The sequence below is a fragment of the Aquarana catesbeiana genome, linkage group LG01 (genome assembly GCF_042186555.1).
Source record: "Aquarana catesbeiana isolate 2022-GZ linkage group LG01, ASM4218655v1, whole genome shotgun sequence".
Lineage (NCBI taxonomy): Eukaryota > Metazoa > Chordata > Amphibia > Anura > Ranidae > Aquarana > Aquarana catesbeiana.
The window spans coordinates 305,438,422-305,726,779 of record NC_133324.1 but is presented as its reverse complement, the minus strand read 5'-3'; the positions used below and the strand labels follow the sequence as shown (position 1 = coordinate 305,726,779).

At 43.9% G+C, this 288,358-nt stretch overlaps 1 pseudogene; it reads left to right on the top strand.

The window, feature by feature from the left end:
* The first annotated feature begins 109,214 nt into the window (after nt 1–109,214).
* On the top strand, nt 109,215–257,177 carry LOC141143797 (dehydrogenase/reductase SDR family member 4-like; annotated as a pseudogene).
* The last annotated feature ends 31,181 nt before the right edge of the window (nt 257,178–288,358 follow it).

The window sequence follows — 288,358 nt, the reverse complement described above, 5'->3', positions numbered from 1 at the left end:
GTGGGTGTTAGCGGTACTGGCGCTAACCTGACGCTGCCTGGGGCTGGTGCTTGCCAGTTCACCAAAATGCTACCAAAAAAAACTGTTAGCGATCGCAGGGATCAGGCCTGACTCTGCGAACGCTGCAGTTATGCGTTTAGTGCCTTGTAAGTGACAGTGATCGATCGATACTGCACTTGGGTGGGCTGGGCGGAGGGGCAAAACGCAGGTGCTAGCAGGTATCTGGGCTGATCCCGCTAACACTGCGTTTTTGGGAACCCTAAACTGCTGGGGACGCTAGTATAGATCTGATCGGATCAGATATTGATCCGTTCAGATACTATACCACTAAGGGAGGCGTATGCTGCGTGCGTGGGTGTTAGCGGTACTGGCGCTAATCTGACGCTGCCTGGGGCGACGCATATCACCGCCGGGCGATCAGGGGGCTAAACCTTTATTCGGTAATAAACGGCGGGTTCCCTGACACTATAAAAAATAAACAAACTAACCAGCGTCACCCGTAACGGTTATACGGTGATCAATGGTGAAAGGGTTAACTAGGGGGCAATCAAGGGGTTAAAACATTTATTAGATAGTATATGGGGGTCCCTGTCGCTATAAAATGCTGACGGCGAACCTAAATATTTACCTCACTAACTAGCGTCACCAGCGACACTAATACAGCGATCAGAAAAATGATCGCTTAGCAACACTGGTGACAGGGGGTGATCAAGGGGTTAAAACTTTATTAGGGGGGTTAGGGGGGTATCCTAGACCTAAAGGGGGGTAATACTCACTGTTCCAACACTGTAACTGTCACAAACTGACACCAATGCAGTAATCAGAAAAAAAAAACAAAAAAAACAAAAAACTGCTGGTGTCAGTTTGTGACAGGGAGGGGGGGGTGATTGGGGGGGGATCGGGGTGTTTTTTATGCCTGGCATGTTCTACTGTGTTGAGTTGTGTTGGTGCACTCACAATGATGTCTTCTCTCCTCGGCGCTGCAACGGAATACCGAGCCGAGGAGAGATGACATCATTTCCTTTGCTGCTGTTTAGCATACAGCAGCAAAGGAAGTGATCTGATTGGCCGGCGGCGATCGCGAGGGGGGGCCACGAACGGATGGCCTCCCCCTCATCTCCGATCGCCGGGGGACCAAACGGGACCGCCTCGGGTGGCGGGGGGGTCCGATCGGACCCCCCACCCGCGGGAGGCAAATCACGTACATGTACGTGATTTTGCCTGCCCGTACCGCCTTGCCGACGTAAATCGGCGTGAGGCGGTCCTTAAGTGGTTAAAAAATACAAATATAAAAATGTCTCATGAAGTCTTCTTTTCTCGCTCCACTGGCAGACCGAAAAAGTAAAAAAAGCAAAGCCGCGACCGACCCGCCTCCATGGGAGGCACTCGCCGTATGACGCGTCCTCGCAGGTGACAGTTCTTTTATAACTAAGGGCGGGACCACACAGTGATGTACCTGTGTTACCCTACCCCCCTCTGACGCATGGGGACTTCCCAATGGCTTCCCGTGGCGTCAGAGGGGGCGGGGCCACCCGTTTACGTAACCCATAGGGAAGTCCCCGTGTGACCCGACATTATAGCAGCGAGTACTTTTAAATGACTTTTTTTTCCCCTTTAGAAATGTCATTTTGTGCAGGGACTGTTCTAAACACGGGAAACATCTGTCACACTACAGGCATACTATAGACACCCCCAGGTATAAAATTTAAAGGCATATTTCACTTTTATTGTTTCACTTTAAGCATTATTAAAATCACTGCTCCCGAAAAAACAGCCATTTTGAAAACTTTTTTTTGCATTGATACATGTCCCCTGGGGCAGGACCCAGGTCCCCAAACACTTTTTATGACAATACCATGCGTATAAGCCTTTAAAATTTGCACTTTTGATTTCTCCCATAGACTTTTAAAAGGTGTTCTGCGGCTTTCGAATTTCCTTTGAACACCCCAAATTGTTCGCTATTCGGCGAACACCTGATGTTCGAGTCGAACTTACGTTCGACTCGAACATCGGGCTCATCCCTAGTCAGGAAGGGGGTAAAAGCTTCTGGAGGTCAAGTGGTTAATAAATAGTTTAAAGGGAAAGCACTATGTATCTGCTTCTTTGTATCCTATGGTCCGGTTGTTGAATGTGAATACAAGGGTGAGAGATAACCGAGACTCAAGAGGAAAGAAAGCAATTCTCCCCAGGAGTGGTAATTGATGATGTGCCTGAGAAGGTTTTTCACCTGGTGTTGGGAGCACATGCAACACAAGAGGAAGGATTAAATCACTGAACACTGTTGGGGGAAGATGAGATTTAGATGGACACTTAGATATGAGTGAAAAGAATTATTATTATTGTTTTTAGAATTTTTTGTGCTATTACAATTGGAGAAAATGAGATATATATATATAATGTGTGTGTTTATTTGAAAGAGCGTGTACTAAACATTTGTTGTGCTGCACTATGAAGGTATAAATTATTGTTTGGTGTTGTGAGATCACTAAAGCCTCGTACACACGATCGGATTTTCTGCAGACAAAATCTCAGACTTTTGTCCGAAGGCATGTGCCTGGATTTTGTCTTGCATACAAATGGCAAGGAATTGCCGGGCAACAAAACATGAAAGTACTGACGTACTACATGGTTTTTTTAGCTCTTTAGCACCACCCTTTGGGCTCCTTCTGCTAATTTCATGTTAGTAGTAGTTTGGTGAGTGATGATTCGCGCTTTTCATTTTGTGCTTTTCAGGTTGTTTTTGAACGGCCGTCAACAAGATATGTTGCAGAATCGGAGGCGATAATGTGTAATTTAATATTGGCCTTGGAGTTATTGCTTTGACCGAAGTCCAGTCCAGGAACAGGAGGAGGAGTTCTTGGACCAAAAATTGGCTGTTTTATTAATCGTGACCAATTATGTCATATGCCTTTGCTGCGGGAGCTCCAGGAGAATAATCCAGATGATTTTCAGAATTATCTCCAGATGACGGACCTCTGCTTTCACCAACTCCTGGCATTGTTGACCCCCTATATTAAGAAGCAGGACACATGCATGAGGCTTTTATTTTATTTTTTGGTTGAATAATAATGATTTTTTTTGTTATATTTTCTATATTTTCAAATGCATAGAATGCACTTTTTGGTTAACTTCTGTTGGCAGATAGCATATCTAATTTTATTTGTTTTCTTTTTTTAATGCACAATAAAAAAATTGTGGAGAATACTTGGCTATGTGTTGTACTTCAAATTAAAGTTTGGGAGTAGGCAGTTACATTTTAAAAAATACAATGTAAAATGAACCACTTGCCGACCGCCTCACGCAGATATACTGCGGCAGAATGGCACGGGCAGGCAAAGTAACGTATGGGTATGTTACTTGCCACCCGCAGGCGGGGGGTCCGATAGGACCCCCCCGATGCCCGAGGCGGTCAGCATCTGTCCCCGAGCGATCAGAGGTGAGGGGGAGGCCATCCATTCGTGGCCACCCCCTTGCGATTGCTCCCAGCCAGTGACAATCTTCCTCTTCTGCTGTAATGTAAACAGCGGCAGAGGAAGTGATGTCATCTCTCCTCGAGCCGGTCTTTTCGTTCCGGCGCTGAGGAGAAAAGACATCAAGTAAGTGCACCAAACACTACACTAACAGTAGAACACTCTAGGCACACTTTACACCCCCCATCACTCCCCGATCAACCTCCTGTACCCCCTGTCACAGTGACACCAATAGCAATTTTTTTTTTTCTGATTATTGCATTGGTGTCAGTTTGTGACAGTTATAAGTGGTAGGGCAGTTAGGGTTAGCCCCCTTTAGGTCTAGGATACCCCTCTAACCCCCCCTAATAAAGGTTAACCCCTTGATCACCCCCCGTCACCAGTGTCACTAAGCGATCGTTTTTCTGATCGCTGTATTAGTGTCACAGGTGACGCTAGTTAGGGAGGTAAGTATATAGGTTCGCCGTCAGCTTTTTATAGTGTCAGGGACCCCCATATACTACCTAATAAAGGTTTTAACCCCCTGATTTCCCCCTAGTTAACCCTTTCACCAGTGATCACCGTATAAGTGTTACGGGTGAGGCTGGTTAGTTAGTTTATTTTTTAAAGTTTCAGGGCACCCGCCCTTTATTACCTAATAAAGGTTTAACCCCCTGATCACCCGGCGTGATACAAGTTAAGTTTTAGGGTCAGATAAGGTCTGCGTCGCCCCAGTGTCAGGTTAGCGCCAGTACTGCTAACACCCACGGACGCAGCATACACCTCCCTTAGTGGTATAGTATCTGAACAGATCAATATCTGATCTGATCAGATCTATACTAGCGTCTCCAGCAGTTTAGGGTTCCCAAAAATGCAGTGTTAGTGGGATCAGCCCAGATACCTGCTAGCACCTGCGTTTTGCCCCTCGGCCCAGCCCAGCCCACCCAAGTGCAGTATCGATCAATCACTGTCACTTACAAAACACTAACCACACATAACTGCAGCATTCGCAGAGTCAGGCCTGATCCCTGCAATCGCTAACAGTTTTTGTTGGTAGCGTTTTGATACAGTCGATAACAGTCAGGAGCTTTTTTGCCTGTGAGTCTCACTAGTGTACCACTAAATTTAGAGCCCAAAATGGCAAATCAAAGGTACACTAGTGAAGAGACCTACACGTTTCTTAGCATGACAGATAGTGAAGAGGAAGTCACTCATCTGTCAGATTCAGGCTCAGAATACGATCCTGTAGAGGACAGCGGCTCCATGACAGATAGCTCTGACGACGGAGTTGTGGTCCCTGCCAAGGTCAGGCGTACCAGACCCTGATCTTCTTCTTCTGTCCTTGAAGTGCAAGAACCGCAGGTCCCTCATATGGAGCAGAGAAGTACTAGCGCCGCTATTCCTTATGGTGAACTGGCAAGCACCAGCAGCCTAGTACCCCCCTGTCGTACATCCAGCACTGCAGTATCACGTGGTGACATGGCGAGTCCCATAAGTGCAGTTCAAGCTGGCGAGGTGGCAAGCACTAGTAGTGTCCCGCTGCCACCAAGAAGACGAACACAGGCCCGTCGTGCCCATAGTGCCCTTCCTGCTGCATTTGCCAATCCGAATTGGGAACCCACCACTTCTGCAGCACCCGTACTTCCCCCATTCACTGGCCAACCCGGAATTCAGGTGTTTTTCACCGAAGATCTCTATAGATCTATTGTGGACCAAAGCAATTTATATGCTGGTCAACACATTGCCGCTAATCCCCAGTCCTCCCTTGCCAGAGATCGGAGACCAATTACGGTCTCAAAGGCGAACGCAAGCATTGGTTTGGCGTCAAATGTAAACAGCAATTGCACCATGCATGTGAGGTATCACCGCGAACGTCAGATCGAGGGCAGTAATTTTAGCAGTAGACCTCCTCTGTAAATCTAAAGTGGTAACCTGTAAAGGCTTTTAAAAATGTATTTAGTTTGTCGCCACTGCACGTTTGTGCGCAATTTTAAAGCATGTCATGTTTGGTATCCATGAACTCGGCCTAAGATCATCTTTTTTATTTCATCCAACATTTGGGCAATATAGTGTGTTTTAGTGCATTCAAATTTTAAAAAGTGTTTTTTTCCCCAAAAAATGCGTTTGAAAAATCGCTGCGCAAATACTGTGTGAAAAAAAAAATGAAACACCCACCATTTTAATCTGTAGGGCATTTGCTTTAAAAATATATAATGTTTGGGGGTTCAAAGTAATTTTCTTGCAAAAAAAAACAATTTTTTCATGTAAACAAAAAGTGTCAAAAAGGGCTTTGTCTTCAAGTGGTTAGAAGAGTGGGTGATGTGTGAGATAAGCTTCTAAATGTTGTGCATAAAATGCCAGGACAGTTCAAACCCCCCCCCCCCAAATGACCCCATTTTGGAAAGTAGACACCCCAAGCTATTTGCTGAGAGGCATGTCAAGTCCATGGAATATTTTATATTGTGACACAAGTTGCGGGAAAAAGACAATTTTTTTTTTTTTTTTGCACAAAGTTGTCACTAAATGATATATTGCTCAAACATGCCATGGGAATATGTGAAATTACACCCCAAAATACATTCTGTTTACTTTTTTTGTTATTATTAACCACTTGCCGACCTCCTCACGACGATGTAGGTCGGCAGAATGGCACGGTGCCCGAGGCGGTCGGCTTCTGTCTGGCAGCGATCAGACGCGAGGGGGAGGCCATCCATTGGTGCATAAAAATTATTGCGGCGCTGAAAAGTTCAAAAATGAAATTGAAGAGTGGGAGGAATCCAATCACCAAATATATTGTGCAGATGTAGAAAGAGTCACTCGTCACCACGTGGTAATGTAGTCTGCTTACCAGAAGGTGTTAAGGATTAGGCATAGATGATAAATTCTCAATAGCATCCAGCAAAACCAGCCCACTGGAACCCCTCATCAGACCACAACATCTGTGGGATTTCCTTCACATATAAACATCTCCCAATGGTCACTTCAGAATTAGGCATCCAGGCATGTAGTTATCATATATCCGAGAAAAGAAAATGAAGGACCCATAGTGAAGCCCGTAATGATAGATAAAAAAACTTTTATTGTAGTAACTTACAGTTGAAGTTTAAAACAGCATGCATCAATGATAGGAACAAACGACTGCAGCAATCAGCGTACGGATGTCAGCCTGCCTGACATGTTTCATCGTAACAGATGTCTTCAGAGGCATGGCTACAGCTACAACCGCACGCTATATATATGGTATGGTTAGTGGGTGGATCAGAGGGGATATAATCAAACTCATCACTAACAGCTGGGTAGGATGTGTGTCAGGATAAACCTGGTTAGCAACTGATGACGCAACAGCGCACGTCCAATCAGAAAAAGGAGAGGATAGGAACAAAAAGAGGATGGCAACAGATGACTCAGTGCCACCCCATTGGTTAACCTATCTCTCAGTGAACAGAAAAATTTAAAAATGCCAGATAAGCATGAACAGGCGACGAGGAAGAGTGCCGGCTGTGCGGTCCGGCTCAGGGACATGAAAAAGGCTAAAAATGTATTTTTGATTGATCAGACAAAAAACCTGATATCATATAACTCAATATACACAATAAAAAAATATGGAAAAGAATTAACACCCGCACAGATAAGCTATGAGATTAACGCCTGTCATGCAGTATAGATCAAAGGCATAGAATAAAACGCTAGACTTTGTATAACAAATCAGTGCCTGCATGGGAAAAAAACACTAACCTATGTATAACAAACCAGCGACTCACATGCAACTAAGCAATAGACATTGTGAATGCGATTAATCCATTCGTGGCCATCCATTCGTGGCCCCCCCCACGATCGCTCCTAGCCAATGAGAATCTTCCTCTGCCTCTGTAATATAAACAGAGGCAGAGGAAGTGATGTCATCCCTCCTCGAGCCGGTCTTTTTCGTTCCGGCGCCGAGGAGAGAAGACATCAAGTAAGTGCACCAACACTACACTTCCAGTAGAACACGCTGGCACACTTTTCACCCCCCCCAGTCATCCCCCGATCACCTCCCGATCACCTCCCTCTACCCCCTGTCACACTGACACCAATAGCAGTTTTTTTTGCATTGGTGTCAGTTTGTGACAGTTATAAGTGTTAGGGCAGTTAGGGTTAGCCCCCTTTAGGTCTGGGGTACCCCCCTTTAGGTCAATATCTGATCCGATCAGATCTATACTAGCATCCCCAGCAGTTTAGGGTTCCCATAAACACAGTGTTAGCGGGATCAGCCCAGATACCTGCTAGCACCTGCGTTTTGCCCCCGGCCCAGCCCTGCCCAGCCCACCCAAGTGCAGTATCGATCGATCACTGACACTTACAAAACACTAAGCACACATAACTGCAGCATTCGCAGAGTCAGGCCTGATCCCTGCGATTGCTAACCGTTTTTTGGTAGCGTTTTGAATCTGTCGGGAACTTTTTTGCCTGTGAGTCTCACTAGTGTACCCCTAAATTTAGAGCCCAAAATGGCAAATTGAAGGTACACTAGTGAAGAGGCCTACACGTTTCTGAGCATGACAGATAGTGAAGAGGAAGTCACTCATCTGTCAGATTCAGGCTCAGAATACGATCCTGTAGAGGACAGCGGCTCCATGACAGATAGCTCTGACGACGGAGTTGTGGTCCCTGCTAAGGTCAGGCGTATCAGACCTCAATCTTCTTCTTCTGTCTTTGAAGTGCAAGAACCGCAGGTCCCTCGTATGGAGCAGAGAAGTACTAGCGCCGCTATTCCTTATGGTGAACTGGCAAGCACCAGCAGCCTAGTACCCCCCTGTCGTACATCCAGCACTGCAGTATCACGTGGTGACGTGGCGAGTCCCATAAGTGCAGTTCAAGCTGGCGAGGTGGCAAGCACTAGTAGTGTCCCGCTGCCACCAAGAAGACGAACACAGGCCCGTCATGCCCATAGTGCCCTTCCTGCTGCATTCGCCAATCCGAATTGGGAACCCACCACTTCTGCAGCACCCGTACTTCCCCCATTCACTGGCCAACCTGGAATTCAGGTGGAAACAGTTGATTTTACGCCACTGGAATTTTATTCGCTGTTTTTCACCGAAGATCTCTATAGATCTATTGTGGACCAATATACGCTGGTCAACACATTGCCGCTAATCCCCAGTCCTCCCTTGCCAGAGATCGGAGACCAATTACGGTCTCTGAATTTAAGATCTTTCTGGGCCTTTCCCTCAACATGGGCATAAATAAAAAGAGTGAGTTGCGGTCATATTGGTCCACTGACCCAATTTACCATATGCCCGTGTTCTCTGCTTCCATGGCCAGGGCACGATACGAGCAGATTTTGCGGTTCATGCACTTCAATGACAATGAACTCTGTCGTCCTTGTGGAGACCCTGGATACAATTGGCTCTACAAAATTCGGCCCCTCGTAAACCACTTCAACCAGCGTTTTGCAGACTTGTTTACTCCCCATCAAGTTGTCTGCGTTGATGAGTCCCTGATTAAATTTTCTGGCCACTTGTCATTCAAACAGTACCTTCCCAGCAAGCGTGCCAGATACGGGGTCAAGATGTATAAGCTCTGTGACAGGGTCACAGGCTATACATGTAGATTTATGGTTTACGAGGGCAAAGATAGTCGTGTAGAGCCGACAAACTGCCCTGACTACATAGGAAGCGCTGGCAAGATAGTGTGGGACTTGGTGTCACCCTTATTCGGAAAGGGGTACCACTTGTACATGGACAATTATTACACAAGCGTGCCACTTTTTAGTAACCTTTTTGATCAACAGATTGGAGCATGTGGCACCGTGCGACCTAATCGCGGGGGCTTTCCCCAGCGGCTTGTAGATTCCCATCTTAGGCTGGGGGAGAGAGCCTGCTTGCAGTGTAATAACTTGCTCGCTATGAAGTGGAGGGATAATAAGAATGTTTTCATTCTTACCTCCCTTCATGCAGACACGATGGCCCAAATTACTACGGTGACTGGTGTTGTGGAGAAACCCCTCTGTGTCCAAAATATGGGAGGGGTGGACCTCAACGACCAGTTGTTGGTGCCGTACCTAGTTGCCCGTAAGGCCAGACGCTGGTACAAAAAAGTATCTGTTTATTTATTTCAATTGGCTTTGCGGAACGCTCATGTGCTATACAGAGCTTCAGGATGGACTGGATCCTTCCTTAAATTGCAGGAAGAGATCGTCAGAGCCCTTCTGTTTCCAAACGGTGCTCCACCTCACCTTCTCCAACTAAATCCAGTAAGCCAGCTGCATGAGAGGCATTTTCCTTATGTCCTCTCGAGTACCCCTACCCAACGAGTCCCCCAAAGAAGATGTCGTGTCTGTAGCAAGCGCGGATTTAAGCGTGACACCCGGTATTATTGTCCCTCCAGTCCTCACAATCCTGGTCTATGCATTGGTGAATGTTTTGAACGCTATTATACACTAGTTGAGTTTTAGCGTAGGGTGCAGCATTGCACAGACTAGGACACACTTTCACAGGGTCTCCCAAGAAGCCATCGCATTTTGAGAGACCCAAACCTGGTACCATTTACAAAAGTTAAAGTTACTAAAAAAAGTGTATAAAAAAATAAAAAATAAAAAAAATAAAAACACAAAAAAAATATAAAATAACCAAAAATAGTTGTCGTTTTATTGTTCTCTCTCTCTCTATTATCCTGCTCTTTTTTACTGTATTCTATTCTGCAATGTTTTATTGTTATTATGTTTTACCATGTTTGCTTTTCAGATACGCAGTTTTTTTATACTTTACTGTTTACTGTGTTTTGTTGGTAACCATTTTTTTGTTTTCAGGTACGCCATTCAGCTGCAGAGCAGATTTATGTATCTTGACAGCAACAGCGTTTGCTTCCACGATACATAAAGCCATGACTCCAGCGCTGTCGGTGGTGATTTCACCACCACAGTTACATACTTCAGCATATATGCCGAAGCGTGGGGGCAGCAGTGGGTGGAGGAGCGATTTGCTCCTGCCTTTTGTGGGAGGATGCCCCCATGCTTCGGCATATTATTATTATTATTATTATTATTATTGTTCAGGATTTATATAGCGCCAACAGTTTACGCAGCGCTTTACAATATACAAGGGAGACAATACAGTTATAATACAATACAATAGGATTAAGAGGGCCCTGCTCAGAAGAGCTTACAATCTAATAGGGTGGGGCAGGTGGTACAAAAGGTTGTAACTGTGGGAAATGAGCTGGTGGAAGTGGTAGGAGATTAGTTGGAGACGTGATAGGCTTTCCTGAAGAGATGAGTTTTCAGGGATTGCCTGAAGGTAGCAAGAGTAGGGGATAGCCGGATAGATGGAGGTAGCGAGTTCCAGAGGATGGGGGAGGCTCTGGAGAAAGCCTGGAGACAAGCATGAGAGGAGGAGATGAGAGAGCTTGAAAGCAGGAGGTCTTGAGAAGAGCGGAGAGGTCGATTTGGGTGATATTTGGAGACAAGATTAGTGATGTAGCTTGGGGCAGAGTTGTGAATGGCTTTGTATGTTGTGGTTAGAATTTTGAATTTAATTTGCTGGGTGATTGGGAGCCAGTGTAGGGATTGAAGTAGAGGCTTGGCAGACACTGAGTGGTTGGTAAGGTGGATAAGTCTGGCAGCAGCATTCATGATAGACTGAAGAGGGGATAGCCTATGGAGAAGTAAGCCAATGAGAAGGGAGTTGCAACAGTCAAGGCGAGAGATAACAAGGGAGTAAATGAGGAGCTTGGTGGTTTCATTTGTTAAAAAAGGGCGAATTTTAGAGATGTTACGGAGGTTAATTCTACAAACTTTTGACAGCGATTGGATTTGAGGCTGAAATGACAAGTCAGAGTCTAGGATTGCACCTAGTACCCTGGCGTGAGGGGAGGGACTGATGGTTGCATTGTTGATTTTGATGGAAAAGTCATGGAGGGGGGCACGGGCGGGGGGGGGAATATTAATAGCTCAGTTTTAGAGAGATTTAGTTTAAGGAAGTGGTGTGACATCCATGCTGATATGTGTACAAATAATAGGCTGCGCTGCTAGTACATGAACATGATCATATTGAATACAGCCACCCTAGTTACAAATGAACATAAGTGAATTATTTCATAACAGTAAAATGTGACCAAAATAATAAAAAAATATGCAATATTAAAAAAAACGCATAAATCGCATGCAGAAATGGTGAGTGAAAAGTTCAGTGAACAAAACAATTGAATTGAGTCCATATGATCATAGAATAAAATAAACTGGAATTCTTGTGGGTGAAGAAAATGGTTGGATAGAGGGAGAAAGACACCCTTCCTTCAAGTGACGTAAAGGTTATCTCCGTAGGGAGCGTGGTATTAAAAAGGAGTTCCTCCACCTCAAGTAGGTAAGCCCCTTACCAGATCCAAAGATCTCCTGTCAGAGAGATCATGCACACAAGTGGCTGTGTCCCCCAGCCACTGGGTCTCTGTCAGTGCGTAAATCAAAAGCCACCTCTCCAGGGAATCAGCCTAAAGGTGATGTATCCGCTCACAAACCATAGATAAATGGAAAGAAAAATGCTCCATAGCGTGATACAGTTAAAATCCACTTTATTATATAAAAGAAAAGCACTTACACATTGTGCAGTAAAAGATCGCCTATAAAATCAGTATAGCGCCGGCCGGCTTCAGCTGCTGCCCGTTCCTTCCGGGTTCAGCGTGGTATGGTGGTGACGTCAGCACGCCGCTCCTCCCTACGCCGTTTTGACAAATCTGTCGTCTTCCTGGGGTACGGGCGGCGTGCTGACACACCACCTATATGGGAACTCAAACAGAGGAACGCCCCCTTCTGTGATCAGGGCGTCCGAGGCCACCGCCGCCATCTTTGTATAGGGCAAGCGGGACCTGTATGTTATTGATTCAATAAAATATACCGTCACAGCAAGGACAAAAAGGAATACAAAAGGACAAATAAGACTGTACATTCTATTGTTGCCAACAGCGTGCAAGCCACAAAAATACCCTAGATGTCAGAGGGATGCAAGAATTCAGATCGGAATGTACCGCATCTGATATTAATGCATAATAAACAAAAATAGAAATAAAAAATATATGATTATATAATAAAAAGAGATAGTATAAAAAATCATCAAAATGTTGGCATGTAAGGGTGCCCTAGTGGCCTGATGTTATCATTGATTGAGGCTGAAAGTTGGTAAATTCACCATTAAGGACCCTGGTGAACCAATGACATTAATACAGCCTCAGATCAGAGAAAATGGTGGTTTAACCCTTAGGCTCCAAGATTTACTTATAAAGAGTGACCCAGTGGGTTCTAATGAAAAATGGTATGAATGAAAAGGTCACACCATCAATGTATACCTATACGTAGTGATCCATCCATGTAACAATGGAACATGGAATCCAAAGAAAAATTAATTCTAGGATACCATATGGAAACCTAAATATAAATTAAATATAAGGAATGGTATTCTATAAAAGTGTAATTCATTGTGCTCAAAAATTCATTAATAAAACGTAAATTAATTAACAGGAAAAAAGGGAAGAATATTTTATGGGGGGTTTTTCTTTTCCCATACTTTATTAGCCCACCTCCGGACACCATGATCTCAGATGAAGGTCACAAACATAAACAATTATCCATTATCAATGAAGGCGTTCACATCGGTGTCTATATTTAAACCATAGGGGGTGTAACACCGGACACGATGAATCCAAGTCATTTCCAATCTGGACAATTCTCTGACTAAGGATCCACCCCTCCAGTGAGCATTGTACCTATCTATCCCCAGAAATAAAGTGTTAGCAGGATTCCTATTGTGATGTAAAGCATAGTGTTTTGATACCGAATGGTATTAATATCCATTCTTGATATTGGTGATATGCTCGCCTAAGCGGACCTGCATGGGGCGTTTAGTGCGGCCTATATATTGCAACCCACAAGGGCATTGCAATAGGTACACCACCCCTTTAGTACTACATGTGACAAAAGGCTCGATTTTATGGACCCTAGAAGTACTGGAGGAAACAAAAGATTCTGTTTTTCTCTGTTTACTCTTGTTGAGTGAACATATCTGACACCTTCGACATTGATGGTAACCAGATAAGTTCTGGAAAAAGGATACCTTTTGAGTGGACGGGTCCACTACGTTAGGGGCAATTCTGTCCCGCAACGAGGGGACCCCCCTGAATACAATCTGTGGTTTGTTAGGCAAGATTGTCTTAATGATCCTATCATTCTCTAGGAGGTGCCAGTGTTTTCGCAAGATCCTTGTGATCTGATAATGTTGAGTGGAAAAGCCCGTAATGAACGGTAATTACGGTCCCCCCAAGTTGACTTTGGGGGCCTCATTCAATAGTGAGGCTCTGTCAAGGGCTTCAACTTGTTGCTTGGTTTTAACTAGAAGTTCTTTATCGTATCCTTTTTCCTCCAATCTTTTGGATATGATATCAGCCTGTATCCTGTAGTCTCTAATGTCAGTGCAATTGCGCCTCATTCTAGTAAACTGGCTCTTCGGAATGGATTTAAGCCACGGATCATGATGGCAACTCCCAATAGGAATAAAGGAGTTCCGATCCGTTTTCTTAAAAAAGGAAATTGTTGTAAACATATCACCCTCCTTGGAGATGGTGAGATCGAGAAAATTGATCCTCTCATAGCTGCTTTCATGGACAAACCTTATCCCCCTATTGTTGTCATTGATTGCGGAGAAGAAGTCCTCAAGCTGGGAGGTGGACCCATCCCATAGGAGGAGGACATCATCTATATACCTGGCCCAAAACTTGAGGTGGGGATTCCGGTCCTTATAGATGGTGTCCTCCTCCCACTTGGCCATAAATAAGTTGGCCAAACTGGGGGCATACTTTGCCCCCATGGCCACGCCACGTTGTTGGCGATAAAACTGATGACTAAACCAAAAATAATTATGGCCAGCTGCGTATTCAAGCAATTCCACAATGTATGCCTGTTGTTGTTCCTGTAGGGTGGAGAACTTCTTCAGATAGTATTCCACGGCTGCCACTCCTAAATGATGAGGGATGATGGTGTATAAGGATGTGACATCCGCAGTCACTAATAGTGTCTTATCACTAGGCCTATGTTCAGATAATAAATTGATTATGTGTCGAGTGTCCTTCACATATGAGGGCATGGTATGCACCAATGGTTGGAGGAAATGATCTATATACTTGCCCACCCGGGACGTGATGGAATCAATCCCACTAACAATAGGACGTCCCGGGGGGCAAGTCAGGCTTTTGTGAATCTTGGGTAAACAATACAAAATGTGAATTCTCGGGGCTTTAGGAATAAGGAAAAGTTTTTCCTTTTCATTTAGAATACCCGATCTAAAACCTTTATCGACTAAAGGTATTAACGCCTTTTTATAATCCCGAGTTGGGTCACCTGGTAATCGGACATACGTGTCTTGATCACTTAGGATGTTCTGTATTTCCAAGAGGTATGCATCTCTATCTAAAATGACGATGCCCCCACCCTTATCTGCTGGGCGGATCACTATGTTTTTTTGTTACAGAGTGAATCCAGCCCTTCCTCAAGGGTCTTGTCCATACGTGGGTTCGGATTTTTTATAAGTTCCAAGTCCCGTATAAGGACATCCCTAAATACCCTCAATGAAGGAGCCAAAGTTCCAGGGGGATTAAACGTTGAAGCATTAGATAGCCCTGAATGTTGGATTTGTTGTTGTTCAATTGTAGTATGGGTAGTTTGATTGATCGCAAAATGTCGTTTGATATTTATCCTGCGAACAAATCTGTGTATATCCATATAGGTTTGAAATTTATTTAACTTCTTAGGAGGTGCGAATTTCAAACCTTTGCTTAACAAAGAGGTCTCTGCGACAGTGAGAGCTTCAGAACTAAGGTTAAAAATCCCATCACTATTTACTTCCTTGATTTTTTTTGACTGTGCTCTCCTCCCCCCTCTGGTTCCTCTTTGTTTTCCACCGGTCTTTTGACCCCTTGATTTGGCCTGGGAAAACCCCAATCGTGTTGTGAGTGGTTTGCCCCTTTCGGGTTATTAGAATATTCACCAGAGGGACCTGGTCTCACATGTTCATAATCGCGGCCGTAGTTGGCGGAATTACCAGATCTCGATTCAATGGGTCCTTCCCTATCACTCAAGGGAAAAAAACGGTTCTGGGTGTCAATTCTATAATCATAACCATAATCGTTATCCCTTTCAGAATATGTACGGTCCCTGTGACGATATTCATAATCATAATGCCTAATAGGGCCATGATCATAATATGGCATTCTATCTATTTCCCTTCTGGGGTATTGATGTTCTCTTCCCTGATCGCGAAAGGAACCCTTATAGTGTGGAGAGCCATGTTCATAATGGCCGTTCCTTCTTTGTGGTGGAAGAGTATTGTCCCCTGTGGGTTTCTTGGGATATCCTCCTCTGGACATACCCATCCCCCTTTATGGGGATTGGTAAGAGGCCCTCCTCCCTCTTTTATCACCCCTAACATTACTTGATTGTTTTTTTGAAGTCTGTTGGGTTTGGTGTGTTTTAAGCAATTGCTGTGACGATGTGGGAGCTATATCTGGGCATTCCTCTCCCTGAGTAATAGCCTCCATCCGAGGATCAGAATGGGCCGTTTGTTCAGCCACCATTTTTTTCTGCCACTCAAAAACCAGGCTAGCTTGATAGTCATCATAATCCCTATTATACTTTTTGCGTTTTTTAATTTTTTGTTCCCTCTCCTCTTTATCAAGTGTTTTAATCAGGGAACTAGTCCTTTCTTTATATTCTTCACCATTTTTATAAGGAAGGAGACTATCTTTGAGAGTCTTGATTTCCAAATCTAATCTCGTGAGCTTATCTTTTTTGCGAGCTATCAAGAACTGGAGGAAATCAGTGCCAGCATTATTGAAATACCGGAACCATTCCTCAAGTTCAGTCTCTCCTTTCTGCGGGCAGACCTCCCACCTCAAGCTTCTAGGAACCATTTTTAAACGGATGTAAGTTTCCAAGAAGGCTACATCCCATTGTGTATGGAGTTCTGAGACCATAAGATTTTTTAGTCTCATGAAGAGGCCTCCCAGATCATTATCCCCATCCTTATAGGTTTCAAAGACTCCATCAGTGTTAACTGTCTTTGATGCCCTATAATCAAAAATATCCATGTTCCTAAAAAATCCATAAAGTATGGGAAAAGAAAAACCCCCCATAAAATATTCTTCCCTTTTTTCCTGTTAATTAATTTACGTTTTATTAATGAATTTTTGAGCACAATGAATTACACTTTTATAGAATACCATTCCTTATATTTAATTTATATTTAGGTTTCCATATGGTATCCTAGAATTAATTTTTCTTTGGATTCCATGTTCCATTGTTACATGGATGGATCACTACGTATAGGTATACATTGATGGTGTGACCTTTTCATTCATACCATTTTTCATTAGAACCCACTGGGTCACTCTTTATAAGTAAATCTTGGAGCCTAAGGGTTAAACCACCATTTTCTCTGATCTGAGGCTGTATTAATGTCATTGGTTCACCAGGGTCCTTAATGGTGAATTTACCAACTTTCAGCCTCAATCAATGATAACATCAGGCCACTAGGGCACCCTTACATGCCAACATTTTGATGATTTTTTATACTATCTCTTTTTATTATATAATCATATATTTTTTATTTCTATTTTTGTTTATTATGCATTAATATCAGATGCGGTACATTCCGATCTGAATTCTTGCATCCCTCTGACATCTAGGGTATTTTTGTGGCTTGCACGCTGTTGGCAACAATAGAATGTACAGTCTTATTTGTCCTTTTGTATTCCTTTTTGTCCTTGCTGTGACGGTATATTTTATTGAATCAATAACATACAGGTCCCGCTTGCCCTATACAAAGATGGCGGCGGTGGCCTCGGACGCCCTGATCACAGAAGGGGGCGTTCCTCTGTTTGAGTTCCCATATAGGTGGTGTGTCAGCACGCCGCCCGTACCCCAGGAAGACGACAGATTTGTCAAAACGGCGTAGGGAGGAGCGGCGTGCTGACGTCACCACCATACCACGCTGAACCCGGAAGGAACGGGCAGCAGCTGAAGCCGGCCGGCGCTATACTGATTTTATAGGCGATCTTTTACTGCACAATGTGTAAGTGCTTTTCTTTTATATAATAAAGTGGATTTTAACTGTATCACGCTATGGAGCATTTTTCTTTCCATTTATCTATGGTTTGTGAGCGGATACATCACCTTTAGGCTGATTCCCTGGAGAGGTGGCTTTTGATTTACGCACTGACAGAGACCCAGTGGCTGGGGGACACAGCCACTTGCGTGCATGATCTCTCTGACAGGAGATCTTTGGATCTGGTAAGGGGCTTACCTACTTGAGGTGGAGGAACTCCTTTTTAATACCACGCTCCCTACGGAGATAACCTTTACGTCACTTGAAGGAAGGGTGTCTTTCTCCCTCTATCCAACCATTTTCTTCACCCACAAGAATTCCAGATTATTTTATTCTATGATCATATGGACTCAATTCAATTGTTTTGTTCACTGAACTTTTCACTCACCATTTCTGCATGCGATTTATGCGTTTTTTTTAATATTGCATATTTTTTTATTATTTTGGTCACATTTTACTGTTATGAAATAATTCACTTATGTTCATTTGTAACTAAGGTGGCTGTATTCAATATGATCATGTTCATGTACTAGCAGCGCAGCCTATTATTTGTACAGCTAGCAAGGTGGGGGTTGTCTCACATCTAAGGTTGCAGCAGCATTTTACATTTCATTTCTTGTTCGAGATATTTGTTTTCACTAAACACATGTGGGGATCATTTTCACTTATGGGATAGCGCAGTATTTTTTATTATATCCATGCTGATATGTCAGTTAGTAAGTTAGTAATGCGAGAGGAGACTGAAGGAGTGAGGTGAGGAGTAGACAGATAGATTTGGGTGTCATCAGCGTATAAGTGGTATTGGAAGCCGTGGGCAGTTATTAAGTGACCAAGGGAGGAGGTGTAGATAGAGAAGAGAAGGGGTCCAAGAACTGAGCCTTGGGGGACCCCCACAGAAAGGGGCAATGGAGAGGAGGAGACAGTGTTGTAGGTGACACTGAAGGAGCGCTGTGATAAATAGTCAGAGAACCAGGATAGAGCAGAATCTCGGAGGCCAAGGGTCTGGTATGGATTTTTGGGGGGACCCCATGCCGCTTTTTTTTTTTTTGGCGCGGGGTTCCCCTTAAAATCCATACCAGACCTGAAGAGTCTGGTATGGAATTTAGGGGGACCCCATGTAATTTTTTTAAAATTTTGGCCAGGGTTCCCCTTAATATCCATACCAGACCTGAAGGGCCTGGTATGGAATTTAGGGGGACCCCCACGTCATTTTTTTTTTTATTTTGGTTCGGGGTTCCCCTGTGGGAAATTCCCATGCCGTTTTTATCAATGAACTTCTATGTGTATTGTCGGACCGGCAATGCAGTAGCCGCGAGTAGTTTTAAATGGCTTTTTTCCTTTGAAATGTCATTTTGCTGTCAGACTGTTCTAAACACGGGAAACATGCGTCCCTTTACAGGCATACTATAGACACCCCCCAGCTATGAAATTTAAAGGGATATTACACTTTTATTGTTTGACTTTAAGTATTATTAAAATCACTGCTCCTGAAAAACGGCCGTTTTTAAAACTTTTTTTTTCCATTGATCCATGTCCCCTAGGGCAGGACCCAGGTCAATATGACAATAACTTGCATATTAGCCTTTAAAATTATCACTTTTGATTTCTCCCATAGACTTATAAAGGGTGTTCTTCGGCATTCGAATTTGCCGCGAACACCCCAAATTGTTCACTGTTCGGCGAACTTGCGAACAGCCAATGTTCGAGTCAAACATGAGTTTGACTCTAACTCGAAGCTCATCCCTACTGTGGAGCAATTTTGGCCCACTCTTCTTTGCAGAATTGTTTTAATTCAGCCACATTGGAGAGTTTTCCAGCATGAACGGCCTGTGTAAGGTCATGATACAGCAACTCAATTGGATTTAAGTCCAGACTTTGACTAGGCCACTCCAGAACCTAAATTTTGCTTTGTTTGAACCATTTGGAGGTGGACTTGCTGTTGTGTTTCGGATCATTGTCCTGCTGCATAACCCAAGTGCACTTGAGCTTGAGGTCACAAACTGATGGCCGGACATTCTCCTTTAGGATTTTCTGGTAGAGCTCAGAATTCATGGTTCCATCAATTATGGTAAGTCATCCAGGTCCTGAAGCTGCAAAGCAGCCCCAGACCATCATGCTACCACCACCATGTCTGACTGTTGGTATGATATTCTTGTTATGAAATATTGTATTTGTTTTATGCCAGATGTAATGGGAGGCACACCTTCCAAAAAGTTAAATTTTTGTCTCATCAGTCCACAGAATATTTGCTTAAAAGTCTTGGGGATAATCAAGATGTTTTTGGTAAATGTGAGATGAGTCTTTGTACTCTTTTTGGTCAGCAGTGACTTTGGCCTTGGAACTCTCCCATGGATGCCATTTTTGCCCAGTCTCTTTCTTATTGTTGAATCATGAACACTGATCTTACCTGAGGCAAGTGAGGCCTGCAATTCTTTAGATGTTGTTCTAGGTTCTTTTATGACCTCCTGGATGAGTCGTCGTCATGCTCTTGGAGTAATTTTTGTAGGCCAGCCTATCCCAGGAAGGTTCACCACTGTTCCAAGTTATCTCCATTTGTGCATAATGGCTCTCCCCATGGTTCACTGGAGTTCCAAAGCCTTAGAAATGGCTTTGAAACCCTTCATAGACTGATACATGTACATTACTTTGTTTCTAATCTGTTCTTGAATTTTTTTAGATTGTGGCATAATGTGTGGCTTTTTGTGATCTGTTAGCGTGCTTCACTTTGTCAGTCAGTTTCTATTTATGTGATTTCTTAATTCAACAGGTCTGGCAGTAATCAGGCCTGGGTGTGGCAAGTGAAATTTAACTCAGCTTTCCAAAAAATTGTGGTTAATCACAGTTCATTCATGATTCAGCATGGGAGGGGGCAATTACTTTTTCACATAGGGTCAGGCAGGTTTGAACAGCTTTTTTCCCTTAACCACTTCAGCCCCGAAAGGATTTACCCCCTTCCTGACCAGAGCACTTTTTACAATTTGGCACTGCGTCGCTTTAACTGCTAATTGCGCGGTCATGCAATGCTGTACCCAAACAAAATTTGCGTCCTTTTGTTCCCACAAATAGAGCTTTCTTTTGATGGTATTTGATCACCTCTGCAATTTTTATTTTTTGCGCTATAAACGGAAAAAGACCTAAAATTTTGAAAAAAGATATTTTCTACTTTTTGTTATAAAAAAAATCCAATAAACTCAATTTTAGTCATACATTTAGTCCAAAATGTATTCAGCCACATGTCTTTAGTAAAAAAAATGCCAATAAGCGTATATTTATTGGTTTGCGCAAAAGTTATAGCGTCTACAAACTAGGGTACATTTTCTGGAATTTACACAGCTTTTAGTTTATGACTGCCTATCTCATTTCTTGAGGTGCTAAAATGCCAGGGTAGTACAAATCCCCCCAAATGACCCCATTTTGGAAAGTAGACACCCCAAGGAAATTGCTCAGAGGCATGTTGAGCCCATTGAATATTAATTTTTTTGTCCCAAGTGATTGAATAATGACAAAAAAAAATTTTACAAACAGTTGTCACTAAATGATATATTGCTCACACAGGCCATGGGCATATATGGAATTGCACCCCAAAATACATTTATCTGCTTCTCCTGAGTATGGGGATACCACATGTGTGGGACTTTTTGGGAGCCTAGCCGCATACAGGGCCCCGAAAACCAAGCACCGCCTTCAGGATTTCTAAGGGCGTAAATTTTTGATTTCACTCCTCACTACCTATCACAGTTTTGAAGGCCATAAAATGCCAGGACAGTTCAAACCCCCCCAAAATGACCCCATTTTGGAAAGTAGACACCCCAAGCTATTTGCTGAGAGGCATGTTGAGTCCATGGAATGTTTTATATTTTGCCACAAGTTGCGGGAAAATTACAAACTTTTTTTTTTTTTTGCACAAAGTTGTCACTAAATGATATATTGCTCAAACATGCCATGGGCATATGTGGAATTACACCCCAAAATACATTCTGCTGCTTCTCCTGAGTATGGGGGTACCACATGTGTGGGACTTTTTGGGAGCCTAGCTGCGTACGGGGCCCCGAAAACCAAGCACTGCCTTCAGGATTTCTAAGGGCGTAAATTTTTTATTTCACTCCTCACTACCTATCACAGTTTCGAAGGCCATAAAATGCCAAGATGGCACAAACCCCCCCAAATGACCCCATTTTGGAAAGTAGATACCCCAAGCTATTTGCTGAGAGGCATGGTGAGTATTTTGCAGCTCTCATTTGTTTTTGAAAATGAAGAAAGAAAAGAAAAATGTATTTTTTTTCCTTTTTTCAATTTTCAAAACTTTGTGACAAAAAGCGAGGTCTGCAAAATACTCACCATACCTCTCAGCAAATAGCTTGGGGTGTCTACTTTCCAAAATGGGGTCATTTGGGGGGGGGGGGTTGTGCCATCTGGGCATTCCATGGCCTCCGAAACTGTGATAGGCAGTGAGGAGTGAAATCAAAAATTTACACCCTTGGTTTTTGGGGTCCCGTATGCTGCTAGGCTCCAAAAAAGTCTCACACATGTGGTATCCCTGTACTCGGGAGAAGCAACAGAATGTATTTTGGGGTGTAATTTTACATATTCCCATGGCATGTTTGAGCAATATATCATTTAGTGACAACTTTGTGCAAAAAAAAAAATTGACTTTTTCCCGCAACTTGTGTCACAATATAGAAGATTCCATGGACTCGACATGCCTCTTAGCAAATAGCTTGGGGTGTCTACTTTCCAAAATGGGTTTATTTGGGGGTGGGTTTGAACTGTCCTGGCATTTTATGCACAACATTTAGAAGCTTATGTCACACATCACCCACTCTTCTAACCACTTGAAGACAAAGCCCTTTCTGACACTATTTGTTTACATGAAAAAATAATTTTTTTGCAAGAAAATTACTTTGAACCCCCAAACATTATATATTTTTTTAAAGCAAAGACCCTACAAATTAAAATGGTGGGTGTTTCATTTTTTTTTCACACAGTATTTGCGCAGCGATTTTTCAAACGCATTTTTTGGGGAAAAAACACACTTTTTTAAATTTTAATGCACTAAAACACACCATATTGCCCAAATGTTTGATGAAATAAAAAAGATGATCTTAGGACGAGTACATGGATACCAAACATGACATGCTTTAAAATTGCGCACAAACGTGCAGTGGCGACAAACTACATACATTTTTAAAAGCATTTAAAGCCTTTACAGGTTACCACTTTAGATTTACAGAGGAGGTCTACTGCTAAAATTACTGCCCTCGATCTGACCTTCGCGTTGATACCCCACATGCATGGTGCAATTGCTGTTTACATTTGACGCCAGACCAACGCTTGTGTTCACCTTTGCGCGAGAGCAGGGGGGACAGGGGTGCTTTTTTTTTTTTTTTTGCTTTTTTATCCTATTTTTAAACTGTTTTCATTTTTTTTTAATCATTTTTATTGTTATGTCAGGGAATGTAAATATCCCCTGTGATAGCAATAGGTAGTGACAGGTACTCTTTTTTGAAAAAAATGGGGTCTATTAGACCCAGGATCTCTCCTCTGCCCTCAAAGCATCTGACCACACCAAGATCAGTGTGATAAAATGCTTTCCCAATTTCCCAATGGCGCTGTTTACATCCGGCGAAATCTAAGTCATGAAATGCTTGTACCTTCTGGTTTCTTAGGCCATAGAGATGATTGGAGCCATTCTGGTCTCTGATCAGCTCTATGGTCAGCTGGCAGAATCACCAGCTGCATTCTCAGGTTCCCTGTTGGGACAGGAGAACCAGAGAAAAACATGGAAGACGGTGGTAGGGGGGGTCATTCCCTCCCACTGCTTGTTAAAGCAGTCTAGAGGCTAATTAGCCACTAGGATTGCTTTTACATGAAAGCTGACCGCTGGCTGAAAAGAATGATACCAAGATGATACCTAAACCTGCAGGCATCATTCTGGTATAACCACTCAAAGTCCAGCAACATACCAGTACGTTGCTGGTCCTTGTTGGGCATATATTGTAATCTTTTTTTTCTTTTTTTCATGCAGCCTGGGGCTGAACGAAAAAAAGAGATTGATTGGTGGGTATGCCCACCATTAGAATACCTCCCTTCGGGGGCGTGGCCAGGATGGCGGACTGAGCGGACATGTTTCTTGAGCTCTCCTGGAGTGTGATCCGAATAATACATCCGCACCTAGTGACTGCGTGGATCGAAACGATCCTGATACAGCTGGATGCCTTCTAAATCCTCTGGGAATCAGAAGAGGGGTAAGCGGCTAAGATTCCCGCCGGGAGCCTCGGTGGAGGCCTCTCCGATCCTCTGCACCCTGAACACTCCTGCACGCCTCCACAATATGGCGTCTCAGACGGATCATGAGGAGACCCCTGTACTGACAACTTCTGGAATTCCAGAGGTTATGGCGGCTATCAGTTACTGTCAATCTATTCTCACATCCAAGATCGAAGAAGTGCAAATGGATGTGGGCTTGATCCGGCAAGACTTGGACAAAATCAGGACCCGGGTGGCAGAAACTGAGAGACGCGTGGGGGATGTGGAATATACAGTGACCGACCATGCAGTGTCTATCCGGGCCCTGCAGACTAAAGTACGGGCACTAGAGTACAGAACGGAGGACGTGGAAAACCGGAGCCGCCGGAACAACTTGTGGTTAGTGGGGCTCCCAGAGGGGGTTGAGGGTCGTTCCCCTGCTCTCTTCGTAGAAGATCTCCTGCGCTCTCTGCTACCAGCGGCCCAGCTCTCCCTGCACTTTGCTGTGGAGAGGGCCCACCATGTTCCACCTAAGCCTGGACCGGTGGGGGCTTCGTCACGCACATTCATACTGAAGCTCTTAAATTATCGTGACCGGGATGAGCTGCTTCGAGCTGCCCGGGCTGCTGGTGTCCTACCTTATCGCAATGACAAACTTCTGCTGTTCCCGGATTACACAATGGAAACCCAGAGGCAGAGACGCTCCTTTGACAATGTAAAGGCCACTCTGCGTGTCAAAGGGATCAAATATAGCGTCATGTTCCCAGCTAAATTGCGAGTGGTGGATGGAGAGACTGTACGCTTTTTCACTGCCCCTAAAGATGCTGCTGCTTGGCTGGAAGCGCTGCCGCCGTAGTTAATTTTGCTGTGAATCGGTTTCAATTCCTGTGTATGACTCCCAGATACAGGTGATCCCGGTAAGCAATTACTTCCATTCGAATATACACTGCCTTATATTCCCCTGACTTTGTTTTCCCTGACCGCATGTTGGAAGGAGTGCAGTGGATGCCTGCGAGGTTTGATGAGCCGGTATAGGTTCCCTTTGCCTATGTGACATTTATTTACTATACTTACCTGTAGACCGGAGAGATCATCTTCTTCCTAAGACTGTCCTTGCTGAAGTTCCTATTCCTTAGCTGCTCTACTATCCATTGATTTGTTATTTTCTTGCAACTGACTCACAAGTGTGTGCCCCTGCTTTGTCAGGAGAAAGCAGTCTTAAGTTTTCCTATAAACTCACTCCACGCTGATGGCTCTGGACTGAACTTTGTGCACTTAATACCACCAGCCCCCGTGCTCAGAGTGAACTGTACTATGTCCTAACTGGTTACACGTCCCCAACCTGTGTGGTTTTAGTCTATAGACTAAGGGTGTTATGGGATTCAAATGCAGCTCCCTGTTTCGAGTTGCATGGGGTGGGGGGTGGGGGAGGTTGGCTGTAGCTGACCAAAGGTTTAGTTATTGGTTGTTCCTTTGTTTTTCCTTTTCTTTTCTGTTTAAGTTAGGTTGGTCTATTAAAGCTGCTGACTATCCACGGAGGCGTATATATGGGTATGATACCTCTCGTAGGTGGAGGCGCATCGCTGGGGTCTATTGTACCGGGGGGGGGCGCTCTGCCTCCCGTGGTCCGGAGAGCCTGGGGAGGGCCACTATTATTTCTCTGTTCTGTTCTTCTAATTCCTCTGCTATGGCTAAGTGTTTGATAGTATCATGGAACGTGTGGGGGCTAAATTCGGCTTTCAAACGCTCCTTGGTACTTAATTATCTGCGGAAACTCCACCCACACATTTGTATCTTCCAGGAAATGCATTTGATGGGTTCCAAAGTCATGGGCCTCAAGAGGGCTTGGGTTGGTGCTCATTATCATGCCCCCTACTCTAATTATGCTAGGGGGGTCAGTGTTTTGGTCCATCGTTCCTTGCCTTTTCAGCTCATAGATGTTCAATTAGATCCCAGTGGCCGTTATGTGCTATTACACGCAATGATTTCTGAGACCCCCTTATGTGATAGTGGGGATCTACCTACCTCCCCCTGTGGATATTGATATACTTCACAAGGTGATGCAGCAGACTACGGTATACAACGTAGAGAATGTTTTGGTGATAGGTGATTTTAATTTGGTGCTGTCCAGGGAGCTGGATAGGCTGCATGCTTCAGGTCCCCCGCAATATGGTCTTGCTCACTGGGCTACCGCCTTTCATATGACTGATGTCTGGAGGCATTTCCATCCCTCGGACAGAGAATATACCTGCCTTTCCACGTCCTACCAGACTATGTCACGGATTGACCTAGCATTTGCCTCTTCAGCAATGGTGCAGAAAGTGATTTCCGCGGAGATCCTGTCTAGAGGTATCTTGGATCATGCTCCGCTGGCTGTAACCATTCGGACTTCTCCGGTGGAGGGTGTGAGAGTGTGGAGCCTGTCCGGGAGCTGGATCGCAGACCCTGAAATTCAGGCAGTAATGCCTGAAGCTCTCTGTAATTTTTGGATAAACAATGCAGAGTCTGTGGACCCCAGGGTGCTCTGGGATACCTTTAAGGCATGGCTTAGGGGGAATTTATTACTCAAATAGCTCGACGGAAGAGACAATCTGTGCAGTCTCTGAGGCAAATGGAGGAACAGGCGAAGGTAAGGGAGGCAGAGTTTGTGCGGGCCCCGGTGCAGAATAATTATATAGTTTGGCAGGACACGTTGCTGGACCTATCCTTACTAAGAATAGATCTCACCAAGATATCTATGTTAGATGGAGCCCAGAGGGTATTTGAATTTGGAGATATAAAACGGTAGACTGCTGGCTTGGTTAGCCAGAGGGCAACATGCAGTGACCCATATAGGACGTTTGAGGGGCTCAGATGGCCGCCCTCTAACGCTGCAATCAGATATTGATGAAAGATTCCTGGGGTTCTATCGAGACTTGTACTCTTCTAGGGTCTCCTATAACAAATCTGACCTGCTTCACTACCTAGATCGTATCCAGCTCCCCTCCCTTAGTACAGGAAAAAGTGAGCAATTAGATGTAGACATTTTGCTGGAGGAGGTACAGGAGGCACTGAGTTCTATGCAATCCAGGAAAGCCCCTGGGCCAGATGGGATACCAATAGAATTCTACTCCACATACCAGGAATTGTTGGCGCCCAGGTTTACAGCATTGTTGAAACAATTTATGGAGAAGGGAAGTCTCCCTGAATCTATGTATGATGCGATAGTGTTGGTGCCCAAGCCTGGTAAGGACCCCGAGGAGTGTGCCTCATATAGGCCGATATCGCTAATTAATGCTGATGCTAAATTGTTGGCTAAAATACTAGCCACTCGGTTTGGTAAAGTAATGGATGATTTAGTCCATGTAGACCAGATGGGGTGTATGGCAGGTAAGGGCACCAATATTAATATCCGTCGCTTGTTTCTGAATCTGTCTACCTCTCATGACAATGCCGGTAGGAGAGTCATAGCCTCTCTAGACGCAGAGAAGGCTTTTGACTCCGTGGGGGTACCTGTGGCAGGTGCTAAGGAGGTTTGGATTTGGCCCAAGGTTCCTCCACTGGTTGAGTCTCCTTTACTGCACTCCTAGAGCTAGACTCCGTATAAATGGTAGCCTTTCGGATTACTTTCTCCTGCAGAGGGGGACCCGACAAGGGTGTCCGCTGTCACCCGGCCTGTTTGCCTTGGTGCTGGAGCCACTGGCGGTCTTGATCAGAGATTCTGAACGCATTGCAGTTTTTCGGGTCGGCCCTCTGGAGGAGAAGATATCCTTATATGCGGATGACACTCTGCTATACCTGCAGGATCCTGAGGAGTCGTTGAATGCTGCCTTAGCAGCCTTCAATGAATTTGGGGGGTTTTCTGGGATTCGCATCAACTGGTCCAAGTCTGCTTTATTCCCCTTAGATGCGCAAGCTAAAGTGTGTGGGGCTCAGACCCCATTACAATGGGTGGAAGAATTCACATATCTGGGTATTACTGTCACGAGAGATCTGAGCTCTTTTCAGCGCCTTAATCTTCAACCTATAGTTCATTGGCTTAGAGACCATTGCTCTCGATGGGCTAATCTTCCGCTTAATCTGCTTGGTCGCATTAATATTTTAAAGATGATTTATCTCCCCAAATTTACTTATATTCTCAGAAATTGTCCTGTCTGGATATCCCCGTCCTTCTTTAAGGACATAGACAGCTGCATTGGCTTCCAGTGAGTAGTGGAGGCCTCGCCTTACCTAATCTATTGATATATTATTGGGCAGCTATGCTGGTTATGGTGAGGTGGTGGTTCCAGCAGTCCAGGGCGAATGCAGCTGTGTTTTTGGAGGCGGCCATAGTGGGTTCCCTTAAGGAACTGGGCAACTTGGTATATAGGGGCTCCTCAGCATGCCTATCCCTTCCGACTTCGACTGTAGCGACCCTTAGAGTGTGGGGAACAGCTAGAAGACGTTTTGTATGCCCTAACAGGTGGTCCCCTTTCTGCCCCCTATGGGGGAATCCATCTCTATCCCACTTCCGTACTATCCCAGACCCACAGCTATGGGCCCGATATGGTATTAAACTGCTGCGAGATGTGTATCAGGCTGGATCTCTTATCTCGTTTCAGGTACTAGCAGGTAGATTTGGACTTCCAACCTGGATGGTGTTTAGATACTATCAGATGTGTCACGCAGCTAGGGCACAGTTCCCGGTGCCCCCTAGCCTTAAAGCTGACCCCCTTAGGGCTGTTACTGGTGCAGGAATCCCTCCCTAAGGTTATGTCCACATTATATCTTGCTCTACTTCAGAGGGATTCACCAAAAATGTATGCCCTCTGGAATAAATGGAAGGCTGACTTGTCGGAATTGGATAGAAAAACCTGTGAGGAATGTTTTGAGGATAGCTCTAGATTGGTAATTTCGTCTAGAGACAAAGTTTTTGCTACACCCCTCAGAGACTGCACAGAATCTACCCGTTGCGCTCCCCGAATTGCCCGCGTTGCCAATCACAGGACAGCACCTTTCTCCACATGTTTTGGGCTTGCTCGCGTTTAGTAAAATACTGGGCTGAGGTAGAGGAATCTATCAATATTTGGCTTCAGCTGAATGTTCCAGTGACGGCGGAGCTGGCCCTGTTGGGTATCCAGGATGATGAGCAGAGACCTAGGTACACTAAAATATTGATTTCACTGTTGTTCTTCTATGCAAAAAAACAAATATTGCTGAATTGGACCTCACATAGGCCCCCCACAGTGAGATCATGGGAGGACTCGGTTAATGCAGTTTTACCATTATATAAGTTAACCTACATGAGTAGAGGGTGTCCCTAGAAGTTTGACCGGATTTGGTGGCCATGGACGGATCCCACGTATGGTGCCAACCCTTAAATGGTGGGATGTGTGGGTATTCCAGTCTTAAAGATGTACCTGTGTTGATTGCCTCCCCCATGCCCCTTCCCTTCCCCCCCCCCTCCCCTTTTCCTTCCATTTTTGTGTACCTCTTAATTAACGTATGACTACTTCATTATCCAAGTTGTATCTTATATTATACCAATATTTGCGAACTATTGCACTCCTTGTATGATTATACCTGCAGTTATCCAATGCCAAAAAATTCTATGCATTGTACCAATTTTTTTCCTGTTTTTTTCAAATAAAGACCAACCTTGTTGTTAAAAAAAAAAGAATACCTCCCTTCATCCACCCAATTCTAATGATGGGCATACATGCACCATTTAAATATGCCGAAGCATGGGGGCATCCGCCCCAAAAGTTAGGAGCAAATCGGTCCTCCGCCCCTACTGCCCCCATGCTTCAGCATATATCACCTCCGCTGGAGTCACGGCTTTATATATCGTGGGAGCAAACGCTGTTGCTGTCAAGATAAATCTGCGCTGCAGCTGAATGGCATACCTGAAGACAAAAAACTGGTTAACAATAAAACACAGTAAACAGTAAAGTATAAAAAATTGCATACCTGAAAAGCAAACATGATAAAACATAATAACAATAAAACATATACAGTACATACAGAATACAGTAAAAAAGAGCAGAACAATAGAGAGAATAGAGAGAGAGAGAACAATAAAACAACAACTATTTTTGTTTTTCTTATTTTATATATTTTTTTGTGTTTTTTTTTTTTTACACTTTTTTTTGTAACTAACTTTTATAACTGTAACCGGTTCCAGGTTTGGGTCTCTCAAAATGCGATGGCATCTTGGGAGACCCTGTGAAAGTGTGCCTAGTCTGTGCAATGCTGTACCCTATGCTAATACTCAACTAGTGTATGGTAGCATTCAAAACATTCACCAATGCAAAGACCAGGATTGTCAGGACAGGAGGGACAATAATAGCGGGTGTCACGCCTATATCCGTGCTTGCTGCAGACACGACATCTTTTTTTGGGGGGGTTCGTTGGGTAGGGGTACTCGGGAGGACATAAAGAAAATGCCTCTCATGCAGCCGACTGCATTTGGTTGGGGATTTGAATGGGGGAAGTACGGGTGCTGCAGAAGTTGTGGGTTTCCAATTAGGATTGGCGAATGCAGCAGGAAGGGCATTATGGGCATGACGGGCCTGTGTTTGTCTTCTTCTTGGTGGCAGCAGGACACTACTTGTGCTTGCCACCTCACCAGCTTGAACTGCACTTATGGGACTTGCCACGTCACCAAGTGTTACTGCAGTGCTGGTTTGACTACGGGTGCTTGCCAGTTCACCAAAACACTACCAAAAAAACTGTTAGTGATCGCAGGGATCAGGCCTGACTCTGCGATCACTGCAGTTATGTGTTTAGTGTTTTGTAAGTGACAGTGATCGATCGATACTGCACTTGGGTGGGCTGGGCTGGGTGGAGAGGCAAAACACAGGTGTTAGCAGGTATCTGGGCTGATCCCGCTAACACTGAGTTTTTGGGAACCCTAAACTGCTGGGGACGCTAGTATAGATCTGATCGGATCAGATATTTATCCGTTTAGATACTATACCACTAAGAGAGGTGTACAGTGCGTGCGTGGGTGTTAGCGCTACTGGCACTAACCTGATGCTGCCTGGGGCTGGTGCTTGCCAGTTCACCAAAACGCTACCAAAAAAACTGATAGCGATCGCAGGGATCAGGCCTGACTCTGCGAATGCTGCAGTTATGCGTATAGTGTTTTGTAAGTGACAGTGAGCGATTGATATTGCACTTGGGTGGGCTGGGCTGGGCCAGGCGCATACTATACCACTAAGGGAGGTTTATGCTGCGTGCGTGGGTGTTAGCGGTACTGGCACTAACCTGACGCTGCCTGGGGCGACGCAGACCCTATCTGACCCTAAAACCTAAGTTATATCACTGCTGGGTGATCAGGGGGCTAAACCTTTATTAGGTAATAAACGGTGGGTGCCCTGACACTATAAAAAATAAATGAACTAAGCAGCGTCACCCATAACAGTTATATGGTGATCACTGGTGAAAGGGTTAACTAGGGGGCAATCAAGGGGTTAAAACCTTTATTAGATAGTATATGGGGGTCCCTGACGCTATAAAACACAAACCTATATATTTACCTCCCTAACTATCGTCACCAGTGACACTAATACAGCGATCAGAAAAACAATCGCTTAGTGACACTGGCGACGGGGGGGTGATCAAGGGGTTAAAACTTTATTGGGGGGGTTAGGGGGGTACCCTAGACCTAACGGGGGCTAACACTAACTGCCCTACCACTTCTAACTGTCACAAACTGACACCAATGCAGTAATCAGAAAAAAAAACTGCTATTGGTGTCACTGTAACGGGGGGGGGGTGATTAGGGGGTGATCAGGGGGTGATGGGGGGTGTAAAGTGTGCCTAGTGTGTTTTACTGTAAGTGTGTGCGTTGCGCACTTACTCAGATGTCTTCTCTCTTCGGCGCCGGAACGGAAAATACCGAGCCGAGGAGAGATGACATCACTTCCTCTGCCGCTGTTTACTATACAGCAGCAGAGGAAGATTCTCATTCGTTGGGAGCGATCTCGAGGGGGTGGCCAAGAATGAGTGGTCTCCCCCTCAGCCTGGATTGCTCCCCTAATGATGCCGACCGCCTCGGGTACCAGGTACGTGATTTTGCCTGCCCGTGCCATTCTGCCGCAGTATATCTGCGTTAGGCGGTCGGCAAGTGGTTAATAAATGAAATAATAATTTAAAAACTGCATCTTGGATTCACTCGTGTTATCTTTGTGTAATATTAAAATCTGTTTGATGATCTGAATCATTTAAGTGTGAGAAATATGCAAAAAAATAAAACATCAGGAAGGAGGCAAATAGTTTTTCACACAACTGTATATATATATATATATATATATATATATATATATATATATACTGTATATGTCAGCTAGGGATGAGCTTCGAGTTCGAGTCGAACCCATGTTCGACTCGAACATTGGCTGTTCGACGAACAGCGAACAATTTGGGGTGTTCGCGGCAAATTCGAATGCCGCAGAACACCCTTTAAAAGTCTATGGGAGAAATCAAAAGTGCTAATTTTAAAGGCTTATATGCAAGTTATTGTCATAAAAAGTGTTTGGGGACCCGGGTCCTGCCTCAGGGGACATGGATCACCCGGTGACCCCGCCCCCCGTTATTTAAGAACCGTCAGACGAGGAGACGCCGTCACACAGTGGGAGCCTCCCTCCATGCCAGCATGGGTGCGGAGCGGCCCGGAGAAGAAAATGAAGAAGCGAAGAAGAGAAGAAGGAAGAAGAGAAGAGGATGAAGAAGAAGATGAAGAGAAGAGCGGGAGCCTCCCCCCATGCCATGGGTGCGGAGCGGCCCGAGGAGAAGAAGATAGAAGACGCTGCGGAGGAGATGCTGGACGAGAATGCCGGAGGAAGAACCAGAAGAGCCAGAAGAACCAGAAGAAGAAGAAGATGAAGGAAGATAGAAGAAAGAAGAAGCATTTAAATAAAGGAATTGTCAAAAACTGTCTCTTGTAATTTTTAACATTTTTGACAGTTTTTTAGTGAAATGGTAGGGGTAAGTACCCCCTTACCATTTCACACAGGGGGGGGCGGGATCTGAGGGTCCCCTTGTTAAAGGGGCTTCCAGATTCAGATAAGCCCCCGCCCACAGACCCCCACAACCACCGGCCAGGGTTGTGGGGATGAGGCCCTTGTCCTCATCAACATGGGGACAAGGTGTTTTGGGGGCTACCAAATGTTGAGGGCATGTGGCCTGGTACGGTTCAGGAGGGGGGGGCCGCACTCTCGCCCCCCCCTCTTTTCCTGCGGCCTGCCAGGTTGCGTGCTCGGATAAGGGTCTGGTATGGATTTTTGGGGGGACCCCACGCCGTTTTTTTTTTTGGGCGGGGTTCCCCTTAAAATCCATACCAGACCTGAAGGGTCTGGTATGGAATTTAGGGGGAACCCCACGTCATTTTTTTCTTTAAATTTTGGCCGGGGTTCCCCTTAATATCCATACCAGACCTGAAGGGCCTGGTGTGGAATTTAGGGGGGACCCCACGCCATTTTTTTTTTTTTTTGGCGCAGGATTCCCCTTAAAATCCATACCAGACCTGAAGGGTCTGGTATGGTATTTAGGGGGAACCCCACGTCATTTTTTTTTTTTTAATTTTGGTTCGGGGTTTCCCTGTGGGGAATTCCCATGCCGTTTTTATCAATGAACTTCTATGTGTATTGTCGGCAATGCAATAGCCGCGGGTAGTTTTAAATGGGTTTTTTCCTTCGAAATGTCATTTTGCTGTCAGACTGTTCTAAACACGGGAAACATGCGCCCCTTAGGCTATGTTTCCACTATTGCGTCCCCAAAGTCGCGCGATTTTACCGCAACTTTTTACCGCGATTTGAAGCAATGCCTGTATCTATGGACCTCAAGTCGCATCAAAGTGGGACCAAAGTAGTGCAGGGACTACTTTGAAGTCGCTGCGACTTGAAGTCGCACAGATATGAACGGTACTCATTGGAAATCATGGGATACAATTTGTCATGCGACTTTTCAGTCCCAAGTCGCATGAAAAGTCGCACTAGTGGAAACAGAGCCTTAAGGCTCTGTTTCCACTAGTACGACTTTTCATGCGACTTGGGACTGAAAAGTCGCATGACAAATTGTTTCCCATGATTTCCAATGAGTACCGTTCATATCTGTGCGACTTCAAGTCGCAGCGACTTCAAAGTAGTCCCTGCACTACTTTGGTCCCACTTTGATGCGACTTGAGGTCTATAGATACAGGCATTGCTTCAAATTGCGGTAAAAATTTGCGGTAAAATCGCGGTAAAAAATCGCGGCAAAATCGCGCGACTTTGGGGACGCACTAGTGGAAACCTAGCCTTACAGGCATACTTTAGACACCCCCCAGGTATGAAATTTAAAGGGATATTACACTTTTATTGTTTGACTTTAAGCATTATTAAAATCACTGCTCCTGAAAAAACGGCCGTTTTTAAAACTTTTTTTTGCATTGATCCATGTCCCCTGGGGCAGGACCCGGGTCCCCAAACACTTTTTATGACAATAACTTGCATATAAGCCTTTAAAATTAGCACTTTTGATTATTCATGTTCGTGTCCCATAGACTTTAACGGTGTTCGCGTGTTCGAGCAAACTTTTTTCCTGTTCGCATGTTCTGGTGCGAACCGAACAGGGGGGTGTTCGGCTCATCCCTAATGTCAGCTAATGTGTAGTTGCACATATGTATCTATATTTTATAATACCTTTTCTGTTTCTACTTATCGGGATAATATGTTTATGATAATTACCTATGGGTTAATACTATCCTTTAAGCTATATGTACAGTTTTGTGAAAAAGTGTTTGCCCCTTCCTGATTTTTTTTTTTTTTGCATATTTCTACTTAAATGATTCAGATCATCAAGCAAATTTTAATATTACACAAAGATAACACGAGTAAATCCACAATGCAGTTTTTACATTTTTTTTTTTTTTTCTTTTTACCACATCAGAGAATAGTGTCTGGAAACTTATTCAGCTTGACGTTCATTTACAGACCTCTTAAATTCACATCATTGTGGCAAAGTTTTCTTATCACCACTCCCCCCCCCCCCCCCCCCCCTTCCCCTCTACATGTTTCCTGAGCTTTGAGCTGAAATTACACAGGGTCATAAATTAGACATTAGTTCACTACCAATTGATATGGACCTATAGAGTAGCGGTGCGGGTACCATATAACAAGTCCAAGGTCAATAATTACAGAGACTAAAGGACTTCCCGCGCCCGCTCCTCCAGCCCTTTTCAATATTATCCAGATTAATATATATATACAGTATATATATATATATATATATATATATATATATATTTAATTCCATCACTCTTTCCCCTTGCCCTCTCATCCCCCCCTCCCAACATCCCACTCCCCTATATAGAGTATTCAGGGTTAGACTTTAAACACATTTAGTTAACAAGCACAGCTTCTATTAACTATTATTTGTCAGATAGAGACAAGCACCCAACAAGTTATATACTGGTAGACCAGATCCCTGGCTGCCTAGGGCTTTTATTATTAAATCCCACTCTGTTATATTCTTCACTTCCTATTAAGAGCCTCCTACCTTCTCCAGCCATGGTCTCCACATTTTATCAAATTCCTTAAGATTGCCTCTCTTAATATACTCTGTTCTTTCCCTATAAAGGGTTTCCTTTAATATAACAATCCAATCTCTTACTGTGGGGGGTTCCTTTGATTGCCATCTTAATGCGATTGTTTTCCTTGCTTGGAATAGACCTCTCAGAATTGCCAGTGTAGTACTCTTCCTCTCCCCCTGTATCCGTCTATACCCCAAGATGCATTCTTTAGCCTCTTTCTCCAGTACGATCCCAAATACATCTCTCAAACTATCAATCTCCCCCTCCCAGTAGCGAAACAACTTGGGACATCTCCACATCATGTGAATGAGGTCCCCCGTCCCCCGGCATCTAGGACATCTATCATCAGATCTTCTTCCAAACTTAAAGAGACGTTTAGGTATGTAATAAGCTCTGTTTAACAACATCAAGTGTGATATCTTCTGTGGGGGGGGGGGGGGGGCTGATATCAACTATCCCATCTCTAAGATTCTCTTCCACTGAGCCTGTGTTATAACCCCCACATCCTCTTCATACCTGACTTTTACATCATTGAGTAGGTCTTCACTATTGGCTTCTTTACTCAGTTGATTATAAATCTTGGATATTAACCCCTTAGTCGGGGCTACCTGCAATATACTATGAAGTAGTTTTATTCCATATTAAACTATAGTTCCTAAATTGAGCTTTAAGAGCGTGTTCTAGCTGAAGGTACGTATAAAAGGAGCCCGGCGACAGGTTGAATTCACTTTCCAACTCTGAAAATTTCTTCAGAGTATTACCACTATACAATTGTCTCAACTTTTTAATACCTCGATCTTCCCACTCTCTTACTTTTCCTATCTTATGGATTTCCTGCAAATTTCGATTATTCCAAATGGGAGTATATTCATTACACCCATTGTATCTCATCTGGTTCTTGACTGTTTTCCATACTTTAGTTAACATTATAATTTTTGGATAGGTGTCGTGAAACGAGTTTGCTTCTAGGGCTTCTATTAATGTATTATGTGAGGCGCCCATTATTACGATTCTACCATTTGGGGTACCCCACTTCCGGGGCTCCGCACCCCATTAACTGCTGCAGTCGGGAAGATAAAAAGTACCGCTGAGGATGAGGGAGAACATAACTACCCTCCCATAGCAGGAGATGAAGTACCCGTAGACGTATTCTGGCTTGTTTCCCTTTCCATATCAGTTCCCTGAACAGGCTCTCGATTTTGTTGAACCACTTCTTGCATATCCACACAGGAGAATTATGCAAAACATACAGCAATTGTGGCAGCCAAATCATTTTTATCAAACTGCATCTTCCTGCCACTGATAAAGGAAAACGTTTCCATATCCCTATCTTTTGTTTGAATTTCGACAAGAGTGGGAGAAGGTTTTTACTAATGTATTGGTTAGGATCCCTAGTCATGACAATTCCCAGGTAACTATCTCCGAACTCGCTCTTATAGAAATAGCCAGGGGTTCCATCACCATGGCAAAGAGCAGGGGGGATAGTGGGCACACCTGTCTGGTTCCCCTCTCTAGTTCAAACCAATCTGATAGGTCGTTATTAACTTTTAGTCTTGCCTTGGGTCTATCATAAAGCATTTTAATCCATGCAATAAAAATGGGGCCAAAGCCAAATTTCTCCAACACTCTCCAGATGTAAACCCATTCCACACTATCGAATGCTTTAGTCACGTCTAACGTCAATATCACTCTTAAGTCTTCATTATCTGTTGGGGACTGTAAGTTTAAGAAGGCCCTTCTAATATTCAAACTTGTGGATCTGTTGGCAATAAAACCCGCTTGATCTATATGGACCAGCTTAGAAATAACTTTATTTAGTCTAGATGCCAAAACCTTAGCTAAGATCTTGGCATCAGAGCACAAAAGAGAAATTGGCCTATAGGCGGACACATCAAGGGGATCCTTCCCCTCTTTCTGAATTACAATGATAGTTGCCTCCAACAATGACGCTGGCAAGTGGCCCCCCCTAATCGCCCCTCCCAGGGCTTTTAGTAGCTCTGGAAATAATACTTTGCCATACTCTTTATAGGCCTCAATTGGGAGCCCATCAGGGCCAGGAGAATTTTGATTTGCCATACTGGCTATTGCTTGCTGGAGTTCTACAAGTCTAATTGGCATTTCCAATAAGTCCCTTTCTGCTTGCCAAATGGTCGGTATTGCCAGGCCCTCCAAATACTTCTCCATCACCCCGTCCATACCTTTTTTCTGAGTGGAATAAAGATTTCTATAGTAGTCCCTGAATACTCGCACTATCTTTGAAGTCTCTGCTAATATATCTCCACCTGGGGACCTAACAGCAAGAACAGTCGGCGGGGCAGAATTGGACTTTACCAACTGCACCAGCAGCTTTCCCACTCTCTCCCTCAACCCAAGAGACCTGTCGCTGTAGGAGGCACCTGGTCTCTGCTTTCTGCATGACAACTACCTTGTAGTCATGCTGTTTGTCTAGCCATGTTTTTTCCCTCTCAGGAGTCGGATCCATAATATAATTGCTTTCTGCCTCAACCACCTCTTTCTGAATTTTTTCTTCCCCGTTCATAGCCTCTTTATTAAATTTGGCCACCTGCTGAATTAATACCCCCCTAAGGAAGGCCTTCAGGGCGTCCCACAGCACTATAAGTGGCACTGTTCCTTCATTGATTACTATAAAATCTATCAATTTAGGGAGAACCCCATTCGTTTCTTTGATTCATTCAAACCAGTACGGGTTAATTTTCCACTCCTTCCGGAATTTGTTCCCTCCTAATTTCAATGTCACCACAACCGGAGAGTGATCTGATATACCTCTTGGGAGATATGAAATTCTATCAGTAATCTGTAATGCTCTATTATTTCCCAGAACCAGGTCTATTCTAGATAGCAGGGAGTGCGAGGCAGAATAGCATGAATATTGCAAGGATTCCAGGTTCCTCACCCTCCACAGGTCTACTAGCCCTACTTCATCCAGGAATTGCCGCAGACGGCTCTTCACATTAGGCTCAATAAGAGGCCGTACGGGAAATCTATCCAGCCTTCTATCCAGTATCTCATTGAAATCACCCACTACTATAATCGGCACCCCTTCTTTATCTAGCAGGAATTCGTTCAATCTAAATATTACATCCAAATTAAAGGGGGGAGGAATATATATATTTGCCACTACGTACATACTACTATCAATTGAACAATGAAGAAAAATATAACGGCCCAATTCATCAATACAGAACTGCCTGCAGGAAAAGTTCACCCCCGTTTTCACCATAATGCTTACCCTCCTACTATAGGAGGAGTGAACCGCGTGGAACTGACAGTGATATTTCTTTGACGTTAATTGCTGAAGTGAGTTTTTGGTTAAATGAGTTTCCTGTAGGCAGATCAGTTTCGCGCCACAACTCTCTATTGTGGACAGAACTGCCATCTTTTTGCTCGGAGTGCTTAATCCCCTGACATTCCAGGATCCTATTTTTAACATTTTAGCCTGCATCTAAATACCAGAGGAAGACAAGTACTAATCTAAAGGGTATATCTGAAAAAAAAAAAAAAAAAAAAAAGACCAAATTCATTAAAAATATAATACCTTAACACCCCTCTACTATGCAATATTTTTACACGTGTATTCCAATCACTTCTCCTGCTAAAAACCATGGTGACTTTAAATAATGTGGGCAACTTAATACCCCTCTTCTATATAATATTTTAAATTGGGCATTCCCTGGCCCCTCCATTCCAAAATCAAAATTAATTTTAAGTAGTGTGTCCAACATAACCAGTGTAGGTTTCAAATATTTTCCTATAATCCTGCGTTTGTGTATACTCCTAAATCCAACAAAATTGATCCTCTTCAGTGTTCTAATATTCCTACTTGTAAGTGCTTTTAAACCAACCTTCCCTATTATCAGTGTCTCAGCAGTGCGTATAGTGTCTCCCTCCTTCCCTCTCCCATCCCAATTCCCCACACCTAACCGAGAAACCCTCCCAGCCCCCCTCCCACCTAACCAGGTAAACCCCTGGGGGGGTGACCAGATCCCATCCTACCAGTTCCACACATTTACGCACATAACTCATTCCCACTCACCTCACCTCATACAACCGCTGTGCTTTACTACCCCCTCCCACCCCCCCCTCTTCTAAACTAAATATTTAAAATTTTTCCTTGTTTTCCTCTAGCCACTTCTCCACCCCTGCTGGGGAGTCAAAAATCTGAGTCCCCCCCAGAGCTGTTACACGTAGCCTTGCAGGGTAGAGGAGGGCATATGTCAACTTATATTTTTGTAGAGTGCATTTGGGCTGTATGAACTCCACTCTACATCTCTGCAGCTCTGGTGAAAAGTCAGAATAAAACGATATTTTAACACCGTTGAAAAAGACATTTCCTGCTTCTCTTGTTTTTTGCAGCAACCTCACTTTGTCCTTATAATTAAGAAACTTCATTATTAGTGGTCTAGGATATCCTCCTGCTGGCGGGGCCCTAAAAGGGACTCTGTGTGCTCTTACAATTGAAAACATTAATGAGAAAGATTCTCTTCCAAAAAGCTCAACTAGCCACTTTTCCAAAAACTCCTTGGGGCTAGGCCCACCAGCCTCACATTGTCCCTTCGGCTCCTATTCTCCATTTCCTCCATTTTGGAAGCCTGCATGGATATCTGTTCCTTCATCCTTTTCATATCCTTTAAAAGTGGGGAAATATCTTCTAGCTGACTGACCTTTCCTTCCAGGACCGTAGTTCTTTCTGCCGTTTTCTGTAAGTCCTGTCTAACCAATATCAAATCCTCCTTTACTCAGTTCATCTGTTCACAGAGCTCTTTAAGTGAGTTGCTGCACACATTCACTGCTAGAAATACATCCGTTAAGGTTGGCTCTTTCACTGGGGGAAATGTCGGCACAGTTGGATCAATTATTACGTCTACCGCCACATTTTGATCATTAGGCCCCTGTCCCTTATTACTATGTATTTTAGATGGCACAGCTGGCAGTGTTGCAGTAGATAGCTGGGTCAGGACCTGAGTCTGGCCCTGACTTCTTCTGTCCAGTGCGCCCCCTTGTTGTGATTTAGTCTGCAACCCTTTCTTTGGTGGGGTCGAGGCGGGGGCGTGCGCAAATTGCCCCAGTTTCGCTGCTGCTGCTGCAGACGTTTGTTGTGTAGCTTTTTCCTTGGCTGAGCGTAAGTTCTGCATCCTATGTACTTTAACAAGAACCTTTGCAGTTGCACCTTTACAGTAGCAGTATTTAAGAGAAATTAATTGAGGGGGGTTAAAATGTCTCCCCAGTTGTCAACTGATGCGGCTCAAAGGCAGCCTTTAGATATTTATACAGATACAGCTTAAACTAGAGCATCCAGAGAGGAAAAAGGGGAAAAAAAGAAAGAGAAAAAAAAAACCCTTGTATCAATCCCTTTTGCACACAATTCTATCAGAATATTATGCCCTTAAAAAATTACAGCAGCAACAGCAGGATTAAATAAATGGGCAGCTTGAGCAATGAGCTTTCAACCTAAGAGCCTGTGTTTAAAAGCCCAGTGCTAGCATTCTGCAAAAAAAAAAAAAAAAAAGAGGGTCTCTCAGCAGTGTATATCTCTCAGCAATTCCAACAATATATATCCCAAACTACAAAGCAACCCGATACTTATCCTTCCTGGATAGTCCTGGATTATCTGCAGCTCTCTGCCAAATAGTAGATGGATGAGTGGAGAATACAGTCAGCAGCCAGCAGCCTATACTTGTCTCTCTCCTATCACTTCCCAGGTATCTCTCGGCGGCATGTGTTGTATGTCATCACTCCCAGCTGCTCTCCTGACCCCTCCACGGCTCTCTCCGCTCTCTCAGCTGACCAAGAAGGAGAGTGGGTGAGTGAGAATACACCGAGTGGAGCGGACAGATCCAGGGAAAAAAAGCCAGGGAGAGCAAACTCCGTTCGCCGGCTCAACACTCCTCACCCCACCCCCCACACAGCATGGCTTAGCTTAATCTCCACCACAGCAGGCAGGCGTATATCGCCCTTTAGGCATCAGGCTCATAAAGGGAGCGGTTAGCAGATGAGGGGGAAGTGTGCACAGCGTTCACCTTCTCACACCATACTGCTACTCAGCACACACCTGTTCATCCGGTCACGCTCCTAGTTGCTTACAACCCTAATCACTTCCACTTTAAATTATTATTTCATTTATTAAGTGAAAAAAGCTGTTCAAACCTGCCTGGCCCTCTGTGAAAAAGTAATTGCCCCCTCCCATGCTGAATCATGAATGAACTGTGATTAACCACAATTTTTTGGAAAGCAGAGTTAAATTTCACTTGCCACACCCAGGCCTGATTACTGCCAGACCACATGAATCAAGAAATAACATAAATAGAAGTGAAGCAGGCTAACAGATCACAAAAGCCACACATCATGCCACAAACTAAAAAAATTCAAGAACAGATTAGAAACAAAGTAATGTACATGTATCGGTCTAGGAAGGGTTTCAAAGCCATTTCTAAGGCTTTGGAATGCCACTGAACCACTGGGAGAGCCATTATCCACAAATGGAGATAACTTGGAACAGAGGTAAACCTTCCCAGGAGTGGCCGGCCTACAAAAATTACTCCAAGAGCATGATGACGACTCATCCAGGCAGTCAAAAAAGAACCCAGAACAACATCTAAAGAACTGCAGGCCTCACTTGCCTCAGGTAAGATCAGTGTTCATGATTCAACAATAAGAAAGAGACTGGGCAAAGATGGCATCCATGGGAGAGTTCCAAGGCCAAAGCCACTGCTGACCAAAAAGAACACAAAGGCTCATCTCACATTTACCAAAAAACATCTTGATTATCCCCAAGACTTTTAGGCAAATATTCTGTGGACTGATGAGACAAAAATTTTACTTTCTGGAAGGTGTGCGTCCTGTTACATCTGGCATAAATTAATACAGCATTTCATAACAAGAACATCATACCAACAGTCAGACATGGTGGTGGTAGCGTGATGGTCTGGGGCTGCTTTGGAGCTCCAGGACCTGGACGACTTACCATAATTGATGGAACCATGAATTCTGAGCGCTACCAGAAAATCCTAAAGGAGAATGTCCGGCCATCAGTTCATGACCTGAAACTCACGTGCACTTGGGCTATGCAGCAGGACAATGATCCGAAACACAGCAGCAAGTCCACCTCCAAATGGTTCAAACAAAGCAAAATTTAGGTTTTGGAGTGGCCTAGTCAATGCCCGGACTTAAATCCAATTGAGATGCTGTATCATCACCTTACACAGGCCGCTCATGCTGGAAAACCCTCCAATGTAGCTAAATTAAAACAATTCTGCAAAGAAGAGTGGCCCAAAATTGCTCCACAGCAATGTGAAAGACCCATTGCCAGTTATCTCAAATGCCTGATTGCAGTTGTTGCCGCCAAGGGTGGAAAAACCAGTTATTAGGTTTAGGGGCAATTATTTTTTACATAAAGCCAGGCAGGTTTGGACAGCTTTTTTGCCTTATTAAATGAAACCATCATTTAAAAACTGCATTTTGTATTTACTCGGGTTATCTTTGTGTAATGATAAAAATTTGTTTGATGATCTGAGTAATTTAAGTGTGACAAATTTGCAAAAAAAAAAAAAAAAAATCAGAAAGGGGGTAAGTACTTTTTCACACAACTGTAGATGTTTATGTAGTGGGTATGGATATATGATGCCAGCTGTCGTTTGGTTGACAACCTGTCCATTTATAGCCATAAGAACTAATGCATTTTTGGATTAGGACATTCATCATGGATTTTTATACAGCTTCTTTATATGTATATGTTTTCTTTTTTCTAAAAGCCTTTAAGAGTTATGCACATACTCTTTGTTATCAGGGACTAAATATATTATATATTTTTTATTAATCATTTAGTGTGTGGTTACACGCTTTTCTGCGTTGCCTTTCCCATTTTGCTGGTTGAGCTTATTTGAGTGCTTATTGATTTTTTATATATCAATGGGTGAGTCCCTGATAGCAAGCAGTTTTTTAGATGTTTATGTAACAATGTTTATTGATCAGTCTTTGAATGAATATATCCACATATACGCCATGAACTTGTTTATGTTATGTTTTGATTAAATGTTTCATTATATCTATGGTTAAAGAGCCAATTGGCTCTAAATTGATTTTGGTTTTATTTTTTGACAACATCTGAACGGACACACATGATAGTCTTTAATCAACTGAGTGACTAATTGGTCATTGTCAACGCCCTATTGATTTACTTGTATGTATACAGTATATATACTTGCATGTGTGTCCAACATTTCAAGCTATGATTAAGTACCAGATGTAGGTGTGAAACACGTCGGTTTATCCTTGTAGTTCACTTCTGTTTGCTGTACTGTATGGTTTATGGTTATTTTACCAATAAAAGAGATTGCATTGGAGTGCGGCCATTCAGCCTTTTTTCCCTCTTTCTATGAGTTGCTCACTGCTCCCCACCTTTCTTGATCATACATCACGGGACACAGAGTATTCATTACATGATTGGACACTGGTTAACCCAATTAAGGAGAATTCCTCCCCTATATAACCCCTCCCATACGGGGAGGACCTCAGTTTTTTCACCAATGTCTAAGGTGGTTGGTCACGTAAAACATGTGCTGTGAAGAAAGCTCCAGTTTGGTCCCTGCGGGGGCTTAAAGGGCTATGCTGACCGGATCCATATCTCTGGCCGATATTTTGACTCCCAGGATGGTATGGTACCCGGGCCTCATCATCCGAAGAAGCGAGGTTTTGCCTGTAAGTCTCTCTTTGGAGGACTGGGCTCTGAGAAAACCAGGCTTGGTGTACTATTAAAACAGTGGCGTGAAAGTTTCTGGCAGAGTCTTTTACAGGTCCATGTAAAGAGGTTTCTCTGAGTAGGAACCCAAAAAACCCTGAAGGTTGGCACAGCGCTACCCGCCGTGATGGGTGAAGGCTGGAAATTGTCTGTTCTCAGCAGTTCCTGCGGTGGGGACAGGTAAGAGAAGTTAATCCTATATATATATATATATATATATATATATTACAAGTGGATTTTCTTCATTGAGTAGTTCATGTCTTACCTGATTTCCACCACTAGAGGGAGTAAAGAGCAAACTTATGTGCTTTTCAGACACACTCACTGAAGCTGGTGTCCAATCGTTCCCTTCCTCCACTGCAGGTGTGCAGATGCCAGGTGGCTAATTTAAAAGCCCAGAGCATTCAGAGCTCTGTAAACAGATGGACACAGAGTCTGGGCAGTGAGCATCTTAAAGTGGTCGGATCCAGGCTAACCTAAGACACCTACTCGGCATCAGGTTGTGCAGTTTTAAGCATATATGTATATTGTGAGACTTTTAGCACAACAGTGATTGCATATGTACTAGTACCTCTGCTTTGTAGCTTGGGACTATGTCTCCTCGTAAGAGGGTCTCGGGGGGGAGGTAACAAAGGCACAAGAAAGTCACCGCCTGTGTCTAGGAGTCCTAAAAATGCCAGCAGATTACCATCCCCCCCTGCAAGACTGGAGCCAGCCTCACAGGATGAGTCAATGCCCCTGTCAGGTTTTGCAGCCTCTCCTAATGTTACACCCCCAGCGTATGTCACAGAGGATTCCCTTAGGGCTACATTCGAGGGTTATGAGGGAAGAATTATGAATTTTATTTCAGCTTCCTTAAAAGATAGCAGAAAAAGGGTTAGATCCCCTCCCTCTGCTGCACTTTCTCTTTCAGATGATTCTTCTGACAATGAGGAGAGGTCCCTATCCAGAGATAGGGATCAAGAGCAGTCTGAGTATTCATAGGTAGAGGAGAGAGCTTCTTCCTCTCAGGCACTCAAGAAGCAGGTCCAGTATTATACTGAACTAGTGCGTTCCAGATGCCCTCTGCTGAGGCCGCTACATCCTCTGTTTCTTCCCTGGGGGTCAGAAGGATCCCACAGACTGCGTTTTCCTTTCCAATTCATCCTTTAATGGATAAATTGTTGTATGAGGACTGGGGACATCCCGATAAACTGTTTACTCCTCCTAAAAGGTTTTCTATGCTTTATCCTCTGGAGGAAAGCTTCACCAAGAAGTGGGAGGTCCCATCTGTGGATGCGGCTGTCTCTTGTGTGAATAAAAACCTGACCTGTCCCTTGGACAATGCTCAGGTGTTTAAAGATCCAACTGATAAAAAGCTGGAAACTTTATTAAAAGCCTCCTTCTCCATGGCTGGCGCTGTAGTCCAACCTACAGTCGCAACTGTGGGTTTGTGTCAATTCCTCAAGGAACAGGTTAAGCAGATGCTTGGCCTCCTTCCCAGTGAGGAAGTGGAGAACTATGCAGACCTTCCACAGGTGTTGTGTTTTATGATTGATGCCATTCTGGATTCTGCCCAGCAAGCATCTCGTTTGTCTCTCCTGTTGGTACACATGCGCAGGTCCCTTTGGCTTAAAAGTTGGGCAGCAGAGCTTTCATGCAAAAGATATTTAGCTGGCTTCCCATTCAAAGGGGAACGCCTATTTGGGGATGACCTAGATAATTTTATCCAAAAAATTACAGGTGGTAAATCTACACTCCTACCAGTTAAGAGGAGTAAACATCCACCATTCAAATGGTCTCTTTCCCCTTCCCCTGGAACATCAGGCTCTAAGCAGTGGTGACGGCCTTCCCAATCTACTTTCAGAGGAATGGCCCAGGGTCACACCCAAGGGCAGAAAAAGGCTTGGGGTCGAAAGCCTGCCAAGCAGAGCCCCAAAACATCCCTGTGAAGGGGCGCCCCCACTCAGCCGAATTGGGGGAAGGCTCCTAAAGTTTTCAGGAGCCTGGCGGGAAGAGGTTTAAGACAAGTGGGTGGTCTCTTCAGTATCTCTAGGTTACAAAATAGAGTTCCTAGAGCTTCCACCAGCTTGTTTCCTAAGGTCAAGAGTTCCCAAAGATCCAGTAAAGCGAGAACCGCTACTCCTGCCCTTAGATCGCTTACTATCCCAGGGAGTGATAGTAGAAATGAACCCAAAAGATCAGGGTTCAGGGTTCTACTCGAATCTCTTCACCGTTCCAAAGCCAAATGGAGATGTCAGACCCATCCTAGATCTAAAGGATCTGAATCAGTTTCTACACATTCGATCCTTCCGAATGCAGTCAATTTGTTCGGTGGTCTCCACCCTGCAGGGGGGAGAATTTATGGCATCAATAGATATCAAGGATGCATATCTTCATGTGCCGATTTTTCCCACTCACCAAAGATATCTAAGGTTCGCGGTAGACCAGCGCCATTTCCAGTTTGTGGTCCTTCCTTTCGGTCTCGCTACTGCTCCTCGAATTTTTACAAAAATTCTAGACCCTCTCTTAGCAAATCTAAGAGCCCAGGGCATAACTATGGTAGCTTATCTAGACGATTTGCTACTCATAGAGCAATCGGTGGCACACCTGAACCGCGCTGTCTTCAGACAGTAAGACATTTGGAAAGACTAGGCTGGATAATCAACCTAGAAAAGTCTTCTTTGCAACCTTCAACAAGGTTGGAGTATCTAGGCATGATCATAGACACCGCTCAAGGCAAGGTGTTTCTACCAGAGCCAAAGGTCAAGGCCGTAAGAACTCTAGTCCGCTTAGTAGTAAGCAAAAAGAGTCCATCCATTCGGCTATGTATGAGCCTGTTAGGAAAGATGGTTGCCACTTTCGAGGCTGTTCCATTTGCCCAGTTTCACTCAAGGCACCTGCAGAGAAGCATTCTCGCAGCTTGGAACAAAAAGACTCATGCCTTGGATTTTCCGATGTGCTTATCCCCAGGGATACGCAAAAGCCTCAATTGGTGGTTACGAACCAAAAATCTTTTGAAAGGCAAAGCCTTTTTTCCACTACAATGGAAGATCGTAACCACAGATGCCAGTCTGACAGGCTGGGGAGCAGTTCTGAAAGAAACATGCACGCAGGGAAGATGGTCTGCAACCGAGAGACGCTTGCCCATCAATATTCTAGAAATTCGGGCAATTTACTTGGCCCTCATGGACTGGTCTTACAGGCTACAGCTCATCCTATTCGGATACAATCCAACAATGCCACGGCTGTGGCTTACATCAATCACCAAGGAGGCACCAGAAGTCTGGATGCCCAAAGGGAGGTGAATAGCATTCTTGCATGGGCAGAAAGCCATGTTCCCTGCCTGTCTGCAGTATTCATCCCAGGAGTGGAAAATTGGCAAGCGGATTCCTTAAGCCGCCGGCAATTATGCCCAGGAGAATGGTCCCTACACCCCGACATATTCCAAACCATATGTCAAAGGTGGGGAACACCAGATGTGGGTCTATTTGCATCCAGATTCAACAGGAAGCTGGACAAATTTGTGTCCAGAACAAGGGATGTACTTGCTCAGGGGTCAGATGCTCTGACAATCCCATGGGATCAGTACAATCTAATGTATGCCTTCCCTCCGAACCCACTTCTTCCGTGGTTCCTGTGAAGGGTCAAAAGGGAAGCAAAGTCGGTCCTTTTAGTAGCCCCGGCTTGGCCCAGACGACCTTGGTATGCAGAGATCGTAAAGATGGCAGTGGGCAGGCCTTGGGTCCTCCCATTCCGGCCAGATCTGCTCACACAGGGTCCGATTTGCCACCCTGCTTTACGAAGTCTAAATTTGACGGCTTGGCTGCTGAGACCCACATTTTAAAAGACCGTGGGCTCTCGGAGTCAGTCCTTTCCATTCTGGTCAATGCCAGAAAGCCGGCCTCCAGGCTTATTTACTACAAAATCTGGAAGGCATATGTTTCCTGGTGTGAACCCAGGGGATGGCATCCTAGAAGGTATATGATTATCAGAATCTTGACCTTTCTTCAGTCAGGCCTAGAAATGAGATTGGCTTTGAGCACTATCAAAGTCCAAATTTTGGCTTTGTCTGTATTTTTTCAGAAGCCAATTGCTTCACATTCCCTTTATTCAGGGGGAACTGCGGTTTAATCTGCCAGTCAAACCTCCAGTATGCCCATGGGATTTGAATTTGGTGTTGTCGGCTTTACGGGGACAACCCTTTGAGCCACTGCACCTGGCTCCTTTAGCGCTTTTGACTAAAAAAATTGTCTTCTTGATAGCCATATCCTCTGCTAGGAGAGTATCAGAATTGGCAGCTTTTTCTTGTAAAGAGCCATATTTAATTATTCACAAGGACAGGATTGTTATGCGTCCTAAAAGTTCCTTCTTACCTAAGGTGGTTTCAGGATTCCATTTGAATCAAGATGTAATCCTACCATCCTTTTTTCAGATCCGCAGTCCGTGGAGGAAGAATCTTTGCACACTCTTGATGTGGTTAGAGCAGTCAGTGTCTATCTGCAGGCAACCGCTCAGATACAGAAAACTGATTGTTTGTTTATTCTGCCGGATGGCCATAAGAAAGGCCAAGCAGCGTCAAAATCCACTCTTCCTAGATGGATTAGACAGGTTATTTTTCAGGCTTATGATATAAAGAGGAAGACTCCTCCTTTTCATGTGAAAGCGCACTCAACTAGGGCTGTTAGTGCTTCTTGGGCAGTGCATCACCAGGCCTCCATGGCTCAGATCTGTAAGGCTGCGACTTGGTCTTAAGTCCATACATTCACCAGATTCTATCAGGTGGATGTAAGAGGGCAAGAGGATACCGCCTTCGGGTGCAGTGTACTGCAGGCTGCAGTTTAGTTCCTCTGGTCCGTCTGCGGTCTATTTTCTGATCTGTGTCTCCCTCCCCTCAAATGAGCATTGCTTTGGGACATGCTGCTATGTAATGAATACTCTGTGTCCCGTGATGTATGATCAAGAAAATAGGATTTTTAAATACAGCTTACCTGTAAAATCCTTTTCTTGAGAGTACATCACGGAACACAGAGCTCCCGCCCTTCTATGGGTTTTACGTGGTTACCTATTGCTTTGCTACAAAACTGAGGTCCTCCCCGTATGGGAGGGGTTATATAGGGGAGGAATTCTCCTTAATTGGGGTTAACCAGTGTCCAATCACCGATGGTGCCTATCTAACCCACTCTCAAGAAAAGGATTTTACAGGTAAGCTGTATTTAAAAATCCTATTTTTAATTTGTTTAATACTCTGCACACATGAAACATTTCTGAGCACATGAAAGGTATAAGAATAATTATGAAGGCTTAATTGATACTAAAAGTTTTTATTGTTTCATCCATTTGCAATTATTGGTAACGTTTAGTAAAAGGTGCTTTCCCGCTACTTCCAGTTTAGCCCTTTTCTTGCCACAACTACAGATTCTCCTGTAAAAGCATTGAAAAAAATTTGATTCTAACCTCATCTTCCCTCCTCTCCTGAAAGAACAGGAACTCCAATTCATTATTCTTGCTTTCATCAAGAGTACCTCTATCGGGTTACGGTATGAAGGCGCCATCAACACCCAAAGACCAATTTTTCAGCACCTGTTACTTCTATCCAAAGTTTGTGGTAGAGACACCAGACTTTATCCAAAAAATCTCTAATCTTGTTCCCGGTGCACTACATTGTGGCCTTATCATACAAGGCACTATATTGAAAGGCATTTTTCATTTTTATGCTTTCACTTTAAGCATCAATAAATTACTGCTAATTTAGAGATTATGTTTTTTTACAAACTTTTTTTTTAATTGATACATGTCCCCCAGGGCAGTATCCGGACCACCATAACAATTGTATGCCCAATTACTTGAAATAAGCCTTCAAAATGGGCACTTTTGATTTATCATGTTCGTAGACTTCAATGGGGTTCGTTATTTGGTTCCGAACTTTCGCAATGTTCAAAAGTTCTGGTGCGAACTGAACAGGTGGTTGTTCAGCCCATCCCTAGTATAGGCATTAAATATGAGACTACTGCATCAACAAACATGCAACAACCTATTATCTTCTAGAAGTGCTTAGAAACAGGCTGCAAATATCATGGACAGATATTATCTCCGTTTTTACCAACAGTTTTCAATTACCAGACTTCAGCGGAGTCACAGTTTGACAAGCAAACAAATTTATTATACCTATGAGTCCCATAGGAAAAACATAAGAACAGTCTAAAAAGATTGCTAAAAAGGCTAAAACAGGAACCAGGTCCACCAAACAGATGAAATAGCAACCAGTGGCTGATTCAGACTACTTGCCTCCAAGTAGCCACTGGTTGCTATTCCATCTATTTGATGGACCTGGTTCCTGTTTTAGCTTTTTTTAGAAATCTTTTTAGACCATTCTTATGTTTTTCCTATGGGACTCATAGGTATAATAAATTAGTTTGCTTGTCAAACTGTGACTCCGCTAAAGTCTGGTAATTGAAGACTGTTGGTAAAAACTGAGATAATACCTATCCATGACATTTACACCCTTTTTCTAAGGGCTTCTAGGAGATAAGAGGTTGTTGTATTTTCTGTGTCACGACTCCCCAGGGGTTTTCTCCAGCTGCTATGAACAACAGTGCTGTCATTAGACTTCCTCTCAATTAATTCTCTCCATTTGGTGCATGATCTTCTTGTGGCTTTTCTTTATGTAGCAACAAACATTCCTATTGCAGCCTTAGCATCCTTTTAGTGCTCCTCCAGACCTGAGGTATAATGTGCTGCCCCTGGAGCTCAGGAATCCTTTCACTCATCCAAAAGTGTTGACATGTATGTATTAAGTGTGGGAGGCCGCATAGAGTCTATGTCAGAAACCATGAAATCAGACCGAGACAGAAGTACAGTAAAATCACACTTGTTTAATATTAACAGTAAATAAAACAAACATAGTCAAAACATAGACTACAACAGAGTTCAGGAACCGGAACGGATAGTCAGACAAGCCAAACGTCAGGGAGCCGGAGATGAGTGTTGTAAAACAGCAAGCAGGATCTGGAGTCCGAAGGGATGTCAGCCAAGCAAGTCTTTTAACAGGAATGCAGGAGAGCATCTCTGTGATCTTGACTAAGGTGAAGGCAGAGCTCCTCTGGACTGGAAGGCTTAAGTAGGCAGGACTGACGAGCAGGATATCAACAACAGCTGAGCAACTGTGGAAAGACGGGAGCTGACAAATTAGCTGACAGCTGAACAGCCAGCTCAGAGAAGGAAGGGCTGAGCCCAGCCCTGACAGTCTATGACTAAGCCCTGGTGGGCGGGGCAAAATGCACCAGGGCACATGGCCAGAAGAGCGGCACTGGCTGAGGTGATTACCTACACTTATATGCACCAGGCTGGGTGAGCGGCGTCCTGCATTTTCTACACACTTTTCAACAAATATACTTATCTTTACAAAATGATGTGTATAAATAATTCAAAGAGTTCAACGATTAGGAAATAAAAAAAGCAACTTCCTTCAAATAAATGTTTATAAACATTTAAGAAAATACAGAACTTGGGTCACAATACTGTATTAACTGGAAAAAGATCCTTAGGGCACCATACAACAATTTGAAAAACAAAACCCAGCTCCCGCCAAAACAGTGTGGGAGAGGTTAGAGTTGGGAAAGGTTGGAATCCCTGTCTGGTTTGTGCCCTTTCAGTTTTACTTCACTACCTGTCTCTGTCTATCTAGCACAGGAATTGAGAAAAAAACTCAATGAGAGTGGAGTGGGACTTTTTGTTGAGTTGCTGTCTGTATCTTCTTTGGGATACACTAGCAGTAATTAGTAATATTCAGCTGTACTTGTTTTGTAAGACATCAGTTCCTCTCACTTTCTGTCCAAGTCATGTCCATCGTGTATACCAGGGTTTGCACAGGCATCACCAGGACAGGAAGTGGGGGGAACTCCCCCCCATGAGGACACAGGTAGTATACAAATGGCAATCAATATAACCACTTGTATAGTAAATTTTAACTTCAGTTCAACAGTATGTTGCAGTATGAAGGTTTATCTGAAATCTCCATTAACATGTATAAATAATATTGTAATTAGGAATATACTTTAGCTAGATGGGAATATATTTAAATCATTGAGTGTGTTTCTCTATTATACCACTCCTATCTTCACTAATTGGTGTTACTGTAAATAATGTTCCACATCAAAGGCATGACCATTATTGGAAAGTAGACAGTCCAAAGTATTTAGACATGGGTTTTTTGAAGTTTTTTGAAGTTTTCATTCTTTTTTGTCACAATATTTTGGAAAAGAAAGAAATTAAATAAAATGTGTTTGCTTTTTTCACAAAGTTGTCATTTTAAGTTGTTTTTCAAACATTGCATAGGCATACTTACAATTACACCATAAAACACATTCTGTTACTCCTCCCTATGGGCACACCACATTTGTGAAACACCCGAAAAATTACCACATTTTGGAAAGTAAACACTCCAAGGTATTTTCTGAAAGGAATAGTAAGTGTTTTACAAATTTCACTTTTTGCACAAGCCTTTGGAAAATGCAGGAATGAATTTTTAAATGTATTTTTTATACAAAGTTATCAATTTGTATGATACTTCTTACACACATCATAGACATACAATTATACTCCAAAACTCATTCTTCTACTACTTGCAAGTGTTGTAATAACACATGCGTGAAACTTTTCTCACAACCTACCCACATATTGAGGCCCAGAATCTAAGTAGCAGCTTTAGGTTTTCTAGGAGTATAAATTACACATCTAATTTTCTGACTGCTTATCACATTTTTGGAGGGCCTGGAGCTAAGGACAGTGGAAATACCTGCAAACACACCAAGGTATTTTTAAGAAGCATGGTGACTCTTTTTTTTTTGCCACAAGTTTTTGGAAAATCCAGAATAAAAAGGAAATTTTTTTTACACAAAGTTGTCAATTAATAAGATATTTCTAACACACATCATAAGCACACTTAAAATTACACACCAAAACACATTTTTGTATTCCTTCCAAGAGTGATGTTACCACATGTGTGAGACTTTCACAGCCTAACTACATAGAGAAGCCCAAAATTTCAGGAGAACCTTCAGATTTTCTAGCGGCATAAATTATGCATTTAATTTCCTGACTACCTATCATGTTTTTATGGAGACCCTGGAGCACCAGGACAGTGAAAACACCCACAAAATGACCACATTTTGGAAAACAAACAACCCAAGGTATTTTAAAGTGGCATGATGAATCTTTTGAAGACTTCAAATAATTTATTTTACGCAGTTTTCAATTTATTAAGATATTTTTCACACACAGCATGGATATACTTAAAATTACAACCCAAAATACATTCTACTTGTTCAGTGTCTAAACTAATTATGCGCCAGACATTGTATCTTGAGTATCGCACAGTCAACTAATTGTGTGAAAACCAATGTATTATGGTCACCTCTGTACAAGTGGTTAGGGAATATAGCTTAGTGTATCTTTACCTATGGCATTTCCCGTTCCTATATGTCAAGCAAGCCAAGCCCAGTGGTACATGGCTGCTTTCAGGAATGCCATGCTCAGTGATCAGAAAGTACAGGGGGCTGAAGAAAGTAAGAACAAAAGCATTCCCGTGGCTTCAGGAGTGCAGTTGTCTGCAGGGGATGGCTGTGACTAGTGTCTTGGAGGAAAATAGTCAGTAGGATGTGCAGATGGGGCAGTTCAGGTGGCAGGCAGAGGCATGGTCAGTAAACAGGCAAAGAATTGGTCCAGGCAGCAGACATAAATGTAATTAATAAACAGGCCAGAGTCAGTACAGTTGGCAGGCAGATGCAACACTGCTTTGGTGTGATCATGGTCAGCATCACTACTGGCTTACACTATTCTGGTGACACTGAAGACTAGTGTGGCAGCAATTAGGAACACTGCTGCTGATTTAAGTCAGATTAAAATTCAACACGTTCAGCAGGGATCCCCTAAATTTCAATCCATGTATTGGCACTGTGGTTGTATAGAAGTCAATATACTGATATAGTGATCAACTTCTGTACAAATGTCCTGTATGATTTTTCCCACTTGATCTGCATTGCAGGCTCAATATATTCTGATGGCAGAAAAGTCTGGTGCACCACTGTGACTAGTGCAATAGCGATTAAGGACACTGACTGGCAGCACTGGTCTGGTGACATTATACTGCTGTGTGGCGGTGATCAGAGACAATAGCTGGCTGTACTGATATACAATGATATCAGCGCAGCCATCCATGTACATGATCACTACAATTTGACACTGAACTTGCCCTGTTGACAGTATGTAAATATATATATATATATATATATATATATATATATATATATATATATATATAAAACAGACCAGTTAGCCTAACATCAATAGTATATAACAGTGTTTCTCAACTCCAGTCCTCAAGGCGCCCCAACAGGTCATGTTTTCAGGCTTATTTTGCACAAGTGATTTGATCAGTTTCACTGCCTTAGTAATTACCACAGCTATTTCATCTGAGGGAAATCCTGAAAACATGACCTGTTGGTGCGCCTTGAGGACTGGAGTTGAGAAACACTGGTATATAAGCTCTTGGAAGGGATGATAAGGGACTATATACATGATTTTAGCAATGAAAACGGTATCATTAGCAGTAATCAGCATGGTTTCATGAAGAATCATTCTTGCCAAACCAATCTATTAACCTTCTATGAGGAGGTGAGCTGCCATCTAGATGAAGGAAGGCCCATATATGTAGTGTATCTGGATTTTGCAAAGGCATTTGATACAGTTCCCCACAAACGTTTACTGTACAAGCTAAGGTCTATCGGCATGGACCAAAGGGTGAGTACCTGGATTTAAAACTGGCTACAAGGGTGAGTTCAGAGGTTAGTGATAAATGGGGAGTACTCGGAATGGTCCAATGTGGAAAGTGGGGTCCCTCAGGGTTCTGTCCTGGGACCAATCCTATTTACTTTATTCATAAATGATCTGGAGGATGGGATAAACATCTCAATCTCAGTATTTACGGACGATACTAAGCTAAGCAGGGCAATAGGGGGATATGACAGGGGATATGATTTCAATGTGCAAATACCGTACTGGTGACTAGGGATGGGCCGAACAGACCCCTGTTCGGTTTGGACCAGAACTTCTGAACACCGCGAACGCTCGGACTCGAATAAGGAACCCCATTAAAGTCAATGGGACCCGAACGTCAAATATCAAAAGTGCCCATTTTGAAGGCTTAAATCAAGTAATGAGGCATACAATGGTTATAGGTGTCATGAACAGGTGTGACCAGAACCGTGTGATCTGCGACAGAGGACACCAAAACGTATATGAGTGAAAATATAATAATTTATTAAAGTAAGTGAATAATATAGTACAACCACCTTCAATATGACACAGTGCAATAACCAACCTCAGACAGAGACCCACAAATAACAACAGACAGATAAGTACAATAAATGGGAAATACCAAGATCATAAACAATAGCCAGGCCAGGGTCATACACAGCAGATCAGCAGATGGACAGAGGATGTTCCAGAGACATAAACGTAAGCAGGCCAAGGTCATACACAGGGAGATCAGCAGATGGGGTAAGCAACAGAGGACAGGGAGAGGATGGATGGATCAGACTGCAGGCAGGGATGCAAGGTAACAGGTGGGACAGGATAGGGATTGGGACAGGGAGACAGGATCAGAAACACGGGTCACAGGTTCATGGCACAGGAACAGGTTCAGAATCAGGATCAGGTCACAAGCTAGCAAGTCAGGGAAGAAACCAAGGCAAACATGTGAGTGCTTGTCGGGTATTTATAGGTCTGTGATTGGCCTCAAGTGACACCTGATTGTAGGAGGTACTGTCTGCTCCACACTGCCAGGATCCATCCGCTGGTGGACGCCAGTACTGCGGCCCAAATATGACATAACATCAGCAGGGAAAAGCTCTCCTGACAGTTCCAAACTGCCAGGAGACACATGCTGGTGGACCTCAGTACTACATGCCAAATGACAGATATTACCAGCGGATGGAACATTTCCTGACAGTACCCCCCCTCAAAGGAGCGGCCTCCGGACGCTCCAACTGGTTGTAATTGTCCATGGCATCAAGCAGAACAACAGATGGGAGTCCGTCAGGCTGGGCAACAGGCACTTCAGGCTGGGCATCGGGCACATCAGGGCAGACAGTGGGCACATCAGGGCAGACAGAGGGCTCCGGGTCTTCGAGCTAGGCAGCAAGCTCTGGGTCGTTGAGCAGGGCAGCAGGCTCTGGGTCGTCCAGCTGGGCAGCAGGCTCCGGGTCGTCCAGCTGGGCAGCAGGCTCTGTGTCGTCCAGCTGGGCAGCAGGCTCTGGGTCGTCCAGCTGGGCAGCAGGCTCCAGGTCGTCCAGCTGGGCAGCAGGCTCCAGGTCGTCGAGCTGGGCAGCAGGCTCTGGAACATTAGGCCGAACAGCAAACACCGTAAGGGCAGGCTGGATCACAGGCACCGGCTCAGCCGGCTGGGTAACGGGCCCCAACCCAGTGGGCTGGGTAACGGGCCCCGTCTCAGCGAGCTGGACACCGGGCACTGGTCCGGCAAGCCGAATAACGGGTACTGGCTTATCAGGCCGAGTGACGGACTCCCGTTTAGCAGACTGGGTAATGGGCACCGGTTCAGCAGACTGGGTGACGGGCACCGGTTCAGCAGACTGGGTAACGGGCACCGGTTCAGCAGACTGGGTAACGGGCACCGGTTCAGCAGACTGGGACACGGGCACCGGTTCAGCAGACTGAGACACGGGCACCGAAACTTCAGGCTGAGACACGGGCACCAAAACTTCAGGCTGAGACACGGGCACCAAAACTTCAGGCTGAGATACTAATTTCAAAATATCAGGCTGGAAGGCAGGCAACGAGACACCAGGCTGGAAAGCAAGCACCGAGACATCAGGCTGGAAGGTGGGCACATTAGACCGGGAAGCGGGCACATCAGGCTGGGAAGCGGGCACATCAGGCTGGAAGGCAGGCTCGTTGGACTGGACAGCGGGTACCGAGACATCAGACCAGGCAGCAGGTACTGGAACTTCAGACTGGGCAGCAGACACAGGCACTGGCACATCAGGCAGAACAGCAGGTGCTGGCACAACAGGCTGAACAACGGGTGCATTGGACTGGATAGCAAGTACTGGAACTTCAAACCGGGCAGAGGGCACAGGCATTGGTACAACAGGCTGAGTAGCAGACACTGGCACATCAGGCTGGGCAGCGGACGGTGGCACGTCAGGCTGGGCAGCAGACGGTGGCACGTCAGGCTGGGCAGCAAACGGTGGCACGTCAGGCTGGGCAGCAAACGGTGGCACGTCAGGCTGGGCAGCAAACGGTGGCACGTCAGGCTGGGTAGCGGACAGGAACACATCAGGCTGGGCAGCGGACAGGAACACATCAGGCTGAGACACTGGCTGGATAGCAGGCAGAGATTTGACAGAATCAGATGGGTCATCAGGTTCAGCTGGCATGCAAGCAGACGGGAGCAGGTTGGTTGGTTTGGAGGCAGGTTGAGTTACTGGCAGGATCGTGTGGGTTGGAAAGAACTTCCATTTCTTCTTTGGCTTAACTGCTGGAGATCTGTAGGTGACTGCAGGACTGTAGGTAGGAGGTGAGGCGTACTGAAGAGAAGGGCTGGGATATGGCAAGGAAGAGGGAACAGTGGCCAAAGGAAGTTCTTGTGGGGAAGTTGTAGGTAGCAGAGAAGAGGCCGGCAGGTTAAAGGCCGGATAAGTGCAGCGCGTAGAGACAGGGTATTGATATTTAGTGGAAAGCAGGGTATATTGGGCTGAAACGGAGGTTGCCATGGGTGAAGGGGAAAAAGACTCCTGGGCAGGCAGGTGTCTAATAGCAGGTCCGGGTTGTGAAGAGCTGACCGAGGCTGGCCATACCTGTAGTACACATGCCTGTAGTAACTGTAAAGTGTCTAGAATCTGCTGCAGCAGTAATTGAATTTATAAAGCCAAAAAAAATGACATTTTTCCTGCAAGCTGCCTTTATATTGCTCAGCAACAGCTGGGGAGCCAGTGTGTATGATAAGGCCACGTTGTAGTGCACTGGGAACAAGATTAGAGATTTTTTGGATACATTCTGGTGTCACTTTGACTTTGGATAGAAGTAACGGGTGCGTTAAAATTGGTCTTTGGGTGTCAGTGGCGCCTTCCCACCGTAACCCTATAGAGATAATCTTTATGAAAGCAAGAATCCTCCTGTAGCACTGAATACCTGTTCTGAAAGCACACTGGATGCAGGGCAGCCCAACAACTCAATAGCATACTGGGCAAGTTCTGGCCAGTGGTCTATTCTCATGACCGAGTAAGCCAGTGGATTGTCAGCTGTAAAGTTCACCATCTCTGTTTTGGCCCCGAGGTAATCGTCCACCATGTGATGCAGACACTGCCGATGGGATGTGGAAGCTGACAGCCGTGGGCGGCGAGGACTAAAAAAAACCCTGAAATGCCTCACTTAGGCGGATGCCTTCTCCAACGCTCCTTTCTTGACCAATGGAAGACTCAAAACAACGTTTTCAACCACACTGTAACCTACTAGAGTCACGAAAAACCTTCAATAAAATCCTTTTTATTGTGTCCTTAAGAGATTTAATCCTCTGCACTCTCTGTGGGGACGGGATGAGTTCAGAGACCTTCCCTTATAACGGTGATCAAGGAGGGTTGCCAACCAGTAATCATCCTTCTCCTTTATGCCACGTATTCTTGGGTTCTTTTCACAGGGTTTGAAGCATGAGGTTGCCCATGCACCTCAAATTTGCAGAGGCTTGAGAAGAAGACTCCTTGGGGTCACTCAGGATGACAGCATCTAGAACTTCCTCCTCCCAGCCACGTACTCATCCCAAGGGTCCTGGGGTTGGAAAGCCATCGCTTACAGATTGACGCATGTCTTCCTCTTCTCCTGTGTGTTCTGTGACATAGGAATGATGGTGTCTGCATAAAGTGGGCCTTGAGAGTAAAGGAAGTCCTCCTCTTCCTCCTGCTGCTCTGCCTCCAGTGCCCTGTTCATAATGCCACGCAGAGTCTACTCCAGCAGGAACACAACAGAGATTGTGTCACTAATGCATGCACTGTCACTGCTCACCATCCTTGTTGCCTCCTCAAATGGTGACAATACAGTGCATGCATCCTTAATGATCAGCCATTGGCGTGGGGAAAAAAAGCAGAGGTGGCCTGAGCCTGTCGTTGCGCTGTACTGACACAAGTACTCATTGATTGCCTTCTGCTGCATGTATAGCCGCCGCAGCATTCCCAAAGTTGAGTTCCACCTGGTGGGCATGTCACAAATCAGGCGGTTTACGGGCAGGTGGAATTCCCGCTGAATTTCAGCCAACCGAGCACTGGCTGTGTATGACCGCCTGAAATGGCTACAAACTCTTCTGGCCTGCTTTAGTACATCTTGCAACCCTGGGTACGTACTTAGAAAAAGCTGCACCACCAAATTGAGGAATTGTGCTAGGCATTGCACATGTGTCAACCTATCCTGTCTAAGAGCGGACAGGAGGTTTGAGCCATTATCGGACACTACCATTCCTGGCTCCAACTGGCATGGTGTGAACCACCTCTGGGCCTGTCCTTGCAGAGCTGCAAGAATCTCTGTTCCGGTGTGGTTCCTGTCCCCTAAACACATCAGCTGAAGCATTGCATGGCACCTTTTAGCCTGACTCTGGGAAAAGCCCTTTGAACGCTTAGGGCAGTGGTTCTCAACCTTGGGGTTGAATGACGATTTGACAGGGGTCACAGAATTCTGGTCTGTTCCTGAATCCCGCACCACTCTCCCAGCCTTTTCACGGCCGCCCAGCAGGGCTGACCCTGGAGCCTGCGGTCACCCACTCAGCCTCTTCGCAGCCGCCCATTCAGTTCACGGCATGGCTAGGGGGCAGAGACTAGAGGTCAGCTGACTGGTGAGGAATGTGAAGTGGGAGGGGCTGGAGGAGACCCTGTCTCCTGATTTTGGCATAGGTGTCACTGCTGCAAGACACCACAAAGTCAGAGACACAGTGAAGCCGGAGACACAGTGAGTAACACCATCTGTGATTATAGTTGCAATTAAAAGTCCCCACTACAGTTTTCAGATCAGCAGATGACCTTGATCAAGAGCACCTAAGTTGGCTGATCAGAACTCCCCCCAGTGCTACCACTAATCCCACTCACCACCAGCACTGCCACTGATCCCACCCACCACCAGCACTGCCACTCATCCCATTCCCCGCACCCACCCACCAAGGATTAAGACAATGGATAAAAGAGAATACATGGAAGGGAGAGGAAAAGAGGGGGAGGAACAAAGAAAAAGGGAGAGAAAGAATATGAGAAAGAACAAGAAACACGGTTAGAGAGAGGGATGGGGAAAAAAAAGAAGAAACTAGGATTGAGAGGGACAAAAGGGAAAGAAAGGAGAACAAAGAGTGCTACATCCTGAAATGTACCATAAGGGGTTTTAATACTGTACGAATGGAAGGGACTCAGGGGAGCGCTAAATGTCAGTGGGTTAGGGGAGCAAATTACTTATCTTGCCTTGGGTGCTGACAACCCACGCTACGAAAATAATTTTACTGTTAGGGGTCCCCACAACTTGGGAAATTTTATCAAGGGGTCACAGCACTAGAAGGTTGAGAACCACTGGCTTAGGGGGTACCTGATGTTCATAGGACAATTCTGCTGAGGAGGACATGGAGGTGGCAGAGGAAGAGGAAGAGAAGGAGGAGGGGGTAGAGCTCACAGGCCTGGCATCATCACCACCTGCTGTATGGAGACGTGGGGCACAACAAGCTTCAGCACTGAGCCCTGTCCTGCATCCTTTCGAGTTGCAAGCAGCGCTACCCAGTATGCTGTGAACGAAATATATTGTCCCTCCCCATGCTTGCTGGACCACGTGTCAGCAGTAAGGTGGATTTTACGGCTGACTGCCTTGCCCAATGATGCCAGAACATTCCCTTCCACGTGATGGTAGAGAGATGGAATGGCTTTACGTGAAAAGTAGTATCGACTGGGAACCTGCCATTGTGGTACAGCACATTGTGCGAATTCACGGAAGGGAGCAGAATCCAGCAGGCTGAAAGGCATAAGTTAGAGAGCCAACAGCTTTGACAAGCTTGCATTCAGACGCTGGGCAAGTGGGTGGCAGGGACTGTATTTTTTTTTCCGCTGCAGAAGATGGAGCAGAGAAATATGCTGGCTACAGTCTACAGCTGGTGGTGTGCTGCTGGTAGATGAGCTACTAGGACCTTGGACACCCTGTGCTATACCATCATCCCTATCAGTGGCGGCTGCTGAAAGGTAATGACTAGGTATCGCAGGGGCAGGCTGAAATGGGTAAGGAGGAGGAGGAACAGATTTGTGCCCCTTTTGTTTGGCTTTTAGGTGCTTTTGCCAACAGGCTGAGTGGTTGGACGTTAAATGCCTTGTTAGGCATGTGGTACCAAATGGTTGGTGTTTTTGCCACATTTGATGTGCCTGTGACGCAGTTTGCAGATAGCAACAGTGTGATCTGCTGCAGATGTGCTGAAAAAGGCCCAGACAGCTGAGCTGTGGGGAGTGGGCCGGGAGAAAACAGCTGCAGAATGTGATGGAATAGGGTGGCTGCTCTCTACTCTTTCTTGATGCTGACCTCCTTGGGGTTGTGCCGCCTCACCTTCAGTTTCCTCCTCTGCTCTATCTGGCACCCAAGTCACATCAGTGACCTCAACATCGTCATCATCATCTCCATCTCCTCCATCTTCATCATTACCACTGGAGACAACTTGGCAATACGCTGCGGCTGTGGGAACATGAAACTACCAGTGTTCCTCCCTCTCTCTAGGCTCATGTTCCTGCGATCCTCAACCTCAGCAACTGAATCCAGTAATGGCTAGGCATTGTCAAGGTGCAAGTGGCTGACGCTGTGGTCAAATAACTCAGCTGACTCCCCAATGGTTGATGTTAGGGCTATGGCAGGAATAGATGTGGACAAGGAGGCAGGTTTATCCACTCTGGCAACTAAAGGGGACTGCACACTTGTCTCTGCTTGTGTGACAGAGGATGAGGAGGATGAGGAAGGTTTAGTAAGCCAGTCCAACACCTCCTCTGCATGCTGTGGCTGGATAGCACGGGCAAACTCACTAAACAGAGGAAATGATGACCTGCCTGAGGACTGACCACCATGTCCACGTTTGCCTGTGGACACATTTGTTGCTGGCCCCCTTACAGTGCCATGGGAACGTCTGCCTCTCCTTGTTGTTCTCCCAGACATTATTGGGAGGGAGGGGGCGGTGCTTATAAGCAAATGTAAAGGAGAAGTTGAAACCTGTATGTAGATGCACTTTAATCAATGTAATGAGGTGTTTGGTGCCCTTTAATTTGAGTACTCACATTACACAGACACACTCCACAGATACAATATAATATACTGCAATATAATGCGCCAAACATACAGTGATGCACAGAACTATATGGCGTTAAACTGGCAGTAACGCACACAGAAGTAAATGGCGTTAAACTGGCATTAATGCACAAAACTATATGGCGTTAAACTTGTAGTAACACACACAGAACTATATGGCGTTAAACTGGCAGTAACGCACGCAATATGATATGGCGTTAAACTGCCAGTAATGCAGACAAAACTATATGGTGTTAAACTGGCAGTTTAAGTGGAAAAGTGCAGCGCTGCAGTAATGGCAGTAATGCACAAAACTATATGGTGTTAAACTTGTAGTAACGCACACAGAACTATATGGCGTTAAACTTGTAATAACGCACGCAGAACTATATGGCTTTAAACAGGCAGTAACGCACGCAAAATAATATGGCATTGAACAGGCAGTAACGCACGCAAAACGATATGGCGTTAAACTGGCAGTAAGGCATGCAAAACTATATATAGGAATAGATGTGGACAAGGAGGCAGGTTTATCCACTCTGGCACCTATAGGGGATTGCACACTTGTCTCTGCTTGTATGACAGAGGATGAGGAAGGTTTAGTAAGCCAGTCCACCACCTCCTCTGCATGCTGTGGCTGGATAGCATGGGCAAACTCACTAAACAGAGGAAATGATGCACTGCCTGAGGACTGACCACCACGTCCACCTTTGCCTGTGGACACATTTGTTGCTGGCCCCCTTACAGTGCCAAAGGAATGTCTGCCTTCTCCCAGACATTATTGGGAGGGAGGGGGCAGTGCTTATAAGCAAATGTAAAGGAGAAGTTGAAATCTGTATTTAGATGCACTTTAATCAATGTAAAGAGGTGTTTGGTGCCCTTTCATTTGAGTACTCACACTTAAACTGGCCGTAACGCACGCAAAACTATATGGTGTTAAACAGGCTCTAACGCACGCAAAACTATATGGCATTAAACTGGCAGTAACGCACGCAAAACTATATGGCGTTAAACTGGCAGTAACGCATGCAATACGATATGGCTTTAAACTGGCAGTAATGCACGCAAAACTATATGGCGTTAAACTGGCAGTAACGCATGCAATACGAAATGGCATTAAACTGGCAGCAATGCAATCAAATAGACGGTGTTCAACCTTCACTACACTGAACTGTCCCTACTCTAGCTATATACTAATGTCAAGATTACTGACACGGTCTCACTACACTACACTGAAACTATCTGAGCTGTAGGGATGAGCTTCGAGTTCGAGTTGAACTCATGTTCGACTCGAACATTAGCTGTTCGCAAGTTCGCCGAACAGCGAACAATTTGGGGTGTTCGCGGCAAATTCGAATGCCGCAGAACATCCTTTAAAAGTCTATGGGAGAAATCAAAAGTGCTAATTTTAAAGGCTTATATGCAAGTTATTGTCATAAAAAGTGTATGGGAACCTGGGTCCTGCCCCAGGGGACATGGATCAATGCAAAAAAAGTCTTTTTTTTTTTTGGCCGGGGTTCCCCTTAATATCCATACCAGACCTGAAGGGCCTGGTATGGAATTTAGGGGGACCCCCACGTCATTTTTTTTTTTTTAATTTTGGTTCGGAGTTTCCCTGTGGGGAATTCCCATGCCGTTTTTATCAATGAACTTCTATGTTTAATGCCGGCAATGCAATAGCCGCGGGTAGTTTTAAATGGGTTTTTTCCTTCCAAATGTAATTTTGCTGTCAGACTGTTCTAAACACGGGAAACATGCGCCCCTTTACAGGCATACTATAGACACCCCCCAGGTACGAAATTTAAAGGGATATTACACTTTTATTGTTTGACTTTAAGCATTATTAAAATCACTGCTCCTGAAAAAACGGCCATTTTTAAAACTTTTTTTTGCATTGATCCATGTCCCCTGGGGCAGGACCCGGGTCCCCAAACACTTTTTATGACAATAACTTGCATACAAGCCTTTTGATTTGATTTCTCCCATAGACTTTTAAAGGGTGTTCTGCGGGATTCGAATTTGCCGCGAACACCCCAAATTGTTCGCTGTTCGGCGAACTTGCGAACAGCTAATGTTCGAGTCGAACATGAGTTCGACTCGAACTCGAAGCTCATCCCTATTTATGATGCTGGACACCCACCGAACAGGGGCCCAAACAGTCAAAGTTCGGTCTGATCCTAGGTTCTGACCAAACTGTCAGCTCATCCACACTCCTCAGTGGTCTTGGTTTTTGAAAGTAGATCTTTCCTATGTATTATTCATCACCTACAAAATTGGTTTGGTTTCAGCTATCCACACATGGCTAAGAATGAAGGTCATCATCCTGCATGCTGAATTAAGGAAAATACAAGGATTCCATCATCCACATCCAAGAGTGTACAGGGATAAATTTTGGTTAATGGATATAGAATTTTGACAGCCATGACAACTATGAATGTCAGTATACTGTACCAAACAATAACTGCATATGATTATATAAAGTAACTGTTTGTCCAAGATCATGACACCCGGGTCATTATCTTTTACTTTTGATTTTTTTGGAGCCAAGTAGTTTTTTATCAGTAAGGTGGCTACTAGGGATGAGCTTCGAGTTCGCCGAACAGCGAACAATTTGGGGTGTTCGCGGCGAATTTGAACACCCTTTAAAAGTCTATGGGAGAAATCAAAAGTGCTAATTTTAAAGGCTTATATGCTTGGTATTGTCATAAAAAGTGTTTGGGGACCTGGGTCCTGCCTCAGGGGACATGGATCAATGCAAAAAAAAGTTTTTAAAATGGCCGTTTTTTTCGGGAGCAGTGATTTTAATAATGCTTAAAGTCAAACAATAAAAGTGTAATATCCCTTTAAATTTCGTACCTGGGGGGTGTCAATAGTATGCCTGTAAAGGGGCGCATGTTTCCCGTGTTTAGAACAGTCTGTCAGCAAAATGACATTTCAAAGGAAAAAAAGTAATTTAAAACTACTCGCGGCTATTAATGAATTGCCGGTCTGACAATACATATAAAAGTTCATTGATAAAAACGGCATGAGAATTCCCCACAGGGGAACCCTGAATCAAAATTTAAAAAAAAAAATGACGTGGGGGTCCCCCTAAATTCATACCAGGCCCTTCAGGTCTGGTATGGATATTAAGGGGAACCCCACGCCAAAATAAAAAAAATGGCGTGGGGTACCCCCAAAAATCCATACCAGACCCTTATGCACGCAACCTGGCAGGCTGCAGGAAAAGAGGGGGGGACAAGAGAGCGCCCCCCCTCCTGAACCAAACCAGGCCACATGCCCTCAACATTGGGAGGGTGCTTTGGGGGTAGCCCCCCAAAACACGTTGTCCCCATGTTGATGGGGACAAGGGCCTCATCCCCACAACCCTTGCCCGGTGGTTGTGGGGGTCTGCGGGCGGGGGGCTTATCGGAATCTGGAAGCCCCCTTTAACAAGGGGAACCCCAGATCCTGGCCCTCCCCCCTGTGTGAAATTGTACCCCTACCATTTCACAAAAAAAATGTCAAAAAAGTTAAAAATGACAAGAGACAGTTTTTGACAATTCCTTTATTTAAATGCTTCTTCTTTCTTCTATCTTCTATCTTCTTGCTTCTGTCTTCTATCTTCCATCGGTTTCTTCCTCCATCTTCTTCTTCTTCTGGTTCTTGTTCTTCTGGTTCTTCTTGTTCTTCTGGTTCTTCATCCAGTCTTCTCGTCCGGCATCTTCCTCAGCGGTGCCTTCTTCACTTCATCTTCTTTCCTCGGGCCGCTCCGCATCCACGATTGGACGGGAGGCTCCCACTTGTGTGACGCTTCTCCTCTTCTGACGGTTCTTAAATAACGGAGGGCGGGTGACCCTGCCTCTCTCTGACGTCATGGGGAATGCCACAGGGAAGTCTTTGTTTGACTTTAAGCATTATTAAAATCACTGCTCCTGAAAAAACGGCCGTTTTAAAACTTTTTTTTTTGCATTGATTCATGTCCCCTGGGGGAGGACCCAGGTCCCCAAACACTTTTTATGACCATAACTTGCATATAAGCCTTTAAAATTAGCACTTTTGATTATTCATGTTTGTGTCCCATAGACTTTAATGGTGTTCGGGTGTTCGAACAAATTTATTGCCTGTTCGCATGTTCTGGTGCGAACCAAACAGGGGGGTGTTTGGCTCATCCCTAGTGGCTACATTAACAGCATATACTCCTTTCACAAACCAACAACAAGTGTGGGAAGTACTATATCCTAATGTTAGCATTGTTTATTTTGAAAGTGGTAGGAATGTTTTGTTCAAGGGTGTCAGGGTCTTACTTTAGTGCTATTTGTTTATGCTTCCTAAACAGTGCTAGATAATTTGTTCATAAAGCAGCATAAAGACCTGGTCCTGTTAATCTGTGGCAAGTTTTTCAAGCTGGAATAGGAGCATGGGGTTAGACTTTCTTCAGGCCTTCTCTCTGGGTCTCCATTTTTAACATCACCCATAACTTCCTTTTATGCTGAGCATGTACAAACAGAAAATGATTTTTAGGCTGCCACTTTGTGAATGTCAATTTAAGGAATTTTTCAGGGTTCTGTTAATGTTAATACCCATGATTCTAGATTTTGTTTTGTTTACTTTATATTGGGAGACTAGATTGAATCCGTTGAGGATCTGATGTACGGTTGTCATAAAAAGAAAAAAAGGGGGTCAACAAGGACACCCTGGCTGGTCTTTAGAGGCACAACAAACCTGAGAAAGCATAGTCAGAATAACAATATAATCAATTTTATTAAATATAAATACATACAGTACATAAGACATTGACAAAAAATAATAAAAATCATATATATAGAAATATACATGATACAAGCCCAGATGTGTCTACGCGTTTCATATAGAACTTCTTCAGGACACATTCAGGTTTCAGTTAATACACAAAGGGGTTTCACTAAAATAAGAAAAGATTTATATAAAAACGTGAACACATAAACATATAATATCGTACAATAATGGATGAAAGGTAATGGCTCATGCCCAGAGATCAGACACTAAATTAGTACATTATATTACCTTGTACAGAGGCTTTCGCAAGCTCAAGAACAGTAGTTCAAATTCATTCATGTATAGACGTCAAGGTCTTAGCAATAGATGTGGATAACCATCAACTAGGGAAGGAGGGAAGAAAAAAAAAACATAAGAAAAGCAAGGAGAAATATATATGTATGCAGACGTCCTAATGTAGGAAGACAAGATGATATGTACCTGTTTCCATTTACAACCAATTTCGGGGTTCAGTCACAACAAGGAAAAAGCCAATAAATAGCCAGTGATAAATAGTCGCACTGCAGCAACCATGGGACGGCAACAAGGAGCCCATAGACCGTATCTGCTTAATGGTTCATATGGAGCCGTGCAAAAATGCACTGGGGGAGCCTATGCTAAAAAATAACAGGGAAAGAGGGAGAAATAAGAAAAACAAGAAAAAATGTATGTATATGTGTATACAGACGTCCTAATGTAGGAAGATAAGATGATGTATACCTGTTTCCAGTGATAATCAATCTCAGGGTTTGGTTTCAACAAAGAAAGAGCCAATGAATAGCCAGTGATAACTTGTCACACTGCAGCAACCATCAGAGGGCATCAAAGAGCTCATGGACTGTATCTGCTCAATGGTCCATATGGAGCTGTGCAAAATGCACTGGGGGAGCCTTTGGTGAAAAAATATAACAGAGAAAGAGAAAGAAAAATAAAAAAATAAAAATAAAAAAATAAAAAAATAAAAACGTAAGTTAGAAGGTATATTGCTGCTTCAATAGGAGTGAATATAGTAGCATTACAGCAGAGGATGAAGTACTCACTTGAAGTAAAATTGGATGTAAGTCCCCAGGAGGATACAGAGATGTTCCTGGGTTGGAAGTGAGTGAGCAAATGCTATATAGTGTGTTTTGGCGCCAAAAGGGAAGGGAGGGGGGTGTGGCAAACCATATCGGTGCCAAAAATTGACCAATAGGGCACAGAGAGGAAGTACTGAGGTATAACAAAGCAAAAAGGCGGAGAAAACCACACTAAGAGGCTAAAACACACATTGACACAGGAAGTGAAGTCTCTGTATCAGGAACCATATTACATCCTGTATAGAACAGGAAGTAGTGGCCACTGAAGGACCGGAAATGGAAAAAAAAAGGGGGGGAAGATGGACAATGAACAAACATACTCTGTCATGGGCCACATATCAAAACATTGGAGTACGATACAATGAGAAAGTATAAAAACAATATAGTATGTATTGGAATAATTTCCTAATGAGTAAATACAGAGAAATAAATATAATTATAGTAACAGGTTTGCTGAAGGATATAATGGAGTACTTCTAAGTAGAATATTTTATTTTAGTTCTGGTAATCCTGTTAGTTGCATAATATGCATAAATTAGTGGTAATAGAGGAAAAAAAAATAATAAACTATAAAAATGGTTTGAAACTAAGCATATCATTTTGGGGGGCATGGCCGGATGGTGAAGAGAGCAGTCGCATAGACACACAGCTCCGGCTCTCAACGGCCATCCTACAGCTATCCTTGGTCCTAGATCCTCGTGGAAGGCATTATTCTGTTCCCCACGGCTGTGGGCACCCACCAGACTGGCTGACATGGTGAAATACGGGCCGCCGCGGCCCTCACATACAGCGGAACAACTGGCGCGGTTCCGGAGGCAAAATGGCGCCGAGACACATGCAGGGCACTCAGACACGCTGCAGCCCTCCTCTTCAGCCATCCAGGACTCTGTAACAGGGGTGAGTGCATCAATTCCTGCTATATTTCCGCACACCTACAGAACCCCTGCAGACACTAGAATCACAGCAGTCTGCTGAATTTAGTCAGACTGTGGATTCTCCCCCTGCTGAACCTACACTATCTACTATTATGCTGGCTATTCAGGATTGCAAGGCCTCCCTCTCCACTCAAATAGCTTCTATCCATATGGACTTTTCACTACTGAAACAAGGTGTCCAGAATCTCAGAGACCGCACAGGGGATGCTGAGGAACGGATTAGTACATTAGAAGATACTGTACATCCCATGTCTGTTACTATACGTGATACTACAAGCGAGATGGTGGCACTACGCGCTAAAATCGACGATTTGGAAAATCGCTCTCGCAGGAACAATCTCAGATTTGTGGGATTTCCAGAACGCGCGGAAGGTTCCCATCCTGAAAAGTTTCTTTATTCATGGCTGCGGGACATTTTTGGTAAAGACGCGTCCTCATTCTCACATGTTATAGAGCGTGCACATCGCACTCCTCCTCGTCCACCTCCAGTGGGAGCCCCACCACGCTCCATCATAGCACGCATCCTCAACTTTCAAGATAAAGTGGCCATCCTACGCCTGGCACGTGAAAATAATATTTCTGTTTATCCGGACTTTTCTGCTGAAGTTCAGCGCCAGCGGATCTCCTTCTCAGCAGTGAAGTCTAGATTGCGCACAGAAGGCCTCTCCTAAGCCATGCTCTTCCCTGCTAAATTGTGCATTATCCATGATGGTAGGGCTCTTTTCTATACCAACCCCAAGGAGGCCATGAAATGGCTGAACGATCAATATGGTGCAGCACATAGAAGCAGAAGAGACTGAGGGCACTCTTAACCTGCAAGGAAAGATCTACACCCTGCTATGCAAGCTACAGCATCAACAGTCTGCATGTCTCTCCTTTGTAATGTTTTTTTTTGTTTTTTTTTTTGTTCTTGATCTTCTACTTTACAATCCAACCTGCACTGCTACGATTTACATCGTATGGTAACTTGCGTACCGGAACAATCATACCAGAACAATCACCCGATCAAAGAAGGGAGAGAAGGAAAGGGGAAAAGAGAAGAAGAGAATTTTTCAGCTCATCTATCCTTCAACAGGACATGTCTACTAGAGGGGAAGGAACAGAAGTTTTTATTTCTCTTCCATCTCTCCTCGGTCAATAGTTGGGAGCCCCACCGGACCCCACGTTACCCCCCTACCAGCTTGTGGCGAGGCCACGGTACAGTTTTTTTTTACTTCCGCAGTTGCTAGTTAGGAAGGACTTCTAGTTTAGGGATCCAAAGCTTGCTATGTTTGGGATAGCTGAGCGGGGTGGGGGGCACAAAGGTTTAAAGAAAAAGGTGGTTGGGGTTTTTTTTCAGGTTTTTTGTTTTTTGTTTTTTCCTTCCTTTTTTACTTTTTATGTTCTTTCTAACACACCTATACCATTTGCTAATGGAAAGTCATCAAAGGCATACTGGGTCATTGCATATAGGGGTTTATTAATACCTCTGTGGTCAGTTATATGCCTAATGTTTTTTTCTAAGGCAAAGAAGGGAAAATTTTCCTGGTCCATGTTACCTTATCGGCAGACCCACGCACTTTTTTGTCATGTGCTTGTGTGTGCTTCAGGTGGCACGGCCTATCTACTCATATTGATATCAATTCAGAGGTTTACTTATGCATCTTTATTACTTCATGTTTTATTATGGCACAGCCCCTCAGGATAGTCTCCTGGAACACTAGAGGCCTGAATGCACCTCAGAAAAGATCCTTGGTTTTATCTGTATTAAAAAAATATCACCCTCACATTATTTGCCTCCAGGAGACTCACCTGACAGGTTCTAAGATAAGGGCTCTAAAACGCCCCTGGCTATCTAAGCTATATCATGCCACCCACACTAACTACTCAAGAGGTGTATCTATACTCCTGGCTAAATCCCTTCCAGCTGAGTTGATTAGTGTTAAAACAGACCCAGAGGGGAGGTATATTGTTCTTATTTTACGAATTTCTACTATAATTTTTACATTGGTGAACATCTATGTTCCCCCTCCATTCTCAGTAGAAGTACTCTCTAAATTATCTCTGCAATTACTGAATAGGCCTTCGGGCCCTCTACTTTATATAGGGGATTTTAATGCAGTCCTGGACCCAACGGTGGATCGCCTGGGTGGGGGAGGCAGATCTTTTCCCTCATTTATAGACTGGGCTCAGGTTCATAGTCTGACCGAGGTGTGGCGATGGAAACATCCGGATGAACGCCAATTTTCCTGCCATTCGGATTCCTTCCATACTATGTCTAGGCTAGATATGGCTTTTGCGTCGACGGAGACCCTTCCAGTTGTCTCCGCCGTCTCATACTTGCCCAGGGGGGTTTCCGATCATGCCCCCTTGTCTGTGTCCCTTCTCATCCTTCCAGGTTCGGGACCTGCTTTGTGGCGCCTGAACTCATACTGGCTGGAAGACGAGATAGTACAGGGTGAGTGCAGGATGAGTATTTCTAATTACTGGAAGTAAAATTTAAACAAAGTAGACCCCCCCACGGAGTGGGATGCATTTAAGTCCACATTAAGAGGTACCTTTATGTCTATTACAGGTATTTTACGTAAAAATAATAAGATGCGCACTGAGGAATTAGAAAATGCTATGATAAGTGCGGAATCTGCTTATACCTCTAACCCTGTCTCTGACACTAGGGAGACATGGTTACAGTGCCGTAGGGAATATGAAATTCGTTTGCTAGATCTCACACAAAAACGCATGTTATATGTCTCACAAAAGTCATTTGAATATGGTAATAAAGCAGGACGTCTCTTGGCATATTTGACCAAACCTGACCATACCCCCATTTCTATACCACGAATCCTGACTACTCAAGGTACGATCAGTGACAACCCAAGAGACATCCTAGACTCCTTTCTAAACTTTTACAGAAAATTGTACACTTCCAGGGTTGACTATGATGATTCCCAGTTGTCTGATTATCTGGCTGACATATCCCTTCCCTCCCTGTCAGATGAGGGACGGGACATGTTGGAGGAGCCTATCACGGTAGAGGAGATTGCAGCAGCTATCTCCCAAATGCCTGCACATAAAACCCCTGGACCTGATGGTTTCCCGACTGAATGGTATGCTAAGTTCAAGGACCTCCTATCCCCCTTCCTTCTCCGAACCTATAACAAAGCCCTAGAGGCTGGGATCCTTCCTCCATCAATGCGGGAAGCTTTGATAGTTCTTCTGCTGAAGCCCCGAAAGGACCCACTTTACTGTGAATCGTATCGTCCAATCTCGCTTATAAACGTAGACGTTAAGATTCTGGCCAAAATATTAGCAAATCGTTTAAATACTGTGGTCACATCCTTGGTTAACAGCGACCAGGGTGGATTTATCCCTGGCAGGTCTACCAGAATGAACATACGCAGACTGTTCCATAACTTGCAATATCCACATGACTGCCCTCCTACACGCGTCATCGTGCCCTTAGACACCTGTAAAGCATTTGACAGTGTGGAATGGCCGTACCTTTTTCAGGTGTTGCAGAAGTATGGTTTTGGTCCCCGAGTGATAGAATGGATAAAAATTCTGTACACCTCCCCAACGGCTAGGATAAGGGTTAATTCATTTATTACTGACTCCTTCCCAATTACTAGAGGCACCCGACAGGGGTGCCCATTGTCACCCCTGTTGTTTGCCCTGGCTATGGAGCCGCTTGCAGTTCGCATTCGCTCCTCCCCTATAATTAAAGGCCTCCCAATTGCAAATATAGAGGAGCGCATTTCTCTTTACGCAGATGATACACTGGTATACCTGGCAGATGCTGATGAGTCTTTGGGGGCGTTACTGGAGGAGGTCAACACCTTTAGGGACTACTCTGGATTCCGAGTTAACTGGGATAAGTCCAGTCTTTTCCCTTTGGATGTAAATGACCCCCCTCGGGTGCATCCGGACTCTAAGCTTCAGGTGGTGTCTTCTTTTAGATATCTTGGGGTGTTGGTTCAGGTTCCCTTATCTTTATATGCTACTAATAATCTTGACCCTTTGCTGACCTGCCTCCAGGAACAAACTAAACAATGGATGGATTTACCGTTAGACCTCATGGGGAGGGCCAATATACTTAAAATGATTTATTTACCTAGACTGCTCTATATTCTCTCTAACTCCCCATGTAAAATATCCAAAGCTACTTTCAAACGTATAGATATGATGTGTACTTCTTTCTTGTGGAGGGGCGGATCCCCCAAAGTGGCACTGGAGACCTTGAGATTGCCAGCTCATGTGGCGGGTCTGGCATTCCCTAACTTTTTCCTTTACTACATGGCATCTCAACTGGTGCATATACATGACTGGATGAACCCGGATCCAACTAATGCCTGTACAGCCACAGAGGGGGCTATCGCATCCTCCCATGAAACCTTACATAATATAATATATAGAGGCCAGGTCCCAGACCGTCCTGGAACCTCTCTACTCTTTATCTCCCTTTCACTGTTTAAATACATTACCACAAAAATATCGAAACATTCTTGGTTGAAATCCCCTAATAACCCCTTGTGGTTTAATCCCAATCTGCAAGAACTATACTCTTTTCCAGATGCCAATCGCTGGTATTCAAAGGGAGTTAAATATCTATGTCACTTATATACTACGCAGGGCTTTAAAACTTTCTCTCAGTTGAGTACAGACTTTGATCTACCAAAATCTCATTTATTTTATTATTATCAACTTAGACATGCCATACATACCCAATTTGGTACCCTAGATGATATTACTGATCTACCTCCACTGGAAAAACTACTTAGGCAACCAGAACCCTCTAAATTAGTTTCCACCTACTACGCAGCCTTAGTGACAGACTCTAACCCTAGGTTTCACAGAGCACAGGAGAAGTGGGAGACATTGGATATTGAGATGGTAAAAGACGATTGGATAGAATTTAGTGACACATATAAAACCTCTGTCATTTCCTCCCGAGACCGTATCATACAAGTTAAAATTTTTCATCAAACCCACCTCACTCCGGCCAGACTGCATAAAATGGGTCTCTTGCCATCAGCTGTCTGTTTCCGAGGCTGTGGCCAGGAGGCAGACTTTTTACATTGCTTCTGGTCGTGCCCGATAGTTAGTGACTTCTGGAAAGAAGTGGGTGCCTTTATTTCGACTGTACTGGACCTTCCTAATATAATTCACCCTAAGAACTGCTTGTTGGGAGTATTTGGAGATTTACATATACCATCACATGCCAAGAGACTGCTCCGTATTCTTTATTTTTATGTTAAAAAATCTATTCTACTGTCCTGGAAAGGTGCACAGACCTCTTTGAAGTCCCTCTGGTTAAAACTCATCAATGACTCTATTCCATTATACAAATTAACCTTTGAAATTCGTAAAAGAAATAAAACCTTTCAAAAAATTTGGGGGAAATGGTTGGATAGTCCACTAACTCTTTCCAAAAATTGAATACAATTGATCATTGATGGGTCGTGCCGCAGGGACCCCCAATACCAGGTCAATTAATATGGTTATGCTGTGTAAAAATGCATATATCTGACTGTTGCTATTACTAATTTCTCAACTCTCTTGAAACGAAATGACATGCCTACTACGACTTGTGTGATCTACCTACTAATTGAATATGGCTTGTGTATACTGAATGGATCAGATATCCAGGTGTGTTTTGTTTTTGTTTTTATTTTATTTTATTTGTGACTGTTTTGTGTTTGTTGGTCTGTGTTGAACCTAAAACCAATAAAAATATCTTTAAAAAAAAAAGCATATCATTTTGACCAGGGTATGACGTAGCTTGTAAATTATATACCCATTGGGTCTCCCTTTGGAGTACCCTTTGATCAAAGTTGCCGCCTCTGGGATCGTCATAAATACGATCCAGAATGGCAACTTTGAACGTATGTGGATCATAGTTATGCCTAAATGCCACATGGTATCCACTGGCCTTGTTCAGTATGCCATTGGTGGCATAGTAGACATGATCTTTCACTAAAGATAAAGGTCTAATAGTTTTACCGATGTAGAACACTCCACATCGGCACAAAATGATGTAAATGACGCCTTTAGTTAGACATGTAACATGGTGCTTTAAACAATGTAATTGACCATTGGGCAAGGTAAAAGAAGATCCCTCCAGCAAAAGATGGCAAAAATCACAACTACCGCAGCGGAATAAGCCAGGTGGTTCTTGTTGTGCATCCCGAGATTTGTGGTAGTGGCTATGTACAAGAAAGTCCTTAATAGATCTCGGACGTCTGTATGTTATCTGAGGATGTGATCCCAAGTACTTGGAAAGTTTTGGATCGGCCAATAGAATGTGCCAATGCTTGCTGAGAACAGAACGTATCAACTGATGCTGATCGGAAAAGGTGGTAATAAATCTCAATACTTCCGAACTGCTGCGTTTAGGTTCTGAGAAAAGGATCTCATGTCTGGAACGACTGCATGCTTTTTTTGTAAGCCTTCTTTAAACAGGTTTTTGTATATCCCCTGGTCAATAGGCGTTTATACAACACATCAGCCTCCTGTTTGAATTGATATCATTAGAGCAGTTCCTCCTGAGGTGTAAGTATTGGCCAAAGGGGATGCTGTGAACAAGTGCATCAGGATGTGCACTAGAGGCATGCAATATAGTATTGCCTGCAGTAGGGTTGCGGTAAAGTGATGTAGTAATGGTGCCATCAGCTTCAATGAAGATGGTAATGTCCAGAAAGGAGATCCTGCTCTCATGAAAATCCATTGTAAATTTCAAGTTGTATTTATTCTCAGCAAGCATTTGCATAAAGCGTTTAAGCAAAGTGGAAGACCCACACCAAATCATAAAGACATCGTCTATAAATCTACACCATAGGAGAATATGGGAGAAGAGGTTGATGTGATCGTCGTTAGAAAAAAGGTCTCGTTCCCACCCCCCCAGGTACAAATTGGCATAAGAGGGGGCGCAACACATGCCCATGGCAACCCCTTGTACCTGGAGGAAGTGGGACTCGTCAAAAGAAAATACATTTCTCATAAGGATATGTGATAGAAGCTGTAATATGAAATGGTTCATGCCAGAAAACTTGGGACCACGCTCATCAAGGAACTTGGAAATGGTCTCCAACCCCAGATTGTGTGGAATAGAGGAGTATAGAGCCTCAATGTCAATCGCAACAAGGAGGCAATCTGATGGTATAGTAAGACCATCAAGACTTTTAAGCAGATCAGTAGTATCCTTTATATAAGAGGGCAATGTGATAACATGAAGGCGAAGATATTCATCGACCAGTTTACTGGCCCGCTCAGTAATTGAGCCCACACCCGAGACGATCGGTCACCCTGGTGGATTGCGGAGATTTTTATGCATTTTTGGGAGCACATAAAATGTTGGGGTCTTAGAGTGTGGGACCTGTATGCCCTCAAAGATTTCTTTGGTAATCAAGCCCTCAGCAAGGGCCGAATGTATAATTTGTTCATACTCAAGATTGTATTTGGCAATAATGTTGGCTGAAATTGGTTTATACCATTGTCTGTTTTTGAGTATATCCCAACATATATTCCTATATTGGAGTTCATCCAACAGAACCACCTTACCACCCTTGTCAGACGGCTTGATTACCAAATGGGAGTGTGCACTAAGCCCAATGAGGGCATTCTTGTGGGCTTGACTAAGGTTATGGTTACCCAATTTCTTGGAAACTAAGAGTTCCATTTTGTTTGTGTTAGAAAAGTCCACACATTTGGATTTGAATGTAATGATGGAAAGTGGGTAGATTTCTGTTTCACAGCATTATCTAACAAGGTAAGCCCCTGATGATAGATCTTAGTCTGTGTTTGCTAACCAATATTATCGTCGGACTCAGGTGCGGTCATCTGTGTCACATGCGTATCATTTTCCTCTAAAAGGAGCACCAGATCTCTCAGTGCCCGAAATTCGGCCACTGTGAAATCCTTCCAAATTTTTTGCTCTGCAAGATATTTTTGTTTTTCTTGTCTATCATGGTCAAAAAGAAATGTATACGTTAATTTCCTAGAAAAGAGATGCAGATCTTTGATGATGTTAAAAATATCAGAAGTTGAAATGGGGCAGAAACTCAGCCCCAACTGCAAAACCCCCTTTTCCACTTCACTTAAGGGGTAAGATGAAAGATTAAATATTTCTAATTGTGGAGTATCCCTAGAAGAGATCTCTGAAAGGTTTTCAAAAGAGGAAACGGATGAAGGTTTGTTAATGTTCGGGAAAAATTGGTCAATGCGTCATTGTTTTAAATCCTTCCTATTTGCGCCCGCTGCTGTGCTAATAGGTTGAGAAGAAATAATAGATTGTGCACAGTCAGCTATACTAGGTCGCACATCCGATGTGGCAGCAGGGGTCACCAAAACCAACGAGGTGAAAGTAATGGGGGGAACATTAGATGCAGCTAGGTCGGGGAACATAGATGTTCCTCCATTATCCTTAGGCATAGATTTCTGTTTTTGGGCGTGGTTATTATCTAGTGGTTGAACGTGTTCGTCCATTGATTTTTTCTATCATTGCCTATTTGTTGTCCGTTCCCAGTTTGTCATCGTTTCCACAAGCCTTGACCCCTCTGTTGTCCCCGATCAGAGGCCTGTGAATTGTGTGAAGCAGGAAAGGTAGCAGAGGAATCGAAATCGCTCACTCTATTACCATATTTTTTAAAAGTATTTCTATAAGGAGGTATGGGGTTCCGGCCACCCTGTTTGTTGTTCATGGGCCAGTTATATGCATAGTTACCAGCAAAAGCTAGCTTATCCCTCGACATTTTATCTTCCTCTTTCAACAGTAAATTTTTCGTAAAAACTTGAACATGACTTTTTAAATGTGTATCAAAGACTACAAAATCAGGGTGGTTAAGTAGGGCAGTATTGTCATCATAAATACGTTTAATCTCACAGTCTACCAGTTTGAGTTCCTGCATGTAATGTTCCACCATAAGCTCCATCATTTTTCTTGTACAATCTTGTAAATTACGTTCCCAGCGAGTTTTAAAGTCCGAATCGATTGTCCAAATATTTGGGAAGACCTGAATCCTAAGACCCTTAGGATTCAGGTCTTCAGAAATGTACTGCTGAAAGTACTTAATATGCCAGAATAAACTGGCTTTATGTTCATATGTTGACATGAGCTTATGGTAGAGAATCTCAATTTCCATTTGATTAACCTTAGTAGCACAACATGTTTGTTTGATGTCTAACATAAATCCTTCCCAGTTGTTCCCTCTAAAGTCCGCCATTTGGGAAAGAGGACAAAGGGAAGGAAGGGGAAGGAGAAGAAGAAAAAAAAAAAAAACACTAACTGATATAAAGTAAATTCTCAAACAAGGAACAGGAGAGTAATTGTATAAATATAATATTGGAGTGTAAAAAAAAGGAGAGAAAAGAAGGAGGGGTGTCTGCCACCCTAAAGGTCAGGACAAAATAGAAAAAAAGGGACACTCCTATAGCCACATCCGAATAAATTGTATGTCATAAAAAGAAAAAAAGGGGTCAACAAGTACACCCTGGGCAAACTTTAGAGGCACAACAAACCTGAGAAAGCATAGTCAGAATAACAATATAATCAATTTTATTAAATATAAATATATACAGTACAAAGACATTGACAAAAAGGAATAAAAATCATCTATATAGAAATATACATGATACAAGCCTAGATGTGTCTACGCGTTTCGTATAGAACTTCTTCAGGACACATTCAGGTTTTAGTTAATACACAAAGGGGTTTCACTAAAATGAGAAAAGATTTATATAAAAACGTGAACACATAAACATATAATATCATACAATAATGGATGAAAGGTAATGGCTAGGGATGAGCTTCGTGTTCGAGTCGAACCCATGTTCGACTCGAACATCGGCTGTTCGATCGTTCGCCGAATTGCGAACGTTATGGGCCGTTCGCGCTAAATTCGTGTGGCGCGTCACGGCCCATAATTCACTGCGGCATCGCAGTGCATTGCTGGCTGATGATTGGCCAAGCATGCACTATGACCCGCATGCTTGGCCAATCACAGCGCTGTCAGTAGAGAGAGCTGTAATTGGCCAAAGCCAGGGTGGCTTTGGCCAATTATGGCTCAGGGGATTTAGTACACACCCCACACTATATAAGGCCGCCTGCACGGCGGCCCTGTGTAGTGTGTGTTCCGGTGTGCTGAGAGATAGAGAGAGAGAGAGACAGTGTCATTTGATTTGAGTTAGATAGATTAGGCAGAACAGTCAGTCAGTTAGCTGCACTTACAGTGTATTGTGTATATATATGCATCCCAGGTGTTGCATATATATATATACACTGTATTCAGTTTAGCTAGATCTGTTCCTGTTATCTTCTATCTAGACTATTTACATTTAATGCAGTGCGTCCTGCTCACAGTGTTCAGCTAGATCCGTTCCTGTTAAATTCCTACTGACCGGCAGGCTTGTCTGGTTACAGTATATAAAGCTACCTGAAGAAAATTACAGGTGTTCTATTTGATCCTATTAGTACCACGGTCAGGCAGCTAGACTATTTACATTTAGTACAGTGCGTCCTGCTCACAGTGTTCAGCTAGATCCGTTCCTGTTATCTTCCTACTGACAGGCAGGCTTGTCTGGTTACAGTATATAAAGCTACCTGAAGAAAATTACAGGTGTTCTATTTGATCCTATTAGTACCACGGTCAGGCAGCTAGACTATTTACATTTAGTACAGTGCGTCCTGCTCACAGTGTACAGCTAGATCCGTTCCTGTTATCTTCCTACTGACAGGCAGGCTTGTCTGGTTACAGTATATAAAGCTACCTGAAGAAAATTACAGGTGTTCTATTTGATCCTATTAGTACCACGGTCAGGCAGCTAGACTATTTACATTTAGTACAGTGCGTCCTGCTCACAGTGTACAGCTAGATCCGTTCCTGTTATCTTCCTACTGACAGGCAGGCTTGTCTGGTTACAGTATATAAAGCTACCTGAAGAAAATTACAGGTGTTCTATTTGATCCTATTAGTACCACGGTCAGGCAGCTAGACTATTTACATTTAGTACAGTGCGTCCTGCTCACAGTGTACAGCTAGATCCGTTCCTGTTATCTTCCTAATGACAGGCAGGCTTGTCTGGTTACAGTATATAAAGCTACCTGAAGAAAATTACAGGTGTTCTATTTGATCCTATTAGTGCCACGGTCAGGCAGCTAGACTATTTACATTTAGTACAGTGCGTCCTGCTCACAGTGTTCAGCTAGATCCGTTCCTCTTATCTTCCTACTGACAGGCAGGCTTGTCTGGTTACAGTATATAAAGCTACTTGAAGAAAATTACAGGTGTTCTATCCCAGCTTAGTGCAGCTACAGGCCATTAGTATGTCTGGAAGGCCAAGAAGGAGAGGCAGACAGTCACAAGCCAATAAGAGAGGGCAAGCAGGCTCTGTGTCTAGTGCTGGTCGTGGAGACGGTGCATCCTCATCAGCACGTGGCCATGGGACACGCTTGGCCTTTTTTTCGGCAGCTGGCCATGTTGAGCCGCAACATGCGAAAGACTTGGTCGAGTGGATGACCAAGCCGTCCTCATCCTCCTCATCCTCTCTCACCCATGCCCAGGGTGCTTTGTCTGGCAAAGCAGCGGCCTCTTCCCTCAGCTCAATGTCATCAGTGACTCCTTCCCTAGCTCCACCATGTCCTCATGAGGATTCCCTCGAACTGTTTGACCACAGTGTTGGGTACATGCTCCAGGAGGATGCCCAGCGTTTGGAAGGCTCTGATGACGATACTGAGCTCGATGAAGGCAGTAACATGAGCGCGGACAGAGGGGGTGCCCAAGAAGGACAGCAATCTGGCAGTCATGCTCCCCCTGCTGCAGCATACTGCCAGGTTTGCTCCAGTGATGAGGAGGGAGGGGATGATGAGGTCACTGACTCAACGTGGGTGCCTGATAGGAGAGAGGAGGAGGAGGAGGAGGAGGAGGAGGAGGAGGAGGAGGAGGCGGCAGCACATCACCAACGAGGCAGGATGCCCTCCAGGGGCCAGCCTAAGGGCAGCACATTGACTGCATCACACCCCAAAGCTCCACATGTGCAGGGCGCTGCAGTCTCTGCGCGTTATTCAAAAAGTTCTTTGGTGTGGGCCTTTTTTGAGACGAGTGCATCAGATCGCACCGCTGCTATTTGCAACATATGTCTCAAGCGTATCTCGCGTGGCCAAAATATCTCCCGCTTGGGTACCACATGCTTGACCAGACATATGTTGACCTGCCATGCAGTTCGTTGGCAAGCGTATCTAAAAGACCCACACCAAAGAACAAAGAGGATCTCTCCTTGCTCCTCATCAGCTGAGATTTCCAACCCCACTAGACCTTCAGTCCTCTCTGAGACCTGCAGTGAGAGGAATGAAGGTGTAGAATTAGGTGTGTCACAGCCAAGTACTTGTGGGCAATCTGCTTTTGGTACACCGACGTCAGATTGTACCAGGCAAATTTCCCTGCCCCAGCTGCTGCACCGCCGAAAGAAGTTTGCTCCCAGCCATCCACATGCCCAGCGGTTGAATGCTAGCTTGGCAAAATTGCTAGCACTTCAACTGCTGCCTTTTCAGTTGGTAGACTCTGCCCCCTTCCGTGAGTTTGTGGAATGTGCGGTTCCTCAGTGGCAGGTACCCAAACGCCACTTTTTCTCACGGAAGGCGATTCCGGCTCTCTACCGGCATGTGGAAGGCAATGTCCATGCCTCGCTGGACAGGGCGGTCAGCGGTAAGGTGCATATTACCGCTGACTCATGGTCCAGCAGGCATGGACAGGGACGTTACCTAAGTTTCACGGCGCATTGGGTGACTCTGCTGGCAGCTGGGAAGGATGCAGGACAAGGTGCAGTAGTGTTGGAGGTTGTTCCGCCACCACGCCTCCAAAATGCTGATTGTGACACACCTCTCTCCTCCACCCCCTCCTCTTCTTCTTCCTCCATGGCCTCTTCCTCGGAACCAGCGGTGCTCCGTAGGCGTTCAAGGGGCTACGCAAGTACGCAGGCCAAAAGATGCCATGCGGTGCTTGAGCTGGTGTGCTTGGGGGACAGGAGCCACACTGGGGCAGAGGTTCTGTCAGCTCTGCAGGGGCAGGTTCAGAGGTGGTTGACGCCACGCCAACTTAAGGCAGGAATGGTGGTTTGCGACAATGGCACCAACCTCCTCTCTGCCCTCCGACAGGGACAAATGACCCATGTGCCCTGTTTGGCTCACGTCCTTAACTTGGTGGTGCAGCGGTTCTTGGGCAGGTACCCGGGCTTACAGGATGTCCTGAGGCAGGCCAGGAAAGTCTGTGTGCATTTCCGCCGGTCATATAATGCCAGTGCTCGGCTGACGGACCTCCAAAAGGAGTTTAACCTGCCCAAGAACCGCCTAATCTGTGACATGCCCACCAGGTGGAACTCAACGTTGGCCATGCTGCAGCGGCTGCACACGCAGCAGAGGGCCATAAATGAGTACCTGTGCGACTATGGCACCAGGACAGGGTCAGGGGAGCTTGGTTTTTTTTCCCCACGCCAGTGGGCCATGATCAGGGATGCATGCACTGTCCTGTCACCATTCGAGGAGGCCACGAGGATGGTGAGCAGTGACAGTGCATGCATCAGTGACACTGTCCCCCTTGTCCACCTGTTGGAGCACACGCTGCGTGGAATAATGGACAGGGCACTTGAGGCAGAACAGAGGCAGGAAGAGGAGGACTTCCTTAGCTCTCAAGGCCCCCTTTATCCAGACAGTGTTCCTGCGTGCCCGCCGATCACACAGGAAGAGGACGAGGAGGAAGAGGAGGAGGAGGAAGATTGTGTCAGTATGGAGGTGGAGCCTGGCACTCAGCATCAGCAGCAGTCTTTAAGGGATCAGTCCCAAGAAACACATGGACTTGTACGTGGCTGGGAGGAGGTGGCTGCGGACCATGTCGTTCTTAGTGACCCAGAGGACTCCGGACCGAATGCCTCAGCAAACCTACGCTGCATGGCCTCCCTGATCCTGCAAAGCCTGCGTAAGGATCCTCGTATTCGTGGTATCAAGGAGAAGGACCAATACTGGCTGGCAACCCTCCTTGATCCACGTTACAAGGGTAAGGTTGCGGACCTTATCTTGCCATCGCAGAGGGAGCAGAGGATGAAACATCTTCGGGAGGCCTTGCAGAAAGGTCTGTGCAACGCGTTCCCAGAGACTGGGAGGTTACAAACTCCTGTTTCTGGACAACGTGTTGCTGAGGCTTCGGTCAGTCAAAGAAGGAGCGGTGGAGAAGGTGGCCGTCTGACCGATGCGTTCAGACAATTTTTTGGTCCGCAGCCCCAAGGTATGATCGGTTCCAGCAACCATCGCCAGCGTCTGTTTTACATGGTGCAGGAATACCTAGGGGCAAGATCAGACTTGGACACCTTTCCCACCGAAAATCCTCTGGGTTACTGGGTCTTGAGGATGGATCACTGGCCAGAGCTTGCACAGTATGCAATTGAGCTACTGGCCTGTCCTGCATCCAGCGTTCTTTCGGAACGCACATTCAGTGCTGCTGGAGGCGTGGTAACCGATCACAGGGTGCGTCTGTCCACCGACTCGGTCGATCGGCTGACCTTCATAAAAATGAATGAGTCTTGGATCACCACCAGCTACCAAGCACCTGATGCTGATGTAACCGAATAATTTTTTTTGAAATCTCAGATCCCTTCAAAGACTGCCTATGCTGATGCTGAGTGACTATCCCTGAGTAATTATCCTCTTCCTCCTCAATCATCACGCTGATAGCTTGTTGCAGTGTTGTGGCACCAGCACCAGTGCCTAAGGCCCAATTTTTCTGCCCCTGTCTAACAGGGGCGTGTAATTACAATTTTTGATGCAATACTTTGCAGCAGGGCTCGTTCCTGCGTTCCAACTAGAGTGTCTGTGAGGGGTTGCAGTGTTGTGGCACCAGCACCAGTGCCTAAGGCCCAATTTTTCTGCCCCTGTCTAACAGGGGCGTGTAATTACAATTTTTGAAGCAATAATTTGCAGCAGGGCTCGTTCCTGCGTTCCAACTAGAGTGTCTGTGAGGGGTTGCAGTGTTGTGGCACCAGCACCAGTGCCTAAGGCCCAATTTTTCTGCCCCTGTCTAACAGGGGCGTGTAATTACAATTTTTGAAGCAATAATTTGCAGCAGGGCTCGTTCCTGCGTTCCAACTAGAGTGTCTGTGAGGGGTTGCAGTGTTGTGGCACCAGCACCAGTGCCTAAGGCCTAATTTTTCAGCTCCTGTTCAACAGGGGCATGTAATTACAATTCTTGATCTAATATTTCACAGCAGGGCCCTGTGAGGGCTTACAGTGTTGTGGCCACAGCAACACCTAAGGCCCAAATTTCTGCTGAGTATATAGGGCAGGACCCTACTTTCAAACATCTAACTTACAAACGACTCCTACTTGCAAACGGAAGGAGACAACAGGAAGTGAGATGAAATCTACCCCTAGGAAGGGAAATTCTCTCCTGTAAGAGTTAATATGGGAAAACAAGTTCTCCTTTCCACTGATGCTTTCCAATCCTTGTTCCACAAAAAAACCCAAATTTTCAAAAAACATTTTTCATTGGGACAAAAAAGTGAGGTGAAATCTTCGGAAGAGGAGGAAAGACAGCAAAACAAATGTCACAGGGGTGATAACCCTTCCCTATGTTTTCCAAAAAGCTTAGAAAAGATTTTTTGGCTGGAGCTAAACACGTTAAAAATGTTCAAAATTACAAACAGATTCTACTTAACAACAAACCTACAGTCCCTGTCTTGTTTGCACCGCCTGTATACTGCTGTTCAGAGTATATAGGGCCTGGTGGCCCCACACCTTTCCTTATTTTAATTTGGGTGCGGGGTTCCCCTTAATATCCATACAAGACCCAAAGGGACTGGTAATGGACTGGGGGGTACCCATGCCGTTTGTCTCACTGATTTTCATCCATATTGCCATGACCCGACATGACATTAAACCCGCAAGCAGTTTTAAATGAGATTTTTTCCTTTAAAAATGACATTTGGTGCAGGGACTGTTCTAAACATGGGAAACACGCGTCACTTTACAGGCATACTATAGACACCCCCCAGGTACGATATTTAAAGGAATATTTCACTTTTTTTTTTTTACTTTAAGCATCATTAAAATCACTGCTCCCGAAAAAACGGCCGTTTTTAAAAGTTTTTTTTGCATTGATACATGTCCCCTGGGGTAGGACCCGGGTCCCCAAACCCTTTTTAGGACAATACCATGCAAATTAGCCTTTAAAATGAGCACTTTTGATTTCGAACGTTCGAGTCCCATAGACGTCAATGGGGTTCTAACGTTCGTGCGAACTTTCGGTCCGTTCGCGGGTTCTGGTGCGAACCGAACCGGGGGGTGTTCGGCTCATCCCTAGTAATGGCCCATGCCCAGAGATCAGACACTAAATTAGTACATTATATCCCTTGTACAGAGGCTTTCGCAAGCTCAAGAACAGTAGTTCAAATTCATTCATGTATAGACGTCAAGGTCTTAGCAATAGATGTGAAAACCATCAACTAGGGAAGGAGGGAAGAAAAAAAAAACATAAGAAAAGCAAGGAGAAATGTATATATGTATGCAGACGTCCTAATGTAGGAAGACAAGATGATATGTACCTGTTTCCATTTACAACCAATTTCGGGGTTAATTCCCAACAAGGAAAAAGCCAATAAATAGCCAGTGATAAATAGTCGCACTGCAGTAACCATGGGAGGGCAACAAGGAGCCCATAGACCGTATCTGCTCAATGGTCCATCTTCTTAGGTTCCCCCCCTTTTTTTTTTTTCATTTCCGGTCCTTCAGTGGCCACTACTTCCTGTTCTATACAGGATGTAATATGATTCCTGATACAGAGACTTCACTTCCTGTGTCAATGTGTGTTTTAGCCACTTAGTGTGGTTTTCTCCGCCTTTTTGCTTTGTTATACCTCAGTACTTCCTCTCTGTGCCCTATTGGTCAATTTTTGGCGCCGATATGGTCTGCCACACCCCCTTCCCTTCCCTTTTGGCGCCAAAACACACTATATAGCATTTTCTCACTCATTTCCAACCCAGGAACATCTCTGTATCCTCCTGGGGACTTACATCCAATTTTACTTCAAGTGAGTACTTCATCCTCTGCTGTAATGCTACTATATTCACTCCTATTGAAGCACCAATGTACCTTCTAACTTACGCTTTTATTTATTTTATTTTTTTTTCTTTCTCTTTATCTGTTATATTTTTTCACCATAGGCTCCCCCAGTGCATTTTGCATTGCTCCATATGGACCATTGAGCAGATATGGTCCATGAGTTCTTTGATGCCCTCTGATGGTTGCTGCAGTGTGACTATTTATCACTGGCTATTCATTAGCTCTTTCTTTGTTGAAACCAAACCCTGAGATTGGTTATAACTGGAAACAGGTATACATCATCTTATCTTCCTACATTAGGACATCTGTATACACATATATTTTTTCTTGTTTTTCTTATTTCTCCCTCTTTCCCTGTTATTTTTTAGCATAGGCTCCCCCAGTGCATTTTTGCATGACTCCATATGGACCATTGAGCAGATACAGTCTATGGGCTCCTTGTTGCCCTCCCATGGTTGCTGCAGTGCGACTATTTATCACTGGCTATTTATTGGATTTTTCCTTGTTGCGACTGAACCCCAAAATTGGTTGTAAATGGAAACAGGTACATATCATCTTGTCTTCCTACATTAAGACGTCTGCATACATATATATTTCTCCTTGCTTTTCTTATGTTTTTTTTTTCTTCCCTCCTTCCCTAGTTGATGGTTATCCACATCTATTTCTAAGACCTTGATGTCTATACATGAATGAATTTGAACTACTGTTCTTGAGCTTGCGAAAGCCTCTGTACAAGGTAATATAATGTACTAATTTAGTGTCTGATCTCTGGGCATGGGCCATTACCTTTCATCCATTATTGTACGATATTATATGTTTATGTGTTCACATTTTTATATAAATCTTTTCTCATTTTAGTGAAACCCCTTTGTGTATTAACTGAAACCTGAATGTGTCCTGAAGAAGTTCTATACAAAACGCGTAGACACATCTGGGCTTGTATCATGTATATTTCTAGATAGATGATTTTTATTACTTTTGTCAATGTCTTTGTACTGTATGTATTTATATTTAATAAAATTGATTATATTGTTATTCTGACTATGCTTTCTCAGGTTTGTTGTGCCTCTAAAGTCCGGCCAGGTTGTCCTTGTTGACCCCCTTTTTTTCTTTTTATGACATACAATTTATTCGGATGTGGCTATAGGAGTGTCCCTTTTTTTCTATTTTGTCCTGATGTACGGTTGGCAATGATCTAGCTGGGTCATTTAATGTTAGAATAATGTCATCTGCAAAAAGCGTTATAGAGTAGCGTTCTCCCCCCACTTGTATTCCCTTGATGACACTATGGGACCTAATTTTCTCCGCTAGGGGTTCCATCACTAAAGCAAAAATGAGCGGAGACAGGGGGCAGCCCTGTCTCGTGCCATTTGAAATTGTAAAGTTTTTTGAGAACAGACCTTCTGAGTATATGTAAGCAGATAGGACTGTATATAGAGCAGTGTAACGAGCCCCTGCTCGCTCGGTTCCACTCTCCCGACACTCCTCTGCGGCTATAGAATCAGATTGCAGATCGCAACATCTGATGGTTCGGTCATCCAATGCTCCGGGATTCGAACTACAGCTATGTGCCGATCAAATCCAGTCGTGATAGCTCAGAACAAACACCAGGCAGGCTGTATATAAGTTCAAACAGGAATCTCACTTTTATTGGATGCACACAACACAATTTTATACACAGCAGTTTGAACACCCCGCCCCCAACAACCACTTTCCTATTGGTCAATTGTAAAGTACACTTTAGTCTTCAATTAAGGTCCTCTTGGCCATGCAAATGAGGACTTGAAACAGGGTCAGCAGGGATTGGTCTGATAGCTTGAATAGGAGGACTGATATGTGTAATGACACAGAGAAGCCCCAGGGGGTAATTAAAGTACATAAACAAACAGTCAAACACAGAACAGTGCCTTCCTTCCAGACCATGGAGCCGTTTGGAGGGGGTTAGCCTTAAAACAGGGCAGCAGATCCCCCCCACTGTGTAATAGAATCAAAGGGAAATACTTCAGTATTCCAAGCTTCATGACAATACTCCCCTCTGGAAAACAGTCCAACAGCCACAGTGGGACCCCAAATGCATCAACTCGAGGATGTTGGAAAAGTAGTCTTTAGGTTCCAACAGTATGAATCGGTCACACTGTAATATGGCAAATACAATTTCCCAGAGTCTGTGTCTCTTTGGGAGATATGGACCTGAATCCAAAGTAACACCACCTCAAGGGTCCTCAGGTATACAGCTCACAAAGAGCTCTATTCCCCCAAATGCCAGGGCCCACGATCGGTCGGCAAGAGGCTAGCATTCAGTCCCCTCCAAAAGCCTCTGTCCTGGCTCAGTCTGTCACATTTCTCCCTTGTCGGCAGATGACTAACACAAGAGGAGACCCCAGACGGATTTACTCCGAAGTTAGTCCATAGTTCCAGTTCCCTAATGCCTGTACCCACACAGTACCCCAAACAAATTGTTCCATACAGAGGATTACTTACCCAGCCAACCTCTGCCTCTCTCAGAGAACATGCCCGCCACTGGGGACAGGCCTGGACTGGCCTTTCTCCCTGGAGTCCTTTCAGCCGCTGGAGAGAAGACAGGGTGACTGGGCTCACTCCGTCATGCTGTTGGGGATCTGGGCCGACTGCCCAGCATCCCTGGAGTATACAAGTGGGGACTGAAGTCCCATCCACTTTTAGTAGGTGAAAACCCCACAGTGCTTGCAAAGCATGGCTGACATCCTCCTGTCTCAGTGTCGCACCATTTTCTGGGGTTGTGTCAGTGGAGACCAAAGTCCCATCCACTACCACAGGAACTCCCTCTTCTGTTAGTTGAGGGCAGAGACCAGCAGCACTCTGCCCGGTTGCCAGCCCTTCTGCTGGGGACTCCACATCCTCCGCTCTGGCTAACCGTTGGGGCAGGAGGCTGGCTTCCTCCACTCCCAAACTGTGTAACTGCCATTGGGGAGGTGAGCCGGCTGCTTCCTTTTCCATTCCCTCATCTGGATGTTGGGACGATATGTCTGTGGTACTGTCTCCCAGGTGCACGGATCTTTGCTGGGGAGGAAAGACCGCTTCCTCCACCCTGGCCAAGTGTTGGAGAGGGACGACGAATACCTCTTCTCCCTTCTCCCCCTGTATCCTGATCTGCTGCTGGGAAGTGACCACCTCCTTTTCATCCTGAGCCTCCGGAACTACCACAGATGTGGGGCAGAGGTCTTGGAACCTCTGTCCAGTGACCAGCGCTTCAGCTGGGTAGGTTCCTTGTGACTCAACAGATACTGCTGTTGGTGCTGGGCAGAGCACAGTGAAGATTGGCCCTAATAACAGCTCTTCTTCTGCTGGAGGCTCACCAGGTTGTTCTTCCTCAGCAGAAAAGTCTATCAAATCCCTTGTCTCTGCAACTGCTGTCTGGGGATAAAGGTTCACCATCTCCTGTCCGTGGAACCCAGAAGATGCTATCAGTGCTGGGCAGAGGTTAGCAGAGCTCTGCCCTGTTGTCAGCACTTCAGCTTTGGGGATAGCGATCTCCACATTTTCCACTGCCAATTCTCTGGCATTCTGCTGGACAGGTACATTCCTCCATCCAAGATCATCCAATGCAGAAACAGGTTCATCAAGGTCAGTCAGCACTTGCTCCATCCGCCATAAGACCTCTGCGTCCATAGCTGCAGGGGCAGGTTGGCAAAGCACACTGTTACTCTGCCACATTGTCGACTCTTCAGCCAGGATTTCAGAGTTGTCAACTGGTATTTCCTGATAGTCCCAGGCAAAGGGAGCCCCACCCTGCTGCTGAGCAGAATCTAGCAGCTGTCTGTAGGCGATCTCCAGCTCCCATTCCTGAATGGCCAGAAACTCCAAATCTTCCTGTGCCCAGTGCACTTCCGAGACATTCAGTCTTCGCTCTCTGTGCCCCATTATTTCCTCCAAACGCCACTCCCGATCACTCCCAAAGTCAGGGTCCCTGGACAGCCTCCAGTACAACAATCCCAGGACATCGTAGTCAAAGCCTTCTGTGGGGCTGTCATCTGCTGTCCATGGGCACACTTGGGCTACATACCACTGGAGGGCTCTCTAGCTCTCATCCAACCGCATTTCTGCCCGGATCAACCTGCTTAACTCAGCTGTCCACTCCTGGTTCGGCTGTTCCCCCAATAACAGCATTCGCACTTCATACTGCGACCAGTACCTTACATGGATGGAGGGGAGAACTTTTCCCTGGTTACGCTGCTCACGGGCTAGCGCTTCCTTCCAGAGTTTGCAGCGGATAGAATCAAACCATCCCAGCAGGACCTGCTCTGATACTGGTCCTCTATGCTGTATCTGCATCTCTCGCAACCTACTTCTGAATTCCTCTTCCATGGTGGCTGGTATCTGTACCTCTCCTCTCCTGCTATCTGGACCTTGGATCCAGGTGATGGTTTGGATGTGTTCACGGCAAGGAAGCACGATCCCACCGGTCCCTCCTGGCTCTCAAGTAAGTCTTTCAGTGTGGCTCTCCTGCAGGCTGGTTTGGAGTGTCCCAGTAACTGGAGAGCAAATCCCACTGCTGCCACCAATGTAACGAGCCCCTGCTCGCTCGGTTCCACTTTCCCAACACTCCTCTGTGGCTATAGAATCAGATTGCAGATCACAACATCTGATGGTTCGGTCATCCAATGCTCCGGGATTTGAACTACAGCTATGTGCCGATCGAATCCAGTTGTGATAGCTTAGAACAAACACCAGGCAGGCTGTATGTAGGTTCAAACAGGAATCTCACTTTTATTGGATGCACAACACAATTTTATACACAGCAGTTTGAACACCCCGCCCTCAACAACCACTTTCCTATTGGTCAATTGTAAAGTACACTTTAGTCTTCAATTAAGGTCCTCTTGGCCATGCAAATGAGGACTTGAAACAGGGTCAGCAGGGATTGGTCTGATAGCTTTAATAGGAGGACTGATATGTGTAATGACACAGAGAAGCCCCAGGGGGTAATTAAAGTACATAAACAAACAGTCAAACACAGAACAATGCCTTCCTTCCAGACCATGGAGCCGTCTGGAGGGGGTTAGCCTTAAAACAGGGCAGCAGATCCCCCCACTGTGTAATAGAATCAAAGGGAAATACTTCAGTATTCCAAGCTTCATGACAAGCAGTGATGGCTGAGAGTATTTCACCCTGTATGCCAAACTTTTCGAATACACTGGATAGATACCACCAGTGGACCCTGTCAAAGGCCTTCTCTACGTCCAATGTTAACAGCTGAGAAGGCCTTTGAGAAGACTCCACCTGATGCATGAGATTTATGATTCGTCTAGTGGCATCAGGGGCTTTGCAGCCTGGCACAAATCCCACCTGATCTGGTTTGATGCGCGCGTTCGTGTTAGTGCCGTTTTGGCGCCAAAGGGTGCATAAGAGTTCTCCTGCTGCAGGGATGCACTGCTGTTTCATCTCAGCTCTGTGGATCTGCTAAACCTGTACCTGATTGATTGATTACCCCATTGACCCGGCTTGTCTGACCATCCCTCCTTCTCCAATCTGACCCGGCCTGCCTGACCCTGCTACTGCATCTACCAATACCGTTGCCGACCTCTGCCTGCCTACCGACTCTGCTTCTGCCTGCTGTATTAACCACCTTGCTGCCTGCTGATCTGGACTGTCTGACCCTACCTGTGCCTGCCATTTCTGCTGTGCTGTTGCACCCTCAGCTTCTGCTCCAGGGACTTCTGCATCTGCATCCTCAGCGCTGCAGCCTGCTGCTTCCTGCTACCACCTTACCTGCAGTCCAGCCATCCCAGGAGGGATCTCTACTCTGCTCCAGCATCAGAGCCTTTCATCTCAACAGGCACTCCTACCCCACTGTGCTCACGAGACCACTGTCCCCACTCCAGTGGCTCTTGAACCAGCGTTGTATGAGAGGTCTTCTCCTACAAGTCAGGCTCACTACCAGGTACCTAACAGTACGAAACAGCCATGACTGAGCCTGCAGGAGATACCTCCCCAATGAAGGAGATCTGCACGCACCTTGCGGCCCTCACTCAAGCGGTGCAAGCCCTTCAGGACAATTGTAACAGACTTGAGGGACAAGTCCAGAATCTTGAGGGCCTAGTCCCATGGCTTCCTCCTCAACCGCAGCTCCAACACAGCCTGCTCATGCTCCCTCTGTTGTGATGCTCCCACCTGAACCAAGGGTCCCCATCCCAGAGAGGTTTTCCGGAGACCGGACCAAGCTTCGGGCCTTTCGCAATGTCTGCCAGCTCTTCTTTGCCCTACAACCCTGAACCTTTTTACTGGAAGTTACTAAAGTGGGGTTTGTGATTTCTCTCCTACAAGGGAAACCTCAGACCTGGGCTCACCATTTACTGGAGGGGGACTCAGTCTTAACCCAATCTTTACCCTCCTTTTTTGAAGCCATGGCTCAGCTCTATGAGGACACTCAGCGGACTGCCACAGCTGAGTCAGCTCTGTTCGCGCTCCAGCAAGGCCGCAGATCGGCTGAGGACTGTGTCACTGACTTCAGATGCTGGAGCGCGGACACACAGTAGAACGATGCGGCCCTGCGTCATCAGTTCCGCATGGGCCTATCTGAAGGGCTGAAAGATGAACTTGCTCGAGTTGGCATACCAGATACTCTTGAAGCTTTGATCTCTTTGGCAATCCAGATTGATCGTCGTCTCCGAAAATGTCGATCTGAACGCTCTGCCCAGCAAACCCGCCCGGCCTGGATGACAGCACGGGCTCCAGGTCCTGCAGCACGTTACTTACCTTCACCCAGTGTGAATCCAGTCAACACGACGCCCGACACTTTGGAACCCATGCAGCTAGGACTGATGCGACCCGCCTTGTCCCCTGAAGAACGGGCACATCGTCGTCAACTTAACCTGTGCCTCTATTGCGGTGGAACTGGTCACTATGTCTATAACTGCCCAGTCAAGATAAGTAAGTGCTCATCTTCTGTGTCTACCAATCTCTCTGCTTTGTCTGCCAACTCTACCCACCTTGCCATTCCTCTCTCGTTACAGCTCCAGGAAGAGATAATTCCAGTCAACGCCATCATTGACTCCGGAGCTTGCAGCTGCTTTATCGACTTGACCTTTGCCAGCCAACATAACATCCCTTTACGGACTAAAACCCATGGACTTTCTGTTTTCTTAGCTGATGGCTCCCGCATTAGATCTGGACAAGTAACTCAGGAGACTCTTCCCTTGCCTGCTACCATTTCTTCCCAACATAAGGAACTGCTGACCCTTGATGCCATTACGTCTCCACTATTTCCAATTATCTTGGGCATTCCCTGGCTCCAAGCCAACAATACGCAAATCAACTGGGTCTCTGGAGAAGGAAAGTTTGTATCATCCTACTGCCAGGAACACTGTCTGATGGGAGATCCAGACTCTTCAGCTACTCTGCTATGCCTTGACACTGACCAGAAACTATACCAGTCTATACCTAAACATTACCATGAGTTCATCGATGTTTTTAGCAAGAAGGGGGCAGATTCCCTTCCACCTCATCGCCCCTACGACTGCCCAATTGAGTTGTTGCCAGGATCCGAGATTCCATTCGGACGTATCTTCACTTTATCGGAGAAGGAGCAAGAGGCACTAAAAACATATGTTGATGAGAACTTGGCTAAGGGGTTCATCCACCACTCAACTTCCCCAGCAGGTACCGGAATATTTTTTGTCACCAAGAAGGACAAGACTCTCCACCCGTGTATAGATTATCGGGAACGGAACAAAATTATGGTTAAAAATCGGTATCCCCTACCCTTGATACCTGAACTATTCCAAAAGTTAAGGACTGCGGTTATCTTTACTAAACTCGATCTAAGAGGGGCTTATAACCTGGTCCACATTCGGGCCGGGCATGAGTGGAAAACAGCTTTTCGGACCCAATTCGGGCACTACGAATACTTGGTTATGCCCTTCGGACTCTGCAACGCCCCTGCGACCTTCTAACATCTGATTAACGATGTTCTCAGGGACTTTCTAGACGTGTTTGTGATCGCATACCAGGACGATATCCTGATCTTCTCTGAATCTCCTGATCTGCATCGAGAACATGTCTGCAGGGTGTTGAGTCGCCTCCGCTTACACAGACTTTATGCAAAGGCAGAGAAATGTGAGTTCGAGCAACAAAGCATCCAATTTCTGGGATTGATAATCTCTCCAACGGGCATTAAAATGGATCCCCAGAAGGTATCCGCTATTCTGGACTGGCCGGTACCCCTAGACAAGAAGGGGATTCAGCAGTTTATCGGTTTTGCAAACTTTTATAGGAAATTCATCAGGGGATTCTCGGCCATAATTGCACCCATCACGCAGTTGACTAAACAGAATGCCCATTTTTCCTGGAACCAGTCAGCCCAAGATGCCTTTGAGAATCTCAAAAGACTGTTTACCTCGGCCCCAATCCTCAGCCACCCTGAACCGTCACTACCGTTCATTTTGGAAGTTGACGCTTCTGAAATAGCAGATTAAGAGTCTGCGCTTAGGATTTTAACAGGGCTGCTGCCTTCCCTTAATTAATTCCTAATTAGGAGTTAATTAGATGTACTGGAAGAGAAAATAGGGAAATTGGCGCTGCCTTACTCAAATAAATTTTCCCAAATCTTACTAGTAATGAATAAGTGTGTAAAACAAAAAAGGTTACAAGTATTAAGTAAGTGTGTAAAATAAAAATAAAAATAAAAATGGGGGTACTTTTGTGAGTGACTTCCCCTACATTTGTGCTATAATTTATAAATACGTGAAAAATATATATTTTATTCAAAGTAAACGTGCGACTTCTGTGTGACTCAAATAAATATCATGATGTGTAAATATAATTAAAATGTGCTCCACCTCTATTATCGTATCAAAAAATGTCAATCATTAGCTTACTATGCCACAAAATCAAGGGTTAGCATTAACCATGTAAGGGTCTCCTTATATCCCTTATAAATGTTGTGCCAAAAAGTGCACTGTGCATAAAATAGATTAAAGTGCATTAAACTTATATATGTTAAATTACATAAAACCTCAATTCATATGAGCAAACCCATGAGGGCATAAATCCAAACATTAATGTTCATATAAAAAGTACATCTGTGGACAATGAAAGTCCCTAAAATGAATACCAAACCAGGAAAAAACTCTTAATAAAGTCTATTTTGGAAGAAAAAATATTTAGGTACGTCAGGATCAATTATCATACATTCCCAGCTGTCCAGGGGGTAGTAGTAAGTGGCTCCTGTGCATATAGAAACTGGTGACTTCAAGTGCTCCCCTCTGTGCTCCCCCACTCACCGGACTCCGTCACCCTCAAAGGGGTACTAAGCAAGAGAGTGGGTGCCTCAGGATGGCTGCTGTTGTGGGATGTCCCTCTACCGCTCTGCTTGTTCGTTCATAGATCCCTCCTTATGTGCTGGTAATGAGGTTCCCCTTATCCGGATCTGGATGTATTCACTATTTACCACCTCCGTGCTGTTAAAGACTCCCCGGTGTGTGTGTGTGCGGCAGGCTGGGCTCCTCCACATGAATAATATCCTCTCTCTCCGGATCTCTGCTGGATGTCACACTCCTCTCTCTGCCCGGATCTCCTCTCTCTCTCTGCCCGGATCTCCTCTCTCTCTCTGCCCGGATCTCCTCCGCCGCCGCTCTCCGGCCCTTATTCCCCCACACACAGTAAAAGGAGCTCAGTGTTACTCTTCTGAAATAGCGGTGGGTGCAATACTATCACAACGAAGGGGCAGCAAAGATCTAATGCATCCTGTGGGGTTTTTCTCCCGTAAACTTTCTCCTGCGGAGAAGAACTATGATGTTGGCGACCGGGAGCTTCTCGCTATTAAAACTGCTCTGGAGGAGTGGAGATACCTGTTGGAGGGGGCTGTGCATCCGGTATTAATATACACTGACCACAAGAACCTAGAGTATTTGAGATCTGCTAAACGACTGAAGCCTCGGCAAGCCCGCTGGGCTCTGTTTTTCTCACGTTTTTGTTTTCATATACAGTAACTTAAAAAATATCAAACCGGATGCATTGTCATGTATGCATGACAACCCGAAGGACTTATCCATTCCTGACACCATCTTGCCCGCAAACAATTTCCTACTCCTGCAAACAGACCTACTCTCCCAGATTAAAGAAGCATCCTCTGAGTCATCTAGGCCCACAGGGATTACTCTGACGTCCAGAGATGAATTGCTATGGAAGGGGAGTCAAATTTTTGTCCCTGAGAAGGTTCGGGTCAAGGTCTTGACGCTTCTTCATGATCATCCACTGGCAGGCGATTTTCGGGTCTACAAGACCCTGGAACTTGTGCAACGCACATTCTGGTGGCCCAATCTGAAGGACTTTTGTGAAAGATATGTCAGCTCCTGCCCTACCTGCACCCAGAATAAGACGTCTAGAAATCGAGCTTGGGGCCTGTTAAAACCTTTGCCTGTACCTGATAGACCCTGGAGAATGATTTCCATGGATTTTATAGTAGAGCTTCCATGTTCCGAGGGGTGTTCAGCCATCTTTGGTTGTAGACCGTCTAACCAAGATGGCCCACTTTCTCCCTTTAAGGGGAACTCCATCTGCTATTGAAACCGCCCACATATTCATTAAGGAAATCATCAGACTACATGGAGTACCTGCAAGTATAGTTTTGACAGAGGGGTACAATTCACCTCACATTTTTGGAGAGCCCTGTGTGAGATCCTAAAAATTGAACTGGCCTTGTCCTCGGCCTATCATCCTCAAACTAATGGGCAGACAGAGAGGACCAATCAGACTCTTGAACAGTACATTAGATGCTTTACTTCCTTCACACAGGATGATTGGGTGTCCCTGATACCCTTAGCAGAATTCGCATACAACAGTGCCAAACATTCAGCCACCGGTCAATCCCCTTTTTTTGCCAATTATGGCTTCCATTTAACCTTTCTACCCGATTTCCTTTCAGAATCCTCAGTTCCGGCAGTGCAGAATACAGTGGATTTCCTCAGCCACAACAATCAGATGTTGCAAGAGGCGATGTCCAAGGCCCAGGCGGACAGCAAGAGAGTCTTCGATTGAAGAAGAAGAGGGGAGTTGAAGTTACAGCTTGGTGATCAGGTATGGCTTTCTACCACTAATATCAAGTTAGCATGTCCACCTAAGAAGTTGGCACCTAGATTTATGGGACCCTTCCCGGTTAAGAGGAAAATTAATGAAGTATCTTATGAACTGACCTTGCCTGATTCTCTCAAGATTCACCCGGTATTTCATGTGTCTCTGCTTAAACCTGCTATACCTGATCCCTTCCCTGGTAGAGGAACTAGACCTCCTGAACCCGTCTTAGTAGATGGAAGCGAGGAATTTGAGGTGGAGGCTATTCTTGACTGTAGAAGACGACAAGGACAAAATCAATTTTCTAATTAAATGGAAAGGTTACGGCCTAGAAAGTAACTCATGGGAACCAGACAGCAATGTCCACGCCAGGCAATTAGTTTGCGCTTACTTCTCTGCCCACCCTGAGAAAAGAAGGCGTGTGAGCATCCGGAGGCTGCCCTTTGGAGGGGGGCAATGTCAGGGATCTGTCAGCACCAGACCAGCGCATGTGCGTGCGCCTATGCACAAGTGCGCCCCTGTTCAGGCAATACAGCAGTCTCCAGCTGTTACTGTGCGTCAGCGCGGCACTCGGGCGTGTATGGGCGCGCGCGCGCTCGCGTTAGCGCCGTTTTGGCGCCAAAGGGTGCAGAAGAGTTCTCCTGCTGCAGGGATGCACTGCTGTTTTGTCTCAGCTCTGTGGATCTGCTAAACCTGTACCTGATTAATTGATTACCCCATTGGCCCGGCTTGACTGACCATCCCTCCTTCTCCAATCCGACCTGGCCTGCCTGACCCTGCTACTGCATCTACCAATACCGTTGCCAACCTCTGCCTGCCTACCGACTCTGCTTCTGCCTGCTGTATTAACCGCCTTGCTGCCTGCTGATCCGGACTGTCTGACCCTGCCTGTGCCTGCCGTTTACTGCTGTGCTGTTGCACCCTTAGCTCCTGCTCCAGGGACTTCTGCATCTGCATCCTCAGCGCTGCAGCCTGCTGCTTCCTGCTACCACCTTACCTGCAGTCCAGCCATCCCAGGAGGGATCTCTACTCTGCTCCAGCATCAGAGCCTTTCATCTCAACAGGCACTCCTACCCCACTGTGCTCACGAGACCACTGTCCCCACTCCAGTGGCTCTTGAACCAGCGTTGCATGAGAGGTCTTCTCCTACAAGTCAGGCTCACTACCAGGTACCTAACAGTCCTATGCTTCCTAGCGATGGAGCTTTGCTTCATCATGACACCACGTATATAGGCCTTATGTGAATTCCACAGCGTGAAGGGGTCTGCCATGGATGGAGCGTTTATTTAAAAAAATTCTTGTAATGCTTTATGTATTTGATGCTTGTGCTCAGGACGGGCCATCGGCACTGCATCATTACGCCATCTGTTCGCTCTTGTCCCCAGCATCCCCCCCTAGTGAAATGGACACAGGCGCGTGGTCTGACCACGTAATGTTACCAATTTCCGACTCTTGGACATCCTGTAAAAGAAATTTGTCTGTTAAGAAAAAGTCAATACGGGTGTAAATTTTATGGGCGTGAGAGAAAAAAGTAAAATCTTTTTCCGTGGTGTGTTGGCAACGCCATACATCAAATAGAGTAGAGGAATCTAGAAAGTTCGTCAGGGTTGCTCTGTGGGAGCGATTCGGTGAGGAACTTGACGTGTCCATTTTGTGGTCTGTTGTTACATTAAAGTCCCCGCACATAATGATGTGTCCTTGACAAAGGGGATTAATCTTTTTCCATATCCTATTTAGTGCAGAAATTTGTCTAACATTGGGTAAGTAAACGTTGATGATAGAGTAAAGAACGTTGTTTATCTGGCCCACAAGAACTAAATACTGTCCCAGAGAGTCCACTACCAGGGAGATCAGGGTGAATGCAACTGGACAGATGAGCAGGGATGTGTTATAGAAATAAGAACCCCTCTTTTTTTTGAGGGAGCGTTGGCTTGATATACATGGGGGAATTTTTTATGCTTGAACGTAGGAGGTTTGTGTGAGGCGAAGTGTGTTTTCTGTAGGCAAAAAATGTCACAATTTAGCCGTTGTGCCTCTTTCCAGGCCATATGCTGTTTAGTTGGGCTGTTCAGGCCTTTAACATTCAGTGAGGAGATTTTAAACTGCATCTTGTAGGTAATAGACTTCTTATTCAATAGGAAAGAGCTTGGAGAAGGTATCTGTCTAGATTGTATTAAGTACTTTGAAGGGGTAGCAAATGTCCAGATTTATGATTCAAATCTTGAAATGTAGCAGGGGAGTGGGTAGTGACCATGTCCTGGAGTCAGGCAATTGGGTAAATTTCAACCAGTTAGTCAGGGGATGGATAACTAAGGAGGAGGGCACATGACCGACTATTCCTTCGGGAACAGATATTCGGATATAGAGGCAAAAACAAAAAAAGAGTATGGTTCTAGCCAGAACCTGAGCGGGTTATAATCCACAACTTTCAGGGGGATAACTGCAAGTAAAAGTTTAATAATTAACTTGTGCATTATACTAGCTCGCCGGAGCTAAGTTTGCTTAGTCCTAGTTTAGCGCATCCAGGCCCTTGTTGCTCTGCAGTGAGAATAATTGGCGTGCGGTGAATTCGATCCATCTATGGTAGCAATATCTGGGTCTAGAATAGGCGAATGCCCTCTTTCAGCGAAGTAATCGTGTAAGATCGATCATCCTTTGTGACAAGGAGTTTCGCCGGGTACCTCCATTGGTAGGAGATGTGATTCCTCAGAGGTTTCATTGACAGGTCAATGAACAACGAGAGCGTCTGCAAGTGTTCAGGTAATTGATCAGCATATCTGAAAGCTGCCATTAATGTTTCTTTGGTGGGAAAAAATGAATGCGGGCTATGGTATCCCTGGGCAGATGAGCAGGGATGTGTTTAGGTTTTGGTAACCTGTGTATGCGATCAATCAGTAAATCTTCTAGGGGGAGGTCAGGTAGTGCAGCCTTCATCACGTCTGTAAAGAAGGACATCAGGTCAGGATTTTTAATCGCTTCAGGGATTCCTCGGATTTTAACATTGTTGCGTCTGGAGCGATCCTCCAGGTCTGCGATTTTTTTATTTCATCCAAGTAATTTCATCCTCATGTGTGTTGTGAGCATCTATCAGCTCATTAAAAGTAGAGGCAAAGTCGCCCATTTTGTGTTCAACATGCATTACCCTTTCCCCAATCTCACTCACCTCCGATTTGAATTACTGAGCTAGTGACATAATGTCTGCATGGAGTGTGCTCCTCAGAGACACCAACATGTCTTTTAATGTAGTATCTAGTACTGGTTGGTTTGCAGTGAGGAGTTCAGCAATATAGTCATGCAGTTCTCTTGTATCATCTAGGGAGCCTGTCATGTCACTCACCTCCAATGCAGGATCTGGTGTTTCCTGATGCTTGTACTTGGCTTTCACTGGGCTTTAGGCACTGGTGCTGGTGCCACAACACTACAACCCCTCACAGATACTCTAGTTGAGCGTAGGAATGAGCCCTGCTGCAAAATATTACAACAAAAATGGTAATTACATGCCCCAGAATTTGCCACTCTCGCAATAGGCGAATGCCCTCTTTAAGCGAAGTAATCGTGTAAGATCGATCATCCTTTGTGACAAGGAGTTTCGCTGGGTACCTCCATTGGTAGGAGATGTTGTGATTCCTCAGAGGTTTTGTTATGGTTGCTAGTTGTTTGCGTTGCTGCGAGGTGTGCGCAGGCAGGTCAATGAACAACGAGAGCGTCTGCAAGTGTTCAGGTAATTGATCAGCATATCTGAAAGCCGCCATTAATGTATCTTTGGTGGGAAAAAATGAATGCGGGCTATGGTATCCCTGGGCAGATGAGCAGGGATGTGTTTAGGTTTTGGTAACCTGTGTATGCGATCAATCAGTAAATCTTCTAGGGGGAGGTCAGGTAGTGCAGCCTTCATCACGTCTGTAAAGAAGGACATCAGGTCAGGATTTTTAATCGCTTCAGGGATTCCTCGGATTTTAACATTGTTGCGTCTGGAGCGATCCTCCAGGTCTGCAATTTTTTTATTTCATCCAAGTGATTTCATCCTCGTGTGTTGTGAGCATCTATCAGCTCATTAAAAGTAGAGGCAAAGTCGCCCATTTTGTGTTCAACATGCGTTACCCTTTCCCCAATCTCACTCACCTCCGATTTGAATTATTGAGCTAGTGACATAATGTCTGCATGAAGTGTGCTCCTCGGAGATACCAACATGTCTTTTAATGTAGTATCTAGTACTGGTTGGTTTGCAGTGGGGAGTTCAGCAATAGAGTCCTGCAGTTCTCTTGTATCATCTAGTGAGCCTGTCATGTCACTCACCTCCAATGCAGGATCTGGTGTTTCCTGATGCTTGTACTTGGCTTTCACTGGGCTTTAGGCACTGGTGCTGGTGCCACAACACTGCAACCCCTCACAGATACTCTAGTTGAGCATAGGAATGAGCCCTGCTGCAAAATATTACAACAAAAATTGCAATTACATGCCCCAGAATTTGCCACTCTCGCAATAGGCGAATGCCCTCTTTAAGCGAAGTAATCGTGTAAGATCGATCATCCTTTGTGACAAGGAGTTTCGCTGGGTACCTCCATTGGTAGGAGATGTTGTGATTCCTCAGAGGTTTTGTTATGGTTGCTAGTTGTTTGCGTTGCTGCGAGGTGTGCGCAGGCAGGTCAATGAACAACGAGAGCGTCTGCAAGTGTTCAGGTAATTGATCAGCATATCTGAAAGCCGCCATTAATGTATCTTTGGTGGGAAAAAATGAATGCGGGCTATGGTATCCCTGGGCAGATGAGCAGGGATGTGTTTAGGTTTTGGTAACCTGTGTATGCGATCAATCAGTAAATCTTCTAGGGGGAGGTCAGGTAGTGCAGCCTTCATCACGTCTGTAAAGAAGGACATCAGGTCAGGATTTTTAATCGCTTCAGGGATTCCTCGGATTTTAACATTGTTGCGTCTGGAGCGATCCTCCAGGTCTGCAATTTTTTTATTTCATCCAAGTGATTTCATCCTCGTGTGTTGTGAGCATCTATCAGCTCATTAAAAGTAGAGGCAAAGTCGCCCATTTTGTGTTCAACATGCGTTACCCTTTCCCCAATCTCACTCACCTCCGATTTGAATTATTGAGCTAGTGACATAATGTCTGCATGAAGTGTGCTCCTCAGAGATACCAACATGTCTTTTAATGTAGTATCTAGTACTGGTTGGTTTGCAGTGGGGAGTTCAGCAATAGAGTCCTGCAGTTCTCTTGTATCATCTAGTGAGCCTGTCATGTCACTCACCTCCAATGCAGGATCTGGTGTTTCCTGATGCTTGTACTTGGCTTTCACTGGGCTTTAGGCACTGGTGCTGGTGCCACAACACTGCAACCCCTCACAGATACTCTAGTTGAGCATAGGAATGAGCCCTGCTGCAAAATATTACAACAAAAATTGCAATTACATGCCCCAGAATTTGCCACTCTAGCAATAGGCGAATGCCCTCTTTCAGCGAAGTAATTGTGTAAGATCGATCATCCTTTGTGACAAGGAGTTTTGCTGGGTACCTCCATTGGTAGGAGATGTTGTGATTCCTCAGAGGTTTTGTTATGGTTGCTAGTTGTCTGCGTTGCTGTGAGGTATGATGCGCAGGCAGGTCAATGAACAACGAGAGCGTCTGCAAGTGTTCAGGTAATTGATCAGCATATCTGAAAGCCGCCATTAATGTTTCTTTGGTGGGAAAAAATGAATGCGGGCTATGGTATCCCTGGGCAGATGAGCAGGGATCTGTTTAGGTTTTGGTAACCTGTGTATGCGATCAATCAGTAAATCTTCTAGGGGGAGGTCAGGTAGTGCAGCCTTCATCACGTCTGTAAAGAAGGACATCAGGTCAGGATTTTTAATCACTTCAGGGATTCCTCGGATTTTAACATTGTTGCGTCTGGAGCGATCCTCCAGGTCTGCAATTTTTTTTATTTCATCCAAGTGATTTCATCCTCATGTGTGTTGTGAGCATCTATCAGCTCATTAAAAGTAGAGGCAAAGTTGCCCACTTTGTGTTCAACATGCGTTACCCTTTCCCCAATCTCACTCACCTCCGATTTGAATTGCTGAGCTAGTGACCTAATGTCTGCATGGAGTGTGCTCCTCGAAGACACCAACATGTCTTTTAATGTAGTATCTAGTACTGGTTGGTTAGCAGTGGGGAATTCAGCAATAGAGTCCTGCAGTTCTCTTGTATCATCTAGGGAGCCTGTTATGTCACTCACCTCCAATGCAGGATCTGGTGTTTCCTGATGCTTGTACTTGGCTTTCACTGGGCTTTAGGCACTGGTGCTGGTGCCACAACACTGCAACCCCTCACAGATACTGTAGTTGAGCGTAGGAATGAGCCCTGCTGCAAAATATTACAACAAAAATTGTAATTACATGCCTCATGTTAAACAGGGGCAGAAAAATTGGGCTTAAGGCACTGGTGGTGGTGCATAGAACCACAAATGTTCTTAGAAGCTATCAACATGAACATAGAGGAGGAATAGGATAGTCACTCAGCATAACAGGATAGTCACTCAGCATCAGCATAGGCAGTCTTCAAGGGATCTCACATTCATAAAAAAATTAATTGGTTACATCAGTATCAGGTGCTTGGTAGCTGGTGATCCAAGACTGATTAATTTTTATGAAGGTGAGCCTATCTGTGGACAGGCGCACTCTGTGATCAGTTACAAAGCCTCCAGCAGCACTGAATGTGCATTCAGATAGAACACTGGATGCAGGACAGGCCAGTAGCTCAATTGCATACTGTGCAAGCTCTGGCCAGTGATCCATCCTTAAGACTCAGTAACCCAGTGGATTTTTGGTTGGAAAGGTCCCCAAGTCTGATCTTGCCCAAAGTATTCCTGCACCATGTAAATCAGACACTGGCGATGGTTGCTAGAACCGATCAGATCTTGGGGCTACGGACTAAAAAATTGTCTGAATGCATCGGTCAGACGGCCATCTTCTCCACTCTGTCATCGTCTCTTTCTGTGACTGACCAAAGCCTCAGCAACACGTTGTCCAGGAGGACAAGGAAATTGTAACCTCCCAGGCTCTGGGAATGCATTGCACAAACCTTTCTGCAAGGCCTCCTGAAGATGTTTCATCCTCTGCTCCCTCTGCGAAGGCTTGATAAGTTCTGCAACCTTACCCTTGTAACGTGGATCAAGAAGGGTTGCCAGCCAGTACTGCTCTCTCCTTGATACCACGAATCCGAGGGTCCTTTTGTGGGATTTGCAGGATCAGGGAGGCCATGCAGCATAGGTTTGCTGAGGCATTCGGTCCGGAGTCTTCTGGGTCACTAAGGATGACATGATCCACAGCCACCTCCTCCCAGCCACGTACAAGTCCATGGGTTTCTGAGGACTGAAAATGATACCTTGAAGACTGCTGCTGATGCTGAGTGCTAGGCTACACCTCCATGCTGACACAATCCTCCTTCTCCTCCTCCTCCTCCTCCTCTTCCTGTGTGATAGGCGGGCCTGCAGGAATACTGTCTGGATAAAGGGGGCCTTGAGAGGTAAGGAAGTCCTCCTCTTCCTCCCTCTGTTCTGCCTCAAGTATTTTGTCCATTATTCCACACAGCCTGTGCTCCAACAGGAAGACAAGAGGGACAGTATCACTGATGCATGCAATGTCACTGCTCACCATCCTCGTGGCCTTCTCAAATGGTGACAGGAAAGTGCATGCATCCTTGATCATTAGCCACTGGCGTGGCAAAAAAAAGCCAAGCTCCCCTGACCCTGTCCTGGTGCCATAATCGCACAGGTACTCATTGATGACCCTCTGCTGTGTGTGCAGCTGCTGCAGCATTGCCAACGCTGAGTTCCACCTGGTGGGCATGTCACAGATGAGGCAGTTCTTGAGCAGGTTGCATTCCTTTTGAAGGTCAGCCAGCCGAGCACTAGCACTATATGACCGGTGGAAATGCCCACAGACTGTCCTGCCCTGCCTCAGGAGATCCTGTAAGCCTGGGTACCTGCACAATAACCACTGCACCACCAAATTAAGGACGTAAGCCAAACAGGGAACATGGGTCAAGTGTTCCTGTCGGAGGGCGGAGAGGAGGTTGGTACCATTGTCGCAAACCAACATTCCTGGCTGAAGCTGGCTGAAGCTGGCTGAAGCTGGCGTGGCGTCAACCACCTCTGAACCTGCCCCTGCAGAGCTGCCAGAATCTCTGCCCCAGTGTGGTTCCTGTCCCCTAAGCAGACCAACTCAAGCACCGCATGGCATCTTTTTGCCTGAGTGCTTGCATAGCCCCTAGAATGCCTATGGAGCACCGCTGGTTCCAAGGACAAATCTGCACAGGAAGAGGCCATAGAGGAAAAAGAAGAGGAGGGGGTGGAGGAGAGAGGTGTGGCAGAATCACCACTACCAGCTTTTTGGAGGCATGGTGGCGGAACAAGCTCCAACATTACTGCTCCCTGTCCTGCATCCTTCCCAGCTGTCAGCAGAGTTACCCAGTGTGCCGTGAAAGAAAGGTAATGTCCCTGTCAATGCCTGCTGGACCATGAGTCAGCGGTAATATGCACCTTACCGCTGACCGCCCTGTCCAACGAGGCCAAGACATTGCATTCCACATGCCGGTAATGGCTGAATGGCCTTCTGAGGAAAAAAATGGCGTTTGGGAACCTACCACTGAGGTACCGCATATTCCACAAATTCTCGAAAGGGGGCAGAGTCTACCAGCTGAAAAGGCAGCAGTTGGAGTGCTAGCAATTTAGCCAAACTAGAATTCAGCCGCTGAACATATGGATGGCTGGGACCGAATTTCTTTCAACGGTTTAGCAACTGGTGTAGGGAAATTTGCCTGCTACAAATTTGCCCGCAAGTGCTCGGGACACCTAATTCTACACTCATTCCTCTCAGTGCAGGTCTCTGAGAAGACTGAAGGTATAGTGGGGTTGGAGATCCCAGCTGATAAGGAGCAAGGAGAGGTCCGCCTTGTTCTTTGGTGTGGGTCTTTTAAGTACTGTTGCCAATGGACTGCATGGGAGCTCGAAATATGTCTGGTCAAGCATGTGGTGCCCAAGCGGCTTCTGTTTTGGCCACGCTTGATATGCTTCAGTTATATGTTGCAAACAGCAACGGTGCGATCTGCTGCACACGTCTCAAAAAAGGCCCACACCAAAGAACTTTTAAAAAAGCGTGTGGAGTTAGCAGCGCCCTGCACATGCAGAGCTCTGCAGTGTGATGCAGTCAGTTGGCTGTCCTTAAGCTGTTGGAGACTGTATGCATATATTTAATGCACTGCAGATCACTGAATCACTTGCCTGACTGCCTGACTGCCTGCCTGCCTGAAAGTGTATTTGAAAACGTACACCAGCAATGGCCCGGAGTCAGATATAGGCTTGGCTAGACTGGAATGCAGTGGATATATATATGTTGGAGACTGTATATATATTTAATGCACTGCAGATCACTGAATCACTTGCCTGCCTGCCTGAAAGTGTATTTGAAAACGTAAACCAGCAATGGCCTGCAGTCAGATATAGGCTTGGCTGGACTATAATGCAGTGGATATATATGTAGGAGACAGTATATATATTTTATGCACTGCAGATGACTGAATAACCTGCCTGGCCTGCCTGAAAGTGTATTTGAATACGTACACCAGGAATGGCCTGCAGTCAGATCTAGCTACACAGGATACTGTCAGACTTCCATTTACCAGACTGGTGAGTCCGCTTGGGCAGAGGGTAGACTCCCTTACGCATCCAACTCGCGGCCCCTGGTAGAGCAGACAGGAGGCACGGAAGTGCGGAGTGGTATGAGAGCCTGCTGAAGGAATCCAGGTACTGGAAGAGAGAGATGATCTTCAAGCAGCAGGTCAGTAGTCAGGAACACAGGCCAACAGATGCTGAGCAGGAGCAGAGCAGGCAGGTCAAGGCACAGGCAGGGTTCGGCAGCAGGCGGGCAGCAAAGGTACAGCAGGAGCAGGCAAAAGTGGAGTCAAACAGGCCAAGGTCAGGTACAGGCAGAGGTCAGGAGAATCCAAAGGCAAGCCAGGTCGTAAGGAGATCAGGTACACAGGAACACAAGATAGGCAACGGGAACTATAGCACAGGAATCTGTTGATCAGGCAGCACTGAGCAGAGTGTATGGCAGACCTAAATAGGCCGGTTGGCACCAAACGGCGCATACGTGTGCATGCCAATGCTGACAGGCACGTGTGCACACACAAGCGCCCGCACGCCAGTACACAGACCAGCGCCTACAGGAATACACACAGCAGCGCGCACAGGAACGTGCACACCGGCGCGCACCAGGGCGGCCATCACCGCAACCAGCAAGGTAAGCTCTCTGACAGAAACAGTGTACAGTATATATATATATATATATATATATATATATATATATATATATATATATATATATATATATATATATACAAAGCCGGGATGTATATATATACTAAATACACTGCAGCTAACTGAATCAACTGCCTGCCTGAAGTATATTAGAAACAGTACACCAGGGAACAGTCTGCAGTGAGATCTAGCTACACAGGATACAGTATATATATATATATATATATATATATAAATATATATATATATATATATATATACATATATATATATATATATATACCCTGCCTTTGGCCAATTATGGCTCTCTTTGCTGACGGCGCTGTGATTGGCCAAAGCATGCAGGTCATAGTGCATGCTTGGCCAATCATCAGCCAGTAATGCACTGCGATGACGCAGTGCATTATGGGGCATGACGCACCACTCAAATTTGGCACGAACGCCCCATAATGTTTGATCTTCGCCGAACGATCGAACAGCTGATGTTCAAGTCGAACTCATGTTCGACTCGAACAGAAAGCTCATCCCTACTGGTAAGTGATCTGGGAACTTTTGCTTCATTTTGATGTGCATTACCCTTCCATGTGCTCCTTGCGTCAAAGGCTAGCTATAGATTAGGATGGTTGCTATTTGTTTGCACATAATGTATATTGCCCTGTTCACACGGTCGGATTTTCCTACAGAAAATGTTCGATAGGAGCTTGTTGTCGGAAATTCCAACCGTGTATAGGCTCCATCGGACATTTTCCATTTTGACATTTGGCTCGTCATACGTGTTGTATGTCACCGTATTCTTGACGTTCGGAATTTCCATCAAGATTTGTGTGACCATGTGTATGCAAGACAAGTTTGAGCCAACATCCGTCGGAAAAAATCTATGGCTTTTGTTGTCGGAATTGTAGCTCCAACATTCTCTCCTTGCTGCCCTAAAAACCAGCTCGTAATCTTCTGTTGCAGGCTTGACAAAGGGGACAGGGCCCTTGAAATGCATAGTGCCCACCCACATTCTCTGGTGTTTGCTTGCTGTCTTTGTGAAGGAGGCTGTTGCAGTAATCTCCTTTTGGGGGGGGTCTGGCTCCATGCATCTGGCTCAGTGACTAGCGGGTGATCCTGGTAAGCTGCTGTATGTTCACCCTTCCACTGCTAAGCTGTCACACCAAGTTTTAAATGTAAGTGTGGATATATGTTTGCTAGAAAAAAGTGTTTTAACTCTTTTCTCTTGCATGTCAAATCAGATCACCCCCAAGGTCTGTTTCTACCAGGAGCTGGGGATTACATCCTTTTCTCATGCTTCCATGACTGATATCCATGGCCCACTTTGTGTCAAATGGTTTCTGTCACAGTTCCCTAAGAGTTTAGTATCATTTCAACATCTTTTAACCACCACTTGATGGTATACGTTTTTGAGACTTGTACTCTAGTTTGTGCAGCCTATATTGTTGAGCGCCAAGTTACATGTGCTCATGAGCACATGATTGTGTTTATTTAAAACAGAAAATGCCAACAAATGTAGCACCTCATATGATTAGATCAAATGTTAGGATGTGCCTTGTGATTATTTACTGATCCCTCTCCTTTATTTTTTCCCACAGATTTGTTATCAGGTGATTGAACTGGCTGTTAACTGTGAAAGATTCTGTGAAGTGCTGCATGAGCAGGAGTCAGTCATTCTTCTCAGCCTGATGAGTCACACAGATCCAGTCCAGCACAGCCACACTGTCCTTAGGACACCGAGCACAGTGGAAGTTCTGTTTCAGCTTCATGTAAGTCTTATCTTCCCTATGTCACACAGAAGATCATGTATTTGTTTGCTCTGCATTTATTTGATAAAAGTGTTTCATTGCTCGAAGTTTTACGCTCCCCTTTCTTTTTGTATTATGTCTATTATCAGATGTATTGTCTTGGGCTTGTGATCATGGGGTAGCTGCAGGATATCTTGTGCACAAAAATTCACATACAACTTTTGTGCACATAAAATTCACGCGCATGTAATATTTATTTAGAGCTTTGATGGGGTTTAGTTTAAAAGATGCTTTTTATGGATCTGAATCTGGAGCTAATGACTTTATTAAATGAAGAGTTTAGTAAGGGATCAGACGGAAATAGTGGGGATGTATCTTAGATTTATACACTGTAGAGGTTTGATAGGAATTAGTAGTTTGAAGAGACAGTACTAGCAGATCCTAGTAATTTTCATATAATATCCACTTCAGCCCCGGAAGGATTTACCCCCTTCCTGACCAGAGCACTTTTTACAAATTGGCACTGCGTCGCTTTAACTGCTAATTGCGCGGTCATGCAATGCTGTAACCAAACAAAATTTGCGTCCTTTTCTTCCCACAAATAGAGCTTTCTTTTGATGGTATTTGATCACCTCTGCCGTTTTTATTTTTTGCGCTATACACGGAAAAAGACCGAAAATTTTGAAAAAAAATGATATTTTCTACTTTTTGTTCTAAAAAAAATCCAATAAACTCAATTTTAGTCATACATTTAGGCCAAAATGTATTTGGCCACATGTCTTTGGTAAAAAAAATGTCAATAAGTGTATATTTATTGGTTTGCGCAAAAGTTATAGCGCCTACAATCTAGGGTACATTTTCTGGAATTTACACAGCCTTTAATTTATGACTGCCTATGTCGTTTCTTGAGGTGCTAAAATGGCAGGGCAGTACAAAACCCCCACAAATGACCCCATTTTGGAAAGTAGACACCCCAAGGAAATTGCTGAGAGGCATGTTGAGCCCATTGAATATTCATTTTTTTTGTCCCAAGTGATTGAATAATGACAAAAAAAAAAAAAAAAAAAAAAAAATTACAAAAAGTTGTCACTAAATGATATATTGCTCACACAGGCCATGGGCATATGTGGAATTGCACCCCAAAATACATTTAGCTGCTTCTCCTGAGTATGGGGATACCACATGTGTGGGACTTTTTGGGAGCCTAGCCGCATACGGGGCCCCGAAAACCAATCACTGCCTTCAGGATTTCTAAGGGCGTACATTTTTGATTTTACTCCTCACTACCTATCACAGTTTTGAAGGCCATAAAATGCCCAGATGGCACAAACCCCCCCCAAATGACCCCATTTTGGAAAGTAGACACCCCAAGCTATTTGCTGAGAGGCATGTTGAGTCCATGGAATATTTTATATTTTGACACAAGTTGCGGGAATGTGACAATTTTTTTTTTTTTTTTTGCACAAAGTTGTCACTAAATGATATATTGCTCACACAGGTCATGGGCATATGTGGAATTGCACCCCAAAATACATTCTGCTGCTTCTCCTGAGTATGGGGATACCACATGTGTGGGACTTTTTAGGAGCCTAGCCGCGTACAGGACCCCGAAAACCAATCACCGCCTTCAGGATTTCTAAGGGTGTACATTTTTGATTTCACTCTTCACTGCCTATCACAGTTTCGGAGGTCATGGAATGCCCAGGTGGCACAAACCCCCCCCAAATGACCCCATTTTGGAAAGTAGACACCCCAAGCTATTTGCTGAGAGGTATAGTGAGTATTTTGCAGCTCTCATTTGTTTTTGAAAATGAAGAAAGACAAAAAAAAAAATTTTTTTTTTCTTTTTTTAATTTTCAAAACTTTGTGACAAAAAGTGAGGTCTGCAAAATACTCACTATACCTCTCATCAAATAGCTTGGGGTGTCTACTTTCCAAAATGGGGTCATTTGGGGGGGGTTTGTGCCACCTGGGCATTCCATGGCCTCCGAGACTGTGATAGGCAGTGAAGAGTGAAATCAAAAATTTACGCCCTTAGAAAGCCTGAAGGCGGTGCTTGGTTTTCGGGGTCCCATACGCGGCTAGGCTCCCAAAAAGTCCCACACATGTGGTATCCCCGTACTCAGGAGAAGCAACAGAATGTATTTTGGGGTGTAATTTCACATATTCCCATGGCATGTTTGAGCAATATATCATTTAGTGACAACTTTGTGCAAAAAAAAAAAAAAAAAAAAAAAATTTGTCTCTTTCCCGCAACTTGTGTCACAATATAAAATATTCCATGGACTCGACATGCCTCTCAGCAAATAGCTTGGGGTGTCTACTTTCCAAAATGGGGTCATTTGGGGGGGGGTTTGAACTGTCCTGGCATTTTATGCACAACATTTAGAAGCTTATGTCACACATCACCCACTCTTCTAACCACTTGAAGACAAAGCCCTTTCTGACACTTTTTGATTACATGAAAAAATTATTTTTTTTTGCAAGAAAATTACTTTGAACCCCCACACATTATATATTTTTTTAAAGCAAATGCCCTACAGATTAAAATGGTGGGTGTTTAATTTTTTTTTTTCACACAGTATTTGCGCAGCGATTTTTCAAACGCATTTTTTGGGGAAAAAACACACTTTTTTACATTTTAATGCACTAAAACACACTATATTGCCCAAATGTTTGATGAAATAAAAAAGATGATCTTAGGCCGAGTACATGGATACCAAACATGACATGCTTTACAATTGCGCACAAACGTGCAGTGGCAACAAAATAAATACATTTTTAAAAGCCTTTAAAAGCCTTTACAGGTTACCACTTTAGATTTACAGAGGAGGTCTACTGCTAAAATTACTGCCCTCGATCTGACCGTCGCGGTGATACCTCACATGCATGGTGCAATTGCTGTTTACATTTGACGCCAGACCGACGCTTGCGTTCGCCTTAGCGCGAGAGCAGGGGGGACAGGGGTGCTTTTTTTTTTTTTTTTTTTTTTTTTTTTATTATTTTTTTGCTTTTTTATCTTATTTTAAAACTGTTTCTTTCATTTTTTTTTTTTTTTAATCATTTTTACTGTTATCTCAGGGAATGTAAATATCCCCTATGATAGCAATAGGTAGTGACAGGTACTCTTTTTTGAAAAAATTGGGGTCTATTAGACCCTAGATTTCTCCTCTGCCCTCAAAGCATCTGACCACACCAAGATCGGTGTGATAAAATGCTTCCCCAATTTCCCAATGGCGCTATTTACATCCGGCGAAATCTAAGTCATAAAATGCTCGTAGCTTCCGGTTTCTTAGGCCATAGAGATGTTTGGAGCCACTCTCGTCTCTGATCAGCTCTATGGTCAGCTGGCTGAATCACCGGCTGCATTCTCAGGTTCCCTGTTGAGACAGGAGAGCCAGAGAAAAACACGGAAGACGATGGGGGGGGGGGGGGGGCATTCTCTCTGCTTGTAAAAGCAGTCTAGAGGCTAATTAGCCGCTAGGATTGCTTTTACATGAAAGCCGACCGCTGGCTGAAAAGAATGATACCAAGATGATACCTAAACCTGCAAGCATCATTCTGGTATAACCACTCAAAGTCGTGAATGCTGTACCTGAAGACAAAAATATGGCTAACAATAAAGCACAGTAAACGGTAAAGTATAAAAAATTGCATACCTGAAAAGCAAACATGATAAAACATAATAACAATAAAACATTGCAGAATAGAATACAGTAAAAAAGAGCAGAACAATAGAGAGAATAGAGAGAGAGAGAATAGAGAGAGAACAATAAAACGACAACTATTATTTTTTATTTTATATTTTTGTTTGTGTTTTTTTTTTTTACACTTTTTTTGTAACTGTACCTTTTGTAACTGTAACCGGTTCCAGGTTCGGGTCTCTCAAAATGCGATGGCATCTTGGGAGACCCTGTGAAAGTGTGTCCTAGTCTGTGCAATGCTGTACCCTACGCTAATACTCAGCTAGTGAATGGTAGCGTTCAAAACATTCACCAATGCAAAGACCAGGATTGTCAGGACAGGAGGGACAATAATAGCGGGTGTCACGCCTATATCCGCGCTTACTGCAGACACGACATCTTTTTTGGGGGGTTCGCTGGGTAGGGGTACTCGGGAGGACATAAAAATGCCTCTCATGCAGCCGACTGCATTTCGTTGGGGGATGTGAATGGGGGAAGTATGGGCGCTGCAGAAGTGGTGGGTTCCCAATTAGGATTGGCGAATGCAGCAGGAAGGGCACTATGGGCACGACGGGCCTGTGTTTGTCTTCTTGGTGGCAGCGGGACACTACTTGTGCTTGCCACCTCACCAGCTTGAACTGCACTTATGGGACTCGCCACGTCACCAAGTGTTACTGCAGTGCTGGTTTGACTACGACCGGGGTGTACTAGGCCGCTGGCGCTTGCCAGTTCACCAAAACGCTACCAAAAAAACTGTTAACGATCGCAGGGATCAGGCCTGACTCTGCGAACGCTGCAGTTATGCGTTTAGTGTTTTGTAAGTGACAGTGATCGATCGATACTGCACTTGGGTGGGCTGGGCGGAGGGACAAAACGCAGGTGCTAGCAGGTATCTGGGCTGATCCCACTAACACTGCGTTTTTGGGAACCCTAAACTGCTGGGGATGCTAGTATAGATCTGATCGGATCAGATATTGATCAGTTCAGATACTATACCACTAAGGGAGGTGTATGCTGCGTGCGTGGGTGTTAGCGCTACTGGCACTAACCTGACGCTGCCTGGGGCTGGTGCTTGCCAGTTCACCAAAACGCTACCAAAAAAACTGTTAGCAATCACAGGGATCAGGCCTGACTCTGCGAACGCTGCAGTTATGCGTTTAGTGTTTTTTTAAGTGACAGTGATCGATCGATACTGCACTTGGGTGGGCTGGGCTGGGCCAGGCGGAGGGGCAAAACGCAGGTGCTAGCAGGTATCTGGGCTGATCCCGCTAACACTGCGTTTTTGGGAATCCTAAACTGCTGGGGACGCTAGTATAGATCTGATCGGATCAGATATTGATGCGTTCAGATACTATACCACTAAGGGAGGTGTACGGTGCGTGGGTGTTAGCGCTACTGGCACTAACCTGACGCTGCCTGGGGCTGGTGCTTGCCATTTCACCAAAACGCTACCAAAAAAACTGTTAGCGATCGCAGGGATCAGGCCTGACTCTGCGAACGCTGCAGTTATGCGTTTAGTGTTTTGTAAGTGACCGTGATCGATCGATACTGCACTTGGGTGGGCTGGGCCGAGCCGGGCGGAGGGGCAAAACGCAGGTGCTAGCAGGTATCTGGGCTGATCCCGCTAACACTGTGTTTTTGGGAACCCTAAACTGCTGGGGACGCTAGTATAGATCTGATCGGATCAGATATTGATCCGTACAGATACTATACCACTAAGGGAGGCGTATGCTGCGTGCGTGGGTGTTAGCAGTACTGGCGCTAATCTGACGCTGCCTGGGGCGACGCATATCACCGCCGGGCGATCAGGGGGCTAAATCTTTATTCGGTAATAAACGGCGGGTGCCCTGACACTATAAAAAATAAACAAACTAACCAGCGTCACCCGTAACGGTTATACAGTGATCAGTGGTGAAAGGGTTAACTAGGGGGCAATCAAGGGGTTAAAACATTTATTAGGTAGTATATGGGGGTCCCTGTCGCTATAAAACGCTGACGGCGAACCTAAATATTTACCTCACTAACTAGCGTCACCAGCGACACTAATACAGCGATCAGAAAAATGATCGCTTAGCGACACTGGTGACAGGGGGTGATCAAGGGGTTAAAACTTTATTAGGGGGGGTTAGGGGGGTACCCTAGACCTACAGGGGGCCTAACACTCACTGCCCTGACACTAACTGTCACAAACTGACACCAATACAGTAATCAGAAAAAAAAAAAAAAAAAAAAAAAAAAAAACCTGCTGGTGTCAGTTTGTGACAGGGGGGGGGGGTGATTGGGGGGGGATCGGGGGGCGATCGGGGGGGGGATCGGGGTGATTTGTGTGCCTGGCATGTTCTACTGTGTGTGTAGTGTTGGTGCACTCACATTTCAGTCTTCTCTCCTCGGCCCGGAACGGAAAATACCGAGCCGAGGAGAGATGACATCATTTCCTCTGCCTCTGTGTACACTACAGAGGCAGGGAAATGATCCCATTGGCTGGGAGCGATCGCGAGGGGGGGGCCACGAATGGATGGCCTCCCCCTCACCTCCGATCGCCGGGGGACATTTGCCGACCGCCGCAGGCACCGGGGGGGGGTCCGATCGGACCCCCCACCCGCGGGCAGGCAAGGACGTACATGTAAGTCCTTTTGCCTGCCCGTGCCATTCTGCCGACGTATATAGTCGTGCGGCGGTCGGCAAGTGGATATGGGTAGTTTAACTATATAAATAAATATTTTTTTCTAGTCTGATTTGAAAGGCACAACATTATAGAGAGCATATAGATTTGAAATCCTAGTGAGAGGCAGTAAAGCACGCTTCAAAATAGTACATAGTATGACAAAAACTACACCACTACATTTTAATGATGGAAATATAACTTTTTATTACTTTGGTGGACATAGACATTAAGAGAATGCATGTCATACCTGGTATGCAAAATATATAAAATGTGAAACCCTGGGTACAGAGCAGAGGAAATATTGAAGGCTTCTATATTAAATTTATTTTAATTGTCCACACTGTCAACATGGATTGGGAGTTTTATTGAAGCTTATACAAGATATGGTTTAATAGTAAAGCAGGAATTTGGAAATGGATTTGGTTTTATTTTTGCTACAGTGCCCTACAGACAAAAATATCAAGAATGGCTTGTATTGGGAAGGAGGTGTGGTTTATTTTAGTCACATTTTATTACAAAAGACTGTTCGGTAGGAAATCATACCTTTCAATAAAGCATGTTGTCCCACATCTCGAGCTGATCCCACTATCTCAGGATTGCTCAGACTGTATTGGAAAGTCTCTGACATTTCTGGGAATATGGCTTATGCCACCATGGGACAAAGCATTGCACCTGCATGAAATCAGGATCCTTTTGTTGGATCAGTGCCCATTCCTCCCGGTTGTAGATTTTGACAGGTTCTGACTGGGGTACTGTGATTTGCTCCTTGAGAGAGTATGACGTGTCTGCCATGGGCAGGACACGGGCTACTTCAACCTCCTCCTCCTCCTGGCTAGAGTCTAAATCCTCCCCTGGGTGTTCCACCAGATAGCAAGACAGAACATCAGTTAAGCCTTCCTGGCTAATAGTGGATCTTATACTTAAGCCTTGCCAGTCGGGCAATCCACCTTTGCTCCAACACCCCCAGTTTAGCTGTTTCCAGGTAAGCAAGGGGGTTATTGTCTATAAAGACCTCTGTATCTGCCACCATGAGGTACTCCGAAAACTTCTCAGTGATGGCCCAAACTGGGACCAGCAACTCCAATTTGAAGGAGCTGTAGTTATGGAGATTTTTCTCGGTGGGCCGCAGACTACGACTTGTGTAGGAAATCACTCGCTCATATCGGTCCTGCACCTAGGCCAAGACAGCTCCCAAGCCCTGTAAGCTCCCACCCGTATACATATGGAAGGCTTTGAGTAATCCACTTGGTTAGCAAAGGTGCCATAGTCAGCTTTTGTCTGAGAGTTTCAAAGGCATGTTGTTGGGGGCCTTGCCATTGGGAGTTAATGGAGGGTGATAGTCCGCCTTTTTTTGGGTTGGCAGAGATTTATGCGAACTTTGGGTATCCCACCAGCCGCAGAAAGGAGCATAACTCAGTGACAGTCTTTGGGGGTGCCAATCCTGTACAGCCTGGACTTTGGCCGGGTCTGGAGAGACTGGATCCTGTGTGTCATTAAGCGGCACTTACTGGGCTTGAGCTTCAGCCCATAGACAGGTGAACACCCAGTCCAGGTGTTTGGCATGGTCTTCAAAGGTTTTGGGGAAAATGATGATATTGTCCAAGTAGACTAACATAGTCTCAAAGTTGAAGTCTCCTGGGCATCTCTTTACTAAGCGCTGGAATGAACTGATGGCATTACACAGCCCAAAGGTCGTGCAGTTAAACTTGAACAGTCCCAGGGGTGTGATAAAGGAAGTCTTTTCACGGTCTTGGTTTTTTGCTGGGACATGCCAAAAGCTGCTTGCCAAGTCGAGAGTGGAGAAATACTTGGCTTGGCCCAGTGCCATGAGTGACTCTTACACCCAGGGTAACAGGGTAACGGGTAGGCATCCCAGTGGGTACAAACATTTAGTTTGCAGTAGTCCACACAAAATCACAGGCTTCTATCCTTCTTTTACACCAGGATTATGGGGGCAGCCCATGGGCTATGACTTTTTCCCAATCACCCCACTCTGTAGCATGTTGTTGAACAAGTCCTTGACCTTCTGGCCTAAGACTGGGGAAATGTGGTATTAACATTTCCAGATGGGTAGCTGGTGGCAAAGACCAATAGGTAGCAATAGGTATCAGTTGATGAAGCAGCCACTGCTGGGGTAGAGGATAGTCCTAGAAGAGATCGGCAAGCTGTTCCAGCAGTAGTTTATATTGTGACTCATCCGATGAGGCTATGGCTGCCTGTATTGGGGCATAAATGGCTTCCACCCCTGGCTGGGCCTCCAAGATACAGTGACAGAGTACCAGGCAGGGGTCTGCTATAGTGGCATGGTTGGGGAGTGAAATCGAGGATAGCCCCAGGTTGAGCTGCACCAGCACTTTCCCTTTTATTTACCTCCCCGGCATCACTGAGTCTTTGAGGGGTTCTACCATTACTATGAACCCTTGAAGTTTCTTGTGAGCCCTGATGGGCAGAGACCAAAGAAGAGAAACAAGCAGCATCCTCTGAGTGTAGTAGGTAAAATCAAACACCTTTAATCACATAATTGGTAACTCACATAGGTAAAACTTGTGTAAAGTATGTCAAGCAGGCAGCCTCGCTTGCCTACACATTTATATATTTATATATTGACAGAAAAACACAGAATTGTTGACATTTTTGCAGATTTAATAAAAAAGAAAAACTGAAATATCACATGGTCCTAAGCATTCAGACTCTTTGCTGTGACACTCATATATTTAACTCAGGTGCTGTCCATTTCTTCTGATCATCCTTGAGATGGTTCTACACCTTCATTTGAGTCCAGCTGTGTTTGATTATACTGATTGGACTTGATTAGGAAAGCCACACACCTGTCTATATAAGACCTTACAGCTCACAGTGCATGTCAGAGCAAATGAGAATCATGAGGTCAAAGGAACTGCCTGAAGAGCTCAGAGACAGAATTGTGGCAAGGCACAGATCTGGCCAAGGTTACAAAAAAATTTCTGCTGCACTTAAGGTTCCTAAGAGCACAGTGGCCTTCATAATCCTTAAACGGAAGATGTTTGGGACGACCAGAACCCTTCCTAGAGCTGGCCGTCCGGCCAAACTGAGCTATTGTGGAGAAGAGACTTGGTGAGAGAGGTAAAGAAGAACCCAAAGATCACTGTGGCTGAGCTTCAGAGATGCAGTCGGGAGATGGGAGAAAGTTTTAGAAAGTCAACCATCACTGCAGCCCTCCACGAGTTGGGACTTTATGGCCCGACGGAAGCCTCTCCTCAGTGCAAGAAACATGAAAGCCCACATGGAGTTTGCTAAAAAAACACCTGAAGGACTCCAAGATGGTGAGAAATAAGATTCTCTGGTCTGATGAGACCAAGATAGAACTTTTTGGCTTTAATTCATATATAGTTACATAGTTACATAGTAGGTGAGGTTGAAAAAAGACACAAGTCCATCAAGTCCAACCTATGTGTGTGATTATGTGTCAGTATTACATTACATATCCCTGTATATTGTGGTCATTCAGGTGATTATCTAATAGTTTCTTGAAGCTATCAATGCTCCCCGTTGAGACCACCGCCTGTGGAAGGGAATTCCACATCCTTGCCGCTCTTACAGTAAAGAACCCTCTACGTAGTTTAAGGTTAAACCTCTTTTCTTCTAATTGTAATGAGTGGCCACGAGTCTTATTAAACTCTCTTCTGCGAAAAAGTTTTATCCCTATTGTGGGGTCACCAGTACAGTATTTGTAAATTGAAATCATATCCCCTCTCAAGCGTCTCTTCTCCAGAGAGAATAAGTTCAGTGCTCGTAACCTTTCCTCATAACTAAGATCCTCCAGACCCTTTATTAGCTTTGTTGCCCTTCTTTGTACTCGCTCCATTTCCAGTACGTCCCTCCTGAGGACTGGTGCCCAGAACTGGACAGCATACTCCAGGTGCGGCCGGACCAGAGTCTTGTAGAGCGGGAGAATTATCGTTTTATCTCTGGAGTTGATCCCCCTTTTAATGCATGCCAATATCCTGTTTGCTTTATTAGCAGCAGCAGCAGCAGCTTTATTGCATGCCATTGCTGAGCCTATCATCTACTAGGACCCCCAGGTCCTTTTCCATCCTAGATTCCCCCAGAGGTTCTCCCCCCAGTGTATAGATTGCATTCATATTTTTGCCACCCAAATGCATTATTTTACATTTTTCTACGTTGAACCTCATTTGCCATGTAGTCGCCCACCCCATTAATTTGTTCAGGTCTTTTTGCAAGATTTCCACATCCTGTGGAGAAGTTATTGCCCTGCCTAGCTTAGTATCATCTGCAAATACAGAGATTGAACTGTTTATCCCATCCTCCAGGTCGTTTATGAACAAATTAAATAGGATTGGTCCCAGCACAGAACCCTGGGGAACCCCACTACCCACCCCTGACCATTCTGAGTACTCCCCATTTATCACCACCCTCTGAACATGCCCTTGTAGCCAGTTTTCAATCCATGTACTCACCCTATGGTCCATGCCAACGCACCTTATTTTCTAAGCAGTATATTTGGAGAAAACCAGGCACTGCTCATCACCTGTCCAATACAGTCCCAACAGTGAAGCGTGGTGGTGGCAGCATCATGCTGTTTGGGTTTTTTTCAGCTGCAGGGACAGGATAACTAGTTGCAATTGAGGAAAAGATGAACGCGGCCAAGAACAGGGATATCCTAGATGAAAACCTTCTACAGAGTGCTCAGGACCTCAGACTGGGCTGAAGGTTTACCTTTCAACAAGACAATGACCCTAAGCACACAGCTAAAATAACGAAGGAGTGGCTTCACAACAACTCCATGACTGTTCTTGAATGGCCCAGCCAGAACCCTGACTTAAACCAAATTGAGCATCTCTGGAGAGACCTAAAAATGGCTGTCCACCAACGTTTACTATCCAACCTGACAGGACTGGAGAGGATCTGCAAGGAGGAATGGCAGAGGATCCCCAAATCCAGGTGTGAAAAACTTGTTGCATCTTTCCCAAAAAGACTCATGGCTGTATTAGATCAAAAGGGTGTTTCTACTAAATACTGAGCAAAGGGTCTGAATACTTAGGACCATGTGATATTTCAGTTTTTCTTTTTTAATAAATCTGCAACAAATGTCAACAACTCTGTGTTTTTCTGTCAATATGGGGTGCTGTGTCTACATTAATGAGGAAAAAATAAAATTAAATGATTTTAGCAAATGGCTGCAATATAACCCCTTCCTGCTGACCGTACGCATATGTGCGTACTCGGCTTTTGGGGGTTATACCGGGATGATGCCCGCAGCTGCAGACATCATCCCGGTACCGTTGTTTCGAGCGGGCAATCGGCTACCCGTATATAACAACAGATGCGGCTAAAAGCCGCTCGGCTGTTATACCGGAGGAGCGGGAGGGGACATCCCCCCTCCCGCCGCCTCCCGCCGCTCTTACCGGGCCTCTCGTGCGATCGGGAGTCCCGGTGTCCAATCGGCTGCCTGTGGGCGGGCTGTAACGAAACTGTGGGTGGCTTCGTTCCAGCCTTCTCAATGTAAACGCGGAAGCGACGTCATGACGTCACTTCCCGTTTACTCGGCTGCCAATGGTGCCGAATTTAAAAAAATACACAGTATTCAGAATCGCCGTTTTCGGCGATCTGAATACTTTGAAGTGCAGAGGAGGGATCGGGAGTCTTTTAGACCCCCAATGCCTCCATAAAGAGTACCTGTCACCACCTATTACTGTCACAAGGGATGTTTACATTCCTTGTGACAGCAATAAAAGTAAAAAAAAAACATTTTTTTTAAAACACAATTTATAAGTCTAAAAATAAATAAAATAAATTAAAAAAAATAAAATTTTAAAGCGCCCCCGTCCCCGCGAGCTCGCGCAGCGAAGAAAACGCATACGGAAGTCGCGCCCGCATATGTAAACGGTGTTCAAATCACACATGTGAGGTATTTCCGCGATCGTCAGAGCGAGAGCAATAATTCTAGCCCTAAACCTCCTCTGTAACTCTAACCTGGTAACCGTAAAAAAATTTAAAGCGTCGCCTATGGAAATTCATAGCTACCATAGTTTGTCGCCATTCCACGAGTGCGTGCAATTATAAAGCGTGACATGTTTGGTAATTATATTCACGGCGTAACATCATCTTTCACATTATACAAAAAAATTGGGGTAACTTTATTGTTTGGATTTTTTAAAATTCATGGAAGTGTCCCTTTTCCAAAAATTTGCGTTTAAAACACCGCTGTACAAATACCGTGTGATATAAAATATTGCAAAAATCTCCATTTTATTGTCTAGATTCTCTGCTAAATATATATATATAATGTTTGGGGGTTCTAAGTAATTTTCTAGCAAAAAATATGGATTTTAACTTGTAAACACTAAATTTCAAAAATAGGCTTAGTCATAAAAGGGATAACGAAGAGTGAAAAATGTAAGGGGGTCTGAATACTTTCCATCACCACTGTATATATAAGCACACTGGAGACCAAATGGAAGGGAGATATTTATATATGCTGGAGATATGTTCTAAAAAATAATGGAAAGAATGCAGGGTAGAAATTTTTAAAAAGGTGTGATGTAGATAATGAATGGGATGATGAAATATTGAACAACATAGTTACATAGTAGGTGAGGTTGAAAAAAGACACAAGTCCATCAAGTACAACCTATGGATGATCCAGAGGACTAATGAACATTGGATGTAAGTACAAGAAGGCATAATGTTTTTATATACACACATATGGTTAAAGCATCTATGGCCCTAGCTAGCGATGGTCCCTGTTACTGACCTGATAGTGATATTGGGTGATAAGAATAATTCGGGGACCTACACAAAGATAACAGGCTGGGGCCATCGTTATATAAAATATTATCAAAGGGGAAAGAAGGAAGGGAATAAGATGATCCCAATGCTTCCACCGCCTCAACTCCACTTCCTAAAAAGGGCCGGACAGAATAGAGTCATACTATCCAGCCCCAGTGTGTCTCCACGCATGTGACCACCCATAAAAAACAAAAAAAACGAGGGGGCGTGGTCTGGACGGAGACCGAGATGGCAGCGTAATCTGTGAGCTCCTGTGTACCGCAGTCCAAACTCAGCTTATAGGGGAGCCTGCACCTCCAAAATAGCATGAGCAGAACCACCAGGAGCTCTTCTGCATCCCGGGCCATCATGGATACAGGTACGCAACTGAGCAAGAACATTCCGGAGCTGTTCCGGACCCAGCGCCAAATGGCTGCGGCCTCACAGGCCAAGACCACATTCTCGCCTACCACACCATCCGGCTCTCTAACGATGGCCCCTCCCGACTCAGCCCCGGGCCGAGACTTACTGCCGAGCATCCTAGACTTAGAGAAGTTTGCATTAGACATTAAGAGCTCGGTGACAGCGGCAATAGCAGACCTGAAAAATTACTTCCAGGCGGTAGCACACCGCATCGAGGCCGTAGAGCAAACCTCTAAAACACAAGCGGCCGCCATTCGCCAAGTACAATCTGTGTATGACTCCCAGCTTTCCCAAATGTTTGACCTTCAAAGACATGTCGAAGACCTTGATAATAGGGGCCGGAGACATAATATTAGGGTGTGGGGGATCCCTGAGAGTGTGAACCCCGGAGCTTTACAACAGAACATCTGCTCATTGTTTAATGATTTAATGGAGCGCCCGGCGGATTCCCCTATTGAAATGTAGAGGGCACATCGTCCCTTGCGCCCACAGCCGCGTGAAAATGAACCGCCTAGGGACATTGTGTGCTGTGTGGTTAATTTCCAACTTAAGGAAGAAATCATACGCAAAGCAAGAGAGAGAGGACAGATCTTACACAACGGAGCAGAAGTAAAACTATTTCAGAACTTGTCGCAAATCACGCTCCAAAACAGAAGAGCTCAGCGCCCCCTGTTGGATGCTCTAAGGGCCCGCAATATCACTTATCGCTGGAAGTTTCCGTTTGGATTGTCAGCGTCATCCAGAGGTCGCTCTGCACTACTGCGCACGCCGGATGACTTACAGATCTTTTGCGAGCAGTTGGACCTTCCAATTATAGAATTACCGGATTGGTATGCACAGTTCTTTCCCGTGGAACCATGGCTCCCAGTGTCCCTAAATCCATCCTCAAAAGCCCAGCGAGACAGAACACGCAGACACACACACAGGTGACCTGGCTTCTCCAAGTGCCCGTGCATCACAATGTGACCTTTACCCACGCAGCCCGGGATCACCTCCCTCACCTTCAGCGAGGAGAGGTCGCATGGAAGCCTAGAGTTGCCCTTCACATGCTGGTCCCGTTGTTTGTTTTTTATTTTGGGAACTGACTGATATATGCGTTTTGGATACATCATTAAACCTGCCTGTGACTTTTGCCTAGCCCCATCTAGAACACTATCCTCTGGCACTTTTGTTAACCTTATTCTCCCAGTCCTGTTACACACTTTAATGCAAATGATCCCTGATGAGATGATACCTCTGAGACTGAGCATCTATAAGAGGATTTAGAACGTCCTGACAAAAAAGATAAATGGCGCAAGAACACACATCAAACATGAATAGATGAAAATGATACACATAAACGTAATACAAGTCCAGGATAAAACGGGCAGTGTGACTAAATCTCCTGAATATGCAAAATCAAAAATATAAAAATATATAAACTCTGCCAAAAACGTCCAGAGAATAACAGAATAATAGTCAATGAAAAAATAAAATCAATGAAAAAATAAAATCAATGAAAAAATATAGTTCAAAGGAATCTGATACTCTGCACCAGCGGCAGCTCACTTGAGAGTGGAAGCAACAGCTCTGAAAGATAATGTAAGAAAAAAGGCAAGAAGCGCCAATCTAAGTGCAGTATCATAAAGGCTTTAATTTAAAATGTATAAAAACAACAGCCAAATGGCTACTCACAACGACAGGATAAATACAGGCAAGGACATATAGTGGGTCCAGGGACATCCTCCTCAGAACCTGCACCATGCACCTTTGTAACATCTGAGGAGGACGTCCCTGGACCCACTATATGTCCTTGCCTGTATTTATCCTGTCCTTGCGAGTAGCCATTTGGCTGTTGTTTTTATACATTTTAAATTAAAGCCCTTATGATACTGCACTTAGATTGGCGCTTCTTGCCTTTTTTCTTACATTATCTTTCAGAACGTCCTGACGCCTCGCCCTATACCTCCGGGCTTTCAGTACAGCTCTCTTCTCGGTTGGTTTGTGAATGACTGTGATATGCAATCGAGATGCGAACGAGAGTGGTCACAGCTTGCATGATGGATCTTGAAGACATAGAATATTTTCCCCTGCAGACATCATCATCGCCTCCTCCAACGTCTCCACAGAAGAATTGCAACGAACACTGTGAGGTCTGCATCGGAACATTTGGAACACTGCCATCATGGCCTCTAGCCCTTCACAGGGATACTTGGTTTCAACATAACACTAATAACACTGAGGACTGCCACAAGACCAGGTTGATTCGCGGTGACAGAGGTTTGAGATGTTAACTGTTTTGGTTTGGACGCCTGGGATACAGCGGGATTCATCCCAACATCCCAAGTCTCCAAACAAGGGTTGAAGTAACTTAACTTAGTTAAGATGTTAGGGGTTATATGTAGCTTATGTAGCCTATATACTCTAGCTGACCCAGACATGAACATACTGCAGAGGGTTATAATGATTTACTTTAGGGTATATCTACAGGTGAGGGCTATATAAGCTCAAGTTAGTCTAACCCCTTTATAACACTAAGGCGTGTATCTCATTTACCCGTGTACCCTAACCTACTCTCCCCCCCCTGTCCTTGGGTATCTGCTGCCCTGATACTACAGATCACTCCCTCTCCTCTCCCATTCCATCTGTTGCCCTCTTTCTATCCTCTTCAGGTTTCTCTACCACACTATTCTGTCTGCTAACCCCTTCCCTCTTTTCCAACTCTATTTTCCTTCTCCCTTTCCTCTACCCCCTGATTAAGTTAAGGATGCTGAGGATACACAGGGGGTTATAATAATGTATGTTTATCATATGCACACATGCAAACTACGATGGTGTCCAGCATTAGGGTTTTGTGATGTTCAGTGATCGAGTTTTCATTAAGGTTCTTGTTTCTTTGAAGGATTTTGTTTTTTTTTACTTTTTTTTGTTTACAAACGTTTTTATTGCAGAAAAATGTTATATCAGGGTGAACAAGTGTTAAGGGTACATGAGGTATAATGGTAATACAGTCCGTAACAGCTCCACAGTTTCATACTAGCATCCATATCTCATTGTACAATTATATCGTATAGCACCCAATAAATCATAACAATAAGAAACATAAAGAGAGAAATCAAATAACAAAAGAAAAAATAAAAAGAAAGAAAAATAGAAACAAACTAATGCGATAAACATGCATCCCATATATAGTATCATAGCCTACAATCATTGTGGATGTTGTAAGCTCTTATACCAGAAATCAGAAGGCTATGTCGCTGTTAATGGTATCTACCTATTCAGAGTCTATCTTTTGAAGAACGTAGACACTTTTATTGTGAGGCAGTTATTGGGGCAGAAGGATCGTTTAGTCTGTCACTGAGCAGGTGAGCCGTCCAAATGTTCCATTTACGATCGAATATATGTATGGAGTCCCGGAGAGTATGGTGCACTCGTTCCATAGTCCTAATGGACTCCATACGTGAGATCACCTGCGACCAAGGCACCTGAGGTCTTTTCCAATTCAGGGCTATTGCCCATTGAACAGCGCTAAAAAGAGTGTGGAATAATTTCTGTAATGGGGTGGGGATCTCTGGGAGTTCTGCAAAAAGCAGGCACATTGGAGAAGTTAGTGTAATCGAAATACCGGACATACGTGATATGAGAGCCGTAGTCTTTTGCCATATGATGTCCAGGGCCTTACAACTCCAGAAAGTGTGCAACATCGTTCCCCTGTCCTGGCATCCTCTAAAGCATGTGCCAGGCACCAGGGGATAGAATCTATGGAGACGATCAGGAGTGTAATACCACCTGGTGTGAATTTTGAGAGTTGTCTCTTTAATAGATATAGATCTCGTGCATTTGTGCATATTGGTTATCATATCCCGCCAGTCCTCCTTTGAGAACTCTTGGGCCATCTCTGATTCCCACTCTTCCATTGCCTTAGATTTTTGAGGAGAGTTAAGGTCATTAAGGTGTCTATATAAAATGGAAATAGTCCCTCTATCTCTTGAGGCCTCTCCACACAGCGACTCAAATGTGGTCTTAGACAAGTCCACCCCACCAGAGATTAGTGCTGAGTAAAAGTGTCTTATCTGTAAGTATTGGTGAAACTCAAATCTACCCATATCATGGGTTTGCTGCAGGTGAGTATAAGAGCAAAAAGCGGCGTTTTGCAGCAAGGATTCAAGGTTCACCAAGCCCCTAGTGATCCAACCATAGAATGATAGTTTGGATGAGAAGGCTGGGGGGAAGGACGGCTCTCCTATAAAGGAGGACAATAGGGGTCTATCTGATAGCAACTTAAATTTCTTTGAGTATAGGGACCAAAAGTACAGTGACTGACCTACTATAGAGTTGAGTGGGGAGATGTCTTTTGGGGAAATAGAGCGAGACCATAATATACCCGGGAGATGGAACGGTGCAATCGAAATCTGCTCAAACTGTAGCCATGGTATAGAGGATGGGGGGGTATGCCATTGTGCCAGTTGAGTGAGGCGAGATGCCAGATAGTATTTCCAAAGGTCTGGGCAACCCAAACCTCCATTCGACTGTGTTCTATACATTATCTGTCGACCAATTCGGTGTTTTTTGTTTTGCCATATAAACTTGAGAAGAGTCGACTGCACCATCGACAGGTAGGAGCGAGAAACATATAGAGGTAGTGATCTAAACAGAAATAATAGTTTTGGGAGGATATTCATCTTAATTGCTTGAATCCTACCTAGAAATGATATACGGTATGAAGACCACTGATATAAGAGAGATTTAATTTTAGTGAAAGCAGGGGGATAATTTAAGGAGTACATTTGTTTGAGAGAGGGGGCCAGTTTGATGCCTAAATATTGTAGGGAGGTGTAGTTCCATGTAAATTTGAATTTGTCTTGGAGTGTAGATAATAAGTGTTGTGGAAGGTGGATGGGCATCGCAGTACATTTGCTGGGATTGATTCCAAGGCCTGATAAGTTTTGGAAGGCACTCAGAGTGGATATAAGATTGGGGAGGGAGATCAATGGGTCTGTGATAAATAAAAGTACATCGTCCGCATAGAGGCTTAGTTTAAATTCTTGGTTCCCTTTTCTGTACCCTTTAATGTTTAGGTTTGTGGAGATGGATCTAGACAGGGGCTCCATGGCGAGTGCAAATAATAAAGGGGAGAGGGGACACCCTTGTCTTGTACCACATTGCAGCGAAAAATAGTCTGAGTTACACCCCGGCAGCTTTATGCGAGTCTTAGGATGATGGTAAAGGGCTTTAAAGCCTTTTAGAAATGCCCCTCTAAATCCAAATTTTAGCAATACTGTGTCTAGATATGACCACATAACGCTGTCAAATGCTTTGTTTATATCTAAACTCAGGAGTAGTACCTGATTCGTGCGTGCCTGGGCATCCTGCACAATGTTGGAGGCCAAGCGAATATTGTCTGTGATCTGTCTCGATGGGATAAAACCGGTTTGGTCGGGAGAGATCAGAGACTGTATCACTTTAGCTAGTCTAACTGCCAAGAGCTTTCCAAAAATTTTAAGGTCGTTGTTAATAACCGATATGGGGCGAAAGTTTTGAGGGAGAGTATGATCTTTGTTCGGTTTGGGTATGAGGGACATGTTGGCCAAAAGCATTTCCTCAGGGAATTGCTTTCCTTCGAGGATCTGATTGTACATGTTAGTTAGAGTAGGGAGTAGAAAGTCCTTTAGTTTTTTATAATAGATTGCTGAAAACCCGTCTGGGCCTGGGGCCTTAGATAGCTTAAGGGAGGATATGATTGATGCCACTTCCTCTGAAGAGCATGGAGCATTAAGGATTTCAAGATGCTCCTCAGTCAACTGGGGTAGCAAAAGAGTGTCTAACCATGATTGCACTGGAGGGGAGCAGGAGGGATCTGGGCCTGAAAATAATTTCTGATAGAAAGAGGAGAAGATGTTCAAAACCTGTTTAGGGTGTGAGGTAATATTGCCATTTTTATCTTTCAACTTATAGAGGTGGGTCGGTTGGGAAGATTGTTTTAGCTTTCGTGCAAACATCGTGGAGGCGGAGTTACTGTGAAGGAGAAAACGAGCTTTGGACCATCTAAGTGATTTCTCTATGTGACCAGAAAGAATATCGTCAAGGGCCCTTCTCTTTTCAGTGATTTGCTGGAGCAATTCAGTGGAAGGTGTCTGAGTGTGACTGTGATATAAACGTTCTAGTTCTACTGTAAGTTTATGAGTGTCTTGTTGTCTTTGGCGTTTTTGTGTTGTAGAGATTTCTATAAGGTGGCCTCTCATAACAGCCTTATGAGCAGCCCATAGGGTGATAGGGGAGATATCTTCCACGTTGTTAGTTCTAAAATACTCTTTCAGGCGATCTACCAGTTGGGCCAAAATCACCGGATCTGTGAGAAGTGACTCATTTAAACGCCAAGACCTAGACGTGTGGGGGAGGCCTAAACAGGAAATATTTGTGGAGACCATGTGATGGTCCGACCAAGGACATATATGTATATTGGCAGAGGTGGAGTTGACTGCCAAAGAGGGGGTGCAAAAAACATAGTCTAGGCGAGAGTAACTATCGTGGGGGTGGGAATAAAAGGTGTATTCTTTCGATCCAACATTGTGGGCCCTCCATATATCTATCAATTGAGAGGAGCGCAAGGAGTACTGAAGAGATTTGGGGAACGCTTTAGAGGTTGGACATGTTCTGCTTCTATCCTGTCCTGAGTGGGCTACCAGGTTAAAATCCCCTCCGATTAACAGATGGGGGGAATGAAACCTTTCAAGGATCTGGAAAAATTCTTTAAAAAATGTAGCCTGTGAGGCATTAGGGGCATATAATGAAGCTAGGGTCACTTGTTTGTGTTGGATGGTGCCCTGAATGATCACAAACCGACTTTCAGGATCTTTGTATGTCTGTTGGACCTGAAATAATACTGAATTCCTAATAAAGATAGCGGCCCCTCTGGACCTGGACCCAAATGTTGTAAAATAGCATTGTTTAAATGTTTTATCAAAGTATGATGGGTGGTTATCCCTAGAGAAATGTGTCTCCTGGAGCAGTATAATGTCCGCTCCAAGTGACTTATAAGCTTTAAATGCTTTCCTTCGTTTATGGGGGGTATTAAACCCTTTCACATTATGAGATATAATCTTGATACCCATAGCGGGTCCATAGGGGTAGCTTTAAGACTAGAATCAGGTCCAGGTCAAGAGTGGGTTCCCCACCAGCATTTAGATCCCTAAGGTGAGGCCCAGGCAGGAAGTATATCCCCCGCATAATATACACTTGCATTATCTGAGATGATAGTGTATATACCAAAATAATAGTACCTTCTGAGATGGGTTGCACAAAATATGTAAAAAAAGCAAAAAAAATAATAAACAGATAAAACAATATAGTAATCAGCTTCAAAAACTGGAAAACTCGGCCGAAAAATGGCCAACAAAAGTCCTGGGGGGTAATGGGGGAAGACATCCCATATACCCAAAAGGTGGTGTCCAATCGGACCCAATGGTCCAACACTCTATACCGTATTGTCCGTGTGTTCTGCACATGTGCAGATATATCTGGAGGGGTTACCTGTGTTGGGTCTGTCAGCTCCGACATCACTAAACAGATGAAGAGCCGACCAGTCCCCAATAGTGGTGAGTGTGGGGTCTCACAAGCGGGCGCGACCTGGAATCTGCGTGGAGCCTGGAGATTTTAGGTGCATTCAAAGCATAGCAGGAAAGGATCCAAGTTCTTATCCATCTGTGGGAGAAACCAAACATAGCAGCGAGTGTGGAACTTAAAAATTAGAAGGGGGAAAGAGGATAAAAAGTAAAACCAAAAAGTTAGTGCCGCTGCATCCGTCAGTCCCGACGTTGATCCCGGCGGTCTCTTCTGGGTGGCGGGGTAGCCCAAATTGCTGAGTGTCTCGGTGTGGATGGTAGCCTGGGCAGGGAAGCAGCATCAAGGAGGCCCAATTTCACAAGCATCTCTTTGCCTTCAGCCAGCGTGGTAACAGTGTATGTCGTGCCATTATGAGGTACCTGTAGCTTGAAAGGGAAGCCCCATCGGTAACGAATGCTTGCCGACTGCAGCACTGATGTAACCTCCTTCATCTTCCTGCGTTTGTCTAGGGTGGTTGGGGAGATATCTGGGTAAATTTGGACCGGGGTCCCATCCAACCGAATGTTAGGAGTGTTTCTTGCGGCCCTGAGGATGTCCTCTTTAATCAGGAAGTCCTTGAGGCATAGCACAATGTCCCTAGGAGGCTTCTCTGGGGGTGGAGGAGGGCGTAAGGCCCTGTGGATCCTGTCACAGGAAAAGGCCGTCAATGGGGAATCAGGCAGGAGAGTTTGAAATAGCCTTTGAATGGCTGGCAGCAATTCAGTTACTGATTCGGGGACCCCTCGCACCCTAAGATTGTTACGCCTATTTCTGTTGTCGAGGTCCTCAATGTGTGCTTGCAATTGCAGGACTGTTTCTGATAAAGATTCATGCTCCTTCCTGAGATCAGAGTACCCCAGGGACAGCTCATCGTGTTTAGTTTCTAGCAAGTCCGTTCTGTTGCCCAGCGCTGCAATCTCTAGAGATAGGGTATTAGTGGACTTATGCAGCTCAGATTGGAACTTTTGGGCTATTTTATCATACATCAGGGTTAGACTGGCATCTAAGTCCGCCTTGGTTAACTGTAGTGTGTACTCACATTCTCCCTGGGAGTGTGCCGGTGAAGTAGCTGCAGCAGGAGGGCTTGCCTGTGGCTGTGTCCTCCGGGCGCCATCTTGGGCCTGCATGCTCCGCTCTCTCACTCGCAGTAGATATGTAGTTAGGGATCTTTGAGCCGGTTTGGAGCGGCGATTTTTGGGTCCCGGCATGCGCTGGAAGTTCCGCCGGGGGTGTTGGGAAGAATTGGGTCAGAAACCTGCGTGTAAGGCCCCGGGGAAGTGCCGATCTCCTTCGTGGCTCACGGAGCTCTCAGCTCTTGCTTCCTGCTCGGTTCGCGCCGCGCATGCGCCCCCCGTTTTTTTTTACTTTTAAGACCAGGATGCAATTACGCTCTGTGTGTTGCCCAATGCAGGCTCCCCGCCCTCTCACTTGAAGTGGGGTGCATTGACGTGCACAACCACTAGACTATTTTCTTGGACCCTGACGGTACACATACCCTGTGGTTTCCGTCCATTCTCTCTACCCCACACAGCAGTCCTGATTGGACATAGGCTGACACTCCAGACCTGTTCTAATCCTAGGTGGATTAGTATTTCTATATCCATCTCTGGTTTGATATATCTGTCCCTCTTTCTCTCTTCTTTCTGCTGCTTCCCATCTGTCATTTTATCCCTTCCCTTCTACCCCTACTTCCTTCTCTGTCCCTCTTAGTCCTCCTCACCCTCATACACTGAGGTACCCCTCTTGTCTTACCTCCCCCCTTTCTGGGTTTGCTCCGCTCTCGTCCTCCCGCCTGAGGGAAAAAGAATTTTAAGACTAGGTGAAGCCTGTCTCGTCCTCTGCTAATAAATCGGCTCGATCCCCCTGCTCGCCTGCGATGAAGCAGCATAGCAAGGTTATCAGTACTCCCCTGTCACTGAAGTGTATTTCTTTGAATGTAAAGGGTCTGAACCTGCCTGAAAAAAGATCGCAAGTCCTCTATTCTCTGTCTAAACACAGAGCTCATTTCATATTTTTACAAGAGACCCATTTTCGATCGGATGCCGTTCCCAAATTGTCAAACCACATATATCACCAGGTATTTCAGGCCACTAATGCCGAAGCCAAGACCAAAGGTGTCTCTATACTAATTTCCAGACATGCTAACTTCCTCATTACAGACTGCCTTATTGACCCGGAGGGTAGGTTCATTTTTCTTAAGGGTACTTACGCCTCAAAGCCACTGACGTTAGCTAATATATACAGTCCAAACGACCATCAGGTCTCCTTCTTTCAAAAAGTATGTGACCAACTAGCAGCCTTTCAGAAAAGGGTTGGTCCTAATGGGGGGGGGACTTCAACATACCCTTGAATCCCCTGCTAGACTCTTCCACGGGATCCTCCAACCTAACATACAAAGCACTAAGACAGATCAAGCTAAACTTACAACACCTGACTCATGGCGCACTATGTCACCTTCGGTAAAGGATTATACTTTCTACTCAGCCCCACATCAAAAGTACTCGAGGATAGACTACTTCTTCCTCTCCCAGGCAGAGCTATCATATCTAAAACAAGCAACAATAGAACCTATGTTCTTATCAGACCACCATCCGATCACGGTAACTCTCGCCTTCCCGGAAGTAGAAACTAAGTCGAAAATCTGGCATCTGAACCCCTCCCTACTTAAAGACATCCCTACAATTGAACACATCCGCACGCGCATCCGTCAATATTTCCAGGAAAACACAAGTCCAGAAGTATCTTCAATTTCTTTATGGGAGGCACATAAGTGTGATCCGGGGTGAATTGCTGGCCCTAGCATTGAAATTCAGAAAACTGCAGCAAGAGACCATCAATTCCCTTATCCAATCGATTAAAATTCTGGAAACGACCCACAAACAGACCCAAGCCCAATCTACACTTCAGGACTTAATACGATCCTGTTCTCACCTTTTGGAGGAGCTGGATAAACGCACGAAAAGACGGTACATTCTTGGCCAGAGGATCTTTTATGAACATGGCAACAAGTGCGGCCGTCTGTTGGCCTGCTCAGTTCAAGCTTCTAAATCTTCCTCCAAGATTCACTCTTTACGCAACAACAGGGGAGATCTCCTGGTCAAGAATGAGGACATTGCCAAAGAATTTGAGAGATATTATTCCAAGCTTTATAATTTACAGACTGACCATATCTCCCAAACTACACCCGAATTACGCACAAATTTAATTAAAGACTTTCTTTCCTCCTTCAGCCCCTCTCCCATGAAGCCTCAACAAGCTTTAGCCCTAGAAAGTGAAATATCCATCACGGAAATAGAAATAGCTGCTAAACAAATGAAGGATGGGAAAAGCCCGGGCCCTGATGGCTTTACCCTTCAATATTACAAATCCTTCTCGGACAGTTTGTTCCCCAGACTCTTGACGACCCTCAACAGCTTTTCAGATTCTCATGCCCAACCGAATGAGATGCTTAGAGTGCATATTACCGTAATTCCTAAAGAAGACAAAGACCCGTCTCTAGTGACAAATTATAGACCAATCTCCCTACTAAATGTAGATATAAAAATTTATGCAAAGGTCCTAGCTAATCGATTAATGCCCCTTATTCCAGAACTCATTGCTCCAGACAAGGTGGGATTTGTTCCTGGACGAGAAGCCAGGGACCACACGATTCGTACCCTTAACCTACACCATTGGCTTGCATCAACTAAAATACAAGGCTTCTTTCTGTCACTAGACTCTGAGAAGGCGTTCGACAGGGTGGCATGGGATTATATGCGACAAACTCTCCTAGCCATTGGCCTGGGTAGTCGTATGCTTGCATCATGGCCCTATACTCGAATCCCACAGCTGCGGTGAGGACCAACGGCTACCTGTCGAACGCCTTCTCTATCAATAATGGCACACGCCAGGGGTGTCCACTTTCCCCCTTAATCTATATACTAACCCTGGAACCTCTTCTTAATAAACTTAGACTAAACCCAGACATTCAGGGAGTGACAGTGAATAAAAGGGAATTTAAAGTAGCAGCGTTTGCCGACGACATCCTACTATCCCTGAGAGCACCTAGAACGTCCCTTCCGAACCTGCTTAGAGATCTATCCGAGTTTGGAAAAATATCAAACCTTAAAACAAATTATGCAAAATCCTATGCTCTTAATGTTACTTTAACAACTCAAGAAGTCGCCCACTGTCGGGATTCATTCCCATTTCACTGGGAGAAGAGGGCAATTACCTACTTGGGAATTAGGATCCCCACGAAAATGTCAGAACTTTACCCTTTGAACCACCACGCGGCTCTTCTTAGAGTCCAAAAACTTCTAAAAGAGTGGGCAACTTTAAATGTATCGTGGTTCGGACGAGCAGCGCTGCTCAAAATGATGATCCTGCCCCATTTGCTATACATGATGCAAGCGGTTCCCATTCTCCTACCAGCTGGCTTTTTCTCTACCTATAGAAAAGCTTGCTCTGCTTTTCTCTGGAAAGACGCTCCTCCCCATATCAAATTCGCCCGTCTGACACTGGCTAAACAGAGAGGAGGTATAGGTCTGCCAGATCTACATAAATATTACATTGCATGCCACCTTACCAGGATCGCAGATTGGAATATCCATGCTAGTGAGAAAGCGTGGGTCTTCCTAGAGAAAGCCTTCTCAACTCGGCCCTTGCATCTGCTACCCTGGCTGCATCCAAGCAGCTGGCCACAGAACCTATCTACACACCCACTTATCCATCCTTCTCTCCTAGCATTTAAGAGGACAGGTCGGAACGCAAATCTCACTACTATCCCGGGCCCTCTGACAACGCTAAGAGGGAACCCGGCCTTCCCACCTGGTGAGCTTAACTCTTTCCTGCGTAAGGAATGGCCTTTTGAAGAGGTTTTGGCCCAACAGTTCTACAGTGATAATAAACCCACTCAAAACAATGTCAGTGTCATCCACTTTCTCTTTCTGGACCTATAGACAAATTAGGCACTTCTTAGAAACCCAAGCACACCAGGTGTGCTGGTCGAGACCCCTAACCCCTTTCGAGACCCTTTGCCAACACAAAACCCAACAACGACATCTGATCTCACTCATCTACTCTTTCCTTTCGGAGGATCCTGACCAGACCCCAGCCTGTCTCAGACCTCTTGGAACAATGAAATACAAGCACACATGACAAATGAGGACTGGACCACAATTCATGAATATGCTCATAAGAGCTAATTGAATGTTGCCATTCAGGAAAATGGATACAAGATTGTCACTAGGTGGTATAGGACCCCCTCCCGGCTCCACAAGTTCTTGGCCGATATCCCAGATACTTGCTGGTGTTGTGAACGGGAGGTGGGTACTATGCTCCACGTATGGTGGACATGTGAAAAACTTCAACCGTTCTGGAAACAGGTCCACGACCTAATTTCTCATGTCACCACATTTTCCCTTGATTATACTCCGGCTCAATTCCTCCTACATCACACCTCGCTTTCCAGGAAAACATATTACAAGTCCCTAGCCATGCACATGGTAAACACAGCAAGATTATGCATCCCTAAACACTGGTGTTCCACGAGCATACCGACAATCAGAGAATGGTTCTCAAGAATATCCATGATCAGGGATATGGAGGAACTGATCCACATCTCTCAAGACAAAATGCACAAATTTTCAATTACTGTATTTATTGGCGTATAACTCTCACTTTTTCACCATGAAAATCGGGTGCAAATAACATGTGCGTGTTATACGCCAATACTTCAATTTTAGCTGCCTCTGAGGGGACAGGGAGGGGGGCGGGATGAGCGCCGTCAGATTAAATACAGTGAGAATCTCCTGTTTACTTGGCAGCCTCTGTAATAGAAAGTCCCGTCTCCTGGGCCACCACTGGGCCACTGTTCTGTCTATCATAGGAGATTCTTACTGTATGTAATCTGTCAGCGCTTGTCCCGCCCCCCTCACTGTCCCCTCTAGGCTGCAGATGGGCATCGATCAGGCTGCATTGATTGCAGTGGTGAGGCTGCTGCATTGATGGCAATGGCAAGGCTGCTACATTGATGGCAATGATGAGGCTGCATTGATGTAGACTAATGAGGCTGCATTGATGGCACTTGTGAGGCTGCAGATGGGCATTGATCAGGCTGCATTGATGGCATTGGTGAGGCTGCAGATGGGCATTGATCAGGCTGCATTGATGGCAATGGTGAGGCTGCAGATGGGCACTAACCCTTATTTTGCTTCAAAGTTCCTTATTAAAAATTTAAGTTTTTTTTCCTGAAACTTACCTCTTAAAATGAATGTGCGTGTTATACGCCTCTGCGTGTTATACGCCGATAAATACGGTATATGGGCTTGCTGGTCCCACTTCACTACCACAGACAGGTACCGTCAATACACCCAATAAAGGTATTGGGAGACAAGTACGCCGAACCTTGGGTGGCCCGTGGCGGGTGGGCGAGGAGCGGAGTTTTCCTAAGATCTTCCCCGTGCCTGTTCCTTCCCCCTCTACTTTTTCCTTTTTTGTTTTTTCTCTTCTTTTCTTAGTTGTAATCCTCTGTCTTTCAGTTTATATCTTTTCTCTACCCCCTGACTGTTTGGAAACGTTGGTAAATCATTGGTTTCCCTTTGGAAACAGATATTTAGTTCAATGAGGGAGCACGGTACTACATATACCCTCCAGGACCCGAGCGGACTGATTGAGTTCCTGCTCGGTAATGTTGGATTACAAGCACTGGTTTAATAGGCTCTCCTGCCCCTTGTATTTTGCAGGGGGAGGAAGAGGGGGGAGGTGAAACTTGAGAGTACAATCCTCTGCCCTCAGACGCTGTTTATGCATTACAGTTTTTCTCCATTGTTTTGGCTCATTTCTTGAAACAGAAATGACATTCTCAAAACATCATGGACAAATCTCCAAACCACTTGGCAATTATTCACAACTGAATTGAATTTCTCATTCATTTCATCAAAATTGCAAATGTCTCAGTACATGTCTCAATGTCTCAGTACATTTTTCAAATGATTAAGTACAAGTAGCCTACATTTAGCACAATTTCCAAGTGAATAGATCTTGTTGATCTAAACTGATTGTCAATTCTCAGTCTAATGGTTGTTCTCTCCAAAACGTGTCAGCATCATTTCATTGTTTAAGTCATCACATGCACAATAGTCTGTTCAATTGTCAAAATTATTCAGGAATATAATACCATGAATACCATATATGAATCTCTTGGAACATTTGATAAAATGATTACAGCAATTGACAGTCAAGTTCAACTAGAACTTGACTAACAAAGAAGGAGTCGGAGTTGGTCTCAGATGACCAATCAAACAGTATGTTTAGTTACCTTACAGGTGCTGTCCATGATTGTAAATGCTGCCAAACATGTATATATAGAGCTTGACCATGCAGGACCAGTACAATTTCTGAACATGGAGGCACCTGGCCAAGTAAATGAACAAGGGAAACTGCCTGCTCGAGGAAGAGGAAGAAGAAGAGGAAGAGGAGTAAGGGTGAGTGGTGGTGGAATAGGGGGAAGAGGCAGAGGAGCACGAAGACACTATGCTGTCCCTGATGAAATTCGGGCCACAATTATAGATCATGTCATCAACCATGGCCTCACAATGGCGGAGGCAGGTTGCCGAGTGCAGCCTAATTGCCTCGCTCTACAGTCTTCTCTATCATCCAAACCTTTCGCAGGGAAAACAGGTATGTAGTCAGTCAATGATGGAATTATATACAGTTTTTCTCCATTGTTTTGGCTCATTTCTTGAAACAGAAATGACATTCTCGAAACTCTAAGTTCATTTGGCAAAACAGTCTTACAGTTCAGCACAACTCTATAACTCACATGCAAAAGCTCATATCTCTCCCAAAACTGTTCACTCATGGTTCAAAACCATATTCCTTTCCCATATAAAGAGTCAGTGCTACCAAAATGGCAAAGATTCTTCTCAATTGCTTTGGCTCATTTCTTGAAACAGACCAGACATTCTCAACTCTCTTGGTGCTTTTGCCAAAATAACCTGGATGGTTCAGCACAACACCATGGTTCACCTTCAAAAGTTCATATCTTTCCCAAAACAGTTCACTCATGTGTCAAAAATAAATTTCTTTCTCATTCAAATAGTCAGTGCCCCCAAAATGCTTCATCCCTTTGGCATTGTGTAAGCACTGCAAGTCAAAATGTTTAGATGTTTTGTCTCTAAGGCAGAGGACCATTGAAATATCCCTCATGTCCACCTTTCAGTCTTAGCCCAGTCCTTCATTGACAATGGTTACTGTACAGTTTTTGTCTAGCTAACTGAATACAATTGTGTATAAAACTGAAAAAAAAGAAAAGATTTTAGGGTAAGAGTAGCCTCCAAGGTTTTACATCACACATTGCACTCATACTGCCAAGGAAAAATTACTTTACAGTATTGTAACCATTATCATTCACACACAAAGTAACTTCCATACATCAGAGTAAAAAGAAAATGTATACAGCATAATATAAGGAAATATAAACACACAAACAAAAAACAAGGAAAATTACATTTAGCCTACAATTCTGTAAATAAAGCTGGAGTTTCACAACTACTGTAACATCTCTTCACTGGCCACCGTCCTCACCCTCCTGCCCATCCACACGCTGCTGTCTGTCTGGCCACAGATTCTCATCAACATTGCAGTGTATATCCTCCCTTGCAATGCAACGAGGGAAGAAGCTGCGTGCATGTCGCAACCATCCCCTACAAAAAACAAAGGGAAAGGTAATTCATCAAGGAGGAACATGCAATGGTCAAAACGTATATGAAATGCTTTTTATTGAAAGTACACTATAAACACCAATCCAATAATATACTGTAAAAACAGGTACCATCACCAATATAAAAATGACAACGTTGTCATTGACAGACACAGATGGCCACCACTCACATATACCACACACACAGGGGCGGACTGATAACTCATGGGGCCCCCGGGCAATAGGAGATTATGGAGCCCTCAGGCAATCAGAGATTATGGGGCCACACAGTATACACAGACAGATGTAAAAAAAACACAGATTTATACATACTGTCCCTGGTTTTACTGAGGCTGGCAACCCTGATGGGGCCCCCTAGTGGCCCAGGGCCTTTGGGCAGTGCCCGAGTGGCTCAATGGTCAGTCCGCCCCTGCACACACACCTCATGTGAATTCATTCAAGATAGATATACAAGAATGAATTCAGATTAGATACTAAATTTTCATCTGCTGGATAACTGAAAGTCCTGGTAAATCAAATGATAACAGCAGATGGTAAGTGAAAGGAGAGATATGTGGGGTTGTGGATGGTATTGCAGTAGCCCTAGATATCAGGTCCTCATAGATGTAGGAACAAGAAGAACCGGGGGGATAGGAGGGGAAGATGGGGGGAACGGAAATGGGAAGACCCTATACTGACTCAACAGTAGCGTGGTCACTGGATACTGCAGTCCTGGTCAGTTACTGTAAGATCACCCTGGGCCATCAATATTTTGCAGCGCTGATGACAGGGAATGGGAGTTCCTGTTTGCAGCATATGGTGAGCCGTAGCGGATTGAATCAGGCTGAGCAGTGTAACTCATTTAGTGAATCATACATACTGGGTGGACGCACTGATTGAGACAACTGTCCCCTGTCCAGGACACAAACAGATTAGATCTCACCCAGTGTTGACTCTGTGGTGCATCAGGACACATCACCGGACCGAGTTCAGGCTCATGCCGTCTCCAGCTGGCTAGTTGAGTTGTCTCCCGTCCTCCGCCGGGTCCTCAGCTGTGCATATCCTTTGATGGCGTACTGAGGGTAAGTAGAAGGTGTACGCCCAGGGAGATGCGGTGAATAAAGCAGGGTTTTCTAAAGCGTTCAGTCCTCCGCTCGTTCCGTTTCCCGGGAAGTTTCAAATGGCCATGTTACTGTAATTACAGGCCAGTGATGCCTGGGCTGGTGGGTGGATCTGGAGGTCTGTGGGAATGCTATGGGTAGCGTGATGGCATCATGCTGACGCGTTTCATCTGCCAATCGGATTTCATCAGAGCATCCCCTACACTGATCTCCTGTAATATCCTCACAGGCAGCATCCATTGAATGGAGCAGGGACCTCTGATCTTAAGCTCGATGCTCATACACTCTCCACCTCCAAGCGGAGAAAAACTCCTCAATAGGGTTGAGGAAAGGAGAGTAAGGTGGTAGGAACACCATATCCATCCTTGGATGAGCAGTGAACCAGGCCCTCATAAGCAGGCCACGGTGGAAATTCACATAGTCCCATACAATTATATATTGTGGTAGGTGAGGCCCTATGAGACCTCTCTTATTTTCAGGGATCAAATCCAAATGAAGGCGGTCCAAGAAGATAAGGAGCTTCTGTGTATTCTATGGGCCAAGACTGGGGATGTGAGTGGCCACACCATTCTCAGAAATGGCAGCACACATAGTTATATTGCCCCCTCGCTGGCCTGGGACATCCACCGTGGCCCGGTGGCCAATAAAATTTCGGCCAAGTCTTCGGCCCTTGGCCAGGTTGAAGCCAGCCTCATCCACATACACGAGTATGTGAGAGGTCTCATTTCCTTCCAATGCCATTATTCTCTACAATAGAGTAAAAAAAGAAAACATCAAATCAGTCATACAGAAGAGTCATACACTACAGTTACAGACAGTTACATAGGAATGTTCTAAACAAGTTCAATATATTACTGGCCAGTATTCCAGTGGTTCCAAACCTGGGGTACATGTACCCTATGCAGAGGTACTACAGGGGGTATTTGACAGAAAGGGGAGGGGAAAAATCATCAATGAGTAGACTTACTGAAATGTTACAGTAAAACCCACAGTATTAGATAGATTTACATGGGAGGCACTACTGTAATTGCAGCTCTTTGACCCTTTTTCTTACTGTATTGTATGTTATATTCTTCAAAATAAGGATTATAATGATAATTGCATCATACAGTAAGCTGCAGTTTTTAGACAAAATGTTTATAAATCAGATAAGTAAATCAAATACTTTCATACCTGGATTACCTAGATTCAGAAATCAGGTAAAGTGGGTACTGAAACCAATACATTTTGGGAACCACTTCTTGTGGTACTCGTAAAAAGGTTATCTTGATGGACAACCAGTGACTGACTTACATGTACATACTGGTACCGCAGCTCTTTCACTCTGTCAGATTTCCTCTCAAATGGTACCCTGTAAATTTGCTTCATTGTCATCTGATGCTTCTTCAATATGCGGGCTATTGTGGAGATGCTTATAGAGTGACATTTTGGAATATGGCTTTGTCTTGTAGGATTGCAGTGCGGATCTGTCTCAATGTGATGGCATTATTTGCCAACACCATGTTACAGATCTCTTGTTCTTGTTGTTCATTGAGAAGTTTTCCTCAGCCACCCGTGCCAGGTTGTCGTCCAATCCTAAACAGAGAATTCAAAGGACAACACTCCATTCGTAATTTATACCTTATGTATTCCGTACAGAATGAGTTACCAATGTAATCGTATTGTTGTTTTACTTACAGTAACTTTACCACAATTCCAATGCATCACTGCACAGTGACTGGAATATTACTGTAAACTGTATCATCAATATTGTAGAAAATAAACTATTCCATACTATTCCATAGTTTATTTTCTACAATATTTTTCTTGTCATTGTTAGTATCATACGTAACATCCCACTGAGGTAAGATACTGTAATACTGTAGGCCTATCACACACACATACACACTAAATGAATACGTAAATGAGTAAATAAACATATTTGTTGCTCTATGCACAGTGTCCTGTCCTATACATTATATAATTCCATCATTGATTGACTACATACCTGTTTTCCCTGCGAAAGGTTTGGATGATAGAGAAGACTGTAGAGCGAGGCACCTTAGGTTGCACTTGGCGATCTTCCTCCGCCATTGTGAGGCCATGGTTGATGACATGATCTATAATTGTGGCCCAAATTTCATCAGAGACAGCATGGTGTCTTCGTGCTCCTCTGCCTCTTCCCCCTATTCCACTGCCACTCACCCTTACTCCTCTTCCTCTTCTTCTTCCTCTTCCTCGAGCAGGCAGTTTCCCTTGTTCATTTACTTGGCCAGGTGCCTTCATGTTCAGAAATTGTACTGGTCCTGCATGGTCAAGCTCTATATATACATGTTTGGCAGCATTTACAATCATGGACATCACCTGTCAGGTAACTAAACATACTGTTTGATTGGTCATCTGAGACCAACTCCGACTCCTCCTTTGTTAGGCTCCTTTCACACTGGGGCGGGGGCGTTGTCGGCGGTAAAGCGCCGCTATTGTAAGCTGCGATTTACCGTCGGTATGCGGCCGCTAGCGGGGTGGTTTTACCCCCTGCTAGCGGCCGAGAAAGGGTTAAAACCACCGCAGAGGCGCTTTGCCGGCGGTATAGCCGCGCCGTCCCATTGATTTCAATGGGCAGGAGCGGTAAAGGAGCGGTATACACACCGCTCCTTCACCGCTCCGAAGATGCTGCTGGCAGGACTTTTTTTACCGTTCTGCCAGCGCATCGAGGGCTTTCACACTGGAATGAAAGCAGCGGCACTTTCGGGTCGGTTTGCAGGCGCTATTATTAGCGCAATAGCTCCTGCAAACCGCCCCAGTGTGAAAGGACCCTTAGTCAAGTTCTAGTTGCACCTGACTGTCAATTGCTGTAATCATTTTATCAAATGTTCCAAGAGATTCATATATGGTATTCATGGTATTATGTTCCTGAATAATTTTGACAATTGAACAGACTATTGTGCATGTGATGACTTAAACAATGAAATGACGCTGACACGTTTTGGAGAGAACAACCATTAGACTGAGAATTGACAATCAGTTTAGATCAACAAGATCTATTCACTTGGAAATTGTGCTAAATGTAGGCTACTTGTACTTAATCATTTGAAAGATGTACTGAGACATTGAGACAGGTACTGAGACATTTGCAATTTTGATGAAATGAGTGAGAAATTCAATTCAGTTGTGAACAATTGCCAAGTGGTTTGGAGATTTGTCCATGTTGTTTTGAGAATGTCATTTCTGTTTCAAGAAATGAGCCAAAACAATGGAGAAAAAACTGTAATGTATAGGACAGGACACTGTGCATAGAGCAACAAATATGTTTATTTACTCATTTACGTATTCATTTAGTGTGTGTGTGTGTGTGTGTGTGTGTGTGTGTTAGGCCTACAATATTACAATATCTTACCTCAGTGGGATGTTACGTATGATACTAACAATGACAAGAAAAATATTGTAGAAAATAAACTATGGAATAGTATGGAATAGTTTATTTTCTACAATATTGATGATACAGTTTACAGTAGTATTCCAGTCACTGTGCAGTGATGCATTGGAATTGTGGTAAAGTTACTGTAAGTAAAAAAACAATACGATTACATTGGTAACTCATTCTGTACGGAATACATAAGGTATAAATTATGAATGGAGTGTTGTCCTTTGAATTCTATGTCTAGGATTGGACGACAACTTGGCACGGGTGGCCGAGGAAAACTTCTCAATGAACAACAAGAACAAGAGATCTGTAACATGGTGTTTGCAAATAATGCCATCACATTGAGACAGATCCGCACTGCAATCCTACAAGACAAAGCCATATTTCAAAATGTCACTCTATAAGCATCTCCACAATAGCCCGCATATTGAAGAAGCATCAGATGACAATGAAGCAAAATTTACAGGGTACCATTTGAGAGGAACTCTGACAGAGTGAAAGAGCTGCGGTACCAGTATGTACATGTAAGTCAGTCACTGGTTGTCCATCAAGATAACCTTTTTACAATTACCATAAGCAGTGGTTCCCGAAATGTATTGGTTTCAGTACCCACTTTACCTGATTTCTGAATCTAGGTAATCCAGGTATGAAAGTATTTGATTTACGTATCTGATTTATAAACATTTTGTCTAAAAACTGCAGCTTACTGTATGATGCAATTATCATTATAATCCTTATTTTGAAGAATATAACATACAATACAGTAAGAAAAAGGGTCAAAGAGCTGCAATTACAGTAGTGCCTCCCATGTAAATCTATCTAATACTGTGGGTTTTACTGTAACATTTCAGTACGTCTACTTATTGATAATTTTTCCCCTCCCCTTTCTGTCAAATACCCCCTGTAGTACCTCTGCATAGGGTCCAGGTTTGGAACCACTGGAATACTGGCCAGTAATATATTGAACTTGTGTAGAACATTCCTATGTAACTGTCTGTAACTGTAGAGTATGACTCTTCTGTATGACTGATTTGATGTTTTCTTTTTTTACTCTATTGTAGAGAATAATGGCATTGGAAGGAAACGAGACCTCTCACATACTCGTGTATGTGGATGAGGCTGGCTTCAACCTGGCCAAGGGCCGAAGATGTGGCCGAAATTTTATTGGCCACCGGGCCACGGTGGATGCCCCAGGCCAGCAAGAGGGCAATATAGCTATGTGTGCTGCCATTTCTGAGAATGGTGTGGCCACTTACATCCCCAGTCTTGGCCCATAAAATACACAGAAGCTCCTCATCTTCTTGGACCGCCTTCATTTGGATTTGATCCCTGAAAATAAGAGAGGTCTCATAGGGCCTCACCTACCACATTATATAATTGTATGGGACAATGTGAATTTCCACTGTGGCCTGCTTATCAGGGCCTGGTTCACTGCTCATCCAAGGATGGATATGGTGTTCTTACCACCTTACTCTCCTTTCCTCAACCCTATTAAGGAGTTTTTCTCCGCTTGGAGGTGGAGAGTGTATGAGCATCGGGCTCAAGATCAGAGGTCCCTGCTCCATGCAATGGATGCTGTCTGTGAGGATATTACAGGAGATCAGTGTAGGGGATGGTTGCGACATGCACACCATGTCTTCCCTCGTTGCATCGCTATGGAAGATATACGCTGCAATGTTGATGAGAATCTGTGGCCAGACAGCAGCGTGTGGATGGGCAGGAGGGTGAGGACGGTGGCCAGTGAAGAGATGTTACAGTAGTTGTGAAACTCCAGCTTTATTTACAGCATTGTAGGCTAAATGTAATTTTCCTTTTTTTGTTTGTGTGTTTATATTTCCGTATATTATGCTGTATACATTTTCTTTTTACTCTGATGTATGGAAGTTACTTTGTGTGTGAATGATAATTGTTACAATACTGTAAAGTAATTTTTCCTTGGCAGTATGAGTGCAATGTGTGATGTCAAACCTTGGAGGCTACTCTTACCCTAAAATCTTTTTTTTTTTTTCAGTTTTATACACAATTGTATTCAGTTAGTGAGACAAAAACTGTACAGTAACCATTGTCAATGAAGGACTGGGCTAAGACTGAAAGGTGGACATGAGGGATATTTCAATGGTCCTCTGCCTTAGAGACAAAACATCTAAACATTTTGACTTGCAGTGCTTACACAATGCCAAAGGGACAAAGCATTTTGGGGGCACTGACTATTTGAATGAGAAAGAAATTTATTTTTGACACATGAGTGAACTGTTTTGGGAAAGATATGAGCTTTTGAAGGTGAACCATGGTGTTGTGCTGAACCATCCAGGTTATTTTGGCAAAAGCACCAAGAGAGTTGAGAACGTCTGGTCTGTTTCAAGAAATGAACCAAAGCAATTGAGAAGAATCTTTGCCATTTTGGGGGCAGTGACTCTTTATATGGGAAAGGAATATGGTTTTGAAGCATGAGTGAACAGTTTTGGGAGAGATATGAGCTTTTGCACATGAGTTATAGAGTTGTGCTGAACTGTAAGACTATTTTGCCAAATGAACTTAGAGTTTTGAGAATGTCATTTCTGTTTCAAGAAATGAGCCAAAACAATGGAGAAAAACTGTAATAAATGGAAAGAGAGCCTTGACATTCCTGGAGGAGGCCTCTAAGCAGATTCAATCTTGATTGTCTCATATTTTGATATGTGTACCCCGTTGTTCCCCCCTTTTCTGTGGTGCTTCCTTTTTATTTGTACTTATTTTCGTTTGTATGAATACATGTAACCTTAAATGTGATACAGTTGTTTATCTTGCAAATTTTGAATAAAATCTTTATGGAAAAAAACAAAACAAAAAAACAAAAACAAATATATAACTGCATGGCACCACATGTTGTCATTCAGCATTAATACACCATCACTTATAAATTACCAGCGATGCATATCACAAAGTCAAGGCACAGATATCAATTGCGGACTGTTTCTTCAAGATATACACAATACAACTCCCTTCTTTATGGTTTGGGTTTTATTGTTGGCCTATCTTCAAGCAAGTTGATTTTCTTTGAGGGGGCGATGTTTGGTTTTCATATGTAATTAATTATAGCCATTAAATGTAGGCACCTGGTGCCATGATGGTTCCCACTCCTTCTTCCACACTTGCTCTTAGAAAGGACATATCCTGTCGACTGTCACCAAGTGTGGGTAGATGCACTGTGGTGCACTGTGGTAAACAGTCACAGAAAACAGAACTGTACTGAAATTGAAGTTCAGTGGTGCACAGTAAGCCCAACGGGAAGACAACACGATCGGCCACACTCACAGTATGTACAGTGATGAGTAGTAGCTGTAGGTTACCAAGTGTGCTGACAGCGTCTGTCTCCAGGGGCCAAATGTGGCCTGTCCAGTTCGTAGCGTTGTTTGGGAGACTTTCAGGTAGGATGGCATGTCCCTGCACTTTCCCTACTTGTCTGGAACCTCTGCCTGATGCTAAGCACTGTCCCTGACATATGGATGATCTGTTCCTACTCTAGTCACATGCAGGCTGGCTGATCTGTACCCAAGTGGGAAGTCTTCCAGGAAGGATGGCGTGTCCCTGCACTTTCCCTACTCATCTGGAACCTCTCTCTGATGCTAAGCACTGTCCCTGACAGACGGGTGACCTGTCCCTACTCTAGCCACACATGAAATGCATGCTAAATTCGGGATCCATGGTCTTAAATAGACTCTGCCTGACCCAAGATGGCCACCAAAGTCCCATTCAATGGATCCAATTGGATACTGCCTCTCTGTGATGAAGGAGATCATAGAAGAACTAGGTTCCTCTCAACTTCCCCCTCCACCTGCATTGCCGCTGCAGAAGAGCACCACCTTCATTGGAGAAAATAGACTGCACCTGCCCACAGGTGTCTTTCTATTTACTCCTAATTTTAATATAGGGGCCCATGGGATCAATGCAGGAGTTTTTTAACTGGAAAAGTAAACCTGTCTTAAAGAAGATGGCTACTCTTGTTTTTTTCTTGTTGTTGGAGGCTAGGTGTATTTTAGAGTAGTGCTTGGAGGCAATCCTGTCTAATTAAGGTGGGTCTCCTGAACAAAGCTTATATCATGCAGAATGTCTAAACAACATAAAACTTTTATTGCAAAATATTTTTTTCTCCCTAATACCAAACCATCTAATTGCACATAATTTATATTACGCATAATGCATATTATAACAATAAGGCTACTTTCACACTACTTTTGCCTGCAAAGCGCCTCTTCTGTCACTCCCGTGTAAAAGCCCAAGGGCTTTCGAACTGGAGCAGTGCGATTGCAGGGCGTTAAAAAAAGTCCTGCAAGCAGCATCTTTAAGGTGCTTTAAGAGCGGTGTCGACAAAGTGCCACGGCAGTGGTGCTTTGCGGTGCTTTGTGGGTGCTATTAACCCTTTATTTGGCTGCTAGCGTGGGTTAAAAGCGCCCCGCTATCGGCCAAAAAGCCCCTCTAAAACGATGGTAAATCGACGCTAAAACTAAAGCAAATTTTTTATTTATTTTTTTTGCTAGTTTGACGTGCAGTTACTGGGTTGTTTTTTGTTTTTTTTTTTGTTTTTTTTACAGCTATTAGAAGATGCCTTCAGAAAACTTCCTGAACAAATCACATGCAAATGAAAAAAATAAAAAACCCTTGCAAGATAAAGTGGCCATTGTGACTGGGTCAACATATGGGTATGTTAAAGAAATTCCAAAAATACCCATTCAGTTATGTTGCCCAGTTTCTGTGATTATGTGCGTACACCTCAATCATTGTAGTAGTATTGACATATACATATCTAGATCTGAGAGATCTTACACAAAAGAGGTAGTTCCATCCGCAATACACATTTATTGATAGGGTTACATAATATATACAAATTACACACCAGACTGTATTTACAACATAATGTACAGCGTAGGTCCCCTGCCTTACATGATATTTACAAATTACCCACAACCACCATATTTACCATACAATATAAGATGCAAGTATAGTGTTAGATTACCTGTTAACTTCAGGTCGGCCCATGATGACTGCTCTCTGTCCCCACACCAAGGAGAGAGTTAGCTTGGTCACAAAGCATTATATCCCTCCCTCCTTTCTATACTGTGGTTAATATAATTTTCCCTAATTGGTCACTGTACCTAGTAAATGTATATTGGGCACAGCCTGATTGGATGAGTCAAAGAAGGCTGTTGTTTATTACCCAGGTGAGATGTTATCAGGGAAAACAAAAGGCCAAGCTTTAAAGTTGAACTAATTACTGTAACACCAACACAACACTCAATACTTTAAATATACGGTATTTCCTTCTAACTGAAATATATTTCTAATTGCAATATTATTTATAGCTGTTAATGGAGATTTCACATAAACCCATTGTGTAACATTTAGTTATTATTACAAGAGTAAGCAGTCCCCCGGAAGCTGCTTTACTTTGCTGATTGGCAAGTCGCAGCTCTCTGATGTCATCACATACAATGCAGTGAAGTCCTGCATTGTAAGAAAGGCTGAAGAGGGCCCACCCACAAACCCACAACGTCAGATTGTAGAGGAAAGTGCCAGCTGCTAGGGGAGTGGGAAATCAGGTAAGTATTTTGTATTCGTGTTGGGAATCCCACTGCATTGTTACATTTAAAAGCAGCCTGGAGTTGGGCTTTAAAGTAGTTCTAAAGGCTGGATATTTTTTACCTTATTGCATTCTCTGTATCAGCTCCCCCCACGCCCCTCCTATACTTACCTGATCCTGATCTTGATCCAGTGCTGTGCACAAGAGCAGTAGCTCACTCTACTCTCTCCCACCTCATTAGCTCGGAGACAGCAGTGGAAGCCATTGGCTCCTGCTGCTGTCAATCACAGCTAGCGAAGAGGAAGTCGAAGGGCAGGGCCAAGCAGCGCAAGGTTTGTCAATGAACACACAGAAAGCAGCTCTTGAGCAAGCCCACACAAATGCCCCCATAGCAAGCAGCTTGCAGGGGGGAGGAAACGGGTGCCAGCGTTGAACCAGAGAAGAGGAGGATCAGGGCTGCTCTGTGCATAGCCATTGCACAGAGCAGGTAAGTATGACATGTTTGTTAAAAAACTGTGGGTTTACAATCACTTTAACGTTTAATAATAACCTGAATGAAGGTATTAGTTTACTTTTGCATGAGCTTTTATATACACTTTAGAGGCATATTCATAAAACAAAGAATATGACATTCACTAATCCTTCACTGCAGGTGAACATTCCGGTACATGTATGGTGAATTCACCTGCAAGGTCACCCTCACTATCCTTATTTATTCACATTTAGGATTGGATTTGCTATAGCAAGACGTTTGGCACAAGATGGGGCAGGTCTTCGGCATTGCCATTATGGTTGACTCTGGATCCACTTTGCTGGATGAAATGATTGACATTGGATTTATATTGTGGGGCATTTCTTTTATTGGAGGGCATGATTTTCTTTTTAGTAAAGGTAGTTTTTAACGGTGCCTATGTTTTATTTGCTATTTAATTTTTTTTTGTAAATGAATAAAACGGAGTATTATGTACTCTTTCACATGTATGGGAAGATATCTAGGGGTCCCTTCTTTTAAGGGGGGATTTCAGATTCTGATAATTCACATCTTTTGGGGGATAGGATGTGTGTATGAAGCTTTTGCCCCATCAATATAGGGAAAAGGGACCATGCAAGAGCAGAAGCTTTACCACTCCTCTTTAAAAGGTACCCTTCCAATGTTAAGGTTAAAAATATTTGTGAGGGGTTCCTCTTAAAAATTGAAAAAATACCTTTGTCCAGGCATGCAGCAAGGGTGCAACCCTCCCTCCCCCAATATATTTCCTCCCCAATGTCAAGCGATGTAGCTACAACATCAGTAATGATGAGTGTTGACCAAAAACCCACCAGAACTGTGACACAATAGCACTGGGAAACCTGAATGCCTTAGTGATATTACAATTTGAAACTGAAGCTGGTGGGTGTCTATCATTTAGAGGCAGTAGTGATAGTGCTGCTAAATGACAGACTTCTGGCTGCATCAACCGGAGTTTAGAGCAGGCAGGTGAATTGGCCAAATTTGGTCAATTTGTTCACCTTTTTGCTGAACTGCACATAGGCTGCATTCGGGTCGAACTGAACTTCATTCCAAACCCAAAGCTCCTACGTAGTCATTACCATATTCAATGAAGCTACTTGTGATCCTAAGCCACTTTATTTACAAACAAATGCAGACTGTGGATCTGTCATTTAATGGCGGTAGTGTTTTGTTTTTTTAATGGTACTTTTAGGAGTGCGTTGTACTGATGCAAAACTTCACGCTCAAGTTTAAAGGATTTGTGTATTTTTAATATTCTCTCTATTGAATGATAATCGGAAACTAATATATTTATTGATATATTTTGTTGTTGTTACATTGGTACAAGTCCCCCATGGAAGTTCCCAGCTTTATCAAAATCTTGCAAACTTGCATTTAAAAACAAACTGAAAAAATTACAAGTGCTATGTTGGGGTTTAGGAGATTTTTTATGTGTATGAAACTTCTACAAACCAGTTTGCTCATTATTAGTGAACAGAATGTTTTACAAGATAATAACCCTTTTTATTTAAGACACTTGAGCTTTATGGGAAAATTGACATCCTTATCTGTAATGCTGCTGTGAATCCTTTCGTTGGTCCAATTTTTGAAACTACTGAGGAAATTTGGAAAAAGGTGAGTGGCAAGAAAAAGGACTGGAGCTATAATGCTATAATGAAGAGTCGTTCATACATGTTTTAGTTTGAATGTATTTCTAGTATCACATTCAATTTGGCCTTCTAACAGCCATTTTAATTTTAGAAACTTCTCTAGCTTGGATGTTAAGCTGAACTGCAGGCTACTCATTTCTTTGCACCCAAATTTTCCTTTTCCCATGTACAGGTGGCCCTACTATACTTATTTTCCTTGTTCTTGGGCTGATATAAGCTTATATAAATCCCCAGTGATATAATTGTATTCCAATAGAAAAAGATCCACTATCTGGAAGCCAGGAGGAGGGATCCACAGGGCATCACTAAGTCACAGAGGGTGTAACATGGGTGTGCCTTGCAGAACTACATTGGTGTACAAGCAGGCACACAACTGTGATAGTGGCCTCAACTCCTTGGCCACTAGGAGCCAGGCATGTACTGGCCATTGGGACTACCGGGAGTTTCCTCGGTGGGCCGCACAAGAGAGCCAGAGAGTGGGCAGGCAGCACAGGAGAGCCAGGTGGGCGAAAAAAACAGAGAGATGCCATCATCACCCTGCATCACCACTGTTCCACCCTCACTGTGCAGTTGCAGGCAGCAGAGAGAGCCTGGGAGGCTCTCTGGGGACCCTGATGTAAGGGTGAGGTTCTCTGGGGACTCTGATGTAAGGGGGAGGCTCTCTGGGGACCCTGATGTAAGAGGGAGGCTCTCCGGTGACCGTGATGCAAGGCTGGGGCTCTCTGGGGACTCTGATATAAGGGGGGGCTCTCTGGGGACCCTGATGTAAGGGTGAGGTTCTCTGGGGACTCTGATGTGAGGGGGGCTCTCTGGGGGACCCTGATGTATTGATAATATACAGTGGGACGCAAAGTATTCAGACCCCCTTAAATTTTTCACTCTTTGTTATATTGCAGCCATTTGCTAAAATCATTTAAGTTCAGTTTTTCCTCATTAATGTACACACAACACCCCATTATGACAGAAAAACACAGAATTGTTGACATTTTTTGCAGATTTAATAAAAAAGAAAAACTGAAATATCACATGGTCCTAAGTATTCAGACCCTTTGCTGTGACACTCGTATATTTAACTCAGGTGCTGTCCATTTCTTCTGATCATCCTTGAGATGGTTCTACACCTTAATTTGAGTCCAGCTGTGTTTGATTATACTGATTGGACTTGATTAGGGATGAGCCGAACACCCTCCTGTCCGGTTCGCACCAAAACTTGCGGACAGGCAAAAAATTTGTTCGAACACGCGAACACCGTTAAAGTCTATGGAACACGAACATGAATAATTAAAAGTGCTAATTTTAAAGGCTTATATGCAAGTTATTGTCATAAAAAGTGTTTGGGGACCTGGGTCCTGCACCAGGGGACATGGATCAATGCAAAAAAAGTTTTAAAAACGGCCGTTTTTTCAGGAGCAGTGATTTTAATAATGCTTAAAGTGAAACAATTATTATTATTATTATTATTATACAATATTTATATAGCGCCAACAGTTTACGTAGCGCTTTACAACTTGAGGGTAGACAGTACAAATACAATACAATTTGATACAGTAGGAATCAGAGGGCCCTGCTCACTTAGAGCTTACAATCTAAGAGGGAAGGTTAAGAGATACAAGAGGTAATAGCTGTGGGTGATGTGCTGATTGAGAAGATAAATGTACAGTTGTTAGGTGGGGGCCAGATAGGCTTCTCTGAAGAGATGAGTTTTCAGGGATCGTCTGAAAGTGGATAAGGTAGGAGAAAATCGGACGGATTGGGGAAGAGCATTCCAGAGGATGGGGGAGGCTCTGGAGAAGTCCTGAAGGCGAGCATGGGATGAGGTGACAAGGGAGTTTGAGAGCAGGAGGTCTTGGGAGGAGCGAAGAGAACGATTAGGTTGGTATTTTGTGACTAGGTTAGAGATGTAGCTAGGGGCCAGGTTGTGGATGGCTTTGTAAGTTATAGTTAGTATCTTGAATTTAATTCGGTGACTGAGTGGCAGCCAATGGAGGGATTGGCAGAGGGGTGTAGCAGACGCTGAGCGGTTTGTGTGGTGGATGAGCCTGGCCGCAGCGTTCATGATGGACTGAAGTGGGGATAGCCTATTTAGAGGTAAACCAATGAGGAGGGAGTTGCAGTAGTCAAGGCGGGAGATGACCAGGGAGTGGATTAGAAGCTTTGTGGTGTCATTGGTTAGGAAGGGGCGTATCTTGGAGATGTTGCGAAGACAGAGGCGGCAAGCTTTGGATAGTGATAGAATGTGGGGTCGAAAGGTTAGTTCAGAGTCCAGGATTACACCTAGGACCTTGGCGTGGGGAGATGGGTTGATAGTTGAGCCGTTGATCTTGACAGGGAGATCAGGGGAAGTGGCACCTGAGGGAGGAAATATCATGAGCTCGGTTTTGGATAGGTTGAGTTTGAGAAAGTGATGTGACATCCAGGCTGATATGTCTGCTAATAAGTTGGTAATGCGTGAGGAGACAGATGGAGAGAGCTGGGGGGTGGAGAGATAGATTTGGGTGTCATCAGCGTAGAGATGATATTTAAAGCCGTGGGAGGCAATCAATTGACCCAGGGAGGTGGTGTAGATTGAGAAAAGGAGAGGTCCGAGAACAGAACCTTGGGGGACCCCGACGGAAAAAGGAAGAGGAGAAGAGGAAGTAGAGTTGTAAGTGACACTGAAGGAGCGGTGGGATAGGTAGGATGAGAACCAGCGAAGAGTACAGTCACGGAGACCAAAGGAGTGGAGTTTTTTGAGGAGGAGGGGGTGGTCCACTGTGTCAAAGGCAGCAGAGAGGTCCAGGAGAAGTAGTACAGAATAGTGTCCATTGGCTTTAGCCATTAGTAGGTCATTTGAGAGTTTAAGGAGAGCAGTTTCCGTGGAGTGTTGAGGTCGAAAACCGGACTGAAGGGGATCAAGAAGTTTATTCATGGTCAGATGGTCGCTTAATCGGTTGTAGACCAGTCTTTCAAGAAGTTTGGAGGAGAAGGAGAGTAAGGAGATGGGACGTAAGTTGTTGAGATTGGTGGGATCCAGTGAGGGCTTTTTTAGTATGGGGGTGACTAGCGCATGTTTTAGAGAGTTTGGGAAGATGCCACAAGAGAGGGAGAGGTTGAAAATGTGAGTTAGAGAGCGTAGAATCGAGTCAGAGGGTGAGCGTAGCATTTGCGAGGGAACAGGATCCAGGGGGCAAGTGGTTAGATGAGTGCTAGATAAAAGTTTAGCAACCTCAGTAGTAGTAGCAGGGTTGAATGAGGGAAGTAATGATTGTATCTGTGGACATGGGGTGTTGCATGGGGGAGGTTTTTGCGCATTGGTGATCTCCTCATGAATTGTATCAATCTTAGTTTTGAAGTGATTGGCAATCTCCTGGGCAGTGAGTGAGTTGGTGGGTGGAGGCAGTGGAGGACAGAGTAGAGTGTTGAAGGTAGAGAAGAGTTGACGTGGACTGGATGAGAAGGTGTTGATGAGTGTGATAAAGTAGGTCTGTTTGGCAGTGTGAAGGCAGGAGTAGTATTTTAGGAGGGCAGATTTATATTGTGTGAAGTCTTCCTGGGTCTTAGTCTTATGCCACAGGCGCTCAAGAGCGCGGCTACGTTTTCTGAGACTTCTGGTGTCATCTGTTTGCCAGGGTTGTAGCAGTCGGGGCCTAATTCTGCGTGTAGTGAGGGGGGCCAGCTTGTCTAGGGAGGAAGACAGTGAGCTGTTGTAAACGAAAGTAGCTAGGTTGGGACAGGACAGGGGGGAGATTTTGTCATAGAGGTGATCAGTAGCAGAGTAGAGAAGAGAAGGGTTGAGGTGGCGAAGGTTTCTGCGTGTAACTGTTAGGCGGTTGGAGGGAGAAGAGGTGGAAGACAAGGAGAGAGCAAAACTAATAAGGTGGTGATCAGAGAGTGGGAGTGGATTGTTGGAAAGGTTGCACGGAGTGCACAGATAGGAGAAGGCAAGGTCAAGGGTGTTGCCATTGGAGTGGGTAGGAGCCTGTATCCATTGCTTCAGGTCAAGCGATGAGGTTAGACTGAGAAGTTTAGAAGTAATAGTAGTGTTAGTGTTGACAGGGATGTTGAAGTCCCCAAGAATAATTGTGGGGATTTCAGAAGAGAGAAAGTAGGGTAGCCAGGCAGAGAAGTCATCAAGAAAGGCTGATACCGGTCCAGGGGGCCGGTAGATGACAGCAATTCTTAGAGAAATGGGAGAGAAAAGACGAATGCAGTGTGCCTCAAAAGAGGAGAGTATCAGAGAGGGAGGTGGGTGAAGAACCTGATAGGTGCTGCATGGAGCTAGAAGGATTCCCACTCCACCTCCCTTCCGTCCACTTGGTCTGGGGGAGTGAGTCCAGAGAAGGCCCCCATGGGAGAGGGAAGCAGGAGAAATAGTATCCGATTCATGAAGCCAGGTTTCAGTAATGGCAAGTAGGTTAAAGGAATTTGTGATGAAGAGGTCGTGGAGGGCGGTGAGTTTGTTGCAGACAGAACGTGCATTCCACAGGGCACAAGAAAAGGGGGGGCTGGTATTGGAAAGAGGAATAGAGACCAAGTTCTGTGGGTTGCGGCTCCTGCCAGAGGGTGTAGGGGGATGGGAGCAATGGGCAATGACAGATGATGGTGGCCCAGGGTTTGGGGATATGTCACCAGAGATTAGGAGAAGCAGGAGGGTGAGGGAGGTAATGTGGGACTGTGATTTATGTGAAGGGGCATGTTTCAGAGTACTGGAGGTTTTATCAGTGTATGGATGTAGAATGAGCGAGAGTTGGTAAGAGCAGTAGTAGGGGGAAGACAGAAGGCAGGGTGATATGTATAAGCAGGCGGGTGGAGAGGGGGGGTGAAGGTAAGAGAGTTTGAGGAGAGAGGTCAGGAGTGTCAGAAGTAGTGGTAGAGAGTGCATGTTACAGAGTGGAAGGAGAGCTTAAGAGAGAGACAGGGTCACCTGTAGTCTGTTAGCTGCTTTCCAGTGCAGATTGCTGTATTCGTTTGCTTCGTGCAATCGCTGAAGTGCAGAGAATGAAGTGCATATCACTTGTAGAAAGAATCACTTAGAGATAGAAGCCTTAAGGATAGAAGCCCCTGCAATGTGCACCCCCCAGCAATGTGCTGACCCCTTAAGGATGCTCAAATATATACTGTTATAGGGGTGGGGTTGAAGTTCGTTAATTAATCATGAGTGACTATAAGAGTGCCTGGCAATCAAAGTGAACTTTTTGCTTCAAAAGTCAGAATAGCAAGAGGCCAAGACAAGATCAACACATAAAACTTAGGTAAGACAGTCCAGAAAAACAAATAATGTCATGGTTGTTCGCACAGGGCAACAGATAGAGAAGGCCACATACCAGAGACACACACACACAGAGACAGCAGGCAGATTCCAATTTCAGTTAACGGTGGAAGATGTGGATGAGCTGACACATACCAGAGACACACACACACAGAGACAGCAGGCAGATTCCAATTTCAGTTAACGGTGGAAGATGTGGATGAGCTGACACATACCAGAGACACACACACACAGAGACAGCAGGCAGATTCCAATTTCAGTTAACGGTGGAAGATGTGGATGAGCTGACACATACCAGAGACACACACACACAGAGACAGCAGGCAGATTCCAATTTCAGTTAACGGTGGAAGATGTGGATGAGCTGACACATACCAGAGACACACACACACACAGAGACAGCAGGCAGATTCCAATTTCAGTTAACGGTGGAAGATGTGGATGAGCTGACACATACCAGAGACACACACACACAGAGACAGCAGGCAGATTCCAATTTCAGTTAACGGTGGAAGATGTGGATGAGCTGACACATACCAGAGACACACACACACAGAGACAGCAGGCAGATTCCAATTTCAGTTAACGGTGTTAGATGTGGATGAGCTGACACATACCAGAGACACACACACACAGAGACAGCAGGCAGATTCCAATTTCAGTTAACGGTGGAAGATGTGGATGAGCTGACACATACCAGAGACACACACACACAGAGACAGCAGGCAGATTCCAATTTCAGTTAACGGTGGAAGATGTGGATGAGCTGACACATACCAGAGACACACACACACAGAGACAGCAGGCAGATTCCAATTTCAGTTAACGGTGGAAGATGTGGATGAGCTGACACATACCTGTAAAGAGACAGAAGGAATGATCAGGTGAGGCAGAGAATGAAGTGCATATCACTTGTAGAAAGAATCACTTAGAGATAGAAGCCTTAAGGATAGAAGCCCCTGCAATGTGCACCCCCCAGCAATGAATTAAAGTGTAATATCCCTTTAAATTTTGTACCTGGGGGGTGTCTATAGTATGCCTGTAAAAGGGCGCATGTTTCCCGTTTTTAGAACAGTCTGACAGCAAATTGACATTTCAAAGGAAAAAAAGTCATTTAAAACAACTCGCGGCTATTAATGAACTGCCAGTCAGACAATACAGTTCATTGATAAAAACGACATGGGAATTCCCCACAGGGGAACCCTGAACCAAAATTTAAAAAAAAATGTCGTGGGGTCCCCCTCAAAATCCATACCAAACCCTTATCCGAGCACGCAACCTGACAGGCCACAGGAAAAGAGGGGGGACGAGAGAGCGCCCCCCCTCCTGAACAGTACCAGGCCACATGCCCTCAACATTGGGAGGGTGCTTTGGGGTAGCCCCCCAAAACACCTTGTCCCCATGTTGATGAGGACAAGGGCCTCATCCCCACAACCCTTGGCCGGTGGTTGTGGGGGTCTGTGGGCGGGGGGCTTATCGGAATCTGGAAGCCCCCTTTAACAAGGGGACCCCCAGATCCCGGCCCTCCCCCCTGTGTGAAATGGTAAGGGGGTACAAAAGTACCCCTACCATTTCACAAAAAAACTGTCAAAAATGTTAAAAATGACAAGAGAGTTTTTGACAATTCCTTTATTTAAATGCTTCTTCTTTCTCCTATCTTCTTTCTTCTATCTTCTATCTTCCTTCGATTTCTTCCTCCATCTTCTTCTTCTTCTGGTTCTTCTGGTTCTTCCTCCAGTGTTCTCATCCGGCATCTTCCTCCACGTTATCGGCATCTTCTTCCCTTCTTCCCCTCGGGCCACTCCGCATCCATGATGGCATGGAGGGAGGCTCCCGCTGTGTGACGCCTCTCCTCTTCTGACAGTTCTTAAATAACGGGGGATGGGGCCACCCGGTGACCCCACCCCCTCTGACGCACGGGGATTAGACGGGACTTCCCTGTGGCATTCCCCGTGATGTCAGAGGGGGCGTGGCCACCCATTACGTAATCCCACCCCCTTCTGACGTCACGGGGAATGCCACAGGGAAGTCCCCGTCAAGTCCCCATGCGTCAGAGGTGGCAGGGCCACCTGGTGGCTCCGCCCCCCCATTATTTAAGAACCGTCAGAAGAGGAGAAGAGTCACACAGCGGGAGCCTCCCTCCATGCCATCATGGATGCGGAGCGGCCCGAAAAGAAGATGAGGACAAGAAGATGAAGAGAGGAGCGTCACACAGCGGGAGCCTCCATCCATGCCATCATGGATGCGGAGCGGCCCGAGGAGAAGAAGGGAAGAAGACGCAGACGCCGTGGAGGAAGATGCCGGATGAGAACACCGGGGGAAGAACCAGAAGAAGAAGAAGAACCAGAAGAAGAAGATGGAGGAAGAAACCGAAGGAAGATAGAAGATAGAAGATAGAAGAAAGAAGAAAGAAGATAGAAGAAGCATTTAAATAAAAGAATTGTCAAAAACTGTCTCTTGTCATTTTTAACATTTTTGACACTTTTTTAGTGAAATGGTATGGGTGCTTTTGTACCCCCTTACCATTTCACACGGGGGGAGGGCCGGGATCTGGGGGTCCCCTTGTTAAAGGGGGCTTCCAGATTCCGATAAGACCCTCGCCCACAGACCCCCACAACCACCAGCCAAGGGTTGTGGGGATGAGGCCCTTGTCCCCATCAACATGGGGACAAGGTGTTTTGGGGGGCTACCCCAAAGCACCCTCCCAATGTTGAGGGCATGTGGCCTGGTACGGTTCAAGGGGGGCACTCTCTCGTCCCCCCTCTTTTCCGGCGGCCTGCCAGGTTGCGTGCTCGGATAAGGGTCTGGTATGGATTTTGGGGTGACCTCACGCCGTTTTTTTTTTAATTTTGGCGCGGGGTTCCCCTTAAAATCCATACCAGACCTGGAGGGTCTGGTATAGATTTTGAGGAGGACCCCACGCCATTTTTTTTTTTTAATTTTGGCCGGGGTTCCCCTTAATATCCATACCAGACCTGAAGGGCCTGGTATGGAATTTAGGTGAACCCCCACGTAATTTTTTTTTTAAATTTTGGTTCGAGGTTCCCCTGTGGGGAATTCCCATGCAGTTTTTATCAATGAAATTTTATGTGTATTGTCAGACCGGCAATTCATTAATAGCCGCGAGTAGTTTTAAATGACTTTTTTTTCCTTTGAAATGTCATTTTGCTGTCAGACTGTTCTAAACATGGGAAACATGCACCCCTTTACAGGCATACTATAGACATCCCTCAGGTACAAAATTAAAAGGGATATTACACTTTTATTGTTTCCCTTTAAGCATTATTAAAATCACTGCCGTTTTTAAAACTTTTTTTTGCATTGATCCATGTCCCCTGGGGCAGGACCCAGGTCCCCAAACACTTTTTATGACAATTCCATGAATATAAGCCTTTAAAATTAGCACTTTTGATTTCTCCCATAGACTTTTAAAGGGTGTTCCGCGGCATTCGAATTTGCCGCGAACACCCCAAATTTTTCGCTGTTCGGCGAACTGGCGAACAGCCGCTGTTCGAGTCCAACATGAGTTTGACTCAAACTCGACGCTCATCCCTAGACTAGACTTGATTAGGATAGCCACACACCTGTCTATATAAGATCTTACAGCTCACAGTGCATGTCAGAGCAAATGAGAATCATGAGGTCAAAGGAACTGCCTGAAGAGCTCAGAGACAGAATGGGGCAAGGCACAGGTCTGGCAAAGGTTACAAAAAAATTTCTGCTGCACTTAAGGTTAATAATCCTCCATAATCCTTAAATGGAAGATGTTTGGGACAACCAGAACTCTTCCTAGAGCTGGCTGTCCGGCCAAACTGAGCTATTGGTGGAGAAGAGCCTTGGTGAGAGAGGTAAAGAAGAACCCAAGGATCACTGTGGCTGAGCTCCAGAGATGCAGTCGGGAGATGGGAGTGGCCCGACGGAAGCCTCTCCTCAGTGCAAGACACATGAAAGCCCGCATGGAGTTTGAAAAAAAACACATGGACTCCAAGATGGTGAGAAATAAGATTCTTTGGTCTGATGAGACCAAGATAGAACTTTTTGGACTTAATTCTAAGCGGTATGTGTGGAGAAAACCAGGCACTGCTCATCACCTGTCCAATACAGTCCCAACAGTGAAGCATGGTGATGGCAGCATCATGCTGTGGGGGTGTTTTTTAGCTGCAGGGACAGGACGACTGGTTGCAATTGAGGGAAAGATGAATGCGGCCAAGTACAGGGATATCCTGGACGAAAACCTTCTCCAGAGTGCTCAGGACCTCAGACTAGGCCGAAGGTTTACCTTCCAACAAGACCTAAGCACACAGCTAGAATAACGGAGGAGTTGCTTCACAATAACTCTGTGACTGTTCTTGAATGACCCAGCCAGAGCCCTGACTTAAACCCAATTGAGCATCTCTGGAGAGACCTAAAAATGGCTGTCCACCAACGTTTACCATCCAACTGCTGTGTGAGGAAAAAATGAACTTAAATGATTTTAGCAAATGGCTGCAATATAACAAAGAGTGAAAAATTTAAGGGGGTCTGAATACTTTCCGTCCCCACTGTATATAATATATCATGATATACGTATATATATATATATATATATATATATATATATATATATATATATATATATATATAGAGTGATGTAACTAGAACCTTCAGGGCCCTGGTGCAAGAAATAATGAAGGGCCCCCCTGACCACCAGCTGGGGCCCTTCCCTCCGAGCCGATAGCGTAAATGCCAAGGCCCGGTCGCAAGTGTGATGTTCGTGACCCTGGTAATTCTGTCACTGGCGTCTGTTTTTTTTTTATTTTGATTGTATTTTCCTACCATCTATTTATTGTTTTACAATATTATTTTATAAAAAATATTTAAATTTTTTTTTAACAGTTGGGGGGCTTTGGTGAGATATCAGGGGTCTAAGCAGACCTCTGATGTTTCACCTTTGAGAATGAGAAAGGAGATTGAGAACACAGCCCCAGCTGCACAGAATGAATGGACAGGAATAGCTCTGTATAGAGCTGCCCCTTTATTCGCAAACTGAAGCATAGTAAATACAGTTTACTATGTTTCAGTTATGAATGGATTGAGTCAATGATCGGTATGGATCACTGACTCTCCATGCAGATACCCTACAGCAGCTGGCAGGAGAGGGGAGGTGGGAACTCTGCTGAGCTGTGGGGACAAGGGGAGGGGCCAGGAGAGAGCACAGAGGGCCAGGAAAAAGTACAGGGGGGCTGGAGAGCACACGGGGGGCAGCAGAAAGAAGCTGCATAGGAGGCGTGGTGGGTGCGGCTGCATATAGAGGAACTGATCTTTCCATTTCCCCCACTTCTCATCTCCTTTCAGCAGCTGCAGGAGGAGAATGGAGAGATCAGTTTCTCTGTATCAGTGTTTCTCAACATTTTACCAGTCAAGGCGCAACATATTGCCTCTTCACTGCCTGTCAAATGCAGATCGCTTTTCAGAGGAATGGTATTTTCTTGTTGGTATTATGAACCCACCCTAAAAAAATCTGTCCTGATCATAAAGAAAAAGGGGGTCAGAATTACAAGTAATGTGTATACATACAAGCATGTAAACACACACGTACGCAAATACACACATATATGTATATAAATACATGCACACACATAAACGCACACACACATGAGGAAACACACAAACATGGACACACACATATAACTCTATACACATGCACACACATGCGCACACACATATAACTCTATACACATACACACATGCGCACACACATATAACTCTATACACATGCACACACACATATAACTCTATACACATGCACACACACACACATGTAAACATATACACATGCACACAAATAAACGCACACACACATATAAAACACACACATGCAGACACACACATGCACACACCCAAACATGCAGACACACACATATAAGCGCACACACATGCATGCAAACATATATAGATCGCCTTTTTAAAAATCTGCAGCTGCAACACTATACCTTCACTCTCCATGCCGGGTACTGCACTGTAGGGGGAGGCAGAGAGCACAGCACACAGTGTGCTAGACACGTCTCCCTTCAGAGTAATTACGGCGTGACCGAGCTCCTGCACTGCCGAATGATTTATGCATCGGCTGAGGATCGGGGAGCTCGGTCCCATATGCAGCCACCGCTCTGGGAGAGGGGGGCACACGGGCCCCCACAGGCCCCCTGCAGCATGGGGCCCAGTCGCAATGGCGACTTTTGCGACCCTGCGACCCCTATACTTCCGCCCCTGTATGTATATATATATATACATATATATGTATATATATATATATATACATATATATATATATATATATATATATATATATATATACACACACATATACACACAGTGGATTTAAAAAGTCCACACACCCCTGTTAAAATGTCAGATTTCTGTGATTAAAAAAAAACTTCTTCCACCTTTAACGTGACCTATAATTTATTCAACTCAGTTGAAAAACAAACTGAAATCTTTCAGGTGGAGGATAGTAAAAATAAAAAAATAAAATAATATGGTTGCATAAGTGTGCACACCCTTAAACTAATACTTTTCTGAAACACCTTTTGATTTTATTACAGCACTCAGTCTTTTTGGGTATGAGTCTATCAGCATGGCACATCTTGACTTGGCAATATTTGCCCACTCTACTTTGCAAAAAAAACTCCAAATCTGTCAGATTGCGAAGGCATCTCCCGTGCACACCCCTTTTCAGATCACCCCACAGATTTTCAATTGGATTCAGGTCTGGGCTCTGGCTGGGCCATTTCAAAACTTTAATCTTCTTCTGGTGAAGCCGTTTCTTTTGTTGATTTGGATGTATTCTTTGGGTCGTTGTCATGCTGGAAGATGAAGTTCCTCTTTATGTTCAGCTTTCTAGTAGAAGCCTGAATGTTTTGTGCCAATATTGACTGGTATTTGGAACTGTTCATAATTCCCTCTACCTTGACTGAGGCCCTTGTTCCAGCTGAAAAAAACAGCCACACAGCATGATGCTGCCACCACCATGCTTAACTGTGGGTATGGTGCTCATTTGATGATGTGCAGTGTTGTTTTTGAGCCAAACACATCTTTTGGAATTATGGCCAAAAATGTCAACCTTGGTTTCATCAGACCATAACACATTTTCCAAAATCCTTTTGGGAGACTTCAGATGTGTTTTCACAATATTTAGTCAAGCTTGGATGCTTTTCTTCGTGAGAAAAGGCTTCTGTCTTGCCACTCTACCCCATAGCCCAGACATATGAAGAATATGGGAGATTGTTGTCACATGTACCACACACCCAGTACTTGCCAGATATTCCTGCAGCTCCTTTAATGTTGCTGTAGGGCTCTTGGCAGCCTGACTAGTTTTCTATTTTTGTTTTTTATTTTTTTTTCATCAATTTTGGAGGGACATCCATCCGGTTCAGTTCGCAGCAGAACATGCGAACAGGCAAAAAAAAATTTGTTCGAACACGCGAACACTGTTAAAGTCTATAGGACATGAACGTAAAAAATCAAAAGTGCTAATTTTAAAAGCTTACAGTATATGCAAGTTATTGCCATAAAAAGTGTTTGGGGACCCAGATCCTACCCTAGGGGACATGTATGCAATTTCTTTTTTAAAAACAACCATTTTTTCAGGAGCAGTGATTTTAATAATGCTTAAAGTGAAACAATAAAATTGAAATATTCCTTTAAATATCATGCCTGGGGGGTGTCCTTAGTATGCCTGTAAGGTAGCGCATCTTTCCCACATTTTTAACAGTGCCACAGCAAAATTAAATTTCTAAAGGAAAAATATCATTTAAAACTGCTCGCAGCTGTAATGTATTGTCGGATCAAGGCAATATCGATAAAAATACCAAAAACACCAAAAAAAAAGGGGTGGATGTCACCCCCATAATCCAAACCAGGCCCTTCAGGTCTGGTATGGATATTAAGGGGAAACCAGCACCCAAATTTAAACAAAAATGCTGTGGGGGTCCCCCAGGCCCCCAGGCACTAATTACTCTGAACAGCGGTATATATACTATACAGCCTGCCCTATATACTCTGCAGAAAATTGGGCCTTAGGTGCTGGTGGTACCAGAACACTGTAAGCCCTCACAGTGACTCTTGTTCTTCACAGGAATAGGCCCCGCTGTGAAATATTATATCAAGAATTCTAATTAAATGCCCCTGTTAAACAGGGAAAGAAAAATTGGGCCTTTGGTTTTGGTGGTGCCAGAACACTGTAAGCCCTCACAGTTACTCTTGTTCGGTGCAGGAACGGGCCCTGCTGTGAAATATTATATAATGAATTGTAATTACATGCCCCTGTTAAACAGGGGCAGAAAAATTGTGCCTTGGGTGGTGGTGGTGCCACAACACTGTAAGCCCCCACAGTTACTCCTGTTGGTCGCAGGAACGGGCCCTGCGTTGAAATATTAGATCAACAATTGTAATTACATGCCCCGTTTTGAACAGGGGCAGAAAAACAGGGCCTTGGGTTGTGGTGCCACAACACTGTAACCTCGCACAGATACTCTTGTTGGGCGCCGGAACGCGCCCTGCTGTGAAATATTAGATCAAAATTTGTAATTACGTGCTGCTGTTAAACAGTTGCAGAAAAATTGGGCCTTGGGTGGTGGTGGTGCCCTAAACCAAATAATATTGTTGGAAGCTAGCATCATCAAGATTGAGGAGGAATAGGGTAATCAGCATAGGCAGTCTTCAATGCATCCCACATCCATAGCAAATTCAATCATTTTCATCAGCATCAGGTGCTTGATAGCTGCTGATTCATTTTTATGAATGTGAGCCTATCAAGAAATGCTGGATGCAGGACAGGCCAGTAGCTCAATTGCATATTGAGCAAGTTCTAGCCAGTGGTCCATCCTCAAGATCCAGTAACCCAGTGGATGCTCTGTTGGAAAGGTCTCAAAGTCTGTTCTTGCCCCTAGATATTCCTGCATCATGTAATGCAGACGCTGGTGATGGTTACTTGAACCGATCAGATCTTGGTGCTGAGGACTGAAAAAATGTTTAAAGGCATCGTTCAGCCGGCCACCTTCTCCACAGCTCTTCCTCTGACTGAACGAAGCCTCAGCAACACCAGGGAATTTTAACCTCCCAGGGTCTTCAAATGCATTGCACAAAACTTTCTTCAAAGCCTCCTGAAGATGTTTCATCCTCTGCTCCCTCTGCGAAGACAGGATGAGTTCTGCAACCTTACCCTTGTAACGTGGATCAAGAAGAGTTGCCAGCCAGTAATGATCCCTCTCCTTGGTACCATGCATCCTAGGGTCCTTTCTCAAGCTTAACAGAATCAGGGAGGCCATGCAGCATAAGTTTGCAGAGGCATTCAATTCTGAGTCCTCTGGGTCACTAAGGATCACATGATCCGTAACTACCTCCTCCCAGCCACGAACAACTCCTTGAGTTTCTGGGGCCTGAAAACCATCCCTTGAAGATTGCTGCTGAGTGTTATCCTCCACATTTATGCTGACACAATCCTCCTCCTCCTCTTCTTCCTGTATGTTTGGCGGGCCTGCAGGGATGCTATCTGGATAAAGGGGGCCTGAAGAGGAAAGGAAGTCCTCCTCTTCCTCCCGCTGTTCTGCCTCAAGTGCCTTGTCCATGATTCCACTAAGCATGTGCTCCAGCAGGAAGACTAGAGGGATAGTGTCACTGATGCATGCATTGTCGCTGCTCACCATCTTTGTGGCCTCCTCAAATGGTGACAGGACAGTGCATGCATCCTTGATCAGTAGCCACTGGCATGGTGAAAAGAAGCCAAGCTCCCCTGACCCTGGTGCCATACTCGCACAGGTACTCATTGATGGTCCTCTGCTGTGTGTGCAGCTGCTGCAGCATTGCCAACATTGGGTTCCACCTGGTGGGCATGTCACAAATGAGGCGGTTGGTGGGCAGGTTGCATTCCTTTGAATGTCAGCCAGCCGAGCACTGGCATTGTATGACTGGCGGAAATGACCACATACTTTTCTGGCCTGCCTCAGGAGATCCTGTAAGCCTGCGTACCTGCTCAAGAACCACTGCACCACCAAATTCAGGGTGTGTGCCAAACATGGAACATGGGTCAAGTGTCCCTGTCGGAGGACGGAGAGAAGGTTGATGTCATTGTTGCATGCAACTATTCCTGGCTGAAGCTGGTGTGGCGTCAACCACATTTGAGCCTGCCCCTGCAGAGCTGACAGAATCTCTGCCCCAGAGTGACTCCTGTCCCCTAGGCAGACCAACTAAAGCACCGCAATGCATCTTTTAGCCTGACTGCTTGCGTAGCCTCTTGAATGCTTACGGAGCACCGCTGGTTTAGAGGAAAAATCTGCAGAGGAGGCCATAGAGGAAGAAGAAGAGGAGTGGGTGGAGGAGAGAGTTGTGGCAGAATCACCACTAGCATTTTGGAGGCGTGGTGGCGGGACAAGCTCAAACAACACTGAACCCTGTCCTGCATCCTTCCCAGGTGAAACTCAACGTTGTCAATGCTGCAGCAGCTGCACACACAACAGAGGGCTATCAATGAGTACCTGTGTGAGTATGGCACCAGGACAGGCTCAGGGGAGCTTGGCTACTGATCAAGGATGCATGCACTGTCCTGTCACCATTTGAGGAGGCTACAAGGATGGTGAGCACTATCTCTCTAGTCTTCCTGCTGGAGTACATGCTTCTTGGAATCATGGACAGGGCACTTAAGGCAGAACAGAGGGAGGAAGAGGAGGACTTCCTTTCCTCTCAAGGCCCATAGCATTCCTGCGGGCCGCCAAACACACAGGAAGAAGAGGAGGAGGAGGAGAAGGATTGTGTCAGCATGGATGTAGAGGATAACACTCAGCAGTAGTCTTCAAGGGATGGTTTTCAGTCCCCAGAACCCCAAGGAGTTGTACGATGCTGGGAGGAGGTAGTTACGGATCATGTGATCCTTAGCGACCCAGAGGACTCAGAATCGAATGCCTCTGCAAACTTAAGCTGCATAACCTTCCTGATTCTGCAAAGCCTGCTAAAGGATCCTAGGATTCGTGGTATCAAGGAGAGGGATCATTACTGGCTGGCAACCCTTCTTGATCCATGTTACAAGGGTAAGGTTGCAGAACTCCTCCTGCAACATCATGAAACATCTTCAGGAGTCCTTGAAGAAAGGTTTGTGCAACGCATTTCCAGAGCCTGGGAGGTTACAATTTCCTGGTACTGAACAATGTGTTGCTGAGGCTTCGTTCAGCCAGAAGAAGAGCGGTGGAGAAGGTGGCTGGCTGACCGATGCCATTAAACAATTTTTCAGTCCTCAGTGCCAAGGTCTGATCAGTTCAAGCAACCATCGCCAGACTCTGAATTACATGATGCAGGAATATTTAGGCAAGAACAGACTTGGAGACCTTTCCAACAGAGCATAAACTGGGTTACTGGGTCGTGAGGATGGACCACTGGCCAGAACTTGCTCAATATGCAATTGAGCTACTGGCCTGTCCTGCATCCAGCGTGCTTTCTGAATGCACATTCAGTGCTGCTGGAGGGTTTGTAACGGATCAAAGAGAGCGCCTATCCACAGACTCCGTTGATAGGCTCACATTCATAAAAATGAATCAGTCTTGGATTAGCAGCTATCAAGCACCTGATGCTGAAGTAACTGATTGAATTTGCAATGGATGTGGGATCCCGTGAAGACTGCCTATGCTGACTGTAACGAGCCCCTGCTTGCTCGGTTCCACTCTCCCGACACTCCTCTGCAGCTATAGAATCAGATTGCAGATCGCAACATCTGATGGTTCGGTCATCCGATGCTCCGAGATTAGAACTACAGCTATGTGCCGTTCTAATCCAGTTGTGTAGCTCAGAACAAACACCAGGCAGGCTGTATGTAAGTTCAACCAGGAATCTCTTTTATTCTGATCAGTTCAAGCAACCATCGCCAGACTCTGAATTACATGATGCAGGAATATTTAGGCAAGAACAGACTTGGAGACCTTTCCAACAGAGCATAAACTGGGTTACTGGGTCGTGAGGATGGACCACTGGCCAGAACTTGCTCAATATGCAATTGAGCTACTGGCCTGTCCTGCATCCAGCGTGCTTTCTGAATGCACATTCAGTGCTGCTGGAGGGTTTGTAACGGATCAAAGAGTGCGCCTATCCACAGACTCCGTTGATAGGCTCACATTCATAAAAATGAATCAGTCTTGGATTAGCAGCTATCAAGCACCTGATGCTGAAGTAACTGATTGAATTTGCAATGGATATGGGATCCCGTGAAGACTGCCTATGCTGACTGTAACGAGCCCCTGCTTGCTCGGTTCCACTCTCCCGACACTCCTCTGCAGCTATAGAATCAGATTGCAGATTGCAACATCTGATGGTTCGGTCATCCGATGCTCCGAGATTAGAACTACAGCTATGTCCCGTTCTAATCCAGTTGTGTAGCTCAGAACAAACACCAGGCAGGCTGTATGTAAGTTCAACCAGGAATCTCTTTTATTGAAAAATACAGGCTCTTTTATACAGTAAAAGAGGAGGTGTATACCTCCTGCTCATATTCACAGTAATACCACCTCAAGGGTCCCCAGGCATACAGCTCACAAAGAGCACCGTTCCCCCAAATACCAGGGCCCACGATCGATCGGCAAGAGGCTAGTATTCAGTCTCCTCCAAAAGTCTCTCTCCCGGCTAGGTCTGTCACACTGACTATCCTATTCCACCTCAATCTTGATGATGCTAGCTTCCAACAATATTTTTGGTTTAGGGCACCACTACCACCACCCAAGGCCCAATTTTTCTGCCCTTTTAACAGGGGCATGTAATTACAATTTTTGATATATTATTTCACAGCAGGGCCCCTTCCTGCACCAAACAAGTGTATCTGTGAGGGGTTACAGTGTTGTGGCACCACCACCACCCAAGGCCCAATTTTTCTGCCCCTGTTTAACAGGGGCATGTAATTACAATTCTTGATATATTATTTCACAGCAAGGCCCGTTCCTGCACTCAACAAGAGTAACTGTGAGCGCTTACAGTGTTCTGCTACCAACAACACCTAAGGCCCAACATTCTGCAGAATATATAGGGCAGGCCGTATAGTATATATACTGCTGTTCAGAGTACATAGCGGCATTTTTTTCTTTTTAATTTGAGTGCGGGGTTCCCCTTAATATCCATACCAGACCTGAAGGGACTGGTATGGATTTTGGGGGTGAAATCCACGCCATTTTTTTTTTTGTATTTTTGGTGTTTTTATCTATATTGCCGGGATCCGACAATACATTACAGCCTCAAGCAGTTTTAAATTACAATTTTTTCCTTTAGAAATGTAATTTTGCTGTGGCATAAACATAAGCATAAACATGGGAAAGATGCGCTACTTTACAGGCATACTAAGGACATCCCCCAGGCATGATATTTAAAGGAATAATTCATTGTTATTGTTTCACTTTAAGCATTATTAAAGTCACTGCTCCTGAAAAAAAACGCCATTTTTAAAACTTTTTTTTGCATTGATACATGTCCCCTGGGGCAGGACCTGGGTCCCCAAACACTTTTTATGGCAATAACTTGCATATAAACCTTGAAAATGAGCACTTTTGATTTTTCATGTTCGCGTTCCATAGACTTTAAAGGTGTTCGCGTGTTCGAACACATTTTTTGCCTGTTTGCATGTTCTGCTGCAAACCAAACCGGGGGGTGTTCAGCTCATCCCGTATTAGAAACATTACACCACAGAATGCACTGTAGATATAGGCTACACTGGATGCAGAATAAATATATATATATATATATATATATATGTAGATATATATATATATCTACATATATAACATATAAATGTATATACAATAATTCTGCGCTACCAAAAAAGGGAGAAAGCAGCTAACACAACCAACAAATGTAAAGAACAGACAAAGAAACAAAATATGTGTAGCGCTAAAAGGGGGGGGGGATAAAATTATGTATTGCTAGAGAACTGGCAGTTCAAAGTTCGAATGCTGACAAAAAAGTCTTTGAAGAAAATTAGAAGAATGGGATATAGAGTCCTCTGGAACAAATTTTTGACCGTGGTACAAATCCTCTATGGAGAAAGCCCACACACCACCAATGACAATGAAGAGGCTTACCAGATTTGGTGGACCCGACAAGGCATACGCCAGGTGGGGTCGAACAGGCTTGGGTGGTGCTGGGCTGGAACAGATGCTGAAGAGCAGGGATGGTGGAATGGCTTCCACGTGACTGTGTTCCTTGGACGTGGTCGGGCTCAGAGGTCGTGGTACTCAAATCCGTATTGGGATGTATAAAGGAAGGAAAGGATGGGCCAAATAGTGTGAATCCGTATAGATTGAAATTTATTAAAATAATAGTAAACACTTACATAAAAATGTCTAAAAACAGTGCTGTGAAGAAATGGCGACAGTGGGGTCCTACCCGACGCGTTTCGTCTGCATAGACGTCATCTGGGGGGATCCCCCCACTGTAGCCAACAGAATATATATAAAGAAACCATAAAAAATTATGCAAAACAGCTCCATGGATGCTCAAAACGTCACTTCCGGTATCGGGGGAAGATGGCCGAACGGCGTGCGTTCCACGCGGGCTGCCATGCGTTCCACGTCTCATAATGGAAGGCGTCGGAAGTGAAACAAAATCAAATAGGGACAAATAAAGTGAGGTGCAAAACCTCTATATGTATAATGAGAAAGAACCTAATCCCTGGTCCCAAATGGGAGTGTGTGCATGGATCTCAGTGAAGTAATACACAGAATGTGATATGCGCACGCACCGAGAAAACTTGCGGTGTACTGCGCATGTGTCGGAAAAAGGACGATGGAATGACATCGAAAAGTCCAAATGGCGTACGAGGAAGTGTGTAAGTGTGTGTATATAGCAGGCCTCCAAAGGAGGCGGGCAAGATGCAAATGACTGGGTATCCCAGGTGACAAGCCAAGGCCCCGGAAACGCCAAAAAGAGATCCAAAGTGTAAAACATGTGAAAAATGAAACTTAATACCACAATGTGGAGGATTATTTGTAGTGAAGAAAGAGAACATCTGTGGAAGGGGCAAATATAATATCGACCTCAGGCTTTGTTGATAAAGGCGTTCACATCAATTTCAACGTTCATGCCTAGTGGGTGGAGTGTGCGGAGCTCATGGATCCAGTGAGTCTCCAAACGAGACACACCCCTGGTCATGTCCCCACCTCTCCAAGGAGGGACATATCTGTCGATGACAACGAATTGTGTGCCTTCAATCACACGATTGTGTTGTAACTTATAGTGACGGGGGACAGTATGTTTAGTGTCACCCCCTTTAATAAGTGCAATGTGTTCCGCCATATATACAAGACTGTATATATATATATATATATATATATATATATATAGTGGGGGCGGAAAGTATTCAGACCCCCTTAAATTTTTCACTCGTTGTCATATTCCAGCCATTTGCTAAAATCATTTAAGCTAATCTTTTTCTTAATTAATGTACACACAGCACCCCATATTGACATAAAAAAACACTGAATTGTTGACATTTGTTGCAGATTCATTAAAAAAAAAAAACTGAAATATCACATGGTCCTAAGTATTCAGACCCTTTGCTCAGTATTTAGTAGAAGCACCCTTTTAATTTAATACAGCCATGAGTCTTTTTGGGAAAGATGCAACAAGTTTTTCACACCTGGATTTGCGGATCTTCTGCCATTCCACCTTGCAGATCCTCTCCAGTTCTGTCAGGTTGGATGGTAAACGTTGGTTGACAGCCATTTTTAGGTCTCTCCAGAGATGCTCAATTGGGTTTAAGTCAGAGCTCTGGCTGGGCCATTCAAGAACAGTCATGGAGTTGTTGTGAAGCCACTCCTTCATTATTTTAGCTGTGTGCTTAGGGTCATTGTCTTGTTGGAAGGGAAACCTTCGGCCCAGTCTGAGGTCCTGAGCACTCTGGAGAAGGTTTTCATCCAGAATATCCCTGTACTTGGCCGCATTCATCTTTCCCTCAATTGCAACCAGTTGTCCTGTTCCTGCAGCTGAAAAACACCCCCACAGCATGATACTGCCACCACCATGCTTCACTCTTGGGACTGTATTGGACAGGTGATGAGCAGTGCCTGGTTTTCTCCACACATACCGCTTAGAATTAAGGCCAAAAAGTTCTATCTTGGTCTCATCAGACCAGAGAATCTTATTTCTCACCATCTTGGAGTCCTTCAGGTGTTTCTTAGCAAACTCCATGTGGGTTTTCATGTGTCTTGCACTGAGGAGAGGCTTCCGTCGGGCCACTCTGCCATAAAGCCCTGACTGGTGGAGGGCTGCAGTGATGGTTGACTTTCTACAACTTTCTCCCATGTCCCGACTGCATCTCTGAAGCTCAGCCACAGTGATCTTTGGGTTCTTCTTTACCTCTTTCACCAAAGCTCTTCTCCCCCGATAGCTCAGTTTGGCTGGATGGCCAGCTCTAGGAAGGGTTCTGGTCATCCCAAACATCTTTCATTTAAGGATCATGGAGGCCACTGTGCAGCAGAAGGTTTTTTTGTAACCTTGGCCAGATCTGTGCCTTGCCACCATTCTGTCTCTGAGCTCGTCAGGCAGTTCCTTTGACCTCATGATTCTCATTTGCTCTGACATGCACTGTGAGCTGTAAGGTCTTATATAGACAGGTGTGTGGCTTTCCTAATCAAGTCCAATCAGTATAATCAAATTCAAATGAAGGTGTAGAACCATCTCAAGGATGATCAGAAGAAATGGACAGCACCTGAGTTAAATATATGAGTGTCACAGCAAAGGGTCTGAATACTTAGGACTATGTGATATTTAATTTTTTCTTTTTTGATAAATCTGCAACAAATGTCAACAATGCTGTGTTTTTCTGTCAATATGGGGTGCTGTGTGTACATTAATGAGGAAAAAAATGAATTTAAATGATTTTAGCAAATGGCTGCAATATAACAAAGAGTGAAAAATTTAAGGGGGTCTGAATACTTTCCGTCCCCACTGTATATATACACTAGACTGACTGTATATATTGTGAGAGTGAGAGCCCCTGTCTTAGTGAAAATTTGTGTAAAATGGACACAGGACTCTCAAAGAAGCAATTTGAGAAGTTCCATCAAAAGATCGGTGAGCAGAGAAAACTATGCTTTAAGTTTTCTCTGGATTTTGTAGGTCTGGATTGGGGCTGGAAACTTGAACATATCAAAGAGCATTGGGAGGAATGGAGTCTTCAGTCATGTGTCCAGGTTTTCCAGAAGCTCTGCAGGTTGTGTGTGTGTCCAGGTGCACACACCCATTATAAGGTAGAGCTGAGCATAGCTCAGTTTGTGTGGGAAAGGAGTTGGTGTTGGAGCAGTTGCTGCAGACAGGAAGGAGGTGTGCTACCGTTTAAGAACCCAGGCAACATCCTTGAGACGGTACTCCATGTGGGAGAGGTTCCAGGTCAGTGGACTGAGAGAGTTGGGCCAGCTGAGAGAGTCAGGGAGACCATAGCTGAGACAACTGAAAAAGAGAGTCTTGGGGACCAGAGGGGACCGTGAGTCTTGGAGGAGTGTGGAAGCCTGGAGTGTCAGGAGAGCCCCCTCCTAGAGGGCAGGAATGGGTCTGTGCAGCAAGGAACTGTGCCCAAGGCTGAGCAAGCCTTAAGAGCCAGGTGGATTGGCATTTTTCAGTTGTTGTTTTGGGAGAAGAACCCCTGTGTGGGAAACCAAACACGCGTGTGAACTTTCATCTTTTTGTTACTTTCAATAAAAGTGGGCTACCATGTCCTTAAACCTTATTCCTGTTGGCTGTGAACTCACTTAAAACGTATGTATCACTGAGCTAGACATCCCCCAATGTCTATCTATCTATCTATCTTTCTATCTATCTCTCAAATACACTGCCACTAACTGAATAACCTGCCTGCTTAATCCCAAGCTATCTCTCTGTCCACACCAACAACACTACACACGGCTGCCGTGTAAGCAGCCTTACATAGTGTGGGACATGGACTTGCACCCTGCCTTTGGCCAATTATGGCTCTCTCAGCAGAGCACACTGTGATTGGCCAAAGCATGCTTTGGCCAATCATCATACAGCAATGCACTGTGATCTCGCAGTGCATTATGGGGCATTCCACGGCACTAAAATTTTCCACGAACGCCCCATAATGTTCACAGTTCCGTGAACGGGCGAACACCCGATGTTCGAGTCCAAATTATGTTCAACCCGAACATTGAGCTCATCCCTAGTAATGTCACTGTTGTGTCATATTTTCTCCACTTGATGATGACTGTCTTCACTGTATTCCATGGTATATCTAATGCCTTGGAAATTCTTTTGTACCCTTCTCCTGACTGATACCTTTTAACAATTAGATCCCTTTGATGCTTTGGAAGCTCTCTGCACACCATGGCTTTTGCTGTAGGAAGCGACTAAGGAAATGTCAGGAAAGACTTACTAGAACAGCTGAACTTTATTTGGGGTTAATCAGAGGCACTTCAAATGATGTCAGGTGTGTACTGACTCCTATTTAACATGAGTTTGAATGTGATTGCTTAATTCTGAACACAGCTACACCTCCAATTATGTTAAAAAGGGTGTGCACACTTATGCAACAACATTATTTTTGTTCTTTATATTTTCTTCCCAATCCTAAAAGATTTCAGTTTTGTTTTTCAATTGAGTTGTGCGGTTCGTAGGTCACATTAAAAGGTAGAAAAAGTTCTGAAATGGTTTATCCTTGTCTCATTTTTTTACATCACAAAAACCTGACACAACAGGGTTGTGTAGACCATTTATAGCCACTGATATATATATATATATATATATATATATACCCTGTTTCCCCGAAAATAAGACCTAGCGTGATTGTCGGTGATGGCTGCAATATAAGACCTACCCCCCAAATAAGCCCTACCCTCTTTCCCCGAAAATAAGCCCTACCCTGAAAACAAGACCTACAAGGACTTTAACTAGGGCTTATTTGGGGGGTAGAGCTTATATTGCAGCCATCACCGACAATCAGACAATCACGCTAGGTCTTATTTTCGGGGAAACAGGGTATATATATATATATATATATATATATATATATATATATATATACACACACACACACACACACACACACACACACACACACACACACACACATACACACACACACACACACACACACACATTATATATATGTGTATGCCCGCCCAAACATAGGACTTTCTTTACTCTGTTGCTTTCGGCTCTAGTCCCTGGTGATAGCATGTCAAAGTAATTGTTGCAGCTCCCGCAGCCATTAATTTGAGTCTTGCTGTACTGCCTATATGAGAAATAAAGTAGAACGGCTAATGGCCAGTGATGAGGGGGGGGCTTGGGTGGCCTTGGGGGTTGGGGGGGTGGGTTTGTCCAGCCGGCCGGTATGGGAGAGACCTGTCATCCGCACTGCCCATCACCTCACTTCATAGTGTGCAACCCGACTCAGCCTCAGCGCCGCTGCATTGCTGAAAGGCAGCCAATGGCTGTGCAGCAATTCTGGTTTCTGAAATTCCAGCCAATGCAGCTTTAGCAATGTTCCTGCATGACGTTAGCCCTCACACTTGATGCAGTGAGAAGGAGGAGAAAAATACAGAGGAGAATACGTGAAATAATAAAAGAGGTGAGTGAGTTATTTATGACACCTGCCATTGAACGGATTGTAACTTACACATGTCATTCTAAAGGTGTCTGTAATTGCAGAATGCATCTTTTTCTCGAAATAAAGAGTTTAAAAAAAAAAGAATCAGTTTATACTTACAGTGGAATGTTTTTAGTTATGTTTTTTTGTACAATTCCGTGTAGTTTATATACTGTTTTTGTGCATGTTTGCAAAATTAAAGTGGGCCAGTCTGGATGAAGTCCAGGGCCAAATTTTTGTCCCAGTCCAGCAAAGCTGAGGTATGCATCTGAGAGGGGCAGCAGAGGGTCAGAGATAACTAAAGCAAATTCAAATGCCGCGGAACACCCTTTAAAAGTCTATGGGAGAAATCAAAGTGCTAATTTTAAAGGCTTATATGCATGGTATTTTCATAAAAAGTGTTTGGGGACCTGGGTCCTGCCCCAGGGGACATGGATCAATGCAAAAAAAAGTTTTAAAAATGGCCGTTTTTTTGGGAGCAGTGATTTTAATAATGCTTAAAGTGAAACAATAAAAGTGTAATATCCCTTTAAATTTCATACCTGGGGGGTGTCTACAGTATGCCTGTAAAGGGGCGCATGTTTCCCGTGTTTAGAACAGTCTGACAGCAAAATGACATTTCAAAGGAAAAAAAGAAATTTAAAACTATTCACGGCTATTAATGAATTGCCGGTCCGATAATACACATAAAAGTTCATTGATAAAAACGGCATGGGAATTCCCCACAGGGGAACCCCGAACCAAAATTTAAAAAAAAAATGACGTGGGGGGTCCCCCTAAATTCCATACCAGGCCCTTCAGGTCTGGTATGGATATTAAGGGGAACCCCGGCCAAAATTTAAAAAAAAAATGGCGTGGGGTCCCCCCTCAAAATCTATACCACACCCTTCAGGTCTGGTATGGATTTTAAGGGGAACCCTGCGCCAAAATTAAAAAAAAACAGCGTGGGGTCCCCCCAAAAATCCATACCAGACCCTTATCCGAGCATGCAACCTGGAAGGCAGTAGGAAAAGAGGGGGGGGATGAGAGAGCGCCCCCCCTCCTGAACCGTACCAGGCCACATGCCCTCAACATTGGGAGGGTGCTTTGGGGTAGCCCCCCAAAACACCTTGTCCCCATGTTGATGGGGACAAGGGCCTCATCCCCACAGCCCTTGCCCGGTGGTTGTGGGGGTCTGCGGGCAGGGGGCTTATCAGAATCTGGAAGCCCCCTTTAACAAGGGGACCCCCAGATCCCGGCCCTCCCCCCTGTGTGAAATGGTAAGGGTACAGGTAAGGGTAAAGTACCCCTACCATTTCACAAAAAAACTGACATAAATGTTAAAAATGACAAGAGACATTTGAGTTTTTGACAATTCCTTTATTTAAATGCCTCTTCTATCTTCTTTCTTCTATCTTCTATCTTCCTTCGGTTTCTTCCTCCATCTTCTTCTTCTTCTGGTTCTTCTGGTTCTTCCTCCGGTGTTCTCGGCCGGCATTTTCCTCCGCGGCGTCTTCTTATCTTCTTCTCCTCGGACCGCTCCGCATCCATGATGGGAGGCTCCCGCTGTGTGACGCTTCTCTCTTCATCTTTTTCTCTTCATCTTCTTTTCGGCCACTCCGCATCAATGATGGCATGGAGGGAGGCTTCCACTGTGTGACGCTTTTCCTCTTCTGACGGTTCTTAAATAATGGGGGGGCGGGGCCACCCGGTAATCCCGCCCCCCTCTGAGGCACGGGGACTTGATGGGGACTTCCCTGTGGCATTCCCCGTGACGTCAGAGGGGGCGGGGTCACCCGTTATGTAACCCCGCCCCTTATGACGTCACGGGGAATGCCACAGGGAAGTCCCCATCAAGTCCCCATGCGTCAGAGGACACATAAGAAGACGCCGCGGAGGAAGATGCCGGACGAAAACACCGGAGGAAGAACCAGAAGAACCAGAAGAACCAGAAGAAGATGGAGGAAGAAACCGAAGGAAGATAGAAGATAGAAGATAGAGGAAAGAAGATAGAAGAAAGAAGAAGCATTTAAATAAAGGAATTGTCAAAAACGGTCTCTTGAAATTTTTAACATTTTTGACAGTTTTTTTGTGAAATTGTAGGGGTACTTTTGTACCCCCTTACCATTTCACACAGGGGGAGGGCCAGGATCTGGGGGTCCCCTTGTTAAAAGGGGCTTCCAGATTCCGATAAGCCCCCGCCCGCAGACCCCCACAACCACCGGGCAAGGGTTGTGGGGATGAGGCCCTTGTCCCCATCAACAAGGTGTTTTGGGGGCTACCCCAAAGCACCCTCCCAATGTTGAGGGCATGTGGCCTGGTACGGTTCAGGAGGGAGGCCGCTCTCTCGTCTCCCCCTCTTTTCCTGCAGCCTGCCAGGTTGCATGCTCGGATAAGGGTCTGGTATAGATTTTTAGGGGGACCCCACGCCATTTTTTTTTTTTTATTTTGGCCGGGGTTCCCCTTAATATCCATACCAGACCTGAAGGGCCTGGTATGGAATTTAGGGGGGCCCCCCACGCCTTTATTTTTTTTTTTAATTTTGGTTCGGGGGTTCCCCTGTAGGGAATTCCCATGCCGTTTTTTTATCAATGAACTTTTATGTGTATTGTCAGACCGGCAATTAATTAATAGCAACAGTAGTTTTAAATGACTTTTTTTCCTTTGAAATGTAATTTTGCTGTCAGACTGTTCTAAACACGGGAAACATGCGCCCCTTTACAGACATACTATAGACACCCCCAGGTACGAAATTTAAAGGGATATTACACTTTTATTGTTTCACTTTAAGCATTATTAAAATCACAGCTCCCAAAAAAACGGCCGTTTTTAAAACTTTTTTTGTATTGATCCATGTCCCCTGGGGCAGGACCCAGGTCCTCAAACACTTTTTATGACAATAACTTGCATATAAGCTTTTAAAATTAGCACTTTTGATTATTCATGTTCGAGTCCCATAGACTTTAACGGTGTTCGCGTGTTCGAACAAATTTCCGACAACATTTGTGTGACCATATGTATGCAAGACAAGTTTGAGCCAACATCCTTTGGAAAAAAATCCACGGTTTTGTTGTCGGAAAATCCTATCGTGTGTACAGGGCATAAGCCCTTGTACACACAATACGAAAATCAGAAGGGAAAAGTCTGAAGATGAGCTCGGAATCATGGAACGGGCTGGAAGAGTTTGGTCATGTAAACTACCGTTTGTAATCTAAGATTAACATTCATGACGCGGCAGCTGATGAAATGTTGAAATTCAGTGCACATTCTCATCTTTTTTTAATGGGATAATAATGAAGCTGCTTTGCTGGCGATACTGATGTAGTTATTTGCGATCTGAAAATCGCGAATCAACGCTCACCAAACTTCTACTAACAGGAAATTAGCAGAAGGGGCCCAAAGGGTGGCGATTGAGAAGTGAACTTCCTCTTTATACTCTCATTTGCGGATAGTTAGCATGCTAGACAAAATCCTGTACACACGCTTTTGACAAAAATCATACGCTCAGTCGTCCGACAATCAAACCGCGTGTACGAGGCATAACACTGTTTTCTGTTGTGTTCTGAAGAGAGAGAGGGGAGGCTAAGAAGATGGATAGCAGCTAGGGCTGTATGCATACACCCAGAACAGATCTACCCTCCTATTTAGAAAGGGCTGACATAATGATGCCTAAAGTAAAACTGATAGTGAGTAATAAAGGGGTTCACACTATAGCGATTATTATTATTATACAGGATTTATATAGCGCCAACAGTTTACGCAGCGCTTTACAATATAAAAAGGAGACAATACAGTTATACAATACAATACAATAAAATACAAGAGGATTAAGAGGGCCCTGCTCAGAAGAGCTTACAATCTAATAGGGTGAGGCAGGTGGTACAAAAGGTTGTAACTGTGGTGAATGAGCTGATGGAAGTGGTAGAAGATTAGTTGGAGACATGATAGGCTTTCCTGAATAGATGAGTTTTCAGGGATCGCTTCAAGGTAGCAAGAGTAGGGGATAGCCGGACAGGTGGAGGTAGTGAGTTCCAGAGGATGGGAGAGGCTCAGGGGAAATCCTGGAGATGAGCATCGGAGGAGGAGACAAGAGAGCATGAGAGTAAGAGGTCTTGAGAAGAGCGAAGAGAACGATTTGGGTGATATTTGGTGACAAGATTGGTGATGTAGCTCGGGGCAGAGTTGTCAATGGCTTTGTATGTTGTGGTTAGTATTTTGAATTTAATTCGCTGGGTTATTGGGAGCCAGTGTAGGGATTGGAGGAAAGGGTTGGCAGACGCTGAGTGGTTGGTAAGGTGGATAAGTCTGGCAGCAGCATTCATGATAGACTGAAGAGGGGATAGCGTATGGAGAGGTAGGCCAATGAGAAGGGAGTTGTAATAGTCAAGGCGAAAGATAACAAGGGAGTGAATGAGGAGCTTGGTGGTTTCATTTGTTAAAAAGGAGCGATGTCAGACATTGCATGTGATTCGCACCGATTCACCATTTCACGATCTGGGGGTGTCATTAACTTTGTATTGACACCCGGATCAGTTTGCAGAAGGCAGTGTGAACCGCCGGTGATTCAGATGCGATGTGGGAACCCGCAAATGTTATATATTTCTTACCAGTCGTTAGATGTGGTGGCTGCATTCGTTTTCTTTTTTTCTTCATTAGTTTTATTTTGTTTTAAGGTTCCTTTCTCTCTGTTTTCACCTGGTAATGTGGCCAGTAACACACCTCCTATATTAGAGTGCCTTCACAGTAGACAAAGGAGCAACAGAGACACCTTTGGACAACAGCATTGGTAATCTAGGGGCAAGGTAGTCTTAAATGTGCTAGCAGAATTAGATACATTAAACAAATTGAACCCAAACTCCAGCTAATGTTTTATAAGCAGTTACAGCAACAGTTTTGATCCTTATGGGATAAAGGTTTTACATAAATAAATAAAAGATGATCATTCTAAGCACACCTGCAGTGTAAAATGGTTTGTCGCCAAACCTCTAACTGCTACATCTGCAGGGGATCAGAAGTCTGATCATTAGAGGAGACCCCACCGAGTTCACATACCAGCTCAAGAAGTAACCATTCTGTGCTCTCATCCCTAATGTAGTCAGTTTTTGATAGGAAAGCGAAGAGACTGGCAGGAACACCAGAGATTTCACACAAAGGAAGCAATACAAAGAGAACATGATACCTTTTCATACACGTACATGGTACAAAAGACAAATATCAGGAATATGAAATGTTGGGTTTACGTACCTTTTAAGCTTGGTTCTAGACCATCCAACTGTGGATTTCTACTTTAATATTGGGGCTATAGAAATAATTAGTATTGGTAAAGATTGCTGAATTTAAACATAATTCGTAAAAGCAAAATGTACTGATAATTTCTCTGTATCATTTTCTAGGTTTTCCATGTCAATGTAATATCAACTTTCCTTTTGATAAAACTTGTTGTACCTCACATCCAGAAACAAGGGTAATATTTTTTCTTTAACAATTCCACATGAAAACCAGTGGTTCACATATTTAGTTCATTACTAAAATGTATACATAGTAACTATTAAATACAACGGATTATCATATGATCATTATAAGTTTCCAGTAATATCCTCTCCTTTTATAACATTAACTATATTTTTCCAAATAATCTGTTTAAAAGAAATTAGCTTGTTATATTTTATTCAGTGCACGATTGCTTGGTCTGCCATTTTTAATTCTTTTGTGATATGAGTAATTTTTTTTTTTAACCAATTGCAAATATTTTTACCAGTAACAAAAATATAGTTACATTTATAGTATACATTTCTTAGGGATCATACATTTGTATGTGGCGTTGCACATAATACTCTGTTTTATTTAAATTAGGCGTGGATCAATAATAATCTGCTCTTCTATTTCTGGCTACGTACCTCATCCAGTAAGTTAATTAACCAATATGCTACAAATGTAGTGCATTTCACTGTAATTGTACTTAGAAGGGAATGATTTATAACTTTGTATACCAAAACATATGCAAAAGAGTGCACGTTCAAGGTAAACGGAAACAAAAATAGGATTTATTTCTTGTATATGACTGAATGATCAACTTTAAAGCAGAACTTTACCCATAATAACTTGATACAAAAATAATGTTCTTTAGCAAGGAACATACATTCCACATTAATAATTAGAAATATGCGGAACACCCCCCTGGTTCGGTTCACAGCAGAACTCCCAAACAGAGAAAAAGTTCTGGCCTGAACGGTGAACCCTATTAGTCTATGGGACCCGAACTTGAAAAATCAAAAGTCCTTATTTTGAAGGCTTATATGCAAGTTATTGGCCATAAAAAGGGGTATGGGGGTCCAGATACTGCCCTGGGGACATGTATCAATGCAAAACTTTTTTAACCACTTCAATACCAGACACTTCCCCCCCCTTCCTGCCCAAGCCAATTTTCAGCTTTCATCTCTGTCACTGTTTAAATGACAATTGCGCGATCACGCTACACTGTACCCAAACAACATTTGTATCATTTTGTTCCCACAAATAGAGCTTTCTTTTGGTGGTATTCTATCACCTCTGGGGTTTTTATTTTTTGCTAAACAAATAAAAAAATGCCTAAAATTTTGAAAAAAAAGTTTTTTCTTAGTTTCTGTTATAAAATTTTGTAAATAAGTAAGTTTACTCATTCACTGATGGGCACTGATAAGGCTGCACTGATGAGGTGGCACCAATGAGGTGGCACTGATGAGGCGGCACTGATGGGCACTGATATGAGACACTGATGGGCACTAATAGGCGGAACTGATGGGCACTGATAGATGACACTGATGGGCACTCATAGGCAGCACTGACTGGCACTTAAAGGCTGCACTGATAGGTACTTATGAGTGGCACTGATGGGCACTGATAGGCGGCACTGATGGGCACTGATAGGTGGGCACTGGTGGGCATGGATGGGCACTGATAGGTGGCACTGGACACTGATGAGTGGCACTGATGGACACTGTTAGATGGCACTGATGGGCATCACTGCTATGGAGGCACTGCCAGGTATTGCTGATAGGCACTGATTGCCATCATATGTGGGCACACATTGGCATCATATGTGGGCACACATTGGCATTGCTGATGGCCATGGGTGGCATACCTGGTGGTCATCAGTGATGGCCATCCCTGGTGGCCCTGGTGGCATCCCTGGTGGTCCTGGGTGGGCATCCTCGGGGGGCTGCACTGATAATCAATCAGCGCAGACCCCCCTGTCAGGAGAGCAGCCAATTGGCTCTCCTCTACTTGCGTCTGTCAGACGCATTTGAGGAAAAGCCGATACACAGCCCTTCCTGTTTACATCATGATCAGCTGTGATTGGAGACTCTTTATCGAGATCAGAGTTGCGGTGTGTCAAACTGAAACGTCATATGACGTCTGGTCAGGATAACAGAACCACTTTGCTGATGTCATATTGCTATATGGCAAGTGGCAAGTGGTTAAAAAAATATGAGATTAAGGTTTTTTTCAGGAGCAGCGATTTTAATGATGCTTAAAGTTAAACAATAAAAATTAAAAATTCATTTAAATTTAGTGCCTAGGTGGTCCCCTTAGTGTGCCTGTAAAGTGGCACATCTGTACCATGGATATAACCTACTGCAGCAAAACTGACATTTATACAGAGAAAATAAATTAATAGAATGACATTTAAGTTGCCGGCAACACAATACTATTTCCGGCAATAAAAAAATTACAAAAAAATTCAGGTCTAGTATGATTTTAAGGGGAATCCCATGCCAATTTTTTTTTTTTTTAAAATGGCATATGTTCCCCGTAAAATCCATACCAGTCTCTTATCCGAGCATGTAGCCCGGCAGGCCAGGAAGGGGGGGACAAGCGAATGCCCCCCTCCTGAACCATACCAGGCCACGTGCCATCAACACGGGGGGTGCTTTGAGTGGGGGGGTTGCCCCCCACCCCAAAGCACCTTGTCCCCATGTTGATGAGGAGAAGAGCCTCCTCCTGACAACTCTGGCAATGGTTGTACCATTTTTACTAAAGCCCAGAGCTCCTAAATAGCAGTGCATTTTTAGGCTGCTAGCAGATTGTCATCTAGTGGCTCTGATTTTCAGCACAATGCCAAAAAATGCCAAAAATGGAGAGCAACTGAGCATGTACAGAGGAGGGTCAGGCTGGATTTACATATGCGGGTCTGGTTTGTGTGCAGAGTCCAGTGCAGTTTCCATTCAGCGGTTCAGGTGTGACTCAGGTGTGAATTTGACACTTACATCGCACCTGAACCAAACTGAAAAAACGCACAGGACCCTTTTTTAATTCCCACTGAAACCAGCCCGGATATATGTGAACTGGCTCCATTGAAAGCCGGTCTGGTTCACATGTTATGTGAATTAGATGCAGTTCAAAACTTATTTGACTCCCATATTTGTGAACTGAGCCTTAGACAGTGTATTACTGGATCTTACACAGTACAAGAACGTATTTTTATGTTTTACATAGCTATACCTACAAAAACAGCCAGCCTGAAGTGATCTAGCAGGACTTAATTTTCTAAATAAAGTTCCACTATTTAAATTAAATATATAACAAACATGTTGCATTCCTTTTCTAAAACAAATTTTTTTAAGTTGACAAATTGGCTTAGGCGTTCCGTTTGTTTTCCTTTAAAGTGGTTGTAAAGGCTGAAGGTTTTTTACCTTCATGCATTCTATGCATTCTATGCATAAAGGTAAAAAACCTTCAGTGTGCAATTAAAAAAACAATAAACTAAACTAGTCATTGCACTTGCATGCAACCTACTACCATTAGTCCAATGACCAAAGTTTAAAGTAAAGTCCAACCTCTAAACAGCTAAAAAGGTAATAGCCCGAGTCTTGCAGTTCTCTAAGAATTAAGAATGCATACTTGAATAGATTTTATTTTTTTTTAATAGAGTTTGATATCACTTCTACTTTATTTGCTAAGCTCTGAGGGAAATCCCCTTGCAAAGTGCAACTTCCCTTGCAAGTGAACAGTCTATTTCCCTCTATTAAATCAACTCCACAGGGGAATTTTATAAAACTTGTGGACCCCTACCAAATTGGCTATGTGTTACTATATTCTCAGAATCTCTGCCATGACTTCTAAAACTACTACTCTCAGAATCCCTCCCAGGAATTTCAGAATTCCTGTTAAAACTTTCAGAACTCCTTCCAGGATTCCCAGAACCCCTGCCAGGGCTTCCAACAGGACCTTCATAATCACTGCCAGGACTTGGATTAATAATCACAGAATCCCTGTCAGAACTTTCAGATTTCCCTGAAATAACACTGGGCATATCCTATAACTAGAAAGGGTATATAAGCAGCAGCTTCTGAAATGGCTGGCGCTGTGTCTTCTCTCAAGGTTCTTGTCACAAGGAGCTATAAGCCCAGCTTCACATTGCTGCAGGTTAGAAATCGTGCAAGTTCAGCTGAACTCACACGATTTCAACCCGGCAATGCAGTCCGACTTCAAGGGTGATTTGACAGACACCTGTGCGGGTTCCTGCACCGATGTCTATTGAAATCACACCAGAAGTCGCCAAAAGTAGTACAGGAACTACTTTTGGAAATTGGTGGGGCACCACAAAGTCAGCGTCGCACAGTTCCGGATGGTGCTAGCCGGCAATAGCCGCCGATTTGGCATGTAATTTGACATGTCAGATCGCATGCCAAATCGGACCAATGTGAACCTAGGCTTATACTTAGCTGTGGATTTGCCTAACTATTGTTGACCCACATTACCCTTACTTCTCCCTTGGCTGCTGCCCAACATGACCCCTGCTTTGACCTTTTGCCTGGACATAGACTGCTCTCTTGCTTGCCGCCTGCTTCGATCATTTGCCTGGACATTGGTTGCACTCTTGCCTGCCCCTTGCGTTGACATCAGCTTGAACATGGACAACTCTCTGGCCTGTCATCTGCTTAGACCTCTGGTTGAAAATTATTTGGTGTCTCCTCGATCTAGATTTCCATTGGTACGTGTTCCCCATTGTAGTGCCACGCTCCTTGTATGTTTTTTTCAAAGGTGTAAATTCGACCTTAAAAAGGTCAAAAAAATAACAAGATTCGACTTTCATAGATTTCAATGGGGCTATGTTCAGGGTATGTGGATCATCAATTGTTCCCCGAACTTGCAGCAAATCAAACTTTGGTTGGTTCACTCATCACTACTGACAAGCAATAACAAAATAAAACAGTTACAGTGTTCATTCAGACTGAATGGTAAAAAATGTATAATTTGCAATTAAAACAAAAAATAATTTTCCTGACAGACTCCATGGCAGTCTACATGTGGGTTAACCCCGCCTTCTCTCCAATACTATAGGACACCATTCCCATAAATTTGAGCTCACAGCCAGAGACTGTGTTCCTTTTTTGTCCCCCTCTATGGACCTACATTGTGTGCACTCACATTTGCTCGTAAGGCATCCAGTTGGGATGACTCCTGAGTCCGGCATACAGTATCTCACAAAAGTGAGTACACCCCTCACACTTTTGTAAATATTTTATTATATCTTTTCATGTGATAACACTGAAGAAACAACACTTTGCTACGATGTAAAGTAGTTAGTGTACAGCTTATATAACAGTGTAAATTTGCTGTTCCCTCAAAATAACTCAACACACAGCCATTAATGTCTAAACTGCTGGCAACAAAAGTGAGTACACCCCTAAGTGAAAATGTCCAAATTGGCCCCAATTAGCCCCCCCGGTGTCATGTGACTCGTTAGTGTTACAAGGTCTCAGGTGTGAATGGGGAGCAGGTGTGTTAAATTTGGTGTTATCGCTCTCACTCTCTCATACTGGTCACTGGAAGTTCAACATGTTACCTTATGCCAAGGAACTCTCTAAGGATCTGAAAAAAAGACTTGTTGCTCTACATAAAGATGGCCTAGACTATAAGAAAATTGCCAAGACCCTGAAACTGATCTGCAGCACGGTGGCCAAGACCATACAGCAGCTTAACAGGACAGCTTCCACTCAGAACAGGCCTCACCATGGTCGACCAAAGAAGTTGAGTGCATGTGCTCAGCGTCATATCCAGAGGTTGTCTTTGGGAAATAGACGTATGAGTGCTGCCAGCATTGCTGCAGAGGTTGAAAGAGTGGGGGGTCAGCCTGTCAGTGCTCAGACCATACACCGCACACTGCATCAAATTGGTCTGCATGCCTGTTGTCCCAGAAGGTCTTCTAAAGATGATGTAGAAGAAAGACCGCAAACAGTTTGCTGAAGAAAAGCTACTATGGACTATGGACATGGATTACTGGAACCATGTCCTGTGGTCTGATGTGACCAAGATAAACTTATTTGGTTCAGATTGTCAAGCGTGTGTGGCAGAAACCAGGTACAAGGACAAGTGTGTCTTGCCTACAGTCAAGCATGATGGTGAGTATTATGGTCTGGGGCTGCATAAGTGCTGCTGGCACTAGGGAGCTACTGTTCATTGAGGGAACCATGAATACCAACATGTACTGTGACATACTGAAGCAGAGCATGGTCTCCTCCCTTCGAGACTGGGCAGCAAGGCAGTATTCCAACATGATAACGACTCCAAACACACCTCCAAGACGACCACTGCCTTGCTAAAGAATCTGAGGATAAAGGTGATGGACTGGCTAAGCATGTCTCCAGACCTAAACCCTATTGAGCATCTGTGGGGCATGCTCAAACGGAAGGTGGAGGAGTGCAAGGTCTCTAACATCCACCAGCTCAGTGATGTCATCATGGAGGATTGGAAGACTCAACCTCTGAAGCTCTGGTGAACTGCATGCCCAAGAGGGTTAAGGCAGTGCTGGAAAATAATGGTGGTCAAACAAAATATTGACACTTTGGGCCCAATTTGGACATTAGACATCAATGGCTGTGTGTTGAGTTATTTTGAATAGACAGAAAATCGACACTGTTATACAAGCTGTACACTCACTACTTTACATTGTAGCAAAGTGTAATTTCTTCAGTGTTGTCACATGAAAAGATATAATAAAATATTTACAAAAATGTGAGGGGGTATACTCACTTTTGTGAGATACTGTACCAATTATGCAGTGCAAGCCCAGGGCCCAGACATGGGCGGGCGAGTGGCTTTCAGGCACAGGATACCCCAGTGGTGAAGGGGAGGCTGCCTGCGTATGCCCAGGATGGACGTCTAGCAAGTGCAAGTGGTAAGGTCTGGCATCGTTATCCTACATGGCAGCCGTTTATGCTTTTTTATGTCACTCTTTTGTCTCTCTCCCTTGGCTAGCCTTTCGGCCTCTCATGGCGCCCAGAATGCTCCTGAGTTCCAGGACGCCACATACTTCTGAGCGTCTGCGCATGCACGAGACCTCAGTGACACCGAGGCTTGGTTTGCACATGTGCAGCTTGGCAGAGCGCCCAGCAGCCACACAGGCACCATTCGGCCACTCTCTACAGCGCAGGCACGAGGAGGGGGGAGGCGGTAACATAATTGGGATGGGGATTTTAAAAAGCTGTCTGCCCCTGTCAGTTTGGGAACCCCTGTGAGCAGTGAGCAGTGAGCGGCAGCTTCCCCAAGCCCAGGATCACACAGTACAAAGTAAGCCTCAGCCTAGGACCTCATTACCGAGTGACCTTCTTAAAGGGAAAGTCACAAAGTAAAAAAAAAAATGTTTCTTTTGTTGCTTTTCTCCCTGGCTTATCCTAAGTTATCTGAGTGCTGCCCTAAGGCTATGTGATTCCTTCTTTTTTGGATTGATGTCCCGTCCAAGGTGCCATGGACAGGTCACCGCCTCAGTGGAGCCAGCCCTCATGCACAAGGTACGTGGAGATGAGGGGGAGGGGCCGAGATTGTTCACGATTAGAAAAAAATGCATCAACACCAGACTTCGCATTTCCTCTTTTCCTTTTTCTTCCAGCCCCTTCATGTCAGCCCGACAAATCTGGGTCCAAGAAGACAGGCCGTAACATCACCACTCATCATCCAGGTCCAGACGTGACTTTCCGTCCAGGACCCACCAGCAGAGGAGATGTTCCCATTCCTCCTCCAGACACCGCACCTACCACCATGACAGCCGCTCTTATCACAGGAGTGGGTTACAACTCGCACACGGAGCCGGTCCACCACTCTATCTGGCTCCCTGGCTGATGAGGCCCAGGAGGATCCTTGGCCATACCAGCCTTATAACGCATCTGCCGGGTCTTCAGACAGTGAGTTGGAGGGAGATAAATTTGTCAGAAGCTTCGACTTCGCTCTTGTTTCTCCACTAATTAAAGCGGTCAAAGAGACCCTTAAGTGGGAAGATTCCACTCCCCGGCTAAGCAAAGGAAGTTCTTTAAACACCTGGGGAAGGAATTTCCCGCTCCTTTCAGAATTTAAAGATATCATTGATGAGGAGTGGGGCAAGGTAGATAAGAAGACTTCTATGTCAAGCAAAATCTCCAGATTATACCCCTTCAAGGCAGAGGAAGTGAAACATCTGGAAACGCTCCTCTCGTAGATGCAGCACTGATGCGACTGGCCAAACATGTCACTCTTCCCTTAGAGGATGCTGTATCCTTCAAGGACAGGCTCAAGACGAAAATAGACAAAGACCTCAAGAGAATTTACAGGCTAGCCAGTATGGCTTGCAATCCCGCCTTGGCCCTCAAGGCCATGTGCAAGGCTATGGAAGCCTGGACAGAAAATGTGGACTCCGTGCTCAAGGGTGTTTCAGAAGAACTAGCCAGGGGCTCAGCAGTCAAGGAATTGAAGCTGGCAACGGCCTTTCTTGGGGAGGCTTCTATCGAACTGATCCGCCTGTTAGCCCGGACTATGCTATCCTCGGTCATGGCTAAGTGGGCCCTATGATTGCGCGCTTGGCTCGCTGTTCCAGCATCTAAGCAGACCTGGTGTAGGATCCCTTTTGAAGGGCCCTCATTGTTTAGTAAAAGGCTGGATAGTGCCATAACCGGGGCCACAGGTGGGAAGTCAGGCATCTTGCCCCAGGATAGGTGTCTGCTCAGCCAGAAGAGCCAGAGAAGACACAGTACGGAGCATTCAAAAGAAGCACGCTCTTATAGGCCCGGCTGGGATTTCAGAAGGAATTGGAATAGAGGCCAAACATCCTTCCAAACGCTCGCTAAAAGCCTGGGGGTCAGTGGACATGAGCCAGCTAAGTCGTTTTGAGATTGGGCCCGCCCAGGTGGGTCGGGTGGGGTGCGTCTGCTTCTCTTCCGGCATGTCTGGGTTTAGATTTATTTCTACCCTGCTACCACGATCAGAAGAAATGAAGCAGGTGTTACTGACCTACGTGTACTCGCTGATAGCACAGGGAGCCGTGGTGCCTGTCCCAAAAGGCAAAGAGTTCCAGGAGGTATACTTCCCTCTCTTCTTAGTGCAAAATGAAAATGGTTCATGCCACCGTTAGACCTAACCTAAACCTAACTTACCTAAGCAAGTTTATAAAATACGAAAGATTCAAAATAGAGATTCTGTCTACCATCCAACAAGCCATGCAGCCAGGTGATTGGCTAATCTCAATCGACTTAAAAAATGCCTATTTCCACGTGTCTGTAGCAGAAGAGTTCTGCAAATACCTCAGGGTCGGGCAAGAACATCTACAGTTCACCTGCCTCCCTTTCGGGCTGACAACCTTACCCCTAGTCTTTTCGAAAGTTCTTCTGGCCGTGGTGGCCCTGATCAGAACAAAAGGGTTACGGTTGTACCACTATTTCGACGACCTCCTGCTACTATCCCAGGACAAGGAGCAGCTGCTGATCCACAGGGAGCAGGTTATCACCACACTGCTCAAATTTGGTTGGCTCCTAAACCTGGAGAATAGCCACCTGGAACCAGTTCAGTGCCTGATATACCTAGGGGCCCAGTTCGACATGGTGGAAAGTACCATCTCTCTCCCAGTGGAGAAGACCCCAATCATACGAGAGAGAATATCACAGGCTTTGAGCTCCTCACTGATACAAAAAAGATGCCACTTGCTCCCATCTATAGCTGGCTATAGCAGTAAGAAGCATTGGAAGGCTAGCAACAGGTACAAAGAAAGCCAATGATAAATCCAAGGGAAAAAACAAGCTTAACTAACCACCAGCCCGCAGTTAACCAAATAACCTAAGCCACAGAGCCTCGTCAAGGCACCCTGGTATCTGTAGTCCACAGATACCAGGGTGACTTGATGAGGCTCTGTGGCTTACGCATGCATTTGCAAATGTGTGCAGACTAAACCCCTGCTTTTAACACATACTGATAGACAGGTTATTTGGTTGTTTGTGGGCTGGTGGTAAGTTAAGCTTGGTTTTTCCCTTGGACTTATCCTTGGCCTTCTTTGTACCCTTTATGTTCCTCACGCCTGAGGCCCTTTACAGTGCCTATAAATTATTGGCACAATGGTCTCTACGACCCCCATGGTCAAATGGTCTCTGTGGAGGTTACGCCCTTTCCAGACAGGGTTTTTCCAGCAATGAAACTCAGGGGACAGCAATCAATCCATTCACATAACATCAGTAATGAGGAACAGCCTCTTCTGGTGGCTTCAGTGCAGAAATCTGCTCACGTGCCATTCCATTGCCCCATCTCATGGGTCATGGTCATGACCGATGCCAGCGGTGCTGGATGGGGAGCCCTTTTCAGGTCAGAACTTGCACAAGGCGCAGTGCAGAGAGGGAGGAGTCTAGCAATGCACATGTTCTGAACCAGAGCACGTAGTGGGAGAACCTGGTCTCTTACCCAGATCCATGGACAAAACATGTCCGCCCAACCCACCTGATCCACCCGATCCACCCGATTAGCCACCCACCTCGCACCATCCCCTTTCACTGTATCGGATCAGATCCGTCCCGGCCACTCCAATTGGGGTAGTAGCTTGCTTGCAGGAGCGTCTGAGTTGTGGGGTCCATTTCCCAGCAGTGGGAGAGGAGACGAGACCAGCTGGAACTCTCCCCCCATCAGCACACCAGCATACCGGCCGATTACCCCTTTGTATAGGGGCATAGGTATGGGAACAGTGTGTGACTGTCACACCGAGAGAGACGGACCTCCCACCTCCTCCAAACATTATCCCGCTGGGCAGCCAAGCATTGATGGAGCAGCGGCAGAGGAAATATCATCAGAAGAGGAGGACTCCGAAGAGCCCTGATCATCGGGGGGAGTCCTGAGCTCATGGGGAGAGCTGAGTGGACCCCCGGCGTCCGCCCGGAGGGAAGAGGAGACAGGGGGATACCGAGGCGGCTACTCTTCCACTACTCAACGGCCTTGTTGTCTGAGAAAACAGGAAAGCAGGAAAATCAAGGAAAACAAGCATCCTTAAAGGTAACATAACCTACAGTTATAGAAAGCCAAAGAGACTGAACTGGACATTTGAACTGAATCAACAACGTATGCGGGTGGTAAGTACTGCAAAAATAAAAAATTGCGTCCACAATACATGTGTTTCATGAAAGAAAACTTTTGACATCGTAGCATTTTAGACCTAGTAAATAAAGAGACACTATTATGAATTATAAATAGACGGTGGGGATAACTGTTGTCATAAACTGATAAACTGATAAATTGATAAAAACCTGGATTTCACGGGATCACGCAACATACCCCTAAAAATCTACATAGCCTGTCTACCCCTAAAATATACATAGACAGTATATGACTGGACTCAGCAGAGGAATAAAGGTCAAAAACTCCTAGAGAGGAAAAGGATAAGAGCTGAAGGGACCCCTACCTATTTACTTAAGCATTTACTTACACATAACTATGCAAATAGAGTAAAATGAAAAACTCACCACCCCACTAATGTATACTAGTTGAGAGTGCATACCTTTATAACTTAACGGATAAGAAATCAAGGTCAATAATTTAAAAGCGTGGAAGAGGATAAATAATTGGGGAAAAACATGAGGGGTAAGGCAGCAAGAGGAGGATTGACCCCTAAATCACCCTGTTTAAGCCTGACACCTAGCCCAGGCCCAATGAATAAATTTGACACTCAAGAAGGAATTGTAGAGAAGCAATTAATGGAAAAACAGCAAACTACTAAGGGCGGGCAGCAGGAGGGTAAGGAGAAGAAGAAGGAAAAGAACAAGGTTCAAAATAAAACAGTTATAGAGACTGATACACTATCAGAATCCAGAATAGAACAAGAATCAGATACAGAGCGCGACACAGAGAGTGAACCAAGGGGAGAAAAGGAACACCAAAATAAAGTCCCTTTACCAACAAAAATGGAAATGGAATCCATGTTTGCAGCCTTGGAAAAATCGTTAAAAGCTGAAATGGAGAGAATACATAAAAACCTTGGCCATATCCTTGAACAAGTTGAAGATGTGGAAAAAAACGCAAATCAACAGTATTACCATAGGAATATAAGAAGGAGAAATTTAATCCATTATAAAAGAGTGCAACAAGAACAAGCTTATAAATTAGAGGATCAAGAGAATAGGGACAGAAGAAAGAACTTAAGGATACGCGGTGTTTCAGACTCCTCTCAGTATGAAGACTTAACAGATGTGTATGTGAACTGATTTCCCACAAAAAGTGTTGTATATATTCAGAATGGAATGTATAATGCGCTAATATTAACCTCCCAATATAACACGGTGTGATCTCTTAATGATTGATCAGTGAATCATGTGCAAAATATTCAAATGGAGCCTTTTATAAATAACATAACATCCTTCACCATAACAAAATCCTATAACTAAATAACATGTGATAATAAATTATTGAACACAATTAAAAAGAGAAAAATAAAGATGAGAAATATTAATGTAATGAACCACAGTGCACAGGTATCTCAATAGAACAGCATACTGCTGTGAAAAAATATAACGTCTTTGGTGATTTGATGAAAAATGAGTAATCCCCAGTGATAGCTGGCTTGCTCATATATTCAGCTGCTCATTAGCATGGACTGGCTCCTGGCTTTCAAAGAACTTCCGCAGTATGAAACAACAAAAAAAAAAAAGACCATTGCGCAGGCAGTATGATATGTAATCCCTATATATTAAGGGTAAAGATTCACTCACACTTTTCAGCAGAATAAATCGCATATGGTAAGGTCAGTTGCATACAGCTAACAGCTGGGATCTCCTCACACGCCAACAGTGTACACACAGCACTGCTCGTCACTGGCTCCTCCCGACCGGTTCCATCACTAGACATGTGACTTTTTCAAAGGTGACCATGTGACGACCTTGCTTAGTATTTATAGTGTGCATGCCAGTTGCCATAGTGACCAGGGAGTGTAATGCATCATCATGCCGCTATATGCGTTCTGCACTACATTCAAACAACATAATATCCATACAAAGTAACAATTTAATACATATAGATACATCATTTTTACAATAAAACATACAGTATATTTAAAAACATAAATTGCAACTCTACCTTAACCACTTCAGCCCCGGAAGGATTTACCCCCTTCCTGACCAGAGCACTTTTTACAATTTGGCACTGCATCGCTTTAACTGCTAATTGCGCGGTCATGCAATGCTGTACCCAAACGAAATTTGCGTCCTTTTCTTCCCACAAATAGAGCTTTCTTTTGATGGTATTTGATCACCTCTGCGGTTTTTATTTTTTGCGCTATAAACGTAAAAAGACCGAAAATTTTGAAAAAAAATTATATTTTCTACTTTTTGTTATAAAAAAAATCCAATAAACTCAATTTTAGTCATACATTTAGGCCAAAATGTATTCGGCCACATGTCTTTGGTAAAAAAAATGTCAATAAGCGTATATTTATTGGTTTGCGCAAAAGTTATAGCGTCTACAAGCTAGGGTATATTTTCTGGAATTTACACAGCTTTTAGTTTATGACTGCCTATGTCATTTCTTGAGGTGCTAAAATGGCAGGGCAGTACAAAACCCCCCCAAATGACCCCATTTTGGAAAGTAGACACCCCAAGGAAATTGCTGAGAGGCATGTTGAGCCCATTGAATATTAATTTTTTTTGTCCCAAGTGATTGAATAATGACAAAAAAAAAAAAAAATACAAAAGTTGTCACTAAATGATATATTGCTCCCACAGGCCATGGGCATATGTGGAATTGCACCCCAAAATACATTCAGCTGCTTCTCCTGAGTACGGGGATACCACATGTGTGGGACTTTTTGGGAGCCTAGCCGCGTACAGGGCCCCGAAAACCAATCACCGCCTTTAGGATTTCTAAGGGCGTAAATTTTTGATTTCACTCCTCACTACCTATCACAGTTTTGAAGGCCATAAAATGCCCAGATGGCACAAAACCCCCCAAAATGACCCCATTTTGGAAAGTAGACACCCCAAGCTATTAGCTGAGAGGCATGTTGAGTCCATGGAATATTTTATATTTTGACACAAGTTGCGGGAAAGTGACAATTCTTTTTTTTTTTTGCACAAAGTTGTCACTAAATGATATATTGCTCACACAGGCCATGGGCATATGTGGAATTGCACCCCAAAATACATTTAGCTACTTCTCCTGAGTATGGTGATACCACATGTGTGGGACTTTTTGGAAGCCTAGCCGCGTACGGGGCCCCGAAAATCAAGCACTGCCTTCAGGATTTTTAAGGTCGTAAATATTTGATTTCACTTCTCACTACCTATCACAGTTTTTAAGGCCATAAAATGCCCAGATGGCACAACCCCCCCCCCCCCAAATGACCCAATTTTAGAAAGTAGACACCCCAAGCTATTTGCTGAGAGGCATGGTGAGTATTTTGCAGCTCTCATTTGTTTTTGAAAATGAAGAAAGACAAGAAAAAACTTTTTTTTTTCTTTTTTCAATTTTCAAAACTTTGTGACAAAAATTGAGGCCTGCAAAATACTCACTATACCTCTCAGCAAATAGCTTGGGATGTCTACTTTCCAAAATAGGGTCATTTGGGGGGGGGGTTTGTGCCACCTGGGCATTCCATGGCCTCCGAAACTGTGATAGGCAGTGAAGAGTGAAATCAAAAATTTACGCCCTTAGAAAGCCTGAAGGCGGTGCTTGGTTTTTGGGGTCCCGTACGCAGCTAGGCTCCCAAAAAGTCTCACACATGTGGTATCCCCGTACTCAGGAGAAGCAACAGAATGTATTTTGGGGTGTAATTTCACATATTCCCATGGCATGTTTGAGCAATATATCAATTAGTGACAACTTTGTGCAAAAAAAAAAAAAAAATGTGTCTTTTTCCCGCAACTTGTGTCACAATATAAAATATTCCATGGACTCGACGTGCCTCTCAGCAAATAGCTTGGGGTGTCTACTTTCCAAAATGGGGTCATTTTGGGGGGTTTTGAACTGTCCTGGCATTTTATGCACAACATTTAGAAGCTTATGTCACACATCACCCACTCTTCTAACCACTTGAAGACAAAGCCCTTTCTGACACTTTTTGTTTACATGAAAAAATTATTTTTTTTGCAAGAAAATTACTTTGAACCCCCAAACATTATATATTTTTTGAAGCAAATGTCCTACAGATTAAAATGGTGGGTGTTTCATTTTTTTTTTCACAGAGTATTTGCGCAGCGATTTTTCAAACGCATTTTTTGGGGAAAAAACACACTTTTTTTAATTTTAATGCACTAAAACACACTATATTGCCCAAATGTTTGATGAAATCAAAAAGATGATCTTAGGCCAAAGTACATGGATACCAAACATGACATGCTTTAAAATTGCGCACAAACGTGCAGTGGCAACAAAATATATACATTTTTAAAAGCCTTTAAAAGCCTTTACAGGTTACCACTTTAGATTTACAGAGGAGGTCTACTGCTAAAATTACTGCCCTTGATCTGACCTTCGCGGTGATACCTCACATGCATGGTGCAATTGCTGTTTACATTTGACGCCAGACCGACGCTTGCGTTCGCCTTAGCGCGAGAGCAGGGGGGGGACAGGGGTGCTTTTTTTTTTTTTTGCTTTTTTATCTTACTTTTAAACTGTTCCTTTCATTTTTTTTTTTTTTGTTAATCATTTTTATTGTTATCTCAGGGAATGTAAATATCCCCTATGATAGCAATAGGTAGTGACAGGTACTCTTTTTTGAAAAAATTGGGGTCTATTAGACCCTAGATCTCTCCTCTGCCCTCAAAGCATCTGACCACACCAAGATCGGTGTGATAAAATGCTTTCCCAATTTCCCAATGGCGCTGTTTACATCCGGCGAAATCTAAGTCATGAAATGCTCGTAGCTTCCGGTTTCTTAGGCCATAGAGATGTTTGGAGCCACTCTGGTCTCTGATCAGCTCTATGGTCAGCTGGCTGAATCACCGGCTGCATTCTCAGGTTCCCTGTTGAGACAGGAGAGCCAGAGAAAAACACGGAAGACGGTGGGGGGGGCATTCCCTCCCACTGCTTGTAAAAGCAGTCTAGAGGCTAATTAGCCACTAGGATTGCTTTTACATGAAAGCCGACCTCTGGCTGAAAAGAATGATACCAAGATGATACCTAAACCTGCAGGCATCATTCTGGTATAACCACTCAAAGTCGTGAATGGCGTACCTGAAGACAAAAAAATGGTTAGCAATAAAACACAGTAAACGGTAAAGTATAAAAAATTGCATACCTGAAAAGAAAACGTGATAAAACATAATAACAATAAAACATTGCAGAATAGAATACAGTAAAAAAGAGCAGAACAATAGAGAGAGAATAGAGAGAGAGAGAGAACAATGAAACGACAACTATTATATTTTATTTTATATATATATATTTTTTTTTTTTACACTTTTTTTTGTAACTAACTTTTATAACTGTAACCGGTTCCAGGTTCGGGTCTCTCAAAATGCGATGGCATCTTGGGAGACCCTGTGAAAGTGTGCCTAGTCTGTGCAATGCTGTACCCTGCGCTAATACTCAACTAGTGTATGGTAGCGTTCAAAACATTCACCAATGCAAAGACCAGGATTGTCAGGACAGGAGGGACAATAATAGCGGGTGTCACGCCTATATCCGCGCTTGCTGCAGACACGACATCTTTTTTGGGGGGGTTCGTCGGGTAGGAGTACTCGGGAGGACATAAAGAAAATGCCTCTCATGCAGCCGACTGCATTTGGTTGGGGATGTGAATCGGGGAAGTACGGGTGCTGCAGAAGCGGAGGGTTCCCAATTAGGATTCGCGAATGCAGCAGGAAGGGCATTATGGGCACCATGGGCCTGTGTTTGTCTTCTTGGTGACAGCGGGACACTACTTGCCACCTCACCAGTTTGAACTGCACTTATGGGACTCGCCACGTCACCAAGTGTTACTGCAGTGCTGGTTTGACTACGACCGGGGTGTACTAGGCCGCTGGTGCTTGCCAGTTCACCAAAATGCTAGGTATCTGGGCTGATCCCACTAACGTTGCGTTTTTGGGAACCCTAAACTGCTGGGGATGCTAGTATAGATCTGATCAGATCAGATATTGATCCGTTCAGATACTATACCACTAAGGGAGGTGTACGGTGCGTGCGTGGGTGTTAGCGGTACTGGCGCTAACCTGACGCTGCTTGGAGCTAGTGTTTGCCAGTTCACCAAAACGCTACCAAAAAAACTGTTAGCGATCACAGGGATCAGGCCTGACTCTGCGAACGCTGCAGTTATGCGTTTAGTGTTTTGTAAGTGACAGTGATCGATCGATACTGCACTTGGGTGGGCTGGGCTGGGCCGGGCAGAGGGGCAAAACGCAGGTGCTAGCAGGTATCTGGGCTGATCCCGCTAACACAGATATTGATCCGTTCAGATACTATACCACTAAGGGAGGCGTATGCTGCGTGCGTGGGTGTTAGCGGTACTGGCGCTAATCTGACGCTGCCTGGGGCGACGCATATTACCGCTGGGCGATCAGGAGGCTAAACCTTTATTCGGTAATAAACGGCGGGTGCCCTGACACTATAAAAAATAAACGAACTAACCAGCGTCACCCGTAACACTTATACGGTAATCAGTGGTGAAAGGGTTAACTAGGGGGCAATCAAGAGGTTAAAACATTTATTAGATAGTATATGGGGGTCCCTGATGCTATAAAACGCTGACGGCGAACCTAAATATTTACCACCCTAAGTAGCGTCACCAGTGACACTAATACAGCGATCAGAAAAATGATCGCTTGGAGACACTGGCGACGGGGGTGATCAAGGGGTTAAAACTTTATTAGGGGGGTAGGGGGGTATCCTAGACCTAAAGGGGGCTAACACTAACTGCCCTACCACACTAACTGTCACAAACTGACACCATGCAGTAATCAGAAAAAAAAAAACTGCTTGGTGTCAGTGTGACGGGGGGGCGATCGGGGGGCGATCGGGGGGCGATCGGGGGGGAACGAGGGTGTAATGTATGCCTGGCATGTTCTACTGAGTGTGTGTGTGTTTTACACTCACAGTGATGTCTTCTTTCCTCGACGCCGAAACGGAAAATACCGAGCCGAGGAGAGATGACATCATTTCCTTTGCTGCTGTTTAGCATACAGCAGCAAAGGAAGATTCTCATTGGCTGGGAGCGATCGCGAGGGGGGGGCCACGAACGGATGGTCTCCCCCTCACCTCTCATCGCTCCCAGACTAAAGCCGACCGGGGGGTCCGATCGGACCCCCCGCCCGCGGGAGGCAGATCACCTACAGGTACGTGATTCTGCCTGCCCGTGCCGTATATCGTCGTGAGGCGGTCGGCAAGTGGTTAAGACCCATTTAAATACATGAAGTAAGCAGATATAACCTAGGAACTCCCTCCAGTGGTGAACCAATGGAATTACATCTCTACATAATCATCCTCTAAGAAAGAAAATACCTGAGAGATACAAATGATTACAAATTAGAACAATCTTATAAATGGCAATTAAATTTAAAAGAAGGTAATACTGGATCCATAGCCTCCTCTCCAGAAAGAGAGGTACGAATCCGGTCTCCAAATCGGGATCAAAGGTATAAATCCCCAGATAGGCAGTATAGGGATACTAATAATGGGCTACCAAATGGGCCACCTAAACAATATGAAACCAATAGGCCAAGGACTCCTAAACCATGGTGGCAAAACAAGAACAATCCTAAACCATGGGTGAAATCGCCAAAAAGGCCATATTGGAAAAATTATAGTAAAAATCAAAAACCCCAGAATCACCCTAATAATCATTATGATAATTCAGGGCCCCAAGGTTATGGCCAATCAGATACTAACAATATGATGTATCAGAGCTATGGATACCAAGGACATGGTTATCAGGGAGATCCAGAATATGGTCATTCAGGATATTCCAATTATTACAATCAGGACAGGAGGGAAGCAAGAGAGCAACCCCAATACCACTATCAACAAGGGTGGAACCAAGGGCATCATGATCAGTACCAATATGGATCTAGGAATAGCCCTATTTGTACCCAAAATCGCTATGAAGCATTAAGAGACTATAGAGAAAATGACCCATCAACATCTTTTTTGGACCGGCGCAGGAGCGAAAGGACCCCTCCTCGGCAGGACGTAATAACGCATGTGAGAAGCCCAAACGCAGGAGGGGATGCCGAGGGGGATTCAAGGTCCAAAAGAAAAAGAGAGTAGTGGGTGAAGGCATATACAATCTAAGTGGAATTGATCTAAGTAGAACTGAATTACTAGTATTGGATAAAGGATTGAAATACGCACCAAAACGCAATCTAAATAAATTTGATATATATGTGGATATCCAAAAATATACAAGAAGATTGAATATCAAAAAATATATGTTGAACAAAACTATTGTGACTAATAAAGAAAATGGAGGTAGGATTGATACACCTGGAAGAATTCTCCATAGCAAAATCCTTATTCAACCCCCCTGTTCATAACAACCAACATATAGGAGTTTTTAACAAAATGGTGACACAAGAGGTAGATAAACTTAAAATTAAAAGAATGAAAGATCCGCAAGTTATTAGAAAAGGAATCACAGAATTGGAAGATAATAACAATGTGGTAGTGAGACCGGCCGATAAAGGAGGTGCAATTGTGGTTTTATCAAAAGAATACTACAACAATGAACTTCAAGGACAACTGAATGATCAGAATACGTATATAAAACTGAGAGGACATCCCAGTAGAGAATATAAAAGTGAATTACAAGAGTTGATACTAAAAGGAAGCAAAAAGAATATATTAACCAAAAAGGAAGAAAAACATCTCCTACCAGATACATGCAGGGTGCCTATTATTTACAGAATATCAAAGCTCCATAAGGATTAGAAGAATCCGCCGGGACAGCCAATAATAAATGGTATACATACCATAAATGCAAGATTAGGGGAATATGTGGACAATTTTTTGCAACCATTAGTCCCATCAACATCAGCTTATCTAAGGGACACCAAGCACTTGATTTGGGAATTGAATAACATTGAAATCAGGCCAGATCAAAAATATTTGTTAGCCACAGCAGACGTTTCGTCTTTGTATACAAGCATAGGCCATCAGGAGGCCATACAAGTCTCAAGATGGGCCATGGATAGATATAGTAATATCATTTCTAAACAGAAAAGATTTATTTTAAGATGTTTGGCATTTGGTTTACAACATAATTATTTTTGGTATAACTCAGAATTTTATAGGCAACTTAATGGTATTGCAATGGGTGCTAAATATGCCCCAAGCGTGGCTAATATTTTTATGGCCGAATGGGAGGAATATGCGGTGTACTCAAATATCCCCCACAATTGATAATTTATCGAAGATTTATAGATGATTGTATAATATTATGGAATGGGGATGAAAATACTCTAACGGAATTTTTGGAAAAACTGAATGACAATCAAAAAAATATCAAGTTTACCCATGAAATCAGTAATACATCTATACATTTCCTGGATCTGGATATACAATTAACTAAGAATGGATTCCTAACCAAAACTTTTTTTAAACCAGTCGAGAGGAATAGTTATATCCCTATGGACAGCTGTCACTTTGATGCCTGGCTGATTAACATTCTGAAGGGGCAACTAATACGTTTAAGAAGAAATTGCACTGATAAAAGCACTTTTTTGGAACAAGCTAATATTATTGGAAGGAGATTTGTTCAAAAGGGGTATAATAATGATTTTATAGAAGATAAAATCAAGGAGGTATCAGAGCTCTCAAGGGAAGAATTAAATAGAGACAAACAAAAGAAAACCACACAGTACCAAGAGATTCCTATGATTCTAGATTATAATATTCAGCATAGGCAAATCGAGCATATATTTAAAAAGCATTGGTCACTACTTTTAGCGGATCACCAATTACGTAGTATTTTACTAGAGAAACCAAAATTTGTTTATAGAAAGGCACCAACTTTAAGGGATTTAATAGCGGAAAATGTTTTGGACCATCCAAAAATCTCACAGGGATTCACATTTTTTCATGGAAAGGGTTTCTTTCCATGCAAAAGATGCTATGCTTGTAGAAATGCAAAGCAAAATGGTCAAAAATGTATCAATTTCACATCTACCAGTAAAAACAAAGATTTTGAAATCAAAGATTTTGTGTCATGTAGAACTGAGGGGGTGGTGTATGTATTACAATGTCCGTGCTCCCTACAATATGTGGGAAGAACGAAACGCCCTATGTGGAAACGTATTCGGGAGCACATACAGAATATTGAAAAAGGTTTTCCAAAACACATTGTGCAATGCCATTTTGCTCTATATCATGACAAAGACCCTGCGTTATTGAAATTTTGGGCCATTGAAAAATATAAACCGCACTGGCGGGGTAGTAATAAAATGAGAGAATTAAGTAAAAACTAATCTAAATGGATTTTTGAAATGGGTACTCTTGCGCCTTTTGGCTTAAATATAGATTTTGATATAAATTGTTTTATTTCGGATTTTTAATATATCTCTTGACATCTGCTCCTCCAAAACAACCATATGCGATTTATTCTGCTGAAAAGTGTGAGTGAATCTTTACCCTTAATATATAGGGATTACATATCACACTGCCTGCGCAATGGTCTTTCTTTTTATGTTGTTTCATACTTCGGAAGTTCTTTGAAAGCCAGGAGCCAGTCCATGCTAATGAGCAGCTGAATATATGAGCAAGCCAGCTATCACTGGGGATTACTCATTTTTCATCAAATCACCAAAGACGTTATATTTTTTTCACAGCAGTATGCACTGTGGTTCATTACATTAATATTTCTCATCTTTATTTTTCTCTTTTTAATTGTGTTCCATAATTTATTATCACATGTTATTTAGTTATAGGATTTTGTTATGGTGAAGGATGTTATGTTATTTATAATAGGCTCCATTTGAATATTTTGCACATGATTCACTGATCAATCATTAAGATATCACACCGTGTTATATTGGGAGGTTAATATTAGCGCATTATACATTCTGAATATATCCAATATAATTGGGGCTTCCCCTCATGCTTGTCAGGAAAAATGGCCGTACAGCCAGACTGAGATTTATCGAAGAGACCTCTAAATTTTGTAAAAAACTGGAGATTCCAACACCAGAAGACTGTTTGGAAAGAAGGCCAAGACAGGGAAATACCACATAAGGACAGATTAATTAATACTGACTCAAAGAGAAAGGAAAAGGAAACTTTCTGTGGAACTTTTTTTTTCCTTCTTCACAAGATAATAAGGGCGGGGGGAGGGGAGAAGGAGGAGGGAGGGGGGAGGTCTTAAGTGGAGGGATCGGGAAGTGGCTAAAAAGACTAAAGACAAGTAATGGAGGTTTAGAGACCCGGGCTCTTGGCGTGCTCTGGAATCACCTCTCTAGAAGTAAGGGAGGTGAGTTTGACAACACCATACAGAACTCGACTTCAGGCCCTCGGGAACAGGGGGGACAAGGAAGTCCCTAAGGGAGTCCTCCAGACCATGGAGTCAAGATACCAACGGGGGGAGAAAGGGGGGGAGGGAAGGGGAGGGGGAAGAGGGGGGGGAGATCTGTATGTCCTTATCTGTTTACTGAATCAAGAAAGGGGAATAAGGGAAGACAAAACAAAAAATGACTGAAGTTAAGTTTATCACATACAACCTAAGAGGGCTGAACTTCCCACAAGAAAGGCACATAGTGCTAAGAGAGCTGGAAAGGTATTCCACTAAGATAATCTTCCTACAGGAGACGCATATAGCACTGGATTAAAATATTAAACTATATTCACGGGCGATCCCAACTTGGTTCTATGGAGACTCTCCAAATAAAAGAGCAAAAGGAGTCACCATAGGAATAGCAAAAAACATCAGTTTTATTTTGGAAGAAAGGAAAGTTGACCCAGATGGTCGCTTCTTGTTCCTGAGTAGGGATGAGCTTCATGTTCGAGTCGAACCCATGTTCGACTCGAACATCGTCTGTTCGCCCGTTCGCCGAATTGCGAAAGAGATGGGCCATGACGCGCCACACGAATTTGGCGTGAACGGCATCGCAGTGCATTGCTGGCTGATGATTGGCCAAGCATGCACTATGACCCGCATGCTTGGCCAATCACAGCGCCGTCTGAACAGAGAGCCGTAATTGGCCAAAGCCAAGGAGGCTTTGGCCAATTATGGCTCAGGGGATATAGTACACGCCCCACACTATATAAGGCCGCCTGCACGGCGGTCCTGTGTAGCGTGTGTTCCGGCGTTGAAAGAGATAGACAGAGAGACAGTGTCATTTGATTTAAGCTAGATAGATTAGGCAGGACAGTCAGTGAGTTAGCTGCACTTACAGCGTATTGTGTATGTATATGCATCCCAGGTGTTGTATGTATGTGTGTATATATATATATATATATATATATATATATATACACACTGTATTCAGTTTAGTTGGATCCGTTCCTGTTATCTTCCTACTGACAGGCAGGCTTGTCTTGTTACAGTATTTACAGCTACCTGAAGAAAATTGCTGGTGTTCTTTTGATCCTATTAGTACTACAGTCAGGCAGCTAGACTATTTACAGTTAGTGTAGTGCGTCCTCCTCACGCTGTTTAGTTAAAGCTACAAGTTAGTTTAGTGTGACCCCTGCACAGTGTTCAGCTAAAACTACAAGTTAGTGTAGTGCGTCCTCCTCACAGTGTTCAGCTAAAGCTACAAGTTAGTTTAATGTAACCATTGCACAGTGTTCCGCTAAAGCTACAAGTTAGGGTAGTGCGTCCTCCTCACAGTGTTCAGGTAAAGCTACAAGTTAGTGTAGTGCGTCCTCCTCACACTGTTCAGCTAAAACTACAAGTTAGTGTAGTGCGACCTCTGCACAGTGTTCAGCTAAAGCTACAAGTTAGTGTAGTGCGTCCTCCTCACAGTGTTCAGCTAAAACTACAAGTTAGTGTAGTGCGACCTCTGCACAGTGTTCAGCTAAAGCTACAAGTTAGTGTAGTGCGTCCTCCTCATAGTGTTCAGCTAAAACTATAAGTTAGTGTAGTGTAGGGATGAGCTTCGAGTTCGAGTCGAACTCATGTTCGACTCCAACATTGGCTGTTCGCAAGTTCGCCGAACAGCAAACAATTTGGGGTGTTCGCGGCAAATTCGAATGCCGCGGAACACCCTTTAAAAGTCTATGGGAGAAATCAAAAGTGCTAATTTTAAAGGCTTATATGCAAGTTATTGTCATAAAAAGTGTTTGGGGACCTGGGTCCTGCCCCAGGGGACATGGATCAATGCAAAAAAAAGTTTTAAAAACGGACGTTTTTTCAGGAGCAGTGATTTTAATAATGCTTAAAGTCAAACAATAAAAATGTCATATCCCTTTAAATTTTGTACCTGGGCGGTGTCTATAGTATGCCTGTAAAGGGGCGCATGTTTCCCGTGTTTAGAACAGTCTGACAGCAAAATGACATTTCAAAGGAAAAAAAGTCATTTAAAACTACTCGCGGCTATTGCATTGCCGGTCGACAATACACATAAAAGTTCATTGATAAAAACGGCATGGGAAATCCCCACAGGGGAACCCCGAACCAAAATTAAAAAAAAAAAGACATGGGGGTCCCCCTAAATTCCATACCAGGCCCTTCAGGTCTGGTATGGATATTAAGGGGAACCCCGAACCAAAATTAAAAAAAAAAAGACATGGGGGTCCCCCTAAATTCCATACCAGGCCCTTCAGGTCTGGTATGGATATTAAGGGGAACCCCGGCCAAAATTTAAAAAAAATGACGTGGGGATCCCCCTAAATTCCATACCAGACCCTCCAGGTCTGGTATGGATTTTAAGGGGAACCCCGCGCCAAAATAAAAAAAAAAACAGTGTGGGGTCCCCCCAAAAATCCATACCAGACCCTTATCCGAGCACGCAACCTGGCAGGCCGCAGGAAAAGAGGGGGGACGAGAGAGCAGCCCCCCCTCCTGAACCGTACCAGGCCACATGCCCTCAACATTGGGAGGGTGCTTTGGGGTAGCCCCCCAAAACACCTTGTCCCCATGTTGATGAGGACAAGGGCCTCATCCCCACAACCCTGGCCGGTGGTTGTGGGGATCTGCGGGCGGGGGGCTTATCGGAATCTGGAAGCCCCCTTTAACAAGGGGACCCCAGACCTTCCAGATTAGTATGTCTGGAAGGCCAACAAGGAGAGGCAGACAGTCACAAGCCAATAGAAGAGGGCAAGCAGGCTCTGTGTCTAGAGGCAACAGTGCTGGTCGTGGAGACGGTGCATCCTCATCAGCACGTGGCCGTGGGACAAGCTTGGTCTTTTTTTTCAGCAGCTGGCCGTGTTGAGCTGCAACATGCGGAAGACTTGGTCGAGTGGATGACCAATCCATCCTCATCCTCCTCATCCGCTCTCACCCATGCTCAGGGTACATTGTCTGGCAAAGCAGCTGCCAACGTGGCCTCTTCCCTCGGCTCAATGGCATCAGTGACTCCTTCCCTAGCCCCACCATGTCCTCCTGAGGAGTCCCTCCAACTGTTTGACCACAGTGTTGGGTACATGTTCCAGGAGGATGCCCAGTGTTTAGAAGGCTCTGATGATAATACTGAGCTAGATGAAGGCAGTAACGTGAGCATGGACAGAGGGGGTGCCCAAGAGAGACAGCAATCTGGCAGTCATGCTCCCCCTGCTGCAGCATACTGCCAGGTTTGCCCCAGTGATGAGGAGGGAGGGGATGATGAGGTCACTGACTCAACATGGGTGCCTGATAGGAGAGAGGAGGAGGAGGCACATCACCAACGAGGCAGGATGCCCTCCAGGGGCCAGCCTAAGGGCAGCACACTGACTGCATCACACCCCAAAGCTCCGCATGTGCTGTCTCTGCGTGTTATTCCAAAAGTTCTTTGGTGTGGGCCTTTTTTGAGACAAGTGCATCAGATCGCGCCGCTGCTATTTGCAACATATGTCTCAAGCGTATCTTGCGTGGCCAAAACATCCTGCTTGGGCACCACATGCTTGACCAGACATATGTTGACCTGTCATGCAGTTCGTTGGCAAGCATATCTAAAAGACTCACACCAAAGAACAAAGAGGACCTCTCCTTGCTCCTCATCAGCTGAGATCTCCAACCCCACGATACCTTCAGTCCTCTCTGACACCTTCACTGAGAGGAATGAAGGTGTAGAATTAGGTGTGTCACAGCCAAGTACTTGTGGGCAATCTGCTTTCGGTACACCGACGTCAGATTGTACCAGGCAAATTTCCCTGCCCCAGCTGCTGCACCGCCGAAAGAAGTTCGCTCCCAGCCATCCACATGCCCAGCGGTTGAATGCTAGCTTGGCAAAATTTCTAGCACTTCAACTGCTGCCTTTTCAGTTGGTAGACTCCGCCCCCTTCCGTGAGTTTGTGGAATGTGCGGTTCCTCAGTGGCAGGTACCCAAACGCCACTTTTTCTCATGGAAGGTGATTCCGGCTCTCTACCGGCATGTGGAAGGCAATGTCCATGCCTCGCTGGACAGGGCGGTCAGCGGTAAGGTGCATACTCATGGTCCAGCAGGTGTGGACAGGGATGTTACCTAAGTTTCACAGCGCATTGGGTGACTCTGCTGGCAGCTGGGAAGGATGCAGGACAAGGTGCAGTAGTGTTGGAGGTTGTTCCGCCACCACGCCTCCAAAATGCCACTACTAATGATTGTGACACACCTCTCTCCTCCACCCACTCCTCTTCTTCTTCCTCCATTGCCTCTTCCTGTGTTTTGTCCTTGGAACCAGCAGTGCTCCGTAGCCGTTCAAGGGGCTACGCAAGTATGCAGGCCAAAAGATGCCATGCGGTGCTTGAGCTGGTGTGCTTGGGGGACAGGAGCCACACTGGGGCAGAGATTCTGTCAGCTCTGAAGGGGCAGGTTCAGAGGTGGTTGACGCCATGCCAACTTAAGGCAGGAATGGTGGTTTGCGACAATGGCACCAACCTCCTCTCCACCCTCCGACAGGGACAACTGATCCATGTGCCCTATTTGGCTCACGTCCTTAACTTGGTGGGGCAGCGGTTCTTGGGCAGGTACCCAGGCTTACAGGATGTCCTGAGGCAGGCCAAGAAAGTATGTGTGCATTTCCGCCTGTCATAAAATGCCAGTGCTCGGCTGGCAGACCTCCAAAAGGAATTTAACCTGCCCAGGAAACGCCTAATCTGTGACATGCCTACCGGGTGGAACTCAATGTTGGCCATGCTGCAGCGTCTGCACAAACAGCAGAGGGCCATCAATGAGTACATGTGAGACTATGGCACCAGGACAGGGTCAGGGGAGCTTGGTTTTTTTCCCCACATCAGTGGACCATGATCAGGGATGCATGCACTGTCCTGTCACCATTTGAGGAGGCCATGAGGATGGTGAGCAGTGACAGTGCATGCATCAGTGACACCATCCCCCTTGTCCACTTGTTGGAGCACACGCTGCATGATATAATGGACAGGGCACTTGAGGCAGAACAGAGGCAGAAAGAGGAGGACTTCCTTAGCTCTCAAGGCCCCCTTTATCCAGACAGTGTTCCTGCGTGCCCGCCGATCACACAAGAAGAGGACGAGGAGGAGGAGGAGGATTGTGTCAGCATGGAGGTGGAGCCTGGTACTCAGCATCAGCAGCAGTCTTTATGGGATCATTTACAGTGCCAAGAAACCCATGGACTTGTACGTGGCTGGGAGGAGGTGGCTGCGGATCATGTCATCCGTAGTGACCCAGAGGACTCCGGACCGAATGCCTCAGCAAACGTACGCTGCATGGCCTCTCTGATCCTGCAAAGCCTCTGGAAGGATCCTCATATTCGTGGTATCAAGGAGAGGGATCAATACTGGCTGGCAACCCTCCTTGATCCATGTTACAAGGGTAAGGTTTCGGACCTTATCTTGCCATCGCAGAGGATGAAACATCTTCGGGAGGCCTTGCAGAAAGGTCTGTGCAACGCGTTCCCAGAGACTGGGATGTTACAAACTCCTGTTCCTGGACAAAGTGTTGCTGAGGCTTCGGTCAGTCAAAGAAGGAGCGGTGGAGAAGGTGGCCGTCTGACCAATGCGTTTAGACAATTTTTTAGTCCACAGCCCCAAGGTATGATCGGTTCCAGCAACCATCGCCATCGTCTGTTTTACATGGTGCAAGAATACCTAGGGGCAAGATCTGATTTGGACACCTTTCCCACCGAAAATCCTCTGGGTTATTGGGTCTTGAGGATGGATCACTGGCCAGAGCTTGCACAGTATGCAATTGAGCTACTGGCCTCTCCTGCATCCAGCGTTCTTTCGGAACGCACATTCAGTGCTGCTGGAGGCTTTATAACCGATCACGGGGTGCGTCTGTCCACCGACTTGGTCGATCGACTGACCTTCATAAAAATGAATCAGTCTTGGATCACCACCAGCTACCAAGCACCTGATGCTGAAGTAACCGAATCATTTTTTTAAAAATGTCAGATCCCTTCAAGACTGCCTATGCTGATGCTGAGTGACTATCCTGTTATGCTGAGTGATTATCCTCTTCCTCCTCAATGATCATGCTGATAGCTTGTAAGAACATTTTTGGTTCTGGGCGCTGCCACCAGTGGCTAAGGCACAATTTTTCAGCCCCTGTTTAACGGGGCGTGTAATTAAAATTTTTGCTGCAATACTTTGCAGCAGGGCTCGTTCCTGCGCTCCAACTTGAGTATCTGTGAGGGGTTGCTATGTTGTGGCACCAGCACCAATGCCTAAGGCCCAATTTTTCAGCCCCTGTTTAACAGGAGCGTGTAATTACAATTTTTGATGCAATACTTTGCAGCAAGGCTCGTTCCTGCGCTCCAACTAGAGTATCTGTGAGGGGCTGCTGTGTTGTGGCACCAGCACCAATGCCTAAGGCCCAATTTTTCAGCCCCTGTTTAACAGGGGCGTGTAATTACAATTTTTGATGCAATACTTTGCAGCAAGGCTCGTTCCTGCGCTCCAACTAGAGTATCTGTGAGGGATTGCAGTGTTGTGGTACCAGCACCAGTGCCTAAGGCCCAATTTTTCTGCCCCTGTTCAACATGGACATTTAATTACAATTCTTGATCTAATATTTCACAGCAGTGCCTGTTCCAGCACCCGCCAAGAGTAACTGTGAGGACTTACAGTGTTGTGGCACCAGCACCACCACCACCACCAAAGGCCGATTTTTTCTGCCCCTGTTCAACAGGTGCATGTAATTACAATTCTTGATCTAATATTTCACAGCAGGGCCCTGTGAGGGCTTACAGTGTTGTGGCAACACCAACACCTAAGGCCCACATTTCTGCAGAGTATATAGGGCAGGCCCCTACTTTCAAACATCCAACTTACAAACGACTCCTACTTGCAAACGGAAGGAGACAACAGGAAGTGAGATGAAATCTACCCCTAGGAAGGGAAATTCTCTCCTGTAAGAGTTAATATGGGAAAAACGTTTCTCCTTTCCACTGATGCTTTATCACCAATCCTTGTTTCACTAAAAACCCAAAATTTTCTAAAAACATTTGTCATTTGGACAGTAAGTGAGGTGAAATCTTCTGAAGAGGAGCACAGACAGCAAAACAAATGTCACAGGGGTGATAACCCTTCACTATGTTTTCCAAAAAGCTTAAAATAGATTTTTTTGGCTGGAGCTAAACACGTTAAAAATGTACCAGTTCAAAATTACAAACAGATTTTACTTAACAACAAACCTACAGTCCCTGTCTTGTTTGCACCGCCTGTATACTGCTGTTCAGAGTATATAGGGCCTGGTGGCCCCACGCCTTTCCTTTTTTTTTAATTTAGGTGCGGGGTTCCCCTTAATATCCATACAAGACCCAAAGGGCCTGGTAATGGACTGGGGGGGTACCCATGCCGTTTGTCTCACTGATTTTCATCCATATTGCCAGGACCCGACATTACATTAAAGCCGCAAGTAGTTTTAAATTACTTTTATTCCTTTGAAAATGTCATTTTGTGCAGGGACTATTCTAAGCATGGGAAACATGCGCCACTTTACAGGCATACTATAGACACCCCCAGGTACGATATTTAAAGGAATATTTCACTTTTTTTTTTTTTTTTTTTTTTTTTTTTTTACTTTGAGCATCATTAAAATCACTGCTCCCGAAAAAACGGCCTTTTTTAAAACTTTTTTTTTGCATTGATACATGTCCCCTGGGGCAGGACCCAGGTCCCCAAACCCTTTTTAGGATAATACCATGCAAATTAGCCTTTAAAATGAGCACTTTTGATTTGAACGTTCGAGTCCCATAGACGTCAATGGGGTTCTAACGTTCGTGTGAATTTTCTGTCCGTTCGCAGGTTCTGGTGTGAACCGAACCGGGGGGTGTTTGGCTCATCCCTATACCCAAGCAAAAAGGACTACACATTTCATTCATCGGTGCACGACACGTACTCAAGATTAGATTACATTCTGGTGGATCATGAAATACTGGAGTATGTAGTAGAGGTTTCGATCTGAATAATTTCAATTTCTGATCATGCTCCCATAACAGAAAAGATAAGATTCAATGAGAAGGAGCATAGAAACGGGACTTGGAGATTGAATGAAGATCTTATAGATGATGTAGAAGTAGGAAAAATAATAACGACTGAGATCGAGCAATACTTCAGTAAAAATGACACACCAGATGTGACAAAGGCGACAATTTGGGAGGCCCATAAGGCCTACATTAGGGGAAAATTGATCTCCATAGAAGCCGGAAAAAAGAAAGAAAGAGAAATAAAAATGAAAAATGCAATAAAAAAACTATATGAGTTGGAACAAAAATATAAAACACAATTAGACATAGAAGCACATCAGAAGATTGTTATAAAAAGGGGTCGGTTAAGGGACATGATGGAACAAGAAACTAGAAAAGTATTTAAAAATGTTGCAAAAGAAAGATACAGTATATGTGGGGGAACAAGCCTGGGAAATACCTAGCAAAAATATCTAAGGAAAAAAAAACTCAAATTGTATAGAAAAGATAAAAAATGATAAAGGCGAAGTGAAATACAAAACAACTGATATCGCAGAGGCTTTCAAAACATACTATAGTGCATTATTTGCAATCAGAAATAAAGAGACACGACAGGAGGAGGAGAGTAGAAAATCTAAAATACAGGAGTATCTAGCGGAAGTTAATCTACCAAAAATAACAACAGAAAGTGCAGAGTTATTAGATGAACTAATTACCCAAGACGAAATCTATAAAGCTCTAAAGGAAACACCAGGGGGGAAAAGCCCAGGCCCAGATGGGTTTACGATTAAATATTATAAAAGATTTAAAGAACAATTAGTCCCAGTATTATGTAATTATTTTAACAAAATAGGAGAAAATGAAGAACAAGGAAAAGAATCTCTTCTTGCCAATATTTCAATAATACCAAAAGTAGGAAAAGATAGAACCATCTGTTCTATTTATCGCCCTATAGTGTTGTTAAATGTAGACACAAAGCTATTTGCAAAGATTCTGGCATCAAGACTAAAAAAAAAACTTTATGCCGGATTTGATAAATGTAGATCAAGCTGGCTTTGTACCAGGAAGGGAGGGTAGGGCCAATAGTATAAGAACTATGTTAATAATGAATAAGGATAAGGAGAGTAAATCCCCAATGCTCCTCATTTCGATCGATGCTGAAAAAGCATTTGATCGAGTAGATTGGGGATTTATGATGGATGCACTCCAGAGTATAGGGTTGGGACCAAGAATTATGAGATGAATTAATAATCTATATAAACATCCTACAGCCAGGGTCATGGTCAATGGGAATATGTCGTCTGCCTTTGAGATGTTCAATAGGACAAGGCAAGGATGCCCGCTCTCGCCACTCCTGTATGTAATTGCATTAGAACCATTACTAACAAAAATACGGAATAATGTGGCTATAGGAGGGGTTAAGGTGGGAGAAGAACATAAGTTGGCAGCATATGCAGATGACATACTCCTAAATATGGCCAAACCAAGGCTGTCATTACCCAGCCTAATAAAAGAACTGAAAGAATATGAAAGCTTAAGAAAAGCTTACGAATTTTAAGATCAATCCCATAAAAACAGTAATATTAAATTTAGGAGTAGATAAAAAAGAGGAAAAAGCACTACAACAGGAATTCCCTTTTACTTGGGAGAGAGAAGAATTAACATATTTAGGAATTAAAATAACACCTACCCTAGAGAAGTTATAACACGCCAATTATATTCCACTACTTAACAAAGTTAAAACAGAGATAACAAATATATATCGAGGAGACCAATCTCATGGATAGGGAGGATAAATATACTAAAAATGGTGATTTTACCAAAAATAATTTTAAATAATAAATTTCAAATGCTCCCTATAGAAATACCACAAAGTTTTTTCAAAGTAATAAAAACAATAATCCTGAAATTCATATGGCAAAATAAAAAAGCCGGAGTAAATAATATTCTTTTAACTAGGAAAAAAATGGAGGAATGGCACATTTGGATGTAAAAAGGTATCATAAGGCAATTATATTGGCAAGACTAATAGAATGGGCAAACACTAAAAAGAGATGGGTGAGAATGGAAGACACAAACACGACACAACTTCAAAAAAACATTTGGATTCCACAGAATCTGAGAACACACAGTAGAGTTAACTAAAAATGTATTTAAAATATGAGACACATTATATCGAAAAGAAAAATGGAAATATAATTCTCCTCTAATTTCATTAACGGGCACAATTTTTTTTACCCCAGGAAATGGGACACGGTTGAGAAATCAAATGGGAACCGTACAATTAAAGGACATTATTACGCAAGGTAAAATTAGGAAAAGGCAGGGTTTAATAATGACTCACAGGTGACACCAGGTTAACGATTGGGAATATTTGCAAATAAAACCTTTAGTAAGCACAATCCCTCAACCAATCAGAGATGAGAAAGCGTTAACTCCAATCAAAAAGCTCTCTAATATAAAAACGCCTCCAAAACATGGAATATCTCAAATGAACGAAATACTAACAGAATTAGAACATGGGACTCTACCCTTCATAGAAAAATGGGAACAAGATTTTGGTATAAAATTAGATGAAACACAAATGATAGGAGCAGTACACAATTATGCATCTGACATAACCACGATAGAGGCAAATTATAAGTGTATGGTGCGTTGGCATTTGACACCAGAGAGAATTAACACATTCCAGCCAAACAAGTCCTCTCAGTGTTGGAGGAACTGTAAACAAACAGGAACAACAATACACATATGGTGGGAGTGCCCAAAGATAAAAGACTACTGGTAGGAAATTTTAGAATATATTGAGGTGATAACTGGGGAGAAGATCCCACAGAACCCCTGGAATTGCTTGTCTCATGGGACAAATAAAAAAAGAAAACAATATAAGAAAACTTTGTTTCCGTTCCTGCTCAATGCAGCAAAAGGACTCATTCCAAAAAAATGGTTGTATATAAGGAAACCAAGTATAAAAGAGTGGCTTCAAAGAGTAGACCATATCTGTAACATGGAGTACCTATGCAGCGGAGAGCAGGGATGGGTGGAAAGTCATAGCGCAATGTGGGAGAAATGGAGTGTTTTCAAAATGTCAGAGAAATATGTGCAGGGCATGAGTGAAATGGACAGAATTAGAAAAGGAAACAAGAATAACAGATCAGGATAGGGATAGGGGAGGGGGATTAGAAATAAGAAGATGTATGAAAGATTTTAAGATGTATAGAATTTTGTGTATTATGTATGAAACATTTTCTTAAAAAGACTAAATAAAAAAAAAAAAGAACTTTCACGAGGCAGGTGGGATGCCCGCCTTCACAACCCGGGCTCAAACATCCTGGAACTATGGGCAGCCTGGTGTGCCCTTCAAACCTTCACTCATCTCCTGAAAGGGGAATCAGTTTTATTGAGAATGGACAACCCCACAGCGGTCTCCTATGTGAAGAGGCAAGGGGGCACCCGGAGCTCCACCTTTCTCCAAGAAGTCAAGCCCATCATGTCCTGGGCTCAGAAAAACCTGGCCAATATCTCAGCAGTCTTTATCGCTGGAGTCCAGAACATCCAAGCGGACTTCCTGTCTCGCACACAGTTAGACAACAACGAGTGGTCCCTTCATGTGGAGACGTTCGAGGGGATCCTGTCCTTGGGAGTCGATCCCGAAGTAGATCTATTTGCATCCCCCTGCAACTTCAAGATCAGGAAGTATTACACTTGGGGCAGTTGTAGCCAGGCCTTCGGAATAGATGCCCTGACAGATCGGTGGAGCTTCAACAGGGCATATGCCTTTCCCCCGTTCCCGATCATCCTCAGGTTTTTGTGGAGGCTCCAAGCGGAAGCGGTCGAGGTGGAGGTAGTAGGCCATGGTTTCCCCTCCTGACCCAGTTCAGCTTCCATGACCCGGTTCCTCTTCCTCTCAGACCGGACCTTCTTTCTCATGGGGCAGTCCTGCACCCTTGCCCGGCGTTACTGAGACTGATGGTTTGGTTCTTGAGTGGGAGAGGCTGGAAACTCTCGGGTGCGCTTCAAGAATGATTTCCACACTCATATGCTTCGAGAAAGGCAAGCACAAATAAGGTCTATGGGAGAATATGTGCCAAGTTTGTTGAATTCTCATCCTCTATGGGTAGATCGTTCAGAGATCCAGGAATCCAAGATATCCTTGGCTTCCTTCAATCCGGCATAGATCTGTCTCTATCCATCAGCTCTCTGAGTCCAAGTCTCAGCCCTGTCGGCTTTCTCCAGAACATCATGGGCCATTCACCCTCTAATCCGGCAGTTTTCCCGTGGGGCGGCAAGACTCGGGCCCCAAAGAGGGCCAAGATTCCCAAAATGGGATCTTCCCCTTGTTCTCGACTCACTGACTGGACTCAGTACCGCGGGATCCTCTCCACTTTCTATCAAAGACCTTTCTGCAAAAGTCCCCTTCCAAGTAGCCATCACTTCAACCAAAAGGGTTTCTGATATCGGGTCCTTGGGTCATGAAGAACCATTCCTGACTTTCTTCCCGGACTGGGTTGTCCTCATCCCTATGCTTGATACAAACCCAAAAGTTACTTCAGTGTTCCATGAGAACCAAGAAATTTTCCTACCTACATTCAGGGCCCCAGGGTCCACTGAAGCTCACCCTCTGGATGTAACGGAAATACTGAAAGAATACCTGCAAGTTACTTCCTCCTTTAGACGTTCCGACTATCTGTTTATCCTGCACTCCGGGAATAACAAAGGAAAGCGAGCTTCGACCAGAACAATCGCGGCCTGGATCGTCCAATCCATCCAGCAGGTTATAGGGCTAAGGGCTTGGCTCCTCCAGAGGCGGTGACAGCACATTCCACCAGGGGTATGGCGGCTTTGTGGGCAGCAGCCCAGCATATGGCTCCAGATTTCATCTGCAAAGCGGCCTTGTGGGCCTCCATTATTACCTTTATGTCACATTATTGCATAGAACCTGCTTCTCTATTTTCTGTGAACTTTGGTTTAAGAATCCTGTCGGTTGACGGGGCAAATTAAATTTCTTTTTGATCAGCATACCCACCCGTGTGGTTTGGCTAGTTATTTCCCACACATAGACTGCCATGGAGTCTGTCAGGAAAACAGAAAATGTATTATCAAATGCTTACCGTAATTTTCCTTTCCTGATGGACACCATGGCAGACGAAGTTTCCACCCATTGGTCAAGAGTTGGCTAGTTACGGAACGCAGTCTCTGGCTGTAAGCTCAATTTTATGGGAATGGGGTCCTATAGCATTGGAGAGGAGGTGGGGTTAACCCACAAGAAGACTGCCATGGAGTCCATCAGGAAAGAAAAATTACAGTAAGTATTTGATAATAAATTTTCCGTTATCTGTGGAAAGCCTAATTAACCCTGTGTGAAAGAGGGCTAAAAGTTTTAAGGTCTGAAAGACAAACACTGTAATTAGTTACAATGTGTAGACTCTCCTTCTCTGTCTCTCTCCGTATATAAATAAATTCAGAAATAAATATTGATAAAGAATATGTATTATTTATTTTCTAGTATATTGGTCCATATTGAATAACTAAGACAACGTTACTTGGATTAACCAATATGTTGGCAAAAGCTTTGCATTTCATGAATATCAGAGTAAATAGCCTGGTACTGGGTTTAATCAATACCAGTTTCAGCAATGTGGTAAGTCCAAAATATTTCATAGTAATAATGTTATAATTTATACATTGGATAAACCAATTTGGGTTAACAGGGAAAGAGCAATTAAAGTGGTTGTATACCCTAATTTGTCATTTTTACCTACAGGTAAGCCTATAATAAGGCTTACCTGTAGGTAAAATTAATATCTCCTAAACCTGTATGGTTTAGGAGATATTCCCTTTACATGCAGCCCCTGACTTCACCGGTGCATGCGCTCTGAATGCCTGGCTGAAGGTCCGGCAGCATCTTGCCAGGAAGAAGCCTCCCACGCGCATGCGTGGGAGTGACGTCATCGTGGCTCCGGCCACTCACCGCGACGGAGCCACGAACCCGGAAGAAATGCCGAGGGCAAGATGTCAGCTCCCTCGGCGTGGACCAGGCTGCAATATGGGGGCTTCGGTAGGTAGGTAGTGTTTCATAATGAGCTAGTATGTGGTGCATACTAGCTCATTATGCCTTTGCCTTGCAGGGTTTTTTTTTTTTTTTTTAGATGTGCGGGTATACAACCACTTTAATGTTTGTTTAAAGGATGTTACTCAGAAAAGATTAAGCCATTCCCAGCTCACAGGTGCTCATTTCTCTAGGGTCTTCCTTTTCCACACACAATTCAGCAAAACTCTTGCACACCTCTTCCAAAGGATAAAAATAACTTTTTGTTCAGCGCAAGCACAGACATTCCACCCAGAATCCTCCCCCTAACATATTTCACCTCTTACTGGGGCTTAATCATAGAGCATTAATAGGGTAACTACTGCCATATCGCCAATGTGGCCACTATGGGGCCTGAGGCAAAGGGAGGCCTGGTGGGAAACAGAAGAGTGAGATGTTTGTCCTGTCCTGTCCTGTCCTGGAAGACCTTATTTAGTAGTTCTGCATCTATGCATCTTCTATCCAGGCAGCAGCATATACAGTACAGCATATGGACTAAGTACAGGCAGTAGCAGAGGTTGCTGCAATAGGGAGAGGCTGCTGATGTGGACCTTTGAGGAAGAAAATAGCTCATTCAAAATGGCCAGACAAGCAATAGCAGAGTTGGTTTCTGGAACAAAGAAGGTGTATAGTATCCGTTACACTCCTTATGGCTTGGTTCGCACTCAAGCCGGCTATGTGGCACGTGTTTGCACGTACCTGTGGGAAATGTGGGGAAAAATTCCCAGACCCTTTTTTCAAAAATGTATCCACATAGAACTGCATAGTGCTATGGCACCATGTGGTTTTGTGTACAAGAAAATGCACTAAGTTTTCTAAATTGTGGGGGTGCAATTAAACATTAATGGCACCCCTGTTCATCTGCTAAACAGCAGCATGCTTTGCATGCAGTTTGGGAACACGTGCAATTATGCACACATTCCCAACCTGCACAAGTGTAAACCTAGCCTACTGTACTGTAGTGAATTGGTGGATGATGCCATACAATTATTCTAAAATAGGGACCTTTTTCCAGCACACCTTGTTAGAGCTTATTCCCATAAAGTAACAGGTATCACAGGCCAACATTTTAGGACCTTGCATGATCCATTTTCTTTGGCAGAGTGGTGAATTGCTGGAATGAGATGTAAGAGAACTCAGGTAGGTGTGTGCAGTGCCAGGACAAGGTCATCCAGCGCCCAGGGCAAAGATGACATACTGCACCACCTCCCCCTGGGAGGAGGGGGCGGGGCTAATAGCAAAATGTATGTAATGTTTGTGGTATGCACTGAAATAGTACCAGTTGTTGGGGTTCACTGCAGCAAACTGAAGAGTTTAAAACTAAGACTGAAGAGGACGGTCAGTGGGATGAAGTAGGGTTGGGGAAGTGGGCTCTGAGGCATGCATAGAACTAAAGGGATCTAGGAGGGGCCATGAGTGAGGAAGTTGAGCTGAAAGGGCCCATACAAATGTGTGGCTATCATTGCTGCCGCTCAGAAAAGTCATATGTGGAATATCACTTTTCAGAGGGTGTTTGACAGGTGGTGAGGAGCTGGCAACAAAAGTGAGTACACCCCTAAGTGAAAATGTCCAAATTGGGCCCAATTAGTTATTTTCCCTCCCCAGTGTCATGTGACTCCTTAGTGTTACAAGGTCCCAGGTGTGAATGGGGAGCAGGTGTGAAAAAATTTGGTGTTCTCGCTCTCACTCTCTCATACTGGTCACTGGACGTTCAACATGGCACCTCATGGCAATGAACTCTCTGAGGATCTGAAAAAAAGAATTGTTGCTCTACATAAAGATGGCCTAGGCTATAGGAAGTTTGCCAAGACTCTGAAACTGAGCTGCAGCATGGTGGCCAAGACCATAAAGTGGTTTAACAGGACAGGTTCCGCACAAAACAGGCCAAAGAAGTTGAGGGCACGTGCTTAGCATCACATCCAGAGGTTGTCTTTAGGAAATGGAAATATAAGTGCTGCCAGCATTGCTACAGAGGTTGAAGGGGTGGGGGGTCAGTCTGTCAGTGATCAGACTATACGCCGCACACTGCATCAAATTGGTCTTCATGGCTGTCTTCCCAAAAGCAAGCCTCTTCTAAAGATGATGCACAAGAAAGCCCGCAAACATTTTGCTGAAAACAATCGGACTACGGACATGGATTACTGGAACCTAAACCCTATTGAGGATCTGTGGGGCATCCTCAAACGGACGGTGGAGGAGCGCAAGGTCTCTAACATCCACAAGCTCCGTGATGTCATCATGGAGAAGTGGAAGAGGACTCCAGTGGCAATCTGTGAAGCTCTGGTGAACTCCATGCCCAAGAGAGTTAAGGCTGGAAAATAAAACCCTTTGGGCCCAATTTGGACATTTCCATTTAGGGGTGTACTCACTTTTGTTGCCAGCAGTTTAGACATTAATGGCTGTGTGTTGAGTTATTTTGAGGGAACAGCAAATTTACACTGTACACTCACTACTTTATATTGTAGCAATGTGTCGTTTCTTCAGTGTTGTCACATGAAAAGATATAATAAAATATTTACAAAAATATGAGGGGTATGCTCACTTTAGTGAGATACTGTATACAGTATATATTTATTTGCCTTTCTGTACTTCTTTTTGTTGTTTATTTAATGATATCTAATGATAGTTACAAGCAACATGTGAAAGGATTACTTTTACTAAACAGCTGCTTAACATTTACAGATAAAACAGACTCCAGAACTAAAGTCAAAACTGATTCCTTTTGGTGTTTACAGGTATGTATAATTTTTATATAATAAAAAAATAATGGCTTGTAGAAAAGAAGTCCCAACATCAGCTTCAGTGTGAAAGTGACCACCATGATAAAACCAATCAGTTTACCAGGCAAGGTAGACCCTCAAATTATAGAGTGACCACAAAGTGTCTTATAGTTGTTAAACTCAAGGACTTCCATTTACTCCACCATTAATTTGGGACTGGATTTGAACCAAGGACCTCTGCTGTGTCAGGCAATGTCTCTTCTTGTTGAGTCACCTGGAATGCTGGACAGTTCCCTAAAAAATTCCTTGGATGATCATACCTTGAACCTTGTTTGTCTTGAACCTTGAACTCTTTGCTCCTCTTATGAACATCCTGATTTAAACCATGTCTCTACACTTTCTGTTTGACAGATTATTGAGCTCTCTTCAGCCAGTATCTCGCTTTGGTCTTCCTATCCATATTTGATACCACTCTCAATCGACCCTTGGCTTGTTCCTCGACTATGCTTCTACGTGATCCTAACCAGCAACTACTCATTATTGACCCTTGGCTTGTTTACTGACTCTGCTTCTGTTTGATCCTTTCCTGCTTATCCGTTACTGGACCCCGGCTGGCTCACCTCCTGTTGGGGGCGATCCTGAGGACCGTGACCTAATACTAACATGCAGAAAAATCCATCTCCACCATCAGGAGCTCTGCTAAACACCAGTTAGTACTTAGACTCCGAACCTCAGGTGAGCCCATGTCATCCACTAGGGTGACTGCCTATGTAGCTATCCCACTGGTCGTGGTAATCCCCCTACTGCTTTAGCAACTGGCCTTTGAGCCTGACCCCCGATCATGACAATTAAACTTACTGACATCTCAATTTCCAGGGATTATGGACAGGGGCCAGGAAAGCTGTGCCTTTAAACCGAATTACCATGGCCTCCACATACCATCCTCACAAAGATCAGTGGGGAATACTAACGCAGGTGTAGCAGACTATTTTTTTTATAAAAGCATAAGCAGAAAATAACCCATAGTGCAGTAAATTATTTAAAAATGCATACTTTGTTTAGTAAAAAACTCACATGTATAACAGATAAAAAAAAAAAAGCACTTGTATCTACAGTAACCAACAAGATGGCCATGGCATCCAGCATGCTGACGTCATACATCACAAGTCCCTCCCAATGCGTTTTGTCACAAGCTAATGTCATCATGGGCATGATGAAAGGACGAAAAAAAAGAAAAAACACCCGCGCAATGGGATACATGCAATGGAATAAAGTATTATTGGAACTGCTGCCACTACCAATTACTTCCACTAGGTGGAGTATGATATGAGAAAGGAAAAAGAAGTAGATATGGCGCTGTTCCAGACCTGATGGATTCAGGTGTGTACTACCTCCTTTGTGGGAGGAAGGTATTAAGTGGGGAGAAAATATAAAGATGTTGCCTATTCAGTGTGTCTTCAAGTGCTGTACAGTGCGGTTGTGCATAAAATTCCTAAATGTGCATGAAGTCAAGCTATCTCCCTGCCATAATAAAGTGCAGTGTGTCCATTAACTTGATCCATAAAAATATCTCTATATGTATCCATAAAGATGTGAATGCAATAATGTAAATAAAGTGCAATATTCATATGATCAATAATACAAATGTTTGGTGTAAATAAAAAATGCTAATGTGAATGAACAGATGAACTTATTAATTAGTATATACAGTTAAGTAATAAAGTGCTTTCAGTGTCTGTGAAAAAACTCCTCCTGGATTCTGGTGGATAATCCAATGAGTAAACATTCAGTGCATGCCTTAATCCATGCTCTTATAGTGACTGCACTCACCAGATCCTTCACCCCCTCTTGGGGTCTCACACATCCACAGTATATGCCACTGTGTAGCAATGCGGGATAATACAGGGTAACTCCGTCCTTAGTGTAGATTATGAGGGAATTCTATAATGAAAGAGAAAGAGGGAGCCCACATAGCGTGATACTGTATGAGAATTCGTTTATTGGTACAAAAACGTTTAAAAGTACTCACATTTGGTAAAAGGTAAAAAAGCCTATATTGCTGACACAAGCCTCTGGAGCAGGAAGTGGTGCAAGGATGTATGCTGACTCCTCCCTACGCGTTTCGTCACGCTGACGTCATCTGGAGCGTGCATAGTGCCTGCTACACTTCCTATTTATACTCATTTAATGTTTTGCATAACGTATTGGTGATTGGCCACCATTTTTCGGGTGATATTGCAGACTGGAGTTCCGTCTGCCATTTTGGGTGTGATTTGCAGACTGAAGCCCATAGATAGCTAATATGGTGTAAAGGGCTTGGTGTGATATAACGAGCTACGTTATTATCCATGAATGGCTATGATCTATGGTAAGTCTAGTCCCCCTATAAACTAAAAAAAGAAAGAAAAACTTTTAGAAGGGGCTAAAAATTATCTGAATGGCCGGCAGTACATAGTTCACAGATCGTCCCGAGTCCCGGTGGCCATTTTGTGTATGACAATGGGGACCGGAGCCCATGGGCTGGTAAACAACAGCCCGGCGGCCATTTTGTGTGTGATTTTGGAGACCGAAGACCAAACATCGGGATGTTCCGGCGGCCATTTTGGGTATGATAATTCAGACCGAAGTCTGACCAATGTTATTTTGTTTATGCATTACTGAATCAAGCTGATGATGGCAACTGTTAGTCGGTATGTACCCATTTCGATCTGTGTTTTTGAAAAAAGTCCTAGTACCTATACGGCCATTATTTTTATATAGTTGTAGGTCTAGGTAATTGATACTTTGTTGATCCCAAATTCCTCATTAAATGAGTATAAATAGGAAGTGTAGCAGGCACTATGCACTCTCCAGATGACGTCAGAGTGACGAAACGCGTCATACGTCCTTGCACCACTTCCTGCTCCAGAGGCTTGTGTCAACAATATAGGCTTTTTTACCTTTTACCGAATGTGAGTACTTTTAAAAGTTTTTACACCAATAAACAAATTCTCATACAGTATCACGCTATGTGGGCTCCCTCTTTCTCTTTCATTATGGAATTCCCTCATAATCTACACTAAGGACGGAGTTACCCTGTATTATCCCGCATTGCTAAACAGTGGCATATACTGTGGATGTGTGAGACCCCAAGAGGGGGTGAAGGATCTGGTGAGTCTGGCAGTCACTATAAGAGCATGGATTAAGGCATGCACTGAATGTTTACTCATTGGATTATCCACCAGCATCTAGGAGGAGTTTTTTCACCGACACTGAAAGCACTTTATTACTTAACTGTATATATTAATTAATAAGTTCATCTGTTCATTCACATCAGCATTATTTATTTACACCAAAGATATGTATTATTGATCATATGAATATTGCACTTTATTTACATTATTGCATTCACATCTTTATGGATACATATAGAGATATTTTTATGGATCAAGTTAATGCACACACTGCACTTTATTATGGCAGGGAGAGGAAGCTTGACTTCATGCACATTTAGGAATTTTATGCACAACCGCACTGTACAGCACTTGAAGACACACTGAATAGGCAACATCTTTATATTTTCTCCCCACTTAATACCTTCCTCCCACAAAGGGAGTAGCACACACCTGAATCCATCAGGTCTGGAACAGTACCATATCTACTTCTTTTTCCTTTCTCATGATGAAAGGACGGCAGCGGGGGGGCAGGAGGCGGAGCCTAGCAGAGCAGACATGCATTGTTAGAGCTCCACACCGCTGAGGAGAGAAGAGAAGGACAAAGCGGAGCCTGCAGGCTCAAAAGGTATCCATTTGAACCTTTTTGCCCCAGGGAACAAACTGTGAAAGTTTGGGCAGGAAATATGGTACTGGGAGGAAACCGTGGCAGAAATAAAAATCACCTCACAAAGAGCTCACAGGCACTCACTGCAGCTGAAGCAGCTCCAGTCACCTCACAAGATACAGCATCAGGGCGCTCTCACAGACAGAAAATGTCACAGCAAGACTCTCCATTTGAGTCAGATACAGAACAAATCCTCTCACAAACTTCTCCACAAGCCTCCTCAGTATCCCCAGTAATATTATTACAATTTGAAAAGATGCTTCATAAGGCTTTAAAACAAACCTCAGACCAAATAACAAAAAGCCTAACCAAAGAAATAAGAGAGCTGGGAAACCGCACCGCAGCCTTAGAAATAAAAATGGATGAAATTGAAATTACAACCCAAGAAAATATAACAGAATTGGAACAATTAAAAAAAGAGAATTTAATACTTCAAACTAAGCTCGAAGATTACGAAAATAGAGCCAGACGTTCAAACTTGCGCATAAGGGGAATACCTGAAACTGTGACAGACCTGCAATCTACTATTACTGCTCTATTACAAGAACTAAAGCCAGATATCCCTATTGAACGTTTAGAACTGGACGGAGTACACAGAGCCCTCACAGCCAAAAAGAAAGATGGACCCCCACGTGATATAATCACAAAATTTCATTATTACAGAACGAAAGAACAAATACTAATTGCTGCAAGAGAAAAAAAGGAACTTAATTTTCAAGGACACAATTATCAAATTTTTGCTGACCTATCCCAACTTACTATTACTAAAAGACGATCCATGAAACCCCAACTAATGGAACTGCAACGCCACAACATTATGTATCAATGGGGCTTCCCCTTTTCAGTCAGATTTAACTACCAAGGTACAATTTACAGAAGCAGATCAGCAGATGAACTACAACAAACCCTTTTAAAATTAAATCTGACAGAACCCACAAGCAGCAACACTCCCACACACAGAAGAATGGCATTATCTTCACCTTCAGGCAGCACCCAGAAAATTTCAGAACAAAATGGGAATCATCATTCTCACAAAAGAGGCCGTTATGCCACATCATCCATGGACCAAGAAGATTCAATGGACTGACATCCTAATTCCTGATATCTCTTCATTTATTATACTAAGAGATGGTTCTCTATAAAAAACCTATATTTATAACTGAATGTAACTGCTTTCTGATAGTCACACACTGTGTGGGATCATGTTACATTCCAGTTATATTTCTTATTACTTCTGATTCATATAGCCTTAGAATATATAAGTGAAACAAGGAAATTCTTGTTCAGTTATATATTATCAGATAATAACAATAGATTTATTACTTTTTAGGATAAATATGTTCAATAATCCAGAAGTAATGGAAGCTTTTTCTTTCTTTTCTTAAAACAAATATATTATTACCTAACTAGTTCCTAGAATTATGTTTTTGTTTATTCTAATCTGAAGCAATACAACCTCAATTTTATGAGTTAACATATCTAAACAGTTACATATGAATAAAATATGTAATTGTTTACTCTAAAAGGGTTAAAATCCCAAAATAATTCAAACTATCTTCATCAATACCAAAGTTATTAACAGTACCTTTCTAACTGAATTATTTAGCCTAGGGCAAGACTAACCATATACAACCACCCTGGAATAAATAATTTCAACAAAAACTATATTCTGCACTCCAATTAATGAAACATCATTTTGATGTCTTTTGACATAGCACTTCTCTCCTGTAAGCGGAAGATCCGTGTACCCCCATTAGCCCTCCTCATTCTCCCAACCATATTATGTGGGAGTGTGACGAAGGCACTAATTCCCCTGAGAGAGATATTTATTCTCTTTCACGGGTAAATTGTGATTACTTGCAAAAAATAATTTATACAATGTATCATCTAATCTCATATGTTTTTTGTTTACTCTTTACTCCAGAATTCACTGGTTTCTTTTCTATCTATTCATCTCTTCAGTCCACACAGGTTGATCTGCGCAGTCAGCTCTGCATAACAAAAAGTAAGTCAAAACTATTTGATATGTTGCCATGGCACCACTGAATATACTTTCCCTGAATGTTCAGGGAATAAATGTCCCTCAAAAAAGGACCAAAGCCTTCCGTACTTTCCATAACAAGAAGGCTCACATAGTATGCCTCCAAGAAACACACTTCACCAAAGATTCTACTCCAAAATATATTTCTCCTTTTTATCAACAAATTTACACGGCTTCTGCCTGTACCAAGCAAAGGGGAACTCTAATTGCATTTCACCGATCCACACCATTCACCTTATCATCAGAAATTAAAGACCCAGAAGGTAGATACCTGATACTCATGGGTTATATAATGGATACAGCAATCACGGTGATTTCCTACTACGCTCCTAACAAACAACCTACACCATTCCTCTCACATATATTACAAGTGATTATTACACACAAAATAGGAACAGTGATAATGTGTGGGGATTCGAACCAGGTCCTCCTCCCATTTCTAGATAAATCACCTTTTACACCATCCAAAATAACCTCTAGATTACCTTTTTCTCAACTTCTTTCCAAATACAATCTGGTAGATTCATGGAGAGAAAGTAACCCAATGAAAAAGAAATTCACTTATTTCTCGCACCCTCATCAAACCTTCACCAGAATAGATCATATTTTTCTAACAATAGGAATGATACCAGAAATTATTGCATCAGATATAATTCCGATTCTGTGGTCTGACCATAATGCAGTATACACTACTATAGCCTCAGCCATACCAAAAGCGCATGACCCAACGTGGTACTTACCGGACATAATGCTCAAACACCCACTACATCAGATGGCCATTGAACAAGCTTTAAAGGAATACATATCAATTAATAACACAACAGACATCTCCCCAATAACACTGTGGGAAGCTCATAAGCCTGTCTTGTGTGGTACAATACAAAGACAAATGGCACTATTTAAACGGGAACGCAAAAATCTAGCAAAAAAACTAGAACTCAATTTTAATGCAGCCTACATATCATTTCAAGATAATCCATCTCAGAGTACAAAATCTCATCTGGAAAATCTAGATTGGAATACGATCTATTTCTCACTGAGTCAGTTGATAAATCCCTCAAACGCTCCAAACACAATTTCTACATGAATACAAACAAACCAGGTACATATTTGGCTCGGGCATTAAATTCAACTAACAAATCTTTCAAACCAATACGTTTGAAATTATCAAAAAATGTTTACACTTGTAATCCAGTTAAAATAGTCCATAAATTTCACTCACATCTCGCAACTTTAACCACTTCAGCCCCGGAAGGATTTACCCCCTTCCTGACCAGAGCACTTTTTACAATTCGGCACTGCGTCGCTTTAACTGCTAATTGCGCGGTCATGCAATGCTGTACCCAAACGAAATTTGCGTCCTTTTCTTCCCACAAATAGAGCTTTCTTTTGATAGTATTTGATCACCTCTGCCGTTTTTATTTTTTGCGCTATACACGGAAAAAGACCGAAAATTTTGAAAAAAAATGATATTTTCTACTTTTTGTTCTAAAAAAAATCCAATAAACTCAATTTTAGTCATACATTTAGGCCAAAATGTATTCGGCCACATGTCTTTGGTAAAAAAAATGTCAATAAGTGTATATTTATTGGTTTGCGCAAAAGTTATAGCGTCTACAAACTAGGGTACATTTTCTGGAATTTACACAGCCTTTAATTTATGACTGCCTATGTCGTTTCTTGAGGTGCTAAAATGGCAGGGCAGTACAAAACCCCCACAAATGACCCCATTTTGGAAAGTAGACACCCCAAGGAATTTGCTGAGAGGCATGTTGAGCCCATTGAATATTCATTTTTTTTGTCCCAAGTGATTGAACAATGACAAAAAAAAAAAAAAAAAAAAAAAATTACAAAAAGTTGTCACTAAATGATATATTGCTCACACAGGCCATGGGCATATGTGGAATTGCACCCCAAAATACATTTAGCTGCTTCTCCTGAGTATGGGGATACCACATGTGTGGGACTTTTTGGGAGCCTAGCCGCGTACGGGGCCCCGAAAACCAATCACTGCCTTCAGGATTTCTAAGGGCGTACATTTTTGATTTTACTCCTCACTACCTATCACAGTTTTGAAGGCCATAAAATGCCCAGATGACATAAAACCCCCCCAAATGACCCCATTTTGGAAAGTAGACACCCCAAGCTATTTGCTTTGAGGCATGTTGAGTCCATGGAATATTTTATATTTTGACACAAGTTGCGGGAAAGTGACAAATTTTTTTTTTTTTTTTTTTTTTTTGCACAAAGTTGTCACTAAATGATATATTGCTCACACAGGCCATGGGCATATGTGGAATTGCACCCCAAAATACATTTAGCTGCTTCTCCTGAGTACGGGGATACCACATGTGTGGGACTTTTTGGGAGCCTAGCCGCGTACGGGGCCCCGAAAACCAATCACTGCCTTCAGGATTTCTAAGGGCGTACATTTTTAATTTTACTCCTCACTGCCTATCACAGTTTCGGAGGCCATGGAATGCCCAGGTGGCACAAACCCCCCCCAAATGACCCCATTTTGGAAAGTAGACACCCCAAGCTATTTGCTGAGAGGCATGGTGAGTATTTTGCAGCTCTCATTTGTTTTTGAAAATAAAGAAAGACGAGAAAAAACATTTTTTTTTTTTCTTTTTTCAATTTTCAAAACTTTGTGACAAAAAGTGAGGTCTGCAAAATACTCACTATACCTCTCATCAAATAGCTTGGGGTGTCTACTTTCCAAAATGGGGTCATTTGGGGTTTTTTTTTGCCACCTGGGCATTCCATGGCCTCCGAAACTGTGATAGGGAGTGAAGAGTGAAATCAAAAATTTACGGCCTTAGAAAGCCTGAAGGCAGTGATTGGTTTTCGGGGTCCCGTACGCGGCTAGGCTCCCAAAAAGTCTCACACATGTGGTATCCCCGTACTCAGGAGAAGCAGCAGAATGTATTTTGGGGTGTAATTTCACATATTCCCATGGCATGTTTGAGCAATATATCATTTAGTGACAACTTTGCGCAAAAAAAAATTAAAAAAATAAAAAATTGTCTCTTTCCCGCAACTTGTGTCACAATATAAATTATTCCATGGACTCAACATGACTCTCAGCAAATAGCTTGGGGTGTCTACTTTCCAAAATGGGGTCATTTGGGGGGGTTTTGAACTGTCCTGGCATTTTATGCACAACATCTAGAAGCTTATGTCACACATCACCCACACTTCTAACCACTTGAAGACAAAGCCCTTTCTGACACTTATTGTTTACATAAAAAAATAATTTTTTTTTGCAAGAAAATTACTTTGAACCCCCAAACATTATATATTTTTTTTAAAGCAAATGCCCTACAGATTAAAATGGTGGGTGTTTCATTTTTTTTTTTCACACAGTATTTGCGCAGCGATTTTTCAAACGCATTTTTTGGGGAAAAAACACACTTTTTTACATTTTAATGCACTAAAACACACTATATTGCCCAAATGTTTGATGGAATAAAAAAGATGATCTTAGGCCGAGTACATGGATACCAAACATGACATGCTTTAAAATTGCGCACAAACGTGCAGTGGCGACAAACTAAATACATTTTTAAAAGCCTTTAAAAGCCTTTACAGGTTACCACTTTAGATTTACAGAGGAGGTCTACTGCTAAAAATACTGCCCTCGATCTGACCTTCGCGGCGATACCTCACATGCATGGTGCAATTGCTGTTTACATTTGACGCCAGACCGACGCTTGCGTTCGCCTTAGCGCGAGAGCAGGGGGGACAGGGGTGCTTTTTTTTTTTTTTTTTTTTTTTTTCCTTTATTATTATTATTTTTTTATCTTATTTTTAAACTGTTCCTTTCATTTTTTTTTTTTTAATCATTTTTATTGTTATCTCAGGGAATGTAAATATCCCCTATCATAGCAATAGGTAGTGACAGGTACTCTTTTTTGCAAAAATTGGGGTCTATTAGACCCTAGATTTCTCCTCTGCCCTCAAAGCATCTGACCACACCAAGATCGGTGTGATAAAATGCTTTCCCAATTTCCCAATGGCGCTGTTTACATCCGGCGAAATCTAAGTCATAAAATGCTCGTAGCTTCCGGTTTCTTAGGCCATAGAGATGTTTGGAGCCACTCTGGTCTCTGATCAGCTCTATGGTCAGCTGGCTGAATCACCGGCTGCATTTTCAGGTTCCCTGTTGAGACAGGAGAGCCAGAGAAAAACACGGAAGACGTTGGGGGGGGAGGGGCATTCCCTCCCACTGCTTGTAAAAGCAGTCTAGAGGCTAATTAGCCGCTAGGATTGCTTTTACATGAAAGCCGACCGCTGGCTGAAAAGAATGATACCAAGATGATACCTAAACCTGCAGGCATCATTCTGGTATAACCACTCAAAGTCGTGAATGGCGTACCTGAAGACAAAAAAATGGTTAACAATAAAGCACAGTAAACGGTAAGGTATAAAAAATTGCATACCTGAAAAGCAAACATGATAAAACATAACAACAATAAAACATTGCAGAATAGAATACAGTAAAAAAGAACAGAACAATAGAGAGAGAGAAAGAACAATAAAACGACAACTATTTTTTTTTTTATTTTATATTTTTGTATGTGTTTTTTTTTTTTTTTTTACACTTTTTTTTGTAACTAACTTTTATAACTGTAACCGGTTCCAGGTTCGGGTCTCTCAAAATGCGATGGCATCTTGGGAGACCCTGTGAAAGTGTGCCTAGTCTGTGCAATGCTGTACCCTACGCTAATACTCAACTAGTGAATGGTAGTGTTCAAAACATTCACCAATGCAAAGACCAGGATTGTCAGGACAGGAGGGACAATAATAGCGGGTGTCACGCCTATATCTGCGCTTGCTGCAGACACGACATCTTTTTTGGGGGGGTTCGTTGGGTAGGGGTACTCGGGAGGACATAAAGAAAATGCCTCTCATGCAGCCGACTGCATTTGGTTGGGGATGTGAATGGGGGAAGTACGGGCGCTGCAGAAGTGGTGGGTTCCCAATTAGGATTGGCGAATGCAGCAGGAAGGGCACTATGGACACGACGGGCCTGTGTTTGTCTTCTTGGTGGCAGCGGGACACTACTTGTGCTTGTCACCTCACCAGCTTGAACTGCACTTATGGGACTCGCCACGTCACCAAGTGTTACTGCAGTGCTGGTTTGACTACAACCGGGGTGTACTAGGCCGCTGGGGCTTGCCAGTTCACCAAAACGCTACCAAAAAAACTGTTAGCGATCGCAAGGATCAGGCCTGACTCTGCGAACGCTGCAGTTATGCGTTTAGTGTTTTGTAAGTGTCAGTGATCGATCGATACTGCACTTGGGTGGGCTGGGCTGGGCCGGGTGGAGGGGCAAAACGCAGGTGCTAGCAGGTATCTGGGCTGATCCCGCTAACACTGCGTTTGTGGGAACCCTAAACTGCTGGGGACGCTAGTATAGATCTGATCAGATCAGATATTGATCCGATCAGATACTATACCACTAAGGGAGGCGTATGCTGCGTGCGTGGGTGTTAGCGGTACTGGCGCTAATCTGACGCTGCCTGGGGCTGGTGCTTGCCAGTTCACCAAAACGCTACCAAAAAAACTGTTAGCGATCGCAGGGATCAGGCCTGACTATGCGAACGCTGCAGTTATGCGTTTAGTGTTTTGTAAGTGACAGTGATCGATCGATACTGCACTTGGGTGGGCCGGGCAGAGGGGCAAAACGCAGGTGCTAGCGGGTATCTGGGCTGATCCCGCTAACACTGCGTTTTCGGGAACCCTAAACTGCTGGGGACGCTAGTATAGATCTGATTGGATCAGATATTGATCCGTACAGATACTATACCACTAAGGGAGGCGTATGCTGCGTGCGTGGGTGTTAGCGGTACTGGCGCTAATCTGACGCTGCCTGGGGCGACGCATATCACCGCCGGGCGACCGGGGGGCTAAACCTTTATTCGGTAATAAACGGCGGGTGCCCTGACACTATAAAAAATAAACAAACTAACCAGCGTCACCGTAACAGTTATACGGTGATCAGTGGTGAAAGGGTTAACTAGGGGGCAATCAAGGGGTTAAAACATTTATTAGGTAGTATATGGGGGTCCCTGTCGCTATAAAACGCTGACGGCGAACCTAAATATTTACGTTCCTAACTAGCGTCACCAGCGACACTAATACAGCGATCAGAAAAATGATCGCTTAGTGACACTGGTGACAGGGGGTGATCAAGGGGTTAAAACTTTATTAGGGGGGGTTAGGGGGGTATCCTAGACCTAAAGGGGGGTAATACTACCTGCCCTAACACTGTAACTGTCACAAACTGACACTATGCAGTAATCAGAAAAAAAAAAAAAAAAAAAAAAAAAATACTGCTAATGTCAGTTTGTGACAGGGGGGGGGGGGGGATCGGGGGGCGATCGGGGGGGGATCGGGGGTGTAAGGTATGCCTGGCATGTTCTACTGTGTGTGTGTGTGTGTTGTGTGCACTTACATGTCTTCTCTCCTCGGCGCTGGACGGAAACTGCCGAGCCGAGGAGAGATGACATCACATCCTCTGCCTGTGTGAAACTACACACAGGCAGGGGAGGATTCCTATTGGCTGGGAGCGATCGCGAGGGGGGGGCCACGATCGGATGGTCTCCCCCTCGCCTCCCGACGCTCCCAGTCAGATGCCGACCGCCGATGGCACCGGGGGGGGGTCCGATCGGACCCCCCGCCCGCGGGAGGCAGATCACGTATATATACGTGATTCTGCCTGCCCGTGCCATTCTGCCGACGTATATCTACGTTAGGCGGTCGGCAAGTGGTTAAACAAGACAAACAATGAATTTAATCCTACAGAAGCTGAATCCTTCTTCTCAAAAATAACCTTACCTGAGTTATCTCAGAATCAAAAAAGCAGTTTGGATGAGCCTATAACTATAGATGAAGTTGCTAACACCATAAAAGACCTAAAACTTAACAAAAGACCAGGCCCAGACGGCTACTCGGCTTTATACTATAAAACATTCTCAGAAATACTCTCTCCCATTCTCACTGAAACTTTTAACAAACTTCTAGATGGACATTCTTTTCAGCAAGAAACACTAATGGCAATTGTTTGTATGATCCCAAAACCCCTTTCTGATGATACTTCCTGTGTGAATTATCGGCCTATCTCTCTGTTAAACCTCGATATTAAATTATTAGCAAAAATAATAGCAAAACGCCTCAATAGCATTATAGGAAAATTAATACATAGAGATCAAGTAGGCTTCATGCCAAATAGACAGGCAGGCGATAATATACGCAGGGCAGTGTTATTGGCACATATTGCTAAAAAACGGAAAATCCCTTTATGTTTTCTATCTCTCGATATTAAGAGGGCATTTGACACAGTATCCTGGCAATATATGCAATATTCATTACAAAAATGGGGTTTTGGACCCCACTTTTTAACATGGATCAAAGCATTATATAATAAACCCAAAGCCTATATAAAATATGCTGGATACAAATCTGAAGCCTTTAATATCGAAAGAGGTACCCGACAGGGTTGCCCATTATCTCCCTTATTATTTGCCCTTATACTCGAACCCAAGACCCAATACATCAGAACAAACCAAACTATAACTGGCATTGAAGTAGGAGGTATTACACACAAATTATGTATATTTGCAGACGATATATTACTTTTTCTATCATCACCACAGGTCTCTGGTCCTAACTTAATACCAGCTCTTGATGGATTTGCAGCCCTATCCGGCCTTATGATTAATCCTAAGAAATGCCTAGTGCTTAATATTTCACTCACAAACATGGAATTGATCCCGGCTAGGGCTGCACTCCCATTCACATGGGCAGAAAAATCAATCCCATATCTTGGAATTCATTTAACAGCATCTCATTCTGACTTATTCTCAACCAATTATCCTCCTGTATTAAGACATATCACAAATCTAATAAAACAATGGTCGCAACTTCCTTTATCCTGGATAGGGAAGATTAATGCAATCAAAATGACTATTCTACCCAAATTGCTTTATCTATTCAGAGTCCTCCCTATTCCAATTCCTTCCTACTTTTTGAGAATAGTACAAAAAAGAGCAACTTCGTTTATATGGGGCTCTTCTAAACCACGTATACCTATACACACACTACATCTTCCCAAAAATAAAGGAGGCCTGGGATACCCTAATTTTACTAACTACTACAGAGCAGCACATTTGGCCAGTCTGTCCAAATACCATGCAAAACAGGAAATCCCATTATGGGTATTTATAGAGGCTTCAGAAAATGACCCTCTATTAATATCAAATTTATTATGGCTTGATCCTAAAGACCGCTTTAAAATTCATAATCCCATAACTAAACACTTCTTATCTCTCTGGGATAAACTAAAAACCAAATATCAGTTACAATCTCCACACAATCCTCTCCTTTCTTTTATCAGAAATCCGGCCTTTTATCCGGCATGGATCTACCCAAATTCTTTTAAAGCTTGGACAACATCAGGCATTCAGACACTAAGTGACTTCATAGCATCTAAATCATTCCTTTCATTCCCATCGCTTAGAGAAAAATACAATCTACCAAACTCTGAGATATTTAGATATCTTCAAATCAAAAATTTCTATACACCATTCCTAAAGGGGGATACACCATTATCCCAATTATCCATTTTTGAATCAATCTGTACAAAAGATCCATTTGCTAAAGGTACAATTTCATCACTTTATAATCAATTATATGGAGTAGCAAATCTTAATAGACCCTCTTACGTTCAGAGGTGGGAGGAGGACCTGGGACGAACTTTAGAAGACACGGACTGGTCTAATATATGGCTCACATCTAAGTCATCTTCACCCAACATCTTAGCACTGGAGACAAATTATAAAGTCCTAACTCGCTGGTACCTTGTACCTGCTAGAGTGGCAAAATATTCACCTAATACCTCAACTCTTTGTTTTCGAGGATGCCCAGAAATAGGCACATATTTACACATATGGTGGACGTGCCCAGTAATCCAAACCTTCTGGAAGGAAGTCTTCGTGATTGCATCTAAAATATTTAAAAAAATAATACAACCAGATCCATATTTAATTTTACTTAATCTAAAACCGGAATGGTTAACACTCTCTCAATTCAAACTTATGATCCAACTAATAACGGCTGCAAAACAAACAGTGGCCAAGGCATGGAAATCTCCTACATTGGTACTAGCAGAAACAATTCACAGAATGAATAATACAATGTCCCATGCTAAGATGGTAGCCATCGATCAAAATCAAATTCCAAAATTTGAAAAACTTTGGCATCCTTGGATAAAACAACAGTTCCTGTCAAATTTCAATGACTCTGTCCTGTTGCCATGGTAACAGATTAAATGACTTACAGAGACACCCATTCTAAGGCTTCAAAGAGAACTAAAAAGAATAATAAACTGACGAGCGGGACAACCTTGTGGACCATACCTCTACCTTTCAACCCTTTTTCTTCTTTCTCTTTCCTTTTCTCCACCTTACGATTAAAGCTCATTATCAGAATTTATTTGACCTATATACACTCTACTTGTAAACAATATGTATAGTAGGTATAAATCATTTAAATACCTACAAAAGCAACTAAGGAAATGATATATATCTTTAATTTAGGTTTACGTGAACCCAATGTTTAATATTTGAAATTTCATGATATTTACCTATGTAAACCCTACTGTAAAACAATGAGCTTACTTTATAGATCCTTGTAAACTTACTTTATGTATCTTTATTAGGGATGAGCTTCGTGTTCGAGTCGAACCCATGTTCGACTCGAACATCGGCTGTTCGATCGTTCGCCGAATTGCGAACGTTATGGGCCGTTCGCGCTAAATTCGTGTGGCGCGTCACGGCCCATAATTCACTGCGGCATCGCAGTGCATTGCTGGCTGATGATTGGCCAAGCATGCACTATGACCCGCATGCTTGGCCAATCACAGCGCTGTCAGTAGAGAGAGCTGTAATTGGCCAAAGCCAGGGTGGCTTTGGCCAATTATGGCTCAGGGGATTTAGTACACACCCCACACTATATAAGGCCGCCTGCACGGCGGCCCTGTGTAGTGTGTGTTCCGGTGTGCTGAGAGATAGAGAGAGAGAGAGACAGTGTCATTTGATTTGAGTTAGATAGATTAGGCAGAACAGTCAGTCAGTTAGCTGCACTTACAGTGTATTGTGTATATATATGCATCCCAGGTGTTGCATATATATATATACACTGTATTCAGTTTAGCTAGATCTGTTCCTGTTATCTTCTATCTAGACTATTTACATTTAATGCAGTGCGTCCTGCTCACAGTGTTCAGCTAGATCCGTTCCTGTTAAATTCCTACTGACCGGCAGGCTTGTCTGGTTACAGTATATAAAGCTACCTGAAGAAAATTACAGGTGTTCTATTTGATCCTATTAGTACCACGGTCAGGCAGCTAGACTATTTACATTTAGTACAGTGCGTCCTGCTCACAGTGTTCAGCTAGATCCGTTCCTGTTATCTTCCTACTGACAGGCAGGCTTGTCTGGTTACAGTATATAAAGCTACCTGAAGAAAATTACAGGTGTTCTATTTGATCCTATTAGTACCACGGTCAGGCAGCTAGACTATTTACATTTAGTACAGTGCGTCCTGCTCACAGTGTACAGCTAGATCCGTTCCTGTTATCTTCCTACTGACAGGCAGGCTTGTCTGGTTACAGTATATAAAGCTACCTGAAGAAAATTACAGGTGTTCTATTTGATCCTATTAGTACCACGGTCAGGCAGCTAGACTATTTACATTTAGTACAGTGCGTCCTGCTCACAGTGTACAGCTAGATCCGTTCCTGTTATCTTCCTACTGACAGGCAGGCTTGTCTGGTTACAGTATATAAAGCTACCTGAAGAAAATTACAGGTGTTCTATTTGATCCTATTAGTACCACGGTCAGGCAGCTAGACTATTTACATTTAGTACAGTGCGTCCTGCTCACAGTGTACAGCTAGATCCGTTCCTGTTATCTTCCTACTGACAGGCAGGCTTGTCTGGTTACAGTATATAAAGCTACCTGAAGAAAATTACAGGTGTTCTATTTGATCCTATTAGTACCACGGTCAGGCAGCTAGACTATTTACATTTAGTACAGTGCGTCCTGCTCACAGTGTACAGCTAGATCCGTTCCTGTTATCTTCCTAATGACAGGCAGGCTTGTCTGGTTACAGTATATAAAGCTACCTGAAGAAAATTACAGGTGTTCTATTTGATCCTATTAGTACCACGGTCAGGCAGCTAGACTATTTACATTTAGTACAGTGCGTCCTGCTCACAGTGTTCAGCTAGATCCGTTCCTCTTATCTTCCTACTGACAGGCAGGCTTGTCTGGTTACAGTATATAAAGCTACTTGAAGAAAATTACAGGTGTTCTATCCCAGCTTAGTGCAGCTACAGGCCATTAGTATGTCTGGAAGGCCAAGAAGGAGAGGCAGACAGTCACAAGCCAATAAGAGAGGGCAAGCAGGCTCTGTGTCTAGTGCTGGTCGTGGAGACGGTGCATCCTCATCAGCACGTGGCCATGGGACACGCTTGGCCTTTTTTTCGGCAGCTGGCCATGTTGAGCCGCAACATGCGGAAGACTTGGTCGAGTGGATGACCAAGCCGTCCTCATCCTCCTCATCCTCTCTCACCCATGCCCAGGGTGCTTTGTCTGGCAAAGCAGCGGCCTCTTCCCTCAGCTCAATGTCATCAGTGACTCCTTCCCTAGCTCCACCATGTCCTCATGAGGATTCCCTCGAACTGTTTGACCACAGTGTTGGGTACATGCTCCAGGAGGATGCCCAGCGTTTGGAAGGCTCTGATGACGATACTGAGCTCGATGAAGGCAGTAACATGAGCGCGGACAGAGGGGGTGCCCAAGAAGGACAGCAATCTGGCAGTCATGCTCCCCCTGCTGCAGCATACTGCCAGGTTTGCTCCAGTGATGAGGAGGGAGGGGATGATGAGGTCACTGACTCAACGTGGGTGCCTGATAGGAGAGAGGAGGAGGAGGAGGAGGAGGAGGAGGAGGAGGAGGCGGCAGCACATCACCAACGAGGCAGGATGCCCTCCAGGGGCCAGCCTAAGGGCAGCACATTGACTGCATCACACCCCAAAGCTCCACATGTGCAGGGCGCTGCAGTCTCTGCGCGTTATTCAAAAAGTTCTTTGGTGTGGGCCTTTTTTGAGACGAGTGCATCAGATCGCACCGCTGCTATTTGCAACATATGTCTCAAGCGTATCTCGCGTGGCCAAAATATCTCCCGCTTGGGTACCACATGCTTGACCAGACATATGTTGACCTGCCATGCAGTTCGTTGGCAAGCGTATCTAAAAGACCCACACCAAAGAACAAAGAGGATCTCTCCTTGCTCCTCATCAGCTGAGATTTCCAACCCCACTAGACCTTCAGTCCTCTCTGAGACCTGCAGTGAGAGGAATGAAGGTGTAGAATTAGGTGTGTCACAGCCAAGTACTTGTGGGCAATCTGCTTTTGGTACACCGACGTCAGATTGTACCAGGCAAATTTCCCTGCCCCAGCTGCTGCACCGCCGAAAGAAGTTTGCTCCCAGCCATCCACATGCCCAGCGGTTGAATGCTAGCTTGGCAAAATTGCTAGCACTTCAACTGCTGCCTTTTCAGTTGGTAGACTCTGCCCCCTTCCGTGAGTTTGTGGAATGTGCGGTTCCTCAGTGGCAGGTACCCAAACGCCACTTTTTCTCACGGAAGGCGATTCCGGCTCTCTACCGGCATGTGGAAGGCAATGTCCATGCCTCGCTGGACAGGGCGGTCAGCGGTAAGGTGCATATTACCGCTGACTCATGGTCCAGCAGGCATGGACAGGGACGTTACCTAAGTTTCACGGCGCATTGGGTGACTCTGCTGGCAGCTGGGAAGGATGCAGGACAAGGTGCAGTAGTGTTGGAGGTTGTTCCGCCACCACGCCTCCAAAATGCTGATTGTGACACACCTCTCTCCTCCACCCCCTCCTCTTCTTCTTCCTCCATGGCCTCTTCCTCGGAACCAGCGGTGCTCCGTAGGCGTTCAAGGGGCTACGCAAGTACGCAGGCCAAAAGATGCCATGCGGTGCTTGAGCTGGTGTGCTTGGGGGACAGGAGCCACACTGGGGCAGAGGTTCTGTCAGCTCTGCAGGGGCAGGTTCAGAGGTGGTTGACGCCACGCCAACTTAAGGCAGGAATGGTGGTTTGCGACAATGGCACCAACCTCCTCTCTGCCCTCCGACAGGGACAAATGACCCATGTGCCCTGTTTGGCTCACGTCCTTAACTTGGTGGTGCAGCGGTTCTTGGGCAGGTACCCGGGCTTACAGGATGTCCTGAGGCAGGCCAGGAAAGTCTGTGTGCATTTCCGCCGGTCATATAATGCCAGTGCTCGGCTGACGGACCTCCAAAAGGAGTTTAACCTGCCCAAGAACCGCCTAATCTGTGACATGCCCACCAGGTGGAACTCAACGTTGGCCATGCTGCAGCGGCTGCACACGCAGCAGAGGGCCATAAATGAGTACCTGTGCGACTATGGCACCAGGACAGGGTCAGGGGAGCTTGGTTTTTTTTCCCCACGCCAGTGGGCCATGATCAGGGATGCATGCACTGTCCTGTCACCATTCGAGGAGGCCACGAGGATGGTGAGCAGTGACAGTGCATGCATCAGTGACACTGTCCCCCTTGTCCACCTGTTGGAGCACACGCTGCGTGGAATAATGGACAGGGCACTTGAGGCAGAACAGAGGCAGGAAGAGGAGGACTTCCTTAGCTCTCAAGGCCCCCTTTATCCAGACAGTGTTCCTGCGTGCCCGCCGATCACACAGGAAGAGGACGAGGAGGAAGAGGAGGAGGAGGAAGATTGTGTCAGTATGGAGGTGGAGCCTGGCACTCAGCATCAGCAGCAGTCTTTAAGGGATCAGTCCCAAGAAACACATGGACTTGTACGTGGCTGGGAGGAGGTGGCTGCGGACCATGTCGTTCTTAGTGACCCAGAGGACTCCGGACCGAATGCCTCAGCAAACCTACGCTGCATGGCCTCCCTGATCCTGCAAAGCCTGCGTAAGGATCCTCGTATTCGTGGTATCAAGGAGAAGGACCAATACTGGCTGGCAACCCTCCTTGATCCACGTTACAAGGGTAAGGTTGCGGACCTTATCTTGCCATCGCAGAGGGAGCAGAGGATGAAACATCTTCGGGAGGCCTTGCAGAAAGGTCTGTGCAACGCGTTCCCAGAGACTGGGAGGTTACAAACTCCTGTTTCTGGACAACGTGTTGCTGAGGCTTCGGTCAGTCAAAGAAGGAGCGGTGGAGAAGGTGGCCGTCTGACCGATGCGTTCAGACAATTTTTTGGTCCGCAGCCCCAAGGTATGATCGGTTCCAGCAACCATCGCCAGCGTCTGTTTTACATGGTGCAGGAATACCTAGGGGCAAGATCAGACTTGGACACCTTTCCCACCGAAAATCCTCTGGGTTACTGGGTCTTGAGGATGGATCACTGGCCAGAGCTTGCACAGTATGCAATTGAGCTACTGGCCTGTCCTGCATCCAGCGTTCTTTCGGAACGCACATTCAGTGCTGCTGGAGGCGTGGTAACCGATCACAGGGTGCGTCTGTCCACCGACTCGGTCGATCGGCTGACCTTCATAAAAATGAATGAGTCTTGGATCACCACCAGCTACCAAGCACCTGATGCTGATGTAACCGAATAATTTTTTTTGAAATCTCAGATCCCTTCAAAGACTGCCTATGCTGATGCTGAGTGACTATCCCTGAGTAATTATCCTCTTCCTCCTCAATCATCACGCTGATAGCTTGTTGCAGTGTTGTGGCACCAGCACCAGTGCCTAAGGCCCAATTTTTCTGCCCCTGTCTAACAGGGGCGTGTAATTACAATTTTTGATGCAATACTTTGCAGCAGGGCTCGTTCCTGCGTTCCAACTAGAGTGTCTGTGAGGGGTTGCAGTGTTGTGGCACCAGCACCAGTGCCTAAGGCCCAATTTTTCTGCCCCTGTCTAACAGGGGCGTGTAATTACAATTTTTGAAGCAATAATTTGCAGCAGGGCTCGTTCCTGCGTTCCAACTAGAGTGTCTGTGAGGGGTTGCAGTGTTGTGGCACCAGCACCAGTGCCTAAGGCCTAATTTTTCAGCTCCTGTTCAACAGGGGCATGTAATTACAATTCTTGATCTAATATTTCACAGCAGGGCCCTGTGAGGGCTTACAGTGTTGTGGCCACAGCAACACCTAAGGCCCAAATTTCTGCTGAGTATATAGGGCAGGACCCTACTTTCAAACATCTAACTTACAAACGACTCCTACTTGCAAACGGAAGGAGACAACAGGAAGTGAGATGAAATCTACCCCTAGGAAGGGAAATTCTCTCCTGTAAGAGTTAATATGGGAAAACAAGTTCTCCTTTCCACTGATGCTTTCCAATCCTTGTTCCACAAAAAAACCCAAATTTTCAAAAAACATTTTTCATTGGGACAAAAAAGTGAGGTGAAATCTTCTGAAGAGGAGGAAAGACAGCAAAACAAATGTCACAGGGGTGATAACCCTTCCCTATGTTTTCCAAAAAGCTTAGAAAAGATTTTTTGGCTGGAGCTAAACACGTTAAAAATGTTCAAAATTACAAACAGATTCTACTTAACAACAAACCTACAGTCCCTGTCTTGTTTGCACCGCCTGTATACTGCTGTTCAGAGTATATAGGGCCTGGTGGCCCCACACCTTTCCTTATTTTAATTTGGGTGCGGGGTTCCCCTTAATATCCATACAAGACCCAAAGGGACTGGTAATGGACTGGGGGGTACCCATGCCGTTTGTCTCACTGATTTTCATCCATATTGCCATGACCCGACATGACATTAAACCCGCAAGCAGTTTTAAATGAGATTTTTTCCTTTAAAAATGACATTTGGTGCAGGGACTGTTCTAAACATGGGAAACACGCGTCACTTTACAGGCATACTATAGACACCCCCCAGGTACGATATTTAAAGGAATATTTCACTTTTTTTTTTTTACTTTAAGCATCATTAAAATCACTGCTCCCGAAAAAACGGCCGTTTTTAAAAGTTTTTTTTGCATTGATACATGTCCCCTGGGGTAGGACCCGGGTCCCCAAACCCTTTTTAGGACAATACCATGCAAATTAGCCTTTAAAATGAGCACTTTTGATTTCGAACGTTCGAGTCCCATAGACGTCAATGGGGTTCTAACGTTCGTGCGAACTTTCGGTCCGTTCGCGGGTTCTGGTGCGAACCGAACCGGGGGGTGTTCGGCTCATCCCTAATCTTTATGTATCTTTATAACATTGTATACTCAATAAACTTCTTTTGACAAGGAAAGGATGGCAGCATGTAAATATAAATACCAGATAAAATGGATGTTGGACTGCTTTCCACACACTGTAAATGGAAGATGCATCAGTAATAACAAACTATGCACTCCAACACCCAGAAGCCAAACAAGTCAGGACCAATGAAAACAGAATATATATTAACCACTTGCCGCAGTCATTATATGGCAGCAGGTCGGCTCGTTCCCATGAATCGCTGTACTGGTACATTGGCTCCTTTAAGAGCCATAGCAGGCACGCGTGTGCGCTGCATGAGGGGGGACCCGATGTGTCAATTTTGCTTGGGTACAGCGTCCCACGAGCGTGCAATTGTCAGTTAAAGTGACGCAGTGCCGTATCACAAAAAATGGCCTGGTCATTAAGGGGGAAAATCTTCCGGGGCTGAAGTGGTTAAAATGAAAAAACTAAATGTGTTCTGGATACTGGAGGAGCAAGGGGGCACCCTCCAGGCAACCAAACACCCTCCAGCCACCACAAAGCAAATTCCTTAGGAACTTTTATAATCACTTGTCTAATATTGTGCCATCTTATGTATAATTAAAAAATTACATCCCAATATAAATAACTATATTAACCACTTAGACCGGAAGATTTTTTCCCCCTTAATGACCAGGCCATTTTTTGCGATACGACACTGGGTCACTTTAACTGACAATTGCGTGGTCGTGCAACACTGTACCCAAACAAAATTGGCGTCCTTTTTTTCCCACAAATAGAGCTTTCGGTGGTATTTGATCACATCTGCGGTTTTTATTTTTTGTGATATAAACAAAAAAAGAGAGACAATTTTGAAAAAAAAATATTTTTTACTTTTTGCTATTATAAATATCCAAAAAAATTATTTTTCATCAGTTTAGGCCAATATATATTCTTCTACTTGTTTTTGGAAAAAAAGAAAATCGCAATAAGTGTATATTGATTGGTTTGTGGAAAAGTTATAGCTTCTCCAAGGGGATAGATTTATGGCATTTTTATTTCTTTTAATTTTTTTACTAGTTATGGCAGCGATCTGTGATTTTTAGCGAGATTGCAGCAGACAGATCAGACACTTTTGACACTTTTTTGGGACCATTGACATTTATACAGCGATCAGTGCTATAAAAAAGCACTGATTACTGTGGAAATGTCAACTGACAGGGAGGGGGTTAACACTAGGGGGCAATCAAGCGGTTAAATTTGATCCTTGGGAGGTGTTTCTAACTGTGGGGGGGGGGGATGGGACTTACTGGAGGAGGAGAGAGATCGCTATTCCTAATCACTAGGAACAGCAGATCTCTCTCTCTCTCCTATCAGAGCGGGGATCTATATGTTTACATTGAGAGTTCCCCATTCTGGCTCTCTTTCCCGCAATTACGGGTGGCCAGCGGACATCGCGGCCGCAGGCCACGTACATCGGGTCCCCTCCGCCGTGCAGCGGGCATGCATGCGCGCCTGCTAAGGCTCTTAAAGGAGCCGATGTAAACCTCCGGCAATTTGCGGGAACAAGCCGACCTGCTGCAGTATAATGACAGCAGCTGTTCGGCAAGAGGCAATTAATAGTCATAAAAAATAAAAACCAATAATATAAAAATACTTTTGATAGTATTAAACAATAATTATGAAATACCTCACATCCCACTCTATGTTTGACCCAAAAAGGGTGAATGTTTTGAGGTCATATATCCTGTGAGTCTCGAATTACGAGATTTCTCAGCTGATATAGCTCCCCTAATCTGGGGGCAAGAAATATGGTACCTTTTTTTCATGACATGGCGTGCATGCTTTGATATTCTATGTTCAGGGAACCCATGCCTAATATTAGTTCCTTTAGTCTGTATAATATTGCTTCTTGCCATAGTTGAGGGATGATTTATTAAAGACAAAAATTTGCCTTCGTCATAAAATATTAACATTTTTAGCATGCATATGTAAGCCAATCAGCTTAAAATAAATTGAAGAGAGACAATTTTCCTCCAATTAATTGAATATTTAAAGCATACACAGTATGGCCAACTTAACTTTAATGTACTTTACATGCAGATTGTGATTCTTGCAGCATTTCAGAATAACTTTGGTGAGGAAATCTCATTATTGTCAATGTTTCATAGTGTTTTTAAATTCTCTTTCTAATAATAGCAATTTAAATCTATGACACCCACAAAAACTCAAATGATAAAATTATTACCAACAGGTTGCTTTTTTTCTTTAACCACTTCAGCCCCAGGCCTAATCTGAAAATTCTCACATATATGTAAATTTAGCATTTTTTTATTGCTAGAAAGTTACTTTGAACCGCAAAACACTATATATTTGTTTAAGCGGAGACCCTATAGAAAAAAAATGTAGGTGTTGATCTTTTATGTCAGACCGTATTTACATAGCAGTTTTTCAAACCCAAATCTTTTTGGAAAATATACACTTTCGTGAATTTTAATGCACAAAAACACAATACAATACCCAATTGTTTGGTAAAATATAAAAGATCACGTTACACTGAGTAAATAGATATCTAGCATGTCACACTTTAAAATTGTGCTTACCCACTTGCTGAGCAGCCGCTGTCATTATAGCAGGTCGGCACGATCCCGTGAACCATCGTAGCTGTATGCTGGCTCCTTTAAGCGGGATAGCAGGCACATGCACATGCACACGCTGCACTGTGGGGGTGACAATGCTCGTGACTGGTGGTCGCGATGACGGCCATTTTTAAAACTTTTTTTTGCATTGATACATGTCCCCTGGGACAGGACCCAGGTCCCCAAATACTTTTTATGACAATAACTTGCATATAAGCCTTTAAAATGAGCACTTTTGATTTTACATGTTCATGTCCCATAGACTTTAACAATGTTTGTGTGTTTTTGCCGAATTTTTTGGCCTGTTCGGATGTTCTGGTGCGAACCGAACCGGGGGGGTGTTTGGCTCATCCTTAGTACATACAGTATCTCACAAAAGTGAGTACACCCCTCACATTTTTGCACTTTGCTACAATGTAAAGTAGTGAATGTACAGCTTGTATAACAGTGTAAATTTTCTGTCTCCTCAAAATAACTCATCACGCAGCCATTAATGTTTAAACCGCTTGCAACAAAAGTGAGAACACCCCTAAGTGAAAGTGCCCAAATTGGGTCCTATTAGCCATTTTCCCCTCCCGGTGTCATGTGACTCGTTAGTGTTACAAGATCTCAGGTGTGAATGGGGAGCAGGTGTGTTAAATTTGGTGTTATCCCTCTCACTCTCTCATACTGGTCATTGGAAGTTCATCATGGCACCTCATGGAAAAGAACTCTCTGGGGATTTGAAAAAAATATGCTCTACATAAAGATGGCCCAGGCTATAAGAAGATTGACAAGACCCTGAAACTGAGCTGCAGCACAGTGGCCAAGACCATATAGTGGTTTAACAGGGCAGGTTCCACTCAGAACAGGCCTCTGCCAGGATTGCTGCCAGGATTGCTGCAGAGGTTGAAGGGGTGGGGGGTCAGCCTGTCAGTGCTCAGACCATACGCCGCACATTGCATCAAATTGGTCTTCATGGTTGTTGTCCCAGCAGGAAGCCTCTTCTAAAGATGATGCACAAGAAAGCCTGTAAACAGTTTGCTGAAGACAAGCAGACTAAGGACATGGTTTACTGGAACCATGTCCTGTGGTCTCATGAGAGCAAGATAAACTTATTTGGTTCAGATGGTATCAAGGGTGTGTGGCGGCAACCAAGTGAGGAGTACAAAGACAAGTGTGTCTTGCCTACAGTCAAGCATGGTGGTGGGAGTGTCATGATCTGGGGCTGCATGAGTGCTGCCGACACTGGGGAGCTACAGTTCATTGAGGGAACCATGAATGCCAACATGTACTGTGACATACTGAAGCAGAAAATGACCCCTTCCCTTCAGAGACTGGGCCGCAGGGCAGTATTCCAACATGATAACGACCCCAAACACACCTCCAAGATGACCACTGCCTTGCTAAAGAAGCTGAGGGTAAAGGTGATGGACTGGCCAAGCATGTCTTCAGACCTAAACCATATTGAGTACCTGTGGGGCATCCTCAAACGGAAGGTGGAGGAGCACAAGGTCTCTAACATCCCCCAGCTCTGTGATGTCATCATGGAGGAGCGGAAGAGGACTCCAGTGGCAACATGTGAAGCTCTGGTGAATTCCATGATCAAGAGGGTTAAGGCAGTGCTGGAAAATAATGGTGGCCATACAAAATATTTACACTTTGGGCCCAATTTGGACATTTTCACTTAGGGTGTACTCACTTCTGTTGCTAGTGGTTAAGACATTAATGGCTGTGTGTTGAGTTGTTTTGAGGGAACAGCAAATTTACACTGTTATAAAAGATGTATACTCACTACTTTACATTGTAGCAAAGTGTCATTTCTTCAGTGTTGTCACATGAAAATATATAATAAAATAGTTACTAAAATATGAGTGGTGTACTCACTTTTGTGAGATACTGTAGATATATATATAAATATCAGAAGAACCCTATAACTTTTGCGCAAACCAATCAATATACGCTTATTGCAATTTTTATTACCAAAAATATGTAGAAGAATACATGTCAGCCTAAACCGAGAAAAAAATAGCTTTTTTTAAAAAAAGATTTGGATATTTATTATAGCAAAAAGTACAAAATACTGTGTTTTTTCAAAATTGTCGCTATTTTTTTGTTTGTAGCGCAAAAAATTAAAACCGCAGAGATGATCAAATACCACCAAAAGAAATCTCTATTTGTGGGGAAGAAAGGACATCAATTTTGTTTGGGTACAGCGTCGCATGACCACGCAATTGTCAGTTAAAGCGACGCAGTGCCGTATCGCAAAAAATAGCCTGGTCATTGAGCAGCCAAATCTGGAGCTGAAGTGGTTAAAAATCCTCATAGGCAACGCTTTATAAGCCTTTAAAGTTTACCAGTTTAGAGTTACACAGAAGGTCTGGTGGTAGAATTTTTTCTCTCGCTGTAACATTTGCAGCAATATCTCACTTCAGTGCGAGACCTACATATGCGTTCACCTTGGAGCACAAGCACAGGGGGATTGGGGTGTTTTTTTACACTGGGTCTTTATATTTTTTAAACTTTATTGCCATCACAAGGGATATACAACATCTTATGTGATAGCATGAGCAGTGACAGGTACTCTTTACAGAGAGCTTTGGGATCTATTAGACCCCAGATCTCTCCTCTGCCCTTCAAAGCATCAGATCAAACCAAGATTGGTTTGATCCGATGCTTTCACAGGCTGGTAACAGCTTGTTTAAGCAAAATCAAGAGATGTAACACAATAATTGTGGCACCACATCCACAAAAAGCGCAAAAGAGCAAAAAACAGAGGTATTGGACTTTAAAGGTTGCCAACTATAATCCCAGTTAGGAAAAGGGACAGTAGTCAAATTTATAAAAGTATACAAAGTTTATTAAAGAACATGATTAAAATGACATAGTAAAACGTGTCAAAAAGCATGTGCAATCTATTATATGTAACATTCCCCTATAGGCTGGATGGCTTATATGATGTGTAGATATACAGTAAGACCTGTCTAGTTGGCCCATTACATAAGTATCTGATAATAGAGAGTCATTGGGCCAGACACAGGGATTAGTGTACCATCACCAGTAGGAATCGCTACTCATTTCACCAAAGACTTCCTCAGGGATCCTAATGGTATTAAATATGTAAAGCCAAAATTAGAGCCTTGGAGCATGTAGTCCACAACAACAGGGGAGACAGAGAGGAGGCAGCACACATCCAAAAAAGTGGTAGAGGAAAACTCATCAGGGTCATTGCAGTCAATCACTTTTACATTAAAAAAAGTTACTGGGATGATGCCTGTAGCTGGCATCATCCTGGTAAAACCCCTTCAACCTGACAGTGTTTGGGTATGTAGCTCAGGCTTAAAGGAGGTAAACATCTAAAAACAGTTTATTTACACATATTTACTATTTTACTGCCAGAGGATTTGCAATTGTCTGCAGCATGTCTTATGATTTAAATACATTTCCACACTGTGCAACCATACAGGTAACATGTAGTTTTTGATTAAGCACTTCATCTTCCTGATTTAGCATTTAATTTATATGCCTCGTCTTGGTTCTCAGCATCCTCAGTGGATGTTAAGTCAGCATAATAACCTCTGTACAGCGAGTATAAAATGACCCAGGACGCAGTACAGCTGACACATAATAAAACCTTTTTTTTTTAGAATGGGGTTATTTCAGTGTATGTATTGTGTATAATACAAGAAGCTGTGTTCTGAATTAATTCATTGATGCTGTAGCTTACTTTTTTAGTGAACATGTTTTACAAACCAGTTTCACAATATGTGTAGCAGATGCCCCGCGACCGCCAAGCTGGCCGCTAGGATGTACACAGGCTGTGTCAGCCCTGCGGGAAGATTTCCCCCCTCCTTCTCCTCATAGACACTGACTTTTAATGTGAGCGGCACTCACACAGGCATCCGCCCACTCTCTGCTTCCTCCCCTGTGCTCTTATTGGCAGGAGGAGAGGAGGCAATCAGAAGGAGTCAATTACAGCAGCCAGTCAGAGGGACTGTACTGAGCTGCAGAAATAAGCTGCAATGGATTCTGGGACATGTAATTCCCTCACCAAACGGCCCCATAGCCTTTTATAGGGACAGGAACTACTAAGACCAGAATGCTCTGAGGGCAGAAAGGAGAGACTTAATTTTAATTTCCTGAGCAGAATTTAGACAGCACGAGGCAGAGGAAGAGATCAGACCTAAAGGGAGAGATGCTGTCTCTCAGGTGATCCCACCGTGCGATTTAAACCTCCGCCGCCAGTCGGGACATCCAGCCTGAGAGAGGGGGACCAAGAGTTGCCACCTCATCCCTTTAAATCCGAACACGTATTAATTACACAGGTTCTGAGGCTAATTGAATGCAGTATTGCTCTTAATCTCAGTTTTTGCTCTTCAGTTGATTACTTGAATATATACTGTTACTGTTTGATACTCTTTTCCACAGAAATATTGCAGTAAAGACAATTTCTGTGTTTTATCATAACGTGTGTTTCTCATTGGTCCTTGCACTTACACTATTGACAGGTGTGCCAGAGGGGATTGAAACTGTTTTTGGGGTTGATAGGCAGAGTAAGGAGCCAACCATACTTAAGCAGCTCCTTTGGGAGTAGCGCTACATGTGTTATCTACAACATAGATAACACATTACATATCTTTAGTTAACAAACACAAATTCAGGGACATTGACATAAAAATGTGAACTTGTAAGAAAATTACACTATAAAATAAGGTAATTGTGGTCAGTTATTTCAGTCAGTGAGTTGGATGTTCTAGTTAGTTTAGATATGGTTTTGATCTTTCTCGCTATGTAAGAAAATTATAGTATTTGGTTTCCTACTGAATTTAAAAGGTTAGTCATGCAATTGACAATGATCCTAAGCACAGGTGACTCAAAAAGACCAGATGCAGAAAGGGGTCAAAATATATCCTAATCACTGGTTAGGTTTTATCACTGGCATCACAGAAAGTGTTTTAACGAGAACAGAAGTTCTACAAGTTACTAAACATAATGGTTCATGTACTTTCCCATACATTGTCTAACATCTGGTCCTATTCCTTCCAATCCTTTTTTTTAACAGGTAACTTAATATTTAGAAGCCCAGTCATCTTTTTATGCATGTTCTCTCTCCCAATAGGGAGATTTCCTTCATTTTCTTATTGAGACAGGAAAAGATAGGATATCTTTCCAGAAAAGGATGCAAAATGCAATATAACACTTTTTTTTCAGTAAAATGGGAAAGTTTTAAAATCTCTGTCAGGTTATAATTCCCGTCCCAGTGCCAAATGTCCCTTAATTCCTTTCACAGGGACAGAAAGGAGAAATCTTCCAAATTTAGTAATGGCCAATAGGGATGAGCCGAACACCCCCCGGTTCGGTTCGCACCAGAACCCGCGAACGGACCGAAAGTTCGCACGAATGTTAGAACCCCATTGACGTCTATGGGACTCGAACGTTTGAAATCAAAAGTGCTCATTTTAAAGGCTAATTTGCATGGTATTGTCCTAAAAAGGGTTTGGGGACCCGGGTCCTACCCCAGGGGACATGTATCAATGCAAAAAAAACTTTTAAAAACGGCCGTTTTTTCGGGAGCAGTGATTTTAATGATGCTTAAAGTAAAAAAAAAAAAGTGAAATATTCCTTTAAATATCGTACCTGGGGGGTGTCTATAGTATGCCTGTAAAGTGACGCGTGTTTCCCATGTTTAGAACAGTCCCTGCACCAAATGTCATTTTTAAAGGAAAAAATCTCATTTAAAACTGCTTGCGGGTTTAATGTCATGTCGGGTCATGGCAATATGGATGAAAATCAGTGAGACAAACGGCATGGGTACCCCCCAGTCCATTACCAGGCCCTTTGGGTCTTGTATGGATATTAAGGGGAACCCCGCACCCAAATTAAAATAAGGAAAGGTGTGGGGCCACCAGGCCCTATATACTCTGAACAGCAGTATACAGGCGGTGCAAACAAGACAGGGACTGTAGGTTTGTTGTTAAGTAGAATCTGTTTGTAATTTTGAAAATTTTTAACGTGTTTAGCTCCAGCCAAAAAATCTTTTCTAAGCTTTTTGGAAAACATAGGGAAGGGTTATCACCCCTGTGACATTTGTTTTGCTGTCTTTCCTCCTCTTCAGAAGATTTCACCTCACTTTTTTGTCCCAATGAAAAATGTTTTTTGAAAATTTGGGTTTTTTTGTGGAACAAGGATTGGAAAGCATCAGTGGAAAGGAGAAATTGTTTTCCCATATTAACTCTTACAGGAGAGAATTTCCCTTCCTAGGGGTAGATTTCATCTCACTTCCTGTTGTCTCCTTCCGTTTGCAAGTAGGAGTCGTTTGTAAGTTAGATGTTTGAAAGTAGGGTCCTGCCCTATATACTCAGCAGAAATTTGGGCCTTAGGTGCCCCATGGCCACGTGCTGATGAGGATGCACCGTCTCCACGACCAGCACTAGACACAGAGCCTGCTTGCCCTCTCTTATTGGCTTGTGACTGTCTGCCTCTCCTTCTTGGCCTTCCAGACATACTAATGGCCTGTAGCTGCACTAAGCTGGGATAGAACACCTGTAATTTTCTTCAAGTAGCTTTATATACTGTAACCAGACAAGCCTGCCTGTCAGTAGGAAGATAACAGGAACGGATCTAGCTGAACACTGTGAGCAGGACACACTGTACTAAATGTAAATAGTCTAGCTGCCTGACCGTGGTACTAATAGGATCAAATAGAACACCTGTAATTTTCTTCAGGTAGCTTTATATACTGTAACCAGACAAGCCTGCCTGTCAGTAGGAAGATAACAGGAACGGATCTAGCTGTACACTGTGAGCAGGACGCACTGTACTAAATGTAAATAGTCTAGCTGCCTGACCGTGGTACTAATAGGATCAAATAGAACACCTGTAATTTTCTTCAGGTAGCTTTATATACTGTAACCAGACAAGCCTGCCTGTCAGTAGGAAGATAACAGGAACGGATCTAGCTGAACACTGTGAGCAGGACGCACTGTACTAAATGTAAATAGTCTAGCTGCCTGACCGTGGTACTAATAGGATCAAATAGAACACCTGTAATTTTCTTCAGGTAGCTTTATATACTGTAACCAGACAAGCCTGCCTGTCAGTAGGAATTTAACAGGAACGGATCTAGCTGAACACTGTGAGCAGGACGCACTGCACTAAATGTAAATAGTCTAGAAGATAACAGGAACGGATCTAGCTGAACACTGTGAGCAGGACGCACTGCACTAAATGTAAATAGTCTAGAAGATAACAGGAACGGATCTAGCTGAACACTGTGAGCAGGACGCACTGCACTAAATGTAAATAGTCTAGAAGATAACAGGAACGGATCTAGCTGAACACTGTGAGCAGGACGCACTGCACTAAATGTAAATAGTCTAGAAGATAACAGGAACGGATCTAGCTGAACACTGTGAGCAGGACGCACTGCACTAAATGTAAATAGCAGGAACGGATCTAGCTGAACACTGTGAGCAGGACGCACTGCACTAAATGTAAATAGTCTAGAAGATAACAGGAACGGATCTAGCTGAACACTGTGAGCAGGACGCACTGCACTAAATGTAAATAGTCTAGAAGATAACAGGAACGGATCTAGCTGAACACTGTGAGCAGGACGCACTGCACTAAATGTAAATAGCAGGAACGGATCTAGCTGAACACTGTGAGCAGGACGCACTGCACTAAATGTAAATAGTCTAGAAGATAACAGGAACGGATCTAGCTGAACACTGTGAGCAGGACTCACTGCACTAAATGTAAATAGCAGGAACGGCTCTAGCTGAACACTGTGAGCAGGACGCACTGCACTAAATGTAAATAGCAGGAACGGATCTAGCTGAACACTGTGAGCAGGACGCACTGCACTAAATGTAAATAGCAGGAACGGATCTAGCTGAACACTGTGAGCAGGACGCACTGCACTAAATGTAAATAGCAGGAACGGATCTAGCTGAACACTGTGAGCAGGACGCACTGCACTAAATGTAAATAGCAGGAACGGATCTAGCTGAACACTGTGAGCAGGACGCACTGCACTAAATGTAAATTGCAGGAACGGATCTAGCTGAACACTGTGAGCAGGACGCACTGCACTAAATGTAAATAGTCTAGAAGATAACAGGAACGGATCTAGCTGAACACTGTGAGCAGGACGCACTGCACTAAATGTAAATAGCAGGAACGGATCTAGCTGAACACTGTGAGCAGGACGCACTGCATTAAATGTAAATAGTCTAGATAGAAGATAACAGGAACGGATCTAGCTAAACTGAATACAGTGTATATATATATATATATGCAACACCTGGGATGCATATATATACACAATACACTGTAAGTGCAGCTAACTGACTGACTGTTCTGCCTAATCTATCTAACTCAAATCAAATGACACTGTCTCTCTCTCTCTCTATCTCTCAGCACACCGGAACACACACTACACAGGGCCGCCGTGCAGGCGGCCTTATATAGTGTGGGGTGTGTACTAAATCCCCTGAGCCATAATTGGCCAAAGCCACCCTGGCTTTGGCCAATTACAGCTCTCTCTACTGACGGCGCTGTGATTGGCCAAGCATGCGTGTCATAGTGCATGCTTGGCCAATCATCAGCCAGCAATGCACTGCGATGCCGCAGTGAATTATGGGCCGTGACGCGCCACACGAATTTAGCGCGAACGGCCCATAACGTTCGCAATTCGGCGAACGATCGAACAGCCGATGTTCGAGTCGAACATGGGTTCGACTCGAACACGAAGCTCATCCCTAATGGCCAACAATAAAACATTTGACAGAAGCATTTACTTTTATCCAAACAAAAAAAAAGCACAAAGCCTACTCGCTATTTTCAACACAGTTATTTAGGCTACTTTCACACTGTAGCTGCGCCGCATTATCGCTTGTTTTAGTGGCTCTTTAGCGCTGTTTAAGCAGCGCTTTTCAGTCGCACTGGGGAGGCATCAGAAGCCTGAAAACCACCTTCAGTGTGAAAGTAGCCTTATAGCTTTATATATATTAATATTATTCAGATGATATAAAATAAACATACACAAAGAGTATCAATTTTAAAAACAACAAATTCAATAACCAATTATAAAATACCTTGGCAATATTGTTTGCTGTTCGTCACTTCTTATGTGTGTAGAAAAGAGATGACATATCAGCAAATTGGAAAACAATTTAAAACACAATCACAGTAATTCATAAAAAGTATCTGTGACACTCTTTGGAATTCCGTTATGACATGGAAAGACAGATACATGTACCTTTTGGAAGCAGATACATGAATTTGGGGCAAGCACCACATGTGAAGGTGCATTGATGCCAAAGTGTCCATAGAAACACTTCATCCTTGGAGCAACTGAGCTCCTCCCTGCCACTGTAGCTTTCATACAGACAGTGCAGTGGTCAATTAGGTTTTTTGATGGGTGGGCGGAGCCTGATTAGGATTTGGAGATAGAAGATTTCCATCAGTTCTGCTCCCCTTTTGGTTGACAGCAGACAGTAGTTGGATCCATATCAAGAGGTAGTCTGCTATTGGCTTTAGAATACTCCCACTGCCAGCTGTCACTCAAAAGGAGAGAGGGGAGCTGATGGAGAACTAGGACCTGAGCTTCCCCATCAGGTTCCACCCGCTGTCAGCAACACTGGCCACTAGGAGTTGCCTCTATACTGCAAGTTATGCCGCGTACACATGAGTGGACTTTTCGACTGGTCCGATGGACCGAGTCTAGCAGACAATTCAACCGTGTGTGTGCTTCATGGGACCTGCAGCGGACTTTTTCGGTCAAAAATCTGACGGACTTTAGATTTGGAACATGTTTCAAATCTTTATGTCGGAACTCCGCCGGACCCAGTTCTTATTGAAAAGTCAGCTCGTCTGTATGCTAGTCCGACGGACGAAAACCGACGCTAGGGCAGCTATTGGCTACTGGCTATCAACTTCCTTATTTTAGTCCGGTAGTACATCATCACGTACTAATCCATCGGACTTTGGTGTGTTCGTGTGTAGGCAAATCCGTTTGTTCGGAAAGCCTGTCGGAAGTTCGTCAAAAGTCCATCGGATAGGCCGTCGGACCAGTCCGGTTGAAAAGTCTGCTCGTGTGTACGCGGCATTAGAGTTGGTTTTAGGTACCTCCACTTTTGTCATCTTCAAACTAAAGGTAATTCTTTTGTAAATTAGTGTAGTCATAGTACCACTTGTTATTGTAATTACAATAAATGAACCCCAAAGCTCCAGGGCAGTGAAGTGAGAGGGGTCAGCACCTTACAAATTGTGCACAGCCCAAAAATTATACTAAATGTCAATTTTAAAAACTGGTATATTTTTTGTGACAGATTACTTTAAACTGGTTATCTGTCTTATGTGTTTTCTTAATTTGTTTTTCAGGCTTGGAGAACCAGAAGAGTGCGCAGGGATTGCCTCATTTTTATGCTCTAAAGATGCTTCTTACATCAATGGGGAAAATATTGGCGTCACTGGTGGCATGCTTGGAAGGCTTTAAACCTTGTGTTTTAGGGAAAATGACAAAGCAAAATGTTATAATCTCTATTTGCCTGATTTGTAAAAAATAAATAACATATATATTACATCACATAAAGAAAAAAAAAACATCAGGATTAAATTTTGTTGAATTATATTGATTTAGTATATTGCTGCAGAGATCCTGTTCAAATCTCCTTTATTCTAGGCCAGATATTTAATTTGGCTAGACTGATATGTACATCTTCTCATTGCAATTTGAAAGATTAGGTGTTCATTACTAAACATGCATAAAATATAGTCATGCACCATTGAATGCATTGTTATAAAGGAAAGATTTTTTTTTTTTTTTTTATTCAGCTGTATGTTGAAATGGCGACATCTTGTGGAAAGTATCTGAAATACAGGTTGAGTTGAAACAGCAAAACAACTTGTAATATTACTAAACATTTATAGAAGGTCCAGTAAGGTATTTTGAAAGCAGAATGAAGAATTAGGTAATTATTTAAAAAGGGTAGATAATAGAAGATAAAAGTTGATGCAGTAAATGCTGCATGCATATATCCTAGTAAGTAATTAAAAAAAAAAGGTTTTGAGGACTTTACAAATTCTGAAATGGGAATTCCTTTTATTAGAACAGATATGTTACTTAAAATGCTAATTGTCTGGCTGTTATTCTCACCCTCTTTCTTCAGTACTTTAAGTTAGAAAAATTCAAAGATTCTTGGCTGGATATTTGTTCCTAGTCAGTGATATAAAGTAAATGAGTCAGCGTGTCAAGTTTACCAGCATTTTCTGAAGGAGAGGTCAGCAGTGGTAGCCTCCATATTTCTCTAAAGACAAGTTTAATTTATTTGGTAGGTACAATAATGGGGCTAACAAAAATGATACTAAACCTTTACACTTATCCAATAAATCCAACTAAGATAGCTGCCCCTTTAAAAGTGAAATGTATGACTCTATTAACCACTTAAGGACCAAGCCTCTTTTTTAGATGTGTTGTTTACAAGTTAAAAACAGTTTTGTTTTTGCTAGAAGATTACATAGAACCCCCAAACATTATATATTTTTTTCTAACACCCTAGAGAATAAAATGGTGGTTGTTGCAATACTTTCTGTCACACCGTATTTGTGCAGTGGTCTTACAAGCGCACTTTTTTTGAAAAAAATACACTTTTTTTAATTAAAAAATAAAACAACAGTAAAGTTAGCCCAATTTTTTTTATATTGTGAAAGATAATGTTACACCGAGTAAACTGATAACCAACATGTCCCGCTTCAACACTGAGTCCGCTCGTGGATCGGTGAGAAACTTTTACCCTTAAAAATCTCCATAGGCGATGTTTAAAAAATTCTACAGGTTGCATGTTTTGAGTTACAGAGGAGATCTAGGGCTAGAATTATTGCTCTCGCTCTACCGATCACGGCGATATCTCACGTGTGGTTTGAAAACCGTTTTCATATGCGGGCGCTATCCACATATGTGTTTGCTTCTGCAAGCGAGCTCGGCAGGACGGGGCGCGTTTAAAAAAAAAAAAGCCTCCAAAAGACATGCATCCCATCTAGACAAATTTATTGCTTCTAATGATTTATTTGATGTGTGGAGATGTTGTCACGTGAGCGAACGTGATTATACCTACCTGTCGCCATGCCACAACACCTACTCATGAATTGATCTCTTTCTAGATGATAAATGGTTACTTCAAAATGTATCGGCCTCAACTATTCACACCACCACCTGGTCAGATCATGTCCCCTATCAGCATCACCATAGCTGATAAATCATCTCAACCTAATTCCTACCTATGGAGGGTTAATAATTACCTTCTCCACACTCCCTGCTATTCTGGCCCCCTCACACAACAACTTGAGGAATTCTTCTCAATTAACTCTGAATCAGTATCTGACCCGCTGGTTATATGGAACTCCTATAAGGCAGTTATACAAGGTGTATTCATCCAAATGGGAGCTAGAGCAAAGAAAGAAAGGTCACAGAGTTTAGATGAACTTACAGCTGACATAGCAGCCTCTGAGGCTGAGAAGAAATCCAACCCCTCCCCTCTCCTCCAATCCAATATCTTCTCACTACGCCACGAACTTCGATCTCTACTCCCTGAGACATTCTAAAAGGCGTATAGCAAATTTAAAGCGACAACATACACAACAGGGAACTAAGTGGGTAAAGTAATGTCCTTATGTATCAAAGGCCATAGAACCAAGGCTAAAATCCCATTTTTATACCACCCTCATCCTAACGAAAAACTACTTAAACCCAACACTATTGCCAGTACATTTAGTGCATGCTATAAAGACCTCTACAATATTAAGGACAATAAAAACACTTATCAACCATCCCAGGAAGAAATTTTAGCCTTCCTGGAGCATACTAACCTTCCCTCTATATCTCCACAACAACTTACATCTCTAAATGCCCCATTTACTATCCCTGAAATACTGCAAGCAATCAACAACCTTCCAAAATCCAAATCCCCAGGGCCAGATGGCTTCACTGGAGAATCCCATATAAAACATTTCAACATATCCTAGCTCCTATGCTATGTACAGTAGGACCTACAACTCAGCTACCTCATCTATGAATTTCCCCACTGAAATGCTTAGTACATTAACTGTGACCCTCCCAAAGCCAGGAAAAGAACCCACCTCACCAAAAAATGTCTGAACTATATCCTTGCTCAACATACCGAAGATTTAAAAATCTACGCAAAACTTATAGCCAATAGATTAGTTAACATTTTACCAACCCTTATTCACAAGGACCAATCAGGATTTACGAAAGACCGCCAAGCCTCAGACGCTACCAAAAGAGTGATTAATGCTATCCACCATGTAGAGAAATCAGGCACACCTTCAATATTCCTATGTTTAGACACAGAAAAAGCATTTGATAGGGTAAACTGGGACTACCTCTTGTCAGTACTGGCCAAATTCAGAATACAAGGACAAATTTACAATGCCATCATGGCCTTGTACTCTGTCCCATCGGCTCAAGTATATACAGCAGACACCCTATCATTACCATTCCAAATCTCTAATGGTATGGGACAAGGCTGTCCTCTTTCCCCCCTAATCTTTAACCTCCTTATGGAACCCTTAGCTGAGAGCATCAGATCCAACATGAAAATTTCAGGAATATCCATCGCAGACCAAGAGCATAAAATCAGCTTATTTGCTGACGATGTTATTCTCATGGTCACAGACCCAGTTAACTCCTTACCGGAGATTCAGAAGACGCTAGCCTGGTTTAGTAATATTTCTTATTACAAAGTAAACAAAACTAAATCATATATCTTAAACCTGGGAGTGAACACTGCCACAAGCGACAGTCTCCAACAACAATTCCCTTATATCTGGGCAGATAAAAGCATAACCTACTTAGGTGTACAATTAACCAACTCAACTACTATAAATCACTATTTCACCACAACTATTTACCACTTTGCACTAAACTACAAGAGGACCTCACCAGGCTGGCGTCATTTGAATTCTCCTGGATGGGGCGCCTAGCAGCCTTTAAAATCCTTCATCTTCCCCAAATCCTCTATCTATTTAGAACCCCCCCCCCATCCCAATCCCATCTACCTACTCTAAATCACTTCAGACTATACTATCTAAATTTATTTGGCAGGGTAAAAGATCTAGATACACTCATGTAAAACTAATTAAGCACCATCAAATGGGAGGCACTGCTTACATAGACTTTCAGGATTACTACTTGGCCTCTGTACTCACTCAAATGAGAGAATGGTTTCTATCTTCTCCCTCCACCTTAAGGGAAAAATGGAAGCTTCCACTATTCCAGGTGGCAATTTAACTACATGGCTATACTCCATTACAGTTGGAGCAAAAATCCCTCCTTGTGTCTCCCCAACAATTTTACCAACACTCAAAACCTGGACCGATTTACAAAAAGTAGCTAGGGGGGTGTGTCCAGACGTTGAAGGGGGGCGTGTCCGGACGGTGAAGGGAAAGGACGTGTTGCTGAGGAGCTCCGCCGCTCCTTCCACAATCCACCAACATCCTTCTCAAACAGCGACCTGGTGAGCCTCCAAACTTCCCCCAGCCACCACTAGACACTCTCCACACTATCCCCTGGGTAAATTGTGGAGCCTGGCTGGCCGATTGAGGCCCTGTTAGGCCGCGTCTGGCTCCACACTACAGAGATACGTCGCCATCTTGAGGCCTATGGGACCTCCAGCATCCTCGGGCTCGAGTGCCGGAGCGAAGGGTGGCCAGCTCACCCAACGGAGACTGTTCCCAAGAGGAGGCTGGGCTGTGTGGGGTCCTGTGGGAGCGCTGACGGATCCATAGAAGCAGACTCTGAACGCCCGCAGCCCACCGCTATCCTGAGGCCTGTGAGGCCTCCAACATCCCCAGGCTCGTGTACCACGATCGGCAGTGTGGAGAGCAGCTAATCCACCTGCACTCTAAGTCAAGAACACCGGGAGGCAGCTAGTTTGAGTGAAAACCCAAGAGGCCACTGGAGGATTCGCAAAAGCCTGTCCCCAAGCACTCGCAGCTCGCCGCCATTTTGCGGCCTACTGTACAAGGTAAATACTCCACTCCCAAGTAATGTACCCTAGTGCTTCTGTGCTGCCCCCCGTGCCTCCGTCTCTGCAGGAACTGTGTCCTGAGGCAAGCCCTGACCCTGCACGGACAGCTAACCACCACTGCACCTTCTAACCTGGTCCCTGAGACCCGGGGCTTGCCTATTGTCCCTTATAAATCATAAAGCCCATCTTCAAAATAAGGCGCACGGGGGATGAGCCCTCCCAAGACCCGCTACACCTTAAAAGAAAAGCTTCCCAGGCACATGCACGGCCTCTGAACATGGCAGACATGTAAGCTTGGAACTCAGGCCCCCTCCACCTATCACCCGCTTCCTGTTCCAATGCTCAGCTAGCCACGGGAGTCACCTCCTCAGCCTCTCACAGCACCTGTGCACCCCATGGGAAAAATCGGTGACTAGAGGAAGAATTATACCGCAGTGTTCAATACCCAGACCTCCTCCACCATTGACCGCTTCCTACACAGGCCCGTATCCACGGCCTCAAGTGGCGGAGATACCGCTCAGGACCCGTGGGAACATTCTGAGACCGAGACAGGTACTTCATTTGACATCACACCCACTCCAATACAAGGAACATCTATCCCGCTAACAGCAGATGTCCTAGACACCAAACTGCAATCCCTGCTCCAGGCCATCACCCACAATATTGCCCAGGAAATAGGGAAACTTGCTAAAGAGCTGAGAGGTGAGATAGACCAACTGGGTGGTCGCACGGACACCCTTGAGACTAAATTTGATGAACTAGTCCAATATGTCCAAGTTTTAGAAGAAGACAATGCCGCCATTAAACACTCAGTCACCCAACTTCAAGCACAACAAGAAGACCTTGAAAATAGAGAACGCAGGCAAAATTTGTGGATCAGAGGCATCCCTGAAACAGTGGAAGACAGAGACCTTCGTTCCTATCTCCTGAATTTGTTTAATGTGGTAACCCCAAACATCCCTGATACTGATTGGCATTTAGAACTCACAGATCTTTAGCTCCTAAACATCCAGCTGGAGCCAACCCAAGAGATGCGATTGTCAGATTTCACTACTATGACAGCAAAGAAGTTTTAACTATCGCCACCCGCAATCAATCTAGGCTTGACTTCAGAGGGTCCAGGATCCAATCTTCAGCGACCTTTCACTTATCACTTTGACAAGATGCAGAAATCTTCGCCCGCTGACTCTACGCCTTCAGTCTCATAAAGTCCTGTACCGCTGGGGATTCCCCTTTCGCCTCTCAGCGTCCCGAAATGGCATACAATATTCCCTACGCGACCTCCAGGAAAGTGATGCCTTCCTACGCAACTTAGGCCTGCCGCCTTTCCCTGATGAACATCTTGTGCAGCTTCCCGCTACTCCTAAACCACTAGCAGTCCCGGGTTGCATCTGGACCTCAGTGAGACAGAAGCCACCTAAAACCAACTACACTCCTCAGAGGCGTCCATCTTTCAGACCCCCAACCTGAGGAACTTTTCACACAGCTACGGCTTTGTATCCTACTTCTGTCTGGCCTCCTGATGTTCCTGTGTGGCCGACTACCCCCGAGTGGGCCTACACTCCCACCACCTTGCTCGTGGGGTGCATTGAATGCTGTTCTTTATGATACCCTGGTTTAACAGTTTTGCATTTTTCAAGGTTTTATATATTTTTTTTTTCTATGACCCAGATCTTCTGCTTCGGAAGACGGAGGGGGACCCTCCGGCCCCCCATCTTCGGTGGTCCTCATGCCCCCCTTCCCAGCCCAAGGCTCAGACCTGGGCTTCCTGGAGGCTTTTGCCCTTCCAACTTTCTCTTTGGATGACTTATGGAATTTCACCTACTTTTTCTTTTTTCCTTTTTACCGCTTTAAATTTTTATTTTTATTTTCATTTTTACTTTAATTTTATTATGTTTTTCAATTTCATTCTCATTTTTACTGTTTTTTTTTCACCATTTTTCCTCTGGTCCTTTTTTCTGACCACGGGCTGTTACATCTCATAGATTGGAAATGTTCAGGTTACAATTTTACTGTTGTTTTATATGTTGTAAGGTTACTTCACACTCACTTTATAACCCTTGCACCATGAAATCCCTTACCCAATACATGTTATGCTATTAATCATATGCTTATCTACCAGATTAAGTCGTTATGGCGCTAACATTTTTTACTTGTAACGTAAAAGGTTTAAACTCTATTCAGAAGAGATGGTTGGCTCTGAAAGAGTTTAAGGCTTCCAAAGCTGATGTAATCCTAGTCCAGGAGACTCATTTCCATCCTGGGTGTTCTCTCAAATTTTCCAGTAAATATTTCCCAACATCCTTTATGGCTTCTGATCGTCTGGTAAAGCAGGTGTAGCGAACCTCATTAATCGCTCCTGTCCCTTACAAATCAAATCCTCATACTTGGACCCCCATGGCAGATTTATTATCCTGGATTGCATGTTTCTCTCCCAATCCCTTACGATAGTTAATGTTTATGCTACCTACTCTGGACAGATTCACTTCCTTACCACCATGTTTGATACCCTAGACAAATTTTCTCAACCTTTCATTGTGATCGGTGGGGATTTTAATATGTCCCCCCAGTAAAGACAGATATGTATTGTTCCCATCTAAAACTCCATCAAATTCTGATCGCCTCTCCAAATCATTTCGTAAACTCATTAGAACCAAAAACCTTTTATGCCACGTACACACGATCTGACTTTACGGCAGACTTTGTCCGGCGTACTTTTCCACGGACTTTCCGAATGAACGGACTTGCCTACACACAATCAACCAAAGTCCGACGGATTCGTACGTGATGACGTACGACCGGACTAAAACAAGGAAGTTCATAGCCAGTAGTCAATAGCTGCCCTAGCATCGTTTTTTGTCTGTCGGACTAGCATACAGACGAGCGGACTTTTCGACCGTACTCGAGTCCGTCGGACAGATTTGAAACAAGTCCGTCAAACTTTTGAGAAAACAAAGTCTGCTGGAGCCCACACACGATCGAATTGTCCGACGAAATCCAGTACGCCGGACCAAGTATTCCTGTAAAGTCCGATCGTGTGTATGCGGCATTAGACATTAGACATTAGACATTAGGATCAAACACCCCACACACAAACAATACACATATTATTCACACCCTCACAAACTTTACTCCAGATTAGATAATTTCTTTATCTCCTCACCCCTCCTGACGTCCACAGTCTCATCTGAAATTAACCCAGTCTCCTGGTCAGATCACTCCTCAGTACACCTAGAATTTGCCCTGTTATCAGCGTCCCCTAGAACTTGTCATTGGCGCCTCAATGAAACCCTTCTCTGCATCCCTGAAACCAGAGAACACCTATATAATGGCCTGAGTATTTGCAGCTTAATGTTAATACGGTCTCTGAGCCCTCTACCCTGTGGGAAGCCCACAAAGCCGTCTTCAGGGGACAATGTATTGCCACAGGCTCTCGCCTGAAAAAAGACGCTGCTCTTCAACGCTCCTCTACTCTCTCCAAAAAGTAAAGCTGAGAAACTTTTACTTTCCTCCCCCATGGTGGCTGGACTCCGAGCCATTATTTCTCTACGCAGTCAACTCAGATCATTAGACATGAAAAAAATTGATAAACCTGTGGTCCAAACAGAAATTCTATGAATACTCAAACAAACCCCATAGGATGCTGGTAAACAAACTGAAACCTCGTCCCTTCCACTCATCTCTAGATTTTCTCAGACAACCTGATGGTACTCCCACCTACTGGCCTTCGACAATGTCTAAAGTTTTCGGAGAATTCTATTGCAAATTGTACAATTGCCTGCAAACAGACCCCCATTACAATTTCACACGAGAGAAATTTGACTCTTTCTTTGACTCCCTACATCTACCCAAACTCTCGCCTGACCACCTTTTATCTCTGAACTCGATAGTCACCCCTGAGGAACTTGATGACGTAGTGAAAAACCTCCCTACCCAAAAAACCCCTGGCCCTGATGGCTTACCATATTCCTATTATAAGACCTTTCTGCCAATCCTGAGCCCACATTTAATCTCTCTATTCTCCTCCCTATTCAAAGGTACCAAACCCCATCCTCAATTCCTCCATGCCCATATCTCCGTAATCCCAAAACCTGGTAAAGATCCCTCCCTTCCAGATAACTATAAGCCCATTGCACTACTCAATTCAGACTACAAAATTTTCACAAAGATCCTAGCTAATCGATTATCCCACTTAATTCCCAGACTCATACACAAAGATCAGGTGGGCTTTGTAACAGCAAGACATACAGGCAAAAACACAAGACGCACTATAGACCTCATTGACCTATTGAACAAAACATCACGCCCTGCTCTGATATTGAGTCTTGACGCACAAAAAGCCTTTGATAGGCTCAGTTGGCCCTTTATGTTTGCCACACTCGCTAACTATGGTTTTGAAGATTCCTTGATCGCCACACTACATGCTTTATACTCCCGTCCATCCTCCCAAGTCCAATTATCCCCCTTTTTTCGCCATCCATGGAGTCTCATTACGTCAAAACGAATACACACTATCCTTATTCGCAGATGACATTCTGCTGACTCTGACCAGTCCCCACATTTCCCTCCCAAACCTACACACTCTGCTTAAGGAATTTAGCTTTCTCTCAGGATATAAGATCAACACAAGCCAAACGGAAGCTTTACCTGTACTCATCTCACCCTCAGATCTTATCGCCCTACAACAAAATTACTCCTATCATTGGTGTACGGACTCCCTCAAATACTTAGGAATTAACCTAACCTCCTCATATTCAAATCTTTACCAGGCCAACTTCCCCCCTCTCTTCCGCGACATTGACTGACTCTTGCGACAATGAGACACATATCCCATCTCTCTCCTGGGTCGTATCGATGTCCTGAAGATGTCTATCCTGCCAAGACTCCTCTATCTATTTGAAACCTTACCGATCCCCGTCCCAATGTCACAACTCAAAGCTACCCAGAGGTCATTCCTTAACTTTATTTAGCACTATAAAGTTCATCGAAAAGCTAGCTCGGTCGTACTAGCTCCTAGGTCCAGAGGTGGGTTGGGAGCGCCAGACCTCCTCAAATATTATTTTGCTACTCATCTAAAACCGATCATTGTCTGGTCACATAGAATGGCATCCAGTATCTGGTTGAAAATTGAAATGAACATCCAGTCCAGTCCACCTCAGCTCCATGATTTGGACGAATATGGAGACCTCCATAACCCAACTTAAAAACTTATGCCTTAACCCGATGATTTTCACTCTTTCTATATGGAAAAAATGCTCCCGTCAGTTCTCCCTCTCATCCCCATGTCCACCCCTGTTAAATGTGCTGTTTAATCCTGACATACCTGATAGCTTATCTTACACTAGAATGTTCCCATGGACACAGGCTGAAATTTTTCAGCTCCGAAGTACACCCACTCACTCACACACTACTATCTTTCGATGAAAGGCAACGGAAACACCAAATCCCTAAACACTTATTCTACTCCTATCTCATGATTAAACATTACTTCGGCTCCAAATCCCTGCCCTCACTCTGGATAGACCCACTCCATTTGAACTCCTATGTGCCCAAGGCCCTTGCCAAACCCATCTTATTTCATAAATTTACAAATATCTACATGAGGTTCTCCCACTCACCGCTATATATCACTCATACATGCAGAATTGGTCCCAGATCATCAAACAACCCATTCCTACCCCTCAATGGCAGAAAATTTGTGAAACTGCTTCCAAATCTTCACGATGTGTGGAGCAGAGGGAAATGACCTATAAGATTTTACTATTTTGGTACAGAACCCCAGAGGTCCTGCATAGATATAGATCCCAGGACTCCCCGGGTGTGTTGGAGATGCCGGGGTGACATTGGCTCCCACTTTCATATTTTTTGGGAATGCCCCATTATTCAACCCTTCTGGTCCTCTATTTATATATACTTGCAAAATCTTTTTGAAATCAACCTTCCTTTAAATCCACTTCAATTTCTTCTAGGTTTGCCATTTCCCGGCCTCTCCAAAAATGAGCTGGCTTTATCCTATTGGCAGCTAAACAAGCCATACCCTTGAGATGGTTATCCTCATCCTCACCTACCCTCTCACAAGTCTTACAAATGTTGGAGCAGATCCGCAGAATGGAACACCTCACTGCTATTATCCATGACACGCTTCCTCAATTTTCAAAGATTTGGGACCTGTGGGATCACACAGAACTCAACCCTGAGACTCCCCCATTACCTTCCAATAGCACAATACCTTCTTGAACGTATATGGTGAATGCTTTATTGCCTTGACTCCACTTATACATTCTCTTAAAGATTCCATGGTGCACCCCCCCCCCATGTGCGAATATCATGGAGCGCCTCTGTCTGGTATAGGCGCGCCTGAGACCCCACTAACCCTAGACCCAGTGAGCAACATCTTTTACGGTGTGATATACCAATATACCTAGACCGCCTCCTCCCTGGGTCCCTCCTCACCCCCCCTCCTCTCTATGCCTCCTTTCTTTGTTTTATGTATCTGCCATACTGTAAATCTGCAATGTTGGTAACACTGTGACCTTACCTTTACGGTATACGTTTCTTTTCTTTTTTTTGAATGATTCTACTTATTTTGTACTGACACTGTTTGATGTTGCCTTCCTTTCTGTATTTTTGAAAACCTTTAATAAAAATACAATTTATAAAAACAAAAAAAGTAGCTCATCACACCCTCTCAAATCCACTCTCCAAATCCCCCTAGAAGCATTGCATAATTTAATACACTCAACATCCTTTGCAATTCGGAAAGCGAAAGGAATAACATATAGTATCTCACAAAAGTGAGTACACCCCTCACATTTTTGTAAATATTTTATTATATATTTTCATGTGACAACACTGAAGAAATGACATTTTGCTACAATGTAAAGTAGTGAGTGTACAGCTTGTATAACAGTGTAAATTGCTCTCCCCTCAAAATAACTCAACACACAGCCATTAATGTCTAAACCGCTGGAAACAAAAGTGAGTACACCCGTAAGTGAAAATGTCAAAATTAAGCTCAAAGTGTCAATATTTTGTGTGGCCACCATTATTTTACAGCACTGCCTTAACCCTCTAGGGCACGAAGTTCACCAGAGCTTCACAGGTTACCACTGGAGTCCTCTTCCAATCCTCCATGATGACATCACGGAACTGATGGATGTTAGATACCTTGCGCTCCTCCACCTTCCATTTGAGGATGCCCCACAGAGGCTCAATAGGGTTTATGTCTGGAGACATGCTTGGCCAATTCATCACCTTTACCCTCAGCTTCTTTAGCAAGGCAGTGGTCATCTTGGAGGGATGTGTTTGGGGCCATTATCATGTTGGAATACTCCCCTGTGGCCCAGTCTCCGAATGGAGGGGATCATGCTCTGCTTCAGTATGTCACAGCACATGTTGGCATTCAGGGTTCCCTCAATGAACTGTAGCTCCCCAGTGCCAGCAGCACTCATGCAGCCCCAGAACATAACACTCCCACCACCATGCTTAACTGTAGGCAAGACACACTTCTCTTTGTACTCCTCACCTGGTTGCCGCCACACACGCTTGACACTATCTGAACCAAATAAGTTTATCTTGGTCTCATTAGACCACAGGACATGGTTCCAGTAATCCATGTCCTTAGTTTGTTTGTCTTCAGCAAAGTGTTTACGGGCATTCTTGTGCATCCTCTTTAGAAGAGGCTTCCTTCTGGGACGACAGCCATGCAGACCAATTTGATGCAGTGTGTGGCGTGTGGCCTGAGCACTGATAGGCTGACCCCCACCCCTTCAACCTCTGCAGCAATGCTGGCAGCACTCATACATCTATTTCTCTAAGACAACCTCTGGATATGACGCTGAGCACGTGCACTCAACTTCTTTGATCAACCATGGTGAGGCCTTTTCTGAGTGTAACCTGTCCTGTTAAACTGCTGTATGGTCTTGGCCACCATGCTGCAGCTCAGTTTCAGGGTCTTGGCAATCTTCTTATAGCCTAGGCCATCTTTATGTAGAGCAACAATTCCTTTTTTCAGATCCCCAGAGAGTTCTTTGCCATGAGGTGCCATGTTGAACTTCCAGTGACCAGTATGAAAGAGTGAGAGCGATAACACCAAATTTAACACACCTACTCCCCATTCACACCTGAGACCTTGTAACACTAACGAGTCACATGGCACCGGGGAGGGAAAATGGCTAATTGGGTCCAATTTGGACATTTTCACTCAGGGGTGTACTCACTTTTGTTGCCAGCGGTTTAGACATTAATGGCTGTGTGTTGAGTTATTTTGAGGGGACAGCAAATTTACACTGTTATACAAGCTGTACACTCACTACTTTACATTGTAGCAAAATGTAATTTCTTCAGTGTTGTCACATGAAAAGATATAATAAAATATTTACAAAAATGTGAGGGTGTACACACTTTTGTGAGATACTGTATTTAGCAAAGGTTCTAGTGTAAGGACATATAGCAAGGGAGATAAAGGGCATCCCTGTCTCGTACCGTTGCATAGGATATAGGCATTCGACATGTGGCCATTGACACGTACTCTTGTGCCGTGTACACACAGTCGGAATTTCCGACAACAAATGTTCGATGTGAGCTTGTTGTTGGAAATTCCGACCATGTGTAGGCACCATCCAACATTTGTTGTCGGAATTTTCGACAACAAAATTTTCCAACAACAAAATCCATTGTCGAAAATTCCGATCGTGTGTACACAATTTCGACGCACAAAATTCCACGCATGCTCGGAATCAAGCAGAGGAGCCGCACTGGCTATTGAACTTTATTTTTCTCGGCTCGTCGTATGTGTTGTACATCACCGCGTTCTTGACGTTCGAAATTTCCGCCAACATTTGTGCGACTGTGTGTATGCAAGACAAGTTTGTGCCAACATCCGTCGGAAATAAATCCAGGATTTTGTTGTCGAAATGTCCAATCGTGTGTATGCGGCATTGCTGTTGGGTTTGGGTATAGTGCACGTATATATGCTCTCATTTGAGGTAGAATACCAATTGATCACAGTACTGCATCCATGTAGTCCCAGGCCACTCTGTCAAATGCCTTCTCTGCGTCTAGTGAGAGGAAAAAGCCTTGTTTTTTTTGGATGAGAGCCAGTGGTGTATTTTTAATGCCTTAATCGTGTTATCACGTCCTTCTCTACCTGATATAAATCCAACTTGGTCTAACGATATAAGGAATGATAGTAGGGGCATAAGTCGGTTTGCCAATATCTTTGCGTAGATTTTTACATCAACATTGATGAGGGATATTGGACGATAATTAATGACCTGGGATTCATCTTTGCCTTCTTTTGGTATTACTGTTATGTGGGCTTCTAGAAGTTGAGTTGGTATAGGTTTCTCTGATTTTAGTGAGTGAAATGTTTTTTTAGAAATTATGGCTTTAGGATATGTGAGAATGTTTTGTAGTATTGTAGAGGAAGGCCATCTGGGCCAGGTGCTTTGCCCAGTTTCATATCTTTTATAGCTTTTTCAAATGCAGTATCAGAGATAGGGGCTTCAAGGTCGTGTGCTTTGTCAGTAGAAATTGGGAAAGGGCTATTTTTTTGTAGAATGTATGTATAAAGCGTGATCTTTTTTCAGAGTTATAAGGACATTTCCAATTTGATGGGATGTTGTATAGGGACTGATAGTATATTTGAAATTGTTTGGCTATTTCTTCATTGGATGAGTGTGCTGTGCCGTTTTGGTCCTTGATTTGGTGAAATGTGGTGTCTGTTTTTTTTTATTTTGTACCGCTTTTGCAAGTCATTTTCCGCTTTTATTTCCTTGCTCATAATATATTTTATGTCTAAGGATGCATTGTCTTTTTGTTTTCATGGTTAATTCTTCTGCAAGCTGGGATCTAGCTTGTATTAATTAATTGAGTGTTGATACTGTCATATTACGTTTGTGTATTATTTCTAATTTTTTCATTTGATTCATGAGTGCGTTCATTTTGGATTGACGTTCTTTTTTAATTTTGGATAGCTTTGCTATGAATTCCCCTCTTATAACACATTTATGAGCTTCCCACTGGTTGAGGAATGATGTCTCATCATTGTCATTATGTGAGAAGTAAGCCTTCAAGCATTCGTTAAATTGTTGAACATCTACTGGGTCTTTAAGGATAGATGTGTTCGGTCTCCAGGTTTTGGTTTTCGGTAACTTTTCAGGGAATTCTAATGTCATGGTGATCGGGTGGTGGTCCGATAGTGTCATGGATTCAATTGTCGTGCTTTTTAGGAGGTTTAGATCGGATTGTGATAGAAAAAAATAGTCTATCCTAGAGTATTGTTGGTGAAGAGGAGACAAATAAGTGAAATCTTTTACTTGGGGGTTTAGAGTTCTCCAGACGTGATGCACCATGTGAGTTTTAAGTTGTAGTTTGATTTGCTTTAGCGCTCTGAAAGGGATTGCCAATGTACCATTAGATGTATCCAGGATGGGATTCAAGGGAACGTTACAGTCCCCACCTAGGATAGGAATGCCTGAGGTAAATGATGTTAGTAAGTCACCTATTTTGCGAAAGAATACTTGCTTTGTATTGGGAGCATATATATTGGCAATAGTTATTGGGTGGGTACCTATCTTTTCTTTAAGGAATATATATCTTCCCGTAGGATCGTGTAGGGAATCTGTTAATTGGAATGGTGTTTGTTTGGATATTAGAATTGAAACTCCTTTGGTTTTAGCATCAGGATTGGTGGCGTGATATGCTAGAGGGAATCTTTTGTCATAGAATTTTTGAGTTTTGTCAGATTTAAAGTGTGTTTCTTGAATGCATATGATATCAGCTTTTTGTTTGTGGAATTCCCTGAGGAACTAAGATCTTTTCTCTGGAATATTTAATCCTTTTGTGTTTACTGATAAGAGTTTCAGCGATAGTGGAGATGTTCGTTGTTTGAGGTTAGACATTTTACCTGTATATTTTTCCTGCGTGACTTTCATTAGATTTAAGGCATGTGGTTGCAATGATCTGAGGAAGTGTATCTGATCTTTATATAGATTATTTGTCAGTAGCTTTAGAATTAATTATAATTGGGTGAGGGGGTCAGGAAGAAGGGGGAAAGGTAAAGAAGAATAAAAAAATAAATAAATAAAAAACAAAAAAAAAGTACCGGAGGTAGAATTAGTCCTGCTAGTCTACCTTATTTGAATTATTATTTTTCCTTCTATTTTGTTCTCTCTACTTTCGGAGGGAGTGAGAGAAGGTAAAATGTCAGAATGAAAAATAATAAAAGGATGTCCGGGTTTTTTTTTTTTCAGAGGGGATATATAAAAGAATATAGCACCCTCTTTGTGGGTTTGTGGTGTAGTAAATTTTCTATAAGTTTGAGACCTGCACTTCTGGAGCAACTGCGTGTATATGATGTAAGAAAAATTTAGGGATGTGCGTGTATATATATAGATGGGAGTGGAATGCTTGTTTACCTAGTATTTTTATATTTCTGGTACAGTTGTAAGTATATCAATAATTACTTTCATTCTTTATGCTTTTCTTTTTTTTCTTTTTACTATCCCTGCTGCACTTTATTGGCATGTACCTTTTATATTAGATCGTAAATATATAGGATGTGTTCCCAGGATTTATTATCTATTCCATATTGGTATCTATATGAATTCTATGTGGAATTGTAGCAACAATTCAACCTTTTACCAGTAGGTAGTAGTAGAGGATAGTGAGAGTCATAAACAATGTAGAGCCTAGAGAAATGTTAACATTAATTACACTGGGATCTTTGTAACTATATATAAAATTAAAATAATATAAAATTCTAACATACAATTTTTTTTTAAACAACCTTAACTTTTGTCAGTATGGAAGAGCCCTGGGGCCATCATAAAAAAAAAATACAGAATTATGAGTTTGAAAAAAATAAATTGTTTTTTTTTTTTACAGAATTCTGAGTTTGAAAGTCAGAATTCTGAGATTCAAAGTCAGAATTCTGAGTTTGAAAGTCAGAATTATGAGATTGAAAGTCAGAATTGTGAGTTAAAAAATATAAAAAAATTCTACAGAATTCTGAGATTGAAAATCAGAATTCTGAGATTAAAAGTCAGAATTCTGAGTTTCAAAGTCAGAATTCTGAGTTTATAAATACAGTAGTCTCTATTAGGAAGATTTTAGGACCAATGAGCAATAAGGTAGTAACACCCACAGATCATCATTCTGCAGACATACATGTCTTCTGCTCTGTATATGAATATGTAAAGCTATCTTAATTACAGCATACAGTATAGGGAAGCAGGCAGTGCTGGGTTATCTGGTTCCGGTACTGTATTAATTAGTTCCTCGGTTTGCTGTCTTATCCTTCGTCTCTGTCATCTGCTCCAACATAAAGAGCCATGCTGAAAACATGTGTACAGTATTGTGTGTGAGTGTGGGGGGGCACAGCTTCCATAGATAGCAGAACACAATGGCCAGCACAGCTCTGTACCCCAACTTGTAGGATACATTGCACTATTGCCCCTACATGAGGGAATTGTGAATGACTAGAAGGCAGCAGGACAATGTGTATCAATGGTCATAACAGATTAATCATAGCAATTAATTGTATGGGCTGATAAGGTGTTTCACACCCAATATATCTCATATTAAACATAAAAAGCAATGATTAAGAGTCCTTAAGTGATAGCCTGGTTGTTAGAGTAGCAGGCTTATAGTGTTGAAGGTTGTGGATTCTAATCCAATTCAGAACACGATCACTAATGTTTATATGTAGCGCTGGTAGATTTTTTTAATCTACCGCTGATAGTTTAATCTTGTGGGTTACTTGTTAGAGGAAGTTAGATTTGCCTCTGTTCCAGCTTGGCTGAGTTGCATGTGGTTCCACACTGTGCCGGTGGGTGTCGTTGTCACCATCGGCTGGTGTTGGAAAAGCAACGTGTTGAAGCGTATGAGTGCTCCTCTGTCCCGGAGACAACTCGGTGGAGGTGGTACTCCAAGTTGCATTCTGGGAGAGGGTATTTATGGGAGAGACGCCATGTTTAGGGGTTCGTTTTCAGCCACCTGCTGGCCCTCCTGACCGACAGGTATGCGTTAAGAGTACCACCTCGTGGTCCTCCCTTCCGGAGGCCCACGTCGCTGTGGCATGTGGGTGGGCCCAGAAGCCTGTCTTGGGCCTACCACAGCAGCAGAGGAACGGTCCTGAGCTGTCTGTCCTGAGTGAAGAAGCTGGACAACCGAGAAGATCCCAGGGGAGGACCCGTCATGGAAGGATCATGAAGAGTGCTGGTCTGGAGAGGGGCCTGGTGACTCAGTTGGAGGACGTATCCTGAAGTAATCTTACTGCATAGTACTGCCGGGTTGGCTTAAAGGTTCAAGTACTGTGTCTGACATTCATTGCAAACCAATACATCCTGTGGCAGAGGATTGTACGGGTTTTATTCCAAACAAGTCTGTGGCAGAGACTTTTGTTCGTGCTGCATACTGGCTGCTTGGCAAGTGAGAGAGGCCTATCCAGGCGGGCAAAGATTGGGTCCCACAAGGGGGAGCGCATTCAACCATTCAACTGCAAGTGTTCAATTCCAGAGAATTTTCTAAAGAATACTAAGGAAAGGTATTTGAGCTTCCCTGCAACTTTCCTTCTGCCTCTTTCCTGCTACTTCCTTTATTATTTGTTCATTAAAGCATTGGAAAATCTACTCAAGTGTTAGTGTCTACATCATCCAGAGGTAAACTCAATGGAACCCTAGACCCGGTGCAGGTGAAACAGAGGTATCAAGAGTGAAGGTAACAGCCCGCTTTAAACCAGCAGCTCCACCGAGAGTTAATGCTACATGTGGGGGCTCGTCCGGGATTTGTTAGCCATCAGTTCTTGCAACCTGGAGAAGTGTTTCACCGTGAGTTTACGGTGAGAGCTGGACTTTGTCATTTTCTCAGGAGAAGAAGAGGTAAAAGTTGCAGGACTTTATTTCTGAGTGCGTAAGCGGGGGGCACCAGTAAAAGCCCGGGAGCTACGTGATCAGAAGAACAAGTGGGAGGAGCCTACCCTACTTGATACCGCATGGGACGCGTGTATGTGTTTGGCGCCAGAGAAGAAGAGAGGCCTCGTGAGCGTGCTGAGAAGATCAGAGTGTGGCCATGTCTTTTCCAGCGATGCAACCAATTATGTGACCAAGAATGTTCCCTGCGAGCACCGTGTCGAGTATTGTGCTGACCGGAACCCTGCTTACAGATACCGGTATTCTTCTGAAGCCGCAGGGGAGGTTTGTTCTCTATACTGTCAGAGATATCGAAGGGCTGGGCATGATTTGTCACAAATGTGAAGGACTGGCCGTACATCTCTGTCCATTTGGTCGCTGCCCGCAGTGTGGAGAATATTTGTTTGTGGTAGAGCAACCTACCATGTCGCCCCGTGCTTGTCGTATGGACTGGGCTACAGGTGTCGCCACAGTAGAAGCTGCTACTCCTGCTGAAAAAGAACGTCAGGCCGTGACTTTGCCTGTTGTTGCCGAGAATGTTCTGGAGAGAGACACTCCTGTTACCGATTCATCAGCGGACATTGCTTTGATTTCCGCATCCACTACGCCTATCCCTGTTGTATCTGTCCAGAGGAAGGTGGGATATGTGAAGGCTTCCCGCGGCCGAGGCCTACCCCAGAGACTACCCGAACTGGATCCAACAAAGTCCACAACAGGAACGGTTGAGCAATTAATGGGGAATGTATCTGGGACTGTAAATAAATATCTGCCAGCAGAAGAGCTGGGAGATTCAGAGATAGAATCCATGTCGGATCTCTCCGGTGATGATGACCTATTTGAGACTATGTCACAAGAACTGTTATGGGCCCAAGGCGAGGATGTCGCCTCTGCTATGACTTTCCCTGAATGGACAGCCCTGAGTTCTGGGAAGACATCACCTTGTGTGGAGCCACACAGCACTGTAAATGAGACATTGTCAAAAGTTGCTAGTTCACTTCGGACATGGCTGGGTCTATGGTGAGCAAGTCATTGGATTCATGTGTGCCTCCTGGTATGGGAAAAAAATAGATCCTTACCGAAACTTGCACGTTTGCAGAGAATGTTGAACAAGCGTGTAGCTACGGAATATAGTTTGGAGTTCCCTTATGTCCCTCAGGACATAATGCAAGTGATTGAAGCTAATCGGGAGCTTTGGTACAGTGAAGCTGTTTGGGACTATTTGTCTGTGCCTAAGCCTTTCCGAAAAACTGGATGTTCTGTTGCTATGGATGAACGCTTCAGTGGATGTTTTATGCACTGGAACTATGGTCGGCACATTCATGCTGACAAGGTGGTGATTTGCAGACCCGGAAAAGATGACGTTGTATATTTCATCACTACAGTGGATAAACTGGGAAAAACCCTGACATTGCCAGATCCCCAGTTTTATTGGTAATTATGGACAAAAGAACTTTGGGATAGTTAGTTAGTTAGTGTCAGTATATAGAGATCTTCGTGGTCAAGATCTGAATACTCATCTCAGTGTTTCAAATCCAAGGACTCCAAGGATCCAAGGATGGACTCCTAAAGATTATTCTGATGTAGATAATGGGAAGAGAGTTTCATTTTTTTCAAATGAGACTTTGCTCCTGAGACTGTATAGGTTGCATGTGTGTTTAATATGTTTTCCTTTTCAGGAACCATTTGATCTCCTATCAAGCTGTTAGGATTTTCAGCTAGATAGATAGTGGGGTTATGTACAGTCATAGGATGGTTTTGTTTGCGGATGTGAAAATATTGTTTTACAAATGTTAATCTTATAATGTCTTTCTACTGTCTTTCCTTCTTCTTTACCTAAATCCAAGTTTTAAGCTCAAATACCTGCTCTCAGGCTTGGGAGTTATTATTTTTGTGACAGACGTTGAGGACAACGTCTATTGTAGTGGAGGGAGTATGTAGCGCTGGTAGATTTTTTTAATCTACCGCTGATAGGTTAATCTTGTGGGTTACTTGTTAGAGGAAGTTAGATTTGCCTCTGTTCCAGCTTGGCTGAGTTGCATGTGGTTCCACACTGTGCCGGTGGGTGTCGTTGTCACCATCGGCTGGTGTTGGAAAAGCAACGTGTTGAAGCGTATGAGTGCTCCTCTGTCCCGGAGACAACTCGGTGGAGGTGGTCCTCCGAGTTGCATTCTGGGAGAGGGTATTTATGGGACAGACGCCATGTTTAGGGGTTTGTTTTCAGCCACCTGCTGGCCCTCCTGGCCGACAGGTATGCCTTAAGAGTACCACCTCGTGGTCCTCCGTTCCAGAGGCCCACATCACTGCGGCGTGTGGGTGGGCCCAGAAGCCTGTCTGGGACCTACCACAGCAGCAGAGGAACGGTCCTGAGCTGTCTGTCCTGAGTGAAGAAGCTGGAGAAGATCCCAGGGGAGGACCCGTCATGGAAGGATCATGCAGAGTGCTGGTCTGGAGATGGGCCTGGTGACTCGGTTGGAGGATGTATCCTGAAGTAATCTTACTGCATAGTACTGCCGGGTTGGCTTAAAGGTTCAAGTACTGTGTCTGACATTCATTGCAAACCAATACATCCTGTGGCAGAGGATTGTACGGGTTTTTATCCAAACAAGTCTGTGGCAGAGACTTTTGTTCGTACTGCGTACTGGCTGCTAGGCAAGTGAGAGAGGCCTATCCAGGCGGGCAAAGATTGGGTCCCACAAGGGAGAGCGCATTCAACCATTCAACCGCAAGTGTTCAATTCCAGAGAATGTTCTAAAGAATACTAAGGAAAGGTATTTGAGCTTCCCTGCAACTTTCCTTCTGCCTCTTTCCTGCTACTTCCTTTATTATTTGTTCATTAAAGCATTGGAAAATCTACTCAAGTGTTAGTGTCTACATCGTCCAGAGGTAAACTCAACGGAACCCTAGACCCGGTGCCGGTGAAACAGAGGTATCAAGAGTGAAGGTAACAGCCCGCTTTAAACCAGCAGCTCCACCGAAAGTTAGTGCTACATATATTTTCAATATATTGATTTTCTATTAAACATATTTTAAAATATGAGTTAGTGAGGGCTTAAATTGTATTTTATTGATATATCCAAATTGATTTCAAGGATTATTAACAAAGACATATTGATAAAATTGTTGTATAAGCTGACTACTATAAATTAGAGAGTAAGGATTTTTTACAAATATATTGTATATATATAATATAGTGTATATATTGGGATCATTTTGGTGACATGGGGCCAGTTCTCAATTTCAGGAGATTGTCCCTGGAAGCTGCATGATAACCATCATGTCTCACAACTCAGCCCTGAGCTCTGCACTATAAGGTAATCTGTATGTACTACAATGCACATGCCCACATCTCCCCTTCACTGATTGGCTGCACTTTATCCCCAATGACACCGATGCAGCGCCATTTTCCTCTCAGCTACACCGTTGACAAAGAAATTTTTTCCATCCAGTGACACCACCGATGCAGGGTCATTTTTTCCATCCAATGACAACACCGATGCAGGGTCATTTCTTTTCATCCAGTGAGTGACACCACCGATGCAGGGTCATTTTTTCCAGTGAGTGACACCACCGATGCAGGGTCATTTTTCCCATCCAGTGACACCACCGATGCAGGGTCATTTTTCTTCTTCACTACTGTTAGCCCCTTATGTGTGCTCCAGTTTTAAACTCTTACATCTTACATACTGCAGATATATATATATATATATATATATATATATATATATATATATATATATATATATACAGGTACAGTATTTTGCTCTGCAGGCCACTATTTTCCCCAAATCCCCACCTGAGAGGGGGAGAGGGCACAGTTTGTAAACTTCACCCTGTGTACTGGTGGAGGCTGGGCGTTGGTGTCACTTGATGGAAAAAATGACCCTGGATCGGTGGTGTCATTGGATGGAAAAAATGACCCTGCATTGGTGGTGTCACTGGATGAAAAGAAATGACTCTGCATCGGTGGTGTCACTGGATGGAAAAAATGACCCTGCATTGGTGGTGTCACTGGATGGAAAAAATGACCCTGCATCGGTGGTGTCATTGGATGGGAAAAATGACCCTGCATCGGTGGTGTCATTGGATGGAAAAAATGACCCTGCATCGGTGGTGTCACTGGATGGAAAAAAATGACCCTGCATCGGTGGTGTCATTGGATGGAAAATAATGACCCTGCATCGGTAGTGTCACTGGATGGAAAAAATGTCCCTGCATCGGTGGTGTCACTGGATGGAAAAAATTTCTGTGTCAACAGTGTAGCTAAGAGGAAAATGGCACTGCATCTGTGTCAGTGGGGATAAAGTGCAGCCAATCAGTGAAGGGGAGATATGGGCATGTGCATTGTAGTACATACAGATTACCTTATAGTGCAGAGCTCAGGGCTGAGTTGTGAGACATGATGGTTATCATGCAGCTTCCAGGGACAATCTCCTGAAACTGAGAACTGGCCCTATGTCACCAAAATCATCCCAATATATACACAGATTTGTGAAAAATCCCTACTCTCTAATTTATAGTAGTCAGTTTATACAACAATTTTATCAATATGTCTTTGTTAATAATCCTTGAAATCAATTTGGATATATCAATAAAATACAATTTAAGCCCTCACTAACTCATATTTTAAAATATGTTTAATATAAAATCAATATATTGAAAACATATAATTTGTGATTGTGTTCTGAATTGGATTAGAACCCACACCCTTCAACACTATAAGCTTGTTATTCTAACCACCAGGCTATCACTTAAGGACATTTAACCATTGCTTTTTATGTTTAATATGAGATATATTGTGTGTGAAACGCCTTATCAGCCCATACAATTAATTGCTATGATTAATCTGTTATGATCATAGATACACATTGTCCTGCTGTCTTCTAGCCATTCACAATTCCCTCGTGTAGGGGCAATAGTGCAATGTGTCCTACAAGTTGGGGTACAGAGCTGTGCTGGCCATTGTGTTCTGCTATCTATGGAAGCTGTGCCCCCCCCCCCCCCCCCACACTCACACACAATACTGTACACATGTTTTCAGTATGGCTCTTTATGTTGGAGCAGATGTCAGAGAAGAAGGATAAGACAGCAAACCGAGGAACTAATTAATACAGTAGAGGAACCAGAGAACCCAGCACTACCTGCTTCCCTATACTGTGTGCTGTAACTAACATAGATTTACATATTCATATACAGAGCAGAAGACATGTATGTCTGCAGAATGATGATCTGTGGGTGTTACTACCTTATTGCTCATTGGTCCTAAAATTTTCCTAATAGAGACTACTATATTTATAAACTCAGAATTCTGACTTTGAATCTCAGAATTCTGACTTTGAAACTCAGAATTCTGACTTTGAAACTCAGAATTCTGACTTTGAATCTCAGAATTCTGACTTTGAATCTCAGAATGCTGTAGATTTTTTTTCTTTTTTTTTTAACTCTCAATTCTGACTTTGAATCTCAGAATTCTGACTTTCAAACTCAGAATTCTGTAAAAAAAAAAAAAAAAAAAAAAAATTTTTTTTCAAACTTATAATTCTGTATTTTTTTTTAAGATGGCCCCAGGGCTCTTCCATATGTCTGTGATGTTTTCTAAAATAGGAATTGGAACCATTTCTAGTGAATGTAGAGAACAATCTGGTGATGTAGAACTCAATTAGAGTAGTTTGTAGAATATGTTGATTGGCTTAATATTTTTATGTCAGATCTGCGTTTCATAATAAAAATTTGCATATTTCACCCTGATTTTTATTGGGTATATATTAATGCGCATTCACCAGAGTTTTATCCACATTTATGTATTATAACTTGTAACAAACAAATAACCAACATTTACATTTGAGTTCTTTTTGATTCTTGAGCATTTATGAAGCTGAAATTTGTGATAGCTCTATTCTTTGTTTTTTGTAACCTCCCTTGAAGGTATACTGTAAGTTTGTTTGCCTTAAAGCACTCATTTATTTCTTTTCAAGTTGAGTTACCATTTGTGTAGTGGTATACTAACAATATAAGCAGACCTGAGAATAGCAATATCATCCATCATCCATCCATCTTTTTTTTTTTTTTTTTTTCCCTCTGGGGAGTAAGTCCATTGTGTATCTTTAGAAAAAGTTATCCAGAAGGAAAAAAGAACATGTGGCCAATTGTTCCTTTTTGTGAGCAAGATCATGACTGATAGCCGTGTGTGGGTAGTGCTCATGGATATTAGTTGCATGGTTAGATCGCATCCATTTCCATGACCTTTTGGATGTGCTTTTTCCTTTTTTTGATCTGTGTGCATATGCTAGAAAAATAAAGAAGGGATTAGATATAAACAGTCAACCTGAAAGTTAAGAATTTAACTGGATGGCAATATATATATATATATCTATATATATATATATATATATATATATATATATATATATATATATATATATATATATATAGCACAATAGAAGAGAAGGACAAGGAAGCCCAGGATTTTCCCCTCCTCGACGCAAAGATCACATGGACTGCCTGGATCATATGGATAACCGATCCTCCTGCTATACCAAAGCCACTCAAAAGGGCATATATATATACCTATATATAGGTCCTGGTACAGATTGATTTCATTAAAAAGGACACAATTTTTTTCTCTAGCCTTTTTTAATATGGCCTTTTTTAAGGGAAAATTAACCAAGCAGCATATGATATCCCTGGGGGGATCTGTGTCCCTTCCTCTTGGTCTAAGGGCTCTGTGAATTCTATCAAATTCTATAGGGGAGTCTGCAGGTCTTTCCAACAGGTCATTAAATATAGTTGAAACAGTTTGGATTGGATTTGATTGGATTTTGATCGATTGCTTCTGGGCCTCCTCCAATGCGAATATTGTGGCGAGGGCAATGATTATCGAGATCCTCTAGGTGTCTGTGTATCTGTATAATGTGTGAGAGATGAATTTCAGAAGATTTTTTAACTTGCCTGATGGCGTCTGCATGGCGTGCTGAGGCTTGCTCCACTGTCCCCATCCTGGATGCTACAGCCTGTATGTCAGCTCTGAGGTCTGTGATTGCTACTGATAGGGTGGATTTAATATCCATGGCTATCATCTGGAACTCCAACAGGCTGAGGTTCTTTGCAGGCTGTGTGGGGCTGTGTTCAGTGTCTGAGAGGGGACAGGAGCCTCCAAGCAATATTACATGCTATGATGGCAGCGCTGGGGCCATAGCTGCATGCCCTCTCCCTGTAATAGAGGGAACATTGCGGGTATATTAAAAGATTATACTGAAACTTTGCACTTAGGACAGGTGAAAGGTATGCAGAAAAGTATATAGGGCGCACAGGACTAGCGTAGTCCAGATAATGTCTCTATTAGAGATCGGCAGTCCAATTTAAAAGGAAGATGTTGGTAAGGGTGATGAGGATGGTGGGATGGTAATCTTCAGCAAAAAGGGCTGCAACTTTAAAAGACTGAAGCAGGATCTGGAGTAACACAAAAAACAAACAAAGGCGCCTCTAAGTGCAGAAGATAAACAATTTTAATGCCCCAACTGGGTTAAAAATCACTTACAAAATAGAAGTTGTAATCAGGCACATGATGGGTTAAGCTGCATTGGAAAGGATCACGGTCAGAGGAAGCCTTCAGGGGGGATGGATGTAGTCACTGACAGCAGCGGTGTGGGACACAGGGAGCCGCTGTGAAGCCGGCGTCGTCAGCGTGGAAAGACGGCGGACCCGGAAGTGATGTCATCCGCTGAGCGGCTCTGTAACCAGCCTGAACCGCAAACAAACAGCCAGAGAGGGGATGTGATGTCATCAATAAGGGACGCATTTCGGAACCGTCAATCGTTCCTTTTTCAACCTATGGCTGTACTGATGACTGGGAAGGATATATATACACACACACTAGCAATGGATTGGCCAGGGGGCGGGGACAATAAAATTTGTAACGAGATGTAAACAAACAACTGCAACAGCATTCTTAAGGACGGGGCAATGAAAAGAGAAATGTAATGATAAAATAAAATAAAAGAAAAAGTAAAAATAGACAGAGTTTCTAATGTCTAATAATGACAAGTTGTGAAACTTGCATGCACATAACAAATTATAAACCATAGGAGCAAGCAAGATAATATCAGTGTTAAGATTAAGAACAGAGAGGGACATACATGGCATTAATAATATCAAAGTATTATCATATCAAAAATGTGTGAATATGGCATCAGAACACCCATAAAAATTAAAATTAAAATTAAAAATAAAAATAAAAATAAATATATTAAAAAAAAAAAAAAAAAAAAAAAAAAGGAGGGGTATTTAAAAGGGATATTTGAGATTGGAGGAATAAAAAATCTTTAATAGAGGGAACCTAGATTAATATCTATAAAAAAGAAAAAGAAATGTCATGTCAAAGTATGGCACTAACTTCGAAATCCTCGTTTAACCCTCCAGGGGCTAAAACATTTAATAGGAATATCCAATACATTTCTCTGTGGCATAGTTGTCGGTAGCGTTCAGCTGGGGGGAGATCTTTTGGCATAGCCTCAATAACCCATACTCTGAGGCCACTGGTGGACTTATCATGGACGTGGAGATAGTGTCTAGGGACACTATGGTTGTCTAGTCCACCTTCGATAAACCGGCGATGTTCGCCAAACCGTTTACGTAGTGGCCGGATAGTGCGCCCTACATAGAATAAACCGCAGGGACATGTGAGGCAATATATAACATGGTCAGATGAACATGTGTGGAAACCCTTTATTGGGTATGTTTTGCCTTTGACGTGAAAGTCTTTCTGGCCATGTGTCACAAAACTACAGGTCTTGCAGAGGGGCTTACGGCACTGATACATCCCGGAAATTGCTAGGAACGTGGGCATATGGTGGCCCGGAGGCAGAGGTCTAGCCCTAAGTTTACTGGTCGCTACCTTACTTTTGATGTTGGGTGCCTTCCTATAAGCAAATTGAGGTCTATTGCAGTCTCCCTTAATAGACCCCCTAAGGGGCTAATATATAAATGAATTCAGAAAATGGGGTAAATGGCGCTCCCTAATTGGGGGGGTAAATTTTTTCTATTTAGGCACCCATAATGCTTAGAGGGGGAAACCATAAACAGAAAAAAAAAACAAAGTGAAAAAAATTGGGCAAGTGATATACCACTAATAATAAAAATAGCCCCCTATGAAATTGCATATGTGTATTTAACCGGTTCAATACAGGGCAATTTCACCCCCTTCCTTCCCAGGCCAATTTTTAGTTTTTCAGCGCTGTCGCACTTTGAACGTCAATTGCGCGGTCGTGCGACGTTGTACCCAAAAAAAATTGACGTCCTTTTTTCACCACAAATAGAGCGGTTTTTATTTTTTGCGCTATAAACAAAAGAAGAGCGACAATTTTGAAAAAAACACAATATTTTTTACTTTTTGCTATAATAAATATCCCAATTTTTTTTTTTAAAACAAATTTTTTCCTCAGTTTTGGCTGATACGTATTCTTCTACATATTTTTGGTAAAAAAAATCGCAATAAGCGTATATTGATTGGTTTGCGCAAAAGTTATAGCGTCTACAAAATACGGGATAGATTTATGACATTTTTTTTAAAAAAATATTTTTTTATTTTTTAGCGGCGATCGTGATTTTTTTTTGGTGACTGCGACATTATGGAGGACACATCGGACACTTTTGACACATTTTTGGGACCAATCACATTTATACAGCGATCAATGCTATAAAATTGCATTGATTACTGTGTAAATGTGACAGGCAGTGAAGGGGTTAACTACTAGGGGGCGGGGAGGGGTTAAATATGTTTCCTAGGGAATGATTCTAACTGAAGGGGGAGGGGACGCACTAGGGGAGGAGACCGATCAGTGTTCCTCCATTCTGGGAAAACAGATCGCTCTCCTCAGAGCTGACAGGCTGTTGATCTGTGTGTTTACACACACAGATCCACAAGCCGGCCCGGTTAACGGGCAATCGCGGGTGCCCGGCGGACATCGCGGCCACCGGGCACACGCACCGGGTCCCGAGGAACGCGGCGGGCGCGCGCGCGCACCCCCTAGACGGCCGGGAATCCCAGGACGTCATATGACGTCCACCCAGGATGGGAGATCCCATCTGTGGACGTCATATGACTATACGCGGGTATTGAAGTGGTTAAATGAATAAATATGTATATCTAATCACACCCATTAATATGACTAAAAATGACCATAAATACTAAATGTGAAAAATACTGGATCATTAATGTGTCAACTCAAAGTTGAAAATCCCGTGAATTCCAAAAATCGCACCAAGCACATTCAAAAGAAGATATAAAAAATATATAAATATATAAGTGCATAAGATATTGTTCACCTATATATGTGCATCATGCCAAGTCCAGCAGTGAAATAGCATGCCAAGTCCAGCAAAAAACAACCCAAAACCAACATCCAAAATTACACAATAACAAAAAAACAAAAATTCACAAAAAATAGTGAACCAAAAATAAAAATAAAAGTGAAGTTCTGAATAGCAAAAATTGTTCAAACAGTCTGGTGACTCTTGTGCTCAAAACTGAACAGGTGACTCTTGTGCTCCCCCTATGGGTCCCCACTCACCGGCTCCCCGTACCACTGCAGGGGTAATAGGCATGAATGGATAGTAGTGAATGGTCCCTCTAGGTGCCTCTGTCACAGATCCATGCTTCCACCCGATCCACCTAAGCAGTGCAGGGCATCAGTAACCGATCATCCACTCAGCTCAGCTCAGCCTCCGTTGTCACTTCAGGAGTAATCCACCTACTCTTCATGGCTTAAATGCTTGTTGGAGGAGATAAAAACTCCCATAGTGTAGTAGTTTCAAGTAAAAAACTTTTATTTAAAACATTAAAAACAAAAGTAAGAAACACACTACAGTAAAGGCCTTCGATCTGCCCCCTTAATAGTTAGGGGGTATCATAGTGTCTCCCCCAAATGAGAGAATTACCTATGACCCCTTTAATATTGTTGGGCTTTACCAATGAATCATGGGGCTATGATTATATATTTATATATTTTTTATATATTCTTTGAATGTGATTGGTGCAATTTTTGGAAATCACCATTTAGTATTTATAGTCATTTTTAGTCATATTAAAGGGTGTGATTAGGTATACATATTTATTCATTTAAATACACATATGCAATTTCATAGGGGGCTATTTTTATTATTAGTGGTATATCACTTGCTCAATTTTTTTCACTTTGTTTTTTGTTTTTTCTATTTATGGTTTCCCCCTCTAAGTATTATGTTTGCCTAAATAGAAAAAATGTACCCCCCCAATTAGGGAGCACCATTTACCCCATTTTCTGAATTCATTTATATATTAGCCCCTTAGGGGGTCTATTAGGGGAGGCTGCATACCTTTCACCTGTCCTAAGCGCAGAGTTTTAGTATAATCTTTTATTGTTTGATCACCTTAGGGTGTGTTTTTTCTCTGCAGCTATGGATATTTTTGGATATATGACAATAGAAATATAGACCTAGGTGGTATTTTTAGCCAGGAACAGGTCATTAACATGCAAGATATGCATAGTCTTATGAGGCAACTCAGACATGCCAGGAGAAACAGTTAAGAGTCTGGTGCGACATTGCCACCTTGGAAATGTACATCAAAGAAAAGATGAGCCCCCGAAGACTGAGGTGGGATGTACACCCCAATGACAATGTTGATGACAGTGAACTCATGGATGAATGGTACTCTTTCTTCAATAAATGTGAAGGAGAGGTGCTTCAAAATATTGTCAAAAGGAGGCAATTTAAACTAAGAAGGATAGAAGCAAATATAACAGAAATTAAGAGTATGCTATTACCCTTTGTTAATCAGAGGGAATGTAAAGAGAAAGAGCAAGAGCTTCAAGAGATTATTAAGAAATATGATGGAGAAGTCCAGGTTAAAAAACAGAAAAAAATTTAAAGGGGATGTCCTTGATTATAGGAATATGAAAGTGTACAAATGGCAATCATCATTGGGAGATCATAAGGATGAGCTGGATGACACATTAATGGATGAAACCCCTGAGGAAGCTATTAGAGCCTGGATTTTGGGACTAGTGGATAGTACCCCCCAACAAACACCCCCCATTCAACTCCAATGTACAAAACCGGGATAGACGAAGACCATCAAATGGGGATCGGAATGGTTCTGATTATAGAAGGGTTAATTATAGGGAACCTCCTGAATACAGGACACCAAACAACATGAGATACAATGTTCCCACCTATAATAGATTCTCACCTCTGAGAAATCAACAAGGCCCCTACTCCCTCTATAGGAGAAATTTTAGGGAGGAAAGGGATTTTCCCAGGGAAAGACAGAGGGACAGACCCCCAGGGAGATGGAAGGCTTGTGTTCCTTACAGGACTCATGGATGGAGAGGATGGAATGGGAACAGAGGTGGCACTCAGAGAGGAGATCAACGGAGGACCGGGGAAGACCAAACTTCAGTTAGGAATCAGAGATATGGAGAGAGGACGAGTCCCAACCATGGCTGGGACCACACTCAAGGAAGAGATATAGAACCAACACAGAGAAATCCGGAAAGAAGAAGCAGACAAGAGGAAGGAGAGGAGGTAAGAAGAAAAAGAAGAAGAGTATATTAGGAAAAGGCATCTACAACCTTAGTAATGCGACTTTTACGGATGAAAAATTTAAGGTCTTTGATCTGGGATTAAAATTTGCCCCGGACAGGACCCTGGATAAATTTGAGGCCTATATTGATCTTCAAAAGTTCATGAGGAAACTAAACCTTAAAAAACACTTCGCTATAAATATAGACAATAGAATCAAAGAAACTCCAGAGTATACCCAAACTAACCTTAGAAATAATTATATTTTTAACCCCAAAACTCCAGGGAGTCAATGCCTGAATGCTTTTAAAAAAATGGTTGAAGAGGACCTGAGAAATTTGGAAAGGAAGGACAAGAAAGGTAAAAATATTTGGAGGACCATTAAGGAGATAGGCAAGCGACATGAAGTAGTGATACACCCGGCTGATAAAGGCAGAGGATTGGTTATCCTAAATAAAATAGACTACCAGGAGGAGATGGAGAATCTGTTAAAAGTTGAGAACACATATAAGAAGCTGAAGGCAAATCCGAAAAAGATGTATGAGAAAAAACTAAAGAAAGGAAAAGACATGGGGATACTTAACTCAAAAGAAGCAGAATACCTGTTCTCCAATTCCACAAGACCCCAGTCATATACTACACACCTAAGATCCATAATAGATTGGAAAAACCGCATGGTAGACCTATTATTAGCGGGATTAACTCGGTTTTCTCGCGATTAGGAGAATACCTAGATAAATACCTGAAACCACTGGTACAGCAGGGAAAATCCTATTTACGCGACAGCCTACAGCTCATCCAAGAACTTCAAGAAATAAAAGGTGTAGAAAACTGGGTGCTGGCAACTATAGATGTTAATTCATTGTACACAAGCATTAAACAACAAGATGGATTGTTTGGAGTAGAAAAGGCATTACATGAGAACAAAGAGATGAAACAGCAGCAGATTAGCTACATTCTTGAGGGTCTACAGCTAGGAATGGGATGTAACTATTTCTGGTATAATAAGGAATACTTTGTGCAAACAAAAGGTGTTGCTATGGGGGCTTGTTACACTCCGAGCGTAGCGAACTTGTTTATGAACATGTGGGAGGAGGAATACATTTACAGTAGAAACATTCCCCAAATCAAATTGTACAGGAGATACATTGATGATCTAATCATATTATGGGATGGGCGCCTGAAAGCTTTGAAAAACTGCTTAAGGACCTAAACATGAATAGATACGGTATAACGTTCACAGGAAAATGGAATCTTCAGAAAATGGAATCTTCAGAAAATAGATTATTTAGACCTAGAAATCTTGAAGTCAGGGGATTCTTTATGTACCTGCACTTTCTTTAAAAGCACT